At 50.6% G+C, this 285,015-nt stretch overlaps 3 protein-coding genes across 7 annotated transcripts; all 3 read left to right on the plus strand.

Annotated features, from left to right (window-relative positions):
* The first annotated feature begins 15,116 nt into the window (after positions 1-15,116).
* Positions 15,117-21,955, plus strand: CIRBP (cold inducible RNA binding protein). 4 transcript variants are annotated; one of them, XR_007771369.1, is made up of 8 exons: positions 15,117-15,232; positions 16,363-16,471; positions 16,553-16,659; positions 17,139-17,280; positions 17,368-17,452; positions 17,650-17,714; positions 20,080-20,165; positions 20,415-21,955. XR_007771369.1 is itself a non-coding variant. In XM_050933964.1 (7 exons), exons 2-7 carry the CDS (start codon positions 16,369-16,371, stop codon positions 18,160-18,162), a joined length of 522 nt encoding a protein of 173 aa, XP_050789921.1. In that variant the 5' UTR covers positions 15,118-15,232; positions 16,363-16,368; the 3' UTR covers positions 18,163-18,899. The 4 variants fall into 4 exon arrangements, 2 of the variants coding, with proteins under 2 accessions (XP_050789921.1, XP_050789922.1); XR_007771368.1 differs by having other exon boundaries at positions 15,118-15,232; positions 17,647-17,714; XM_050933964.1 differs by lacking the exons at positions 20,080-20,165; positions 20,415-21,955 and adding an exon at positions 18,146-18,899 and having other exon boundaries at positions 15,118-15,232; positions 17,647-17,714.
* Positions 21,956-27,660: 5,705 nt separating this feature from the next.
* FAM174C (family with sequence similarity 174 member C) lies at positions 27,661-33,959 on the plus strand. 2 transcript variants are annotated; one of them, XM_050933959.1, is made up of 3 exons: positions 27,661-28,006; positions 29,113-29,229; positions 30,081-31,288. In XM_050933959.1, exons 1-3 carry the CDS (start codon positions 27,747-27,749, stop codon positions 30,313-30,315), a joined length of 612 nt encoding a protein of 203 aa, XP_050789916.1. In that variant the 5' UTR covers positions 27,661-27,746; the 3' UTR covers positions 30,316-31,288. The 2 variants fall into 2 exon arrangements, with proteins under 2 accessions (XP_050789916.1, XP_050789917.1); XM_050933960.1 differs by lacking the exon at positions 30,081-31,288 and adding an exon at positions 31,297-33,959 and having other exon boundaries at positions 27,666-28,006.
* Positions 33,960-82,520: 48,561 nt separating this feature from the next.
* Positions 82,521-222,915, plus strand: EFNA2 (ephrin A2). Its single transcript, XM_050933961.1, has 4 exons — positions 82,521-83,693; positions 194,286-194,578; positions 212,399-212,464; positions 220,557-222,915. Exons 1-4 carry the CDS (start codon positions 83,572-83,574, stop codon positions 220,673-220,675), a joined length of 600 nt encoding a protein of 199 aa, XP_050789918.1. The 5' UTR covers positions 82,521-83,571; the 3' UTR covers positions 220,676-222,915.
* The last annotated feature ends 62,100 nt before the right edge of the window (positions 222,916-285,015 follow it).

A 285,015-nucleotide genomic window follows, 5' to 3' on the forward strand; every position in this document is an offset into this window, starting at 1 on the left:
CCCAAACATGCGTTGCAGGGGGTTCTGTATTACGACTGCAGGCCAGGCCTGCCATTTGCCATGTGGGTTTTACTAGTGACATTGAATGGGCTGATTCCATTATTGGGTTTGTATGTGAAAGGACCGTCACCCCAGAGGCAGGGAGCACAGAGATCTGAGGTGCTATCAATTGAACTGTTACCCGAAATTGGGCCAGCTAGTGAGCCTAGGGAGAACAATGACCCACCAGTTTGGCAGAAAGCAGCACGTTTATTATACTGACAGTTAAACTCAAAAGAACAGGGTGGAGGTGTGTGTGTCATACACACACTCGCATACTCACGCTCCCTGGACAGGCACGGCACTGGAGATGTCAGGATCCTTCAGGGTAAGTGTCCCACAGCACAGTGATGGACGGAGCAATGAAGGTAAGTCTTCCCGATGGACTGCAATGCGGCGAGCCACTGGCCAGGCGGTCCTGGCGAAGGGTCTTCACGGGAGGTACCATCTTGGGAGTGCACAGCCGAGCACATGGCCCCTTCCCCTTTTAAGGATCTGCTCCTCATGGCCTGTGACTAGAGATGACTTGGCCACGTCTGTAGGGTGACAGACAGCAAGTGCGAAAAATTGGGACGGGGTGGGGGGTAATAGGAGCCTATATAAGAAAAAGACCCAAAAATGAAGACTGTCCCTATAAAATCAGGACATCTGGTTACCCTACAGGTCTTGTTGGTCACATTCCACCTTAGACAGTGTCCACCCCTCCCACCTCTCCTTTTGAGCTTAGGTGTCAGTATAATAAACGTGATGCTTTCTGCTAAACTCTGGTGGGTCATTAGTCCTCCCTAAGCTTACTAGCTGGACCAATTTTGGGTAACATTAGGGTTAGGGGCCTGGCAGGCACAATCTGCAGTGAAAGGGGCGTCCGTAATAGTGTCACAATGCAGAGGCTTTCATACAAGGTTAGGAGGCAAACGTGGGCAAAGGAAGCCATTGAATTCAGGTGTTGGCTCACTGAAGGGGCTTGATTTTCCCCTGAATTGCACCTTGCATGATCATTCACACCAGGGCGAAGCCAGTGCAGGACACCACGAGTTGGATCTAGGAGTGGATCTAGTGTGAATGTCTGCACAAGGCACTGGGGAGTGGGGAATGAGGTCCAAGGTCTTTCAATTGGAAAGATAAAGGGATTCCAGTCCTGCCATTCGGCTTTCTAAACACTCACGCACGCGCACAGCACCACTACCCCCGGGCCCTGGACAACCAGCAGCCAGAAGCGCTGTCCGAACTTGTAGGGCAAGATTCTGATCTCAGCTCCATTGCTGCATGTCCAGAGTTACTGCTTGTCAGCCAGCATGGCTAGCCTGGATTTACAATGGAGAAACTGACATAAGAATCTAGCCTCTCATACACTCATAGACTCATAGGTCAGAAGGGACCAATATGATCATCTAGTCTGACCCCCTGCACAAGGCAGGCCACAGAACCCCACCCATCCAATTTTATAACAACCCCTAACCCAGGACTGAGTTATTGAAATCCTCAAAATTGGTTTGAAGACCTCAAGCTGCAGAGAATCCACCAGCAAGCGACCCGTGCCCCACGCTGCAGGGGAAGGCGAAAAACCTCCAGGGCCCCTGCCAATCCGCCCTGGAGGAAAATTCCTTCCCGACCCCAAATATGGCGATCAGCTAAACCCTGAGCATATGGGCAAGACTCACCAGCCAGCACCCAAGAAGGAATTCTCTGCAGTAACTCAGTTCCCATCCCATCCAACATCTCCCCGCAGACCATTGAGCAGACATATCTGGTGGTAATCCAAGATCAATTGCCCAAATTAACGATCCTATCATAACATCCCCTCCATATACTTATCAAGCTTTGTCTTAAAGCCAGAGAAGTCTTTTGCCCCTATTACTTCCCTCGGAAGGCTGTTCCAGAACTTCACTCCCCTAATGGTTAGAAACCTTTGTCTAATTTCAAGTCTAAACTTCCTAATATCCAGTTTATACCCATTCGTCCTCGTGCCTACATTAGTACTAAACTTAAATAATTCCTCTCCCTCCCTAACGTTAACCCCCCTGATATATTTATATAGAGCAAGCATATCCCCCCGCAGCCTTCTTTTGGCCAGGCTAAACAAGCCAAGCTCTTTGAGTCTCCTTTCATAAGGCAGTTTTTCCATTCCTCGGATCATCCTAGTAGCCCGTCTCTGAACCTGTTCCAGTTTGAATTCATCCTTCTTGAACATGGGACACCAGAACTGCACACAGTATTCCAGATGGGGTCTCACCAACGCCTTATATAACGGTACTAACAACTCCTTATCCTTGCTGGAAATACCTCGCCTGATGCATCCCAAAATCGCATTTGCTTTTTTAACAGCCGTATCACATTGGCGACTCATAGTCATCCTGCTATCAACCAATACCCCAAGGTCCTTCTCCTCCTCTGTCGCTTCCAACTGATGCGTCCCCAACGTATATCTAAAATTCTTATTATTAATTCCTAAGTGCATGACCTTGCACTTTTCACTATTGTATTTCATCCTATTTCTATTACTCCAGTTTACAAGGTGGTTCAGATCTTCCTGAATAGTATCCCTGTCCTTCTCCGTGTTAGCAATACCCCCCAGCTTTGTGTCATCCGCAAACTTCATTAGCACATTCCCGCTCTTTGTGCCAAGGTCAGTAATAAAAAGGTTAAATAAGATCGGTCCCAAAACCGATCCTTGAGGGACTCCACTAGTGACCTCCTTCCAGCCTGACAGTTCACCTTTCAATACGACTTGCCAGAGTCTCCCCTTTAACCAGTTCCTTATCCACCTTACGACTTTCATATTCATCCCCATCTTTTCCAATTTAACTAACAGTTCCCCATGCGGAACCATGTCAAACGCCTTACTCTCATTTCCCATGGGCGCATCTCCACTGCCAGCAGCCGTGACAGGCTCAGACAGTTTTACCACCCGCTTTGCTCAGGATCAGCACCTGGGCACAGGGTGGGGCATTTCAGGCAAACACGAGCCGCCTGTTCTTCCCCCCCCCCCCCCCCCCCGCTTTAGGAGAACAAAGGCACTTGCATCAGAAAGTTTCCTGCAGGGACACAGGGCAATCAATGGTGTTAGTGCAGAAGCACATCGGTGCAGCCAAGAATCTGATCCTTTGTTGCTATTTTTTAATTCCCTCTCTGTAATGAAGAGAACACCCAGAGATAAACAAAAGAATGTAAGTTACAACGAGGCCTCGCTTCCTGGAGAAGGGAGGAGGTGTAGGAATGGGGATGATGCAGGCTGAGATAACATTTATGGGACTAGCAAGGGGCGCTAGAATATTCTGGGCATTCTCTGCACTTTGAGGTTCTCTGCAGTTGTGGCTGCTATCTGCAGAACCTCAGGGCTCAGGTAATTGCTCTGCTCCTTGTATAGTCATTTGCATTTGTGTAATTAGTCATAATTTATAAACCTTAATAATGATACCTAGCCATTATCACCTGTGGATCTCAAAGCACTTTATAAAGGAGGCAATGTTACATATTTACACATGGGGAGGCCAAAGCACAGAAAAGGGAAGTGACTTTTGTCCAAGGTCCCCCAACAGCCCAGTGACGGATCTAGGAACTGAACTGCATTGTCCTGAATCCCATTCGGGTGCTTTAGATACCAGAGTGCACTGCAGTGGGCCTGATTCTCCACTGCGCTGCGAAACCAGTGCAAAGCTTCATTCATTTTGCACAGGTGTAAGTGACTGCACAAGATGCAAGCCATTGGAGAATTGGGATCCTACATTTACCAAGATGCCAGATTCAACTCACAGCAGCATCTGCTCAGCCTTTCATTCTTCCACCGCAGATAAACTGTGTTCCTCGCAGTTTACTGTGTGAGAATTTCAGACAGCACCCTCTTAACCTGAGATCCTCTTTCCACTGCATGGACACTAACAACCCTGTGGTGGTCTTTGTAACAATTGAAGTTTGCTTCTGGTGTCCTTGGTCAAAATTTCCTTGCCTTAACATTTGTTATGCTGTACACTGGTTGATTGCTGACCTCCACACCAGAGGTGGCTGCATTTCAGATGATGTGCTTGTGATGGATTGGATCACAGAAACCCCCTTGGGAGCTGCCACCTGATGTGCCAGGACTACTTCTGCCCTTGCTTTCCCTGCCAGCTTTAGACTCCAGCACCCTGTCTTGCTGACCCAGACACTCCTGTCTGCTCCAACAAAGACCCAGGATCTGACTTACTTGCCCCAAAACTGCAGGTTTACCTGAAAGCAGCTCACCGAAGTGTGCTTGTCTTAACACCCAGATGCCCAACTCCCAATGGGGTCTAAACCCAAATAAATAAATTTTACCCTGTATAAAGTGTATGCAGGGTAAACTCATAAATTGTTCGCCCTCTAAAACACTGATAGAGAGATATGCACAGTTGTTTGCTCCCCCAGGCATTAATACATACTCTGGGTTCATTAATAAGTAAGAAGTGATTTTATTAAATACAGAAAGTAGGATTTAAGTGGTTCCAAGTAGTAACAGACAGAACAAAGTAAGTCATAAGCAAAATAAAATAAAATGTGCAAATCTATGTCTAATCAAGCTGAATACAGATAATCTCACCCTCAGAGATGCTTCAGTAAGTTTTTTCTCAGACTGGACACCTTCCAGGACTGGGCACAATTCTTTCCCTTGGTATAGCTCTTGTTCCAGCTAGGTGGTAGCTAGGGGGTTCTTCATGATGGCTCCTCTCCTCCCTTTGTTCTGTTCCACCCCTTTATATGTCTTTTGCATAAGGCGGGAACCCTTTTGTCCCTCTTTGGGTTCCCACCTCCTCCTTCTCAATGGAAAGACACCAGGTTAAAGGTGGATTCCAGTTCAGGTGACATGATCACATGTCACTGCAAGACTCCAAGCCTTCATTCCTCCCAGCCTGACTCACAGGAAGGCCTGCCTGCAAACAGAGCCAGCCAGTCAATTGCCCTGGTTAATGGGAGTCATCAAGATTCCAAACCACCATTAATAGCCCACACTTTGCATAATTACAATAGGCCCTCAGAGTTATATTTCATATTTCTAGTTTCAGATACAAGTGTTACATTTATACAAATCTGCTGATCACACTCAGTAGATTATAAGCTTTGTAACGATACCTTACAAGAGATCTTTTGCATTATATTCACTCATTAGCATATTTTTATAAAATCATATAGGCTGTAATGTCACAGTGCTGTGCATAGTTGCAAAAGCCTTTTCAGATGAAAGGTGATATATAAATAAATGTGATAAATGGTTAGATGGTGGCGCAAGGTTGGGAAGAGTGGTGGCTGATGCTTGTGATGATGCAACTTGGCACTTCTAAAAGAGATATTGACACACGCCCAGATGCAGGCTACAGACAATAACCTGCGTCGCCTCCCTGGGAGGCCCTAATGCCAGAACTTCAGTGTGCCGCAAGGCATCTGTGCTCTAACTACACAAAGAGGCTGGGAGAAAGAAAGCGTGGGATGTTTACCAAGATAAAATAAGATGACGTCTGACTCTGCAGGAAGCCTGGAACCTGCCAGATGTTTCCAGGGTTCCCAAGGGGATTTGACGCCTGCACTTAGCGCATTAGGAAAGAACAACAGTTATTGCACCTCACCCTTCAGAAAGTCCTCGGACACAACCAGGGAAGATTATTGACTTGTGCTCTTTTCAAGCCCCCAAGATCGGTGCTGGTTTGAGGCAGGATTTGTGTTGCTATGCATAGAATTACTGAAGCGAGTAACGGTAGTGGACCTATACCAGCCCTTCCTGACCAGTGCTGCATGTAGTGCTGAAATGAAAATCAAGTTGAGCTCAAACTCAATCTCTGCTCAACACAGGGGTTCAGAATCCAAAGTCAGATCACTCCAGTACTTTGGGGCGTTTGGAAGCCTTGGCCCTGTTTCTTGGACTAAATGCAGGAGTCACGGGGTGACACTCTATGATCCGCATAATGCAGGAGGTCAGACAATGGCTTCTCAGTATGAGGGTGATGACCCAAGGTTTGAGGGATGGAGTGCAACCAAAATTCCTAGCTACATAGGAGGGGGGTCCTGAAACTGATTTTGGTGGTAACATGGGACCCTAACAGGAGCAATAGAACGATGTATTAAACAGGCAAGGATGGATGAAGAGCAGAACAGAAATAAAACCCGAGCTGGCCAAAGCCAATGGGTCTTTGTGTTGATTGGAAAATGTACTTATTTGCTAAGGCTGAGATGTTGGATGCCTAACGTTCTCAGGCTTCTGTAAAAAACAGAGCCTGAATTGCTCCAGATACCAGTGAATATTCTCTATACTCTTTGTTTTCCTGTCGTTATAGAGAAAGTTGCAATTATGGCGTTTCTGATGAAAAGACAGATGGCCCAGATCTACTGCAGCTTCTTCTGAGTGGTGCCGTGGGTCTGTGTCCTTCATTGAACTGTAGCTTTGTGCTGTAACGTATAAAGCACCGCTCCTGGGTAAATCACAGAGGAAATGCAGCCGTAGCAACCTCTCCTGCTACAGCAACAATGTGACTGCGTCAGGGATTTTCACCTAGTAGGGCTGGGTGAACAGCTCCCCTATGAGAAATGGGGAAAGATAAGACTGTTTCTGTCAGTGTGCTTAGTGCCTGGCAGAATGCAGAACTGACTGAATATTTAACCGATGGTGCTTTAGATTCTGAATCCAAAGTTGGAGCTGTGAACGCTCACTGTTATGAAGGGGGAAGCCTTCATGCAGCAGGGTATAAGCCAGCCTTTACCAGATGGAGATCAGGAAGAAATGTCCCTGATGGGAAGGGGAATATTTCATCAGGGAGGAGCAGGGGTTGGAACTTGTCACTGTCGGAGATGGAATATTGAACTAGATGGATCATTGGTCTGATCCAGTCCAGCATTTCCTATGTCCCTAGGGCCCAAGCAATAAAGAAAAACAACCAGGCTAATCTGTCCATGTATTTAATAGACACACCAGATCAGGGCATATTTTGTTCACATTCCCTGGCCTTCCGCCCCAAGAATGACCCTGCACCTAGTATCTGCAGTAGGACAGGTTCCGAGCACTTTACTAGTGTGTAGGGGAGGTCAATATGGGGGAAATCCACGCTAAGTAGCGGACTATGTTTTCCCTCTCTCTCCAACTGTGGAAGCATCCTGCTGTCACAACGCTGGCCTGAATTAAAACAATGAACTCAGCAGTCACTAGCGGCTGCAGTGCAGTCTACTGGGACGAGCAATGGAAAGGATGCCATGACTCCTGAGCAAGGTATGACTCGACCACTGTGTGAGTCTGGGCAAGTGGCTAAACTTGGTCAGGTCCTCCATCAAACTGGACATATCAGGGCTGTCGCAAGTCTTAAACGCCTTGGTATCTTGAGATGAAAGTGGTAAATGGCTTCACTAAGAGATCCCCCACTGCCTCCAGGGAGAACTTCAGTGCTACAGGAAGCAGGGGCTGCTCCAGGCACCAGCACGCCAAGCGCGTGCCCGGGGTGGCAAGCCATGGGGGGCGCTCTGCCAACCGAAGGCAGCCTGCCTGCCGTGCTTGGGGCTGCAAAATACCTAGAGCCGCCCCTGACAGGAAGTGGTGTTTTTGCTTCAATAGGTAATGCTCTTCCTTCTGAGCTCATACAGAACCAATTCCAAGTAGCCAGTGGCTACTGTTGTATTAATCTTTAGTAACTGTGACCCTACTAACTAAGGCTAGGAAATACAGATAAGTCTTTTACTAGCATGGCTTTGCGCCAACACCCTTTATACATGTTCCATCATGACATTAATGGTTGATGAGCTTCTGGAGGATGTGTCTTTCTGATGAAATCTTAATTATTTTAGTATTATAATTGGACTGATTATTTAACATTAATAAAAGCAGCAAAGAGTCCTGTGGCATCTTATAGACTAACAGACGTTTTGGAGCATGAGCTTTCGTGGGTGAATACCCACTTCGTCAGATGCATGTAGTGGCTACATGCATCTGACGAAGTGGGTATTCACCCACGAAAGCTCATGCTCCAAAACGTCTGCTAGTCTATAAGGTGCCACAGGACTCTTTGCTGCTTTTACAGATCCAGACTAACACGGCTACTCCTCTGATACTTAACATTAATAGTGTACCAAAGACAGCCTGGATCAGGAATTCATTGTGCTAAGCACTGTAAGAACACAGATGAAAATACAGTCCCTGCTTCAAAGAGTTCATAGTCTAAGAAGACCACTTGCAGTCATTATATGGCACTTTTCATCATTTTAGGGTTGTTGTGACTTCAGTAATTTCTCATAGGGAAAACAAACTACTATTTACAATTTGTTCAACAGGGTAAGGTAAATATGCTTCATGTCTATCGTAACCCGTGTGCTGGTGCTACTCACAGGCTGCCCACCCAGCAGACGGGCACACTGCAATGGTGGGTAGTTATTTTTGCGTAGCGTACCTTCAATTCAGTTTGTACAGTGTGTTGGGAACCTGGAATGAGAAGTGCTGTAAATCTCAGCCATTGTTATAGAACCATATATATTACATATTATCAGCACACGTTATGTTTCATTGCCTAATTAATTCTATGACAACATGGGAAGTTTACTGGGCCACCGGCCAGTCAATTACTAGGGCCGCCCAGAGGATTCAGGGGGCCTGGGGTCCTCCTGCCACTGAATTGCCGCCGAAGATCCACCCCGGGATCCGCCGCTGAAGTGCCAGAAGGACCCCCCGCCGCAGGTCTTCGGGGCACTTCGGCGGCAGGTCCCAGAGTGAAAGGACCTCCTGCCGCCAAATTGCCAACAACTACCCGGAGTGGAAGAAGCTCCAGGGACCCGGACCCTGCGAGTTTTCCAGGGCCCCCGGAGCGAGTGAAGGACCCCGCCCCAGGGCCCCTGAAAAACTCTTGTGGGGGCCCCTGTGGGGCCCGAGGCAAATTGCCCCTTTTGCCCCCTCTTCTGGGTGACCCTGTCAATTACTGAGATACACTCCTCATCCTGATATCAGCAGTCATGTGATAAAAATTGATCAGCTTGTTGGGATGCATCCCTGATACACATTAAGAGAATTTCCTGATACGAATAACAGCTCAAGGTGCCAATTGTGTGGAACAAACAAACTTGTTACAGTGCCAAGCAGGTGAAAGCGTTGCCTACAGAATATTACTCCAGGGAGCCTCTGGTGCATCTTCCTTGTTTATGAGCCAACGTGACATATGCTGTTACTAATGCCCTGGAGATAAACTGGGTGGGAATAAGTGGCTGTGGAGCAAATTAAGCCTCTTGGGAGTGCAAGATGTGGGACAAGGAAACGGTGAGGGGCTATGAGAACTAGCCTGATTCTGATCTCACTGACTGGTATAAAACCCCACTCGTTTCCACAGAATTAATCTTAACTTACGCTGATATAAATCAGATCAGAATCAGGCCCTCTGCCTTTGGCCCCAGTCCCAAGTCAGTGGCAGTCTTTCCATTGACTTTAAAAGAAGCTAAATCAGACCTTAGGATCCAGATCCTCAGCTTTGGACAGAGCAACACTGATTTACAGCAACTGAGGATCTGTCCCTTGGAGCTTGGGTAGCAGGATTTTAAAGCAAAAAAATTGACTGAAATTACAAATGAAAAATCAACTTTGTTGCCTGAGGAACATTTAACTTGTGTCAGTTTTGTGTCGGGAACAAAAAATGCTTTTCAAAATAAAAGTGTTTGTTCCCATTTAATATTCCCCATATCAGAGGCCCTAGGAACAAGGATAAAGATACAGCATTGCTCTTTTCCCTCCCTGACCCCGCTGCCAGAGCACCAGTGTCCTACATGCAGTACAATGTTTTATATCTCCACTTATAAAATGGCTCCACACTTCAAGGTCACTTTATCCGCTCTCATCACAAACCAGGAATGCAGATGTTAATATGTCTCTGATTCAATCAAAGCAGCCATGCTAGGAATTCAAGCTCAGGGCCAGCTTGATTGTTTTTTCTCTTCCCCTCCAAGGGCAAAAATGGATTTGCAATCCCAAACCCACACAAGTCAACCCTGCCCAACCCTGGCAACTTTTTAAATTATCATTGATTTTGATGAATGCAAAATCTTATGCAATATTAGGTAGAATTAAAAGCAATCCATGATTGTTCCATATTTTAAGCCAAGATTTGACATCACTGTATGAAAAAGGAAGTACATGACATTTAAAATCAACAACAAATGAATGAGTTCTTTGTCTGCAATACTGTACCCCTTGTTATTATTTAGTTTTTATTATGTTATAATTATATCTCATCATTTTTTAAATTGTTGCTTTAATTGTATTTATTTATTTGTTGGTATTATTATCTGTTTTATTGCAAAGCATCTAGGATACATTTAAGCACTAAGACAGTTTATACAAAATATATTATTATTTTTATTAATTTGCATGAATTACTTGGAGATTAATACATTTTGCAAATTAATGAGTAAACAAACAAAACAATAATAAAGCAAGGTTGATGAATCACTAAACATTTTTGATTAGCTGTACTTATTTTATTGAATACTTCATAGCACAATATACTATGTGGTGTATATTTTGCAGAAGCAATGATGTCTTAGTACTGTCATATGAGACCTATAGACAGTGGTTCACTGTGAAAGCTTTGTTGAAAAGTAGTGAAACCACCATATTTTTGTGTGTAGGTTAGGGAAGCGACAGTTAAGAGATTCTCCATACATCTGAAGAAGTGATTATTTTTACCCATGAAAGCTTATGCCCAAATAAATGTTAGTCTTTAAGGTGCCACCGGACTCCTTGTTGTTCTTGTGGATACAGACTAGCACAGCTACCCCCTGATACTTGAGATTCTCCTGTATTTTATTATTACCGTACCAACATGGAAAATCTGTTTAGGATATGGGACATCAAAGCAGTTGTCCGATGAGTTCCCTTTTCCTCAGTCCACAGATCCCAAAATGGGTAGGAATAACACAATACTTTTACATAACAATGGCAGGCAGATGACTCCTTTGGATTTGATTGTGGTTCCTATTGCTGCTTTTGTTTCCACATCCATTAGGAAATCACCCAAATTACAGCAGCCCTGATCTAAATGTAAAGTAGAAAGCCTCTCAGGAATTTTTCTTCTTTCTTTGTGACTGGGAATGCTATTAACATTACAAACAGAAGGTGGTTAGGGGATGGGGGGAGAACTTCAGTTTGTATGTCTTGAGCTGAACCGCAAAGTAAAATGATTTTGAGTCTTTCTTTTGCAATAACAATCTCCATCTCATTTAAAGCTCATCTGAATACCTTCTCTTTTTTCCTTGTGCTTGTATGTCTCTGCCTCTGCTCTGTTTTTGAGTGGCCCAGGATCACTTTATGAATCAGCATAACCCTTGTGTATAGAGGGATGACTTGCTTTATAAATCATCTACCTAGGCACTGCCATGATGAGACTGGGGAGATGGAATTACTTTATGGTGTTTAGACAGGGACATAAGGACATGCCCTGAAAATAGGGTCACTCCCAGTATTCAGACATGGATGGTCACCAGAATGTGTGCATGTTTGTGAGGGAGGGACACCAACAAGACACAGGACTGCTTTATAAATCAGCTCCCTGTGCCATGCTTCAGTGTGGGAGATGCATGATGTTTAAAGTGAACCCAAAGCAATTATGTCTCCCTTCTGCAGGCATCAGCATAAAAACACCCACTTTCTGTGGTGATTTAAAATGACAGCCAGGGCAGGGCACTTAGGAGCTCATCTTCTTACCCTACCTACCCTGTTAGTGATTCTTCTCAGCCACCCTCCCAGTCCTAGCTGTAGTCTAGTCAGTTATTATTATTTATAGGGTACTGCCTAGAGGCCCCAATCAGGATCCGGCCCCACTGTGTTGCACCCTGCGTACCCAGCCCCTGCAGGGTTCCTTACCATCTAAACAGACAAGTGAGATATGAACAGTGTAGGCGTGTTTGGCAGGCTGCAGTTTGGGGGTACAGGGGTATCTGGGGACAGAAGGAATTATGGGGGGCATATGGGAAGTAGATGGGGGCTGTGCTTGGGGGCACATGGGTTGTGTGCAGGGGCTGTTTTGGGTGCACACGGGGGTTATGCGGGGGCTGTGCTTGGGGGCACATGGGCTGTGTGCAGGGGCTGTTTTAGGTGCACACGGGGTTATGTGGGGGCTGTGCTTGGGGGCACATGGGCTGTGTGCAGGGGCTGGGGTTATGCGGGGGCTGTGCTTGGGGGCGGATGGGTTGTGTGCAGGGGCTGTTTTGGGTGCACACGGGGGTTATGCGGGGGCTGTGCTTGGGGGCACATGGGCTGTGTGCAGGGGCTGTTTTGGGTGCACACGGGGGTTATGCGGGGGTGTGCTTTGGGGCGGATGGGTTGTGTGCAGGGGCTGTTTTGGGTGCACACGGGGGTTATGCGGGGGCTGTGCTTTGGGGCACATGGCTGTGTGCAGGGGCTGGGGTTATGCGGGGGCTGTGCTTGGGGGCGGATGGGGTATCTGAGGGCACATGGGATGTTTTGGGGGGCTGTGGGGGTTATGGGGGGCTGTGCTTGGGGGCGGATGGGCTGTGTGCAGGGGCTGTTTTGGGTGCACACGGGGGCTGTGCTTGGGGGCGGATGGGGTATCTGAGGGCACATGGGATGTTTTGGGGGGCTGTGGGGGTTATGGGGGGCTGTGCTTGGGGCGGATGGGCTGTGTGCAGGGGCTGGGGCTATGCGGGGGCTGTGCTTGGGGGCGGATGGGGTATCTGGGGGCACATGGGATGTTTTGGGGGGCTGTGGGGGTTATGGGGGGCTGTGCTTGGGGGCGGATGGGCTGTGTGCAGGGGCTGTTTTGGGTGCACACGGGGGCTGTGCTTGGGGGCGGATGGGGTATCTGGGGGCACATGGGATGTTTTGGGGGGCTGTGAGGGTTATGGGGGGCTGTGCTTTGGGGCGGATGGGTTGCGTGCAGGGGCTGTTTTGGGTGCACACAGGGGCTGTGCTCTGGGGCGGATGGGGTAACTGGGAGCACATGGGATGTTTTGGGGGGCTGTGGGGGTTATGGGGGGCTGTGCTGGGGGTCGGATGGGGTATCTGGGGGCACATGGGATGTTTTGGGGGGCTGTGGGGGTTATGGGGGGCTGTGCTTGGGGGCGGATGGGGTATCTGGGGGCACATGGGATGTTTTGGGGGGCTGTGGGGGTTATGGGGGGCTGTGCTTGGGGGCGGATGGGGTATCTGGGGCACATGGGATGTTTTGGGGGGCTGTGGGGGTTATGCGGGGGCTGTGCTTGGGGGCGGATGGGGTATCTGGGGGCACATGGGATGTTTTGGGGGGCTGTGGGGGCTATGGGGGGCTGTGCTTGGGGGCGGATGGGCTGTGTGCAGGGGCTGTTTTGGGTGCACACGGGGGCTGTGCTGGGGGGCGGATGGGGTATCTGGGGGCACATGGGATGTTTTGGGGGGCTGTGGGGGTTATGGGGGGCTGTGCTTGGGGGCGGATGGGTTGCGTGCAGGGGCTGTTTTGGGTGCACACGGGGGCTGTGCTTGGGGGCGGATGGGGTATCTGGGGGCACATGGGATGTTTTGGGGGGCTGTGGGGGTTATGGGGGGCTGTGCTTGGGGGCGGATGGGCTGTGTGCAGGGGCTGTTTTGGGTGCACACGGGGGCTGTGCTTGGGGGCGGATGGGGTATCTGGGGGCACATGGGATGTTTTGGGGGGCTGTGAGGGTTATGGGGGGCTGTGCTTTGGGGCGGATGGGTTGCGTGCAGGGGCTGTTTTGGGTGCACACAGGGGCTGTGCTCTGGGGCGGATGGGGTAACTGGGAGCACATGGGATGTTTTGGGGGGCTGTGGGGGTTATGGGGGGCTGTGCTGGGGGTCGGATGGGGTATCTGGGGGCACATGGGATGTTTTGGGGGGCTGTGGGGGTTATGGGGGGCTGTGCTTGGGGGCGGATGGGGTATCTGGGGCACATGGGATGTTTTGGGGGGCTGTGGGGGTTATGCGGGGGCTGTGCTTGGGGGCGGATGGGGTATCTGGGGGCACATGGGATGTTTTGGGGGGCTGTGGGGGCTATGGGGGGCTGTGCTTGGGGGCGGATGGGCTGTGTGCAGGGGCTGTTTTGGGTGCACACGGGGGCTGTGCTGGGGGGCGGATGGGGTATCTGGGGGCACATGGGATGTTTTGGGGGGCTGTGGGGGTTATGGGGGGCTGTGCTTGGGGGCGGATGGGCTGTGTGCAGGGGCTGTTTTGGGTGCACACGGGGGCTATGCTTGGGGGCGGATGGGGTATCTGGGGCACATGGGATGTTTTGGGGGGCTGTGGGGGTTATGGGGGGCTGTGCTGGGGGTCGGATGGGGTATCTGGGGGCACATGGGATGTTTTGGGGGGCTGTGGGGGTTATGGGGGGCTGTGCTGGGGGTCGGATGGGGTATCTGGGGGCACATGGGATGTTTTGGGGGGCTGTGGGGGTTATGGGGGGCTGTGCTGGGGGGACACCTGCAGTGTCTGGGGCACACAGGGTTCTCCTGGGCTGTGCTATGGTGGGCACGGCACGGGCTATGCAGGGCGCTGACGGACAAGGCCCTGCTGTGGCGTTCACTAGGGGAGACAGGGCTGGTCGGGGGGGGGGGGGCACCCAGGCTGGCGCGGCCACGCTGCGGGTGACCGAACGTCTCAGGTACCGCGGGCGCCCTTGGGCGGCGAGCCCGGCAAAACAAGGCTCTGCCCCGCGCGGCATGGTGGGTGATGGCAACGCACGAAGCGGCCCCCCCCAATCCAAAATGGCGCCGCCGCCTCAGGCGGCCGCTTTGTTCCAACAGCGGCAGCGAGCGCCGCAATGCTGCGAAGGGCGCGAAACTGGGGCACCACCGCCCCGCCCCCTGCCCGGCCCAGGGTGAGTCTGGGCGCAGGGGAACGAGGGAGGGCTGCAGCGGGGGAGGCCGTAGCCAATCAACACCTTCCACTCTCTCATCCCACAGGGACGCGTCTGCAAACTTTCTCCCTCTACCATCCAATCAGCACTTTCCGCCGCACTCCACCCCCACGTGGGGAATACGAAGCGCGCATCACTTCTCTCTCAGCGTCTTATGAATATTAACCAGGCTGTGACCAATCAGGAGGAGAGGCGGTGCTAGAACAGGCGCGGAGATATCTCATTCCGGCCAGTGGATATTTGCATATTCATGAATAGGGCGGGGTCAGACAAGGGACTATATAAACAGCTGCGCCTGCAGCTCGCAGCGTACATCGTGCTGGGACTTTGAAGCGTCGTGTTGTCTTTGTACTCACAGAGGACCGGTAAGGAACCCGGGCAGAGGCGGGGAAGGGCCTGGGGAGGCAGTATCGCCTGAGGCGGAGGCGCCCGCTGCAAGGCGGTGCCCCACAGGAGCGGCTGCTTTCCATAGAGGGAGAAGCGGGTAGGGTCGGTCTGTCCGCCTCCAGTTTCATATTCATTGTTATCAACTGCAGGAGTGCCCAGCAGGGCGAAACGCACCGCTTGCCCTGTTGTTAGGGGGAAGGGCGCGCAATTAACGACGACGCCCCTTCGGAAACAAAATGGCGCCCGGTCTCGGCCGGCGCAAAATGGCGTCTCCCTATTAGCGCGCATGCGCCGAATGGGCGGGGCAAGGTGGGAGGTGCTAAGGGTTGGAGTCTTGCCGCAGGTCGTATGCGCCTGACTCAGACCGTGGATCGTGTGCGCATGCGCCTTCCCGGGTGCCTGGAATGCCGTGAAGCTGGACCGCTCTTCCCCATCGCGCATGCGTGCGAGGGAACGAAGTAGGCGTCGTGCGGCAGGGCCTCTTGGTTCCTGCTGCGGCGCGTGCTCCTGAGGTGCGGGGAGCCGGTAGACACACACACTCCAGCCACAGCCACTTCAAAGGCAGCTTCGTTTCCTACGTGGCCCGGCGCGCCGGGCGATGTTACCCCACGCTACGGCAGTCGGTTGGTGTCTGGCCTGATGTTAGATATCCGCCTGAACGGGGTGGGAAGGGCTCTTCCTGATATGGACCCACCGGGGCTTGTTCTCTGTGGATGGGGACTAAGGAAATGGACCCCCCACACACGGGTTCTGGTCTTGGGGGGACTATTGCTTGGCTGCAGGGATAAGTCATGCTGCTGGATAAATTACTGCCACTGTGGTCTTCTCATTTCTGTAATCTGGCTAATTTTTTGAAATAAACACTTCTAATTGATTTATGTTTACATGGAGGCTGACTATCAAATAGATACAAAGCTGTGGTTCTCGTCTGTGAATTGCACATGGCAGCTTAGTACTACCAGCTGTAGTATTGATACAAGTATTATGGTCCTGGTGACACCAATCTAGTGAATTAATCCCTTGGTTCTGTGTGATTCCTATATACTGAAGCAACAAAAATAACTTTTCATGTGGGATTTAACAGTTGATGTCATGTTTTTGTTTACAGAACAAAATGGCATCAGATGAGGGAAAGCTCTTTGTTGGTGGACTGAGTTTTGATACCAATGAACAGTCACTGGAGCAAGTCTTTTCCAAATACGGACAGATATCTGAAGGTAAGAACAAAATAAGGGGGTGTGATGAGTTTTATCTTTTTATGATAGTGGATATGTGCCAATGGTGTCTTTGTTTTTCAGTGGTCGTGGTGAAAGACCGAGAGACCCAGCGATCCAGAGGCTTTGGATTTGTCACTTTTGAGAACATAGATGATGCTAAAGATGCAATGATGGCCATGAATGGAAAGGTAAGATTTTGTGTTCCATTTTTTCAGAGACAGTGTACAGAGCTGCAGAATCATGATATCCAGAGGAGGAGTAGTCTGTTTTTTATTAAGTAGAATTAACCATTGAGGGTTTAGAATGGCAAAATCATAAATGATTCAGGAATTAAAATATTTTGACAACGCAATGGAATATTAAAATTTCTAGAAGCAGCTAAAGTAATGGGCAAGTCTAAAAATATAAAGGAAACCTAGATAGGCAGACATGCTCTCTTATTTCAAGCAATATTTTTATTTTTGAGTGCTCTGTAAATATTATTTAATGGTGGTGACTTGATTCTGATTTTGGATATGAGGGCAAACCATTATGGACACAAATGACTAAAACTTTTTCCAATTTGTACCGTAAGTTTGGACAGCTTATTTGGCAGCTGCTGTCCTGTTAAGTTTTAAAAGCATGTAAATAGTGGTACAGTTCATTTTATTTTCTGTTTTGTTTTTAGTCTGTTGATGGGCGTCAAATTAGAGTTGACCAGGCAGGTAAATCATCCGAAAACAGATCCCGTGGATATAGAGGGGGTTCATCAGGTGGCAGAGGCTTTTTCCGTGGAGGCAGAGGTCGAGGGGGCCGTGGCTTCTCTAGAGGTGAGTTAGCGTAACTGATTTTCAATAACTGACTTGAAACAGAAGTTTTTCAATGTGTTAATTGGGTCTTTATTGTGTCCATTCAAGGAGGTGGAGACAGAGGCTATGGAGGAAGCAGATTTGATTCCAGAAGTGGTGGATATAATGGATCTAGAGACTACTATAGCAGCAGGTAAACAAAATGAAAGTAGACTGTAAGAGGTTCAAAGTGCTGACTGTTGAGGTTTTTGTCACAACAGCCCTGAAATAACTCACTTAACTTGACTGGGATGTAAATTGGCTCAGTCCCAATAGTACAGCAAAAGTGTAATGTGTGTATACATGACAGCATGTTTCATAAAACAAACATTTGTTACTTTTTACTAGCAGGAATCAAGGTGGCTATGGTGACAGGTCTTCAGGAGGGTCCTACAGAGACAACTATGACAGTTACGGTAAGTTTTAGTTCAAAAGGGAACGAAGAATATACTGCCTTGGGAGCTCTCTAAATCGATTGACCTGTTGATGTCTGAAAATACTGTAAGGCTCAGTTGGACCATACCACACTCTTTGTTCTTGCCCATAAGAACCAGTCTGTTTGCAACCAGGCCTTGGAGATGTTTGCCACTTAAATTCCTAATTTTAATGCATGTGTAGGACTTGCCTGGATCTAAGGCAAAGCAAGTGTAGTAAATACTCACATACCTGAAGTTCGAGAATTAAGCAAAACTCCAGATGCCCTCTAACAAACTTTAATCAAGGGTGGGGGACGTTCTCTTAAGCTCTAGTGAACTAGCACTAGCCTCTGAAATAATACAGGGAGTAAAATGCTGGAACTTGTCTATGCTTCGGTGCCTTTACAATTGTGCCTGCTTCTTGTCCTCAGCTACACACAACGAGTAAAAATCCTTCCTGACTCAAGATCGTCCTTCCAATGGCTGTATTTATAAAGATTTTTGGAGCTTCGCTGAAATCGTTATTGTGTAGTACATCTACTTGTATTTTCACTTTTGTAGTATTATCAGTTCTGATCTTGTCAAACACAGCCTGACAGCTTCTGATATAAGATGGTCTGATTAGACTTTTCTTTAAGAAAGCTCTGTTTCCAAGTGTTTTTAATCTTTTTTGAAAGCACTACGGATTTTATTTTATCCTCTGTGATAAGCCAAGGTGTTTTTTTTAAAAGTTGTGATGTTGGGGCCCTAATTCAGTTTTTTGAGATAGAAAAGGACCTTTAATTCAATGTTCACTGGAAGCTGAACAAGCTGTGGACTTTATATTTTTTTTTTTTTTGAAAGTGCATTACCTTCGTCTCTTGTAACATTCCTTTAGTGTAGCAAGGTAGGCATGCAGCCTGGGTGTAAATTGGAAGGCAAACCACCTTGATATACTTAAAGAGAAACTTGCTTGTATGTTCAACCTGCATAACGGTATTTTTACTGTATGATGTAAATTACCCAGAAATAGACTCTCGCAAACTTACCATAAAAGAGGTTCTTGAAAATGTTTATTTATATTGTCCTTTTTTTACTGGAAGAAATATGCATATTCCATTGATATTGTATTTGAAGTGGTAAAGGATTCTTGTATACAGTTTTCTTTGGCTTTACGAAGCCTATTAAAAGACCGTCTGAAATGAACTCTGCTCCTGACATTTACATTTCATTGCACAACACAGTCCTTGAAGATCTGGTGAACAAACCAAGTAATAAGGAGGAGGACTCTAGAGAAGAGAGCCTAGTGATAGGAGTATTAAAGCAAGCTAGACTTACTGACCATTGGAGAGAATGTAATCTTAAGCGGTCTTGACATGTGAATACTGTCAAGATGTTTTCACATATGAATAGTCAAATTGTCTAGTGACAGACTACCAAAAGTATTGTAATGACTATCTTGTTATACTTAAATCAGCAAAAGTGGAGGGGAAAAACAGCTGGCCAGTTTAGTCAGAGGACAGTTCAGGATTTTCATAAAATAAGCAGATATTAAAATTTGTAGTCTGAATCAGTCTTTTGAGAACAAGTAGTTACTGGTTTGACACAGTGTTCCAAGGTAGACAAATTGACTTAATTAGCTAGCTTTGTCATTGCCTTACAAGTTCTAAGAATTCTCTGCTAGCGTATGGAAACTGCAGTGTCCTTGGAGAAAAGAAGTGTTGTGCCTCCAACAGAAACCTCTGAGACGAAAGCTGCTTTCTGGGCTAGTTCATATGTGGAAATAGTCCTGTAATTCGAGGTAACTCCTTTTGCTCATGTCCGCATCCTTCCTCTTGTTGAGAGCTCATTTGAAAGTCTAATGTACCTGTGAAATATTCCTCTGACAGTTTTGGTCAACTAATGGAAAAATTTTAAATCCACGCCATCTTTGGTTTGTGGCACAACTTCAGTTCCACAGGTCAGAGTTGGGCATACAGTCATGTCTTGCCTAGTAGGTATGGAAGCAAGATGGGAAACAGAATTCCCTGACTTGATTGTGTTCATCTATTGAGACTCTTCCTAGACTCATTAAGTCACTTAATTGTAGCTTTCTTTACCATCTTACTTGTTGTCATTAACTTTCTCCCATAGCCCACACTGTTCCTAAGCAGCCATGTCAAAGTGGTTAACTGTCTCTGCTTAAGGATCAAATGATATATATTGGCTGGCATATCAAGGCATCAGCCAGCCCTGGAATTTCCCAGACTGTGCTTCTGTGATGTGATAGGGTTCAGCGAATGGCTTGTGAAACCCTTGTATATGATGTGACTTGTGTTTGGGGAGGTGGGTGGCAGTGTAAACACCGTGGTTGGATATGGCTAGTAACACACATTTGCTTTATCAGGTTGAAGAGAAGATGGACATTTGAGCCTGAAACAGCATTCCTGAACATTTCATGAAAGCAGTACCAACAATCAACTTCCTAAGCAGGTACCATCTACAGTGCATTCCCTTGTAAGAAATTACTAGACTAGGGGAGAGCTCTTTTTGGAGAAGTTTGATTTTAGGTTTGGTATATGTACATGTACCAGAATTAACGTTTTGCCTTGTGCTAATATCCTGAGAGAAATAAATGTGTTGATAACTTGACAAACTCTTGGTTAGTAGTTGCAGTTTTAGATAATTTAATGTGCATATGGATCTGCTATTTGTAGAACTCATTGTCTTGTTTTATTTCAGCAGTGAGCTGCATTGAAGAGGATTGATACAGCTGTTGACTGAGCAATGGAGTTCAAGAGCTTTGAGCAGTGTATAATATCTGATATAGATCAAGTGAACAATCTGACTTGTAACAATTATAACTGATAGAATAAATTGGATTGGAAAAAGCAATGATTTTTAATAAATTCTATAAATAAATGCAAGAAAGATGTAGTCGAGGCACAATTTGATAGATTTTGGGTTATGTGCATAACCCAATATAATTTAAAGCGTTGGCACTGTGGAAATCTGCCCCTACTTGTGAAGGTCCAGTTGATCAGTAAAGGGTTAAAGATCATTGAGTGAGTCCCTGTGTAGGATTCTAAGAGGTTTGTTTGTGACGGGAGGGAGGGGGGGGAATGAAGGCTGTTCTTCAAAAATAATTTAGAATCTTGCCATTTTAATGGCTGTTGAGCAGGTAATGATTTGGTGGTTTTACCCCTTCATGACCAAGTCCAAGTTCAAAAAAATACAACCTGAAGTCACTGAAACACCATTGGAAGCTTGTATTTGGATGTTCTAGTGACATGTATTCTACCTGTTTTGCATTCACAAATATTACTACCTTCTGATGACCAAGTTTGATGGGGCACTATGATCATTTAAGCAACTACATAAATACTAGTGGTCAATATTAGTGTCTGTTTCAAACCTATTAGACTAATAAACCTTGAAATTTTAGAAATAAAATTTACATATTGAAATTTTTGCCTTCTAGATTAAGGTTCATGTACATTAGTCTACAGGTATAATTGTTTTGCACCCTCTGCTGATGAATGTTAAAATAATTCTAGGGGAAAGTGTCAAAATTACACTAAATAGTTTTCTAAAAGCTTTTCTAGAAAACCTCCATATTGGGTGGCAAATCAGAGCTCACTATTCTGCAACTAATTTTTGCCATTTACCAATTCCCAGCACCAAAAAAAATTCTACCTAAGTACTGTTATTACTTACTCCTTTTCCAGTTGAGAAATCTGTTTCTTTGCAGCTTACCGTAAATGGCTGTTTGAGACTTCTCATACTGTTAGGAGAAAAAACATTCACATTTGGGTTTGATTAAATAATTCTAATTTGAGTTTATGCCCTGAGATCTCTGCTAATCCTATTGTGTAAATCATTTAGCAGTTGGGCTACTGAAGGTGACTCAGCACTCGCAAAACCTTTTCTCCCAAGCCTCTGTCCACAATATGAAATTGTCTATTGGGGCAATTGCCTAGTACTGAACTAGTTATAGAGTCCTGACTTAATAAGGAAACTAGTATGTTGAAGGAATGCTGGCCCATTAACTTGCATTTAAGTACCGCAGTCAGACAAGCTTTTCAGAAATACTTTAATGTTGGGGAAGACTTTCATTACAATAGTGCTCAGAAGCCTCAGTTACTTTGAAGCCCCCTAGTTTTGGTGCTGTACAAATGCCTAATTCTGTACAAAAGTTTAGAATAGGGGCTAATCTACAGTTTTTGTACTATTCATGTAGAAACATAACAGTACAACCTAATGCAGTTGTAGTTACTGTTATACCATGTATAGATAAAAACTTATTTTACTCAGTTCAATTCCCTTATCTAAATAAAGTTGTACAAAAACCATACCAGGTTAAGGGATGACCAAATGCTCCAGCTAGGAGAGAAGAAGGGTGAAGAAAAATGGTTTACAACTGTTTAAAATGTATAAATGAAAAGATGCCAGTGGCCACCTTAGTAGTTGCCTTCTATCAGCTTACCATAGGTGGCGTAGAAGTGGGTTTTAATGACTTCCTAAAGGAGCATTCCAGGAGGACATTCCTTGCATAAGATGTGGCTCACCAAAAAGCCTGAAGGTTTGTGGGAGAAAGACAGAGATAGGGTTTGGCTTAACTATCCATTTCTCTCAAAGCTTGTACAAGTGCATCAGTTTCATACTTAGCATGTAGAAGTGCTTTAGAAACATTTGTCTAAAAGTATTTCAAAATGGGATCAAAAGGAATAATGCTACAGCCAGTAATAAACACCACCTTGAACAAAATATTGAAGACTTTTTGACTCCAGCCCCTAAAGTCAGCCAACCCAGTACCTACCTGTCTTTCCTCAAATGTGTTGACTCAACTTCTCACCTTACCAGCTTTGTGCTATTCTATTAAGGTGTTTCCTAGACATTTCTCAAATTCCATGTAATGGCTACCTTATGCGCTCATTGGTTTTGTTTCCTTGTACTTGTTTACCTAGAAGGGTCGAAATTAAAGCCCTGTGGGGGTAAAAACAGCCTTGCTTTCATTTGATCTGCATGCTAAAGTCACTTACTTCTGCTGCATGAACATAACTTATTCTCTCCCTTGTAGCTTTGTCTTGCTGGTGCTGCTCTGAGAACTTGGGTTCAAGTATCATTTCCCTAACTGAAACTTCAGTGAATCCTCCAGTTTGTAGCTTGCTCTGTACATTGTTCCTCATCCTTGAAGAACTTACGCTGGTGCTTATTCTGACTCTGAGGCCTTGGCTACACTGGCGCTTTACAGCGCTGCAACTTTCTCACTCAGGGGTGTGAAAAAACACCCCCTCCGAGCGCTGCAAGATACAGTGCTGTAAAGCACCAATGTAAACAGCGCTGCAAGCTAAAGCCTATCAGGATGTGGAGTACGTGCGCTCTCCCAGCGCTGGCGCTGCAACCACACTCGCACTTCAAAGCGCTGCTGCGGCAGTGCTTTGAAGTTTCAAGTGTAGCCATACCCTAATTTACCAGTGCCTTGTACCTTGTGCAGTTATTTACAGCAGTGCAAAGTGGATGTGAAAAGCTACCAGCTCAGACTACGTAGTGCGTTCACCCACCTTGCCCAGGTGTGAGTGACGACAACACAGTGCAGAGCACTGGAGTTGAACATCCCAATATCTGAAATCTTCAGTCCCATACTCATATTGCACACTGATCAGAGACTGTCACTACACTTCCTAATCTGCAGCTAGGTGCCAACCATTTAATGAAAGTTGCTTGAAGTAGATTTGATTGCCTTAGTTTCATAGGATGTCTCATCTAGTCATATTGTTTTTTTCAAATGTAAGTGGATCCAAACTCTCTTGCTCAGCTTCTAGAACTAAACCAACTTGAACTTGACAAAAGACAAGTTGACCTTTACAATGTGATGTCCCAGAGGCTGGCTTCAGAAACTTTTTTGCTAAGAAAATTATCCTGTAATTTAGCTACATTGTCTGTTTCCCTTACTTTTGGCTTAGCAAGCTGGGCGTAGATGCCATGCTGCTGCTTTTATTCTCCTCTTCATTTTCTTCCACTGTATTAATACAGCCCTGCTAATTAACTTAATGGAGTCAGGTGCCTTGTTTAATTCCTTCCTTTAGTTAAATTCTTAGTTTATTTTTTCATGCTCTAAGATGCTTCTACCCCTCAATCAAAATCTCCTTTCCATCAAATACTGGCTTACCTCATTTTATTGTCTCATTTCACTGGAACAAGATGTCATCTGGTTTCAAGAACTTTGATATCCAATACCTGGCTGTGAATGTTTCCAATACATTCCCATGTAATCCAGACCTCTCCTAAGTCTCTGCCCTTGTGGCTGTCATTGCTATGTTACACCAGTGCCGTGTCGTGCTTAAAAGTTGTGAACTACAAGTAAAGCTGAGAGCAAACAGCTGGGAATAAAAAAAAAAATGCAGTTTTACCCATGTTGATGTGAAGCACCCTTATGCTGTGCACTTTCCATATTCTTGAAATATCCCTGAGTTAAAATTTAATTCTGCTATATGGACTTAAGATGCCTTTTTAGTAGCCAGGGGACTGATTTTTTTAGATGTACTGAGCACCTATTAAATTGGCGTCAGTTGGTTCTGGGGTTGCTCCACACTTAAAATTAGGCCCTATGCTCCTTGTTTAATTCCTGAAAAACCATGTAGCTCTCTACATTTACAGCTGCAAAGTAGATTTCTGAGACTTGACAAAGGGGGCAGAATGCTGTGTGCAGGTGATACTTCAAGGAAGAGGGTTCCTGAACCTCCCTGTGTACACCAGATTTGCCAACAAAGGTGCTAACAAGGAACCCCCTTCCCTGTCTCAGGTTAATAAGCAAAATGCATTTGATCATATCCCAGCCTTTCTTTACATACTGCCTCATCTACCTCTATTATGAGATTTATAGGTACTGCCAGTTATGAAATCCCATTCAAGATCAGCCTTTCCAAGAAAGCGTACAAGAGTTTGTGCAACATGATGGGCTAGTGAATAGGTCACTAGACTAGGAGCCAGGAGCTATGGTTTCTATTCTTGACTGTACCACTGATCTGCTGTCTGACCTTGGGAAAGTCCCTTTTCTATGTCTGCATCTTGGACAGCTATGAAAACTTGCAGGAACAATGAAAGGATTTGTGTATACACAGTGTGGCAAATCCTGATGTCTACTTATCTTGTACCCCCATCAAACTCATCAACCCCAACGAGTTGAAAAAAAAAACACCTTCAATCAGTATGTTGCCTGATGTATTTAATAATTTCTCTGTTGGGGACTGGGTGCTCTGCATGCCCACTGAGCGCAGTGCAGCATATGAACCCTAAATGGCTTGGAAGCCTTAATGGCAAATACACTCTCAAAAGTTAAAATGAATCAAATGCACACACACAAAGTCTGATACAAAAAACCTGAAAAGTTCCTGATATGATGAGGCCTTTGTGCCACAAATTAGTTGTGCAAATAATTGTAGGTGCAAAAATGGAGACCTGACTAAGTTTGATCTAAGGCATTATTGATTTCACAAGTTACAGTGAATAGATTAACCCAATGATTCCCAGAATCGGTTTGGGATGAAATAGAATTGGCTGAACCGATGTAATGAGGAGTCCCCTATGCAAAGGACTCCCAGGAAGTGATTTTGAGATGTGGAACTATAGTGACACCTAATGACCAGTGTGAAAAGGAAACAAAAGTGGCAGAAACTTCCCCAGCCTGCAAAATCTCTTAAATATTGCTGGGGGAAAACACTGCTAAAGTGAAATATTTTTTCATTCAATGGACTTTACTGAGATTTCCAATAAAACAATTAGGGCCAGATTTTCCAGAAGAGCTCAGCACTAAACAGCTCCCCATCATGACAAACCCAGATGTCCAAAAGACACCTGCATCTTAACCTGATGAGCTCTTTTCAAAATTTAGCACTGACAGCATGTGCTGACCTATTTTGAAAACCAACTGGCAGATCCTCAGCTTGTGTAAACTGACCTAGTCACACAATGGAACTATGACAGCGTAAACTGACATAGCCGCACAATGGACCTAGAACAGTTCATGCCATCTTGGGATCTCCTGGTGCTTCATGTAGATTGAAGTGGTGGCTTTTGTGATGTGGTTGCTTGTTCAGCAGAAACTGAGCTGAGCCTGCCGACTACTTTAAATTGTCATTGGTAACAACTTTTAATTAGTCCGATCCTGGTCAAATTCAGACCAGTAGCCTAGAGAAGTTCCAATGTCATGTAGTCTAGGAGGTCTCCAATTCTGGTTGTTTCTGCCAGGATAACCTCCAGCGCACTGCGGGGGACTCCGCCACCTGCACACGAAAGTAAGGGTTGTGTAGCAGAGGCTCCACAAGGAGCTCTGCCCCCTCTGTGGCTACAATGGACCTGGTCGTCAAGAACTGCTTCCAGGTCTGGACGAAGTCCTGGTAGAAGATCGGCAGCTTGGAGAGGTCTCGCGGAAGACCCCTCAGGTGACGAAAAAAGCTGTCAGACATATTGGAGCCCTTGGAGGTGGTGGAGGAAAGTGTATGCCAACGTGCTCCATGCCAGACTACCTGCAGCATAAAGGACTGTCTGCAGGGCCTGGAGGCAGAAGACATGGACTTGGCTGTGGACGCAGACCAAGCCCTGTTCTCTCTTGCCCGGGGAAAGTCTCAGGACCCCTAGTTCAGTCTTGGCCAGAACTCCAGAGCTACACTCTGGATCCAGGCAGGCAGCCCTGGGGCTGGGCTCAGGCTGTTGAGCTGGTGCCAGAGCATGGACAGGACTAATTGGTTCAGCACCAGCGCTCTCCCCCACAGGGAGAGACACTGGAGGAGCCCAGTTGATCTCCGCAGCCGCTCACCCACACTGGCCTCCAAATCCTGCCAGTTCTCCAGTGGAGAAGGATGTGTGGCAGAAAGGTAAATGCTGAGATAGAGCAGTGCACCCGCGCTCCACTGAATGGCTTGAAACACAGGTGGGAGGGAGCTCATCTGCCACCCATCCCCAACCATCAGGCCAGAGGTCTTGATGTAGTTGATCTGGGGCCAGGAGGCCATTGAGTAGATTGCCTGGCAGGCCTCCACCTGCACCAGATCGCCCAGGTCCTGGACCATGAGAAGTACGTCATCAGCATGCACCGACAGGACCAGCTGCAACTCCAGCTCACGGAGCACCAACCCTGTCAACCTCCCATGGAGGAGACAGAAGAAGGGCTCGATTGCCAGAGTATACAGCTGGCCCGATGGTGGACACCCCTGATGCACCCATCACCCAAAGCTGAGAGGCTCGGTCAGGTCCCTGTTGAGCCTGGCCAAACAGTCTGCGGAGGCGTAGCACCTGAGGAAAACCCGCAAATTGGGGCCCCACGCCGAACGCCTGCAGAGTGCCCAGGAGATACCCGTGGTCCAGCCTGTCAAACGCCCTGCAGCCCCTAGACATATGGGTGGTCAGGGAGGCTCTGTGTGCTGCCCTTGCTCCAAGTGCCAGCTCCACAGCTCCCATTGGCCAGGAACCACGACCAGTGGAGGCCGTGGGGTCTGGCGGCAACTTCTGGGAGCCTGCCTTAGCCCCGGCCCCCCGAGCCGCTAGGGTCCCTTTTCGACAGGGCGTTTCAGTCAAAAACCGGACGCCTGGCAACCCTACTGCTCCCCCATGGCCCCACACCCTTCTCCACCCTGCACCCTGGAGTCCCTTTGCACCTCCCTTCTGCTTCTTGATACTCCCTGCTCCCCCATGGCCCCACACCCTTCTCCCCTCTGCACCCCAGAGTCCCTTTGCACCTCCCTTCTGCTTCCTGATACTCCCTGCTCCCCCATGGCCCCACACCCTTCTCCCCTCTGCACCCCAGAGTCCCTTTGCACCTCCCTTCTGCTTCCTGATACTTCCTGCTCCCCTCTCGCTCCACACCCTTCTCCTCACTGCACCCCAGAGTCCCTTTGGGGTCCCCACTGCTCCGACACCCCTACCCGGAACCCTGCGCTCCCGGAACCCCGTGTGCGGGCTCCGTAGTCCCCGCCCGGACCCCAGCCAGCGCTGCGCCGGCCGGGCCATTTCCGGTGGGTTGGCCTCTCTCTGAGCCTGAGGCGCGCGTGTCCCGGTAGTTGCCGTGCGCCCGCCATGGTCCCCCGGGAGCTCGGTTGCCTCCTGCTCTTCCTGCTCGGCGCCTGCGCGGTGTCCAGCTCCCCCGGGCCGGGGGGGACCTCGCCGCCCCCGGGCACCGCCGCCAACGGGACGGGGCCGGCCGGGAACCACAGCGACAGCGGGATCCGGGGCCTGGACCTGCTGGGCGGGCGGTTCCCCGCGGTCCAACGGGGCTTCTACGTGCTCACCGGCCTCTGCGCGCTGGCCGCGCTCTACTTCCTGGTGCGGGCGCTGCGGTGAGTGGGGCGCGCACCCGGGGGGCGGGGCTGGCCGGGGGAGTTGGGGCGCGCACCCGCGGGGCGGGGCTGGCCAGGGGACTGGGGCGCGCACCCGCGGGGCGGGGCAGGCGGGGGAGTTGGGGCGCGCACCCGCGGGGCGGGGCTGGCCGGGGAGTTGGAGCGCGCACCCGGGGGGCGGGGGACAGACATGGAGCTCCCCAGATTAGGGGCCCATCCCCATGGATGGAAGCTGGTCACGAGACCCTCCCTTCTTTCCCCCTATATTCCAAGGGATCGTCTATGAGGGCCCCTAGAGCTCGTCCCCTGGAGCACTTCCTTCACCCCATGGAGTGTCTTTGGGGGGATGTGAACAGGGGTGGGATCGTTACCCCCATCTCCCCAGGAGGTGGGCTTGGGAACAACTGTGGCTCCTCTCCCTACCCCGTGTTCCTGGGAAACAAACATGGGAACGTCCTAGACTCACTTTTCCCTAGAATAAACACACACACCCATAGGAAGGTTTGTGGGAGAGCCATAAGGTCTCCCACGCATAGAGAATCCGCAAAGGATGTCATGTTATCCCATTGGACGCTTTAGTCAGGGTGAGGAAATGCTGGAGCCTTTTGCAGTCTCTGGAAAGATTACGCCATGCCCTTAAACATGCCTACGTTCTTCTGTTTCTCTTGGGAACTCTGAAATCTTTCTCGTGTTGCTTAAGAAATCCTGTAATTCATGAGAAAGCGGCTTCTCGAAAACCCCACTGTCTTCTGATGAGTGTGGGCTCAGTGAAGCAGGGCCGCTTGGGGGGGGGGTCAAGTGGGGCAATTTGCCCTGGGCCCCGCAGGGGTCCCCATGAGAGTTTTTCGGGGCCCCTGGAGTTAGGTCCTTCACTTGCTCCGGGGGCCCTGGAGAACTCTCCCAGGCTCAAGCCCCTGGAGCATCTTCCACGGCAATTCGGTGGCGGGGGGGGTCCTTCCGCTCCGGGACCCGCTGCCGAAGACCCCAGGCCCCCTGAATCCTCTGGGCGGCCCTGCAGAAAAGGTAGTAACTCTGTATTTCTGCTATAAAACCTGAGAGGAGACTGAGGGTTGATGAGCTGTGAATGAGTTCAAAACTTATTTCAGGTTGAAGAAACCTCAGCGGAAGAAATATGGTCTCCTTTCAAACTATGATGAAAATATGGAGTTGGGTTCTCTCGACAGTGATGAAGACACAGTGTTTGAAACAAGAAATCTGAGACGGTATGTGGATGTTTACAAGTAGCTAAATGTCTCTTGCAAAAGATGCTTGGTGCTTGGGCACAGATCCTGCAGTTGGATCCACACAGGTGAAGCTGTGCAGGTGCAAGTGTCCAACTGTGTGGATCCGATTGCAGTGTCAGGCCTTTGGGTTCCATTAATGCTAACAGTCTCAAGAGAACAACCTTGCATAGATGGTGTTGCTTGGGATACTAAAGAGCCTTTATACATGTGAATTTATTGGAGACATGGATTAGAAATTAGCTCTTACAAAACCTGAAATCAACAGAAATATTTGTTTAATTTGGAGAGGAGAAGGGGATGCGTTTTTGTAACAAGGTTTCTCCTCTTGTTTGCCTCAGCTTTGTAGCATGGTGCTAGTGCATGAAAACCAGCAAGTGAAACTGAATAGAAGCATACTAACACCTTCCCTAAATGAAAATGTCTAGGATATTTTCTTCCTGGGATGGAGTGAAACACAAATAGTAAACAGATTTTATATCCTTTGTTTTAAGACTCTACTAAAGGCTTTTTATAAGACTCTTTTTCAAATTATTTTTGACATGGTAATTCCCTTTACTCTGCATCTCATAATTATTCTAATTCTGCCTCCTTCCTCTCTGCAATACTGAATTGTCGCTTCTCTCTAATCATTTTTATTATGGTTATTTCTGCAATGGACACAGTGCAGTACCATAGATGGTCTGTGTCAGATAGTTATGTCACTCTCCTAGAGAGGTTGCAATTCAGAACAAACACAATGACCCAAAGTCACTTAGAACTGGAATTTATCATAGAATGGTCCTTTATAAAGAAGGAAAAGGGAGAGAGTTTGGTGTGTGCATATTTCTCAGATTCAGTTCCAAGCATATGGAACACAGTGAAAGACACAGAGTAAAGGAGATGAAGAGACTGATTGCCAGGAAGTTTAGGCGGTATGTAAAAAGTGTCTGGAGTGCAGGTATTGTTTCTTGTACAAGAATATGTAAGAGGGCAAAGAGTGCTGCATGTTCTCTCTCTCTCTGGTTTAATGTTATAGCTCCTGAAAGTGGGAGATTGAGAACAGCATTGTGGGCAGACTGCATGTGAGCTTCTCCCTGCCAGCTCTGGCATTGCATGTCCTAAAATCATCTTTTGTATCCTCCTGGCGGCTCTGCATTGTCTTCTAATCTCCTTCCATATCAAAGAATCTGCTCCTCGTTTTGGCTCCTACCTTCCCTGTTCTGAGAACCAAGCAATCTTTTTGCTGCATCTGAATTAAACATTTCAGACTCCTTTGCATTTAATCAGCTAATGTCTGTAAAGCACTTTGAAGTTAAGTGTTATTCTGGTACTTGGAATTTTGCCGGGTAAAATATGGCTGACTGAACAGCTAATAAAGCAAACTTGGCTTTTAACACTGAACTCAGCTCTGCACAGCTCTACATTTGGAGGCACATGAGTGGCTCTGTCTTCATTCAGATATCGCTTTCTCTTTGCTATGTTTTCTTCTGATCCCGTACAGGGCAGTAATAATACCTAGCTTGTTATCAGTAGCTCTAAGCACTTTACAAGGAAAGCCAGCATCAACCCCATTTTACAGGTGGGGAAATAAGGACGCAGAGGTGAAGTGACTTTCCCAGCAGAGCAGTGGCAGAGCCGGGAATAAGCCAGGTCTCCTGAGTTCCCAGTCTAGTGCTCCCTGCACTAGACTACGCTCCCTCCTTACAGAGTGGAAGCAGTTAGTAGTCCGGTAGCCCAAACGCACACTTCCTTCGGGGAGTCAGAAATGTGTACAGTATATTTGCTTCCCATAGAGATTCTAAAAGCTTTCTCAATTTTATGTGGAGGAACCAATGGTGTCCTAAGTCAAAGCTGTCTTTATCCCATTAGGACACATGTTAATTTTAGTGGGTTTGATTCCTTCAAAGTATTTTCAAAGAGGAGGAGAATCGCATGCACATGCACGTGGTCCTCCTTCATCTTCCCTTCACTCCATCTCCCTCTCCCTCCAGCCTATTTCAAGGCATGCTAAAGATCTGTCAAACCATAAACGCTCATTCTGGTGCTTGGATGTCTTCTATTTTCCAGGTGATGTGGGACCAATGGCTCCAACTGCACAGACTGACCGAGAAGGTGCAAGTCCACCAGCAGAATCGCCTCACCAGTTCTTGGGTTTATTTTTTCTAACTGCTTAAGACTGACTGCTAGTTAACAGCACACAATTTTACAGGTGTATAGGGGAGGGATCTAAACCTGTTTCCCTTATGTAGGAGATGGAGGAGTGATGAAATGACAAGTCCTACTGCACTAGGTGGTATCGCTCACGCAGGAAGCTTTGTAACTCTCTTGATAATGAAAATGAGACTACCTAAGGTGGGCTTTTGGTTTCTAACATTCCTGGTGATGGACTGAAGTATTGCAGCCATGTCAGTCGCCCTACGAAATCTAGTCAGTATCCTGTATACGTGTATGTCACACCCTCTAGCAACTATTGCGGTGAAACTGAAGTGGTATCAGGCAGTTGGATTCTCTTGTAGCCCACACAATGCTCTTGCAATGATGGTATAGTATTATTTTTTACTAATTGACTCCACATCAAGTCTCTGAGGTCTGGAGCTATCCTTTGTGTTAGGTAATGGATCTGTACTGTATTATATTACTTCAGCCAGCTGGAGAACGGCTGTGGGGCGGGGAGGGAGCGGGTTAAGTGCATCAGTGTTCTTGCAGTTGCCATTAGTGCTAATGCCGCAACCTAAAGATGGAAGTGACGCAGTGACAATACAAGTCATTACCTGACTTAGAGAATGAAGAAATGTGTTTACATCTAAGAGATGTCACTGGGCCAGGAGGAGAGTCTGAAGTAGTAACAACTTGTTTGGCTAGATTGTGGGATCAACACATGTTCAGATTCTACTCTTTTATATAGTTGCAAACCAAAGTATCTGCAAAAGACCCCTTCGCCACAGAGGTGTTTAATATTAATCTACCAAGCTATTCGATTCAGTACAGATGGCACTGCTGTCCAAGGTCGCCAGGCATAAAAAATTGGAAGTACTTGTCCCCAGTGCAATGCATCCAAGAACAACTGTTGGCTGGAAAAAGCGGAATAACCTTGAAGAGGAGTTGAAGCCGGATCCCTATCGACTGCAGATCTTAAGCTGAGGCAGTGCTGGTTCAAAAATAACTCTTCTTATTTGGGGAGAGCAGTTTCAGTCTATGCATTAGTGCTCTGGGCTGTGCCATGGAATAAGCCCAGTGAGCTGCAGAAATGTCCTGTTGTAGCCTGGTTGTGTTGATGGTCAGTGATCTGTGGTGAAGGGGCCATGTGTGAATGTACTAGAAGTGTGCAGCAAATATCTGCTTCCCTGCACCCTCATCAGGTACAGACCCCACTTGTATTCTGGTGGAACCTGTGCTAGCAACAATCCTGATTAAAGCACACTTCTTGCAAGAATGTGGCTTCAGCCACAGTGCAGATGCAGGGTGCAGTTTATTTGCTAATTAAGGGCCATACAGCCCTGCAATCCTGAAGATTCCACCTCTCCTTCAGGCAGAGGGTGCCATTGCTACAAGAATCCCAGCACACTCACCTTGTAAGCTAGAAAATCCCCTACTGGAGAGGTGCAGCTTTAAGGCTACAGGACTGTATTGTTCTCGATGCAGATTGGACACTATGAGAAGCATCTTTGGGAGGGAAATAAGGGATAGCAGCTCCTTTCTTTCGGAAATGAATTCTGTCTTGTTAATGAGGGAGAAACTGACCCATTACAAAAAGAGCAGGAAGGAGAATGATAAAAATTGACAATGCTTAAATGCGTTTGCTACCAGCCAGGCAGTAGAAGTGATCTCTGCGAGTTGAGCCATGCTTTGAAGTCCTGAACCAAGCCAGTGTAGAGAGCATCATGTCCCTTGGGGCCATCTACGCAACTGGCAGTATTTCTTGATACCAAGGTGTCCTGATTAGAAGTGTTGATTTCCTCTACCACCCCAGATACCTTAGCTCTTAGCCATAGGCTCCCCAGCCTGCTGAAAGAGGTGCATACTTGTTTAAGATTGAAAAACAAAATATTTTTGAAAGGACGACTTCCGTATGATCAAACACCACCTTGATAGTCACGGATTTCATCTAATTTGTGTCTGTTCATGTCCATTTTAGCACCTTTGTATGTTTAACTGATGGCGAGATGACTGTGTGCTTTCTGTTACCTGAGTACAGGTGTAATGGCTGAGTTTGGCCACTCCTGGCCTTGGGTGGTGCAGACAGTTAGCTTGTTTTGATTCATTAGAATGGTGTTGCCTTCCACCCTTCTAGGGTGGTACTCCATAAACACACTTGGTAATGTTTGCGTTAACCCTTCAGCTCCCATCACACCTCTTTTCCTGTAAAGCATCATTCACAGGTCACTTAAGTCAGATGCTGCATTGCGGTCCAGTTAGTTAACTGTTTGTTTGGTTCAGCTCTTCGACTGTAATGTTCATCGGCTTTGCATTAGCTGAGGCAACTTATTTTTTCATCGCTCAAGTTCTGCTTCTCTGTTGGACGGAGTGAGTTTTCAATCTTTGATTTTCTTGGGTCTGTTGGAATGAACAGTTCTAAGACAGTACTGATTTTAATGTGTTAACGGTTTAATAATTCTGGTGAAAGAAAATGGGACCTATTTTATTTTTGTGTGTATATGTGTGTACATATATATTTTTTCAATTTATTCAGGTACATACTAGAGGCTTATTATTAAAATGTTCTAAGTGGAGTTTGATGTCCCCTTAGTAATTATTAAAAATCTACATGGGGATAGCACTGTAGCATGTAAGCTGTGAGGTACCAATTCTGCTGGTATTAAGTAGGTAGAGTAAATTAAGTAGATGAAGTAGGTGCCTAAATTTACCCCATTGTAGAGGGCTGGCATGATGCCTGTGCCCCACTTTAAACTCTCAAAATAAGCTGTGCAAGGGTTAATTTTGCCCCCTGGAGAATAGAAGCAATATTTCTGTGGGTGTAAAGGGCACGCTTGCTAGCTAGGAAAATCCTTCTAGCATTTTTTGATTTGAGTCTGTTCTGACTGGAGACAGATTTGACCTCTGGCCGATTCCGTATTAAAAGCTGACTTGTGTAAGCTATTTTTCCCCTTAAGCATGGGGAATGCACCTTACATTCTGTGTCTTGGAGTTAGTACATCAGTCTGGCTTTGCACATCACAAGCCAAGATTTTGTCCTCACATTCCTGCTCTTCGGCTTTTGGTTGCTCTAAATTATTGTTCATGTACCTTGTGGGATAAAAAAAAAGTAAGACTCCTTTCAGTGCAGATCTATTGCTCCATGTGGCATTGTACCTCCCCCAGCCTACTCGGAAGAAGCATGGGAGAGTCAGCACTGTGGTGAGAGCCTCTTCTGAGAGTGGTGGAACCGTCTTGGCAATGGACAGTTGGAGCGAGGCCAGTGCAGCCCTGGTAGGGCTATTGCTAATAATGGTGACTTTTAAATCCTGGCTTTTATTTCCCCCAAAGAGAGGAGCTCACGCTGGGAGGCGCCTTCAACGGTTGTTTGAATGATTTTTTTTTTAAAGCATGTTTTTGGTTTCGTGCGGACACCCTGGTAGATTACTCTTCAGTATGCCCCAGGCAAAGCTTTTGGGGCCCTCCTAGAGTGCCACTGGTGGTAACACCTCCTTTTCTGAAAAATTGATCTGATGTGTGTCCTACTTCCCATTCTGGGTGTGAATGTGAGAGGCCACTCGCTCTGGCTGCTGCCTCTTGCCATTGGCCTGCCCATTCTGCTCCCTCCAGACCCTTGAGCTTCAGATCCTGACTTGGTTGTTGACAAAGGGCCCAATTCTCAGGACACCGAGCACTACGGATGTCAATGTGAGTTGAGGATGATCAGGACCGAGATTGTGTGATCCTCCATAATGTTCACGCAGACATTGACCACCGTGTGCTCCAGCTAACCACTGTGGAGTCTGCTTGAAACTTTTAGGGTTGTTTAAGCCAAAGGCTGTTTAACAAAGTTTACATAATTCTCTCTGATCTGTTTGAGGATTTGTATTGAGTTATCCAGTACTGGCATCGAACTACTCACCGCTGAACTAATGGACAAATCGTCTGGGGCTTCTGCTGCGGTTAATAAGATTGATTCAAAGTGATACAGGGCTGGAGCGAACTCCTGTTAATGCTGTACTCCTGTTTTATTTCATTTGCACATGATTTGAATGTGATCTGTAGCATCGAAGTGCTGAGTGATGGACCTGTGGTCTGCACAGATTGCTAAGCAGTCAATAAAAAAGCACTCTAGTGCACAGTGTTTTCCCTCCCGCTTGGATTGTGTTTATTTTTAAACAGCAGCCAATCCTGTATTGATCGTTCAGTTTCCTTTTGGTCACTACTTTTCTCCACCCCTCGTATTGTCAAACAAATAAAATAAAACATTCCATCTCAACAGATTCCTCCCTTGTAGCGATGGTGACTGTGACCTTGGTTATTCTGAAACACTGCCCAGTACACCGGGCCCAGTGCTGTGCTGATCCACCAGGGGCTCTGTTCTCAAAGGTACTCTAAGGTTAAAAGATGTCTTGCAAGCAAGAAGGGCCAGGGATGTTGGTGTAAGAGTGAGTGGCCATGTGTTAAAGCAGGGGAGAGCGCTGCTGTTTGTCTAGCTACTAGTTGTCATCTCCATAGCATGACATAGCACCTCCCAATCACGCATGGATTTTGTCCATGCATCACTCCAAGAAGTATGGAAGCATATCCCCATTAAATGTAGGGGACTGGGGCACAGGGTAGATTAAGTGACATGCCCAAAGTCACACCAGCACTCTGGCCGAAGTACGTTTTCCGAGTCCCTATCCACTAGATCAGGGTTTCTCAATCTGGGGGTCAGGACCCAAAATTGGGTTGCCAGAATGTTTCAAAGGGTCGTGTGGCAGCTCCTGTCCCATATAACGGTCTGGGCTCATCTCCCTGCTCCAGGCACTGGTTTGGCTCAGCCGTCATAATGAGGGGAGTCCGGATAGGCCAAATTTGAGTGAGTGGCACTGCAACCTCATGAGCCAGGTCACAACTCCACTCTCAGATTTGATCCAGGGAGGTGGGGCCAAACCTAAGTGTCACTGCTACACCTGAGGTTTCAATGCTTGGAGCTAAGAGCCAAGCCTAGCCAGCCCAGTAACACAGGAGCTACCACTGGAGTAAGGGCTGGGCAGGATCTGACCAAAGCCACCCAGTGTCTCCACCCCCAGGCTATTTACTGGATCATGACAGACCATCAACATTTGCAAATGGGTCCTGAGCCCAAAAAGATTCTGAGCCGCTGCATTAGATTATCCTTCCTATCCCCAGCAGCCTTTTAGTTACCAAAAATGGTGTGAAAGCTATAGATGTATTTTGCTTGCTAGGATTTTACCAACCATCCTTTTACTACAACTTCTTGCTCTGTGCTCTGCCTTTATCAGTGTCCCTCATACAGGCCCTGCTCTGTCTTGCCCTTTGGTCCTCTCCACTAATGGGATTTCCTTGCACATCTCAACGTAACCTTTTCCTTGTTATAAAAATCCTCACTCCCACATTGCACCTTGTTTTCCTTTTCCTCAAATTAGCATTTATCTCTTCTCTCCCGCTCCCCCCTTCATGCATATCTAATCCCCTCTCCGGGTAAGAAAGGTCTCATGGCTCTCCATGTGCTAACTTTATTTCTTAGAACACTTTTGTGTTCCATCAGCTCAGCAGCGAGTCGCCGGTTTTCTCCTCAGTGAGACCCTGGCAGTTGATACCCTGGTGGCTCTTTTTCCCATAGCACAACTGGGGAGTTTGCTTATCACGCCCCTGATGGAGCCCAGATATAGGAATTAGTCCGAATCCAGGCCTAGAAAAAAGGTGAAATTACTGTGGAATTTTTAAAATAAACCACTAGGTGGCAGTCTCACACTGTGTGCCTATTAATGTGAGGGGGCCAAGGGGTGGGAGGGAATATCTTTTATTGGACAAACTTCTGGGGGTGAGAGACCAGCTTTGGGGGTTACACAGCTGTTAATGGGGGTTCTGTGAGAATTTGCTACATGCTGGTGCCACTGGGTATCAGTAACTTCAGGCACTCTCCAAATGCACAAAGGCCACTCCCTGGTCCAAATAGTGTTCAGCTAATTATGGCAAGACAGTGACTCCTTGAGTCTATGGTGGCAAGAGGAGTAGGCTTTTGGGCCTCATCTTGTGAGTTGAATTTTGTAATGGCTGGGTATAGGCCGGGGTTGCTGCAGCCAGTGTGGCCTTGCTCAGGTTGAGCTTTCAGGTGTAATGTTAGCTAACATGTTTTAAAAGTCTAGTTTAGACAAGCCACGTGGCTTTTAATAACTGCTAAACTGTTCAGGTTAAGCCCTGGTCTCCCTGCTCATATATGCTCTTGGGACTTTCTACAGCAAGGGTAAAACTGTTCTGTGCAGGAGACTGAGCTGGGGGGCTGCTCGGAGACTGTGGAAGGAACTCATGCAGGAACTAAGGGTCATCCCACACCTCCCCACTTCCTCTTCAAGTGCTGGGATGCTTCTCTCATGGGCCTCCTGAGTCATAAACCCAGAGCAACATGGGCATAAAGAACATCACCCTAGCAAAACTACACTGCGCCTGCAGTTTCCCATCGGGGGGGAGAGTGAACCACAAGTTTCAAGGTTTTTTGTTGGTACCCTAAGGGAAGGTGCTCCGATACTGCAGTGATGCGGCTGGGATAAGAACGTGTCTGGGATAGAACAATGCTAACTGCACCTTTAAATTCTAGTGTAGAGAAGGCCTACGTAAGAGATGAGAGGGTAGTAGAGGGAAGGCTAAACTAGAATGGAGTGGATGATTCTGAAATCTCTGTACACCCTTCCTACGTATCCATGGGAGTGCTAAAATCATGAGACAGCTTGTTGGGGTGGGAAGAGCCAATTGATATGTTCTCTGGATGGGGGGAGAGACAGCCTGAGCTTGTTCGATAGAAGATTTGGTTCACACATACCAGCCCACAGCGATCTGCCCTGATTTTATATTAACTTACGTTAAAGTGATCTGGATACAACTTTCTCTGCCTGAAATAGGAACTGCAAGCTACTTTCTGAATGGCTGTAAACTCTCCTGGCTGTACGGTCGTCTGTCCACTGCTGAATTGCTATTGAAACTGAGCAGCAGCGCTTCATAGAGAAGCACTAGATCCCCCTCACTCCAATATCAAGGAGGGGAAACTATTTTTCATCTTTCTTCTGTGGTGGCAGAATTACAGAAGTCTGCTATAGCAAGGCTCTCGCCATGTTTTTCATGATGCTTATGTGTCACATGTAGGGAAGAGATTGAACAATCGTTTGTGTGTGTGTGTGAATGTGGTCTGCTAGCAAAAACAAACCGTACTGTAATACTTAACTGTTACGAAGGGGGTTTTGTTCATAAATCTTGAAGCACTCCATGAAGGAGGATATGTACCATAGACTCATAGACTGGAAGGGACCTCGAGAGGTCATGTAGGCCAGTTCCCGTCACTCAAGGCAGGACTAAGTATTACCTAGACCATCCCTGACAGTTCTTTGTCCAACCCGCTCTTAAAAATCCCCAATGACGGAGATTCCACAACCTCCCTAGGCAATTTATTCCAGTGCTTAACCACCCTGACAGGAAATTTTTCCTCATGTCCAACCTAAACTGACGGCTGCAATTTAAGCCCATTGCTTCTTGTTCTATCCTCAGAGGTTAAGAAGAACAATTTTTCTCTCTTCTGCTTGTAACAACCTTTTATGTACTTGAAAACTATTATGTCCTCTCAGTCTTCTCTTCTCCAGACTAAACAAACCCAATTTTTTCAATCTTCCTTCAGAGGTCATATTTTCTAGACCTTTAATCATTTTTGTTGCTTTTCTCTGGACTTTCTCCAATTTGTACACATCTTTCCTGAAATGTGGTGCCCAGAACTGGACACAGTACTCCAGTTGAGGCGTAATCAGTGCAGAGTAGAGCGGAAGAATTACTTCTTTTGTCTCACTTACAACACTCCTGCTAATACATCCCAGAATGATGTTTGCTTTTTTTTTTTTTTTTTTCAACATCGTTACTCTGTTGACTCATATTTAGCTTGTGGTCCACTATGACCCCCCAGATCCCTTTCTGCAGTGCTACTTCCTAGGCAGTCATTTCCCATATTCTCTGGAAGAGAGAGGTGAAGTGACCTGTCTTAGGGTCACACAGCAGATCAGTGGCAAAGCAAGCAACACTCAAGTCGTCTACTCCATTGTCCTTATTCGCTGCCCCCACAGCCTGGCAGTGAGCATTGTTGTTTAGGATTCTGGAGTCTTGTTTTAGTCTGGTGAAGGGAAGTGGTGTGGTCCAGTGGTTAGGACTTGTATTCTGGAGACCTGGGTTCTGTTCCTGACTGAGTGCATGACCTTGGGTGAGTCACTTTCCCTTTATGCCTGTTTCTGGTTCAGTAAAACTAGAATAAAAATAGTCACCTCTCAGGAGTGCCTAGGGTAAATGTATTAATACTTGTAAAGCGCTCTGAGATCCTCGAATTGGAAAGTTATAGGCCATGGCTACACTGGCGCTTTACAGCGCTGCAACTTTTGCGCTCAGGGGTGTGAAAAAAACACCTCCCTGAGCACTGCAAGATACAGCGCTGTAAAGCCTCAGTGTAACCAGTGCCGCAGCTCTGGGAGCTCAGCTCCCAGCGCTGCAAGCTACACCCGTAAGGGATGTGGTTTACGTGCAGTGCTGGGAGAGCTCTCTCCCAGCGCTGGCGCTCCGACCACACTCACACTTCAAAGCGCTGCTGCGGCAGCGCTTTGAAATGTCAAGTGTAGCCATACCCATAGTGTTACTGAATAAAAGACAGCGATTAGACATTGAACAGGAAACTATCTGCATTTTCATGCTAAAATATTGTACTTGCTGCCATACACCTGTAAGGCTAAACAAAATGCATAACTTTGGGGTCGTCTAGTGCTCCCTGCAGGCTGCGTTTCCACATGCACCTTCTAAATTTTGTGCCTGCAATTTTGTGCTTGTAACCATTTACAGTCAGGCTTGACAATGCCCTGGCTGGGATGATTTAATTGGGGCTTGGTCCTGCTTTGAGCAGGGAGTTGGGCTAGATACCTCCTGAGGTCCCTTCCAACCCTGAGATTCTATGATTTTCATGCACGTATAAACCCCTACGTGGCAAGGTACACAGGATATTTGCAGGAGCCATTTGGGGTAGTTGTATTTATTCAGTTCACAGCTCCAAACATTGCTCCTGCAATGAACTGGGAGTACCAAATCTGCTCGGAAATGTTGGCTCGGTATGTATTTGTAATACAGACAGCACATTCCTCTTCAGCATAAAGATAGCTGGAAGTATTTTCAAAATCTGCTCTAGGTTGTCTGATGTCTCTTCTGTTCCACTCAACAAAGCACCTCTCTCCAGCTACCAAGACTCCTCTCTGTAAAAATTTAGCTTTACTTAGTTGGCTTTTAGTCTAAATTCTCCTTCTGATTTTTATTTTTCTTCTTTACAAGGTGGAAAGGTGAGTAGAAGTGGCATTCCATCCACAAAGGACTCGCCCTTAGAAATGTTAATTGTTGTTTTAAAAAATTTGTAAAGAAGGTGGTTTTGTAGTGTGTGCGCTCTTCTCCCCCTCCCCCACCCTACTTAAGGTGCACTAGGGAATAAAGTATAAAGCAAAGGCATGATCATAACTCCACTGGCAACTGAACAATATTTTGTTGAGTACAATAGCTAATTGAAGAAGGAATTCAGACAATTTTTGCAATCTAGGGAGGAGTAAACATTAAAGGGTATGCTGTACTTTTGATGCATGCTAATGAGTTTGTATGCGCACAGAACGGAGAAGATGCCCTAAAATTAAACTCGAGATGATTGGCTCAGATGTTACATTTTAGTCTTTTATTTCTTACATCGCCAGATCAAAGTCACAAGCCAAAGCCCACGTCCGAGAATACCTGCTGAGAGAAGAAACATCTGGTAGGCCTCACAGGTAGTGAAATCCAGTATACAACTGGAATGGGGGCCTGGTTCAAACCCCACTGCAATCAACAGGAGTCTTTCCACTGGTCAGTGGCCTGTGGATCAGACCACTGAATGGCATAATGAAGGTCCAGTCCTGCGTGTGGGCAGGCTGCTGCGCCTGCGTGGTGGTCCCTGTTGGCTGTGCTGGGGCTGCATACGGGTGTGGGGGCCTGCCCACATGGAAGCAGTTACAGGATCGGGGCCACACACCAAACTTGCACTGAATTGGCCAGAACTGTGTTTTAGATGGATTTAGTTAAACCTTGTGCTAGGTCCTGTGTGCCACGCTTTATAGGCCAGTCCTAAACCAGTGGTTCTTCTGTTGTTGGCATTTAAACGCTCCCCTGCCCTGTTTGCAACCCAAATATTCCAGTTTCCTGCTAGGTCATGAGCACCAGAAAGTGAAACTCTCTAGATCTGTAGATTTAAGGCTGATCATGTAGTCTGAGCCTCCTGCGGCGCACAGGCCAGTGTTTCCTGCCTGAAGCCCAATCATTTAAAATACAACATCTGTTAGAAAGAGCTTCAGTCTTGATTTAGAGTCTCAAGTGATGGAGAATTTACCACATCCCTTGGCCATATGGTCCAGAGGTAAATTACCCTCACTGTTAAAAAATTTGCATTTGTAACTCACGTAGCTTTGTCCGGGTGCACAATATAAGGACGGTACATGGCAAAATGTTTTTTAAACCCCTAGGGTGCTTTTAGTTACAGTACGCTAATGTGGCGTTAGTTAGCACCTGTACGGAGCTGGGGTTTTTACTTCTTGTGGAAGGAGCTCAGATGCCATGGTGATGAATGATTAAAAATCTCGATAAATTGCAGTGATCATTTTAAACTTGACAGTGGCCCCCTTTGTAAAAGCAGTGACCCCTCCAATAATATCTAATTGTGTAGGCTGTGGTGTTCTTCCCCAGCAAATACAATGTTTCCATTGTAATTATTTATGATATGTATTGTGCTGATGCTTTAATACATTCCTCTCATGTCAGTGGAGTTTTTGTTAAAACTTTTGTGTGTTTCATGCTTAAATCTTTTGCCCGTATTCAAAGCAGTGTCTGGGTTCACTTGTTGAGATCTCTTCCTGTTGTCATTGTGGCTGCATTAAGGTTTTCATGAAATGGTTTTGGAGGTGACTGAGTATTCCACATGGTCGGGATGGTGATCTGCCATCTGCATGGCTTCTCCAGAACTGGCACTTTTTGCTCTGAATTGCAGATTTGTCTTATTTTTAGCCTTATTCTTAATAAACACTTATGTTTTTTGTCACCCAAAAGCCCCCAGTCAGGCTCAGACCCTCAGCTGCTGTACATCAGTGACTTCTCTGGAGCTACCCAAATATACACCAGCTGAAGATCTGGCCCTGAGCCTCTGCCTCAGCTGTCCCTGGAGGACATCTTTGCTCTTCCCTATCTGTATTCACACCTCCTATTGGGATCATCTTTATTCCAGGACGTTGTGACTCCAGAGGAAGAGACCATCCAGATGAAGCAGAGTCGTTCTCCCATCCCGCCTGCCAGCCTTGAGGCGAGGTGCAACCATTGGTGCCATCAGTTCCACCAGAGATAAGAGATCCCGCTTTCTCTTCAAATGAGTCGGAGTCTCTGTGGCATCAGGTGGAAGTGGCATGAGACAGGAGTCCCAGAAGATTGGGGTTCTGGCCTCCAAACAGATATGATTGGCCAAGAGATAGGTGGTAACCTATGCTATGGGGTTTTCCTCCACCAGTTGATCCATCCTACTGGCTATATTGAGGACTGTGGGAGCCTTACTCTAGATTCCCAGGTTTAGCGTAGGAGTCCTATTTGCTTTCGCCTGGACACCCACAACTGGTCCTGTCAAAATGTTTGGAAGGGGAAGGTGAGCTGGGTCTGATGGTTCCAGGAGCAGTCTGATCGTTTTCATCCAGCCTCTCCATCTCTGCTGGATGACTTTAAACAATGCCCAAGGTGACTGCAAAGCTCCCTCAAAGTCTCGAGGACAATGCTTCGCTAGATGGGCATTTATATCCCTGCTCTGAAGAGAAAACCTCATAGCCAGGTAGAGGGCTAGACCGCCGCTTCAGCTGTTTTACCACCAATGCCCTTAGGAGCCACCACTCAAGAGACCAAGGGTTTTAGACCCAGGAACCCAGCCTCTGCAGCATCCACCATGTCATGCTCTAACCCCACAGGAAGAGCATCTTTTGATGAAACTGTTGAGACCCGCATCCTTTTACTGATGCTGCTTCATTCCCCTCCTCTCACATCCAGAGGCCAGCTTACCCAATTTGTGAAAAACTGGACGGCCCTAACTACAGACACATGGGTATTACAGGTTATGGCAGCTATCTGATCGAGTTTCTGGTACGTCCGATCCACAAGCCCTTGTCCTGGTTCCTGTTCAGGGATCAGTCTCATGAGATTTTATGACGAGGTAAATGTGAGGGGAGCCATAGAAAGATTTCACCTCAATATCAAGGGAAGGGATTCTTTCCCTCTTAATTCCTGAACCCTGAGAACAATAGGGGATGGAGGCCAGTTCTCTATCTGAAGCAGCTGAGCAGGTTCTTTCAAAAACCAAAATTCCACATGGTCTCCTAGATAATTCCTTCATTAGAGGAGAGCACGTGTTTCTCAGCTTTTGATATGAAAGAGACACATTTTCATATAGAAACCATCCAGCCCATAGGAGATTCCTCAGGTTCCTCTTTGATCAAGAACATTACCAATTTGGAGTCCTCTCCTTTGGTCTAGCTACAGCTCCCAGGATGTTTACAAAGGGTTTTTCAGTAGTGGTAGCTTGGATGAGAAGAGAGGGGTTTGCAGTCTTCCCCTTCCTCAGCTGGCTTCTGACGGGCAGTTCCTACAAGGAAGTCCAGTGGGTGTGGGCAGCCTTTCTGCGTTCCCTAGTTGTCCGTGTCAATCACAAAAAATCTACAATAGCCCCCATGAGGTTCATACATTTTTATAGGGTCACGCTGGACTCGACTACAGTTAGAATGTATCTACCCCTCGAGAGGTTTCAGGCCGAGTGCTCTCCTACATCAGGTCACTATCAGTGCCAGGACATCCATCAGAACTTGCCTTTCCCTCCTCGGCCACAGGGTGTCATGCACACATGTGATGTCTGGCTTCTGTCCACGTACATAACCGGCAGGGTCAAGGGGACAGTTCTGTCTGAAGTTTTAGACTCTCATCTGGCAGACAGAACTGGAGAATGGTTTGGATGGGGATCCCTTTCCTCACACCGATTCCTGAGGCAACTTAACTGGGAACATTTCTGCATAAAGGTTACAAGAGATTACAAGAAGCAGCGGACTCCCCATGGGAGGAAATGCTAACATGGTGGTGCCCACAACAGGCAGGAACCATCTGTTGCTGTAGCACACTAGGATGGCGGTGAGGTGGCCTCTGGGCACCATTGTTCTATAAATGTCAAGAATGATACCTAGAAGTTACAGCAGGAGCCAGGGATCTAATCAGTTTAAATGCCAGGTACTAGTTGCTCCCCTGGACTTTTTCTTACAGAGCACCTGGGTCACTGCATTAACACACTTCATACCAGAGGGCAGATAAACCAATTTTTCTCTTCCACACCCAACACTCCCTATTTATAGGGTGGGGGGTGATTGGGTTCCTGCCCTTTGTGATCTGTACAGATGGCTGGAAAGGTTAGTTTTTCTCAGAGGGTTTTTATACTCCCATCCATTATAAATCTCAGGATTGTCAAGTCTCATGTTCCCTTTTATTGGTGGATGGCTTCTTAGCTGACTTAAATGCTTTGGGAGCTCTCTCAGCTGTTCTTAGAAGAGGCAGGGATGGTGAATCCTTAACTAAGAGCCTCCCTCCCCGCCTCCCAAGTGTTTTGAGGTAGATAAGTTTTGGTGAAGACCCTCTGATTATGAATAAAATCCTTTCCTCTCTCGGTTAGGGTTATGTTACAGCAGCACCTAAAGGCTCGAACTGGATCCCAGTTGGGCTGGGTGCTGTATGGACATGGAAGACAGACCTGGCTTCAGGGAGCTCACAGAGGCAGTATTATCCTTTTGTTACACTAGACGGGGAACTGAGCCACAGAGAGATGAAGTGATTTGCCTAAGCCCCCACAGGGAGGGAATAGCAGAGCTGGGAATTAGTTGGTTTTGGTTCTGTTTTGAGCAGGGGATTGGACTCGATGACGACCTGAGGTCTCTTCCAACCTGTTCTTCTATGATTCTATTAAGTGAAGCCAGATCTTTTGAGTCCCAGCGCAGTGCCTTTGCCATACGACCATTCTTCCTCTTTCCAGTTCTCCTGTCACCCGCGGAGTCTCCCAGAGAAGCCAAGACCTGACTTTCTAATGTAAAATCCTCTTTTTGAGGGGAAGTCTGGGGACAAATTCAGGCCAACTTCGTATCACAGAGCAGGGGACAAAGAAAGCAGCAGCGTATTCCTCACTCTCCCATCTTTGCAGATCACCGTTAACACAATTGGAGATGATTTTTCACCCCTTCCCCCAATGCAAACACACTGTTTTTAAAAGCACTCTGCTCTCCTCACTTTCCCACAGCCATTCTCCCAGCTTCAGAAGGTTTACTAATTACCCTAATGAGGTCAGGAGAGACCAAATGCTTCTGTCACTTAAAAGAGGGGGTAGGGGGAATATCTTGACTTCTGCCTATACTGATCTGAAACCTATAAGAAGACTGTGTCTCTCTGTATCTCATAACTCATTGCCTTCAACTCCCCCCTCGTCTCCAAATCTCCAGCAAAAAAAGAAACTATGGACCGAAGGTCTCAAATGTATCAAACAGCTTTTAAAAAGAAATTCCTTTTGCCTGTCAAAAGAACAAACAGATACACCAAAAACTGTCAGAATTAGTGTTGGAGTAATTGCAGAAGCTCTCCAAGGTTAATGCTCCATTAGTGAGCAGCTCTCACACAGCTAAAAGCCAGGAAGAGACAGGTTGTCAAAGGCTTGTTGGAGATTAAAGAGCTGCGTTCCCAGCCTAAACTCTCTTGTGTATGTTGTGTAGGGAGGATGGGAAGATGAAGATAATAGCAACGTTGATTTGTGCTGTGTGAAGCCACCCAAAGTATTTGACAGCAGTGTCAAGGGGGAGAGGCAGACTCAGAGCTGGATTAAAACTCTCTCAGCCCATGGCTGTCCCCCGTCCCCCAGCCCTGACCCCAAAGCTCCCTGGGGCCACAGGATCATTGCAGGATCTTAGCTTAAATTAAAAAAAAAAAAATTCTCCAGCCTTCATGAATGCAAAGCAGAGCTTAAAAACTTGACCCGAAGACACCTTGATGCCTGCCTGAGTTTGCAGACAGCCTAGAGGGATGGCTCTGATCAGTGTGAACTGCCCCATTTATTTGAACTTTGCTGTATGCGGCTGCCCCAAAGAGCGACAGGCCCGGGCAGTGAGAGGAGGCAGAGGGGTATGCCTATGGCCCTGGATTGCATTAATTAATCCTGAAAACAGACAACATGGGTGTTACCTGAGCCTAGCGGGCTGGCTCAGTGAGCAGGGCCTCAGTTTTAAATGTCAGTTCTCCTCTTGGGCCAACTTAATGCTGTTGGTTTTAAATCCAGTTGACCTTGTGGTATTGGGGGAGAATTCTGCCCTGTCTCCCAGAGCGCAGCACCGCTGCCCCTAAAAGCACTGTGCCAGGGATGGAGCATCTGAAGCGTGGCGGGCACAGTGCCACCTACTGAGGCGCCATCACCTTTTCCTGCTGCGGCCAGCAGGTTTTCAGCGGAGGTCTCCCATCGACATGTTGATCTCACTTAGCCTGTGAGATCTGAGCTCAGCTTAAGATGTCCCTGCTCCAGATTTGTTGCTAACATGGCAGACCAGCTCGATCTGTTGCCAGAAAGGTACCCATATGAAAATGCAGCTTTCTTGGGAGCTCTTTAGCCATGGGATGTGTGGATTTTGGATCATCCAAAGAATTGTGTCTATGAAAACTACATAGATAGACCTCAAAACACCATGCTACCAAACAGCCCCATTGCCGCTCGCCTTCATTTAAACGAACACGTGCTCAAAACAAAACCAGTGGACATTCTCAGAGCTGCTGGCGAACTGAGCAGGGGTGCGTCTGGTTTGACTGGGCTCGGGGGCTGCTCCAGCGCTGGGGTAGTGGATTTGAGTTTTAAATTATGTATTTGTATTATGGGAGTGCCTATTGGAGCCCCATTCTGCTGGGTGCTGTATGCACCCACAGTGAGAGAGTCTCTGCTCTGAAGAGCTTACAAGGTAGACAAAACATGTGAGGGAAAACAGGCACAAAGGGTACGTCTACACTGCAAAAGAAACCTAGTGGCAGTGAGTCTCAGAGCCTGGGTCAACTCACTTGGGTTCCTGGGGCTTGCGCTGCGGGTACTAAAAATAGCAGTGTTGATGTTCCCACTCATGTTGGAGACCCTCTTCCCTTGCTGGGTTTCAGAGCCTGAGCGGGAATGTCTGTGTTGCTATTTTGTGCTATGTAGCATGAACCCCGTCAGCTGACCCAGGTTCTGAGACTTGCGGCTGCAGGGTTTCTCTTGCTGTGTAGACGTACCCAAAGAGAGGAAGTGACTTGCCAGAGTCACATGGCAGGTCAGTGAAAGTTTAAGGGGTGACTCGATAATGGTGATAATGGTCTAGAAGTGTCTACGTGAGATAATTTCTGACAGTAAAGGGCACTTTGGTCTAATGGACAAAGACATAACATGACCATGTGGCTGGAAATTGAAGCTAGACAAGTTCAGACTAGAAATAAGGTTCAAATTTTAAACAGGATCAATAACCTTTGGAACAACTTACCAAGGGATCGGGTAGATTCTCCATCATACAGATAAATCAAGACTGGGTAGCTTTTTTATAAGAGATGCAGGAATCACTTGGTGGAATTACTAATATTTATTATTTGCATTAGTGTAACTTCAGGGACCAAGCTGCCACTGTGTTCGGTGCTGTACAAGCTCAGAACAAAAGACAGTCCCTGTCCCAAAGAGCTGACAATCCCTGTGGGGGTGAATCATTCTAGATGATCATAATGGGCCTTTCTGGCTTTGAACTCGATGGGTGAAATCCTGCTCTACTGAAGTCAAATAGGGCTGGAATTTCACCCTATCAATCTATGAAATAGTGAATGGAAACCAGGTCTCCCTGACTCCTCATCAGGGGGTTCCATCCACTGCACCATGTGGCTTCTTTAAAATGTCAGACATGAGGAGGGAGAAACAAACAATGTCATAATTAGACAATTAAACCTTCCTCATCCTTTTGCTGTCTAGATAGAACTTGTAATTATTAGACTTAGGGTGCAGCACAGCCAGGCTGTGCAAGAATATTTGGAACAGCAAAGCAAGACTTCTGCTCAGACCGTATTGCTTTAGTGAGTTGATTTGCATTCATAATCTTCGTTTGTGATTATTATTTTTTCCCCTTGTGCTTAGCGAGTGATATTAGCATAAAGTCCCTTTTTTCTTGTTTTCTGTTCACGCTCAAGGTCAGAGACTTAGCGAGACACCGAGGAAAACAATCTGTTCCTCACCCCCTTTTAATTCTTTGCAGAAATGTGTCCTGGGGATTTTAACATAACAATTGCTGGAAAGGGGAAAAAAGGACTTGAACAGAGGGCCCTTTCTGTGTTGGAAACAGGAGCAGCCCCAAAAAGAGATGCAAATCCACCAGAGGAAGGGAGGCGGGCTAGATCCCAGAACAGCGCCAGTCCTGTCTTATTTCTCTGACATGTGTGGGCTAATCGGCAATCGGAAAGGCAGGGCTCGTAGCGCTGATTTGGAGCAGACCTGAGGCTGGTGGGAGGCACATGAGCAGCTTCTCTGCGGACTGCTTTGCTGAAGCACCTGGTTTAGAGCCCTGCCTTGCTGTTCCACTGCTAGGCTTCCCCCACTTCCACAGCGCTTTGCCCACACCCCTCAATCCCAACGCGCAGCCCTGCGCTTGCTATACCCAGTCCTGGGCTCTCTTCACCTCCCCGCCAAGCTTTGCAAATACCCCTCAATCCCAACCTGCAACCCCACTGTAGTTCCCATCCTGGGCTTTCCCTACACACACAGCTTTGCCAATGCCCTCGATCCCAAGTCGCAGTCCTGGGCTCTCCCCACACACAGTTCTGCTGATGCCCCTCAATCCTGATTGGGACCTCCCCATACAACTCTCCTATCCTGGAACCTTAGTCTTGACTTGCTGGTAAGACTCCACCGGATGCTTCCTGCCAGCTCCTCGTAGCTTTTTAAGGTTGATGTCTTCCTTTTAGTTCTGCTAGTGTCCACGGGGCAGCCATTTCACTGGGGCAGGGTCCTTTGGTCTCTCCCTTTTCTTGCTCAAAGGCCTTACATCAGAGTGATCCCGTTGGCCGGGAGAGGCTGAACTGGGTACTCTGGGCCTTCCATCACCACACTGAGCATCGGAGCGACGGAATCAGCACCCACTCCTCCTGCAGCCGAGCGCGCTTATCCTGCCGCTGCCAGTCCTTGCCGTTGATCCCAGGTTTAAAAATGGAGATGTGAGGTTTAGTGGTTAGAGCCAGGGCTGCTGGGTTCAGTTCCTGATTCTTGGAGGGTAATGGGGTGGGTCTGCTAACTCGAGTCATGGACATCATGCGCTGCTGTAGCCCTTCAAGTGCAGAAAAGCTTATGCCCAAATAAATTTGTTAGTCTCTAAGGTGCCACAAGGACTCCCTGTTGTTTTTGCTGTTACAGACTAACACGGCTACCACTCTGAAACCTTAAGCCTACAGGAGAGAGTTCTCCTCTCAATTACTCCAGGCCCTGTGAGCGATGGTAGCTACGTTGGTGGGAGAAGCTCTTCCGGTGGCATAGCACTGTCCACACTGGTGCTTAGGTCAGTGTAATGTATGTCGCTAAGCAGGGGTGGCTACTCACACCCCTGCACAACAAAGGTTATACCAGTGTAAGTGGTAGCGTGACATAGCCATGAACTCCTTATGTTCTTTTCATGCTTCTGCCGTCAATTTGCTGTGTAATGCTGGGCAATTTTCATAATCTCTCTGCGCTTCAGTATCCCCGTCTATCAAACGGGGACAACAGGGATGTGCTGGGGCTTCATCATTAATGTTTGGAAAGCAATCCAAAGGCAGTAGCGTGAAAGGCAGTTTTTACCCTTTCACTGGAAAAGGGGAGGCAGCAGATGACTGAGCAGTGTTGACTATTCCTAGTGGTTCTTGAACAGAGTCAAAAGGATAGCGTTTTCCAAGCACAGAAAATTGCCGACTCTCAATCCTGACCCTGTGCGATCCCCTAGCCCCACTTGCACAGGAGCCGGCAGGGGTCTCCTGTGTGTTGCCTCTGGGTCTGTCTACACTGCAACTGTGCCTCCCAGCCATGGTAGATGGCCACGTGCTAGCTGCCCAGATTCAAGCCCATCCAATCCCCTGGGTCCAAGCTTGGGAGACGAGCTCAAGCCGCCAGCCAGGCTCCATTGTCCACGTTACTGTTTTTAGTGCACTAGATCAAGCTGGGAGACTGTCTCCTAGCTGCATTGTAGAGGTACCCTTAGTGGCCTTTGCTGCAGGAGACAGGTCCTAATTGGAGCCACACCTTCTGGCTGGTATGTACATATATAGCGAGGCATATTTCTTCCAGATTTTAAGTCAGAACTATATAATCAATGAAAAGGGCAAGGAGGGAAGATTTACCTTTAATAGCTTGAGATAGCTGAGGGTCAACTTTTTTAGGGGGAGGGAAAGGGTAGGAAATTGATTCCTTTTTGTATGGTCAGGCTGTGATGGTTTTAAAAAAGAATCTATATTTTATATAAATCTCCAGTCTTGGGTATAGACTTCAAGGCAGAGCGATTTTCTGTTAAATCAGATGTGTGGGTTGGGTTTTGGCAGGTGGCAGTTGCTTTTGCTAATGGCCCAAATGGTCTGAACAGTCTAACCATAGGGGTATTGAGAAATTGACTGCAGAAGCTGTTAATTAAACTTCCAATGGCCAGTCTGGAAGTGGAGATGGGAGGGTTGCATGCATCTGAAAGCTCAAGTGTTGTTCCTTAGTGCTAAGAGGTTTTCATGTGTATTTTCTTTTGTAGGATTAGATGATGGGGTGCTTTTTTCAAAGGATGCTCCAGGGGGGTTAGATGTTCTGATATGCAGTCTGAGTGTTTTCATGGCCCCTTTAATGCTCCACTAAACAGTCTGAGATGCTGTCTCATAATGCCCTAGTCATGCCCCATATGCAGCAGAGCTGGGCAGAGCAAGCAAGAGAAATGGGAATCAATGAAAAATGAGCTCAAGAGAGGTAGAGATAGAAGGGAAGGATGGTGGGGAAAGACTGAACCGAGTCCCATTTCCTGTTGAAACAAACTAGCCAACCACTTTGTCTTGTGGGCAGAGCAGTGGAGTGCGGGTCAGCACTCCTGGGTTCTGTGCCTGACTCGGGGAGAGGATTGTTCTAGTCCACTGCTTCCCAGCTTTTTCCGTGACCCTAAGTTTCAGGATCTTCTTCCCATGCAGTCATATAAGCCCAAGGTTGAGAACTCACCTCCTGGTGGTTAGAAGGAGGGAACGACTTCTGTTCCGACTCTGGGAAGGAGCATGGGCAAGTTGTTAGAGTTGGGGAATTGGGAATCGGACTTGTGGGTTCTGTCCTGACTCTGGCAGGGCTATGCTAATGGTATCAGGTGCTGCTATAGCGTAGATGCTTTCAGCAGCGACGGAAGGGGTTTTTCCATTGCTGTAGTTAATCTGTCTCTCCTAACAGCAGTAGCTGGAGGGAAGAATTCTCTAGCCGCATCTACCCCAGGGGTTACGGTGGCTTACCTACGTCGCTCAGGGCTGTGAATTTACCCCTGAGCGATGTAGACCTGGGCCTTGTGACCTTGGGCAAGTCACGTCCCTGTTCTGTGCCTTGGTTTCCATCCCTGCGCGGTGAGCTGATCGGATGCTTGGCCTATAGGAGAGCACAGTATCTTTCCTGCTTGCTCAGGGACTCAGGAGCTGTCTGCTAGGTAGGGCTATTTTGGGTGCATATTTTTTAGAACAGAGACATTTAAAAGGTGGAGAAAAGGGGTGGGAGGAAAAAGATTAAAAGTTTTAACCTAACAAGGCAAAGTTTGTGTCTCTCCCCAATGGCAACTGAGGGGAGTTGTTGGCTCTTGTGTTGTTAATTCAAGTCATTAAATTTCTTGCACTCTGTGTATTGCTCCACAGCACCCCTTGCCCTGTCTGTTTGATCTGTAAGTACCAAAAGTACAGCCTAAGGCGGAGACATCAGCAACCTCGCGGTCGCCATAGGAACCAGCATCTCCTGCCCCCATGTGCCCAGGTCTCTTGTGGCCCAGCTCCTGAGGCTGTGCTGTAATGAGCCTGTGAAGTTTAGCTTATAAAGGCCTGACTACAAGGCCCCGGAGGCCTGCGTGCTCCGCAGCAGGCTGTTGCTAACCTGAAAGGTAGACTTCCTTTCAGAGCAGAGAAGCACAAAGGCAAAGGTTATTCGTGTCAGAGAACTTGCAGATTGAGAGGCTAAACTGCTGTAGTATTCTCTTGACTATGGGGCGGGGAGGGAGAGCTGGGCTCAGCAACCTGGAGCCAGAGCCTGTTTCCTCAGGCCTCTGCCAGGGGAAGGGACCAGCCAGATGATGAGTTATGAGCTATAATAGGCAGGGTGGTTAGGGCCCTGGACTGGGATTCAGGAGGTCAGTGCCTGGCTCTGCCAGAGAGGCGTGACCTTTGGCAAGTCCCTGCTTCTCTTGAGTCGTCAGTGCCATGTCTGTAAAATGGGCGTAATGATCCATCCTCCCCCTCTTTGTGCATCTCGTCTGCCTAGAGTGTGAACTCTTAGCCCTTGCCCTGTCTACTACGTATATTTAACTGTGGCTAAACTAAGGGAGTTAGGCTCCCGACTTCCATTGAAGTCAGTGGCTGTTTGGCACCCAACTCCCTTGGATGCCTTTGAAAACCAGAGCCCATTTGGTTTACACTGGCTCGCTGAGGCTCAAACCAAGCTGTGCTCAGTTCTGCAGACCTGCAATAAGAGACGTTCCTGCCCCAAAGAGCTGACAGACTAAATAGACAAGACAGACAAAGGGGGTGGGGAGAGGGACTTGCCCAAGGTCACCCAGCAGATCAGTGGCAGAGCTGAGACTAAAAGCCGTGTCTCCTGGCTCTCCCTCTAGTTCCCATAAAGGGCTTAGTCAGGAAATCAGGTCCTGATCTCAGCTGGGGCTTATGGGCGCTACCATAATACAAGTCATTAATAATAATCTATATATCATGGTATGTATATATGGCCTTTGGCAGTGTAGTTTCCAAGCTCTAGAGATGATGGAATAATATTGTCAGTAGATGAGGGGTGAATTTTTTCCATCCATGAACTAAATGAGGCATCGTGGTCTAGTGAATAGAGCACTGGGCTGGACTCAGGAGAGGGGTTCCAGACCTGGCTGTGTGACCATGGCAAGTTTCTCTGCCTCTGTTTCTCCTCTGTTGATTTACACTGTATGCTGTTACAGGCTGCGTCTGTGTCTCGCCATGTGTCTGTACAGGCCCTGGCTCAGTGGGGCTCGGCTCTCGGTTGGGGCCTCTGGTATAATAGTAATACAGATGATTCCTGCTAGTGACAGTGAATAATCTCCCTTTCCATGACTTGAATCCTGTGATCGCAGACCAGGCCCTGAGCAGGGCCCTCGTGGGCTTGCAAGCCAAAGGCAGCTGTCACTCCCCTCCCTTTGAGGCAGCTCCAGGGGTGCAGTCTTCTTGGCCCAGAGCTCGCTGCCTCTCTCTCCCCGTGATTGACACCCCTGAGCAATCCTGACTCCCGTCTATAAACACATACACTTTCTAATTGCTGACAGTTATTTACTGTAAAGAAAGGAACGCATGCACCGCCAACCTTGACATTTCATGTCAAAACCCTGCAGGAAACAATATATATATATATTCCCCCTCTGTTCCAAACAGTCGGCTATATTTCCCCCTTCTCTTTGTCTTGTTACCTTTGACAGGTGAGCTGTACCTTGGGGTGCCCCCCCTTGATAAAATCCAGTCCTGGGGAGGTGCTAAGAAGGGGAGGAATCTTCCTTCTTGTCCCTCACCTGCTAAGTTCATGGCTGACTGCTCTCTGACAGATGGGTGCAAACTTACATACAGTGAATTCTAACTCACACCTGCTTGTTTATTTGCTGTCTGTTGGTCCCTCTGTGTTCAAACATAATTGGTTCTGCTCGGAGCAGTAAACAATGATGTGCAATGCATCACTAAGCCCTAAATGGCACCTACATGCAATTAAAATTGGGCTCATACCTAGGTCTGATTTCTTCCCTGCCCCCCCGCCCCCATTCCTTCTCTCTTCATCTGCTCCTTTTCATGCTTTCATTCCATCTTGGCAATGCATCCCACAAACACACGTCCCCTACCCGTCCTTATTCCTTTTAGCCCTCTAAACCAGGTGCTATCACTGAATCCTCTTCTGATTGGTGAGTGTGCAAGGAGGTGCGTTGCAGAGCCCGGGGTGAGGGACATGCACGCGCGCAAGTGTGTGCGTGGGAGAGATGGAGGGGGGAGAGGTTTGGAGGCTTATTCAGCTTGGCCTTGACACAAGTGCAAAGTGAGTTCTCGAGCAATGAGTGAGAGAAGATATTCCAGCCGAGGTCCATGAAGTATAATGAAGGCCCAAGGGATTGTACCAGCTCCTTGGTTAAAAATGATGCTGTTATATTTAGACAAGGTAACTAGAGGCCCCTCTGGACACAGAGCAATACAATTTTTTGTTTAATGATTCCATAATCTGATATAATGTTGGGCCTGTAAGACATAATGAAGACCTGGGGGAGTTTACATCTTTGCTGCTTTAAAGGGCCCGCACTGGGGACTAAGCCAGGTGGAGGTTTGAACTTTGATGCAGTCAAACATGTTTTTCTCTGGATTTGTTTGACATGATTGAGAGAGAACCTGGCAGCTGTGGGAAGCGGGGAAGACGGCTGTAAACACAGGAGCACTCAAAACCAACCCAGGCAGCTGGTTTGCTGGCATGTGGCTACACCTGGGGTGTGTGCCTGGAATGCTTGGGGACCCAATTTGGAGTGTCCTGACCCATGGGTGCTTAGCAACTCACAGGCTCGCCATTGTTTATGGCATGGCAATGGCTCCAGCCATGACAGGGAGAAGGGAGTGGGGAGTGGCAATGGCTCTGCGTGGCACAGACAGGCAGAGACAGTCCCTGCTCCAAAGACTTTACAATCTAGTCAGATAGGGCTGATTATCCCCATTTTACAGATGGTGAATTGAGACACAGAGGGATTAAGGAGTTGGGCTTCACCAGGAAAGAAGATGTGTTCTTAAGTCAAGTTAGCCAACACCTGGTAAAATCCCAGTAAAGAGGAGGCAGTTTGTAGTTTTCACATGTGCTAGAGAGTCTAGGTAAGGACTATGGAGGACCCTTGGGGTTTGTCTCAAACTGCTCACTCCTGTGAAAATGACCAGCTGCCTTGTCTTTGTTAGGATTTTGCCTCAATTTAGCTAACATGAAGTAAGGACACCCCTTTTTTCCTCAGTGAAGACCAGACCTAAGTGACTTGATCCAGGTCGCATGCACAGTCCATGGCAAAGCCAAGAATTGGGGACCCAGGACTCCCAAGTCCCCTTCCGGTGCCTTTAAACACAAGACTACCCTTCCTTAATCAGGCCCCATGGTGGGAGGCAGCAGGAGGAGTCAATGAAAGGCAAGGAACTGGTCCTGCTGCTTGTGTTATCAGCCCATCTGTAGGGTTCCAGCCATCTCAGAATTGGGCAGGGACATTCCCTCACCGTCTCTGATCAATACAAGAGATGATGATAGGCTGGGCCTGAACCAGGTTTGGATCCAGACTCCCAAATTCAGGAGGGCTTGGAGGCAGATTTTGGGGTTGGGTTCATCTCTAGACAGGTAAGGAATCGGAAGGGAGTGGCCAGGGGCACTGCAGTGGTAGGTTATGCTGCACTTGTTACGCAGTATCCCTGAATGGGTTGGTGTTGGGGATTGAGCAGGAGCAGGAGCTGCTACTGCCTGAGCTAAAGAACCCAGGGTCCATAGCTCAAAGGTAGTGGCAGACTCATGCCCCTACACACATGGACTAGCTCCTAAAGAGGGACAGAAAGAGGCTGTTTACGAAGGGTGACATAGAATATCAGGGTTGGAAGGGACCTCAGAAGATCATCTAGTCCAAACCCCTGCTCAAAGCAGGGCCAATCCCCAGACCAATGCCCTGGATCCCTAAATGGCCCTCTCAAGGATGAACTCACAACGCTGGGTTTAGCAGGCCAATGCTCAAACCAGAGCTGTCCCTCCCCACGTCACAGCAGGGATACGAAGCAGGTTCTTGGGCCGCAAGGAGACCAGGACAGGGACAAAATGGCTTGGGGAAATAGTAGTAGTGCCTTCACCCTCTAGGTGGCCCGTCTGGTTCCAGCCCAGGGCAGTGATCATTGGATAAGGGATTGTTGGTTCCAGCTCAGTTCCTCAAGGGCCAGTGTCCATGTCGCGCACAAAGATCCCCTTAGTTTGTTGGTCATCTCAGCTGAGGGCTGCCTGGGCTCCTCCCTCATCCACAAGGGTGGTCCCTTTAGCTCAGAGTTGAAGCACGATGGCAGGATGGAGCAGGCCAGGGAGCCCCATACCAGTGGCTAAATGGAGGGCTTCAGTCTGCAGCACTGTCTGCTGGCCACTGATCACCAGCATTACGTTTAAGGAAAAGCTTCTCGTTAAAAAAATATAAACAGGAAAGAGAGTAGGATCCAGGAGGGAGAGCTGGGGGAGAAGAGTTTGGGAGTCAGGGTTCCTGGGTTGTCTCCTAGCTCTGGGAGGGGAACAGGAATTAGTGGTTAGAGCAGGGGGGACCAAGGAGGCAGGACTCCTGGGTTCTATTCCTGGCTCTGGGAGAGGGTGTTCTCTTGTGGTTAAAGCAGGGGCTCCTGGAAGTCAGGATGCCTGGTTCTATTTCCAGATCTACGAGCTCAGGAGAGTGATATGACCAAGCTGTGTCTGAGTTTCCCCATATTGTAAAGCAAGGATGATCTCTCCCAGGGGTGTTGCACGGATGGTTTCAAAGTGCTTCGAGAGCCACAGAAAGAAGGAGCAGAATCCTGTGCAGGCAGAGCAATCCTGCACTGGGAGATAAACAGTCTCTGCCATCTCCCAGATCATCTCCTCCCCTCCTTGTCAGCCTGGGGAGCGGGGATTTGCAGGGACACAAACAACGTGCAAATGGCAAGATCCCTTTGCTAGGATATACTATGATAGAGTGAGGAGCATCTTGGAAGAAGGAGAGGCTACAGCTAAAACGTACTCCCATGGATTCTAATGGACCACCAGGTTTGCTCTAGTTAAGGTTAAAACCTATTTTCTGTTTAAAGCACAACTCTCTGATGTGCTCTGAAGTCCACATGGTTACTCGGATTGCCTTGAAATTCACTTGCAGCTTCTGTTTTCCATTGACACTTGTTCTTGGGGGGCTGTATTCATTAAGCTGTTGTGCAGGGGAGCACAAGCCAGAGAAACGACAGTGATGGGCCCTGCATAAGCTAGTCAGCGATGTGATTGTAACATAGTCCTTCTTTCACTGATTGGTCCAGGTCAGGATTTAGAGATACCTAGCGTGGGGGACTGGGCAGCATAGGCTGTGTAAATCTGGGAACCAGAGAGGACCACAGGATGTGTCCATGTCCAGCAGTTTATATAAAGAATCCCCGTTATATTTGTTACCGTCTGTTCTTTACTGCTGTGAATGCACCAGGGCTAGTTTTGCAGCAGATTCTCAGCACCTGTGGCCTAATCCAATGGCTAGTGGAATCCAGGGAAAGACTCCCATTGACTTCAATGAGCTTTGGATCAGGGCCTTGGAGATGACTGTTAATCTGGAATAATCCCCCCACACACACTTTCACCAACCCCACTAATTTCAGCAAGAACCTGCTGCATGCTGGGGCTGAACAAACCGGGCCCTTCTGAACTCTGCGGCTATTAATTGTCTTCCCCTAATGACAGGATGGCAAATCCCATTGTTCTAATTCCACCTTTTCTGCTGTAGATAGTGAAGAAGAATAAAAGTGTGAGAATCCCAGACTTGCTCAGTAAATTTGGGTCTCAGAGGATGGGATAGTTGGGTTAGAGCTCAGGGATTGTTACTTCTGTTCTTTGTTTGTTCTAAGTGACTATTAAGAGTATCATGTAAAGAGCTGCTTGCATGAAGCCAGTGGCAAGGCACATTTGATTGGTCCTACAAACCCCTTATCTTGAATGCCCTGTACTGGCACCGTATGTGTTAATGTACACGTCTACACACCTCTCTCATTTAGAGAGCACGTTCATCACAGTGGGCAGAACTTGATATGGGACCCTCTAAATCCCAAGGGAGGTGCTTCTGCCCCCTGCCCACCATTGGGCACTGTATTTTATCCTGACAAGCTTCATTCTGTGCTGCTTCCTTTCAGGGACTCCTTCAGCGTCATGTGCTGCTGTAAAAGCGTCAGGCTTGCCTGCCGTTGGCCTGAGTTATGCTGGCTAAGCAGCGAGGAGAGTCATTGGTTCCCTCCACATGGCAGGGAGGAAAGGCCCCATAATTCTTGCTGTCGTTAAAATTAATTGGGTTTCTTCTGCCATGGATATTCATAGTAAAAGGCTCATAAAATCTCCACTTGGCTTAGGATTTATTGCTTCCCCCTTTAGAGAACCTTTTTAAAGAGGTGAGTCTAAAAAGGCTGAGATGGCGGAGGTCTCACCCATCCCGTTCTGCAGGCCCCTGCTCCCGAGAGCTGCCCAGAGCCTGCTGGAGAAGAGAAGCTGTGAGCAGGGTGTTAAATGGAGTGCAGGAAATGTGTGTCAGACCATAAGCCCAATGCATCTGCTACTTGGCCTTTGATAGCAGCTCCTGCCTTGTAATGAGCTTGAGTGATGGTGCCATGAAAACGGACTGCATGTGTTTTAGCATCTTTGAGTTGATCCTAAACCGGAGCAGCAGATCTGAACCCCCAGCCTTGAACTTCGGGCAAGTTTGGAGCTAGAGCACGATCAACACTTTGCAGCTTTGGACTCATCCTGTAATAGGTCAAAGTGTAACACTGACCCTGCCCCCAGCACCCCTGAACCTTGGGGAACTTGCAGATCAAAGCCTCCGTACAAGCCTGGTAGGGTATGCCTGCACTGCAATAAAAGACCCATAGCACAGCGGCGGCTGGCCCGGGGCAGCTGACTCAGGCTTGTGCTGCAGGGCTGAAAACTGCAGTGCAGACTGTCAGGCTTGGGCTGGAGCCCTGGCTCCGAAATCCAGCCAGCGGGGTGGGGCTCAGAGCCTGGCTGAACGTCTACGCTGCAATCTTCAGCCCCAAGCCTGAACCTGAGTCAATTGACCCAGGCTCTGAGGGACTCGATGCTGCTTTTTACTGCAGTTTAGATGTCCCCATAGGGACCAAACCCTGCAGGATGGGACCAGGAGCCCTGGATTCTTACCTAGCTTCTGAAACCCCTGTGGCGATTCCCAAAAGAGGCTGGAGGTTCCTACCCAGGAGCTGGGACAAGCCTTTCTTACACATTTAAACCCAGTGTCTCTCACTTCCCCCCCCCCCCCCCATCTAGGACACACAGGTGCAGCCTTACCCCTTTGTCCTGGGCTTCCATATTGTCCCCAATAATGAATAATGTAACCCCTCTGCGAGCAGTCACAGTTTTGGGGGGCCTTGCAGGTCTGTTTTCTATTGGAGAAGAAACCAGTGATGTGGAGTCAGGTATTTTTCTAGTGTAACTTGTTCGCTTTACACGAACCCTGGAACAGAGCTGGTCGTAAACACCACGCAAGCAAGCCCCTTGTTCTGAACTCTCCGCCCAAATATCAATACCCAGTTCCCAGGAGGCAACTCTCCTGGACGCTCGTTCGAGATTAAGGCTGGAAGCAAATGCTCTTGCTGCTTGCACCAGCTCCCTCCCCCCCCCCACCCCAAAAGAGAAACTCCACCACAAAAGTAACAGCCCCATGCTCTCGCTGTTAGACCATGTTTGAGTCTAAATCTTGGCCCTCCTTCATAGGGCCTCCGGTCCTGGGCCCTTTTTCACCCAGCCGAGTGAGAGGCACCTGTCAGGCTTTAATGACTCACGAGAGTCATTTAGCACTGACTAAAGAGCGTGGCTCAGTGCCTCTGTCTTCCTGTTGAAATATAGTCTGAGCTGACCCCTCTCCCCTTTTGTAACAGCTCAGAAGGATGTCTAAAAGCTGCCTTCCATGGCTCCCAGCTTCGACAGACGCTGCTGGTTCTTCTCTCTCCACATGCACCATTCAGCACGTGGTCTTAGAAACTGCAGGACACGTTTGCTGTAGGTTTTGAAGCAGCTGCCCCATCTAGGGTGACCAGACAGCAAGTTTGAAAAATTGGGATGAGGGTGGGGGTAATAGGCGCCTATATAAGAGAAAGCCCAAAATATTGAGACTGTCCCTATAAAATTGGGACATCTGCTCACCCTAGCCCCATCTAACCTGGGTGGATGCAGGAATCCCTAGTCTGGAGTGCGGGCACATCCCCTGCTCATACAGGCATTGCTAGCACAGAGTTCCCAAGTCTCTTGAGTCCCCCAGTGCTGGCTTTATGGCTACGCTTTCCTCCTGCTTTAATATTTTGGGATGAAATTAAGTGTCCATACCCTGCTCTGCACCTTGCTCCCGAGCTGTAGCCTGCTCAAGCCTCTTTCCGTTCTGTGCTTCTCCTCCCGGCTCTGCTGATGCCACTCAGTCCTGACCCTTAGCCCCTCCCATAGGTGCTGGAACAATTTTTATACTGGGGGTGCAGCAGCAGCAGCTCTGATAAGCACTCCTGGTCCCAGCATCAGTGGCCCCTCCTGCTATTCCAGCCCTGGCATCTCTGCAGAGGCCACATGGTCCGTCTAACTGGGCTTTGGCAATGTGGACTAACGCTCACTAGATAAGATTACAAGAACAGTTTCACTTGTAACTTAAGCCCCATTTGAATCCCTGTCTCTGGCAGTAAGAAGGTTGCATGCAACCCCCGACCCCGTCCTCCCCACCTTACAGTCTCCTGTCTGCAGCCCTTACGACAGGTGACACTTGAATTCCCTTCCATCCTTGCCCATAAGAACAGGGAGGCTGATCTTTTAATAATCCCTTTTACAGAACTTTTTATAAAATCTTTGAATTAAAGGGGAAAAAAAACCTAAACCCTCTTCAATATTTTATGGAAATCCCTTATTGCATGGAGCAGACTGTCTGTGTGTGCAATAAAATGCCTTTTACTGTCCACCTTATTCATAATGCATTATTTTATGTCCTGGGAAAATAGACTTCAGACTGCTATAAACTTCCACTGGCAGGAAACCTTTGGATTAGGAGCTGGCATGGTCTGGATGGAGCCTTCTAGCACAATCCATATCTGTAGGAATGAGGCACCTTGTGTGTAGTGGTGTCACGTGGCTGCAGCTGCTGGTTTTTTGGGTTATGGTAGCACCGAGAGGCCCAGCTGAAACTGCAGCCACCTTACGCTCGGTGCTGCAGACACCCAGTGGGGATGGTGTCGAGTTGTCTACACTCGGGTGGCTCCTCTGGAGTTAGCCTCGCTCAGTGCTAGCAGCCACGCTGCTCAACAGCTCGTGAGTTGCTGCAAGCTTTGATGGAGTTACTGCCCCCTTTTGGGGGCGGCGGCCCGGCTTGAGGGGCATGTGGTTTGTAGCCCTGCGCAGACTGGGCTGTCCTAGGATTTCTTTCGCAGTGGATCGTGGGAGGACGTGTTTGTCTTTTCTGGGCACATGGGAGAAAGTGGTATTGTCTCAGGAACTGCCTCGAAGAAACTGCTTGTGGCTTGGCACACTGCAAATGTCTGTCTGTGACCTCCCTTCTAACTGGTGGGTAGGCACTGCACCTACTCTGAACAAAGTCTGGTGCTCAGGGCTAGCTTTGGTAACAACCCAGGGGAGTTTCAGTTTTGGAAAAGCAGGCTGATGCAGGGCCCAAGACGTAGTGGAGGGCATTGCAATCGAACCGGAGACGAGGTTTATTATCCCCATTTCACAGAGGGGAACTGAGGCCCAGAGATATCAAGGGACAGGTTTTCCCAAAGAGCTCCGCTCCCTTTTAGGCACCAACTCCAGCAAACCTAGCCCTAGGCCTCAGCTCCCATAACCTCCTTTGAGCCAGCCTAAGAGGTTTGCCCAAGATCACCCAGGAACTAAACCCAGCCTCCTGAGTCCTAGCCCACTGCTTTATCCACAAGCCCCTCCGTCCAGCTGGAGCTCCCTCAGCTGTGGGAGAGAGGGGGGTGTAACCCTGGTAACAACAGGACTTTCCTTCCTCTGCAGCCAGCCCTGGAATTTCTCAATGGCTCCTTCAGAAACTCAAGACAAACAAATCTGGGTATATAGAAACAGGAAAGACTCCAGAGTGTGCATCCTATGGGCAGCCAATCTGGACCCAGCAGCCTAGAGTTCTCCCCCAGGTGACTTTCCTGTTAGGACGGGGCTGGATTCCTGAGCAGATCTGATCCCAGCTCTGATAAGGAAGGGTCTGGGGTTTGTCACTTTGTTGGGAAATCGGTGCTTTTAGAAATGAGGCTTTAGCTTCTGAAAGTAGCTGACCCCTCTAGGGGGTTTGCTGGCTGCCTGGACAATGCTACAGGGGCAGGAGATTTAAGAGCATTGAAGAAATGGAAGTGACTTTTATAAATAAATAAAGCCACACAGGGCTCTCTGAGCATGGCTGATGGACAGCCACAGCGCACACAGGAAGGTATTTTCTAGTGGTTAGAGAGCAGGACTCCTGGGTTCTCCTTCCAGCTCTGGGAAACGTGATCTAATGGTTAGAGCAGGGGACAGGGAGTCAGCTTTGGGGCGGGAGAATATGCTAATGCATGGTGTAGTACTGAACACCAGGACTCCCAGCTCTGCTGCTGTGTGACTTTGGAGGAGTCACCTCCCTGTGCCTCAGTTTCCCCATCTGTAACAGGGGGATTAGGTATTGAATTGCACATAGAGGGTGTCAATCTCTTTCCTAGCTAGGCAATATGGGAGGGATAACTTACCTATCTCCCCGGAAAGGGGCTGAGGCTTAATTAATGTTTGCCAATTGCTCTGGGAACTGCTGCTAAGAGGGGCTGGGATATTAGCAGTGCCTGCCTATGTTTGTGAATGGCAAAGCTTTTTCTGAGGGAACATCTGCTCAGCTGGAGATAAAACACCGGTTCATTTTGCTGTGAGCTGCGCACTGTGCTGAGCCCTGTGGAAAAGGAGCTTCTGGACAAGTAAGGGGTGAGCTTGATCAGCTCCCAAGGGACCACCCTCCAGGTGTCCTGGCTAAGAAAGCTTTGGGAGGGGGCTACAGAGTGTTGGGGGCAGGGGAAGGGGAAACTGGAAGCCTAGAACTTCTGACCCCTTCCACTGCTGAAAATCACTTAGAAAGGTAGGTAAGTCTGGGGATCCTCTGCCAGAGCCTCCTCTCAGCTGTCCCCATTTCCGTCCATGAGCCTCTGCCCTCCCTGCCATAGGGATGGGAACCCTGCATGGTATTGCCAATGCCCAATGTTCAAAAACCATGAGTTGGGCTCACCACAAATCATGAGACTGGCTTTAAAATAATGAGATGATGTAAAGATAACAGATTTGGCGTTCTTTTTAGTTGCCTTCTGCTTTGTGAGCCTTTAGCATCACATTTTGAAGCTTTCTCCACAGCCACGAGGGCTAGAAACGTACTTTTTTCTTTAAGAATGAAGGCTGAAATCATCACTTGACTCCAGGAGCTGGGGCTTTAAGGAAAACAAGAATGATCGTGAGACTCATGACAGACAGCAATGCCACCTACATTACCCCTTAGTAAACTGAATCCCTGCTGCGTCTCCCAGCTCTCCCGTTTAGCAGAGAGGGGCTGAATTTGCCAGCTTGGAAGGAAGCTCCACCACCTTCTCCTCCCAGAAGAACCCACTTCCCACCCGCCCACCAGCTGCGTGTAGACATTCTGCGCCATCCACTCTCTCCGCTGGTGCTCTTGCTGGGAAGCCCCTAGCCTGGGCTAGGAACTGAACACAACAGGGATGGGATTGTGGTGAGCCCCTTCACTGGGGCCTGCATTGATGCTGCTTGGTTTCCTCCACAGCGATCGCCCCCCTTGGGGAGCACGTGGGGTCAAACGTATCCCCATCTGACGTAAATCAGCTTTGAAGTCAAGGCCTATGGCCTCTCTCAGCAGATGAGGGAAGGTTTTATATGCAGCTGGATTCCTAGGACTGGCATTTTAATGAGCATTGGGCAGCACAGTTGCTTCCAGGTGCTGCGTTCTGAGAAGAGAGAGAGCCTGGTCCTCATCCACTACACTAGGACAGCAGTGGCGTGTTTCACATGCTTCCCTCCTCAGGCATGGAGGCAGGCCTGATGCCCCCGGTTGCTGGGTCAGAGCTGGATTTTGGGGGCATCCCACTCTGGCTTGCCTTTCTCCAGGAGGGAGAGGACAGCTTTGCAGTTCCTGTGCAGACTAGGACTCCGGAGACCTGGGTTCGAATGGCAGCTGGTGTAGGTGGCAGGGGTTTGCACTGGGGCAGATACCTAGTCCTGTGGCTCAGGCTCTGTGCAGACCACTTGGAGCCGCTTCAGCAATAAAAAGAAAACCACAGCCCCAGTGGGTGGGTGTGAATGCTCTCAAGGGGGTGGGATAGAGAGAAGGAGGCTGCCCACCCAGCCTGCCTTGGGAAGGTCTGTTTCTTATGGCTTCTCCTGACAAACTGCAGCCAGGTGCTTTTTACTGCTGGCTGCACGGAGCTGTTGACCTTTAAGCAGAACTCCCCTCTGAAAGCTCAGATGTCAGTGGCTCAGGATGGCCTGTGGTTATTCGCTCTTAGTGCTGAGTCCTTCCTATGCAAATGTGTCTCCTGGGGAGTTTTACTGAGCACCTCAACCCCGGGCCAGCAGCTCTGGGTCTCAGGGAGGTGACCTACGGGTAGAAAAGGGATTCGCTCTCTCCAGACTGCAGGAGACGGACAGATCCTGTGGCTCTCTCTGGCTTTCTAGCTCCCAGCCTGTGCTGCCTAGCGTCACTATATGGAGTCTCCCGAGGCTGGCACCCAGGTGTCATAGACAGGACGGGACTGCTCACGGGATGGGCAAAAAAGGCTTGAGAGCATTAGCGACCCCTGCTGGCTGTCTGCGTTTTCCAGACCGCCATCTGGTCTGACCTTCTGCGTAACCCAGGCCAGAGGATTTCACCCAGTTATCCCTGTATTGAGCCCACTGACTTGTTTGACTAAAGCATCTTCCAGAAAGGCGGCCAGGGTTGATTTCAAGACTTCGAGAGATGGAGACTCCACTGCCGCTCTCGGCAGCGGGTTCCACTTGTGGTCAGCTCCTTGTTAGAAGTACAGGTTCTGTGCCAGCTGATCCCTCTTGAACCGGGAGCGCAGACACTGCTCAGACTGCCCGGTGTGGCGAGAAGCTGTTACAGTTCAGGAGCTCTGGCCCCCCAGCCCGGCGCGGCTCAGGGGAGCTGACAGGCCTGCGTTGACGGGGGATGCTAATAAACTGGCAGTAATGTACTTGTGGTTGTTCATTACTCTGGGTTTCCTGACATTTGGGTCAGTTAATGGATTTGTCTCTTTCCCTTTCTGTGTTCCTTCCCCTCCAGTGTCTGCCTGGCCTAGTTGTAAATTAGCCCTTAATTTCCCACATGTGTCTTCACTTAACTAGCAAACTCCACCCCGCCCTGGAGACATTTTTGGGTGAGTTTGGTATTCATGAAAGTGAGGGACTCAATGCATTGGATTAAAGCCAGGCCTAGTGTGGGCAGCTGCTGGGAAAGCTCTTCCCACACTGCCCCAAATCACACACAGCCCTGCCCATTGCAACAGCCCCTGCTGTGTTGGTCCTGTCCTGCCCTGCCTCCTCCAGCTCTGAGGATGCCCCTCAGTCCTGACTGGGACCCCCTAGTCCCCCCTGCTATTCCAATCTCAGGTTTCCTGTGCATACCTCGCTCTGCCAATGCCCTTCAGCCCTGACCTGCTGTCTCCCTTGCCTGCTACTCTGGTGCTAGGCCTGTTCCTAATACTCTTTCCAAAGCTTCTGTGTCCTGACTGCAGCCTCCCTGCTATTCCAGTTCTGATTCTCCCCTCCTCCTCCCGACTCTGCAAAAGCCCCTCAAACCTAACCTGCCTCACCCCTGCCGTTCCCATGCTAGGCTCCCACACACAGAGCTTTTCCAATGCCCCTCAGTCCTGACCCACAGCACCCCCTGCCATTCCAGTCCTTCCCCTCCCAACGCAGCTTTGCGGAGGCACATCACTCCTGACCTTCTGCAGCCCTGGCTCTCGCACTCCTGAATTTCTCCTGAGCAAGCTGCCAATCACATCCCAAATCTGCAGTCATTTTATGGTGCAGATCAACTCCTCTAAGGGCCGAGGCTCCCCCCTCCCCCACTCTGACATACTCGTGTCCTGCTAAGGATTTCAATCCAGGTTTGCAAAAACTCCCAGCAAGTCATAAGAGCCTCCTTTTAACTGTTGTGTCTCACAGGCAGTACCCAAATGTGTTGTTAAAGAGACATTCATTTCTGTGCCACATTTTCGGGACTATTCAGTTTTGTGCTCTTTTCAAAGGATTATCACTTTATTGGTTAAACAGCGAATTTCCTTCTTTCTTTTTCTTTTTCCCCACTAGCAAGTATTTTTCCTGCTCTCTGGACTAGGTCTGCTGAAGCTAGAGCAGAGAGGTGTGAATTAAATTTCTTTACAACCAGTTCTGGCCCCTAGAGTAGCAGGAGGTTGGAGATTTGAGAACTGCCATAATTAAGGTGAGATGGGGGTGTTTTTCTTGATTAGCATCGTTACAAAGAAAGAAAGAAAAAAAATCATACAACATGTTTTTCTTCCAATTACCAAGATCTAGCAGAGGGGGGAAAAAAATCAAGATATGAAAAGCTGTGGCTGAGCTTTGGGCTTGACGAGGGGACACAGAGAAAGTAAAACAGAACCTCATAATAAAGTAAACATTCGTCCCTGTCAGGGGAGACTGCTAACAAGGAGAAAAGATTACCAGGGCTGTTTCTTGTGTTCTCGATGCTTCTCCTCTTACAAGCCCTTTTCCAGTAAATTTGATCCATGACTTTCCTGAACGCTTTGGCGGAGCTGGGCAACCTATCTGCCCAGATGCGATTTAGCAGAGCCTTCTCCAAACCAGTGTTGTCTAGTGGTTAGAGAAAAGAACTGGGAGTCAGGGCTCCTGGCTTCTACTCACAGCCGTGGGAGGACAGTGTGCGGTTTAATAGTTAGAACAGGGAATCAGGACAGCTGGGTCCTGTTCCCAGCCCTCGGAGGAAGTAGAGCAGGAGATTTGGCAGCATGACCCCTGAGTCCTATTCCTGAGTCTGCCACTGACTCGCTGCACAACCTTGGACAAGCTGGTTAGCCTAAATTTTCAAAACTGGCCATTAATTTTGCAAGCCTTAATTTTGGTGTCTTAGCTGGACACCCAAAACTAATGGCCACTATTGAAAATATTGAGGTAAACCTCTCATTGCCTCTGTGTCTGCAGCCACAGGAAAAAAACAGATTAATCCCAGAATGTTGTGAGACTTAAAGATGTATTAAGTATCATTATTAATGTCTCTGTGTAGGGGCCTGATCAATGGGAGTCTTTCCATTGACTTCCTGGGGTTTGGATCAGGCTGTAACTGCAGCTGGTGCCATAGGAAGTGAAAATATGTTGAACAATTGAGAGTCCCTGCCCCAGAGAAGTTACAGGATAAACCACAGCTGCTGTAAGAAGGTGCAAATCTGTGCATGTTCCGTGGTGTTGCACCCTCGCACGCCAGGTCTGAATTTGGCTCCTGTCTAAGGCACCAGCTGGCCCAAGGCAGAGTCCTGTGTAGCTGGACAATGTGGGAGGTGGTGGTCCTGATAGCTGGAATTTTGGGGTTGGGAGGAGGCACATCTTGAGAAGGAAATGAAGGTCTCAGGATGGCTAACAAATGGCCAGGTTGTCCAGGCATAGCTGACATTATTGTGGAGCTGGAGATGCTGGGGCGGAAGGTAGCAGTGAGACCTGGGTCTTTTCCCCACTCCTGCGTCTTTCCAGAGAGGGTTTCCCAGTTGCTAACGCTGCTGCTTATTCCTTTGGGATCTCGGGTTACCTTCTGAGCATCACTGCTGGATTTTCTGTATTGAAACAGAACAAAGTCCTGCCCTTGCCCCCACCCCCCATTATAACCATTAGCCAAACTCCTGCTGAAGTCAGTGGGATGAGTTGGGCTCCAAGTCCTTTTCCTCCAGCTCTCTGTAGCCCCCCAGGAGGAGGGGGAAATGGGGCAGGTAAGGGCCAATCTGCTGCACCAAGGCTAGTAGATGACTCAGCTTTCCAAGCAGCTGGTCTCCTGCCCTCAGCAAACCCTGAAGGGACCTTGGGTTTCTGCCAGGACAAGGTTAGGCAGAGACTGACGGGCTGCGAGGCCAGGACGATTATTTAGTCTGACCTCCATGGGCCAGGGAATGTCTCCCGGCAATTCCTGCCTTGAGCCCCAGTCACTAGGGCGTGACCCAGACTGACTGTCGCTAGCCCCATCGTACAGAGCCAGAGGCCCAAACAGACCTGCCCCACCTCCAAACTGAACGGTTCTTTTAGGGAGAGCCCCGCAAAGTGAGCAATCAGCTCCTCTTGCAGCCAGCCCTGTAGACGACTCTCCTGTATCCCAGCGAACGACTGCCCCAGAGCGAGCGTTTCCTCTCCTAATAGCTTCCTGCTGACCTTGTGGCCCCAGCCCGCCTGCCAAAGGAACATCCCTGCTCAGATGCCCCTAAACCTGCCCAGACCTGTAAAGCAGCAGGACCCTCCTTGTTCAACCCCAGCCCCACTGACGCCCCCAAACCCACCCCTCCTTCTACCAACACCCCCACGCTGAAATCTGCCAGCAGCACTACCCCCTCATCCCACCTCCTAGCCCATGCTGCCCAAATGTCCCAGCAGGACGGGCCTGCAATATACAGGGGCGACAAAGTGACTAGGCTGAACTATTCGGGACCCCACTTCCTCAAAACCAGCCTTTGTTAACAGTCCTCCTGGTTCAGCTGCCTTCACACGCCCCAGCTACCCCAGGGCCTCCCCCTCGGGTACTTCCTGCCAGCGTCCACTTCCCTCACCCATTGGCTGGCGGGAAATTGCTACCACGCATACTTGTTTCCTCTCCCCCCTTTGCACTGGGTATTAGGTTCCTTCCTAAGCTGTGAGCAGTTTGCTGTGGACTCAACTGCTCTTTACCCATCTGCTTGCAGAGCACTTAGCCCTTCTCCTCTGCATCCCATCAGTATTTCTAGAATGGGAGCACCTCCCAGCCAGCTCCAGGCCAGACCCATGTGCCTAGGCCTAGGCCCCTGCTCCCCATCCAAACCACATGGTTGCTGACCACCTCTGCGGGCTTCTCCCAGACCACGGGTTCAAGGGTGATTGTGGGGGTTTCAAATACAGGTCTCAGACCTTTAGGGCTAACCAATATAGAGCAGGGACAGGCGGTATTGTCGCGTGGGCTCATCTCAGCTGGATATGGATCCAGGACTGATGAGGTTCACCAAGGACAAATACAGAGTCCTGCACTTAGGACAGAAGAATCCCATGTACTGCTACAGGCTGGGGACTGACTGGCTAAGCGGCAGTTCTGTAGAAAAGGACCTGGGGATTACAGTGGACGAGAAGCTGGATATGAGTCAACAGTGTGTCCTTGTTGCCAAGAAGGCTAATGGCATATTGGGCTGCATTAGTAGGAGCACTGACAGCAGACTGAGGGAAGTGATTATTCCCCTCTATTCTGCACTGGTGAGGCCTCATCTGGAGTATTGAGTCCAGTTTTGGGTCCCCCACTACAGAAGGGATGTAGACAAATTGGAGAGAGTCCAGCGGAGGGCAACAAAAATGATTAGGGGGCTGGAGCACATGACTTACGAGGAAAGGCTGAGGGAACTGGGGTTATTTAGTCTGCAGAAGAGACGAGTGAGGGGGGATTTGATAGCAGCCTTCAACTACCTGAAGGGGGGCTCCAAAAAGGATGGATCTAGACTTTTGTCAGTGGTGGCAGATGACAGGACACAGAGCAATGGTCTCAAGTTGCAGTGGGGGAGGTCTAGGTTGGATATTAGGAAACACTTTTTCACTAGGAGGGTGGTGAAGCACTGGAATGGGTTCCCTAGAGAGGTGGTGGAATCTCCACAACCCTGATATTCTATGATTCTGTGACTCCTGGGTTCTATTCACAACTCTGCAACTGATTTACTGTGCATCTTCAGGTAGGTTTTTGGCCCTCCATATGCCTGTTTCCTCATCTGTAAAATAGAGGTAATGGTACCTACCCCCTTTCCCCCCCACATACACGGGGTGCTATGACCGTAATGTTGATTCAGTGCTCTGGGTATGTAAAAGCACCATAAGAAGTGCTAAGCAGTATTAGTATTGTATTATATTTTATGTCTGGAAATTGCTGATAGGTCAGAAATAACAAGCAGCTCTGATGCGATTTCACACGCAGCCAGGTTATTCTCCTGGCGCCCTGGCATTCTTCATCAGTCTCCGCTCATGTGACTCTCCCACTGAAGTGCGAAGTCAGTGGGTGTTCGCTTGGGTGAAAACTGAGCAGACTCCCCCACTTTGGCCCTGGAGAACAGGAAATCGGTGCTGGCCTGGATCGAATAGTGACAATTCGCTGGGCTGCGACCTGGAGCGGTTGGAAAGTGAAATAGTTATTATCAACAGCAGCATTATTGAAAGCACCAGCTGGCTGTTTTGGTGCCTTCGTTTTTGGGTAGCCTGGCCTGTTTCCCCCAGGTGTGATTTTCAAAGCTGCTCAGCACTCACAACTCGAGTGGAACTCAGGAGAGGCTGGGAGGGTGGGGGTGGGGGGCAAGCCCCTCCACAACAAGACCCTGGGGGTTTCCAGTCGGGTGCCCAGAATCAGTGACCCTTTTGAAAACATTGTTCTGAACCTCTTCAGGTTTCGTTGCTTTATTCAAATAATTAGATGCTGCCCGGACTCCTGGGTTCTTTTCTTGATTCTGCCGCTGACTCACTGAGTGATCTTGGCCAAGCCACTGATGGTCTTCAAAAGCGCTCAGCCCCCAGTGGCTCTCATTGGCCTAGATTTTCACTAGTGACGAGTGGTTTTGGTGCCTGACTTTAGGTACCATAAAGCCACACGATTCTCAGATGGAGGGGGCTCAGCACTTTCCTGAAACCAGGCCCCCACAGGGGGTCTCAAGTTGGTCCTCCAAAGTCATTAGCTGTTTGAACGTTTGGACAAGTGGGGGTGGTGGCTCCTGAGCACTTTTGAAAATCTGGCTGCTTCATCTAAGTGCCTTAATGGAAACTGAGCTGTTCTGGCCAGCTGGCTGTTAATCACTCTATGCCTCAGTTTTCCCATCTGCAAAATGGGATAATAATAGTTCACTGGCTTTGGAGAGCATGTGAAAGACCTATGGATGTAAAGCACCCATAGAAAAGCTAGGGGATGGTTTCTGTCTCCAGTGTCATCTCCATATGTTGCTTTGGTGGTTTACAGGGGCCAGGGGCAGGCAGGGCTGTGCTGCCTTCTTTACAAGCCTTGCCACAGGGCACATGCCAGGGGTGGGGCTAAAGATGAGAGGGGGAGTCTTCATAGCACATGCTGTACTGGAGTTTCTGTGCTGCTCCAGACTGCGAAGTGACCCGTAGCCAACTTTGGGGAATTTCCTGTACCTAAGAGCTCCAGGGGGAAGGGGGGGCTGCTTTAATTTACCCCAGGGATATGGTGGCCCTAGAGCAGCCCAAAATGTTGCAGGCACAAAGGGTATAGAGCTCATCCCCACTTCTCCTCCTGCACCTAAGTATCATTTGATTACCAGCACCGCATGGATCGCCCCTCACCATTGTCACAGAGCAGCCAGCGTTTCCATATGAGCTACATACACAGGGACAAAGCATCTTGTATCAGTGTTTCCTTCATACTTTCTCCCCCTTGTCCGTCCCACCCAATTCCTCCCAGCACTCAAGTACGTGCAGAGCTAAATTTGCCCAGCAACGACATCTTCACCCTTTAGGAACATGAACAGCACAGGGCCAGATCCTCCACTGGTGTAAATCAGCATCCCTCCCTTGAGGCTGATTTACACCAGCTGAGGATCCTGGCTCACTCCGTTTTTAAAAAAGAAAGAATAAACTGAAAACATAAAGGAAAATACAATGGAGAAATCTGATGTCACTTTGCAACGGGTTATCTGTTAGAGCCGTAGGACTTGGAATGGGAAGGCTCCTCTTAGATTCTCTTTCCCATTAAGACCATAAGAACGGCCAGACTGGGTCAGACCAAAGGTCCATCCAGCCCAGTATCCTGCCTATTGACAGTGACCAATGCCAGGTGCCCCAGAGGGAGTGAACCTAACAGGCAATGATCAAGTGATCTCTCTCCTGCCATCCATCACCATCCTCTGACATACAGAGGCTAGGGACCCCATTCCTTACCCATCCTGGCTAATAGCCATTTATGGACTTAGCCACCATGAATTTATCCACTTCTCTTTTAAACATTGTTATAGTCCTAGCCTTCACAACCTCCTCAGACAGGTTTTCATGTTGTTCATATTATAGTAGCATCTCGAGGGTCCAGTGAAGATTGTTGACCCCATGGTGCTAGGCACTGTACTACAAACACATCGCACGAGACAGTCCCTGCACCCGGAGCTTGCAATCTAAATGCAGTTAGCTGCCCAAAGTCATTTAGCAGCTCAGGAGCAAAGCCGGGAGTAGGTGGCCCAATGCTTCCCATGATAAGATCCTGTTTTCAGTCACTTAGAACTTTGCCAAACTTCAACCATTTGGGCTGACATTGTCCATGCTGGGTGTCTGTCTGAGGCTGGATTACTCTGGAAAATTTCAGTCAAAACAATTAAGCCATTTCCAAGAATCTGTCTAGGGAAAAATACATTGTTTTGCCCCCCCCCCATGCTAGCAAATTCAGGCCACCTTTCCTTTGAAAAGCTTTAACCTCCCCATACTTTAGAGCAGAAACTTGAAACTTGGCAAGCAGTGGCCTCTGTGTCAGGGATGTGCCTTTTACCATCCCTGTGAAAATCGGCCCAAATTTGGCCAAGTTATACAGCTTTGCAAATCTGCAGTTTGCACATGCTCAGCAGAGCCTTCCTAGATTTTTAACTGCTAAGTTTCCCAGAGTTTTAGTGCACTGAGCGTGTTCCAGCTTAGGGCTGAGCAGGACTTTCCCTGCAATTGCATCTCTGGGCACCTGAACTGTGTGCAGGGAGACTGTCTATCCTGTGTTCTTGATAACTCCCCCGCTGGCCCCTGCAGCAGGGAGGAGGAAGCTGTTTAATTCAGACATAGAGGAGACAAAGGCCGGACCTGCAGGGGCGGGAGCTGGGGAAGAGAGAACTTGAGACTGAGGGTATGTCTACATCTACAATTTTGCAGCGCTGGTTGTTACAGCTGTATTAGTACAGCTGTATAGGGCCAGCGCTGCAGAGTGGTCACACTTACAGCAACCAGCGCTGCAAGTGGTGTTAGATGTGGCCACACTGCAGCGCTGTTGGGCGGCTTCAAGGGGGGATTAGGGGAACGCGAGAGCAAACCGCGGGGAAGCAGGTCTCCTTCCTCGCGGTTTGCTCCAGTGTTCCCCGAACACCCCCCCCAAGCAGGTCTCCTTCCCCGCGGTGTGCTGTCGCATTCCCCGAACCCCCCTGCAAGCAGGTCTCCTTCCCAGCAGTTTGCTCCGGTGTTCCCCGAACCCCCCCACAAGCAGGTCTCCTTCCCCGCGGTTTGCTCCGGTGTTTTTTGAACCCCCCTGCAAGCAGGTCTCCTTCCCAGCGGTTTGCTCCGGTGTTTTTTGAATCCCCCTGCAAGCAGATCTCCTTCCCCGCGGTGTGCTGTCACGTTCCCCGAACCCCCCTGCAAACCGCGGGGAAGGAGATCTGCTTGCACGGGGGTTAGGGGAACGCGAGAGCAAACCGCGGGGAAGGAGACCTGCTTCCCCGCGGTTTGCTCTCGTGTTCCCCGAACCCCCCTGCAAACCGCGGGGAAGGAGACCTGCTTGATTACCAGAGAGGCTTCCTCAGGTGTGCTGGGATACCTGTTTATTCCACGGAGGTCAAGAAAAACGCTGGTGAGTGTTTACACCTGATGACCAGCGCTGGATCCTCTACACCCGAGTTTCAACGGGTGTACGGCCAGCGCTGCAAACAGGGAGTTGCAGCGCTGGTGATGCCCTGCAGATGTGTACACCTCCTAAGTTGCAGCGCTGTAACCCCCTCACCAGCGCTGCAACTTTGTGGTGTAGACAAGGCCTGGGAATCTGGACGGGGAGTGAGCGGAGTGTAACTGGCTAGGCAAGGAGACTGGGACTGGGACCCAATGGGATGGGGGAAGGAGGTGAGGCCGAGGGGTGGCAGATCTGATGAGGGGGAAGAACTGGGACTGGGTGAGACAAGAGTCTGGGATAAGGAGTGGGCGGGGGGGGGGTGTTGGGAAATGAAACACACTGAGCCTGGACAAGACTCCTGGGGAAGGAAATTGCGACTGGAAGCCGGCGGGGTTTGAGAACATGGGCAGGTGGTGGGGGGAGAAAAACAACTAGCATGAGGAGCTGGGAGTGCGGGAGCTGGGACTGAGACGGGGGGTCTGCAGGGGTCAGAGGTTAGGACTGGCTGGACACGAAGATTGGGACTGGGATGAGATGCCGGAGGAGTGGAAAATGGGACTGGGACGAGGAGTCCAGGCTGCGGAAGAAGGGACAGGACTGGGACAAGGACAGGTTAGCAGAGACACGGCAGAACGGATCAACATGGGAGGGAATGAGTAGAAGACTCTGTGCCCCCTCGAGCACGCTCCCCTCCAGGGCCTGGAATGAAACCCAAGATTGCTGGCAGCAGAGGAAGGGTGAGCCTCAGGAAATATCCATGTACCTCTTCAGCAAAGTGTCCCACCCCGTCTCCTTGTCGGGTACTTCCTGAGTGCCAGTAGCAGAGCTCTGTGTAGTGGCTCTGAAGTTTCCAAGCCTGCTGACGAACCATGTGGGTGTCACTGTGGCCATGTCTGTACTCTAAAGTTTTGCTGGCCTAGCTGTGGCAGCCAGGGGTGTGAGTCCTGACTGCCACAACTGTGGTGATAGAGCTGGCGTAGGCGCTTTTGCTGGCTTACCTGGCCCTGGAACTGAGCCCCTGCCCGTGTAACACCGACAGACACCCTCCACCATCGTTGGTGAGCCAGATTGAACGTGGGACCTCTGGAGCTAAATGCACGAGCCGCTATGCCACATGGCCCTTAGCTCAGGCTGCAGCAGACTTGTTAATCCTGAAGTGGTTTTGGTGTCACTAGATGGGACAGAGCACTACGCCCAGGAGGTGTGTGGGTTACACCAGCTTTAGGGGGAAGGAGGCAGGGCCTCGGGGCAAACACAGGCAGCAGGGCCGGCTCCAGCTTTTTTGCCACCCCAAGCAGCGAAGTGGGGAAAAAAAAAAAGATAAAGCCGCGATTGGCGGCATTTTGGTTGCAGCTCTACCATGCCCAGGGCCGGTGCAAGGAAGTTTCGTACCCTAGGCGAAACTTCCACCTTATGCCCCCCCGCCCCAGCCCTGCAGCAGCTCCCACTCCCCCTGCCCTGAGATGTCCCCGCATGGCAGCCCCCCCCGTGGCAACTCCCCCCCCCAAGGGAGCCGTGCAGCACCTCCCCACCCCAGCTCACCTCTGCTCCATGTCCTCCCCGAGCACGCCGCCCCTGCTCTAATTCTCCTCCCCTCCCAGGCTTGAGGCGCCAAACAGCTGATTGGCGCTGCAAGCCTGGGAGGCGGGAGAAGTGGAGCAGCGACCGCTCACTCAGGGAGGAACTGCTGTGAAAAAAAAAATTGGGGGCACCACTTTTTGGCACCCCCAAATCTTGGCACCCTAGGCAACCGCCTAGTTCGCCTTACTGGTAGCACCGGCCCTGACTGCGTCGCTTCATTCTTCTGCTGCAATTTGGCGGCAGGTCCTTCCCTCCAAGAGGGTCTAAGGGATCTGCCGCCAAATACCCTGATGTGCTGCTCCTTTCCATTGGCTGTGCCAGGCGCCTGCTTCCTTGGCTGGTGCCTGGAGCCGGCCCTGGTGGGCAGGGTAATGGCCTGGGCTAAGGGAAGCTCAGCCTGCCCTGGTCTTTGATACCCGCTGCCCACGCTGGCTTAGCTGATTTCACACAGCGGTGGCGGGAAAGGGTTGGAATAAGCTGTGCCAACAGAACTGTAGTTTTTGAACAATGAGGAGAAAACGAAATATTGACCAGCTGTTCATTAAATCCCATGCACTGAATGGGGCAGGGGCCCTGTGGGAAAAATAATATATGTGATCATTTAATTGAAGACTGTATCCTAATGCATATCCACAAGCGGGCTGAGTTAATGTTGTACCCACAGCCTTAATTCTGGCATTTCTTAACTTTTGAGGGCTTGACTTTGCAACCTTAATAACATTTCTCTAACGTAGCTTTGTGTATGCAATAGAGAGATCACCCGTGGAGCAGAGGAGAGATACAATGCCCACCTCTGGGTCTCCATGGCTTTCTAAACTCAATGGAGATTTGCCAAATGCAAAACACATTCCACATCAAACCCTGGATCAGAATCCCCAACATCATGGATCTTAAATCCCTGACTGTGTGTGTGTGTGTGTGTGTGTGTGTGTGTGTGATGGATCTTAAATCCCTGACATTGTGTGTGTGTGTGTGTGTGTGTGTGATGGATCTTAAATCCCTGACGTGTGTGTGTGTGTGTGTGTGTGATGGATCTTAAATCCCTGACGTGTGTGTGTGTGTGTGATGGATCTTAAATCCCTGACATTGTGTGTGTGTGTGTGTGTGTGTGTGTGTGTGTGTGTGTGTGTGTGTGTGTGTGTGTGTGTGTGTGTGTGTGTGTGTGTGTGTGTGTGTGTGTGTGTGTGTGTGTGTGTCACCTGAACTTTTGCAAACAGACTCCTGCCTTAATAATGGACTGAGTCCAGATTCCAGATCCCATTGCCAGTGACTTCAGGGTGTTTGAACTCCGGATCCACACCTGAATCCTGCTGCCTGAGCCAGTGTCCGTAGATACATTTTTGGATGTGGAGATGTGGGGAGATGATGCCGTGGAAATGAATGGTTATTGTTAATGTTCCTGGATGCCTCACAGACACACACAAAGAAGCTGGGAAATCGAAAGCTGCCGGAGTTTCACTTCTGATGCCTAGGAAAAGGTCTCTGCCTGACCCCTCTCTGAGCTCAGCTCTACCTCGTAAGTGTGATAGGACATAAGAGGAGGCCTAAATCTGTGACTGCAGACGTCAAACGGCAGGGAAACGTGTCCTTTAGCTGATGCGCTGAGAGAGACATTTAGCCTACTTTGCCGTGTCCCTCTTATCTTCCTCTGCTGGAGCTGCCTCAGTTCAGCCTTCAGTGGTGCCCAGCTGGGAGGGGCACTAGCATGTGTGGCTCGCAGTCCTGTGGATCCAGCAGGGATGAGAAGTGGGGTAGTCATGGGGGGTGGGTCAGAAACGCAGGGTTTCCTTGGGAGCTAGCACCAGGAAGATGGGAAGGACCAGAGCAGCTCAGTGGAAGGGTATCTGCAGGAAACCACTGGCCCCAATCCAACCAATAGCTTTTGATCCCCCTGTCCATGTCTTGATGTGAGTCCTATCAGCATCATGGACCCAGAGCAGTGCTGGAATCGGAGTGGTAGTGAGAAGGGAATGCCATCTGCCTCCTGATGCCAAGCTGCCTGCTGGGAGATGGGCCTGTGTCCAGCATTTGGCAATCTCCTCTGAGCCCATTCTGAGCGGGCTTAGGAACGCGGGGTGACCAAGGGAAGGCTATTGCTCAGTCCCTGCTGGGACCTGTCCTTCCGGTCTGAGTGCGATCCCATCAGCTGCCACACAGGGCGTCCTCCTCTTTGGGTTGTAGCTGTGGCAGGTCCTGTGCTTGCTGCAAGCCTGTTGCTTTGCATAACCTACGTGAAGTCAGCCTGGATCCAGTTGTCAGATGGGAGACCACCCCCACATCAGTTTTGGTTGGTGCTTCAGCAGATGGTGCTCTTCTCTCTGAGTAGTGAGCCAGCGGGGCATGGAGGCTATTTTTCGGATGAGCTGTACAGGCCAGATCCTCCCCACTTGTCGCTGTCACCAACCCTGTAGCTAATAATGCTTTGCTCTACTTTAACACCTTCCACTGAAGGAACTCAAAGTGCTTTGCAAACAGGGAATGAACCAATTCTCGCTCAGATCCATGCAGTTAAAGCCCTTGTCCCGCCCCATCCCGCTGTCCAGATCAGAAAACTGAGACACATCAAAAGTCTATAGCAGAGTCAGATCTCTGGTCCCTGGCCTATTGTGTGTTTGCCCCAAGAGAGGCGTTAACATGGCAGCTGGACTGAATATCAGAGCTGGAGTTTACATTCAGCCTCTCAGAATTCTCCTTCTCGTTCAGGTTGTGCTCGATACCCTCCACCCTCGGTCTGTACGCTTTTGGGCAGGCTTGCAGGTGCTCAGTTGCTGTGTTGCTGCACCTCTGTCCTTGGCGAAGTATTCCTCCCCTAGCTTGGGATCCTTCAGGATCAGGAGCCCCACACAAAAATGTGAGCTGTGTCATCGTTATTCTTTTTAGAAGATGGTGTCGCAAGGACAGGGGTAACCTGGATGAGAACTGGCCATGAATTTAAAAGAAAACTCGTGTCGTTCTGAGAGCTCCCCTAGAGGGAAAACATTTCTCTCTGTGTTTCTGCTCTCTCCATTGTGTTTGAAGTTAAAAGTTTTTTTTTATCTTAATTGGCATTTGTAAGCCTCCTGCCAGCAGCCACCATCCAGCTGCGAAGTAACATGGCCAGGCAGCCCGGTGTCAGGGAGTGGAAATCAGTCCTGAGCAGCTTTCCTGCTGAATTGACCGTGGGTGGGATTGTGCTTTTTCTCTGCCTATGGTCCCGCTAATCCCATCCATGTTAGGGGATCTTCTCTCTGCCCCATCAGTCAGCTCGAGGAGATCTTCCAAGAACACGAGGCTCCCCTTGTCCTCAGGTGTCCCAAATTCTGACTTCCATGGGCCACCCCCTTGTGCTGCAGCTAGATGCTTGGGCAGGCCCAGGCATTGTTTTCTATTGCATTTAAAAAAGGGATCAAATACAGCCCTGGCCTAAGCAGGTGTAAATCCTTTTGAAACCAAAGGGAGTTGAGAGGAAGGATGATCTTATGGAATGGGACTCAGGGGAGCACAGTGCCCTTCCCAGCTCTGCCATGGACTCCCTTGGGCAAGTCACTTCATCTTTCTGGGCCTCAGTTCCGCATCTGTAAAATGGGGATGCTAACCTTTTGTCTCTCTGGTTTAGTTAGACTCTTTGGACAGGGACCATCTCTCACCATGTGTCTGTTCACAGCCTAGCACAGTAGGGCTCAGATTCTGACTGAGACATTGAGGTGCTACCATAAACACATACAGGAAGATGATTACCAGCCATGAAATTACACCCTGGAAGTGGTGTAACAAAGTTGTCCCCCATATGATCAGATGCTTCCTTCTCTGGTCCACGTCAGAATCTGTAATATACTATACCAAGCAGCCACCCTGAAGTGCTTGAGCTTTCTGAGCTCTGTCTTACCATCACAAACTTGAGAGGCTTTCTGGCCTATCAGAGAACGCTTAAGTGGCAAAGATCATTTGCAAGTTCTCAGCCTGGGTACCTTTTCTGCCTGCTGTCCAAGAATATAATGTTTATCCTAGGTTGTTTCTTCCTCGGGACAGATGCTGTTGTTTGGCTCCAGCTTTTGACAGGTCAAGGTCATGAGAAGCTTCTCCTCCAGTATGAAATCCCCTCTCCCCTCGTCATGGAAAGCCTGTTATCGTTATGGGTCACGTGAACACCAGTCCAGAAGCTCTAGGCCAGAGTCAACCTATTCCCAGTAATTCTGCTTCATAAGCCCGTCTCAGACCATGCTAAGCTATTTATGAGTGGCCAGAGTAACTCTTTAAAGAGTCCTCTCCTGGGTCCCAGCATTCCAATTCTGGGTGCTTGAAGGTCTTGGAAAAATCTCCATTCTGGCTTGGCTTGGGGACTGCTCCAGTTTTTACCAAGCCTCAAGCTCACTTCTCTTGCTCTGCTGCTTGGACACAGTGTGTTTTAGTGTATTTTTCCCTCCTTTGCACTTCAGGCCGCAGTTTTACACAGCCCAACTGGCCGCAGCCTGACACTACACCCAGGGTCGGTCCCCTCTTTCCAAATCCTTTCTCTTGCTGGCCATTGCCGCTGTGATCCTACATGGCAGGACCATGTGCGAGCCCCGTCGGTGTGGGGAAAAGGCTTTTAGTGGCTGGGCTTGATGAATGAAAACAAGTAAAACTGATGGACAAGTGGACAGCTTTATGATAGCTTTGTGCTGACAGGAAGAAAGATTGGTTGACGGTGGCTTGATAGAGAAATATCTTGATGAGAGTCAGGTAAGGAGATGTATGACTTTGATGACAGAGAAGTCAGTTGCATAGGAGGAGGAAGAATTCTGCCTTTATTGTTGGGGAGTGTAACACCCACAGTTCACTGGCGTTTTCAATTGAGATTTGCCAAATAATGATGCAAATCCATATTTTATTCATATTGCACCTATCCAGGTGCTTTATACTAGAGCTTGTTTTGTGTTAAAAAAACCCTCCTCCAAAACTAAAAGTAGCTGAGATTAAGGGCCAGATTTCAAGAGGTAAATAGGTCCCTAAACATGCCGCAAGCCACCTCGTCAGATGTATGAAAGCCTCTGACTCCCACTGATTTCAGTGGGCACCTCGTTGCTTTTGAAAAGCCCACTAGGCACCTCTCTGCAGCTTTAGGTGCCTAAATACCTTTGTAAACCTGGCGCTTCAGCAATACTAGATCCGAGTGAGAGCTTGGCTTTGTCAGTTGAGAGGCTCGCCTGGACGAGATGCAGCTGCAGGCTCAACCCTCCCCCCCTCAGCATCAGCTTATCCTTTTGAGGTGATGATAATTTGCGCTTAGGGGTCTGCAACTATAAGGCCCTCAGCTCTCACCTGAAGTCATTGGGAGGTGAGGGTGCTCAGCACTTTGCAGTCTCAGGCTGTCATCTGAGGCTGGTAAGTGGCTCACCGTACACTTTACTGTGTGGGGGGCTTTTAGAAAAGACCTTAACTAACCAAGCTCCCATCTGCCTGCTTGGGATGTAAGGATCCCCAGGTGTTTTTCACAGGGGTTTGCTCCTGCATTCCTGGCTAAAGAGTTCTCCTCCCCCCTGCGCTGGTGTTAGAAAATTATCCTGCAGCAGTGATCTAAACCACCACCGTTTACATCAGTGATTCTGCAGGGCTCGCCTTGCTCTATCCCTGCTGGAAGGTGGGTCGCTGCGTGCCAGCAGGCCGCCCCCTGCCTCGTCCAGTCTGTGCGGGGTTTGGGGATGAAAGGCGCTGTGTATAATGGGACATGGCTTTCAATGCAAAGGGCTGTATAAGTATTATGTATGATTATAAATATGCAATATTGTCTGTCTACAAGATCTGCAAAGGAAATCAACCTATATGTGCAAACTCTCATTATTAGATTACTATTTGATTTGATCACCTATGATCTAGAGAGAAAGAGGCCTGTATCAATGCAGGGTATTTGATCTGCTCTCTCTCACCCCATGTGGTCTGCCTGGCTCCCTACCCCTATCTGGGCATATTGCCTGTATTTTTGTAAGGTGATCCTTGCCCGGGTCACTAAACAGACCCCCAGGAACAAACGGATAAACCCCCCCCCCCCCGGCCCTGGAGCCAGGGAGTGAAAAGCGCAGCCCTGAAGCCTGGTTCATCCAGCCCAGCTGCTCTGGCTCGGGGAGAGCCACTTCCAAGCCGCCCCTCGCTCTCCAGAGCCGAGATTGACTGGGCGAGAGACACCCACATGCGGGGGGGGGGGCCAAGCCCGGGCGAGCCTGGTGCCGGCCAACCAACCTTGAGCCGGGCTCCGCCTCTGTGAATGGGGGGCCGGGCCGCGGGGAGGGTGACCGCAAGCGGCAACAATGTAGAAAAAAACCCGGTTCATTCACTCGGAGCCTGCAACTCCCGCGGCAGAGCCGCTGAGCAGCCGCCGCCGAGGGGGCAGGGAAGGGGGGCAGCTTCCCTGCACATCTCCGCAACTTTGGGCTGAGGGATGGGGGGGCATCACTGAGGAGCGTGATGCACTTGCATTAACATACCGGGGTGGGGGGGAGGAGAGGCCGCCTGCCCCCCCCCGGCCTCCGCCTTTTGTATTTCGTTTCGGTGCAATGTTGGGTCCTTCGGCTTCTGCCCCTTTGAGTCTGAAGTGAAGGCAGGGAGGGGAGGGTCCTGGCTGCGGGAGGGACGCTGGGAACCGGCACGGCGCTGAGTAACCTGTTGGAGCCCGGAGCTGAGCCTCTTCCCCGGATCTCATCCCAGCCTGGTTTTCCAGGTGTGGGGAAGGCACCCGAAAAAAGCCACAACTCTCACCGGGGAACGGAGGGAAGAAGGAGCCTTTAAAAGGAGAAGAACTTGGTGAAAAGTTTGGTTTGGGGGTGTGGGAAGAAATTATTCACTCTTGGAAAAGTTTGTGGCTCTCTTGCTGGGCTGTGGAATTGCCGAGGAAGATGGGGTGGCTCTAAGGCGGAAGGACCCCCCCGCATCGCTGTAGCTGAGTGCGAAGTTGCCTGTTTTCTGTTGCTTTTCCCCCTCGGAAGAGGTGGGATGTGTCCGGGTGGGGGTGCTCTCGGGGAGAAGAGGAACCACAAACTTTGCCTGTTGACTTTGCTCCCCTTTGGCGAGGGCTGGACCAGGACTGCTCAGAAATGGTAAGGGGGGGTCGTTTGCAACCTGTCTCTTGATTCCGCCGACTGCCGCTGTTCCTGGCTCTCCTTTTCCTTCACATTGGCACCGATTGGATTGAAGATTTTTTTATTTTTAAAGCCATGGGATCCCTTCACTTCTCCTGCAGGAAAACCGGCTGCAGAGTTTGAGAACCGGGGACTTTGCTGGTGCACAGAGAATGCACGAGAACAAGGCGAAGGGAGAAAGTTATCGGTGAATTCTGCCCCTCACCTTCACAGGACTTTCATCCACCGCTGGATTATTTAAAACAAAAATCCCCACAGCCCCACCTACACCCACAGAATCAGATCATCCTGAAGCCTGGCAATACTTTTGTTTTCAAAAGATCCGATTGCAACAGACTTTGCAACAAGGGGCGACTGCACACAGGAACTGCACACGCTGCCTAGCAATGCTTGCAAAAGGGGATCCGCTGCTCTGAATGAATCAGGAGTGTTTAGTTGCATCAAGAGAAAGGGCAGCCAGAGGCTCTGGGAATAAATGAACCGGTTGCATTCTTGGTAAAGCGAAGCCTTGCAGATAAATCGGAAGGTGGGGTGGGGAGGAGAGAGAGAAAAGAAGAAAGAAAGGACGATAAAATACGATGGTGCATTCGGAGGTGGCCGCGCTGCTGGTAGCCCTGGTCGGGGTTTGTGTCTGGACTGATGATACTGGGAAAGTTATCTCGGATCGTTATGCTGTTTATTGGAACAAGAGCAACCCCAGGTAAGGTGGAGAGAAGCCAAATGCATGCGTGCACCCTCCACACCCGCCCCCCTGTCTGTGCAACCCCAGGGCAGCATCAGAGAAAGCCAGCATCCCTGCAGTCCTAGTAAAGAGGGAGCTGGGCTGGGGGAGATGGGGGAGAGAATCTGGCTCACATCATCGTTTTGCTGTTGTACATGTGTTTGTTTGGTGGGTGGTTGTGTTGGCTGGGACATGAAGGGCTTTTATTCTCCAGGGATGCACAGAGCAGTTCCTGCTGGGAGATAGATCTCTCTCTATGTATGCATGTAGGTGTGTAGATATACACACACATACACACACACATATATTTCCTTCTCCCTCTCTTCTCTAAAAAGCCCAGCGGCAGTGATCAGGACAGAATGCAAACTTAATGATCCATTCAAGCTGAGTCAGGCTGAGACGAATAAGGTGAAAGGTGAAATCAGATGGTGCCTGGGTTTTTCTGTTTGTTCATGGAGTGGGAGCAGAAAGGGCAGGCTTATCACAGACGCTGGGGAGATTATTTTATATGAAAGTTGCCACCAACTTTCCAGCTCAGCCGAGGCCTGATTTCCCTAAGGAGTGAGAGAGATGCCTACCTGGAGAGTTGCAAACAGTCTGCATTAATTTATTTGTCTCGTGTGTGTGTGTGTGTGTGGGTGGGTGTTATTGCTGACTTGTTGCAAAGCAAAGCATTCCTAAATAATGAATCCTGTCAATTTGCTCATTCAGACTCCTCTGTTGTAAAACTGGGAGTGGCAGAAGGACGCATGCATACATGTGTATATAGACGTAGATTTGGTCTAGCTATTATTTTATTTGGCTTCACTTGCATAGTGATTTGATATCCTCAGGAAATCAGTATGTTTTATTAATAAAAGTATTTGTTGCAAAAAAAGCAATTCTGGGCAATATCCATTTGCAGTGAATAATGGATTTTTTTATATAATAGACCGCAGCTACCAATAAGTCTCATATTTAACAGGAAAAAAAAACCCGAACCATTATATTTTATTTTATTTTATTTTATTTTATTTACAGATGCTAGTTTTAAGGGGCTTTGTGAGAGTTTCACTTTTAAACTTGTAAGTCCTTGTTGAAACAAAACTGATGCAAACCCAATAGATATAGATATTAATTTTACAGCTCTGTTTTTTGGCAGACATGGTGCTGGCATCAAATATCCTTTTGCCAATTCTGGGAAGTTGTGAGTCTGCTTAGCCAAGGTGAACAAATTATAGCAGTTTTCAGAACCACTGCAGACTGTAAAATCAATTACACGTCACTTAGGAACTCTGTTCTTGTTGAATTAAACACCCTCCCTCCGATGACAGTTGTTCATCTTTCTCTGATTACTGCCTGCTGGTTCAGGTGTATATTGGACGCACATGCTGGAATCTTTTTTTCAGTTGCCGTTTTAAAGTTTACAAATGGCTGAAGAAGAAGCCTTGCTCCTGGTATAAAGATGAGGTCTCTGTGAGCAAGTAATTTTGATATTACTTGAAATGCAGGAGGGCTGCAGATTCGTGTGTATTTTTCAACAGTGAGGATTTCCATTTCTCGGGAAGTCAGAACCAAAAAAGGCCGCATTACCTTTAGAGATTCATATTAAGCCCAATAAGATAGCCTTGGCCTGCCTTAAGGACCATACCTAGGGGCTCTGCAAGCCATTTGTATGTGTTCTTAAATTTGCCCAATTTCTGTTGTGAGATATTTAAACTCTTCCATAGTCCTTGATAATGAACTTTGGGTAAATTAAGTTTTCCTTCCATGCAAGATCCTGAGCTGGTATTATTTTGGGCTCTTGAAAACAGAATAGATCTTCCAGTTTGACTTTAAAAGAAAACTTAACTGTGGGAAATGTATACCGTGGAGCCATGAACATACACTGTGAGAACCCGAAATATGTAACAAAAAGCATCGTGTACTGCCAGTTATTGCCACATGATTATTTAGAATAAACTCCCATGGCTGCTTCAGTGGTGAGACTAGAAAATGGGTTATCTGTGTTCAGAGGCTCATAATGGCTTTTCCGAAATATTATTCAGTCTACCAGTGTCTAGTAAATAGACCAGAACACAGTGATTGCATGTGGTGTGGAAAACTCAGAAATGAGAAACAAGATTTCCCAAATACTGCAAAGGAGGGGGAAAATTTAAAGGTTTTTTTTCTTTTTTCATTGCGGTTAAAAAAAATGGTATTTGTTTACTTTAATTTGTCTTTGAATTTAATTCTGTTCTTTCAAAGGTTAATTTAAACAAAGCAAAACGAAGTTTGAGTTTTGCTGTAATTCTTTTAAGTCTGAATTTTTTTGGGAAAACAACATAATTTGAGTTTTAAATCAAGATGAAATCATTGTGCCCCCCCCCCCCATGACTCAGGTGACTAAGACCATAAGGAATCCCTCCCTCCTCCCCCAAAACCTGCTTAAATAGACAAATATGTGGTCAGTTCTGTAGAAAACCTGCTTTTTACAATTAAAAAAAAAAGTTACACTAATCTTACCAAAATCTTCTCTATATGGCACTAAATATAATTATCCCTGAGTTTGTAGGAACGATAATTGTGCTAATTTTATTCACTAGAGGGTTTATATTTGCCCTTTCCTTTAGATCTTGTTTTTCTTTATTTAAGTAAAAAGCGTATTTTTCAGCTGTCTTCAGAACCTTCAGAGTGTTAAATCCGGGCAGGTATGGAAACATGAACCTTAGCTGATCCTCATGTAAGACCTGTGCCCCCTCCTAATAGTGAAATAGACAAATAGGTAGCGAAATAGACGAAAAGTTGCTGCTGACAGGGGGAGACCTTCTGCACTTCCAGTGCTGGAGATATTTCCCCCCATCTTGCTGTGGGAAAGCTCCAAGGGGAACCTTTAATAGAGAACTTTTTATTTTCCAGTTCGCTTCCTGACAGTATGAATGGACTCTTCATTCTAGTTGATCTCCAGTGAAATTTTTACATTTTATTAGAGCTCCCAACTGTATTTCAATGAGGATCTCTGTCCAAATGAGCATAGCATGATGTATGGAGGCTGGTGAGACAACTTGTGCATGGGTCTGTGATGCAAGTCGGTCTGTCTCACTAGTATGTCCCTTATATAACGTATCTATAGTCACCTATAGACTGTTAGATGCACACAGGATTAGGAGAATGTTAAGAATCTTTCTACCAGCTGTATTTATCCAGCCATCACATATTCTCATAGAAGGATAAACAGGATCCTAAAATGTACAGTTTCTTCCAGCGTCATGTCTGCATTGCTCATACAGTAACCCTAAAGTTCGGGAATCCCATCCTTTTGTGCGTGCATCCCTGTAATGGCTTCTTTATGGGCCGATTTTGTTACATATGGATTTTATTATCTCTCTCGCATTTTTGTGGGGGGTTGGAAAGGAGAGATTCCGCCCCCCACACTAAGTTTTTGGTTACAGCTTCAGTTCCTTCCCAGCTTCCACGGCCTTTACTCTTTTCTTTTGTTCTGTTAAATGCCAAACATGTGCGAGGGCCCTTCCAAGACAGACTGGATGTGGCTTTAACATATGCTATGTGACCGATCAAGGTCGTTAGAATGGGGGGACAGTATCGCCAGGTATTTCGGGTCAGTTTCTGTTACTAGGTGCTCAAGGATTGTTAAAATAGTACTAAAAGCTGAAATTAGTTGATGATACTTCACTCCCGCTTGATATAAAGATCTCAGTAATAACGCTCACCTTCTGTTATAAGGCTCAAGACCTTTACCTCCCAGTTTCATGAAACGCCACTATAATTGCCCTTTTTGCCACAGCGCCTCTGTCCACGCCCCAGGGTGAGGGTATAGAGGAGGGAGTGGGGGTATTTACCACTTAAAATAACGTTTCACAAGGAAAGTATGTCTGCAAAGAAAAAAATAGGGCCAGGGGGTGCTAAAAATAGAAAAAAAAGAAAACAGAGAAAAGGAAAAAAGAACAACGAGAAAGGGTCAGTGGATTTTAGCGAGATGCATTAGTAGCATTTGGATCCAGTTAAAGGTGCCATATTTTCCTGATGCGGCACACCACAATGCAGGACATAACCGCATGTGTATGTCTCCATTCTGTGTGACTGGGTGCAGGAAATTTAGGGCAGTTTATTAGATGTAAACACAGAAATTTCTGTTGAGTTTTCTGTTCATTTTTTTTTTTTAAAAAACCAAGGAGTGGCGTTTTTATTTATTTATCTCTAGAGATAGCAGAGGTTTGCGTCAATTTAATTTTTGTCTTTTGTTTTCTGTTTTGATTTATGCTCTTTTCCATCTTGTTTAATAAAAGATAAATGAGAAATAGTGAAAAGGAACAAAACCATAATCCTTAAAACCCGCTCGCCCGGCTTTGCAGTACGAGTTTTTCCTTTCGATTTGTACCATAATTTATACTCCATAGAAGCCAATGTTAAATCTCACCGTCCACATGATTTGTCCGGGTTGCACAGTAATTCCGCACTTGATAATTGTGACCAAATTAAAAATGAATTGTAAATTGAGACACTGTGGTCTACTCATTCTGTACAAGTTTTTAATATAGGTAGTCTCAGTAGATTGAGAGAGACGTATTGATAAGGGTATTGTAACCATGCATCTGGAAAACGATAGATATGTTTTATTAAATATGTCTCATATTGGGCGGTATCGAAATACCTGTGGGAGAGATTAGATATATAATGTATCTATATCTATATCTAGCTTTCTTTCTATATATACACCCACTTATATACAACAGATATGTACTTATATACACACATTTATTTGTGTGTGTGCGCACGTGTATGTGTATGTAATATATACACACTAATACTTTTGTATACGCTTAAATGATGGAGGTACCAGTTGTTCTCATGAAGCTGTAAACACCCCAGTCAAGCTGCATAAAATGGGCATATGTGTTTCCCATTCACAGATGTATATCTAAAAATCTCTGTCATACTATGTTACATGCATGTTGACTGGATTATCTAAAAGGAGCCACTTTCATATTGGTTCACACGAGTCATTGTATGATTGCATGCAAACCCCAATGTACAGACCACGAATGTTTAATTTCTAGTGGTGGAAAAGACCCCGATTTAGCGCTCCAAGCCATTGCTTGGCCAGTGCAGGATTGTTTGCCGCAGTGTATTTTCTAGAGTGCTGTACCGTAGAGGTTTAAAGGTCCCGAGCGGTGGGGTTCTCTTATGCAGCACCCGCATAGACATTACATATATTTTAAATCCATTTGACAGCGTAGTGCAGGGCACCCTTATCTGTAGGGCTTGTGAGCCAGTTGGTAGAGTTTGGGTTCAATTAAAAATGTAGAGTAGGCAAAGCCGATGGAGCGTGGAGAGTTAAGAGTTTTGTGTGTGGAACACGTATGTATCTCATGCCATCACTTAGAACCAATACTGAAACTTTTCCAAAACCTTGCCTCCAACTAGCTGGATCACGTTACGTCCATCGATTGGAACTCACATCTACAAACTCTGGTAGCTGCATTCGGAGGGAGGGATGTTTAGTGGGAAGGAATGACTTCACTCCAAGAGGGCTCTCTGATGCCCTACGGCCATAAACCCCACCAAACCCGCACTGTCCTGTGCATGATTGAAAATCTCTACAAAGGCAGAGCAAGGACCGTGGATTTAGTATTTGTCTCCATTCTCCACTCTACCTGCAACTATGTAATAGGCAGGTTATAGTAATTCTAGAATGACAGCTTTCCTGCAGCAAATGCAGTTCCTGTGTACGCAGCCATATATTTATATATATATGGAAAGAAAGAAATGTGCAGTGTATTAGGTATTCTCTCTCTCTGTTTCCAGTACAGATACAAACACCATAAATGCTCTAGTGTTTACCCATGTCCTGTATTTAACTGCCAAATCGTTTCTTTGCCTCGGAAGATTCATGTTTTGACTTTTATTGTGTTAGCACCTCTGGGGTTTCTTCTCTGCTCCCCTGCACTCCCCCAGTTTTGTGGAAGTCAGACATCGGCAAACTGGACAAATAGTCCCCATCAGTGACACCCCCCGATGGGAAGAGCTTTCCAGGAACTGTCCAGGCACCGATCTCAGCCCTAACTGGAGTGGGGTTGAGGTGCTCGCAGATGAGTTGGTGAGATGTCAGAGTTGGTCTTGCTGTTTGGATGCGAGTGGGGGGGTTCCCTTCCAGACAGGGCAGGTTTGAAGGCTGATCCGCATTCCCTTGTCCCTCAGTAGGGACACATTCCCCCAACCCACGTATCGTGCACACACTGTTGTCTGTTTTATTTCCCTATAAATGGTGGAGTCTCCTACCTGGAAAGCGATAACTAAAGACATCTGGAAGAGGCACCTCTTTGTACTCCAAGGCGCAGGCTGCTGGCCTGGGTCGTGCTTTACCCAGGAGTTCAGTGCACAGCAGCTATGGAGGAGACCAAAAGAACTGCCACCCAAGAAACTTAGCTTCTTTTGGCTATTCTGGGATCGGGATGGTTTTGCTCGTACACAGCTTAAGTGTCAACGGTTAAACTCTGATGGGCCAAATTAATCACCAGGATCTGCTGACTTAATGGAGTTGCAGCAAAGATGAATCTGGCCCAGTGAAAACACTTTTATTTAAAATATGGGAGCAAGGGGCACACGTCTTTAGTTTTCTGGGGATAGTTTGATGCCAGGTATTGCTGATGGGGGATTGAACAGGGTGGTTAGAGCCCTCTGGGAAAGTGCATGCATATGTGTATCCTTGCTTGAGCATTCAGTGCCAGGCTTCCAGCTGGCCTTATCTTCAAGACCTGTGCTTGCCAGCATTTCCCGGGGACTTTGGAGTTGGCGAGGGTCCTTTTGGATCATTTCTTCCATTTCTCCGGCTCACGCCCCACACAGATTTTTCCAAGCGCTGCCCTGGGATTTTTGCACCAAGCTCTCCAAGAAAAGTGTCGAACTCTACGCTCAGACCTCTTTAAAGATCAGCACCGGCCCCCAGTTAATTTCAGAGTCCTTGACAGAGTGCAGATAATTGCCCCCTCGCTCCCTTAATGCCGTGCGCTGCAGCAGGCTGTCTTATTGTTTGGGGGTGTGCGGAAAGGCTTTTTCGGGAATGCTGATGCGAGGTGCAGGAGGCTACTGTCTCAGCTGTCCTGCTCCCCTCTATTCTCTTCTAGTAGCTCTTTTTATTTTTAATTTCTTTTATTTTCCTTTTATACAAAGATTGTTTGCAACCCTGCCCCCACCCCCTTCCTCTCTCTTTTCCAGGCCGTTAAGCTCTGCTAGCTATTCTTCACTCACTAAGGTATGTAGCAAGCACGGTTAATAAACAGCAGATACAAACAGGTCCAATGTCTCTGACAAGATTTTCTCTCTCTACCTGTCTCTCTCTCTTTCTAGGGATTGCAATTACATTCCCCACTGGTTGTACATTTGGTATCCAGATGCTGGCTATGCACAGAATCCTAATAGAAGGCTGGAGCTCAGAGGTCTGAGGTGGAGCGAAACTGTTCGCAGGTTCACTACTCACCTATGCACTCCATGTGTTAAACCCTCTAAGCTGTCCACCTGGTCTTAGCGCAACAGCAGAGCAATAGGGAAAGGAGCCGGAGTGGGAACGGGGCGGGGGGAGGAGAAAGCCACTTTGGATTGAGACTTGAGGGCTTTATATCTCAGACACACGTATATGCTGCATCTATATACAATATACACACACACATATAATCTATCTATAGGCATGCACACATAAATCTTAGCTATATGCATTGATATATAATATATACACATTTATCTATAGGTGCACACGCATCTCTGTATAATATATACACCCGTATGTATATATAACGCACACACCCTCTTGTATCTAAAGGCACACATACATCTATATGTATCTGTAATGTGTATAACACACATTTATAACTGTCTGTCTATAGGCACACATCATATCTGTGTTTTGCTACATAGGTGATACTTTCCCACACATGTCTATCTGGTTATAGAAATAGTATGTTGTACAAAGCAGCCCTTGGTCTCCGAAGGTGAAAATTTTGGCTCTTTTGCAGTAGGAGTAAAGCAGGTTTTTGGGGACTGCCTCCTGCCTGTAGAACTAAATGTATCTTTTGGCAGGCGATCACATCTGAGCATTGTCACTCTCAGCACTGAAGAGTGTTTTAACATTTTTGAGCTCATCACGTCTCACCCCAGAGGCAGCCGCATTCCACGGCCTGTGTTCCACAGTCTCGTGCCTGTGGCTTATTAAAAAACCACCAATCAAACCCACCTCCCAACCCACCCCTGCAACCTTTTGTGCCTTCTTGGGTGACGGGATGAGAGACGCTCCTAGAAATGTCAAATACCGATATAATGGCAGAGTCGCGTAGCTGATCCTGTACATTGAAGCCTCTTGCTGCTTGGGTGCTCTCTGGCACCATGCAGATGCAGCTAGGGAGGTAAGGTCCAAATATATCAACAAGGGGAGAGAGAAAGCAGAATTCTCCTGCAGCCTGTGACACCAGCATATTTAATAGATGAATTTGTGGAGCATCTCTAAAATCAGTGACCTTCTCTGAGCAGGTGTTGGGATTCATTATGGGGTAGGGTGGAGAACTCTGAACTCTTCAGCTGCATGTTTGCCGGTGGAGCGCAGTTTGGAAAGGCCAGTCCAGAAAGGTCTGCTCCCAAAGGCTGCGCCTCCTCTTAAAATCTCCCATCGTGGCACTCCCACTGGGGCAGCACGAGTAACTGCAGGAGTGTTAGTGCAGACTGGGCAGGGGTGACCCAGCCGTTGTAATGCTCTAGGCTGTGGGTACGGCGAGTGGGAAATCTTAAGGAAAAAGCCAGGCACGGGCAAGACCCATGAAAGAAAGAAGGAAGAGTGGAAAGAAAGAAAGAAGAATTGTGTTATGGTAATGGATACACTGCCCCTGGCCTGCTTCCCGTGCTCTGAATCATCCCAGCGCCATCCAGACAGTTAATCAGCATTTATTAATAGGTGTTAAAAGTGACTTTCGTTTATTTATTTATTTCTCCCCTTTGGTTGTTGATGCTGTCGCTGCCAGGCTGCTAAACAGCTTTCCATTGTTCGAGGGCTAATTAGCTCTTAATGAACCTCCTTGCTCAAAAGCCAGAGCCGAATGGAGGGGTCTGCGATGGTGAGTTGTTTTTTTTTTTTCAGGCGCATGAGTTTAGGGCAAACTGTGTGTCTTGAAAAAAAGCATGGCAGGCCGTGAGTGACGGCAGCGAAGGGATCAATAGAGGGATGCCAGGGGAGGGTTGGGGGGGGCTCGATCGGACTCCCTGTTGAAAGTCAAAGAGGGGCGTGCATCACCCTCCAGGATCGCGCCCTTCATCATTAAAAGGTAGGGGTTTAATTTTGCACTGATCCAGGACTGAAAAGCTTCACACTCCAGACTAGTGACGGTTAAAATAGCCGTGGGGCTTACGCTGTATGTTCTGTGCTTCCAGTGCTTCAGAGCCTGTTCTCAGAGGGTAGCAAGGGCAACAACTTGGCGATAAGTCACGTCCTGGGCCTTGACCTAGATAATTTTTTTTTTGTTTTAACTTCTCAGCTCCAAAGTGGGTTTCAGAAAACGTGTGCAGGAATCATGGGGGGGGATTGGCCTGGGTTACGCGGGAGATCAGACTAGATGTTGCTCACAATCCCGTCTGGCCTTAAGAATCTAGGACAGACTGGATCCACAATGACGAAAAGAACATTTTCAGTGGTCGTCATTTGTATATATCACTGTCGAGGGTGATCATTTTAAAATGATCCATTTTCATTCATATGTGCAGCTGCCCAGGACGATCTGAGCAGATTGTACAACGCCTGACACAGCTGGGGCCTGGTCCAGGACCAGGGCTCCTTGGCACTACAGTGAGATAAATAATAGCCATAATAAGAACTTGCTTACAACAGCCTCACGCATCAGGGCAAATCCTCCTGCCATCCGTCGGTTGAAGTCAACTCGACCCAACCCTGCGTTGGCTGACATCGCCGAGCCGAGCCATCGTCGCACGAGAAGATCAAGTAGGACTGTGACTGGGGCAAAGCTCCGTTGATAGGGAAGTAGAATCAGTCACTGAGAGTCCTGAGGAGCAGGGTTATGGGACAATTGTTTGTATAGGGCGACATGGTTGTGTGTGAAATAAAGGCTCTGCTGTTAGCCAGTTCCGCAGCACATGGCGAGAATGCACGTTCTCTGTGTGTGTAATATTTAGCTTGGGTATTTGAACCAGTCTCTGAACTGTTTCACTCTTGTTAACAAAGGAAAGAGGGCAAGAACAGAATAAGGTTTTTAATGTTTGCCGTGTTCCTTTCACCCCATAACTAGCCACACGGAGCTGAATCGAGCCACCGGAGCTCCCTACTGGTTTGAATGGGTATGGCCCGCTGTCTTTTAAAAAAAGCAGCCAAGGGGGGCCTGATCCCACAACCAGGGAACGCAGGTGTTGTCCCATTAACTTTGATGGGAGGTGGATGGGGCCTTTGTTTTCAATGATGCGACTTGCACCAGCAAAGGAGGCAGGATCGGGGTCAGGGCGGTATATTTCTGCCAGCGAACGTACCGAGTTCCCCAAGTCTGAAGCATGCTGCCCTCCGCTGTGCTCAGGTGTCTCCCCTGTGCTGCTTCAGGAAGAGGGCTGGCGCTCACGGGAAAGAGATGGGTAGCACGCAGGGGTGCTGCTTACTTCGCATACAATAAAGTGTCTGGCCAGAGTGGCGGAAGGAATGGAGTGAGTCCCCTTCTCTCTGCTCACTGGGTGTGGAAGGGCAAACCTCGGGTACGTTCACACCGCGCCCCCGTTCAGACCGGCTCCTCTCTCCCCAGCTGGCTCTGGTGGCGGGGTGTTGGGAGCGGGCACCCTGTAGCTGCTCATGCAGCTCCTCTCTCTAGGAGTCAACTGGCGAGGCGGACAGGGTTGAAGCTTGGCAGACCTGATGAGAAGAAGGGTCCTGTCCAAAGCGAGTTCGGAATCCACCCCCCTTCCCCACCCACCTCCTGGTCTGATTGAAGCCACGCTTTGTGTCCCGCTGCGCCCTGGTCTGGGGCTGGGGGCGGGTAGGAGGCGCCGAAACTTCAGACGTAGGGTGGAAGGAGTCTGAGCAATGACAATGGAAAAAGAAAGGATGGAAATTGACTTGCTAGAATAATAACTAAGATGGGGAACAACTTTTTATTCCCTCACATGGCGTGGGTAGCTCCCGGTGCTGCCGTCAGGATGTGCGGAGGGTGCGCCTTGACTCTCCTGGACCTGACCCTACTCTCAGCCCAGTGTAAAGCAGGAGTGACCCTGTTTACAGCAATGGAATTACACCAGTGGCAGCGAGACCAGATTTAGGCCCTAATCTGGGGTTGATGGGAATCTCAGGGGCTTCTTTCTAGGCCCGTTTTTCCGACTTATATGGCATGGTCTGTGGAAGGGCCACATCATCAGCTGGTTTAAATTGGCAAAGCTCTGCTGAAGTCAGTGGAACCAGGCCCATTTACACCAGGGCAGGATCTGACTTTAGGCTGGATGGAGCACTGGAGTGATGGGACAGCCCTGACCCCCCCCAGGCCCTTGGGTAGGAGATGGACTGGGGGAGCATTTCCCACCGCTCACGCTTGCCTGGTGATGGGCAGCCTCGTGAAGCTGGGTGGAGGGCCAGGGGAGGTAACGGAGAGTCCTGCTGTGTGTGGATCTGACAGAATTCTGCAGCAGGGAAGGGTGTGCAGGGGTGGAGTGGGGGAGCCTGGTGTGCATTTGATCTTTCCCCAGTTCGCATGATAATGACTGCACCCCTGGGAGATGGGGTGGGGTGGGGGCAGGGGAAGGCAGAGTTGCTGAGTTGGACAGGCCTTTTGGACCCTATAACAGGGCCCTTGGGCAGCAGGGAGGATCCCCAGTTCCCTGGGTTTACCTGGTGTTATCCAAAAGTCCCCCGAAGGTTTGGCACACCCAGCTCCAGCGCTGTTGGCCATGAGCGGATATCGATGCCGGGAAGCAAGGCCTTCGGCATTGCCGGCTGTATTGATCCTGGAGAGCGATTTGACATCTCACGACCTCCAGTGACCCACATCGGGGCCAGCAAGATCTGAGTTTTCCTTTCCCAGCTCGGCTCATATTTCCCTTCAGGTTGTTAATTGGGGCGGGGGGTGCAGCGGGAGAATAGAAATTAAGACTTTTTATTCCCACCCCACCAAGATTGGCGTTCCAGCACCATGTATATCCCCGACATGCCAGACGAGGCAGGGTGCGGTGCCACTTATGGGCAGTTTTGGGGGCAAGATGCTGATCCCCGTCCTCCCCTGCCCTGTGCTACTCTTTCAGGAACTGTGTTAGCAAAGTCGCCCTACAAACTTGGGTCACTGAAAATTCCCCACTCCTCCGAGCAGGAGCCGTTCCCCAGTGTCAGGCAGCCTTGGTCTCTTTCAGCGCGTTTGCTCCACCCGATGCGCCGATTTTTTTCTGCTCCTCTAAATTCTTTTTTCCCCTGGCCTTGCTCTGCGCTCGGGTGCGATACAGCAGTGACTTGGAGGAGTTCGGTAGTGAAGGGCAACGTTCCAGCCGCTCCAAAAAGCCCTTCAGAATGGCCCAGGCTTCCCTTACACTCAATATTCCGCCTGGCTTACGCTATGAAATTGACAACATGCTGTACCCACCGGAGCCCACATATAAATACGCAGGTTATCTCCGCCAATGCTGCAGTAGCGTTCCTGTAAGCTGTAGCATTTAGGACCATTCTTCACGACTCCAGGACTTTTTATTTGAGGAAGAGAGGGTTCTTTTCAGTCCTTGGTTAACAGCCTCCCAAACTTCCTCTCCCCCAAGGATGAAACCTTTTTATTTCTGATTTTTTTACAAAACAAAAATCCCTGTCTTTGAATTTTATAATTTTATTTTCTAGGGGGTCCGAAGTCAGCTGCTTCTGTTATTGCAGGATCTCTACCAAAGGCCTATAAATGGCAAGGCTGATTTATAACAATCAGAGATGGAAAAGACCTATTAGATTGTTTGGTTGGTTCTCCTTTCCGATGCAACAGAATTGTCTCCTAAGTGTGTTTTATTAGAGCACTGTCTGTCTCATTTCAGAGAGAATATTTGCTGTTTCCCCACAAATTTGAAACCAAATGTTGTAGGATTTTTGCACAAGGGGAAAAAATATTTGTATCATCTTATTTGCTCTTTAACATTCTGTGTGGTAAAAACCTCCCCATGTGCTAGGAAATAGACCAAGTGTTTGGACAATTAATCCAAATATTTCTGATCAATCGGTCCGGAAAATTTGGCTGCCAAGTGAGATTTCTTACTGTGCTTTCTAGTGGGTTTTTATTTAGGCTGGATTGGGATATTTTTTTAAAGCCCTATTTATGTTTGCAGTGAAATAAAATACACCAAGCCTGACCCCGTAGAGAACTTGGAAAATCCCAATTCTTCCTCTCTTCAATCCCGTGTCTGCTGAGAAAAGCCGTCAGCCCTCATGCCCCACACCAAATCCAACCGCAGTGGAATTATTTCCGTGGTTGAGACTTCTGAAGCCAAAGGAACATGTGTATGTGTGTTGCAGGAGGTGGGGGCGGGGGGGGGGTAGAATGGCGTCTCCTGATCTGTGGGAGGTGCGGACGTGGAAGATTCTTGCGGGGAATATGCAGGGCTTTTCAGGATCTACATTCCATCTCGCAGATCTGCTGTAAAATTCCTAGCGGGATGGGTTGGATGTGGAACAGGCAGCCACATAAAGGTCTTTGAACCATAGACCGAGGTGACTAGTGCATCGTAATACACTTATCAAACCATAGTACGAAGCACGGAGAAAACACAGAGCGGCCGATGAGATGCGGGAGTCACGATAGATTCCCCGGCGCGGGAGTTGCGGCACGTTGAGTTGGGAGAGTAGGTATTTCATGACACAGGGGAACATAGATTTCCTCCATACGGACAACCCCCCCAGCTCTGCTGAGAGCTCTCCAGAACCCTGCCCGAGCATAGAAGGCAGGAGTCCTGCATACTTTTAGCTCCTTTCCCCTAGATGTGTTTATCTTTGTAAAAGAAACTCTCCTGTGCGTGATTTTTAAATGAAGTGGCCAAATAGGTTCCATTGATTCATTCTGCCCTGCAATGCCCACACCCCAACCTGGGGTGGAGAGGTCGGTAAAGAACCCAATCGTGTTGCGTATAGAGTGTGGCCATTCCCCCGTCCGTCTGCTCACCCTGCGTAGATCGGTGAGTTTTGGGGCTTAGGAAGCATCCAGTGCAGGTCAGTTTAATGGGGGGTTTAGCTTTGTGACCTTGAGATTGTGGGGGGAGAAGGACGGGACTGAATCAGGGGGTCCCATCAAGCCTGCAGTAGCCTTAGGTACCAGTGAGGTGTCTCTCCCCGTGAGCCTCACAGTGGGGGTCGGCGTGGAGATGCCTAAGCTATTCAACTAAGCCAGCTGCCAAAAAACCAAGAGATATCAGGAGCAGGGAAAGCTGTTTCCCAGCCAGCTCGATAATCCCAATTATTATCTGGTTTCTAGATCAGGATTCTTATTAAACCTGGCACTGTTGGATTTGCTGTTCCGGCCGCCTGCCTCAGCAAAGGGCTCGGAATGGATTTATCTCCCATGGATTCAGGAAGGAAATTGAGTGGAAAAAAACCCCTGGGCAGCGCCCCACAGGAATGCTTGGTATTTTGGAGTAAGCAGAGAAAAAGCTGGTGGGGGAGTTACGAGGGGTGTTTGAATTTGAGGCTGATGGCTTCCCTCTTTTGAAGTGGCAATTGACGCTGATCTGGTGATGGTATGGGAGGAAAAAGCTTTAAAATGTGCACATCTATGTGTGTGTGTGTACATGTGTGCATGCGCATCTGTGTGTGTGTGCGTGTGCACATCTGTGTGCGTGTGTGTGCATAAAACCACATGACTACGGCCTGACTCTCAGCTGCCCTGCATCTTCTTGCAGTTATTTACACTAGTGCAAAAGGAGTGAAACAGGATCAGGCCCTGTGTGTGCACACATATCTCTGGTAATATATGTGTATGTGTGTATTTGTATTACTGTATGTGTCTGTCTACGTATAGAAATGTTTGTGTGCCCACATACCTATTGCAATAGGTACTTATAGCTATATAATCAGGGACAGTTTTATTTCAAATAATTTTAGAAGTTTGTAAATTGAAAGAAGTTTTAAAAAACTTACTAAAAGTGGCCTTAGGAAGAGCGCTGTGTAGCTCGAAAGCTTGTCTCTTCCACAAGCAGAAGGTAGTGCAACAAAAAGTTATTACCACCGCTCACATTCTCTCTAAAAAGTTTTTTTCTCTCACTGATGAAATTATCAAATAAAGCTATAGTTTGTCTGTCTGTCTTGCTTTCTCTCTCTCTCCCCATTGAGAACACCCCTAAATGGTTTTATGTAAACAGAGTTTTCAAGCGCTATTTCCCCCGCCTTACATTATGATTTGTTTTTCAAACACATGCATCAGACCTGTCCCCTCTGTTCATTAGCATAAGAGATTCATTTCATGACTGGTCGCAGGACTTCAGTTTTGCAGGGTGATGTGTTTTTATAAACCTGCGCCATTTATTTTGCCTCACAAGGGCCCTGGGTCCCATCCTCTGACTCACCTCTAATTCTCCATCTGCGAGCTTTCTCTACGTGGTTCATTTGCGGTGCTGCCTTACAGACCCAAGGGGCTGAGTCCAAGCGACTGGACCACAGAGGGGACGGGTAACACTGCTGAGGGAAATGGTACAAATTGGAAAAGTTTTCCCTCTGAAGTTACTACTTGAAAGTAAATCTGAATCTCCCTTCCCTGCTCCACTGAAAAACCAAGGACCTGATCCTCGGCTGGTGTGATTTGGCGTAGCTCCATAGACTTCAGTGCAGCTACACCGATCTATTCCCTCTGGGGATTCGGCCCGTTGGCTTCAGTGGGGTGACGCTGATTTACATCTGCTGGGGATCTAACCCTAAAACACCTTCTTGATCCGGCAGCTGTGATTCCGAAATGCAGTCGAGAACGTTGTGCATTCGCCCGTAATAATGAGGCTGGCGATTCACGGCCAGATCGGAAACTGACTAGAGCAAAGCACCCCAAAATCCTGAATCGATCCGGGCGCGGGGTGAGTTTAATTGCGTGATTAGCAGCATAGCAGCAAATGCAGGCTAAGCTTCTTAGCCTGACTCGTTTACAGCGCTGGCTGGATTGCAGTCGGCACCGCGAGCTGGGGAGAGCCGGGCTGCTGGTGCTGCTCAGCACAGAGTTTTGCTAGATCCTAGGCTGGAGTATTGAATCCAGTGGGTGCAGGACCTAGGCCTGTGTTGGGTTAAATGTCGAGTCTGTTTCTCCCGTGTATATATTTGTTAGTCTCTGAGCATGCAAAGTCTAAACCACACACTTGGTTTTGGCCGTCCGGTCCCAGGTGAGCGCTCAGGTCAGAACTGTGCCTCTGCTCCTCACCCAGCTTGAGAAAATTGGGGGTGGGGGGTGGAATCCCTAGCACCTGATGTGGCGGGGTGGGTTTGGAGAGGGGATATTGCATCCCCTTCCCTATCTGAGAATCTGAGCGTGGGCAGTGCAGCAGCCTGCAGTTCAGTGGGAGCTGGGGGCACGTGGCACCTCTCCGGATTGTGCCCCAAAGTGGAGGAGGATTTCAAACTGGCTGCCGAAAGTCAGGGTCCGTAAATCCCCATGTTAAGCACCTGACTCAAAGTGGCCTGGTTTGGGTTTTTTTCCCAGAGGTGCTGGGCTCCTGCTGACCCCATCAAAGCCAGCGTGAGCAATAGGGGCTCAGCACCTCTGGGACAAGACCAGTGCTTTTCCTTCAGTGCCCAAGGAGCCGAGCTTTAGGGATGGCAGAGTTCTGCCTAGGGTTTCTGCGGTTGATGGAAATGGCCTTTGCCCCCGAGACCCTGGCTCTGGATGCCCCGGAAAGTGGACTCTGTCTCATGAAAGAAACGTCTGTGTTCCCTGCCCTGCGCTGCTCCATCGCCACGGGCTCTCTCCTTCCGGCTTTCTCAGCAGCTGCGTTTCCATTTCCCTTCCTTTTTTAATCCTGTTTTATTCTTTCTCCTCTTTTTTCTCCTTTTCTTTCCCCTTGGTTGATTTTTATCTTCCAGTGTTTCCTCTCCTTCCCACCCTCATCCCAGGCTCCCCCCATCACCCCACTCCCTATCCCACAGTCTTTCCCTCCATATGTACCCCTTGATCCTCTCTGCCTTCTGTTCCTAGCCCCATCCTTGGGTCTCTGTCCTTCATCCATCCTTCCTTTTCTCTCCCCCACAACTCCTTTGGTCCTCTTGGGATGGGGGCTAGATCCCAGCCCCCCTCCAGATATGGGTGAGGAGAGTGTTTCGGAGGGTGAGCAGGTGCCGGGATTAACTTGCCGGTGTCACCTGTCAAACGGAAGTGAGTTGACAGCCAGAGCTGGGTTCTGGCCCCTGCACTCAGATCCTAGATACTGATGCGAAATATCCCTCTGCTCTGCATTGTCTGGGGCCTTGGACAGGGGATGAATTCTTTGGAGTGGGTATTTTTTTGGCTATTTTATTAAAATAAATGACTGTTATTCCCAATCTGTTGTCTCAATGGCAACCTCACACGTTGGGGAATGGAGGCCATCTTGAAAATCCCCAAACTTCCCCCTTCCATTCCAGGTTTCCTCAAACTTAGAGGGTGCCCCAACTTACAGCTAAATGGAGTGTTTCCCCCGCCCTGCACCAAAAAAATAATTTTCTTTCCTGGCACTCTCCTCTGCAGTATCTGAGTGCATTGATCAATATATTTCTCTCCCCGGGAGAGGTTCCTGGGTTTGTCCATCTAGTCCCTCCCGCTCTCTAGATCCTTGATACAGAGGGAATTGTGAAAACATTACACCTCTCCTGTGCCTGGACCCTACCTTGTACTCCCTCTCTTCCTGTGTTGTTCCCGGCGCGGTGAAGCACGGGGGATCTGGAATGAAGCTGTTGCCCAGTTGTGCTGTGTATCAGATGTTGGCATTTGGAAGCAGATGATTTAAGCGCTTCCGTTCAGACACCTGTTCTCCCAGTTTGTTGCTTGTCCTCTCCTGGGACATCGTCTGTAAATACCTGAGCCCCCTTGAGCTGAGCAGCCCTGTTCTGGCACAGAGTAACGCAAAAGCCCCGTGGGCACTGGACCCCTGGAACTCCCCTTAAATACTGTGCCAGCTAAAACGGTTTCTCAGGCCAGCCCCAGTTTGGTGCAGGACAATGGAATCCAAACCCAGCTCTGGACCTGGAATTTGCTTTCGGCTGTTGGGCCTGAAAGCATCTGAACCAGAACTCCAGGTCCAAACAGCCCTCTGCCTGGGATCACAAACGAAATCCGGCTCTGTTATTCCTGGTTCTGACACTCTGGTTTGGCTGGTGCTGGACGTAGGCGTGTGACATTTGGACCTTTAAAAACCCTGGGGCCTGGTTCTCTACCTGCCTTGTAGGAGCAGTCAGGTACCTTGCCTGCCCGACCCAACTGTGCATCTCTTGGTTCTGTTCTTACTGCGCTAGAGACAGTTTGGCAGGAACCCTGGTTAAACCCAGTTGAAACTTGTCTCCTGTCTTGGTGTCCTGGCTCCGGGATGAGCTGCGAACTCTCGAGCGGAGACTAACCCTGCATGTTTAGTGGGTATTGCAGGGTGGCGGTTGGGGTGGGGTAAACGGGTGGACGTAGAGGGCAGGTCTGTTTCCATAGCATGGGAATGTAGTATGGGGAGACATGTTCATAGGGGAAGTCGGGCTATACAGGGTTGGATTTTGCGTGTACTCTCGCGCTTCTTTTTTATAAACCAGTTACTGACAATGCAGCACGTTTTGGAATTCTCATTCACTTTTTACATTTCTTTTATAATGACCTTTTATACCCACGCCAGCTGGACTCTGTTCCCCCTTTTCTGCTGTCCCTGTTGGGTGGTAGGTTCTCACGGGCTGCGGTTCTGAGCTTCTGCCTGGTCTGATTTTCTTTACGCCCCATGAGCACAGTGCCCAGCCCCGTCTAGAACCTTCATTTCTGTTTTCACTCCAGGCCTTCGCTGATTTGCACAGATTTCCTGTGAACCACGAACTTCGGGGAAAGCCGCCCACTGGGACAGATCTTCCGCTGGCAGAGGTCACAACAGACCTGCATCAGTTGACACCAGCAGAGGATCTCGGCCCTGTGTCTGTGCCATAGAGAATTTTTTAAAGTTGATTAAAAATCATCATCATCTCTTTTAACCAAACCAGAAAGTGAGACTTCCAGACAAGGAGAAAAGATGCTCGCCTGGTTAACAGGGCTGCGAGATTAGGTCTCCAGGGTCCTATTCCCAGCTCAAGGCATGAGCTCAGGCAAGTCACTTCTACTCCATGTCCCCACTGTGAGAGTGAGGATTCCTCACAGGAGGCTAAATCAATTAATTAACGTTTGCAAAGCGCGTGGTGAGCTGGAGCGGGGTGTTGCTATCCAAGTGCAGAGCGCTGCGTCAGCTGCAGAGAGTTGGTCCTTCCTGAGCAGTATGGGTGTCTTCTTCCATATCACGTCCTCCCACAGTTTAGACGCTAGCCAGACCTAGATTCTGTCGTCAGCACTTGGGATTCAAGCTGGAGCCAGGGGGGCTGCAGTGGTTCTCTCTACAAAGCCTGGCTGGGAGCTGGAAGCTCCAGCTGCAAGCACTGGGCTCGTAGTCCCACCGGCGGCTCCAGGAATTCCACCCATCCCAGCCGGAGGGAGAAGGCTGGCTGGTGAAAATTGCTGACAGGTTTTTAAAAATATGCTCTGTAAACAGCATGCTCCCCTCCCCGGCAATGTGATCCCTGCAGCCTCAGGTTTCCATGTGCATTGTAAAACTGCGGAGCCAGTTACAACACAGGGCTTCGTCCGGCGTGGTTAGAACGTTGGTCAGCGTAGCTGGGACCAAATTGTGTTTTACCCACTTTCCCATGCTGCTGCCTGGGACAGATCCTGCGGTTAGAGCCTCTGTAAGCTGCACGGCCGAGTGCGTTTTAACAACGGCAGGGCTCAGCTTCATTAGAACTCCCCAACCGGCCGACATTCTTGTTTTTATGGTGTAAATGGGACCTTCTTGGATCCTGGAGGGAAGAATCTGGGCTGTCTGGTTAGTGGATGAAGGTATCTGATTGCAGAGGGCCACCGGGGAATGCCCATATGCCAAGGAGAAAAGAGGGCACAGTTACTAAAGTCCAGCCTTGAGGGTGCAGGGGAGAGGCGTCCATCTGTTTTTTTTTTTAAACCTTTTAATATTTGTTTCACCTTATAAATCATCTCACCCGGCCAGCTTGCAGAGACGGGATTTATGGGCCCAGGTGTAGCTGCAAGGAGATGAACTCGGTTGCTGGCGACCAAACTGTTTTAATGTTTTTATAATGATGGCATTGCAGGAACGATTTCGTTTAAGTGAGAGGTCTCTCCTGGCCATAAATCCTCCCCCAGACAGGCTGGGAGGCACTGCCAGCTGCCCGGGGAACGTATGAAAGGAATGGGAATCGGGCTCACAGAGAGGGACGGGCCCTGGCAGGATGGAGTGAAATCCACCAGGCCGTATGGTTTTGCACTTAGCCTTTGTTTACGTGCTGGAACCAGTTACGAAACTGACACCCGGACACAGCATGAGGCCATCGGGTCTTGTCCAAAGCCAGCTTCCCACCTTCCTCTGGATTCTGGGCCACCTCCCCAGTTGGTGTCAATCAGGATAGCTGCAATGGGGCCTGCACCAATCGACAGCACGGGGGCATCTGGCCATAGATTTGAAGTGGGCCAAAAACGGAGCCAATTTTCTGACTCCTATATCCTCTGTTTTAGGGGTTTGGATCAAATAGGACCTGGATTAGAACCGGCACTGGTCGGTTATTTTTGGCTTGGCACCCTGACTGCTGTAGATGTGCAAAATCTCAAACTTCCCTCTGACTTAGTCCCACTCGTAAGTGTCTCCCAATGTATCCCCATATCCGTGACACTGGGAGCCGGATTCTCACCCGGTGTGAGTCAGTGTAGCTATGTGGAAGGACACGGCGCTGCACTGGTTTGTACCAGCCGAGCGTACTGCCCCGCGAGCTGTGACACGGATCCAAGGGGAAACAGACGGAAACGTCTCTTTGAATTGTATTTTTCGCTCTTCCCTCAGCCTTGTCCGCTAGCTGGAAAATGGCAAATTTAGGGGGAACCTGTCTTTGCTGATTGGGGTTATGAAGAAAGGGATGACAGACGCTCTGATCCCATGCTCGTTATGATGCATCAGTGCCTAGGCAGACAGGATTTCCTAATGGCTTCAACTTCCCCAACAAAGAATTTAGCTGGTGTAGATCGGCATTTCTCTGTTGTCCGTACTGGGAGTGACACCAGTTCACACCAGCTGAGGATGTGGCCTATTAGTGGGGTAGAAGTGTCACTGTGATTGGCTCAGTCAGATGGTACCAGGAATTCAAATGGGATGATGATTATATTTATTAACCCGGGAGTGAGGCTGTTGGGAGCTCTGTATACCACTAAAGAACCAGCCATGTATAGGAGATGGAACGAGGGATGCGGGGAGAGGCTGCCGCACCCCCTGGCTTGAAGTGGTTTCCATCATACACAGGGTTTACAGTTTGGTTCAATGGCTCTCAGCCCCCCCACCCCCACTATACAAATTGTTCCAGCCCCCCTGCAGCCGCGATGTTGAATTGAACTGGGCCAGCTTCGCAGGTGATGTAAATTAGCAGAACTGGAAATATCCTGGGGAGGGTGGATGGATGGCCAGAGGCACGTTTGCGGGCATGGTTGAAAAACGGGGAGCGAATGACTAGGATCTTGCTTGGAGGGCTGGGGCCCAAGGAGGGTGAGTCTCACACCAAATAAACCAAACCAGAAAGGGGCAAAATTCTTGTGAGCCAGAGAAAGGCTCAGTGGGATTTTCCTTGCGCGAAAAGTGGCTGCTACACCAGCACAAACGAACCAAGTAATTGGCGAAATTGTAACATTTCGTGCTCATTAGACAGTCGAAAGCAGCTGATGGTAAAGCAAGCCCTGTCCAAAGTGGGCAGAGGCTGGGGAGAAAAGCAGGAGGAAGGGCTCCCCCTTCCTGCACCCTGGGAATGGACTGGGTGGGAGCTGGTGGACTGGAAAATTGCAAACCTGTGGCAGCGAATACAAAGCCACTGCAACTCCATCTGCCGGGTTGGGGGGTGAAAGTCCTGGGGTGATTTTAAGTGCATGGCAATATGCAAATTGCTCTTACCCCTGCACCAAAGGGAAGGGCCCAAAGCACCATGCAAAGCTGTGCAGAGAGGATTCCTGCAGCCACCTCTGGGGTGGAGAGTGGCAGTTAGGCAGACAGCTGTGATGCACAGGAGAGAGTGGTATTGGGGAGCCCCTTGTTAAAATCCTACCACCAACTCCTAGGCGTGTGGGAGCAGGTAGTGATTCCCTTCTTGCTTTCCAGTACACAGAGAGGGTTGGTTATTTGCCCTTCCTTCTTGGGATACTGTTGAAATCAGGCTGCTGGAGGTGACCAATCCCTTGTTAAAAAAAATGTTTTTTTCTGAAGTGGGTGGAATGGGCCAGATTGCACCAAGTGTCAGGTACTTTGAAATAAATTACTGAGGGGAGGATCACCTCCCCGTGGGCTCTGTAAACCTTCCCTTCCTCCGCAAGCCAGGCACACTGAGAACCACATGTCAAGAATCAGAATTCTTCTTGGCAGCAAAAGTCTCCATGTTTCCAGCAAGTCACTGGGACAGAAGTTTCTTTGCTCAGTGATCGTGCTTCCTCTCCTGGGCTGCGGTTCGAGGAAAGTGCTTTCTGACTGGGAAACAGATGACTAGAGACCTCCCTCCATTCGCACCCAGGGCTTCATCACAGTCTAAGGGGGTTAATTTTTGTAGGCGCCCCTTGTAATATCGATAGCACATCCCCTGCTGCCCAGCCATTCAGAAGGAGGGAGTTTTGGCTCACAGGTGCTGTGGAAGGCGCCCTGGGGGTCTATAAGGCCTCAGCTTGCCAGGTTTTAAGATTGGAGCTGAATTTGCTGGAGGAGGTTGCTGAGAGAACATCTCTGAAGTGGGGTCCAGTCTGGGAGCTTAAAAAAATCCTGCTGTGCCGAACCATGAGAGCGTCTCAGTCAGCCGATTGATTTGCTGAATGTGAAGTGCCGTTGGCCCAGCTGTGCTACCGCGTGTGTGCTCTGTGTGTGAGTGTGTTGGGGTGTGTGGGGGGAGGTGTTTTTTTGTTGTGTTTTTAAGCATCCCAACAGTGCAGCAGCTGCGGAGTTAAAGTGTGAGGAATCAGATCTGAGGGCTGAACGGGAGGTGCAGGGCGTCGAGCAGACGATTTCAGAGTCAGTGGCTGAGGGGCCCCAGCGGTCACTGAGCGCTCTCTCCTAACTACCATAAAGCCGCTGGATTAAACCTTGAAACCGCGATTCTCAGCCACCGGCTTTGAACTCCACCAACCCAGGCGTGTGTTGCTGCTAGTCTCCGAGAGGGGTGTCAAGGGGACACGTGAGATCTCAGTAACCCCTCTTGGTCCCATCTGATTCCTGCCTTACAAAAAGAAACAGGGCCTGATTTCCAGAGGGTGCCGAGGCCTGTAGTCTGCCTCCTTGGCACTCCGGATGCTGTGTAGCCTGGGTGGTGTGGCCCGAAAGGCAGAGGAGGGAGCTACAGGTCTGGGGAGCGAAGCTGAGAGAGATTGCCCCTGTCCTGTTCACGCCAAGCCAGGGAATTGCTCCAGAAATCTCAGTTCAGGGTTGGGGAAAGGGCATTATTTTTCCAAGCCCACTGGGTGGAGGTGTCCTTAGCAGCTCAGGAAGCTTGGAGGGATCCTGGTGGGTGCGGGAACATCACTCGCCTCCTGGAAATGGCAAGGGGATAGGATGGGGAGATGGCGGAGCCAAGAAAGGAGAGGGGCCTGGGGGGCTGGCTGCATGGCTCTTAGGACAGAGGGAACAAAGGGGAAACTGACTGGAGATGAGACCTCAGTAGCTAAAGGGGAGGAGAGGGGATTTAGCTTGGTGTGTCTGTCTGGTGTGGGGAGGGCGGGGTCTCCCCATTGGTTGGGGCCCAGTGAAGGCTGTGGTGACAGGGGCAGGGGGAGGGGGACAGGGCAGAGCTAAGGAGGGGCTCTCAAACCGATTTGCAGGGCAGGGGCAGTGCAGCGAGGGGGGGCAGAGGGGTGGCCAGCGTGGAGAGCCTGGAGTTCTCCCTGGCTGGGATGCAGAGGGGTCAGAAGGAAGGGACCAGCGGCTCCTGAGCTGAACTGCGAGGCCTCTCGGTCTCTGTTCATGCACAGACCCTGATCCAGCAAAGCAAGGAAGCGCCTGAGAACCTCGGGCCTGAGTCCTCAGCGGTGCCCTTGGCATTAACACCGAGAGAGGGGCCTCCTCTGCGCGGCTGGGAACCGCGGGGCCTGTAACTTGCTGGCGGTGGGAGCCGCAGTGTGGGGAGGGCGCTTGGGCGTGTTGAGGAAGCAGCGGTGAAACCTTCTGAGGCCTGGCCCAGCGTGGCCGCCACCAGCGGTGAGTTACGGGCCGTGCTGCCATCCGCATGGAGACGAGTGAGAGCGTCTGAGCTTTATGACTGGTGTTCCAGTGGCTTTATCAGCTATTATCTGGATCAATGCAGCGGGATTGAGGCCATCCGGCCAGGCCCCAATCGCCGTTAAACGATGCAGGGTCATTTCACTTTCTCTAAAACCCCTCGGCTTTTTCTATTTTAATTTGCTGACGTTCTCCCGCTTCTAACACCAAAACCACGCGGTGCTGGGCAGGGGTTTCAGGCAGGTGTGGAGAAGTGGGTCTCTGTGCTCCCGTAAGGGGGGTGCGTGTAGATGGATATAGGTCGGTAAAGGGGCAGGAGATCCTGGATTGCCCTCTGGACTGCAGGGCATTGGCCCTGTTTCCTATCTCCATTACTCACTTGTTTACCTAGGGTGGATAATGAACCCTTCCTGGTCTGTCCCTGACCCACCTCGGGAGGCAAACATGACGCAGGATAACAGCATAAAACAAGGAGCGCCGAGCCCAGATCTGATAATGGCCACTTCCTTGTGCGTGAACCAAACGCTTCCCGTTGCAGCAAGACAGGAGAGCTGCGAGTGGAGTGCCCTTGGTATATTTCTGATGGGCTTGATTGCCTTCCACCTGGTAGTTCACCAGTGTGCTGAGTTTTCTGGGTCCTCTGCAAGGGTGGGATCAGTCCTCTGAGGCACTAGAAGAGGGGATTGGGAGCGTGGCCTCCTGCATTCTATCCCTAGCTCTGGGAGCGGAGCCTGGCATGCTGGTAGGCAGGACTCCAGGGTTCGATCCCCAGCTCTGCGAGGTCAGGAGGGTCTAGAGGGTAGAGCCAGGGGCATGCTGATAGGCAGGACTCCTGGGTTCTATTCCTAACTCCTTCAAGTTCAGTATGTGCCTTTGGGCAAGTTGCTTTCATTGCCGCGACTCAGTTTCCCATCTGTAAAATGGGGATCATAACACTGACCTACCCCACCGGGGGGATTGCGGTGGCTAATTTAAGAAGTGACTGCAAAAAGCATCCCGAGGTGCTCCAGTCATTAATGCCCTATCTGTCTGGCACCAGCCATCGCTTGTGCCTATGCCTGGATTTTACAAGCACCTCCCCATGGAATTTTATTACAGTCCCCAGTCCTGTTTCTTCCAGCCACCTGCTTTAACTCTTTCTTCTGGCGGGGGCATTAACAAGGAAAGCCAAGGAGTGGGAGTCAGGCCCCCTGGGTTCTATTCTGAGCTCCGGGAGGGCACGTGGTCTCAGGAGTGGAAGAGGAGAGGGCTGCAGGACTCCTGGGTTCTCTTCCCTGCTTTGCCTCCGTCTTGCGGTATGACCTTGGGTGAGTCATGTCAACTTGTTTTCTGCATGTCGTTTTCTGCAGCTATAAAACGAGGACAGTGCTACCTTCCCCACCTCGCAGAGGGGTTGGGAGGCTTAATTAGTTAATGTTCGTAAAGTGCTTTGAGGATTAATTAATATTGTGATTCTAATTTATCCGATGGTAAAATGCAGTTTAAATATCTCAGTGACGATACGTCTTCTGTGACCCTATAAAGTGAATCCACAGAGGGGCTCGTCTCTCTGCAGGAGCCGAGTGCAGCTCGGTTTTGTTTCTCTCTGCATCATCTCCCTGGTGCCAAGCTGCGAGGCTGCTGGTGCTGGTGAAAGGGGCAGAGTCTTGCCTCTGGAGAACAACTGGGCTGAGTGCAGCAGGACAGCCCAGTCATAAACACCGCCTGAAGCTGCCCTCCCCCGGTAAGCACAGGGCCGCGCTCCCTCACGGAGCGGAGTCCTGGCTCCCTGAGATCTTCCTCTGCGCTGATCCTCCTTCCCTGCAAGGCTTTCCCCTGCCATGTAAAAATTACAACTCACAAATAAGGGACCCCGCAGGTTCCACCTCTCAGTGACTGTGCTGGGGCTCGGCGAGTGGAGCGGCTGTGGTTCCCTGCTGCACCCATCTTATTCTGTTTGTCGTTGCAGTCACAGTCATGTCTCCTGCAGCCAGGGCTTCTGCGGTGCCACCCAAAGCCCAGAGAGATCAGAGCCCGTCCTGAGAAATCTCCGACCTGCTGTGGGGTTTATGGCAGGTGCAGCCGAACAGCGAACGCTTTCTCTCTGTCCAGGGCTCCCGCGTGTTTGTTTCTGGTGGAAATGCTGGGATGTGGATGAGCCCAGGCCCTGAAGCTCCCTGTATGGTGCCAGTGTGACTGCAGGTACCTCATTGGGGCATGTGGGTCGCACCCTGGTGTGGTCTGGCCTGTAGCTCTGTGCTGGGCTACTAGGAAAGGAAAAACCAGGTCATCAGCTTTGTACAGGCATGAATCGGTCGTCCTTCCCAGTGAAAACACGCTGTTGCAGACACACCTGCCTGGGAAGCTGCTGGCAGGGACAAGGAAGTATTTTCTGGTATCTTAATTCCCACATGCTATTAGCCAGATCGCTGACTGGCAAATTTTGTTTCCTCTGAGATGATTTCACAGCAGCTTCTACAGCTCTGCAGAGTTCTCTCATCTGCCTGCACTCCTGCTCAGGGCTCTACCGGGTCAGGGAGCATGGGCCAACACTTGGCAAGCGACCGCTGGGTTTCTCTGTGGATCCCAGAGAGAAGGCTGGCTCCAGCAGTCCTCGGGCCAAGCTGCAAAGCCCCGATCCGGATTCAGAGGATGAAGGAACTTCCAGTATCCAAGCCCGCATCTTCCACCCAAGGCCGCTGAGACAGCATCAGCAGTGCACAAAGCCCTATTAATAACAGCTGCGAACGGGTCGGCTGGTTCTCCTGACCTCCCGTCTCTCAGCTCAGTTAATAATCCCTTCCTCAGCCCCCTCCATCCGAGGAGCTCAGAGCCCTTCTTCTGAGGTTAATGAACTAAGACTGGCTGCACTCTCTTCGCCCTCATTTTCAGATGGGGTGCAGAGCATGGAAACAGCAGAGCTAGGGGATAGAACCCAGGTGTCCTGGGACCAGCCACAAGGCCAGCCTGGCTGTCTGACACAGAGGGTACAAAGAGATGCAGCACAGCCGGGGCTCACTGGAGTCAGCTGCCTCGAGCTTGGGCTGCAGGGCTAAAAATCACTGCGTAGACACTTAGGCTCGGGCTGGAGTCCAAGCTCTGGCTCCCCCCTCCCAGGATCCCAGAGCTCAGGTGCCAGCCCGAGCCTGACCTACAACGATTTTTCAGCCCCGGAGCCCGAGTCAGCTGATCCAGGCCAACTGCAGGTTTTTTATCGTCATGTAGACGTTCCCAGAGGCACTTGAGTTGGGACTGAGGTTTTCCTGGTCTCTGTCTGCACAGGGGCCCCTAGGTTTATCCAGCTGTTTATGTACAGGACACAAGAGGTGCTGTTTTTCGGCACATGACGTGGTGATTGTCTGGACCCCTTGCAGCCAGGGGCATCAGTTGTATCTGCAATGTGGTATTCCAGCAGTTGTGACGCAGAGTCACCCTTTGAGAGCACGTATGTCCCTCTGCCAGTCCCAGCTGCCCTGTAACAACGCAGACCCAGGTAGAGTCCAGCTCTGCCTCTCGTGAATGTGACCTCTCAGTGCCCATAGCAGCCAGGAAAAATCTCCGGAGAGCTCGCTCACCTGGTGCGTGGCTGCCCTGACGCTGCCCTGCACCTCGTGTGAGCTTTTATGCCTAGTGCAGAGTGGATGTAAGGCTCGGAATTGCAGCCCTTGCAACGGTGTAACAGCAGCGATGAATTGGGTCCTCTGGGGCAGATCTTCAAGGGCTCTGCGCCCACAGCCGGAGCGGATTTTCAGACGTGCTCGATGCCCTGCTTCTCCCACACTGGTACTTGTGGCCAGAGTTTTGGAAGTGCTCAGAACCCACTCAGCACCCAACCTGCCAAGCTCTGTTGAAAATCCAGCCTTGTATTTTTGCCCAGCAGCGTGATGCAGATCTCGACAGGCAGAGTCGTACATTTCTAAGGCCAGGAAGGATTGTTTGTTAGGAATGGAGAACTCCAGCTTCCCTCCCACTATGATCCAAATCTCTTTCTCACCCAGAATTCGTATAGAAACGGGAATATTTTATAGAGGCTTTGGATCTTCCACCCGGCCTTGGTAAAACCAGAGTTTCATTGTGCATGACGCAGGAGGCAGGTTATTATTCTTTTGTACGTGATTGTTGCTCATGTGTTAGTATTGCTCGATTTATTATTATTTTTTTTTTATGCCTCACCTGTCACCTGCCGTGAGTCCTTTCCACACATCTATGGGGGTCACTTAGCTCACCCACTCTGCAGTGGAAAGCAGCAGCTACTTAGCACCTCCGAGCAGTGCTGCCCTACGGGAAGGAAATGTTGCATTTACTAAAGCAACGTGGGAGACTAATTTAATTCCTTGTGATTGATTTGCCCAAACTGGAATTTGGCCAGGACAACAGGCTGAATGCCCCCCAAAATGCCAGGATGTCTTGGATGACTGAGAGTTCCGGGCCGTAAACATCTCGTATGAGCCTCCAAGCAGCATTCCCTTCGGCTTTTCGGTGAGGGGCTCCCATAGGCAAGTTACTGAGAGGACCTGATCTTCCAAAAGCCAACGTGCCCGCAGCCCTTGGCAGTGCCCGCCAAGCTCACGGTCCGTGGGGGGAGGGGCTGGATCCAGTCTGTTATTAGCATCAGCACAAAGTGAGTCTTTTCACCGGTGCAGGGATCAGGGCTGTTCCAGAAGGATCAGACCAGGAAGGCGACTCGCGAGAAGCAGCGCGAGCACCGATGGAATGAATTTCTGGAGCAGAGTGGAACTTGATACCAAATAAATAAGTGACTGGAGGGGCGTTCTCCTCTCCTTCTGGGGCCCCATGTTCTCTCCGGGTTACAGAGCACTCTGCGGGCAGTAGGGACCTGGAGAAGGGTTGTGGCATGCCAGGAACGCTCACTTTTCCTGGCTGTGGGAGGGCCCCAATTTGTGATTGTTTAAACCAGCCAGATCCCTCCCTCCATCCTCCGCCCTACTCCCTCCCCCCCCAAAGTGCTGAGCGAGAAAATCCTTCATCAGGAGAGGGAGAGGCTTTAAATGCCAGAGCGAGCGAACGAGCCTCTATCCATCAGAGTGGATCTTGGCAGGCCCCATGGCTCATCGTGCTGCTCCAGCCAAGTCCTGTGGCAAACGCAAACACATGCAAGAGGCAGGAGTTAAAGAGCATCCGAGTGGGGGGAGGAGGGGACACTGGGTGGCTCTGGGGCTTGGTAATGGGAGACGGGAGCGCTTCATCTCAAGGACCCTGCTTCAGATCCAGCCCAGGGCCACGGCCACGCCAAGGAGACACTGGCGCTTGTGTGAAGTGAGTTTGTTGGGCCTCAGTTTAATAACCACGGCCCTGATTCTGCCCGTAGGTGTTACTGGGACTTTCAGGGGTTTAAGGTAGGGCAGAATTTGGTGCTAAAAATGCCCCCGCCACCACGTGCAGGTCATAGCATCGTAGGCCACTAACCCGGAACTGCTGTTGTTTTTCTGCTGTTCCCTTTGACAGCAGCATGGCCAACCCCAGGTGTTCAAAAGAAAAATCAATGTTGGGTTCTCTCGTCTGGCTTTTGGGCTTCCAGGGATTGTGTTTTCAAACTTTGCTCCATAATCATGAACACGGGAAACATACAAGTTTTCTTATGAAAGCTGAGCTTTTCGCTTGATCACAGGACTCCAGGAGCTGAGGGTCTAAGACAGACTCCAAATATCGCCCGAGCTGGTGACACTAGGACATGTCAGTTTCACTTTGTGTGTTTGCGGCAGATTCCAGGTGCTGGTTTTCAAGTTGATTTCTAAAGGTTACAGCCCCTGTGCCCTATTACAAGGTCAGAGCACTGCACAGGAGGGATGGGGATCTAAATTCAGTTCCCGCAATTTCATTGATTTTTTTTTTTTAAATAGATGACTATGCTGAACCATCCTGGACCTAATTCTCTCCTGCCTTAGGTCTGAGTCACCATTTACACCTTGCAGTATGGATGTAAATGCTCGAACCCGCATGGATGAGCGGAGAAAGTATCCAGTTTGGTGGCATTTCACACTCCCTTTGCACTGGTGAAAGCGACTACACAAGCCATGGGCAACAACGGTTCAGGCCCACAGGGTGCAGGCAGGGGAGAATCAGGCCCATTGTGTGCTGTTCAGTGCCTCTTCCTGTGCATCTTTGTCTTGGAGAGATGGCAGCCTAGCTCCCCAGGTGGCAATGAAGGCATTTGAGATTCTATCTGCGCTGTGAAGAATCAGCATGGAACCGAGGGTCTGAAACCACTGGCTCGTATTTGATCATCAAGACTGCAGCACCGGGCTTTGCTGTTTGCTGTCAGCTTTGGCAATGATTTGTAGATCCTGCCTCCAGCCAGCGTGCTCTAGAGCAGCAGCTGTCTGCACTGGGAGGGACTGGCCTGCCAGTGGCACGGGTTTCGGAGGGCTGGAATGGAAGCTGGTGAAACTTGTGTTCCAAGCAAACGCCTGGTTCCAAACACTGTGGAGGATGGATGGAACCTGTATCACTCGGCTAGATTCAGCCGGCACAGTCCTTTGGTGGCGGGAGCTAAGACAGAAGCCATCCATGGAAAATCCTGAGTATAAATAAAACTGGCAACGAGAGGCCCTGGGATCCTGGGGGGGCTTGATGGTACACCCCTGACATGGGGAAAGAGCCGGAGGAGCAGTTTAAAGTCACTCCCGGGGATGTTTGCAGAGATCACAAGGATCCCCAGCTCCAGTGGTGGGTTTGTGTCAGTCCGTGCTCAGGCCAGCCCGAGGCTAGATGGCCAGGTTGCAGAAGAGTTCAGCTCCTGCTTGGGCCCCTGAATGACGCCGCCAGGTTTCCCCAAGTGCTGAGCACTCAGCAACTCTCATTCAGAACAATGGTGAATCTCCCTGTTCCCCCCTAACTGAGAAACTGGGGAGCCGTCGGGTGCTGAGTGCTTTTCAGTCTGGGCTGGTTAGCAACTTGGCAGGCTTCAGGGTAAGCTGGAAGGGCAGCCCCAGGTGAAGTTGAGGGTCCTTTCCCTGGCGCTGGGCTGTGGGGTCTGACCCTTTATTTATGCTGTTTGCCCTGGGAACTCAGTCACGGGAGCAGGGGGAGATTCTCGGTTCCATGCTGCCACTCCCCATTGTATATTCAGCATGTGCGAGTCCCACGGACTTGAGAGAAATAAGAGATGAGATGCTGAGAGAACAGGTCCCTGGAGCAGATTGACTCAAAGAGGAAGTTGTGACTTTGCCGTTGCAAACCCCTTGGCTCTGCTCCCTTTAGTTAGGATGTGATCTGAGATTGGAACCACGACAGGGCAGTGGGTAAGTTCTCTTAGCTGCTCGTGGCCCATGGGGCGGATTCTTACTTACCTTGCCCCTTGTGCGGCTGGTGGCATCAGGGCAAAGCCGGGGCACATTGTTATTTCTGATTCAGCAGCGATTTGAACTGGCTCGGCCCTGGCGCGAATGACCACAGGGAGCGCGGGGCCCCAGGGAATGGAGCGGCCCGTCGAGTTCTGGCTTGGCTGCCACCCACGCTTACTCAGACTAACTGCGCCCAACCCACTGAGTATTCCAGGCTGATGTTGGCCCTGGGGCTGCTGGAAACACGGGGTCTCAGACCTGGAATGGAGCCATCCACTCAGCCAGCCCAAGTACCCACAAGCCCACAGCTCCAGTGATGATTGGACTCCAGGCAGGTTTCCTGGAGGTGCCTGGACTGGCTGCACTGGGGAACTTCTTCTTGGAGAGTTCCAGGGAGTGTGCAGGTTTTCCCATGGGCTGGAGGCAGCTGCCTTGGTGTGAGTGCAGCATGGGAGTGCAGGGCTGGAGAGCTGTCATTGGGGTCTCTTATCTCCTCTCGGTGGGGCAGATGTTCTCTGGAGGAGCTGGGCCCACTTTGCAGACTGGAAGACCTGCAGACAGCTCCACCAGGAACGCTGCGAGCCGTTCAGTGGGGGCAACCCTCCCCATGCCTCAGCTGGGTCCTTTCTCCAGGAGGTGGGGCCGTCAGGACTCAGTTATATCTCTGGGCTGCAGTGAAAGGACCAGAACCCCAGGAATGGTGGCACCCCCTGTCTGGACTGTGCTGGGGCCAGAGTCACTGTTTCTGGATCTCAGACTCAGCAGTCAGTGCCACGAAATGAGGAACAACAGTACTTTACCCTTCTGCTGGAGGATCTTAGTGTGCATGAATTAACCCTTGCAGGATCCTGTGGGGTGGGAGTAATCTCTGATTTTACAGAGGGGGAAGTGACCTGGCCAAGGGCATAGAATCATAGAGCTGGAAGGGACCTCGAGAGCTCATCTATTAGACCATCCCTGACAGGTGTTTGTCCAACCTGCTCTTAAAAATCCCCAATGATGGAGATTCCACAATCTCCCTGGGCAATTTATTCTACTGCTCAAACACCCTGACAGTTAGGAATTTTTTCCTAATGTCCAACATCAACTGCCCTTGCTGCAATTTAAGCCCATTGCTTCTTGTCCTGTCCTCAGAGGTTAAGAACAATTTTTCTTCCTCCTCCTTGTAACAACCTTTTACATACTTGAAAACTGTTATCATGTCCCCTCTCAGTCTTCTCTTCTCCGGACTGAACAAACCCAGTTTTTTCAAGCTGTCCTCACAGGTCATGTTTTCTAGACTTTTATTCGTTTCTTTTGCTCTTCTCTGGACTTTCTCCAATTTGTCCACATCCTTCCTGAAATGTGGCCCCCAGAACTGGACACAATACTCCAGTGGAGGCCTAATCAGAGCGGAGTAGAGCAGAATTACTTCTCGTGTCTTGTTTACAACACTCCTGCTAATACATCCCAGAACGATGTTCGCTTATTTTGCAGAAGTTTTACATTGTTGACTCATATTTAGCTTGTGGTCCGCTATGACCCCCAGATCCCTTTCCGCAGTGATTTGGAGATCCTGCCTCCAGCCAGCGTGCCCTAGAGAAGCAGCTGTCTGCACTGGGAGGGACTGGCCTGCTGGTGGCACGGGTTTTGGAGGGCTGGAATGGAAGGTGGTGAAACTAGGCCTTCCAAGCAAACACCTGGTTCCAAACACTGGTGGGGACAGATGGGACCTGTATCACTCGGCCAGATTCAGCCGCACTGAGCCGGGGTGAGTGTTTAAGAGTGAGAGGCTGCTTCTAGGTAGAGGAGCTGAGAGAGGAAAGCCGTGGCGTCTTGGGGTTAGGTGGCTGGCAGATCGCTCTGTCCTCAGCCCCGCCACTGCTCCCAGCGTTTGCAGCGCAGGTTTCTGGAAGTGAAGTGTGTGCAGATCTGAACAGCAAATGAAGTGGAACAGCTGGTCAGTGCAAGCCATGCGGCTGGGCTGCCTGCTAGGCGGGTTAATCGAAATTTACATTGCAAAGTGGCCAGGGGATTGTTGGAGGGAGAAATCAGGGAGGCAGAAAAGGTGAGCGAGGAAGGTGACAGAGAAAGGCAAATAAATAACTCGCCTCCCCCCACCTCCGCCCTGCCGGCCAGAAGAAGCCATGGCCCTGGTGTGATGCCAGGACCTGGGAGTGGGGCCGTGGCCAGCTCCTTGGAGACAGGGTCCTACGTAGGATTTACTGGAGGGAAGGCTCCGGCTGACTGTCTCTAGCCTGAGAGAGGGGGGGATGGAAGGGAGGGCTAAAGGAGTGGGAGGCCAAGCACATGAGGTAGAGAGAAGCAGGATGAGGTGAGACAGAAGGACAGGAGTGAAGGGGACAGATCCCCACCTTGGGTAACTGGACATAGCCCCATTGACTCCGGTGACAGTCTGTGACTCCCGTGGAGCTGCGCCGATTTACAATGTGGCCCGAGAACTAGTCATTACTGCACTTAGACCTGCATAGCCCGTGCCCCCAGCCCAGTACAGTATTGTGTCTGCATCGTTCCTAACGGGGTCCTGGACAATTCCTTCTGAAGTCACCACCATGGTCCTTGCGTCTCCCAGGGGCCAGGCTGGGGAGACGGGGGAGTTTGCATTGTTAGCCCCGGGTTAGGAGTTAGCGGCATGAGTGCTTGGGCGTCAGCTGCAGCTGAATCCACTGGCCTTGCCTCTTTCCAGGGTCTGACAGAGCCTGCCGCGTCCCCCGCCTGCCTGAGGAGGTTCGGAGCCGTTAGGGATGGGGAAGATCTAGCTGATCATAGAGTCCCAGCAGAGCGGGACAGGCTGCACCCCAACCCACGAGGGAGGAGCTGTGTTAGCTGCGGGAAGGACCCTGCCCTGGGGCACAGCAAAGAGCCGGGGTAGGCTGGGCTGTGGTGCTCAGGTTGGGGCTGGAGAGCTGCAGGCTGTTATTGGTCCAGCTGCTTGCCACCTCCCCTGCTCTTCCGTGTGTGTGTGTGTGTGTGTGTGTGTGTGTGTGTGTGTGTGTGTGTGTGTGTGGTGTCATGTGACCTCCCGTGAGGCAGCGATGTCATTGCTCCCGGGGTAGCTCTCCCCAAGGTGCACCAATCCGCCTCTGGGGCCAGTGGGCTGCAGCAGAACCGCTGCCGTCTGTGGAGCTGTTCGTCCTTAGGCCTGCTGGGAACTTGACCTTTAGTATTCGGAGACGGGAAAGCCCCCTGCTCCCCGCCCGCCTCAGCTGGCACAGTGACCTCTTTGGGGGAGGGAGGACGCCAGCCCTGGAACCTGGTGCACATTCCCAGGCAGGAAGGACTGTCCTGCCACCGCCCCACTCCTGGCTTTTGGCCTTTCCCTGCAGCTGGTCCCTGTGGACTTTAACCTGCCCTACGGCTCTGCTAGGGGTCGGGGGAGGGAGGCTCTCATGCCGGTCCGGGGAGCTCAGAGACCTGTCAAGCCTCCTTTAATGGGGCAGCATCCTGAGACGGAGTTGCCTGCTCCTCGGGCTAGTTTGATCTGCCTGTCTTACTCCACCCGTTGTCCCACCGCTTGGCTTTCCCAGGAGCCGGACGTTGGAGCCCTGAGGGGCTGAGAGGGGCAAGAGGATAATCTCCCTTCGAAGTGGGGTATTTCCAGGGTTTGGTGTTTCTTTGTGGAGGGCAGGAGGGGTGGGGGGGTAGGAAGATGCGGCTGTGTGGCTATGAGACGCCACGTCCCATCTGCAAAGGTGACGGCTGCCTCATTTGCTGGACTCAGATCTGGGGGCAGGGAGGGCCCTAAAATTGCAGACAGGGGTGGTGGGGTCTGAGGCTGTGGAGAATCTGGGAGCCGGAACTTAGATCTCAGGCCAATCTGCAGCACCCAGGGTTACAGTCATTAGGGAAAGCCCCTTGGTTCCAGCAATCCCTTTCCTGACCTCACAGCGCTGCCAGCATGAGCCCTGCCCAGCCCTGCTCCCTGCCCCAGGCCTGTGTCATGGCACTTGGGGTTCTGCCAGGTTCCCGGCAGCTGGTTCTCCGGAGGGGAGCTCCACGGGCAGCAGGGCAGGGCTGCCATCACAGACCGACGTGCAGCCGCCAAGCGGATCCCTCGGCTCGTCTGGCTTCATTTAGCCGGCAAAAGCAGGCAGTTTAGTTGGGAGGTTCTTGAGCCTCCGTGCCCAGCAGTGGAAACCTACATCACCCCCTGCTCCTGCCTTGCCAGGGCCTGTGTGCCCCACCGCTGGGAGGGGAGGGGGTTCTCCAGCCACGCGGCTCTTGGGCTTTGTCACCGCAGCGCTGCTGGGGCAAAAGAAGAATCTGAAGGAACAGTGAGAGGTGAAGTGGCTAGAGCTGGCGGGAGAGGGGCTGGGGGTCAGGACTCCTGAGTTCTGTCCCCAGTTCTGCTACTTTCTCCTGCTGGAGAACGGCTCCGTGCCTTGGTTTTCTGGCTCTTTCCAAAGGGGCCTGCTGATGCTCCCCTCCCCTGTGAGCCAGCCGTGGGAACCAGCGAGGGCTGGTGAAGAAGGTTGGGTCCTTGGATGCTAAAGGGGAACCCGCCAGCTCATCTCATGGGTGCACCCTGCCAGGAGAGCAATCAGCCGCCCTGAGACTTCCTTTCCTGGAAGGCCCTGAGGCTGGGCGTCCTGGCTGTTGTTCGGGCTGTTAGTTTCTCACTGTTCCATGTTGGCGGGTGAAGAATAACCCCGCGCTGCTGTATCAGCCCATCAGGCCTGCAGAACGCCAGGTGCCCCGAGGCCGGAGCTCCTTGGCAGAGGGCTCTGCGTCAGGAACACGCATGCCTTTGCGGGGGAGGCTGTGAAGGGGGCGCGTCGGGGCTGAGCACATCTGTAGCTGGCGCGGGGCACCCCGGAAGGCGTCGGTGGCCGGCAGGAAGGGTGGTTCTGGCACAGGCCCTAAGGCCTCTGATCGCCCAGCTGCATTTGTGGCCGTCTCCGAGGGGCAGCTCCAGCCCCTCCTTCGCCCCAGCTGCAGCGGAGATGGAAGATGGGTCGGAGTCAGACAAAGCTGCGACGTGCCTCTCTGCCACTGGCCACCGGGGGGTGGTAAATCGCTGCAGATGTGCTGTGCCCCCCCTTCCCAAGGGGGTCAGGGGTGTTCCTCCCACCCCCATCACCCCCAGCGACAGGTTCTCCAACTGCCCTGTGACTGGCTGTGGCCCCTATCGTCTCCCCCTCCCATTCCCCGTTGTCTGGCTCCGTATGGCTCTGAGGGGACCGATCAGGTGGCATCTGGTTCCGATCAAGGCTGATCGAAAGGGCTCTGGGAAGGGGGTTGAGTGGTGGCCGTTTAACGGTTCCCCCGTGGGGGGGGAGGGGGAAGCAGTTTCCTAGTTAATGGAGAAAACATGTGGATCCAATTGCTGGCTCCCTGTGTGGGGAAACCTCAGGTGCTGGGCTGGGGGAGGGGGGCGAGGAACCATGTCCCCTTCCTCTATGGGCCAGAAAGGCATTTTATAATGGAATCGCCATATCCCCCATGTCCCTCCTGTGCTGTCTGATGGAGGCATCTGGGTTGGGGGTCTCCCCTTAATGGCACACAATAGGGACCCATCAGCCAGCAGGTGGGACTCCATTGGTCCTGTGGACCATGGGGTCACACCAAAAGTGGTACCCTCGCCTGGTCAGCCAGCCCAGAGCCCTGCTCTCTAACCATGCTGAGCCCCCCCCGACCCGTCTCAAAGCCCTGCTCCCCACCCAAGTGCCCGGCTGCCCTTCTGGCCGGAAGGGGCATTGCTCCTGTTTCTTCTCAGCTTCGGTGAAACTGACCTTGAGGCTCGCTGGAAAAACCCTGCAGCTGATGGCGTTTGGAGGCGCCTGGCTGAGTGGCATTAGGGAGGGGGGACGTGGCATTCCTGCTCAGGAATGGGTGTGTTTTCTCAGCTCCCCCTTCCGTGAAAGGAAAGTGATGGGACTCGAGGGCTGCGGCGCCTGGGCGGGGGGAGCGGAGGGATGATTGGGGCTGACTGGTGTCTTATCGGCTGGGCGCCGAAGTGATGCCGCTGGGAATGGGCCATCCACTTGCCACATGTTGCCAGGCAAGGGGACGTTGCCGTAGCAGGGCTGGCAAGAGAGTCAGCCAGGCTCCAGAATGGCGGCTAGAGCCCCCTCCCGAGCAGTGGCGTTCTGCGGCTAGACGGCTCGAGTCCCCATTTCCCCTCGCCTGCAGCACCTACGTGCGCACATGCACGAATACACACTTGCACAGAGGGCCGACAGGAGGCAGGGGGGAGTAGCTGGTACAAATTACCGGGGCTTGGCAGTCAGGAAGGGGGCCCGGGACTCAGCTTCCCCAGCTTCGTCAGCCCTGTTTAGCCGGTTTGCCCTCGCTGGGGGGCCTGAAAATTTTTTTTCACCGAGGCCTGCTCTCGGCGGCCCTGCTGCACACACACACGTGCATATACTCACAAGCAGACACTTACAGATACACGCTTGAGAACACACGTGCACACGCACAAGCAAATGCCCCAGCCCTCCAACTGCTGTGGCGGGATTCAGGGGCCTCCAGGTGGCTGCTAGTTTGGTCCTTGGTTGCAGCGTTAGCACACCTAGCTCTGTGGACACCTGTCAGCGCTGGGGTGGGGGGAGCTCCCTACCCCAGAACGTGTAATTAGCCCTGGGGGACAGTGAGAACTGGGGCAGTCCTATGGGAAGGGCAGGGTGGAGTGGGTCTTTTAAACTTCTAGCTAGATCTTCCAAGTGGCGTAACTAAACCCCTTGCTGCTGACCCCCTCTGCTCCCTCCATGGTGGGCTGCTCTTTTAAGGGGACTTCCAGTGAAACGATTAACAGACTGTCAGGGTCGACCAAAGCGGAACGGAATTGGGGATTAGGACTCTTGGGTTCAATTCCTGTCCTTGCCACTGGCCCACGCTCGCTGTATGACCTCAAGTGACTGCATTCCCGACCCCCGTGTGCCTCAGTTTCCCCATCCACTAAACGGGTACCCTCCTCAGCAAAATGCTTTGGGATCAACGCATGACTAGAGCAGGAGGGGCATGTCTGCCCTGTGTAGCTGAGTGTTAGTGTGTTGTCCCTTACAGGCCTCTCTGGGTCAGAGTGAGACAGGGATAGACTCTGTCTAGAGAGAACATTAACCCTAGAGCCATTGAGGACAGGGAGGGGACAGGTGTGACTCAGGTTCCCCCTGGTGTGGAAGCCAAAGACCCGCCCACACGAGATGCTTGTGAGAGCCTGATCCCTCCTGCACCTTCTCTTGGGGGTCACCCATGCCCCCCCCCGCTCTCTATCGTTGGGGTCGTGCCGTGGGAGCAGGTGTCACTGTTCTTGCCATCCCCCAGTGCGGGGTGAACCCACTGAGTCCACATGCATCCTGCTGGCCGGCTGGTACCAGCAGCCAGTCTCCAGCGCTGGCAGACCTAGCGCTGCAGTTCCTCTCTCTCTCTTGAACACCCACCGCCCCTCAGAAAAATGTACAGGGAAGGGGAGAATTTGTGACTTTCTGCCTGGAACCAATTAAAAGGTCTCGCCGCAGAGACGAAAGCGCCCGTGCACCTTTGTGTGCCGCTAGCGGGTGGAAGAAAGCCGAGGCAGCCTTTGAAGGGGAGAGGGAGGTCTCTCCGCTGGGACCCCTCCGGGCTTTCAAAGCCGGTGTTATTGCTTCATTTTTAAATAGCCAAATTAAAGAGGCTCCCGCTTCCTTTCCTTCTCGTTAGCAAATCGCGCATTATGTGCGCGGCCCCAGCAAGCTGCGGGGAATTTGGCCCTGGCGAGCTGTGGTGGCAGCATTTGGCATGGAGGCAGCTGCTGGGCAGGGCTGGCGTTAAGAGAACAGCGTGGCCCAGTGGTGAGCGCTGGGGAGAGGGGGGCTGGGTGGTTGAGTGAGCCACGGGGCTGGGACTCCTTGTTCAATTCCTGGCTCTGCCACTGCCTCCCTGGGTGACCTTCAGCTAGTCACTTAGCGCCAGGGTTTCAATTGCTCAGCTGTCCTTTAGGCACCAAAATGAAGGCGAGCTTCTCTGAAGGGCTGGATTTTAATCTGTCCGCACCTGACTTCCCCAGCTGTAAAATGGGCTTATCTCTTCCTCCCCCGCCCTACTTAGTCCAGCTGGTCTATTTCGTGTCAAAGGCAGGGCCTGGCTCTCACTAAGTGGCTGTGCAGCACCCAGCACAGCGTGGTCCTGATCTCGGAGCTAGTAGGCTGTAAATAACCGATAATAATAAAATTTGGAGTCTCTTCCTAGCTCTGCTGCTGACTCGCTGAGTGACCTTGGGCCAGTCACCAGTTGGCTTTGTGCCAGTTTCCCCATCTGTGCCGGGGGTAGGGTGGGGAGGGGATAATGGTACTGATCTAGCTTTGCAGAGCACTTTGAGAACCCAGAAGGGGCAGTATATAAAGGCAGAGGACCTTTATAAATACCCAAACCCTGAAGGAAGCAGGCTTGGGTTTGCTCTGGTGGCCTCCGCAGTTTCTTTAGGGGCAAGGGGGGTCATGAGGAGTGGGACGGGGGGGGCGGTCGTTGACGTGGCCAGTGAAGGCTCTGCACAAGGAGGAGGTGTGTCCTGCAGGTCCTTGCACACTAAGAGCTGGAAGGGGCTCGGCCAGCTGAGGAGCTCGTCCAGTGGGGCCCCAGGGGCTTAGGTGGAGGGGCCCCGGCCTGTCTGTGGTGGTTGAGGTAGGAGTTGCCTTGCGGGTGTGTGGGGGGTAGTGTATCAGGTGTGGCGGGGGGAGCAGAGCCCGAGCACAGGAATGCAGATCTGGATTCCAGACCCTTCCCCAAATACGCAGGGATCAGCCTCTGGGTTTGCTTTCGTCCATTGCGGAGCCAAGGGGCTGTCCCCAAAATCCGGAGCCAGGTTCCAGTCCAGATTTCGGCACCCAGCCCCCTCCAAAGACCAGACGCCCGTCCTGTCTTGAGGTGGAACCAGCACGGTCAGCGTCCGGCCATTGCCACTCTGCCCAGCCACGGCTTGTCCATTGACATGAGGCTTATAGGACTGATGGACGGCTCAGACAGACACACCCCTCCCTAATCTGGGACTGTGGGGGGAGGAGGGGCTGGGGTAACGGCACACATGCACCCTGCAGGGCATGGTGACTTTGACAGACGTTTCCTCCTCCCCTGGGCTGCCTGAGTGCACCAGCTCCTTGAACTCAACCAGCCAAATGGATGAGTGGGTTTCTTCAAAGGGACCCCCTTAAAGATCTCCTTCTCCTCCCCGCCTGCCTCTCTTGTCCCCCCACGCCACCTCCTTAAGACTTCAGTGAAAAGACGACCAGAACAAAGCACAGGAAGGATTTAAGGTGGTTTCCGCACAGACCTGAATATCAGATTGTTCAAGGGAAGAAAAAAAGTCTCACAAGCTGGAACTCTTTCATCCTTTGGCAGGAGTCTGGCCAATGGGGCAAAGAGGGGAGAGATTGGACCCCCCCAACCCTTCCTGACACCCCCTACCCCCCAACTCCATTCTTTTCTTTTGTTTTCTAATATATAGTCTCAGATTTATTTTTCCACAGTATAATTCTGAAAGACAGCGAAGTATGAATTATTCATTGGCCCCTAACTGCCTTTGCATACAATCCCGGGCTGGGGAGAGTGCCCGTGTCGAATGCATTTGTGTGCTGAGTAGGGCCCCGTTGAATTTCAATCATTTTTGTAAGTTTGGTGGTGGGTATTTGCTGTAAGGAGGGACATGGGCATGGGGCGGTTAAAGCAGTAGGGTGGGGAGAAGTTGAGAAGTTTGGAGACGGTGGAATTTAATGCACAACTTTCCTCCGTCCATCTGTCCCCTCCCGCGGGTCCCTCTTTTTGCCATAGACAGTTTTATTCCCACCCTAAAGATTCCCTTCTGTAGGGTCTTGTTTTTTTAAAAAATGGGAAATTGCAAGGCCTAGCTGGCCTTACATGGAAACCTCATTGATAAAATACGAGCCCTGGGATTCCCAGGGATAAACTGGGGGGTGACCCTGGGAATATTGATTTGGAGATGGGCACTGTCAAAGAGGGGACGTGTGGATCTTCTGCTATCTGGCTGGTTATTCTCCCCAGAAATTCCCCATGGCAGCAAGAGGCCCCTCCGCCTGTTCACCTGGGGGCCTGGCCACTGAATTGGCACTGAGCCCTGCCTGGCTTTCAAGCAGCCATTGCCCTTACCCTGGTCTGGAGCTGAGCTAGCTGCTTAGTGGCGAAAGGCACCCCGTGTGCAACACTCCTCTGCTGAGTCCCTTGGAAGTTGAGCCTTTTGGGTTGTGCTGAAGGGACCTCTAGGTGAAACAGAACTAGGGACAGAGAGATGGGAGTGGGGCGAGACAGCCCAGCAGGCAGAGAGGGATGGGGCTAACCTGGTCTCTCCCCAGCAATAGACCCCTTCTCGCTTTGGCCCAGGAAAGCCTAGACTCCGTCATGCCCCAGCACTGGAATCCCGAGGCCAGAAACCCGGTTGGCTTGTCTAGCTGTTAGAACAGAAGCTTCGCCCCTCCCACCCCCACTCCCAACGCTAGTGGGTTGATTTATTTGCTGCTGGTGCCAGAGTCCCAGCTGGCGAGGGGAGCAGAGCCGTGAGGAAGTTGGCGGGGTTAAGGTCACAGCCTCAGCTATTTCTGCTTCTAAGGAAGCAGCCTGTAGCATTCAGCTCGCAGCAGTTTGGTCAAGGGCAGCTGCTGGGGAGTGAACGCTTCTGTCTGGCGAAAACTCCTCTTGGGTGGAAAAAAAAAATCCTTTTTACTACATTTCTTCTGTTCTTAGATGATCCTTTAGCCTGACTTGAAATGTGAAACATCACTGAAAAGAGGGGAGGTATTCCCCAAAGAGAGAGTGCTAGGCTTCAGGAGAGGGCTGGCAGCCTGGCTTTCTTTCTTTCTTTCTTTCTCATTGTCGCTACCTTCCTTTGCTGTACTTTACTGATGCCCTCTGGGCACTCATGGCCTGTCCCCAATGTCTTGGTTGGCATCAGCCCATTCCAAGCAGCACCAGCTTCCTATCCTCTTCCCCCAGCAGTCAGTGCTGCTTTCCTTCAAGCCTGTTGCCCCCCCCCCCCCCCCCGAATGGGGTCAGCCCAGGCGTGCTCCATGGTGGACCCTGTTGCCAGGGGGGATGCAAACATGGTAAGGAAGGATGAAGTTGCACCTCGAAGCTGAAGAGCTCTGGCTGCCAAGGGATGGGGGAGTGCAAAGACAGAGCAAGCGAGAGCGCACCTTTTGGAAAGTCTTTAATCTGATTAGCCTTTGAGTGAATGGAGAAAGCGAAAAGACTTAAACCCCAGTGAAAGGAGCAGGGAGGGGGGCTCGGCTGCTGTTGTGTCCTGTGAAGGGGAGACCCCGATAGATCATGCCAAATTAGGTCAGATTTGGCTGGGGGATCATGAGGGGAAGAAATGAAACAGGCAGGTCTGCGTTTGCACTTTCCGCGCTGCTCCCTGGCCCTGCTGACCTGCCCCCAGCCGTGGCCCGGGCCAGGGAGCAGCACGGAAAGTGCAAATGCAGACCTTGGCGTCTCTCTTCTGGTGGGGCAGAGACTGTGAGCAGGGTCTGCCTCGCCTCCGGCCTTGGCAAGCCGTGCCCCCTGTGAACGGGCTTTTGCAGCTCGTTCAGGCCCTAACTGGCCAACGTTGCAAGGAGCAAAACTCCCCTTCTCCTCTGTCTGTGCCCCCAATTTATTAGAGTTGTTAATTAATTGGAACAAGAGGAGTGGTTTCTCTTACTCTCGCCCTCCTCCCAGCCCTAATGCCCAGCCCAGGGGTTGCCAAAAGAAACATAGGAGTAACTGGGCCGATAGCGCTGTCAGGCCCCCTCCGGCTCCCACAGAAGCCGTGGAAGAAATGCTCCTTGGCTTTCGGTGGGAGCGGGACCAGGGCTTGCTGACACCAAGTGAAGTGGTTCCAGACTTGGGCAGAAGATGCCGGAAAAGGAAATGATTTTTTGAGCCCCTGGAAGAGTTGGGGAGGGGTGAAGCTGAGTTTCAGGGAGAGTTAAGAGCCAAAGTAGTGGCTGGCATTTTATTTCCTCTGAGCCCTTAGGAACTTGCTGAGTGAGGAGAGCAGTTGCTGCTTCCGGAGAGGAACATCAGTGGGTAGAAACCAAAGCAGCAGATCGCTCCATGAGGAATGATCCTGTGGTCAGGATGCATGAAACAGACCCCTCACCTCTCGGCAGGCGGCTGGTTTGAACAGGGGATGTTCTAGCCACAGATCAGCCTGGGGAATTGGTAGAACAAACCGCGTATCTGCTCACCGCTTATTGATTTCTCATGTTGTAATACGAAGCCTCCTAACCCTGCCGCTCAAGTGCTCTTTGTGCCACGTGGATCTGTCACATCATATTTTTCTTATTCATATAACAGGAACACCTAGAGGCCCCAAGCTGAGCTCAGCTCCCCGTTGTGTTAGGTGCTGCACAGACGGAGAGGGAGGGGAAACTGAGGCACAATGCAGGGAAATGACTTGCCCCAAGTCACCCAGCAGAGCTAGGACTAGCACCTTATCCACTAGCCCATTATGGTATGTGGCTCGTTTTACAATAGACTGATCTGTAATAAGGGCACCGCGGAAGTTGGCAAGGGAAGGGCATTGCCCATGCTTGTACTCCTTCCTGGAGCCGTGCTGGTGGCTAGCAGGGGGGTATGTTTTATACTACAGACAAGGTATTTCAGATCCACCAGCTGATGTCACCCTGGGAAGAGGGTTGAGGAGCCAGGCAAGGCTTGGCTTTAGTTTCATGGTCAATTTCATCTCTTCCAAGGCCAGAAAGCACCATTCGCTGATCTAGTCTGACCTCCTGCCTAACACGGGCCGGGGGATTTCCCCCCATTACGCCTGTGTTGAGCCCAATCGCCTGTGTTTGACTAAAGCAAACACTCAGCCAAAGCTGGAGGGAATCCTGCATTGTCCCATTTTAACCAAGTTTGGGTGCTGTTGAATTTGCTGTCCTAAGGCTGCATCAAACCTGGCAGCCTGCCTGCCCACCCGCCTTCCCCCTTGCCCCCAGGCAGCAAAGTGTCAGTGCTCAAGGACAGCAGAGCCCAGGGCTGCGAGGGGGTCCCCTGGCGGTTGCAGCCCTGGGTTCAAATTTCTGCCGCAGTTGCCACCCTCCCTTTAATTATTTCCTATTGTATTGATCCCACCAGGGCCGGCTTTAGGCCTATTCCACCAATTTCCCCGAATCTGGCTCTGCGCCTAAGAGGGCCCCGCACCCAGTGAGAATCCCTTCCCTGGCTAGAGGCACCTTTTTAATTTTTACTCACCCGGCAGCGCTCCGGGTCTTCGGTGGCACTTCGGCGGCGGGTCCTTCATTCGCTCTGGGTCTTCGGCGGCACTTTGGTGGCGGGTCCTTCAGTGCCGCCGAAGTCTCGGAGTGAGAGAAGGCCCCACTGCCGGAGTGGCACTGAAGACTTGGAGCACTGCCCGGTGGGTACAAGCCCACGTGTTTTTTTCCTTTTTTTTTTTTTAAATCATCCCTACCAGGGCCCCGTCAAAACTGTTTGAATTAGGCCCCGCACTTCCTAAAGCTGGCCCTTGATCCCGCCCCTGATCAATGAACCTTTCTATTCAGGGAGGGGTACAGGGCTGGGGTGGGGAAAAGAGTGAGAAATGACTTTTTGAAAAGCCTTGAACCGGTTCCAGAATCGATCACTAGGCGGGAGAAGACGCTCATTGGAGATCAATTAGGCCAGTCATTAGCCGTGTCCAAAGGTGAGACCATAAGTCTTGCTTATGTTTTAAAAGAGAGAGAGAGAAAAGAGTTTAAGGGATGGATGGTGTAGGAGGGACTCCAGCTGGCAAGGGGAGGCAGCTGGGCGGGCTAGGGAGATGGGAGAATGGGTGACTGGCTCTGCCTTGTTAGCCACACCGCGTCAGGGGGACGTCTAAGGAAGACCGTGGCCGTTGTGGCTGGTGAGGTCAGTGTGGCAGGTTCTCAGCTGGCCTAGATCAGCACAGCTCTGGTTGGCTCATTGGAGCGAAGCTGAGCGGTGACACTGGTTACCTTTCCCAGACCCGAGGAAGAGCTCTGTGGAGCGCAAATGTCCCTCTCACCAACAGAGGTGGGGCCAAGAAAAGATATTCCCTCCCCCACCGTGTCGCTCTAATGTCCTGGAATCAACGTGGCGACAACAGTGCTGCCGCCATCGTTCAGAGTTGTTAAATTACGGTGCCGGTCCCTCGAGGAGGAAGGCCAGCCCAATGGCTTGTGATTCAGGGGAGCTGGGCTCAGTTCTTAACTCCATCCCAGATAGCTTGGGTTAGTTTCTCTCTGCCTCAGTTCCCCACCTGTACAATGGGGATAACAGCCCGGCCTCTACATGCATTAGTGTGTGCGGTGCACGGATGCTGCATGAACCAATGCTGCCTAGACACTAGTATCCATGGCACTTTGTGCTGGGTGTGAACCCTGGCCTCGCGGTCAGATTCCACTTGACACCATCCCATTCTCCCGAGCTAATTTCTCCTTGCAGTTACAGAGAAGCGTGGGTGAGGCTCTTAAACTCTGGCTGCTTTCCACCCCAGAGGAGGCTGCCCTGCCGCGTGGGCAAAGTGTACGATCAATAGTGGTTAGAAAGCACTTTGGGAGCCGTGCGGATGGAGGGATCTGCATCACCGAGAGGTAACTCTCATGAGTACAGCAGCTGCAGAGGCGCAGGGAGGGGATGGCAAGCAGAGGATTTTTTCTCCCATTTTCTGGTAGCGGGAGTTGACAAGTAAGGCCCTGGTGTGGCTCACAGTCAGACATGTGCCCAGTAGAGATCAGCAGGTCTGCAACCTGTTTGTGGTTCAGGTGCTACATGAACACTGCCTGGCCACGGGCTTGTGGAATCAAATCACCACAAAGTGCCATTGGCCTCCTTTAATAGACGGGGACAGTGAGCGTTGGGCCCATCTCCCAGTCCAGGAATGGAACCTGTCTGTATTGTAGCCCAAGGCAGTTCATTGTCCAGTGGGCCACACTCCACATGGGGTCGGTATGGGGAATGCTGTGATTTGGTACGTGGATTGGACACTCCTGTACTGCAAAAACAATTAAAAGTTTAGAGGGGAAACAGGACCATTGTCATCTTCAAGGGTTTTATTTTTTCAGTCTGAAAACAGAGGTGGGTTGGAAGCTCCTAACATTTCTGCAAGGACACATGCACCTCCCTTATTAAAAAATTCTCCTCTGTTAAAAGATACCAGAGAACTACATCTGTAGTCAATGATTCTGCAAGGTTACAGAAGTAAATACCCTGTCAGATTTTTAATGCACATTGAAATAGGTAGCAAGGAGGAAAAACAACCTATGGAATTAGTACTGTCATTTTGATCATGCTTGTATTGCAAGAAAGATGGTTGGTGAGGGCTCCAGTGACCCACATCCCTGGCCCTGCTCGACCCCCTGTGTGACCTTGGCCAAGTCACTGCATCTCTCTGTACCTCAGGTCCCCATCTGCAACATGACCTTTCCTTTACTATTATCTGTATTGCAGTAGCACCTGGAAGCCTCAGTACAGCACCCCACCGTGCAAGGTGCTGCACAAACCCAGGACAGAACAGGCCCTGCCTCAAGGAGCTTTGTTGGTCTATTCTATTTTGATTGTATCGCTTTCTGGGAGAGGTTTGGGGGTTTTGTACTATATGTGTGTGCAGCGCCTGGCACAATGGTTCCTGATCACCGTCTAAGCCACTGTGCACTACTGTAATATGAATAATAATATCTGTTCTCTGTTAATATCGCTACTGAATAATAATCTCTGTTACCTGTGGGTTTTCTATAGTGCAGATCACAATAGTACTTAAGCACTTTACTTACACAGTGGCAAAATCTCACGTTGTTAAGTATATAGTAAAAATACCGCCATGTTCTGTAGTTAAAAAAAACCCAGAATATTAAGTATATAATAAAAAGAATAAAACAGGGTAGAGTATGTAGTGAAAATGGTACTGTCGTGGCTCAGATCCTGCCGTGACACGAGTGTGAGCTGTGGTGTTTGGATTGCTGTAGTATTTTTTGAAGGGCTCATCTCAGCAGTGATTACTTATCCAGGTGCTCAGCCTGTGTACATTGGCCCGGACTATCACAGCACGATGCTGATGTAGATCAGCTGAGGGCTTGGTCTGCAGTGTCCTTTCACTGGGGAGGCTCCCGACTGGAACCTGTTGGGATTTTTCGATTACATTTTTGTTGTTGAGAAGCGGCCTCTTTGAAAAAATGGAAAAATGTTTGTGTGTTTTCCCAAACTTTCAGCATTTTTACAGTGAAAACAGAAACTGCGTCAGGTTTTGGTTTTTCCTTTTTAGCCCTTTCTCCCCTCCCCTCTTGAGTGGCAAAAAGGGGAAGAAAGGGTCAAAAAGAAGAACCCCCAACGTTTTGAATCAGTTGGTTTTACTGTGAATCTCTGGCCGCAGTTAGTATTAGGGCTTATCTCATGCCTGTGGACCAGCCGCTAGGGGGCAGCGTGATCTCTCGCACCCGCAGCACGTTGCGCATCAGGTGGCGGTAGAATTGGAGCAGGGAGAAATAAGCTGCGCAAGCCCCCTCAGCGCCCCTGAACCCAGGAGTCCTGACTCTGGGTCTGCTTCTCAAACCCCTAGAACAGCCCTTCTCAACCTTTTCAGGCTCAGGACCCATGATGGTGGGAGGGAGGGTGGGGAAGGGACGGCTGGGCCAAATTGATGTGGGGGGAGTTGCAACCTGGAGCGTGGGATTGCGATGCCGTTCCACCAAATTTGGCCCAGCTGACCCCACATCATCATGATGGAGCGGTGGCTGGGCCAAAGCTGAAAGCCCTGTGGGACCAAAGCCGCAGTGACCCTCTGCAGGGTGAATGTAGGGTGGGCTCTGCAATTCCCCTCCGTCCCAGAGCCTTGCCCTCCCCAGGGCCTGGACCCCAACCTCCCACATCACCCTTTGACACTTTCTGGGGAGCCAGTTCCGGCTTGCAACCCACAGGCTGAGAAACCCTATACTGGAACACAGCCCCTTCCCCAAGCTGGGACAGAGCCCAGGAGTCCTGACCCACAATCCTCCTCCTCCAGCTGCAGCGGTTAGCCAGTGCGTGCCTGGATGGACTGATTTAAGTCCAAGCGATTTAAATCACCAAGTGGAAAGTCTTGGTTGAAATCATGGATTTGAATCAACTTTTCCATTTGTACTTCAGTTATTTTCTAAAGAAAGGTGCATTCTCCTGGGTTGAGATAATCATTCAAACATGTTGATTTATAACTAAATAGAGCTTTTTGGTACATCTATTTGCTCTCTACACTATAACTATATACGTCTGTTTAAGCAATTATTTAGCTTAACATTTTCAGATTCTTTGAATTATACATTTTTAGAAGATGGTAAGTGATATACTGTTTTCTTACTAGCTAGTTAACTTTTTCCTCATGATCTGTGTCAAGCTGCATTAGTATGGTAACTGGAATTTAATTCAACCCACAAAACCGCATATAAATTTATTTTTATTAAACAAAATAACCTCAAATGTTTGTACTGAGTTTAGGCCTTAACATGTTTGGTATCAATTTCAGATTTCCTTTTAAGAAGACTGATTTTTAAAAAGAAAAACTCACGATTAAATTAAAATTTAAATAAAATTAAAAAATCGGATTGGTTTTTTGGAACAAATCACTGATTTTTATCCACCCTGCTTGTGCCTGGAGACCCCTGCCTGTCATGCTCACCAGGACAGTCCCTGACTTTCCTTGGACTCCCCCGCTGATCCGTTGTCTCTTGTGTTATGCTTAGACTGGAAGCTCTTGTGGGCAGACAGTGTCTTTTTGTTGTGTGTCTGTACAGCACCTAGCGCAGTGCGGGCCTGGGATGTGACCGAATGCTACGATAAGAAGAGTAGAGCACTCTACCCCTCTTCAGTGCAGATCAGTAAAGCACAGAAGGGATTAAACAGGAGAAATGGAAGGCAACGTGGCCTGGAGGAATGGCCTCTGATACAGACAATCCTGCAGTCTGCTCCCAAACCCTACCACTGACTTGTCAACTTCAGGCAAGTCACTTCTCCCTTCTGACCCTCAGTTTCCCCCCATAAGGCAGGCTTGGTAAGTTCCCCTTGTGCGGATTAATGAGTTAGAATGGCATTTTAAACTTGCTGGGGGATATGAAGTGGAACACACGGCAGCAGAGGCAGAAATAAACATATTCGAGAACTGGAGAGACAATAAACATTCCTGCATGAAGGGGCGTGGAACCAGCAGGGTACTGGGTTCAAAATCCACCTTGCATGCTGCTGCCCTACAATTCTTTCTAGTTCTTTAGTCAAAACCCAGCTGGAGAACCAAGCAAAACAAAACAGGCCCCTGGGTTAGGAAAGAAAGAACCCGGAGCAGGAACCTTCAGTGACATCAGCCTGCTGCCCGGGAGCTTCAGCTTCCAAGAAACAGAAAATGAGATTTAAAAAAAAAAAAAATATGTTCCCCGATTACATCTGGTGAAGTGACAAATCTGCCAGGCAGGTGATTATTCTGTGTACAGACGTGCTGTACACAGATGCTGGAAGGATTAAAGGGGAAGGGAGGAGGGGGGGAAAAACCCACCCTGTTAAACCAACACCTGATAGAAGAAGAAACCAGGCAGAGGAATAAATTGCCTGCACTGGCAAGGTCACGCACTCCGAGATGCCTCTGCTGTTCTGCGAAGTGGGGGTTCTGAGCTTGCTAACCACCTTTGCTCCTGGTTGCAAGCTGGCAGGCAAAAAAACACCGCATTCCTTACGCTCGACACTGGCCCCTTTCCCACTCGCCCCCGGCCCCTCCCCGCACCTGGCATTCCCACTCTGAGTTCCCTTCCTTCCCCCAAACCACCCTCAGTACCCGGCATGCCCTGGGCTCACTGGTTACTTTCCAAGCACGTACTGGGCATCCCCCTGGGACGACGCAGAAAATTAACAGCAGTTCAGATCTGAGGAACTTTATGACACGTGTATGATAGGACTGAACCAGGGCATAATTGAATGACGGATGAGCTTCCAAGAGCCACATTTCCAGGGAGTAATGAAAAATAGAACTGATATTGACTAAAGGAGCTTTAACTGGCTGCTCTGCGCTGGGCTGGGATGAGCAGGCTGCCGGCAGGGGGAATGCATCAATACAGCAAGTAATAGCTCAGTTATTATAACTCTGAAAATGTCATTCAGGCCTAACCAGAGAACACTAGCTATTAACCAGCCTTAAACAGAAAGGACAAGGGCGGGGGGGGGAGCTGGGAGCTCTCCGTAATTATTTTACTTTTGTTTGCAGCTCATCAACCCATTTTCTTCCCCGTGTCCCAACAGGGTCCTAATGGTCCCTTGGCCTTCCTCAAACACCACTGCCTGCTCCTGCTGGGGGTGTGCCCCCCCATGTGTAAGCAGAGTTCACACCCACTCCATCCGTGCGCAGCTCCCGCTGTGTGTTGGATCCGTGTCAGAGCATCTCGCACTGTTTTTATGTTCCTCCGCGGATGTGTGCTGGGCGCCATTCGCCTCTCTCTTTGTGCCACTGGTTTTGCGGGGATTGACTGCTGATTTACACCGGGGCATGGGACAGGAGGAACCAAGCCATCTTGTCACTCCTTGCTCCCCCTCTGCTCATCTAGCACCGACCTTCTCCTTGTGCCTCCCTGCTATGGGCACAAGAGCCTTCTCCTTTGCAGCCCCTTGACCCCTGGAACAGCCTTGCTGTACCCCTCTTCCTTGATCCCTCTGTTTAGCTTTTACAACTTCTTGTGTATCTCATCTATCTCCCTTTGCTGCTGTTGTCTAGCGCTGGGGAGCACTGGGGAGGCACACTGAGTGACGGAGGGTAGGCAAAATAAAACCCCCCGTTGTGTGGTCCCGTGTCAGTACAGGGGACTAGTCTATAACATGTGTGACTCATAGGATGTTCCCAAATCTCTGTGCTTGTCGGAGCATGCTGTTTGCTGCACTGCATCAGAGCTCGATGCCTTTCGTCCAGCATTGTGCATCCAGCCGACGCCCGATGCTCTAGCAAGAGGCAAGGCGTGTTCCCTCACTCCACCTGCACTTAACGCACCTGGCCAATGGATTAAGGCTGGGGGTGTTCCTTCCTGACGGCTACAGGTGATGGGTTTGAGCCCGGAAGCATGGCATTTGATACCCCTTTCCCTAGCCAAGTCAGTGCCATTACATTCAGATCCAGGTCCAGACTCCTCCAGAGATTCAGGGTGTTTGGATCCAGGGTTTTGTTTCTCTCGTTGTTACTGACCCCCCAGTTATCCAGGCCTCTTGTTTAGATTATGGGAAACCCTCCTTCCCAGGAGGGCCAGGGTCTCCTTTGTGGGCAGAAGCGTGAGTCCGTCTCCCTGTCAAGGTAGTTTGCTCCCTGCACCCACCCACCCTGTGCTGAAGGTGCTGGCATCACCAGCCAGACGCCATCTGTAATGGACCGGCTCTGGCATTTCTTTCAGGCGAGCAGGGCACGTGCCAGGCCCCAGTGGGATATTAATGTTGCTTTCGCCTCCTACAGCTGCGAGTTTAGGGCTAAAAACATCACTTTAGACACAACAGGCAGGTTCTGCTTCCCTCTCGAGCCTCTGCAGAGAGACAGACAAACGGTGGAGATTTGATCTGGGATTGCACAGTTTACCCATATCAGGGTATAGTGCACCGCAGACCCCTGAGGTGTAATGAAAGCCTATGGGGAGAGTATCGAGTGAACCTAAATGGATTTTCTCCATTAACACAGACCTATCATCCAGTTATCAGCTCCTCAGCACAGCGCGCCAGACCTGCGGGCTGGCTGGCTGGCAGTTAAAGCACTCTGCCGTGGTACAGCAAACAACTGCACCTCTTCTCCCACACATCCACACTCAGCCCCCCTCTCTCCCACTCAAGTTCTCACCCTGCTTCATACGTACAAATGCACCGGATCCCACATGCATACACACCCGTGCACCCTCCCACATGCTCATGTCACACCTGTACCCACGCACAGTCTCAGACATATGCACACACATTCTCACCTGTGCACGTGCACACGCGCCCACCGACGCACATACACGCACATGCCGATGTTCTGGTCCATGCTGCCCTGTCTGCACATTCAGTTCAGCAAACTTTGAGCTGTCTTTTTTGGGGTAACAGAAACAGTGGCTGATGCCAGGCTGACCCCAGAGGGCCATGTGTTGGCTCACGACCAGCCGACTGACAGAGGTGGTGGGGCGGAAGGTGGCATCTGTTTTTCCTCCTTTGCGGGCAGTAAGAAGCGAAAACAACATGGTTTGGAGTCAGTAACAAAGGGCTCAGCTTCTGCTGCTCAGGATGCCCAGTGGGTCTCTGGGCAGACTGTGTCTGACATACAGATGGAGGGGAAATATTCTAGGATCCAATGTCGTTCGGGGTTGCAAACTCCAGTGACATATGGCCAACCTCCCCCCTTGCTTATTGACAACCCCACCCTCACACCTGGAGGCATCGGTTTCACCAACCCTTAGATAACTCCCCAAGTGTAGCTGGGGGAGGGCATGTGTGGGCAGGAAGTCTGGGCACGGAGGGGCAGGACTGGGAGGAGAGGGAGGGAGGCAAAGGAAACTGGCATCATTCCTTCACGCAGCTGCTACCTGCTTTGCAAGTCAGAGTTCATCATTAGCCAGGAAATAATTAATTGTCGGGCAGACAAAAGGCATCGCTCAGCCCCCCCCACCGCCCCCGGGACCCCGTCAGAGGGAGCTGTCAGGGGCTGGACTGACAAATTACGTCTCCTTTGGCTGTGCAATCCATCAGCAGCAGGGCTCGAAAGCAAGTCTCCCATTGTCCTTTGGATTTGGGGGTCATCCGGGCTCAGATCACTTCCCCTTCGAGATGCAAGGGAGGCCGGTGGGGTGCGGCGGAGGGACAGCTGAAGGGTGTGCTGCTGAAGTAGCACGTGGCATGGAGATGGGGGAATGCAGGGGGGAGCCCAGCTCTGGGCTGCCAGGCTCTGTGATGGGAGGGAGCAGGGAGGAGGGATCGGGCGGGTTTGTGGGGAGATGATGGAGTTGTCTAGGCCAGGGGTCGGCAACCTTTCAGAAGTGCTGTGCTGAGTCTTCATTTATTCACTCTACTTTAAGGTTTCGTGTGCCAGTCATACATTTTACCGTTGTTAGAAGGTCTCTTTCTATAAGTCTATAATATATAACTATTCTATTGGTGCATGTGAAGTAAATAAGGTTTTTAAAATGTTTAAGAAGCTTCATTTAAAATGAAATTAAAATGCAAAGTCCCCCGGACCAGTGGCCAGGACCCGGGCAGTGAGAGTGCCATTGGAAATCAGCTCACGTGCTGCCTTTGGCACACATGCCAATGGTTGCCTACCCCTGGTCTAGGGCATGGGAAGGGCCCCTGTGAGCGCCCTGGGCAGCGGAGGCCAGTGGGGAGGGGGTTTCTGCCCTGTTTGATGCTCCAGGGGCCTGGCAGATGTAACAAAAGCCCCTGGGATGTCCCCACCTCACTCACACCCAGCTTGTCTCCCCAGGGCGGGTCGAGCACCGAGAAGCGACAGGGCAGACGTGGGAGGGGGTGGAAGCCTTCTGTCTTCCGCGAATAGTTCATGGGGACGGAGATCCCGGCAACACCTCGCCAGCCTGGAAAGCATGCGGGAGGGGGCAGTGGGGTCTCGCCCAGGCCTCTCTTATCTCTCCAATGCCAGCCCCACGGGACCCCAGGGCATGAGGGGAGAGGCCTTAGTGCCAGTAACTGGCTGGGACTATGGACAGGGAGAGAGACTGGAGCAAGGAGAGACAAGCCAGCAAGCGGCTGTGTCCCTGAGAGCAGCAGCTCCAGAGGAGACATAATGGGGGTAGGGGAGCACAGATGCCCTCCCCCTCCTCTGCTTTGAGTAGAGGGACGCTCCCCCTCCTCAGCTGCGGTAGGAGGGGCTGCCCCATAGCTCCCGCTCCCAGCTGCAATGGTGTGCACCCCCCTCCTGTCTCAGTCCGTGTAACTCTGAGTTGCCAAGCACGAGGCCTGGAACACAGGCTGTTCTGCCCGAGGAGGGGGTGTTGAGCTTGGGAGGGGCGATCCTACTCTTCCCACAGTGCCCTGCAGAGAGGCTTGCAACCTCTGTGACCCCGGCATGGGGAGAGGGCTCAGCAGCATGGGCCTTGCTCCATAAAACACAGCTGGACCGGACAGGAAAAGAAGGGGAGGAGCTGATTGCAAGAGGGGTGCAGGGAGCCCCGTGCAGGTCAGGAAGGGATGCCCCTGCCTGTGCCCAGGGAGAAAATTGCACAATTGGAGCCCATTCCTGATAGGCTCTGAGTGCTACTAGCTTCCACTGACTGACAGACAGACAAGCTATCTGTCATACACGTGCATCTATCTAGCTATCATATACTGCCGTCTGTCTGTCTGTCTGTCTATCATACCTACCCCACTATCTGTCCCTCCACTTATCTAGCCACTGAACGGCCCGTTTAGCTATCTCCATCAGCTCCCATTGACATAACCACGCCTTACCAGGCAGAGCCTTTAGGCAGCTGATTTCCATGGCTGAGGCATTATCACTGTGATCGCAAAGCTCTGGGCCCGGGATGACTTCCTCTGTTTCCTGCCGATCAAGTTACGGCAGGGCGCGTTTGACGGCCAGCACATTTAGAAACCGCTCCTGTCGCTCCTTTGAAATTCCCTTCGAATTAAAGTGTTGCAAGGTTAAAATGTCACCCGTGAAACATGCAGCCCCCTCCGCCTCCCACAGTGACCAACCGTGACAAAAGACCTCCTGACAATAAAGAAACCAGCAAATGAAATAATCAAAAATGAAAAGCAGCATCAGCCAGTGGATAGCAATCGCCGTGCGTCCTTAACAGCTTCGTCTGTAATGGGAGCATCTTATCTGTGTCATATCCACTAACATGGACGAAAACAAATCACTCACTCTCAGGGAGAGACCCAATTCAATCAGTAGCTCATAGGCCAAATAAGTATGAAGAAGGCCATTGGATCAGCCTCAATAAACTCCACACGCCCTCAGCCATGTTCGTTTATGTGCTTAAAACAAAGTGAGATGGAATACGGTTACTTATTTGTATTATGGTAGTGTGCATAGTGTGCAAGGTGTGCATGTGTCCTGGGGCAAGCAAGTTGCCCCTTCCCCCCACCACTCAGCCCCCAGTCCAGCCCTGTCCCTAACCCTTGCAGTCAGCTGCCACAATAAACACCTTTTGCTGCCTCAGTCCCTGTCCTCTCCTGAGCCAGCTGCTTTTGCAATGCCTCCTACACTGTCCCTCGTCCCTTGCCAGGCTCTGAGCCATCCCCCTCGCTGGCAACGCACCCGCCCCTCTTCACCGTTCCCAGGGGATGGTCTGCAAGACACACTACTCTCGAGCTGCACTTCAGCCTGTCTAGTCTCCCTGCGCAGGAATATCAGGACCCAGGAGTTCCTGCTTCCCCGGCTCTCACCACTGCCTCATGCTATTCTGGGAGCTGCATCTCTCTCGCCCTGTGCCTTGTCCTGTCCCTCTGGGCATCTCGGACTCTCTAGGAATGGCAGGGGGACGAGGAGACACAGCTGACGACGCTAACACAATTATCATTAAACTTCCCAGCCGCCGACTTCCTGACAATGAATTTCTGATCTGATTCAATTTGCAAGGCTCTCGACTTCACAATCAAATGGCTGATGCCATCCTCTGAGCAAGTCAGCCTGGATTCCCCCAGCATTATCGACAGAGCCTGGCCCTGTCCCCAGACTATGGGCATGGTGGAGTGAGGTGTCAGCGAGGTAGAGGGGCAAGACAGGGTGGCATTTGTAATCCCTAGAGCCTTTCGATCCTGAGGAGGAAAATAACAACGTTTTCCTCTGCGAGCTGGACTGACACGGGCCAGCAATAAAATATTTTACTGTATTTACAATTAAAGAGACAAGCAGCTTCTTGTGTGTAATTGTACTGGTGTTATTCCAAGTCACTGGTAACATGAGTGAGATCAGTTTGGCTGGCTGGGTAGGGAGAGCTGCCCAGTGGTACCCTCCTGGTACCCGCCTTACGGGTCAGTGGCAGAAAGCAATACCCGTTGTCTGCTATCAGCTGGTGCTTCATAATCCAGCAGAGCGACTCATAGGTCAGTAAAGAATGGAGGTGGTGGGGGAGACAGCACAGAAGTGACTGGCCACGAACTGGATACAATGATTTAGATTGTTCGCGGGTTCGAAGCTCCCAGGGGATCTGGGGATGGCGCATGTATGAATGGTTAAAAATATGGAAAAAATGGGAAGAAAGAGCCCCAGGAGGATCTAAAATGGGAGGCGAGGTGCAGGGGATACCGGTCACAGTGTCTGGGGACTTGGCCGAGAGCCCAGGGCTGGACTAGTGGGGTGGGGTTGGAGTGCAGGTCACAGTTAAGGGACATCTATGTGCGGGAGAGCCCAGGATGGAACAGTAGAAGTGAGGGACAGTGGTGGATCTGGGGACGGGGGAGCCCAAGGTTGGAATACACAGAGTGGCGTCAGCAGAGCTGGCAGCAGCCGAGCAGGGGGGTTGCTGGTCAGGATTGAGGTGCATCGCAGGGGATCGAGGGGCAGGGCAGTGTGGCGTAATGGAAACCCCTTTTCCCAGGCTGTGCCTGATCACGCGGCTGGTATGACCCGGTGGTCACCGTGGGCAGCTGTCCAGGGAGTTGCCTTAGTTGTGGACCCAGCTGCTCATTGCTATCCACTCCAACTATAAAAAAAAAAGAGGGGGGCTTTATTCCCCAGTAAAGCCAGTTTGTGCCAGCCCTGTCCATTCTCAGTGCCCATTGAGACGGGCACTGTGCCCGGTCCCGGCCTCACCCCTGACTCCTAAAAGCTGATTGCACGTATCACTCAATTGTCAGCTAGTCAAGCAATATTTATAGATGGGATTAGGTGGGGGGGGGGGACAAAGCCTCTCCGCCGCCTTGCTTTATTACTGAGTTTAACCTACAGTCTTCCTTACATGCCACAATGCCCGAAACTAGTGCAGAGGCTGCTTTTATGTGCAAATGAGCCTTTTTTTTGGGTAATCTTTGACAGAGGATGTGCTGTGTTTACATAACAGAGAGCCCTGGTACTCTGGAGAGGGCCACTGACAGCACTGGCAGGAGATGTTAAGAAAGATCTAACATTTCTGATCTCTGTGTAGCCAGAGGCTGTAAGAGACAGCCAGGGAGGAGTAGGGGAGGGTGGGGAAGCTTGGTGCCTTCATGGATTGAGGTGGAGGTACCAGGATTTCTGGGCTGGGGTCGGTGGTCCCTGTCTGTGGCACTCTGGGCATGGAAAGGGCCACAGGAAGGATGAGGAATGGCAGATCTGTAAGACCTCTCTCCAGAGCAGGGGTAAAATCAGCCCCTCATGGGGGGTATTACTGTGTTGTGTTCCTGGGGTCTCAAAGCAGGGTGCCAACATAAATGAATTGAGCCGCACAACCTCCACTCTCACCCCAGGGCAGTGTCATTATCTCTGTTTTATAGATGGGGGTCATTGAAGCACAGACAGGAGACAGACAGAGCATGCACCCGATGAAGTGGGTTTTAGCCCACGAAAGCTTATGCTCAAATAAATTTGTTAGTCTCTAAGGTGCCGCACGGACTCCTCGTTCTTTTTGCTGGTACAGACTAACATGGCTGCTCCTCTGAGACAGGCGAAAGTTTCAGAGCAAATCAGTGGTAGCATCAGGATTACAACCCAGGAGTCCTGGCTCATGAGCTTTGCCCACTAGCACAGATGTTAGCAGCTGCAGAGCCTGTGTCCACTGGGACGTTCCTCCCTTGGCACAGGAACTGAGTTGCTTGTGGTGTCTGAGTTGGATGGTGCCTGGAGGTGCAGGAGCAGCTGGTGATCAAAGGCTGAAGCTGGATTTAGCGAAGCATCAGGCAGTTCAGGCTCTTTTTAGCTCCATTTGAAATACGGAGCCTGGACTTTTCCGAGATGAGTAAACACCTGAGCTCTCCTGGCTTCCATGGCAGCTCTTTGCAGCAGGGCCTGATCTCCACTGGGATTTGCTTTAGCTGCCTCTTCCTCATCCACATGCAGGGGCACTGGAACAAAGTGTGTAGTGGGGGTGCTGTGAGCCATTGAACCAAACTGTAAACCCTGCATATGATGGAAACCGCTTCAAGCCAGCACCCCCCGCACCTCCAGTTCCATCATCTATGTCCCCATGCCGCTCTGGGCAGGACACTGAGACAGCTGGGTGCCCGATATGTTATCCTGGACTGTGAGTGACAGGAAGAGGTGTGTGTCATCTGCATGCTATTGACATTTGAGCCTGGGGTTTCTCACCATTGCTGCTAGTGGTTGTACAGACCAGTAGCTGTTGCATGGAAGGGAACAAGGGAGGGAATGGATTCTTATGATATTCTGCAAGTGACGAGTCCGTGGGCAGAAATCCAGTTTCTCATCATTACCCTTTGGACGTGGCCTTCCAGGAAGGCCCCAAGAGGAAAGGTGGTTGTCAGGCACTGGACTGAGATAAACCTAGTCTGATCCGGTATGGCAATTCCTACGTTCCCCAGTTCCTCATGGAGCCACACTGCAAGCCAGGAGGAGCGGGGCTCCAATTTGTACCTTGTGGGTCTGTGTACCAGCCTGTTGCTTGGCAGGGCTGGATTCGTGGGAGAAGGCAAGAAGATGGACTGTCGGTGACAAGAGCTTGCTATCACCTTGTCCAGGGACCAGGTCCTAAGGCCTGCCAGGTTACAATGCGTTAATTCAGAATAGTTCGTTAATAGCAGTATTGATTAGTCTCAGTGCTTGGCTAACAAGCATCCATGTTAATGAAGGGTGAGTGGTGTGAATTACAGCAGCTGGTACAATTCCAGGGAGCTTTGATTATGGGGACTAATGATAGCTCAACTCAGACAGGGGCTGCAGCTTCAATTGCCATATTTGTGTGGCCTCTTATAGATTTTCCACCTTCTTGGGAAGAAAAGAGTAAACAGGGTGTGTGGGGAGGTGGGTGGGAGGGGGGCAGAGAGAAATGGTTAAAAAGCCAGTGATTGGCTAAAGGAACTTGGACACATCTGGGATTTTGAGAGAAATGTTTGGCATTTGGAAGGCTGATTATTTTTGCCCAAAAAATTAGTTTGGGTTTAGTTTCTGATTTTTTCATAGTGAAGCAGGCAACCTTATGAGACAGAGGAAAACCAGTATCTGTCTGTCATGAGCAATATACCCATCTATCTGTGCATGTGTCCATCTATTTTATACTGGGCCGATACAGCAGTATCCACCAACAGTCCGATCAGGGCTTGTGTTCAAGGATCTGTGCTGCAACATCAGATTTGTCCCCAAAGTATGTTTTGTTTAAAAAAAACTTGAGTTTTTATGGAACTGTAGACCAGTGGAAATATTTCCATCCATTTAAATCCAGTGGGAAGGGATTTCTTTCTGTCTTAAAACTAAAACCAAAACCAGCTATTCCCCTGGAAAAGCGTGCAGGCCAAATACTGCAGCATAATGCTAATGCAAGAGGCCCAAGACATGAAACTGAGCTTGACGCTGATTTAAAAAAACAAAACAACAGAAGCCAATGAGGCTGTTTTCATGGTATTCAGAAGTGTGAATGATGAGCATTAAGGTAAAAACGCCATTAGCTTTCACAAGTCCTTTCATGGTTCATAATCAGAGCGCAGGCCGGGGAGGCAGTGTTGTTTGGTGGCCTGGGCACTGAGCTGGGAGCCAGGAGATAGGGGTTCTTGTCCTTCTGTGAAAGTGTTGTATGTCTTTGGGCAAGTCTGTCTACCTTCCCCCCACCCCTTGGTTAATTTGGGCCCTGAGCATGCAAACTCTTGTGCATCTGCTTAACTTTACCACTGTGAATAGTTCCCTTGATTTCAAGGGGGCAGGGGGCTACTCCCAAGAGTAAAATAGAGGATGTAACTCTTTGGGACAAGGACTGGCTCTCATCATGGGTTGGTTTACATGTATTTTTTGTTCTGGTACAACTGTTGATTAGGAGTGTTTAACCAAAATACTTAAACTGATTTGGCAGCATTTTATCTCTGTGGGTGCCTCATACCAGTGTAGCGTATTGCCCTTCCCTCATGGGACTGGCTGGACCGGTATAAGCACATTTATATCAGTATAGCAGCATCCACACTAGGGCAGGACCGCCCGGGGCGGGGGAAGTGGGGCAATTTGCCCCAGGCCCCCACGAGAGTTTTTCGGGCCCACTGGAGCGGAGTCCTTCACTTGCTCTGGGGGCCCCAGAAAAATCTCGCGGGGCCCGGGCCCCCGGAGCTTCTTTCGCTCCCAGTCTTTGCTGGCGGGGGGTCCTTCCGCTCTGGGGCGGAAGGACCCTTTGCTGCCGAATTACCGCCAAAGCGGGACCTGCCGCCGAAGAGCAGCCGGGTCTTCGGTGGTAATTTGACAGCGGGCGGTCCTTCTGTTCCAGGACCTGCTGCTGAAGTGCCCCAAAGACCCGCTGCGGGGGCCCCCTGCCGCCCAATTACTGCGGAAGACCCGACTGCACTTCAGCAGCAAGTCCCACTTCGGCGGTAATTTGGCGGCAGGGGGTCCCCACCACGGGTCTTTGAGGCACTTCGAAGATGGGTCCCGGAGCGGAAGGACCCCCCGCCGCCAAATTACCGCCAAAGCGGGGGCCCCCCACCGCTGAAGACCCCAGGCCCCCGGAATCCTCTGGGTGGCCCTGCACTAGGGGAGTTGCATCATTTGAACGACACAAATGGAGTAAGAGCAGTCCAGCTTTTGTGAGTAGACAAGGGCTGCGTGTCTGTAGCAGAACTGGTCAAAGCTGTTTTCCTATGACAATTGGGGTTCCCACTCCCCCAACTGAAAATTTTAATGAAAAGCTTTTGAGTTTTTAACATTTTACAGTTTTTCTTCAAAACAGAAAATTTTCAGTTTTTTTGACATTTGAGATTTTTCTTTTTTTGTTGTTTCCCGCTTCCCCACTTCTATCCTCTATTTCTCCTCCCCACTGAATGCCACTGAATGAGGTATGCCTGGCTTTGTGTGGCCTCCCCTTCTCATTATTTTCTGAAAGTCTGTGACTCTGCCATGCTGTAACATTGAAAAATCAAAATTTAAAAATCTGAAAATTTGAAATTTTTCACACACACACAAAATCACAGAAACCACATTTGTTCTATTTTGAACCAGTGCAAAATGGGAGCGAGGGGGTGGCCCTTCAATGTTTTGATTTTTTTTTCACAAAATTGTTTTGTCATTTTTTCACCAGCTCTGGTCTGTCTGGCTCCTGGGACAGAGGGCCCATGACTTTGATCGTGGCTGGGGGTCTCTCTGACAGCGTGATCTAAAGGAATAAAGAATTTTCTAAGAGGTTTCTGATTTCTCAGTATAGGACCTGATCCTGCAAACACTTAAGCATCTGCTTAACTTTACTACTGAGGCCAGGTGGGTGAGGCAGTACTTGGTATTGGACCAACTGCTGTTGGTGAAAGAGGCCAGCTTTGGAGCTTACGGGCCTTCAGAGCTCGGTGTAAGCTCAAAGGCGTGTCTCTTTCACCAAGAAGATACCACCTCACCCACTTTGTCTCTGATATCCTGGGACCCACATGGCTACGGCAACACTGCAAATACGTTCTCTACTCTGAGCTCTCCCGCTGAATTGAACGGAACTGCTCATGGAAGTTAAGCCTGAGCACAAAAGCATTTGCCCGATCGGGGCCTCAACCCCCAGAGAAGAGTTTCTGGAAGATTCTGAAGCACGAAAATGAGCAGAAAGCCCAGCTCCCCCTGCAGCGCTCAGGATCTCTGTTAGGGCCTGTATTACAGACCCATTCACCAGATAGGCACACGCTTTGCAGTGTGGGTAAGACACCCCCCAGCAGTGCACGCTTTCTGCCCCCGCATTTCAAAGGGGCAAAGCTGCAGCTCCGGGGGCGCTTACTGTGAACCCCAAGGGACTTTGGAAAACACGTCGCCCCAGTTAGCTTCGTGCTCATTGGGCTGTTAAAGTGAAAGGCTCTGACGCTGCAGCGCTTCAAAGTAGGGGGAGGGATGGGACTGCGGGGCTGGGACAGAGTATGTTGGGAAGCTTGAAAGCGCCCAGGAAAGAAGCAAGGGCCGGGGCAGGGAGGCCATGCCCCCCCTTGCCCCACACTGGCACGGCTGACAGAACTACGGAGGTGGGGCTAACACAGACTCTTGTTTGCTGCTCGAATTCAGCACCAATAGTTTGCAGACTCCTCCTTCCACTTCACTTCCCTCTGCACCTCCTGCCCAAGGCTTGCTCAGCACTTTACAACCATTAAAGCCTCCAAACCCTCGCCTGAGGTGAATTATTATCACTTTCCCCATTGTACAGAGAGGGGAAGACGTGTCCAAGATCGTGGCTATGAGCCACTGGAGACACCTCCCTCTCCCAAGCTGGGAATAGAACCCAGGAGTCCCGACTCCTACTCCCACATTGAAACCCTAGACTTCCCGCTTCCCTCCTTGTGGTGCGAATAGAACCCAAGAGTGTCTCCCCAGCCCATGCAGGAAGCACTGGGCCACGCTCCCCTTCCAGGACTGAGAATAAAATCTAGGACTTCCAGTCCCCCACTCTAGTTCCTGGAGCAGTGGTTCTCAACCAGGGGTCTGTGAGCCCCGAGCTCCAAGCCCCTCTGCTGCCTGCCCGGCGGCTGAAGCCCAGAGCCCCAAGGCTCCCCCTCCACTGGACCCTGGAGTTTTTATAGCATGTTGCGCGGGGGGGGGGGGTCATTCAGAAAGAAAAAGGTTGAGAGCCCATGTCCAGCTTGGGTCAGGAACAGAACCCAGGAGTCCTGGCTTGTAGCCCAGGCTCTAAGCACTGGCTTCTGCTCCCTCCTGGAGCCTGGAAACCAGTCCTGAGGGAAGAGACTCCATTGGTGGTGGGTTACGCCTTGGGGTGCCCATGGATTTATTTCAGGATGGACTATGGCCGAGGAGTCTCACTCCATCAGTACACAACACGCAGCCCGGAATCCTCAGGCTGGCTGTGTCTGAACTGAAGGAGGAATAATATATATATATAAAAGCCCATTGGAAGAGTTGTTCCATCCAAGTCACTTTGTAGCTTGTCTCAGACATCCAGAGCTGGTCTGCATGATTCAGCTCCAAATTAATATGAACGGTTGAGGGCACATCTTATCAGATAAGTGCGTCGTCTGGAGAGCATTTGAGATGTGAGAACGGCTGAGTGCTTCTCTGGGCAAATGAGACCATAGGACCCGCCCGGAATTGTTTAGATTCTGCCTTATTGTCAATCACTGCAGATTGCCTTGGGGTTGTTTTTGTGTGAAGAGCCCTGTGGGTTGGGAAGGGCTGTTTTCTTCTGTTGCAAGAGAACTGGTGACCTGTGACACCTTCAAGAAATGCAAGAGCTTAGGGTTGGTTTACATTTCAAAGTTACATCGACATAGCTAAAGTGGTGGGGTGTGAAAAACATACACCCCAACTCACCTAGCTAAGGGTATGTCTACACTACCCGCCGTAGTGATCGATCTATTGGGGATCGATTTATCGCATCTAGTGTAGACGCTATAAAATCGATTCCCGATCGCTTTGCTGTCGACTTCGGAACTCTACGGCGCGCGACAAGCGGAAGCGGAGTCGACGGGGGAGCAGCAGCAGTCGACTTGCCGCCGTCCTCATGGCCAGGTAAATCAACCTAAGATACGCCAACTTCAGCTGTGCTATTCACATAGCTGAAGTTGTGTATCTTAGGTCTACTCCCGCGCAGTGTAGACCTAGCTTAAGCCAACAAAACCTGCAGTGTAGACACAGCTATTTCCACTTAAGAGGGCGTCTGTGAGGCTTGGTCTACACTACAGAGTTAGGTTGATGCAAGGTACCTTACGTCAGTCTAACGATGGAAGTGTCTACACTTAACATCTCACTCCCGCTTACGTAATAACGCCACCTCCAGAAGTGGTGTAGAGTCCAGGTCTGTAGTTAGGTGTCAGTGTAGACCCAGCATTGCTTCTGTTGACTGTTCCTGGCTTTCAGGAGCCTTCCCACAATGCCCCACACTGACAGTACAGTCGATACAAGTGCTCCTAGTGAGGACGCGCACTGCTGACACAAGGAGCAGCGTGTAAACACGCACAAGCGATGGCATTACCGCAGCGGCTGTACGCTGACATAAGTTAATTTGACTTCATTTTGTAGTGTAGATGTGGCTTGAGTGTAGCTAACGTCATCCAGGGAGGTGGTGCTCCTACACCAACAGAAAATGGTGTTGGCTGGGTCTAGGCTAGGGGAAGACGTAGGTGCAGGCTGTGAAGACATAGTCTTAAGCTGGGTTGGTGGAACAAGGTGCTGAGTACTTGTTTCAGGTGTCCCAAGCCACCTGGGGCTGGATAACATGGCACTGATAGAATCCTCCAGGAGTGACGTGGCCCCTTACCAAGTGGTATGTCTACACTGCAGAAAAGTTGTGTTCTTACCTCAGGTTCAAATAGCAGGGAAGACGTGGCAGCTCAGGTCACTGCAGGCTTGAACTCAAGTGGCAAAGCTGAGTTAAAAGCCAAGTTGCTGTGACTTCTCTGCTATTTTAAGCCGAGTTAAACATGCACTTCCCCCCCGCCGCAGCGTAGATATTTCCTCTGACAGAGTCGGGGAGAGAGGGTGCATGACTGAGACACAGTGAGACCTCTGTCTTCCAGTCACAGATTCTGAATCGGTACCTGACCTGTAAGTGAATCTGATTGGTTCTCTGGAGTCCAACAAGCTGCTCCTGGGATGCTCAGACTTTTCCAGTGGGCCCCACAGATCATGTACAGTTTAAGTTTTCATTTCAACAAAATGTAACTTTCTAGCTCTTTTGGCTGGGAAGGAGACCTGAGCATGAGAGATACAGGGCTGTCCTCTGGGAGATGTGAACAGCTTTGCTTTTCTGTTTCTATTGTAGCATATAAGCATCTCCCAAAAGATGAGGCTGAAAATGAAATGTCAGTTGGGGTGTTAGCTCTGGAGTGTAATGAGGACGATTTAAATGCCAGCCTTAATTGTTCCACCACTGAGCACTGGAGCCAAAACATCCAGTTCCTCTGGGACCACGGATACAAAGCTTGTGTGAAGTACCTTCACTTTTTGTTTTCTTTGCCCTGCTTTTCCTTGCAAGTCATTTCCTCTTTTTGTAAAAGTCTGTGTGTCAAAATCGAATGGCCTCTCAGGGGCACGGCTGAGCCAGCCTAGAATTGGCCTGGTGCTAGTAAAAACAGAATGCATGGGAGGTATGAGGGGGCCAGCAGGACTCATGTATTAGTGTGAAGGGACAGAAATTGGGCTAAGTTGCTTGATTAACGAATGCTCATAAGGAACTTCCAGTGCAAGGCAGGACTTTACCAGCCACATTCAGGATCGGGACATTTTTCTATCCTGTGATGAGATCTCACTTTTTTATTGCTTGTTTGGGGGTGAGGGAGGGGGATCGGGAAAAGCACAACTCACTGCCAGATCCTTCAATGTCCTCTCATCTGGTTCATTGCCCCCCTCACAGATCCCTTGGTGGCAGTTTTCATACAGATTTCTCTGCAAATTTTGCACGGCGGGCTGAAAGTGATTACCTTCAGCTTGGGAAAGTAATCACCAGCAGCCGAGTGTCAGTTCTGCATGATAATTTGCATACCATTACCCACAATCCCCTGCCCCTTCCAATTCTACTTTGAAAGTGTGTGTGTGTGTGTTTTTCTTTTTTTTTTTTTGCTCAGGCTCGCCATAACCTCATTGTGTCAGTGCTAGATAGCTGATGGCATTTATATCACCCACTGGAAACTTTAAAAAGCAATTTAAAAAAAAGTAAATTTAGGAAGTTGGGGGAAAAGAAACCATTCCTTGCTACAAGCCATATGTTTGTAAGTGGTGCATAGAGTGACCCACTGCCTGAAGGTGCTCCCCTGGGATATGTACGTTATACAGCCAGCCTGCCAAAGGCAACCAGCTCTGTATTGCAAGCTTCTTTTGCTGTGGATGTCCTAGGAATCTGTGCAGGGGAGGGAAGGTGGAAGCGCTAACACTTGACTTTCAAGGCCAAGATTTCCAGCCTACTCCAGAGGATGGTTGACTTGTGGTTAAGGCATGGGACTATGCCTCATTGTGTGAGTTGTGTCCACTGGCGACCTTGAACAAATCCCTTTGGCCACCAAGCAGCCCAGTGATCTTGGGTGACCTGATTCTGAGAAGTACAGAGCACCTGCTCTCTGGGCAGCAGGACCCTCTAAGGTGTCTCCAGTTGGGCACCTACAATTGCCAGTTGCTTTTGAAGATCTCAGCCCATAATTGCAACACAGAAAAAAAAAAAGGGGGGGAGGAATTTCCTGCTCTCTCCTTTCTCCCCTCTCTTGAGATGTCACATTGAGATGCGGTTTCTTGCTATCTTTCTAAGCTGGTGTTGCCTGAGGCATGAATGCTAGAGAAACTCTCAAGTATGCTGGGAGAGAAGTAGCAAGGCAACCAGGGGGTATGGCTTAGTGGTCTAAATGTCTCATTTACCATCCTAATGCTGCCTGGAAATGGAGGTTCAAATCCTACGTCAGCCTTTTTTTTTCTTAAACAACTTCTGCCTGTGAATAACAAGGGGCACAGGCAGTTTGAGGGTCAGTTTCTCAGCACTTCTGCGTGAACCGCAGGGCTCTGTTTGTCAGAGTAGGGGACTGAAGGATCAATATTCCCCTCTTTCCCACACCGGCACGTCCCTCTCAGATGGGGGCACTGGATCTCAGTGGGGTGACCTCGAGGGTGGCAGGCGGCAGCTTTCTGTTATTTCTAGCTACATAAACTAAGCTAACAAGGAGAATGGAAATCTCATATACCAGGGCATAAACTCCTTGCTACAGGGGTCAGGAAGGAATCTTTTCCCCTATATGCATAATTATCCAAGTGCTTATGGGATTTTGGAGGGGTTGTTTTTATTCTCCTCCAAAGCATCCGTTCCCGACTACTACCGAAGGCAGGATAGATGGACTGATGTTTCGATGTGGTCTGGTAGATCCTTTGTCACCAGAGAGGGTGCGAGGGCAGGGCCTGTGAAAACTGCTGACTGCAGAGAGTCCAGACTCTTGTCTGTTTCACTTAATCACCCCGTGCTGCCTGTGCTTCTGCTTCCAGGATGCTTTGCACAACCCCCCAGTTTGGTCAGGTCTCAGGGCTGCCTGGGGTGCTGGGAGCCTGGGGCAGATGTGGCATAGGGCTAGGACAGCTGGGATACCGGCAGCAAGCAGGTGATACAAATAACGGGCAGAAAGTCGAGATGGCCCTGGGCCCTGAATAACCTAGGCCTGGCTCTGTCCGAACCACTTTGCAAACTCCATCTTTAATTAGATTAACGAGGCAATGGGGACATGCTGCTCACATCAGCAGCCTGGTGGCATCTTCTTAATACGCACGAACCCAGAGGAACCAAGCCAGAGGCTTTCGCCTTGGATACTGGAGCAAGCAGATCTCTCTTTCCAGCTTGGTCCCCTCTGCAACTGCAGGGAAGGAGGCAGCTAATTCCTGGATGCTGAGTCCTTGTCATCATCATCATGCCTCGGAGGGCCTGTGTAGGGTGAGCAGCCCCACCTTGCTATGCAGCTGTGCTCTGCAGGAGACCCCTCTGCACTGGGACACGCATGTTGTGGGAGAGTCTGGGAAACCCGGGCAGGCTGGTGCATTGCAACGGTGCAGATGCCCAGGTAACACTCTCGCCCCCTGCACATACAGGACACAGGCTACGGGATACAGCGGCCTTGGACATGCTGCAGGAGGAGCCTCACAACAGCGTAAGATTCAGCCTCGCCTCCTGGTCCCCAGGAGAACTCCCTAGCTCCCTGGCTGTGCATATGGAGGAGCCAGCCCTGGAGGAGGACAAGCCACAGCTGTGCAGAGCTGGAAGCAGGATGAGGCAGGAAACAGCGAGTGTATATTGCCTAGATCTTAAAGCAGGTGGCTGGGGGGCAGGACTCCTGGGTTCTGTTTGCAGCTCTGCTACCGACTCTGTTGACCTTGAGCAAGTCACTCCTTTGCCTCAGTTTCCCCATCTGTAGAGCAGACACAGTGATGCTCAGTCCCACACTGGGGTGTTGCAAGACGCAGTTACTAGTTTTTAAAAGGACGCTGGGACCCCGTGGAATAAGGAGCCATCTGAGCATCGTTACTCGAGAGCAGCCTGAATCCTGCAGCCAAGAGTTCATTTTTCCTTTGGATGCCGGATGGAAAAACACACTAATGCTGAATCCATTCACGATTTACTGATATTGAAGTGTGTCGTCCCTGCAGGCTGCACAGGATGGGATCGAGGAATGAATCACAAGGGAGGAAGCAGATTCTGAAGCCAAGCTGGGGCACGTCAGGCCGACCCTAGTGAGTAATGAGATGAGCATGGCCCTGGGAACAAGAGTCCAGGACCTGGAGCATGTTGTAGCAGGCAAGGTTGGGGCAGGCCCATCCACACAGCTCAGAGCAGAGAGAAAGAATGGGAGGGATGTGGAGGAGGAGGAGAGAAAGGGATCAGGACTCGAGGTGGACAGTGGGTGTGGATACTGTGGTTACCGTCTACCCAACTGTTTCGGACCTCATCACACTGAGGGTTCAAGGGCCATAGCGAAAGTGGTGGTCCTTGGGTCTGGGGCTGTGTGGCCTAAATCAATACAACAGCCCTCAGTTACAGGGCAGTGTGGCCTAGTGACCAATACCCAAGGGCCGCCACCACACGAGTGGTGGCCCAAGTAGGGGGTCTCGGACCCACCCAACTCCACTGGACCCCTAACCCAGGGCTTTGTCAGTGGCAGAGTGGTCCTCCACTGGGTCAGCAGGGAATCCCACTGAAACATGCTGACCTCACATGAGTGAAGATACCACTCATTCACCCTCTGTGGGTCCCTTCCGTGTTTCCTGAAGCTGCAGTCCATGGGGTATCAGGGTCACAAGGTTCCTCAGTGTGGGCAATTCCCTGGGGCTCCATTGGCCACAGATCTTCAGGCCGGTTCTTGAGATCTCCAGCTCCCGCAGGCAAGTGCTGTGATGGCTCCTCAGCTAGAGACTCCACCAAAGGTCCTCCCTCTCCAGCAGTCAGCCCAGACTGAGCTGGGCTGCTCCCTTTTATACTAGCATAGCACTTGGAGCATGCCCAGTACGGTCTGAGGGGCGGGACTTCCTCCACCCATAGTGTGGTGTTAACCCCTTCCAGCCCAGCACGGGATATGTACACCCTGTCACAAAAGACCATTGTGTTTCACTCAGAGATCTCTGCGGCCAGCCCAGTAACTGGTGACTGAACAGGAGCATATCTCTGAGAAAGGCGTCCAGCCTGGATCTGAGAACTCTGAGCCATGGGGAATCCACGGAGGGAGATGGCTGAAAAAATTCCCTCTAAGTGCTTTGGAAACTGACTTTTTGAGAAAAACAGACATTTTCTTGAAAAATACCTGTTTTTGTCAAATATTGTTGGGTTTTCCTAGAAAAAACAATTTTTTTTTCAGTTTATAGTTTTTTGACAAATACTTGAAAAATGTCATTTAGACAAAACCTAAATGATTTTTGCTGAATTTTTTCTTGGGGGAGCGGAGAAAAATCATTTCCAACCCTGCTCTATCTTGGTTGGCTGTCCCAGTGGCTAATTAACCTCACTTGAAAAATTGGCCCTTAATTCCACTTCGAATTTTGTTGAATTCAGCTCCCTGACACTGGACCTTTTTATGCCTTTGTCTGCTAAGCTAAAGAGCCTATTACTATCAGACATCTCCTCCTTACGTAGGCTGAGATCAAGTTGCCTTTTAACCTTCTCTTTGATAAGCTAAATACACCATGTTTCTTAAGTCTCTCATTATGTTTTCCAGCCTCAGATCATTCTTGTAGCTCTTGTACGTGCAGTATTAAACGGTAGATAGATAAATAGATAGATAGAGAGATAGATAGAGGGAGTGTATGGGGATAGATAGATAGATAGATAGATAGATAGATAGATAGATAGATAGATGGATGTGTATGGGCGGGAGATAGAGAGAGAGGCAGAATTCCAGGAGTATCTAACTACCGTGTAGCTACTGAGTCAATATCAAAGACCTCAGAATTCGATCTGTCATAAACCAAATGCCAGTTCTGCAATGGTTTCTAGTTAAGCTGTTGCTGCTCCATCATTTCTCAGCCTTTGTGAATCCACCACTGCTTAGGCCAGTGGTTCTCAGCCGTCTGCTTAGTGTGACCTCATGTTACAAGAGGAAAAAAAATTCAGGGCCCCTCCCACCCCCTGAGGTTCCAAGCCGAGTGCCCAGGACATGTGCCCACAGGAGTGGAGAGGTGTCCTCCCTGGGTTTGGTAAGTGTGCATGCGCTTTTCCCCGCTCGGACCTTAGAGGTGGCTGTGATGGCAAGAGGCTGACATGTATTTAGAAGCGTTGGGGGGAGAACAGGTGTTATGCTGACGAGTCATTGTGCCTGTGGATTTACCCTGCACTGTCAGGGAACAAGACGCCCTGTGGGATTGTTAAAGCTTTACCTGAATGACTTGCCCAGAGTGGAAGTCAATGCAGCGTCCTTGCATTAGTGCCATGGGGTGTTTCCTACTCCCTCTGGGGTCCATTCCAACGCCGTTCCGGTTCTTCTCAAGAACTCAAACTGGACTCTAGTGGTGGCCACAGAAATCCAGGTCAGGCTCTTTGCTTCGGGGATCCATTTGCTTCCCAGAATCCATTGCAGTAGCAGCACCTTCCTCCTCTCAGAGGCGTTACCTCGTGTCCATCCAAGGTGGGCACAGAAATTCTGGTTGTTATTTTGCTCTTGAATGGGACCCAGAATCCCTTGCAGCGGGGCACTGCAATCACCTTGGGTTCTGCCCTGCTCTGAACCCAGGACCTGATTCTCAGTGGCTCTGTTCCTGTGTTAGGGGAAGTGATGGAGAGGAGGAATCAGGGGAATTTTAGGGTGGCTTTAAGCTACCTTTGCACTCCTGTATTCTGGGGCTGGGCAGGTACCTGCCTGGTGTAAGTGGAGGAGCCTCCAGGCTGCTCTAAGGTATTCTCTGCACCCCATTGCCTCCTAGGGGTGCTGGCCAGCAGAGCCATAGCCAGAGAGCAGTGCACCATGGACACCCCCTCACCTGCCTGGTGCCCCTCTACTCTGTAGAGTGGGTGTGTAGCTCCACGCAGGCCAGGGGAGCCCCCTGCACAGGGTGGATTTTCAGGGGGCCACTTCCACCCATTTTAAGGCTCCTTCAGGCCTTATGGGCTACCAACGGAGGCCTCACCATCATCACTGAGAATCAGCCCTCCCCAGTCTCTCCTGAGCCTCCAGGAGCTGCAGAAGGCAGTGGCCTGTCCCCGGCTGGCTCCATAGAAGCCCTTTCACCCAGGCCGAGGTTACTTATTTATTTACCGAGCGATTCCCTGGAACCGGTGCTATCTGGCTTCAGTCACACCTGCGCGGAGCTCCTGGCCACGGGCTGCAGCAGGCCTGTCAAACAGCATTAAGCCTAAACTAACCTCCCATCTATAGAAGCCGTCACAATCATTGCAGATAACTGTAATCGAGTTGCTGAATATGTAGCTGGGATCAGAGTTTTGTAGTTGAGATAAATATTGATATTAAAGCTGTCAGGGCTGGGGAAGTAATGCTTGACACGGGCTCTGCAGGCCTCTAATCGCCTGACCCTGCCTGTCAGCTTCCTCCAGGCCAGCTGGCTGAATGGCACCAGCTTCCTCCCAACTGCAGGGAGTAGGACATTTGGGGCCCATCTTTCTTCCCAGAGCAGCCTCCCGTTTCTCCCATCCTTGCGTGACCCCACAGCTGCTGAGATCATCTGAAGCAAGGGTCTGCCTCCTATCTAAGGTTTAAATGGGAAGATGTCTGCTTCCCGGTGGTGGCCTGAAATTGATGTCTCTGGTGTGTTTCTCCAGGCACAAAGCAGAATGACCCTTTGTTATAAGACTGGAGACCTGATTCAAAGCCCAACAGACAGAACAGAAGTATAGTCTCCATGAGAGTGAGAGCACAGTGTGTGTCTCTCCTCTCTTACAATCTGCACTAAGCCATGCACAAAATGGTTACATGGCTTCCTCAGATGGAACAATCCATAAAGATTTAAAGGGATAGTACCGTGGACAACAATAAACCCTAAACACGTCACACAGTGAAATACAGCAAAATTGCCAGACCTGTCTCTTTCCAGGGGTGTGGAGAAGTTCTGTGTTGTCAACTCTTGCGGTTTTACCACATCTCACGAGATTTAGTGTTTTTCTTAAAGCCTCAGCTGCTGGACTCAAGAGACAGCATGAGTATCTCGGTCTTCATTTACAAAATAAGTACGTTTCTAGCTTACATGTAGAGGAAAGCTTGAACGTGGGGCCTCGCTGCATTCTAAAGGCTCGGACACTAGAAGGCTAGTAAAAAGAGATCTATTATTTTAAAAAATTCTCATGAGTTTTGAGCAAAGCTTGTGATCTGGGGGGCCTGACTTGCCAATTTTTGAAAGTTTGGAATTGTAGGACTGAGGAGGGTAGGAATTTCATTGTTAGGGCATCAGTTGTGGTTTTAATCCAGGTACCTAACCCATTAGATTTTTGAATGAGCTTATGTTTGCTGTGGCTCATACATGGGTGTTTATACAGGCGTGAGATTTTAGAAATAAAAATTAAATAATAAAAGGACTTCTTTCTATTAATATTAATCAGCAGATTTGCTGACCTGCTTTAAAATTGTTTTTAAAATTTCAAATTAAAATTCCCCCATCGCATAAGAAACATCATGAGACAAACTTAGTAGGCTTTTCTTAAACTCCCTCTGACTCCCCTCCCACTTGGGTTAAAACCCAAACAACGTACGTACGTACGTACGCGTGTGTGTGTGTGTGTGTGTGTGAGAGAGAGAGAGAGAGAGAGAGAGAGGGGTGTGTGTGTGTGTGAGAGAGAGAGAGAGAGAGACCCTCTATTACTTCCGGCCTTTCCCAAGGAGGGGACTTTACACGTGGCTTTCTGTCCTCTCTGTCTCTTTGTCCCACTGTCTCTCTCATTCTTTATTTTTTTAATTAGCTGATTTGCTATCTCATGTCGAACTGCATTTCCAGGCACTGCACTCAGGAAACCTCATTAACACAGATCAAAAGCAGCTTTTAATGATTTATAAAGGTGCAGCGGTTTGGAGAAATTAAATAATTTACGTGGAGTGTGTACGGCAGGTCCCTCAAGACCACATTACAGACTGGCTGTGAGATCCAGCTGCACGTTGATTTCCCTTCCTCCCTCCGCCTGCCCCAACGTCCCCTTTTCCCCGCCCCTCGTGCTGCACCTCTCACCCTATGACTGCCTCGGCAAGACAGTGTCGTGCTGATTGACAGCTCACCTGGAAAATCCTTGGGTGATCATCACACTGGTGAGTGGCATTCTGGGAAATTCCTGCATTCACCCCATTCTGATCCTGGAGACAAGAGGCCAAATCCATCCCTTGGCTTTGATGGCACGTGTGTTATGGTAGTGCCTCAAGACTGGAGCTCATTGCGTGAGGCGCTGTGCATCCGCATAGAGGAAGGCTCACAGCCTAAACAGACAAGGCAGAAAGGAAGGATTATTGTTCCCATTTTACAGATGAGGAAGCGAGGTATCAGAGAGATGAAGTGACTTGCCCAAGGTTACTCAGGGAGGCTGTGGCAGAGCTAGGAATTGCGCTTCGCTCTCCTAAATTCCCAGCCGGTGTCTTAATCACAAGGCCAGCCTTCCTCTTCAGTGTGAAATGGCTTCCAGTGGAGACGTGCAGCACAGCCCCTTTTCCGAGTACTAGCTCATGAACTCGCGGGGGCCAGGCCTGCCTCTTCCAAAATGCCTGCACAGGACCCAGCATAAAAAGGCCCCGACCTGGGGTTGGGACTTGGAGGTGTTACCATAGCACACATGATAAACTACAGTCGGTTTTATTCTGACCTCAGTGACGCTACTGTCAATCCGGAGTAACTCCTGGGACTCCCGTGGGATTACTCCAGATTGGCACCCATCTAACCGGAATCAAAGTCTCCTCCCCCCCGGCCCCAGTCTCAGAGGATGGAGGAGAGTAATAATCTCACTTGCAGGGTGCAGGCTGAATCTAGACTGGGTTCCTAGAGCCTCTGCTAAGCAGTCCCATGAGCCCTGTGATTTCTGTCTGCTGTGTCCTGGGTGCCCATTGTAATGGTGATACCCCTTCCACATCCCCCGAAGACGAGGCTGCGGCTGGAGAATCCATCCTGGCTTTTAGCCTGAGTGCAGGGCCGGCTGGGGCAGGGCTGGGGAGGTTAGCCAGTGCCCCCTCCCTGTCCTGCAGTGGGACCTACACCTGATGTTTCCAAGGAAACTCTCCTGGGCCCTGGTTAAGGAGGCAGTTGTGCAACACTGTGGTGTGTGTGTGTGTGTGTGGCCTACACCTGATGTGTCCAAGGAAATTCTCCTGGGCCCTGGTTAACGGGGCAGTTGTGCAACACTGTGCACTCTGTGTGTGTGTGTGAGAATCAGTCCCTTGAGCAGTGAGCGTACACTATACAGCAAGCAGCACGATCATCCCTATTGCACACGGTCAGCTGCACACATGGTTATATTGCTCATGTAACCACCCAGCCGTGTCTACAAACCTGACCCCCGGATCTGACTCTCCGAGCGCCTGGGGCTGTGAGGTCCCTCCATCTTTACCAGTCGTTAATTTCACTCAGCAGCTCCTTGGATCTTAGACGCTCTGTGCCACCTTCCCCCCTGTTTCACTTCCCCTTCAGACTACAGACATTCCTGGCCCCTTTTAATACAGTTGTGGGGCCTGATTCTCTGCTCTCCAGTTTACTACCCCTGGTGATTCTGTTATGAGCCTCGTTCTCTGGTGCCCGGCAACGTGGGTGCAGATCAGAAGAGCAGCATTTTACACCTGCTTGGCGGCTGGACAAGCCACCTCACGAGCGACAGGAGAATGGAGAGGCAGCCCCACCGACTTCAGTGCCGTTCATTACTCCTGATTGATTCCTGGTGTAAGTGGAGGATCAGTCTCTTAAAGAGACAGAGACCCCTGAAGTCCTGATGTGGCTCCAAACCCTGGGCATGTTGAACACTGGAGATTTTTGGAGTGGAGAGGAACCATTTCCAGATGTACAGAGAATATATTTATAGCATCTCCCACCCCTTTTTTTTACTTCTATTGCTTTTGTCTTTAATGCTCAGTCTGAGCCAGTTTCTGCCCTTTGATACAGGCCTCCCATTAACATCCGAGGGCAGGGAAAGCCCCTGCAGAGCCAGTATTGTTTGGTCAGGACTCCGAGTGCCCAATAGGAAAGACGCAGGGTTCTCATTTACCCAGCTTTGTGGGGTCCTTGCTGTGACGGAGAAAGAGGGGAAATCGTCCTGGTCCCCTCTCCTCCCCCGTCCGGCCTCCCCACCTTCCTGTGTTGTTGCTGTAGGAGGCGTAGGAATAACTGTGGTAATTCACTGAAGCGCATTGCTGCCAGCAGCTACAAAATAGCATTTCAGCAGGAGGTTCAAAGGCATTTACAGGAGCTACAGTGGAACTAGAGAAACCTTCCCAGGTAGGAGGAATAATAACAACGCTTTCTCTTTGTACCGTGCATTTCGTCCAGGTGCCTCAAACGTGGAAAAAATAAACCTCGGTCCCCGTGAGGCAGGTTGCTGTTATCACCCCATTTTACAGATGGGGAAATGAGGGCAAAGTCAGGAATGAGAACCCTGATTGCTAGACTCCTGCACTAACCACACTCTCTCCTGGAGCAAGGAGTAGAACCCAGAGTCCTGATGCCCAGGCTGCTGCTTCAGCCACTGCATCTCACTCAGAGCAGAACCCAGGAGTCCTGACTGCCAGCTCTGCCTCTACCCACTAGACCATACTCTCTCCTAGAGCCAGAAGAAATGCTGATTTCCAGCCTCCGTTCTGAACACTAGCCCATACACCCCTCCCTTTCCCGGTGAAGCAAAATTAACTATTAAGCAAAGAAGATTAATCTATATCCAGGGTATTTTCATAAATACAGAACTAAAATGAAAAAAAATCGACTCAGTGTAACCTTAATGGGTTCCGGCCGCCTCCTGTTGTCTTTGCAGCAGCATTAGCATTGCCCACAGACACAGGATTTAGCTTCACACAGGACAGGGCTCCAATCCGAGGCATTTTAATACAGACCGTCCAAGGAGAAAAAGAAACAGATGGGATAACTAGCTTAAATGTTCCCGGCATGAAGTCCATTGCGAGCTATGGACATGCCAGGAACCAACAGAGCTACAGGATTAATGGAGAAAACAAGCCTTAATATTTCAGAAAGAAAACACATGCACATACCTCCTCCTGCGGGAGTCATTCCCATGCAGTCCCACATAAGAAATGAGGAGCTGGATTTTGCATACTTACTCGAGGGGGGAGCAGGGGATGTGACATAAGCCGGGATGTTATCTCGTATTTTCATTTTCATGAGGGTATGTTTAAAAGATGGCCAGAGTGAGTGTGTGTGTGTGGGGGGGAGGGGGGTGTTTTATTTTGCTTTAAAATAGGCTTATTACCCACGATCAAGCTGTGACAATTTGAATGAAGGAGATTTCTGGAAAGGCAAGTGTAGGTAAGATTTTTAAGTGTCTCAGTGAAAAATGTAACAGAATCCATGAGTAGAGGCGGCTGCTTGGAAGGAAAAAACTGTCTTATTTAACCCTTGGGACACTAGCTAATCCTGTGGTGTTTAACTAGGAACCAGAAGACTGCCACCCAGTGTTCAGGTATCATGTTTTATCTTCAGTGTCCCAAAGTGCTTTTTGTTATTCCTTGTTTTACAAAAGGGGAAACTGAGGCACAGAGAAGGGAAGTGACTTCTTTCTTTAACCATGATCCCGTACACCCTTCAGCAGAAGGGAAGCAGAACCAGGTGTCCTAACTCTGTTTTCCAGACCTATGACAAAGAGATTGTGTTTGGATCTGGAGCAGGCAAGGGTGCAGGGCTCTGATTTATGGCCAAAGCAGGGTTCACATTTGAGCATGGATTCAGTGGGGCTAGTGAGAAGAGAGATGGGGCCCCATCCCCAGGACAGGGAGGGCCAGTGGCAGGGAAGAGGGAGGGTTAGGGTTAGAGACTGTGTAGGAAAGCCATTGATCCTCCATGGGATGCCTTCTGCCTAGTCGCTGATTGTGAGGGAATCCCAGGTGCTGGCGGACTGACCCTTCCTGTTGCTGTTGGGAGAAAGGTTCTTTACTGGGGTTCACGCCAACTCTCTGGACCCTTTGTTTGGTTTTGAAGCTGCTTCCTGGTGCTCATCGCCAGCTGGAGATTTTTCGACCAAACGTTTTTCCGTTGGGGAAGGGAATGCACCTTTGTTGAACAAGAATGGCTCCTTCCAGATTAACAGTGACCACAGCAAATGGCACCGTGCGTGGGTGTGTACATATGGAATAAGCCACTGAACACAATCAGGACCTAGTGGCAGAAGGGAGGAGGAAGCAGGGCTTGGAGGGAAGCAGTATCAGCAAAGAGATTTAAACCTTATCTGCGCTGGGGATTTGCCCGAATTCCAGGCATTGATGCCGACCCTCAGTGTAGACAGAGTAAACCACTGTTTGCACTTCTGCATAAAGCTTAAGGTGCAAATCGTGGCTTGCCCTAAGGTGGGTTGCAGTGATGCAGCTACCTTGGTGGCAAACCCACCCTGTGGACAGAGTGTTAGACAGGGAGATGAGCCTAACCGTGTTTTGCAAAACGTCCTCAGTCAGGCTTTTAGTTTGCAAAGTTAAACTCCAGGCCAGGGATTGGATCCCAGTGTAGCCAACTTCTCTGTTGGCTACCAGCAGGCTCGGGCTTGGGCTTGTCTCTGCTTTGAGAAGTAATTGATAAATGGATCAGCTGTCCGCAGACCCATCATTATCACTGGAGGTCTGATTTCTTCTGCGCCTGCTGGACTTATCCCTTGCTTGATGAGAATGACGATCTGTTTTTAGAAAGTGAGTGGTGTATTCCCCTTTCTCTTTGCACACAAACATTTCTGATTCAGTGCAGACTCAATGCTGTGCTGGGCGAAGACGCGGCTTCCCTCTGCAGATCATTGCAGGAGCAGTATGAGCGCGTGATGACAAGTGCATTTCATTTTCGATTTCCCGAGCTGGTCGGAGAGTGTGTGCTGGACGCTCTCTTGCTCAGGTCATTTTAGGTTCAAAATGTGGGTTTTGTTAAAAATCAATAAATACACTTTTGCTCCAACGAGTAGGAGCCAAAATGCTTAAACCTTCCCCTGGCCCCAGGGGAATCCCAAACGTTGGCTGGGAAATGGGAACTGGAAAGGGAAACCCAGCAGATTGGAGTCACTAATAACTGGTTGCTTTTATATAGCTGCTTTTCATCCATAGCACCTAACAAAACGGGGTGAGCATCATCATGCACATGCTAATTCCATATGTTCAAAAATCATGACTCGGGCCTCCAAAGATCACAAGACTAGAAAAAATACATTGGATTCTTTTTCTTGGCCTTGTGGCTTTTGAGCCTGTCGGGGTCACTTTTTCAAACTTTCAGCTGCAACCAATATGGTGGCTCTTAAGCCAATGTCCTATATACCAGACCATGTTGGAGTAGTTTGCTACACTGTAAACCAAAGGTGCAAAATGAATGGGATTTTTTTTTAAGGCCTTTCCTGTTTCGATCACAGTAGCACGTGTGGCCTCGTTCTGGTCCCCCCAAAGCCAACGGCAAAACTCGCTTTGGTGGTGCAGGATCAGGCCCTCGAGGTGATACTTTTTAGTGTAGCCCTTTTAAAAAATCACAGCTGTTGCTTTCCCGGAGACTTGGTTCCATTCGCCGAGTCAGAGAAGTCATTATTATGACCGAGTCAGACGCGATCAGACTGTTGCCAGAATTACTGCAAGCAACCACTGAGAATGGAGGGTTCTTTCAAACAAATTGGGAGTAGATGGAATATTTATTTTCTCAGGGTATTTAAAAAAAAATAAAAGCTTGTGAAAAAATTATTGAGAGCCAGTTTGAGCAAAATATCCCACGAGGGGCTTGTATAATAGGAAACGTTCTTAGAAGACTTCTCTCTCTCTCTCTCTCTCTCTCTCTTTTTTTTTTGGTGAATATCTGAGAGTTAAAAACGTTGGAAGTTAAAAGCTCACAAAGCAATCCCTGAAGAGGAGTTAATTTCCTGCCCTGACTTTAACACAGGACTGGCATATAAAGAGGCAACTGTCAAAGGTTGTGTGTAGTGGGGTGGGTTGGGGTGGACCGGGGAAGGGCGAGCAAAGTCAGTTCATTAGTTCTGATATTTTATTCCAGGCAGTTTTCAGTCCAATAGATTTCCGTTCTTGTCTGCAAAATGGGGGAGGCACGTGACAGCTGGGCCCGGCGCAGGGAAAGTTATCTCAGCGGGACAGGCTGAAGTTGCCCCGGACAGCCGCAGCGAGTGCCCTTAGCGTCCCAGCTGATGGCCGCAGACCTGCGGGGGAGAGGTTTGCATGCTGAGGGTGTGGCATACCTAATAATGCAACCCTTGGTTCTGGGGCATCTTCTGTGCAAACGGTGGGGCTGGATTTATCCCTGTTGTCGTTCCAGGGGGGCCTCAGCAGGTTGCACTGGGGTGGGGGTGGAGGTCCCCATGGCCTGGAGAGTTAACGAGCAGTGGGAAGGGGCCAAAGAAGTAATTAGAAACAAGATGAAGAGTCAATCCAGGTGGGAATACCTGTTATTTCATGGCTGCTATCTCTTTCTGATGCAGTCTTCTGGTTGCATAGTCCCTTTGTACTGTAGCAAACTAGCATATATGGGCAACAACCAGAACTGCACAGCTGTGTGTCATAAGCCCTACACTGTGCAGTTTGCATTGATTTTCCCTTAGCTCAGGTAGTGGGGGCCTGTGCTTTTGGAACAGGAAGATCTGAGCTCTGGCTGTGCTGTTGCTGTGAAGTCTTGTAATTGGGTAGAGCTGGGAACGAGTAATCAGGACGCGCCAGTTGCAACCCTGGTCCAGCTGCAGACTTGCTTTTTGACTATGGATTGGCTGTGCCTCAGTTTCCTCATTTGTAAAGTGGGGGTAGTAACACTGACCCCACTCCAGGAAGGAGGGTCATGAAACTGAATTCATTAATGTCTGTAAAGTGCTGTGAGGTCCCCTGGTAAAAAGCCCTGTCAAACTCAGAGGATTAGATCTACCTCAAAGCAGCGTTCTGTGTCCTTCAGAAATCCGAGTGGGTCTGTAGTCAGCCTTTACTCTGTATACTTTCCTCCTCAGACATGGCCGCAACACTGGAGAACAGAATTAAAATCAGCTGAAAGCCCAGATGAAGCCCAAAGGGAACTATCCGTAGCTGATTCCCTTGCTGGGGAGAATGATGTGCCCACACCTGACTCAGCTGCCATCTCCATCCCAGCTTGATTCTTTTAAATGGAGACTCTGGCAAGTTGGATGCCCCCCAGTTTATTGATTTATATGGTCGTTTCTTTCGTCCCCATCAGACTCCCAGCTGGCGTAAATCAGCGTCGCTCCACTGACTTCACTTTACACCAGCTTTGTGCCAGCTGAGGATATGGGTCCATAAAAGGGTCCCAGGAATTTGGATGGTTTCCTGCTGATAATAAGTAACCCAACACTTGGCTGCATGTTTGTTGTACCATGTCCTGTGGGTGGCCACACTCTGCCCACTCCCAGGACACAAGCCCCCAGGCAAGATAACCCAGGCCAGGTGAATGTGGCTATTTCAGCCCTGGCGTAACTGAGCCAGAACCTAGGGGGCTGCGTAAAGGGTATTAAGGGGGGGCTAATGCTGACCCCAGGATAGGCTGAGCTGTCTGCTCCCATCATGGTGATCCCCTCCCCTCCCCCCGGTCCCAGGCCACAGGGATCCGAGGCCACCTGGAGGAACATGATTAGAAAGTTTAGTGCATGTCAACATCCCGGCTGCTGCACCGAGGCCGAGCTGGGGATTATTTAATAAAGCAGCTGGAAAGCTGCCACAGAAACGAGGGGCAGAGAAGAGAGGGTTCATTAATAGAGACATGAGGCGCATGGGCCAACGTCCTTCGTGCCTTCCCTACCCCACTCGAGAGGGGCCTTGGCAGCCAGCTCCTGAGCAAGGCGAGGGAGGAAAATTGGGCCCCGTGGGAAAGGCTGCGATGCCACTGCCAACAACCTCCAGTGCCGAGAAATCCTCCCGCTGGGGCTGGCTGTGACGAGGCTGCTTTGATTCGGCTCTCGTCTGGATCGAAAGCCACTGCTCACTGCACACACTTCACTTTGTCGCGTGCTGCAGCCTTTGCTCTCAACAGGTGCAGCCCGACAAGCTCTCCCTGTGCAGCTAAAGAGCTGGAGTAATGGGAGTAATAATCTAGGACAGACAAGCCTTTCTTACCGACTGGGCCTCGGGAAATCTGCTAGGGGATCCCCCGCGTGAATTTGGGCGAGTTGCCTCAAGCCAGAGGTTTCTGGTTGCTGAGCTCTCTTGAAAATCTCTCTGGAAGGGTCACAGTGGCAGCTGAGCCATCTCCCCGGGAAATAGGCAGTTTCATTGTCCTCCATTGTTCAGATTGGGAAACTGAGGCACGGAGCAGGAAGTGACTTGCCTAGGGTGACACACTGAATGAGTACCAGAGCTGGGAATAGAACCCAGGCATCCTGATGGCTAGTCTCCAGCTCTAACCACTAGACATCACTCTCCAAGCCAGTGATAGAACCCAGGAGTCCTGAATCCCAGGCCCCAGCTCTCGCCCCTACAATGATCACACTCCCTCCCAGATCTAGGACTAGAACTCAGGTGTCGTGAACCCCAACACCTTGTTCTTGCCACCAGACCACCTTCTCTTCCAGGAAAAGAACCCCGGAATCACTGGAAGAGAGGAATTGCCAGACTGAATCAGACCCCTGGTCCTTCAAGTCCAGGATCCCACAGTGACCCCACCAGATGTCTCAGAGGAAGGTCCACAATCTAGCAGGAGGCAGCTGTGGGATAAGCTGCTCCTGCAAAGGTCTTGTCCTAACTCCAAATGGTTAGAATTTGGCCTAAGTCCTGAAGCTCGAGGGGCAATTTTAATCCTTCCTGAAACTTTCTGAGCATCAGCTATTATAGTTCTGGAAATTCTTGTTATCCATAGAAACACCCATCCTGTCTTCAAATTGTACTTATGTTCTTGACATCAGCAACATCCTGTGGCAATGAGTTCCACAGTCTAGTTATCCATTGAGTGACTATTTCCTTTCCTGATTCCCAATCCTTTGCTCTCACCGCTAGACCACGTTGCACCATAAATTTGGGGGCTATGGGGGGTGACACAGACATGCCTCAACGAGATGGGTGGAGAACCCTTCCTTCCTCGATGAAACCTGTGCAGGGGCGCTGGAGGGATGGCTTCATTCCTTCAGCTTAATGAACATACATGGGGGCAGGCCGTGGGGGAGGGACACATGACACAGTGACTTACCTGCCCTCAGTCCTCGAAATGCTGCCCAGCTTGGATCTGACCCGGTGCTGTCTGAGACGCAAGCTGCGGACATGGTTAGAATTCATCGGGGTACCTCCAGGGATCTCCGGAGAGTTTTAATGCCCCAGGATTGCATTGCATTGCATTGTCTAGGGATGTCAGGAGGGGTGGATTTCCTCCAGATTATAGCCCCTGGGTCCCCTGGCCGGTATGGGGGGACGGGATTAAAAGCATCAGGAGCTTGTCCTGGTCTCCACCCTGCAGGGGAGGGAGAGAGGCCTGGTTGTCAGCCAGCAATAACAGTAAAGAATGCCCCTAATGAAGCACCCAATTAGCCAGGATCCCAGCCTTAATAGTAGCTGACAGAGCTGAAAGCTGCGAGTAGTCAATTGTCAAGCAGAACATCCTGTTGGAGTGAAATGTGGAGGCTGCTCCATTCATCTCTGTCAGGAAAAACAAAGCCGTACATGTTAACCCCTTTGGTGATGGCCGAGTCCCTGCCGGAGGGGACGCTCTGGGGCCTGGCCATCAGGGGTGGTGGAATGGGGCTCCAGGAATCTGCCGCAGGCCAGGGGAGCTAAGGCCCGTCCTTTCCAGGGAGATGGGCTGAGTCCCACACAGCCTGTGGGTGTCTCAGTTCAGATAATAAAGTTAAGGCCCCGTCTGCTCTGGGTGGACATTAAAGATCCCAGGCCATTTTCCATAGGAGCACGGGTCTGTCCTGAGTGGCTCGACCCAGACTAGCCCTGCCTTTGCTCGTGCTGCCTGCTGCAGTAGCAGGGCAGTGGAGGGGGCGCCTGTATCATGAGGCCTAGTCAAAAATCAAGCACAGTGACCCCTGACTCAATCAGGAGCTATCTAGTGTCCATCAAATGCCTTGCCCGAGGTCACACAGCACATCAATAGCAGAGCTGGTTCTAGGAACCCGGCAGCTTTGACTGCTGCTTCACTGCTCTAACCACTAGACAGCACTTCCTCTCAGGGCCAGGCGTAGAACCAAGGGGTCCTTATGGGATTTGATCCCCAGACCATCCTTCCTGCCTTGCTTCCAGTCGCACTACGGTGACGACACTAGCAACGTTTGGACCCATGGCTCCCTACTGCAGATGAGTCTCAGCTACTTCTCCTGCCCTGTCGTCTGACCCTGCTCTTCACGAGTCAGTCCACTGGGGCTACCACCATGGCAGGGTGACGGCTCCTGATTTTCTTAGCGGATACGGGGCCCTGTTGGGCCCCAACTCTCAATTCCTTCCTCAGTTCCCAGACGAAACGGTGTCTGGAGTGAGACCCAGCCCAAGAATGTCAGGGGTCCTGTCTCCCCATCCACTCCTGAGGACAGAACATCACTTTGTGGACAGCCCCCAGACTTCTCTGCTCTGAGGACATGCGACAAATGTGCCACAGTGTGGTCCAAGGCGATTCCGGCGTGGGAAGCTGCCTAGCTGAGCTCTACCGCTGTGATCGAGAGTCACACTGTTCTACATCGGGCTGGATCACAGCCACTGTCTGTCTTCCATCCCCGTCTATGGGGAGTGCTTCAGATAGAGGTGCCTTTAGAGGTAATTATTATACCCAGATCTTACACTGGTAGATTGCAAAGCACTTGACAAAGGTCATTAGACTCATTTCCCCGCTTTTGCAGAGGGGGAAACTGAGGCACAGAGCAGATGTGAGTTGCCCAAGGCCACCCAGCAGGCCAGGGGAACGGCTGGGAATACAGCCCTGGTTTAGTGCACTATCCATTAGGCCACATCGTTTTTCAGTACATTTGGCCCTGTGTGTTGTGTCACTTGCCTGGGGCTAGTGTGCTGAGTAAACTGTCCAATCCAACGCCCTGCTGTTGTTCGTGGTGATGCCCCACGCTGCAGTGAGTGGACAGCCTGCCCCGTTTTCCCCCTCGCTGGTACTGCAGGGCCCGCAATGTGCTGTCCTGCTCCAGCAGCACGAGGCCAGGAACAAGGAGCCTTTTCTCTTTTGATTTCTCCATGTGTCTCGCGGGGAGTAACTAGTAGGCAGCTGCCTCCTGGAGTTGGAAGGACCATGGGCTGGGGGAGCAGGAGATGTTAGCTCAGTGGAGCCTCATTCATCCACCCAGGTACAGGGGACTCCCCTAGCAGCAGCTCTGCCTTGTGCCCCCTCCTGCAAAGCCCTTTACCGTCAGGAGGCAGGTCTGCCCCAGGCACACCCCCTGCTCCCCCCACCCAGCCCCCTCAGGGCTCTTCTGAAGGTGGCAGAGGGGTGTATTCCCTAGTTGGGGAGGGGCAGCTTACATTTGTTTTGTGGACCCCTTTGCACCAGCCTTTCTAGTGCCGCTGGACATGGCGGCGGAGAAAGCACCATGCCAGTCGTGTCTCTGAATGCTCTGAGTGCTACAGTGCTGAGAGGGGCATGGAACCCTGCAGGGAAGTTCTCATCCCGTCTTCATCCTTTTGCAAAGTGGTGGCAAAACACCCCAGGCGTTGATTCTGCAAACTCCTTTTGCGGAGGCAGACCCTCCGAGCCCACCCTGGATTTGAACCAGCGACCTAGAGATGAAAAGCCCCCTCTTCCATGACTGGTCCCCCAGGCCACTCACCTCCCCTATAAGTGTCTGACTTTATTTGTGTAAGATAGGGATAATCATATTCATTGTAAAACAGCGCAGGAGCGGCTCCATTGTCAAAAGTGGCCTGTGCAGATCCCCACACAGGGACTGTGGGGGAAGCTTTGGTTTCCATGGCCAAGTGAAAATCCCAAGAAGCCATGGACTGGACCTGATTCCTTGGAAACACAGGGGCTGGGCAGTGTTTCCCCATAGCTTTCATTCACTTGTAGCCGATAGCAGTGTTCTTAATGCTCCAAAGCCATGTATTCTAGCAATATCCTCATGCAACCATGTCATGAGAAAATTCCTTCTCGAAGTCATGAGGTTTGTGTTATTAGAACCCTAGCCATACAAATAATACCTTAATTAACTGGTGTGTGTGTGCGCGCGTGTATCTCATTGCCTTCTGCTGGAGGGAATCAGAACTACTTTATAGTGTGTAATATGCCCTATACTGCTGCTAACTAGGGAAGATTCTCCTTCAGCTTACGTGAAAGGGACTTGTGTTTTTGTAGTAGGAGAGTTTGAGTTCTTTCCCTCCTGTCACTGTGTGGTGGCCCCAGGATACATCAGGGTGACAGCTGTGAAGTCTTAATTGGCCTCGATTTGTTACAATAACAATATGTCCTTCCTCAGGCTGAGGATCTCAAAGCACTTTACAAACATTAATGGGATAAGCCTCACGACCCCCCACTGTGAGGCTGAAAAATATTCTTATCCTCATTTTACCGACGAGGAAACACGCACAAAGAAGATCTGGTGACTCACCCGAGGTGGCTCAGTGAGTCAGTAGCAGAGCTGAGAAAAGAACCCAGCCATTCTGGTGCCAGAGCTGGCGAACAGCAGACTGCACTGCCTCTAAATGCAGCCCTAGATGGGAGAGCTGGGGGTATTTGCTCTTCCTCTATGAGAATTACACGCTTCTCCTGTTCAGTTAACAGGTCAGTGGTAGCAAGCAGCTCGGTAATTCACCGTTGTGAGAAATCTTGTCATTCAGGGGTGCGGCGGCACAAGTGTAGCTGGACATGCTCAAAAAAAAGTGGTTATTGAAGTGAAAGCGCAGGATGCAGTCGCGCATCCAGCCGGGCTGTGATTAAAGACGGAGGGAGCATTTGTAAGAAGGGTGGATACTGTTCCATTCTCGAGTCACTGGGCCAGATCTTCAACTGGTGTAAATTGATGTAGCTCTTCAGTGGAGCTGGGCCGATTTACGCTGTCCGGGGACTTGGCGCCAATGGAGCCGTGATGCTTTACACCAGCTAAGGATCTAACCCTCTAAGTTGCTTTTCTGCTGCTGAAATATTCCCCCCCCCATTGAAGCGTGCAGTTGGTTTCTATGTAGCAGGAAGAAACACACTGAAAGTCTGGAGTAGGTTATTACTGTCTGGGATCCCATTAGCCTTATCGCTTGTGCTTCGCCCTGGTCCTTTATATCATTATCTGCCTCCCCACAAACCTGAGCAGCTCTAAGCTTTCAACCAGCAGCTCCCTGGCCATTAGTCCAGAGCCTCCAAAATTCAGGTACGTGCCATTCGTGGAATCAAGTGACTATATAATAATTTGCTGTTCTCTAGCGCATTCCGCCAAGGAGTGCAAAGTGCCTGGTAAATATTGATGATTTAAATCACGCAGTTATCATTTAAATCACCAGGATAGGTCATGTCATCTCCATTTTGTAGAGGAGGCGACCAATTGGAGAAGGAACATATATGAGGAAGGGCACTGGACTGGGACTCAGGAGATCTGCTGCTCATTCCCTGTGAAAGGGGGTAATAATCATTCCTTTATCGGCCGTGTCTGTTTCGAGTGTAAGCTCTTTTGGGGCGGGGACTGGCGCCCATTATGCATCTGTACAGCGGGGCCTCTAGGTACTACTTCGCTACACAGTCATACGAGGACGAGATCTCTCCGAGGTCAGGACTAGAACCCAGGTGTCCTGCCAGCGTCCCACAACGAGCTCCCCTCCCATCAGCTGGAGTGGCTGTTTATTCCTTTGCTAACTGAGATCCCCACCTGGGCTGGTGGGCGTGTGCTGCGCGAAGTGCACTGCTCCTGCAAAATGATTAGAGTCCCCATGAGTCGTTGCAGGCTGACCCGTGGAGAGATTATAACCCTGTTTTCAGCACGTCCTCTGGAGCACACGTTATTCTGTTTTCATGAGCGTTTAGCTTGCGCCATCGAGGGGCCGGTAATTACACCTTAACTGCTGGCGGGAGCAAGAGATAATTACCTCGCCGCTTTCTGGAGTTCCGCAGACCTGCACAGCAATTGCAACTCCGTGGGGCCGCGGCGCTGAGGGACAGCATGTGGGGAATGTGCCCCTGCGCTCTCCCTGGGGGCCAAGTGCATTTCTGGGGTGCGGTGCATCCCCCACTTCCTGGAATGAGACTTGAGAACTTGCCCCACCCTCACCCCGTCAATAGACGCCTGCAAGGTCCTCGCCCAGCAGAGAGCGCCAAGAGAGTAACTTAGAGGGAGTGTTCTCTAGTGGTTACAGGAGTGGGGTGGAGGAGAGAGGTGTCAGGACTCCTGGATTCTATTCTTGTTCCGCATGTGGCCTAAGAGAGAAAGTAGGGGGTGCTGGGAGCCTATTTCCAGCTCTGGGGAGGGAGTGTGGTCGAGGGGGTTAGAGCAGCAGTGGGGCTAGGTGTCAGGACTCCTGGGTTCCGTGCCAGCTCTGAGAAGAGGATGGGGGCTCTAGTGGTCAAAGCACAGGTCTGGGAGTCAGGACTCCTGGAGCCTCTGTCCAGTGGTTAGAGCAGTTTATGTGGGGTGGGGGGTGGGGGAGGACTCCTGGATTCTGGCCAGATCACCATACAGGGGGACAAACAGACCCTTCCCCATAGGGGTCAGTCCTGCATGGAGTGCAGACCAGTCTCCTCTGCAGGTTTTATTTTTTCACCCACATTGAATGGACTTCACCAGCGGATCTGGCTCCCCCAGCCCTGAGTGCAAGCAGAAGAAGCCGTCCCTCCAGGCCCAGCTTCTGCACGGCTCCAGCTGAGCAGCGAGGCAAAGCACAGCTCCCTTTGTGTAACCTGGGCAGACCCCGTTCTCCGGCCGGGCCCCTGTCTGCGAGAGCTGGGAGCCCGGGCCGGGAGCCCGAGCCGACCAGGCACAGAACAAAGAGAGGCCCTGTGTGGTGGACTTTGTTAGCCTGTGTATTTGGGGTGCCAGATAGGATTGATTTCTGCCTGCAGCGGGAGCGCCCCGACACGACTGTTAGCCCGATTGGTCCCCCCGTCCCCACGGTTACATTCATTGTTATTAAAAATTAAAGCCGTTTGTCTCCTTGGGGAGCTGGGGAAAAGTCTTTTGGCAGAAACACAATGCTGAGGGGGCAGAACGACACCTGGACGGGCTCTGCACGTGCACTTCCCCCCCCCCCGCCCCCCAAGATAAATCACACGGCCCCAGAAAAGAACGGCCGAGCATCTCACAGGAGGCAGGAGGGCAGGCGGAGTTGTGTGTGGAAGAGAGATGTGTTGTGTGTCCCCATGAGACACAGAATGTATGCGGGTAGGGGATTGGGGGGGAGGCTGTGTGAGTCGAGGTGTTGCGGGGATGTGTCGGTGATACAGTGATTTCTAAAGGAAGGCCCAGGCTGGTCCACGTCCCCATGCAGATACCTGAGTGCCCTGATCTCGTGTCTCTCAGTGCCTCTACTAGGCAAAATTAGAAAACAATGATTAAACAAAAACGCCGTGTGCAGGCTGGTGTGGTGCCAGCCGAGGCCCCTCCCAGCCCACTCGCTAGCCCCCCACCCTGTCTGGGAAAGCCAGGACAATGGCTCGGCTTTGCAGCGTCATCAAACCGGGCCACTGGCCAACAGGGAGAGCAGGAGGTTCCAGAGACAAAGACTCCTGCCAGAAGCCCCCCTTCCTGCAAGCCAGTGGCTCTCAAACTTTTCTACTGGTGACCCCTTTCACACAGCAAGCCTCTGAGTGCAACCGCCCCCCTTATAAATTAAAAACACTTTTTAATATACTTAACACCATTATAAATTCTGGAAGCAAAGCGGGGTTTGGGGTGGGGGCTAGGGTGACCAGACAGCAAGTGTGAAAAATCGGGACGGGGGTGGGGGGGGTAATAGGGACTGTCCCTATAAAATTGGGACATCTGGTCACCCTAGTGGAGGCTGACAGCTCACAACGCCCCATGTAATAACCTCGCAACCCTCTGAGGGGTCCCGACCCCCAGTTCGAGAACCCCTGCTGTAAGCCATGGGACCACAGGTTAGTGGCAAGTGTGGAAAGTGCACTTGTGAGAATGTGTGCGTGTGCACGAGGGTGTGTGTTCATCCTTCGCTGCATGGCTCATGCATGTCTGTAAGTGTGGGGGGGGTGGACTTGGGGGTGCGGAAGTGTGTGTGCATGGTGCCTGCAGAACCAGGCATGTGTGGGTGTGTTTCTGGGCGTGTGTGGATGTGTACACGTGGGCTCAGGCTTGCCTCCGTGGTCCTTGAATGACTGTGCATGTGTGCTTGGGGCCAGTCAGTGAAACTTGCCAGACTCCAGGCTTGGTCAATAACCCACACGGCAGACCAAATTCCCCCCCACCGTTTGCAAATGGCAGGAGAACGGGGGCTGGGGCCGGAGCAACCTTGGGCTGATATTAGGGCGACCAGACAGCAAGTGTGAAAAATCGGGATGGGGGTTGGGGGTAATAGGAGCCTATATAAGAAAAAGACCCCAAATTCGGGACCATCTCTATAAAATCAGGACATCTGGTCACCCTCGCTGATATTTTGGTTTCACGGGAGCAGAATCTGGTGTTTGCTTCAGCTGCCTTTCCCCTCACTCAGGGGAGCTTGACCAACACGTGACCAACAACTCCTCTGGGAAGGCCCATCCCAACCGCCGGATGGTCAGCAGCCCTCTTTGCTCCCCCAGCTTGTCTCGGAATGATGGGCCGAGCTGAGGAGCTGGCGTTTGGGAATCAACCGAGGGAAACAAATGAAGAGTGAAGAAGAAATTATTAGGCGGAGAGAGGGGAGGAAAAGTTTGCATCCATCAGCTCAGGGAGGAGCTGAGATGTCCCTGTCACTGTCTGGGAGGGAGAGGTTTGCTGCTTCATGGGGTGTTTTTCTGGTTTTGTTTTTTTCTTGTAAAGGAGCTAAGTGGCGTGAGATTTATGAAGCCCAGACAGGGGAACGCTCTCGCTCGCTCTCTCCCTCGCTCCTTCCAAAGTGCTGCCTAATCACAGGTTGTAGCTCTGCTCTGGACAAGGCTGCATCTCAGCTGCTTGATAAAATGCAGCCCCCAGACAGCGCCCCGGCTAACCCAGCCCCGATGGCAGATAATAGAGGGGCCATTTGACAAAAGGCTGCCACAATCCCAGCGGCACAATCAGTCACTTTCGCTGCCCGGGATGGCCGTGTGGGACGTGCATGTGTGGATGTGGAGGAGTGCATGTAAAAGCGTGTGTGTTCACCTCGGTGCATGCACATGTGGACACGTGTGGGTGCATGGGTGCACACATAGCCTGCATGTTTTTGTGGGCATGTGTGCATGTATACATGTGTATAAATGGGCTTATAAACCTGTGCGCGTGCATGTTTACACGATTGCGTGTGTGTTCATGTGTGCACATATATGACTTTGTGTGTGCATGAGTGCATATAGCTGGAAATCTGTGTTCATGCATGTTCGCATGGCTACCTATGAATGTGTATGCTCGCATGTGCTTGACAGACACACCCGAGTCCGCAGTTTGGAGACTGGAGAAGGAGGAGCCTTTATCTTGCCAGACAGGGATTGGGGAAGTAAAAACACCAGAAGGGGAATCAAACTGAGAAGTGAATTCCATCCCCACTCGGGGTGCCGGCTCTGGGGGAGGGAAGATGTGGCAGGAATCATTTGTTCCCCAGGAATTGAGGTGACCCCCCCTTTCCTCCCCACCCCTACATTCCTCCTGGCAGAGGAGGGGTCAGGGAGTGTTGCGCCCTGTCCTCAATGGGGCAGACTGTAGTCATCCCCCGCTAGAGCAGATCACAGCACTGAGCCGACGGCTGGTGTGTTCGGCAAGCGAGCTGTCATGCAGAGAGCAGTGATAGGCCCTTGGGGAATGGATGAAGGCAGTTTATACCCTTGCTCCAGCATCTCCCTTCGCGTTGTCCCAGCTCCTCCTCAGACACTGAAATGCAACAGTCTACACAGGGCTTGGTCTGCCCTCAGTGAGGCGAATGGAGGGGCATGTGCACCTCGTGAGGGGGCGAGAACTCCTTAGTATGCGTCCCCCCTAACGCTCATCCACCAGCAGGAACATGGGCCAGTAGTCATAGCAGGGCACCAGGACAGCTGGGTTCTATTTGCAACTCCAAGAGAGGAGGGTGGGCTAGTGGTTAGAGCAGTGTCCCTGGGGTTTCTGTTCCTGCCCTCGGGTGGTGAGTGTGGGCTAGTAGTTAGAAAACTCACTGGTAGCTCAGGACTCGTGGGTTCTTTTTGCAGTGGTGCCTCAGACCCCCCTGCCCCCCATCTGTAAATTGGGGGTAACAATATAGAATTGTACGACTGGACAGGACCTCGAGAGGTCATCTAGTCCAGTTCCCTGCGCTCATGGTAGGACTGAATATTATCTAGACCATCCCTGACAGGTGTTTGTCATAGAGTCACAGACTTTAAGGTCAGAAGAGACCATTATGATAGTCTAGCCTGACCTCCTGCACAATGCAGGCCACAGAATCTCACCTACCCACTCCCACAGCAAACCCCTAACCTATGTCTGAGCCACTGAAGTCCTCAAATCATGGTTTAAAGACTTCAAGGTGCAGAGAATCCTCCAGCAAGTGACCCGTGCCCCACACTGCAGAGGAAGGCGAAAAACCTCCAGGGCCTCTGCCAATCTGCCCTGGAGGAAAATTCCTTCCCGACCCCAGATATGGCGATCAGCTAAACCCTGAGCATGTGGGCAAGACTCACCAGCCAGAGACCCAGAAAAGAATTCTCTGTGGTAACTCAGATCCCAACCCATCCAACATTCCATCACAGACCACTGGGCATATTTACTGCTAATAATCAAAGATCAGTTAATTGCCAAAATTAGGCTATCCTGTCATCCCATCCCCTCCATAAACTTATCAAGCTCAGTCTTGAAGCCAGATGTGTCTTTTGCGCCCGCTGCTCCCCTTGGAAGGCTGTTCCAGAACTTCACTCCTCTGATGGTTAGATTGTCCAACCTGTTCTTAAAAGTCTCCAATGATGGAGATTCCACAGCCTCCCTGGGCAATTTAGTCCAGTTCGTAACCACCCAGTTAGGAAGATTTTCCTAATGTCCAACCTAAACCCATTTAAGTCCATTGTTTCTTGTCCTGTCCTTGAGGTTAAAGAGAACAATTTGTCTCCCTCCTCCTTGTAACAACTTTTCATGTACCTGAAAACTGTTATCATGCCCCCTCTCAGTCTTGTCTTCTCCAGACTAAACAAACCCAATTTTTTCAATCTCATAGGTCATGTTTTCTAGACCTTTAATCGTTTCTGTTGCTCTTCTCTGGACTTTCTCCAATTTGTCCACATCCTTCCTGAAATGTGTCCCCCAGAACTGGACATGATACTCCAGTGGCGGCCTAATCAGTGCGGAGTAGAGCGGAAGGATTGCTTCTCATGTCTGGCTTACAATGCATATTCCGACACCTTTCCCACCGCAGCACTGAGATGCAGCCACCTCTGGGCTGGAGGCATGGCACAGCGAGCGCTTGGCCAAGACATCGAGACAAACCTCTGGTGCCCAGTGTGCCCAACCCGGGCCTAGCCCCCATTGTATAGCTTAGTCAGTGAGTGCACAGGGCCTTGGGAGCCGTGGCTGAAAGGGGCAATGGAAGGGCAGAGAATTACCCTCACGTTATGCTGCAGAGAGGAAGGACAGGTTTGCGGATGCTGGCCTGGGGATCAGGAGTTTGGCGTTCCAGTTGTATCTCTGCCACAAGTTTTCTGGGGAGCCTGGGGCAAGTCCCTTCCGCTCTGGTTTTCAATAGCTCAGTTCCACCAAGATACAGAGCCAGGCTTTCAGAAGAGCTCCGAAAGCTGGCTCAGGAGCTGTAAGTGTCCCACTGAGCAGGGGTGCTGAGTGGTTGAAAATCTGGCCTGTAAACCACCCCTGCAGCCTCAGTTTCCCTATCTGTAAAATGGGAATAACAACCTTTTCTTTGTCTACGTCGCCTGTAGGCCCTTTGGAACAGGACCTCTCTCTCCCTCTCTGTGCACAGAACCCTGACCTGGGTCGGGAACTACAGTGATGCTGTTACTGGCAGTGTTTTTAAGCTTGCTGGATCAGGACATTTGGAAAGCAGAAGAATAGAGCGGGAATTCCCCCTCCCCTCTCCCTGCCAGTCCCAGCCCCACCCTGTTCTCATTCCTCCTGGATGAGTTTTAAAGCAGGGTTTTTCTTAGCAGACGAATTAGTGATGTGCCTCATTGAGACAGTTCAAATCCCACTCATTTTAATTATCGCAGCCTGGCAGCCCTGCTGTGGGTATCACACGGGGCGACGGGGAGCTTGCCAGGTGGGGGTTTTATATTAAACGCTTTTGACATTTTACGAACTGAATGACTTAAATGATAACAAATTAACAGACGGCTCTGTGCGTGCGGGTGAGGCTGTGTCTGTCTGTCTCTGTGTGTGTCTGCATGCGGGTGTGAGTTTCTGAGTCTGCGTGTGTCTCCTATGTCTGTTGCTCTGGGTGTTTGTGGCTGAGTATGTGAGTTTATGTCTGTCTCTGTGTGTGTGTGTGTCTCTGTATGGTTGTGTTTTTCTCTATGTGTGTCTCTCTCTGTCTCTGTGTGTATATACGCACATGTGTGTGTGTTTCCGTGTGTGTCTCTGGGTGTGTGTCTCTCTCTGTATCAGTGTATGTGTGTGTGTCTGTCACTCTGTTTGTGCATTTGTGTGTCTATGTTCCTCTGTATCTCTGTATGTCAGTCTGTGTGTGTCTCTGCCTCTGTGTTTGTGCATTTTGTGTGTGTGTGTTTGAGTGTCTATGTTTGTCTGTGTCTGTGTCTCTCTGCCTCTCTTGTGTTTGTGCATTCATGTCTGTGTCTCTGTATGCACTTTCATTTGTGTGTGTGTGTGTGTGTGTGTGTGTCCGTCCGTCCGTCCGGTTGTGTGTGACTTTCTGTGGCCTGGAAGGTGCTGAGCTGTAGGCTGGCAGCACGGATCCCGTTCTTTCTCCCTGTCGCTGCAGCATTAGGGTCCCGGTGTCATTGCTGACTTCGCTCCTCTAACAAGCTCTGACGGTGCCTTCCAAACGGCTGCCTTTGTGATCAAAAGTGCAGTGAGGTTATTTCATACACACAGACAGTCTGGGTAATAAATCCGAGAGTTTCAGGAGTGGAGCTGAAGGAAAAGAAAGCTTTTCAATCCTCTGGGGGACCCAGAGATCAGACAGGCTGGAAAGGTCCAGGGCATGATCCCCCTTGTTGCAAACTGATCTGATAGTCACCTTTCTGCCATGCAAACGGCACAGAGGTCTATCGGGAAGTCTGCAGAGTCCACGCTGCACGGGCCCCGGCTGAGCATATGACGAATGCAGTTGTATCAGCTCTTCCTCAATTCATTGCACCCTGGCAAGAACACTGGTCGCCGGTGGGACCTTAGGGCGTGCTGCGCTGAATGGAGTTTGTCCAGAGTGGTTAATGCCAGAGTAACGCGGAGTATTAGTGTATCTCCCCGGGTATTCCAGCCAGAGTAACGCAGAGTATTAGTGTATCTCCCTGGGTATACGTTATGCAAGAGTAACGTGGAGTATTAGTGTATCTCCCTGGGTATTCCAGCCAGACATACGTTATGCCAGAGTAACACGGCGTATTAGCATATCTTCCAGTGTGCTCCAGCCAGAGTGACATGGAGTATTAGTGTATCTCCCCATGTATTCCAGATAAAGGTACTTAATGCTGGAGTAACATAGAGTATTAGTGTCACCTCTGGTATACTCCAGATAAAGGTACTTAGTGCCAGAGGAACCTGAAGTATTAGTGAATTATCCAGTATGCTCCATGCCAGAGTAGCGTGGCCTATTAGCATGCCGTCAGGTATACTCCAGCCAAATGTACTTAATGCTAAAGTAAGTGGGAGTATTGTATCGTCTGGTGTATTCCAGCAAAAAGTACTTAATACTGGAATAATATGGAGTGTTAGTGTATCTTCTGGTGTATTCCAGAGTAACTGGGAGTATTGACGTGCCTTCCAGTGTACCCCAGCTAACGGTACTAAATGCCACAGTATTGCAGGGTATTAATGTGTCAATGTCTGAGAACCAGGAAGTGTCACTGGATCTCCCAGGACTCCTTGGCCTGATACAGCTCATGCTGGAGCAGTGTGAAGTGTAACTGGAGATGAAGGTGGAGTGACAGGAAGTATTAGTGTCTCCTCAGGTATGCGCTGATTCATTTGGATTTGGTGGCGGGGGCAGATGACTGAGGGTCACTCCAGCTCTCTGTTCTGGCCTCAGAAGGAGCCGGGTTCCAAGCTGCCTGGGATCCGCAGGACACTAGTCCCATGAGATACTGGTTTTCCATGTGCTGCTTCTCTCGGTGGCCAGCGGGAGGTGCTGGAGACAGCATCCCATGTGGTGCTTAGCTCAACTCTCCGGGTCCTTTCAGTGCACCAGCTGGGCCTCTCACTGAGCCGCTGCGGCTAGTGGCCGGTCTGACTGTCTGAATCTTCTCCATCCGCAGGAGCTTCCAAGCCTGTTGGTGCTTCCCGAGGCTCCTCTGGGGGAGCCATGACATCTGTATTCGGCGCCATGCTTGGTAGCCTGGGTTAGACCCGAGGCCTGGGCACTGCATTCTTTACTTTTGCCCTCTGCTCCCACGTGAGCAGGGAAGCAGCAGAGCTCGAGGATCAGGCACAGGCCGCATGCACACACGCAGACACACTCATGCATACACATACATACCCGCACACACAGAGGCAAAGAGAGAAACTGCTTAAAAACCCAATTGGGCCTCTGGAATGTGCTTATTGCAGCGTTCAGCAAAGCCATCGGGAGGGAATATTTGATCAGGAAGAAATGTAATATTTATAGGAGGGGTCAAATCAGCAGGGGGAAACAGATACATAAATAAAAATGCGCTGGCAAAGAAAAGCCAGGACAGACACGCTGAGACAAAGCCGTGTGGGGGCCTTGGAGATCATGCACACAACCCTGGGGAGGTCCTGCAGTGGCAGAGGTCCCCACAGGAACATCACCTCTCCAGCCTCAAAAACTTCCGCAGCTATTGGGGCGCCCTGCTCAGATGGAGCCCATCTTTGGTCTCCGTGGCACTTTCTGGCTTTCAAGGATGCTCAGCACCTGGCAGCTCCCGCTGAGAACAATGGAGCATATCCCTCGCTTACAGGCTGGGAGGGGTGGATTGGACCTGCAAGTGGCCGTGATAAGCTTTGAGCACGTGCAAGGAACGGGAGCCACGGGGCAGCCCTGTGGGTCTGATGCATGGCCCGTTTCCCTTGGGGCGTGCTGTCCATCTGTCCTGCCATTCCAATGGTTGATGGTCCAGCTGGGCATGCTAGCAACTGAAGAACAGGGGTGGCTAGGGCTGCTTGAGAGATGGCATCATGTGTGCACCAAGCCACACCTAGCATCGTGGTGCCTCTGATGTGGCCTGACCTCCCAGCACTGGGGGGGACTTGGTTCAGGCAAGTCCCTGGCCTGAATGATTACCTGTGCTTAAGGACCTCTCTGTGTCTCTCTAGGGGCTTACGTTGCAGCTGTTCTCATGGGCACTCCCCATTGGAGCTGGGCAGCTGGCTCGTCGCTTGCGTCCACATGGATTCCTACCGGGCGACCCAGGCTGTGCTTTGGGTAATGCAACCTCAACCATCCCAGGGAACAGCGGAGTTGGTTTGCAGCAGGGAGGGGTGATCCAGGGAGCTGAGGATGAGGTTGCCAAGGTGTAATTTGCTGGGAAGCTTAATCAATCCTCTCTACTGTACTTTATCATGATGTCCCAAGGGGCCAATTAATGTGTCTCAACATCCCAAACCAATACGAATCATTTCAAAGCCACCTGGACGCCATCTGCCACTCAGAGCCCTGCACCACGGGTCAATACCGCCTGTCAATCCCCAGCAAACGGGGCATCTCGGCTGATGGGCCAGGGGGCAGGGTACGGAGAGAGTCACATTTGCTGGGGTTGGACTTAATAAATAATAAAAATGTATCTGGCTGGGTCCTTACATGGTGAAAATTGTTGCAGAGCCACTGAAGTCAATTGAGTTATACTGTTTCCCATCAGCGGGGGATCTGACCCATTGACTCCCATGGAGCTGGGTTGACTCATGCTACCCAGTGATCTGAGCCCTTGACTCTGACAGGGCTGGCCTGATTTACACCATCTGGGGATCTGGCCCCATTCTACCCTTCACCGAAGGATCCGGACTCCTTTTTAAGTAAAGTTTAAGTATCATTATCCCCCGTGTATGTTTCAGTGGCGGTGAAATGACTCGCCAAAGGATCGGGGCAGTGCAGGGAATAGAAACCCACATCTCCTGAGACGCAGTCCCTGCCTCTAACCAGAAGACCGCGCTGCCTTGGAATCCTGGTAGCCTTTCCCTAAAGCGGCTTGGGCATTTAGGCTGTGTTCTTATAGAGAGCAACTCTGGAGGAACACCGCAGTGATCCAGGGTGTGGGGAAGGAGGGTGAGAGCTGCACACACTGGGCTCCGGGAAGACGAACCCCAGCGTAAAGAGGAGGCTTTCGGATCGACGCTGAAGCCTGTAGAAAGGCTGGGCTTTGGGCTCTGAAGAGTTAGGGGGAAGTTCCCAGCCCTGGCACAGATTTCCTGTGTGACCTCGGGCAAGTTGCGTAGCCTCTCTGTGCCTCCACTTTCCATCTGTGAAATGGGGCTAACCCATCCTTTATCTGGATTGCGAGCTCATTAGGGCAGGGACTATCTCTTAGTCGGGCATGGTGGGTGCCTAGCACCCTGGGGGCCTGATCTCAGTTGCGGCCTCTAGACGCTGCTGTAAAATAAACCCTCCTGAAGCCCAACTGACATCTGGAAGCCAGACCCCAGAGCACTGGAGAGAGGCTCTCTGCTGTGCTGAGCCAGAAGTATGGCATTCCTTGGCCCCGTTCGCAGTCCCTGAGAAGAAAGGAGTGAGCTGCAGTAGAACAGGCTGGGCAGCTGCCTCTGTCAGTCCCCACTCCTGGCTGCTCCCACCCTGGATCCCATCGAGGTTCAAAGTTAGGGCAGGGACTTTGCTTAAATGCTCCCACTGCTGCGGGACCGCGTCGGGAGCAGAGGACTGGCAATTACCTATGAAATCGGCATGTTAGATATTGGGACCTTACGGAGAATGTGCTGGAATGGAATGGAAATGGCCACATTTGGGTGTCCTTCCCTGACTGGAAAATCAGCGACCTTGATTTCCAGGGATTCTACCCCCAGGTGGAGGACTGGGTCCCATAACCCAGAGCCGCTGCTATGCTCAGGATCCGTAGCAATGAGAGGCCAGGCAGGGAACCCAGGTTAGGAGCAGGGTTCATACCTCGGGGAGCATTTGGACCACAGGTGAACTTAAAGTCAGGGAGAGAAAAACAGTATATGGCACTCCCACTGCTGGCTGATTCGCACACTGCAAGGGCTTAGCTTCTCAAAGCCTCTCCAGAGGAAAAAGCCTTGAGAGAGACATCCAAAGGGCCAAATGCAACACATGGGCGTAGGGAGCCTGTACAGGTGTAAGTCACAAGTGCAGATGGCTTATATGCAACCTAGCATGTACATGACGTGGCAAACCGTGGGCTTTTATTTGTGCGAAGGGATGTCAGAAGTCAATAGCTGGGGGAATGGGTTGTGTGATGTCCGGAATGATAGACAAGGCCTCGTTTTTATGCCTAACGTATAGGGCTTAGGTCATCCTTTCGCTCTTCCTCGCTGTTGTATCGGAGCACTGGCAGGATTTATATCCGGATGAGATTGGGAGGTATTATTCCTGTTTTGCAGAATGGGGAAACTGAGTCACAGAGCGGGACGACCTGCCCAACCCAAGGCAATGACAGAACCAGGAAGAGATGCCAGGAGTCCTGAGTTCTTGTGCCTTTTGGAAGTCAAAGAGCTTGCTACAGACAGACAGTGTCTCCCCTTGTAGGCAGGGGCTAGGGGAACAGTGGCTGACCAGATCCCTTCTGCGGGCCGTATGTTTCCATCCTGGATGCCTGCTGTGAGTGAATGGAAACAGGGTGCCAAGATCAGGACGGGGTGGCTCAGGATAGGTGGGATGGTGTCACCTCTGAATCACTGCCCCAATTCCTGCCCATGTTGGAGTGACTAGGAACCGTTCTCATCTGGTGACAGGTTGGGAGAATGGGGGGTGGTCTCAGTCCAGCTTCTAGTGGGCACTGAAAGCATCATCTGACTTGGCATGAACTGCCCCTCCACACACCATGTGCCCTGTATTAGCAGAATGGGCCGAGAAGGCCTTTGATGCTATTCCATGCAGCACGGTCCTTCCAACTCAGCCGTGGCTGGAAGAGATCTGCAGGTGGGGGGGCACCAGCCCGCTTGCAGCCTCAGGGGCAGCATGGCTTCCTGACTGTGGTGCTCCCCTTCCCCTGGACTCCCCAGGCAAGACGCAGGCCCTGTGTGCCTGCCTCTGGGTTTCTGCAGCTCCCTTTCCCTAAGGGGGGTGGGGGGGCTGCACCCTGGAATGCGAATGTGCAAAGGAAAAAAAAACCCAGCCCAACAGCCAAGGGCTCCGTGCCTCTGACCTGCTCATGTGGAGAACCAGACAATGGGCTGTCTGTTGTCAGTGTGGTTTCAGGCTCAGATCCCAGCTGCAAGATACAGGCTATACAAGGCAAGGAAGAATGTTATCGGGCTGCTATCTGCTGGCTACACTGAAATGTAATCCTCGTTTGGGGTGTTGTAAGAGACGTGAACAGAGGCTGAGCGAGGGAAAGGACAGAGCTTACCGAGCGCTGGGAAATTTCAGAGATTCACCTTTTCTCTCTCCTGCGGCGCGCAGGGCAGACATTAGATGCATGCAGCCGACTATCAGTTAATAAAGACAAGTGCAAAATACAACACTTAGGAAAAGGAAGACTCAAACGCACAGCCACAAACTGGGGACGAATTGGGTAGGTGGCGATACTGTGGAAAAGGGGCTCCTTGTGGATCACAGATTTAATCTGAGGCAACAGTGGGCTGCAGCTGGGAAAAAGGCTAATATCACGCTGGAGTGTGTTAATGGGGTGTCGTGCGTCAGACACGGGAGGTGATTGTCTCCCCCTGGCGCTGCTGAGGCTCAGCCAGAGTCCCATGCCCAAGTCTGGGTGCTGGGCTTCAGGGAAGATGTGGACAAATTGGAGAAGTTCAGAGGAGAGCAACAAAAGTGATCAGAACCTGGGCTCTGAGGAAAGGGTTTAAAAAACTGGGCATGTTCAGTCTTGAGAAAAGACTGAGGAGGGACCTGATAACCGTCTGCCCACACACTGAGGGCTGTTATCAAGGGGATGCTGAGGTCTCCATGTCCGCTGTCAGTAGGACTAGAGGCAATGGGCTTCATCTACGACAAGGAAGATTCAGGTTCGATGTTAGGAATAAGGAGGCTCTGGAACAGACTTCAAAGGGAGGTAGTGGGATTCCGGTCACCGGAGATTTATAAGACTAGGTTGGACAACCCTGGTCAGGGATGGTCTAGGGTTACTTGGTCCTGCCTCGGTGCAGGGGGCTGGATACACTGACCTCCGGAGGCCCCTTCCAGCCCAACATTTCTGTGATTCTGCGCTCAGATGCCTGCGGGCAGATGCCTCTGTCCGTTCCCTCGCTCTGACTCTATTCATGTCTCTTGCACCTGAGTGAGGATGGAGCAACTACTGGTTTGCTCCCTCTTTGGCCACCTCACTCCAAATGCAATTGGGTCCCTTTAAGATCCCAAGCAGCCCAAAATACATAGCATGCTACTAGTCAGGGCAGAAGGCCTCCTGCTGGGGGGAGCGTTTGGCAAGGGGATCTGGAGAGGAAGAGGATGGGGGGAGTCCAGGGAGGGACTAGCCTTCGGCTACCTAAGCAAAGGAGCAGAGAGTCTCCTTCTCATTGTGTTAGTCCAGGAAAAACAACCTCTCTCGCTCATCCCTCAAATCCCCCCTGCCCCTCCAAACCGCTCATTGCCCCACTGAATATCATTCTGCTGCCTGCTGCAGGATGGGGCCCTTCCTTCTCCGTCTCATTCGGATATTGGAGAGGAAGGAGGGCACTGGCATGGGACTTAGGGGATCTGGGTTTGGATGCCCAATGTGACCCCGAGCAAGTCATTCCACCTCTCCGGGCCTCAGTCTCCCCATCTGTAGCATGGGGACAATGATCCTTCCTTTCCCTCTCAGCTCTTTGAGACCACTACAATCTTTGTTTGCACCTAGCACAGTCCATGACTGGGTCATTTAGGCACTACTGTAATACAGCTAATAAATCCTCCTCCTCGTAATCTTATAAGGTGCGGTAGGGGAAGGCAGTGTAGCCTAATGGGTAGGGCCTTGGGAGTCAGAGGGCCTGGGCCAAATTCCCAGCTCTGCCGGGTGACATTAGGCCAGTCCCTTCCCCAGTCCGTGCCACCACTTTGCCCTCTGGAGAACGTGCAGCGTGACCCCCCATTTGTAACATGCATTGAGTCGTGTGTGTGGAGCATGCTAGAGCCCTGAGTGTTATATTGGTGAACGACACCAGTCCAGGGGTTGGTTCTTGGTACATTGTCGAAACACCAGAGAGCCGCGGGGAAGAGAGAAAGAGTCCCTCCCCTCCGCCCCCATGCACTCACCTCTCCAGCAACCTAAGGTGTTGTGTGACAGAGCAGGTGCACCATCTGCCTCCAGGGAGCTGGGGTTTGGAAACCCAGCACTGGGTGGCACGTCCCCCAGCGATGAGCAGCTGGTTTCGAAGGTTGGGGCCTGTCTCTCTTTCGTTTTTAAAGCTTTGAAATGGTCCAAGAAACCAATGTCGAGGGGGTGGGGGGCGGGGGGAAATATCCTTGGCTAAGCCTGGCTCCCAGTCCTGCAGCCTTCGTCACTCCTTCGAACCCTCCGGGAGCCCACACAGAGATCTGGCCAAACCGATCAGATTGCAGGGGACCCCACTCCTGCTGCCGGCTCCGCTCTGCCGGCTTGGTGCCTCATTGAAATCAAAGGCACAGGGGACCCCCACTCCTCAGAGCCAGCCGCAGGATGGCCTTCGTCGAGCCATGGCCCCTCCCCGTGCCTCAGTTTCCCCCTCTGTAAAAATGAAGTGCGTGATGCTGAGTTGCTATGCGAAGCCCCTTTGAGATCTACGGATGAAAAGCTCTAGATAAGAGCCAGGGATTACTGTTATTATCACTTGGCGATTTCATCACCTCCACCTCAGAGCCGAAAGCGAAACCTTTCCCTCCTCCCCCCCATACCCATCAAATCCTCTCATCCGCCCCCCCCATTTATCACAGCTGATCGGTTCTAATTTAGCAGCTTTTCATCCAGCAAAGGCCCTCTGAGTTAGTTGGGTTTTTTTTTTTTTCCAAAAGACCCACAATAATAATTATTCCCCTGATAATCGTGCTTTCTTTCTCTCTCTCTCTTTCTTTCCTTGGGCTTTAATAACAATCATAACAATAAATAAATAAATAAATAAATACCTTACCAAAAAACAAAGGGAGGAGAGGAGAGGTGGTTTTTTCCCCTTTGTTGTGTGTGCGCATTTGAAAATTGGTGCCCGGTGAATCACGGCACTCGGTATTAATTTTACATTTTAAAATGTTACCTTGCCAGGGGCAGGGCTGGCATGACTGGATCGGAAAAGGAGAGGAGAGAGAGAGAAAACCCTTCTCCTTAATTAGCGTATTTCACTGTGTGATCAGAGTGCTTATGAAGCGAGTAATGAGGGGCATAGTAGCTTAAAGATTGCAAGAGAGGTGCTTCAGTAATATTCAGGGAACAGCCTTCCTCTTTCCTGCTCTCCATTTGTTCTCTCCTTCCTCCTTTCTTTTCATTCCCTCTTCCCTTTGTGATGACTGCGTGTCTTTTGTGTCATCCTCTTGAATCCCCTACTTTGTTTCCTGGCGGTTTGAGGGGCTGCATCAGTGTTTTCCTTTCTTATTTCACACACACACACACACACACACACACACACACACACACACACACACACACACATATCCCTGTCATTGTCTGTACATTTCATTCTTTCTTACCCTGCCAAGGCTGTGGGAATCGCAGTGTCACCGACTATCTTGCCAGTCTATCAGTAGTTGCGCAGTGTATGGTGCTTTCCTTAAAGCCCCACCTCCTGGAGTCATGAGATTTTCACAAGAACCTCAGCTTTCACTTACATTTTCTAGCTGTCTGAGTTGCAGAGCTTTAAAACGCCTTGGAGTGTGTGCATGCCAGAGAGAGCAAGAGTTATGGCATGTGTGTGCACTCGTGTGTGTCCGAGTGCGTGCATTTTCTCTGTGTGTGCGCGCATTGTGCACAGGTGTGTGCATGTGCCTGTGTGTGTGCATGCCTGAGCATGTGCATAGTCTCTGTGTGTGTGCATTGTGCATGAGCATTGGCAAGGGTCTGTGTATATACCTGTGTGTGCGCATTGTCTGTGTGTGCGCATCAGAGGAAGAGAATGGGGGGTATATGCCTCTGAGTGAGTGACTCTGTGTGTGTGTGTGTGTGTCAGAGTTTGTGTGTGTGTGTGCGCGTGTTGTGTCTCTCTGCTGCCCCATAGAACTGACCCCTGCCACTGCCTGGATTTTCATGACACACATAAATCAGCCAGACACACGTTTGTGCAGCCAGGAGAGCTCCACTCACCTCCTGCTGCAGGCTGACTGCTGGGCCAACATCTCCCCCCACACTCTGCCCTGGGAGAGAGAGGGGAACCCCTCCCTTTAAACTCTCCCACTGACTGGCCTCCATTGGCATGCAGCCCCTCTCCCTCCCCCTGCCTGGTTGTATTACACACACAGCAGTGTGTGCTTGGCTCGCAAGCAGGCCAGGGGCTTGGAGAAGGACGCCCATCCTACAGCGCTGAATTACCATTTAGAGACCCCGTGGGGCTCTGTTTGTCCACCAGGCCAGCTCCATCTAAATGGAGATGTGGCTGTATCTCCGCCACATGAGAGGGGACGTGATTTGTCGATTTGGGAGGTGGGGGGGATATGAATTTTCCTCTGAAATGGAGGCTCTTTAACCAGATGCTGCACAGCGGGCACCTTCCTGCGCCTCCCACCATGCGCACCCAGGGCACAGCACGGGGGTTGGAACCCACCCTCAGGGAGATGTGGGGAGCGGAGGTGCAAAATTCAGAACCTGGTCCGGCTCCTGCAGCTCAGATACTGCAGGGAGAGGTAGGAGGAGAGATTTCATACTCCAGGGTATGGGGGGCAGAGGCCTGGGGCTTTGGTTCAGGCCCATTATAAAGCTGGGAGGCCACTTGCAAAAGTCAGATCTGGGTCCGGATCCAAATTTCGAACCTCCCCAGACGTGGGAGTGCTTGGATCTGGGGCAGAGCTTCTGGCCTGTGTGTAAACAGCTCTGGGGGCTCAGTCTCACCACTTGATGCCTCCCCACCCCGTCTTCCCTGACAGTTCCACCCCCACCTCCCAATCAGTAACAGTGTGTGTGGTTGATGGCCCCCATGGGATGAGTTTGATGGGTCTTAGCCCAGCTCCCTGCAGCACAGGGGCCGGGTCGCCATATCCACTGTTGCATTCAGCGCTCACAGCACTCAGGAGTGTGAATCTTCCACCCCTCTGATTGGTGTAGCTAAGTGTAGACCAGGGCTCAGGCCTCATCTTCACTGCAGACTTAACATGGGTTCAAACATGCCTTTAACCCATTCCACATTCACACACTGATGTCTCTATCCTTCCCCCACAACAAAAGCATCCCTCACGCCCTGAGCTACTGGGCAGACCCCAAGTTAGCTCATCCTGCGTGTTGCTAACCTGAGATAACTGCAGTGAGAATGTGCAGCCATGGACACTCACAGGAATCAGTACCCGATGGTCCGCCAGTCCCTTTCATGGCCCTCCAAGAGGTCCGTTCCCATGAACTTTCTTGCCATCTCCCTTGCTCGGACCCCTGACGGAAGCAGTCTGCCTTCATGTGCCTCTGCTCAGCATCCTCGCTCCCACCCTGCTCACGGTTTCTTTAGGGCTAGCTGGGGGCGGGGTCCTTGAAACTCATGGAGGGATCCCCGAAAGTTTTCTGTTCTTCCACAGGACCACGGTCTGGATAATAGGGAGACACCCAGCTGGTTAGCTCCTAAAGAACTATGGGCCAGATCCCCGGCTGACATAAACTGGTCAGTGGAGTGACGCTGACTGAAACCGGCAGAGAATATGGATTTTATAATCTGGGTTGGTTTCCCACAGCTCTGGTCTCTCTTTGCAGCCGAGCGCTGTGGCTCAGTAGCGGTGGGCACACGGTTCTCAGATGGCCCTGGCCCAGCTGTTGGCCTTGTTCCACCAGTTCTGGTACCAATTCACCAGCCGCCTCCTGGCTCTGGGGCTGCACCAGGCATGCACTGCAGCGGGGCACAGCCTGGACTCTCACACACACACCCCCTGCCGCTCATGCCGCCCTCCCCCTCCACTCACAACAAAAGTTTGGGGGGTTGTGTGTCTTTTAAGGCTCCCCCATCCGGCGTTCATGAATAATTCCTCTTTTGGCTGCTGGAGTGTCAGTGACCTGCCTGCTGCCTTCGCAGAGGGGTGTCTACCCGCTTTTTTGTCTGCAGTGTTTTAAAGAGAGACTGACAGCTGACAAGGCTTCCCGTAGGGCCCAGCCCCCTCCCGTCCCTCGCACAACAGGGGGCCCATGTACTCCTGTCAGTCTCGCCTGACGGGGAATCCTAGGGCGGGAGGAGAGCAGGCCTGAGGGGCTACAGTGGGGTCTGTTCTTGGCCTGCTCTTTGCTTCGGGGGGCCCTAGGGGTTCTGTGAGAGGGGAGCAAACCCAGCATCATGCTGAGCTCTTAGTGCCCCAGGCATGAGCCCCTTCATACCCCTCACCCTGGTATCTGGTACCATCCTGACAAGGGAAATCTTCACTGGTGCCAGGACAGCGATGTAGGAGGACAGGCACGAACTCCTAACGGAGACACGCTGTGCTAGTCCCTTCTCAGGCTCATTAGTAGCATCCGTGCAGCGTGTTTACGCTGGAGGGGCTTGCACTGGCGCCCGTCACCGCATACAGTCAGGTACATCAGTGCAAAGAGCCACGGCGGGCACTGATTTTGGCCTGCTTCAGATGACTGTAGCTTGCCCTTGGTGGCTGTCAAAGCTCTTTGAGCACTGTTGTCCCCAGTGGAGAGACTGAGTCACAGAGTGGTGGAGCCGGGGATAGAACGCAAGCACCCTGACCCCTCCCCGGCCCTGTGCTCCGTGCCCTAAAACACAACTGCCTTTCTGCACGAGGATTCTTACTGTTGACTTCAATGGGCTTCGGATCAGGCCCCTAAGCTGGTATTTTCCACAGTCATCGGCACGATATAATATGTCGTCAGAAAGCCTGGCCCAAAAGGCACAGAGATACGACGTGTCTGGAAATCTCATCACATAACCAAAATATAAGCAGAAGGAGGAACGGTTTTATGTTAAGTGTCTCCTGGCATCTCGTGAATGCCCGTGGGTGTACGTACACACGCACCACGGCCCCAATTTTTATTCCAGATGTTCTGTGCTCTCTCAGCAACTTGGAAGTGAATCAGTCTCACAAACCTGCCCTAGCCTTGCTGATTCCGACAAGAGAATTTCTATTTGAGGGCAAGTGCCTCTATAGGAACTTAAAATTAATTAGCAGAGAAAACCCATTCGGTGTGGGGAGAAGGCAGGATTGTGCCTGAGGGGCTCGTGCATTTGACTGAGGAGTCCTCGTCAAACGCGAGGGCCAATCAAATCTACACAGTAAGTTATTTTAAATGTCCCCAGAAGGCGAGTGTGGGTTTGGAAGGTGGCGAACGGAGCTGCCTAGTCTTAGGGGACTGTGGTGTATCGAGGTCTAAAATGGGAATTGCCGAGGTATTGTAGAGTCATTTTCCAGCTCTGCTAATCCCTTAATCTCTCAGATAATCAGTACCAAAAACCATACATTACAATAGGATTGGAGCGCACATCTGCAGTAATACCAAAAGGGTTTGATGGTATCGCAATGCATAATGATTTTTTGTTACTTATTACCAAGTGTCACCAGTTTATTCCTCTTAAAACAGTGAGGTCCTGAATTTAATCTTGTAGCGCGAACGCAGATTCGGAGGGTTTGACTGGTGGTGAGGGCAGAGGACCTGTGTGTCAGGATTCCTGGTTTCTGTGCCTGATTTTGGAAGGGAGAGTGGTCTAGTGGTTAAAGTAAAGGGGAGTATGAGTCAGAAATCCTGGGGTGGTTGGGTGGCAGTTGTGGCCTGTGAAACACAGGGGCTCAGACTTAAACTCTGTTCCCAAGTATGTCACTAATCTGCTGTCTGGGCTTTTAGACAAGTTGCTGAATGTCTCTGTGCCTTAGTTTTCCTTCTGTAAAATAGGATGAGTCAAACCCCCCTTCCTGGGGCTTTTCGTGGGTTCCAGTAACTCAGGCCTGCACAACATACGGCCCAGGGGCCACAAGCGGCCCGAGAGGGCTCACCGTGCAGCCCACGGGCGGTGAGTAGGCAAGCGGTGGGTGAGGGGGGGATTTGAGGAGGCGAGCGGGCAGTGGCGGGGGGTGGGGGGAGTGGGCGAGCCGCAGGAGCGGGGCTGAGGAGTCAGTGGCTGACCTGTTCTACTGATGTGGTCTGGCTCCCAGCCCTTCTCCAAGGGTTGCAGCTGTCTGGAGATTGCTCATTCACACCTCATTCATTCAACAGGACAACTGATTACAAAGTGGGGGGAAGATCTTATTCTACTTCTAGCAAAAAGACATTTCTCTTTTACCTTAATTATACTAGCGTAGGGGCCTGCTATAACATATTACCAAGGTTTAATACCGCTGTTTCGGTGGGGTGGCGCTGGGGAAGGAGGGTTTGTTTCCATGGGGCGGGCAGTGCTGAGGGCGAGGTTGTTTCAGGGGAATGGTTCAGTGGCGCTGGGGGGGTTGTGTTTTGGGGGGGCTGGGCAGCACTGTGGGGGGTTTGACGGCGCTGGGGGCAGGATTCGGCAGGGCCGAGGGGTTTCAGCCCTCAGCTGTTTTCTTTGGAGTAACATGGCCCTCCCTGCTTTACGAGTTGTGCAGGCCTGCATTAACTGGTGTTTGTAAAGTGCTTTGAACTCTAGGTTGAGAAGCACTGGATAAGGGCAAAACTTTTACTGTCTGTTTCCCTTTGTAACGATGCTGGTTCTGGTGGGGCCCAACTGAGAGTAGCAATTCAGGACAAATTGCTTAAAGCAGGGCAATCACAGCCCAAGGCTGGAGTTCCTTTACTAATGAGGCAACCCAAAGCAGCCAAATAGAAAAGACTTCAGTTTTGCCCCACTGGCTAACCGCAGGCGATTCCCTTAGACACTTTAGTTTCCCAGTATCACCACCAGTACCACTCGTTATGGGGACAAATGGTTATGAAAACCAATGCCCCAGTAAAAGAAAAAAGGTTCTCTTGATCCCGAAGGACCAAACCCCAGACCTAGGTCAATAGACAAATCAGATCTTAGCCACAAATCACGCTGTTGCCAGTCCTTTAGCATTTAAAATCTAAAGGTTTATTCATAAAAGGAAAAAGCTATAGATGCGAGCTAGAATTGGTTAAATAGAATGACTCAATTATACACAGTAATGGCAAAGTCCTTGGTTCAGACTTGTAGTAGTGATGGAATAAACTGCAGGCACAAATCAAGTCTTTGGAGTGCATCCATTCAGCCCTTTGTTCAAAGCTTCAGTTTGTAGCAAAGTTCCTCCAGAGATATGAAGCAGGATTGAAGGAAGATGGAGGAGTTTTCAGGGCCTTTTTATATTCACACCTCTTTGTTCTTCCTGTGGAAAATCCCAGCAGCAAGATGGAGTCTGGAGTCACATGTCCGTGCTTGACTCAGTTTGCAGGCCAACACCATCGTTTGTTTCCAGGAAAGCTTAGATGCCCAGAATCGGCCTCTCCCAAAATCCATTGTCAGTTGAGTGTTTCTTGACTGGGCACTTAAGTTGCAAATTCCTTTCTCAAGAAGCTGACCAAATGCTTTACTAAAGCTACTTAGAATCAAAACACATTGATATACAAGTACAGAGCCAATATTCATAACTTCAACTACAAAAATGGCACAGAGCATAATCATACCCAGCAAATCGTAACCTTCCCACAGATCCCTCACAGGACAACCTTTGTACAGTATTTGCTGCAAATATATGAGTGGTTGCAACAGTGATCTATACGGTTACAGATTACGTCACTAACGCCACACCATTATTCTCTGTATAGGGGGTGGTTCGTTTGACACAGTGAAGGGCAGAATCAGAAAAGAACAGATGGGTTCTCTGTGCTTGTTACAGGTACCAAAAAGAAAAAGGGAAAAATGTAGGGCCCAGTTCTCCCAGGCTTGGCCCCATGTGCCTTTGTTTATATTGAGTTAGTGTGATATGAAGCAGCATGGTTGTGTTCTATATTCACTTTGCACAGCTGCCAGTGCCTGTCAAAGGAGAAGAGTAGCAGAGAGTCAGGACTTAAGGTCTAGCTTTTTACAAGTGGCTAGTGATTTTGACGAGTGGCTAGTGATTTTTTTGGTGCCCAGTTTGAGATACCGAAAGGGGGCTGTAATTTTTAGAGGGTAGGACCTTGGCATTGTCTAGAAATCAGGGCCCTTTAAGGTGTCCCAAGTCAGGCTCCTGGAGTCACACTGGTCACTTCTGAATTTCTTATGCCCGAAGCATCCCATTGGCATAAGGTGTGTAGTCCGCGGTTCATGGGAGCCAGGATTCCTGGGTCTTCTTCCTGGCTCTGCTGCTGACTTGCTGTGCAGCATTGGGCATGTGTCTTAACCTAGAAATCTTTCAGAAGCGCGTACTGCTCAGAGGGGCAGAAGGGTTACACTGCTTTGGGTCTGAGAGTCACAGGTGCTAAGCACCCGCAGTGCCAAGCAGGTACATCCAAGGCTGTGCTGCTGAGGGCACCCAAGCTCTCATCTTGCAGAGAACCTGGTGTTCTGGCTGACACGTGTCAGGCTGGCCAGTCCGCCACGGTCCTTCCCTGCTTCTCACCCCTGCTTTCTCCTTTCGTTCCCCGCAGGTTCCATCAGGGGGACTACACGGTGGAAGTGAGCATCAACGACTACCTGGATATCTACTGCCCTCACTATGAGGACCCGTTCCCGGTGGACAGGATGGAGCGGTATATCCTGTACATGGTCAATTACGAAGGTCATGCTTCCTGTGACCACCGGCAGAAAGGCTTCAAGCGCTGGGAGTGCAACAGGCCTGACTCCCCCAACGGGCCCCTGAAGTTCTCAGAGAAGTTCCAGCTCTTCACTCCCTTCTCTCTAGGATTTGAGTTCAGACCTGGGCACGAGTATTACTACATCTGTGAGTATCCCACGCTGCAGGCTGGCTGTGCCCTGCCCCCTCGCGGAGAACGGCCCCTGGCCGCGGTGCATTCCTGTTCCTAACAGGGTGAGGGTGACTTGAAAATCCAGATGGAAAGCCTAGTGCAGAACGTGCAAATTTGCACGGTGAGCGGTTAACACAGCTCAGTGCGAGCGTCTCGCTTAGCAGCCACGTGAAGCACATTGAATTGAGCTGGAGGGTGGGTATGTGCAACGCTGCCCTTTACTGGATACAGTCAGAACCATTCTGCTGTGTGTCCCGTCTAGCAGCTCTGGCGGCGGGGGGGGGGGTGTAGTTTTGGAATAGGACAATTTGAACTCTGTCTCTGTGAAGTTTCAAGTGGCTTCTGCGTACCGGGAAGTCACAGCCATGACGCCGCAAGCTGGCTGTGGTTTGCGACGATGTTAAGCTTCCTTGCTGACTTGGGGTTTTATGAAATCACTTGTAAAGCCACAAAATCCACAAAATGAACCATGCAAAGATTCATGTAGGGCTATGACAATTTGCTCTAGGTAGAAATGTCCACTGAAAAACATATCTGTGCCAACAGAAAAAAAACATTGCTAAGGCAGAGGTCAGGCTACAGGCTCGAGTCTGTACGCAAGTGAATAATGCTGTTTAAGAACCAGAGAGTTCAAATAATCAGGAAGTAACCCCATCACATGAGGAACCCAGGTGCTCTTGTCAAACCAGGAGCTCATACTGCTTTAACTCCACCCCCGTGAGAGGCCAGCTGACCACCTGCCTTCCTTTGCATTGAAAGCTTGGCCCAGGCACGTGTCTCCAACTCTCAGCTTTGTCACCGCACTCACCTTTGCCTTGATTTTGCTGTCCAGGCACATGGAGTTTTTATATGGAGACGGGCTGGCTCTGGGTCTAATGACACTTAGAGAACTGGCTGCCACATGGAATCCCAGGCCCAGATCCCTTGAGAGCACCTCCTCTGAGGTACTCAGTTCTCTCAGCATCTCCCAGGATAGGGCCCTCTAGGCTCCATCGTGCCAGGTGCTGAACACTGGCGCTGTCCCAGCAAAGCACATATGGACACGATGAACTTCAAGCACATGGGAATCCTGTTGACTTGGGGGTGACAGACCCAGCCCTTCAAGTGAAGCCCGTGGTTGATCAGGGAACTGTTCGTTGTGGGTGGATAAGGAGGTGTGGATCTTCCCAAGACATAGCTATGGAGGCAGAGTGCAATGATGGGGGTAGCGTTGCGGGGAAGCTAGCAGCGTTGTGGTTAAATCCTGTCATTTGGGCCTCATCCCTCCTGCAAGGCTAAAATTCCCTTTAGAAAAAGAAACCACCACCAGAAAATACAGTCTGAACAGTAAGCAGGAGCCAGGTTCTGCTGGACGTACGCTGTCTGCTCTGTGCCGCTCCGGTGATGCAAAGCAGCTGTGAAGCCATCTTAAGTGGCCTCTTCTAAACCCTGCTTTATGGCTGCATTGCAATACCAGAGGTGTGCAAAGGAGCCAGAGTGTGCGGAACGAATCTGGCTCCAAGCATCTCAGATGAAATCTGGAATAACTCCTAGTGCTTTTCACTGTCAGAGCACTTGGATAGCCCTTTGCGGGGAGACAGGCAGAACTACGCACCCAAGGTCACAGCCAGTATCAGAGGTCAAGGATAAATGGCTCCCCAGTCCAATATTCATACCTCCACTGGACTAGAAGTCTGGGTCACATTAAAACCTAGGGGGCTGGTCCAATGGGAGCCTTCTCGTTAACTTCAAAGGGCTGGGCTCAGGTGAAGGGCCAGGGTGAGGTCTGAATGGCCCTGTCCTTAGCATTCTAGGAAGAATTCTGAATGATTCCCTGGTCCGCTGGCTGTACGGTAATCCCAGACCTAAAATCTTTCTGGGGCTCTTCCTTTCCCTTCAGGATGGGGCCTTCCTTATTTCCATGCGCTGGACTCTGCTGTGTCGGTGTGCTAAGAGCATGTCAGTTGCCCCTGGGACCAGCATAACCTCTGCCTGCTTGGATCTGCAGAGGTCCTGAAACAAGAACCCCCAGACATGTGAACTGCCCCAGTCTTCTTAACTCTGAGCACAGCTGCGGGTGAGCGTGCCTACGGTCCTCCGGTTGCCTTCATTCTGCCTCTCCCAGGACACAGCAGCTTTCCATGCAGTGAATAATACCCAGCTCTTGCATAGCACTTTTCATCAGTAGACCTGAACATGCTTTACAAAGGTGGGCAGTATCATTAGCCTCATATTACAGATGGGGAAACTGAGGCACAGAGGAAGAAAGCAATTTACCCAGCGTCACCCAGCAGGCCAGTAGGAGAGCCACGCCTAAAACCTAGGTCACCTGAGTTACAGTCCAGCACTCCAGCCACAAGGCTATACTGCTGGTCAGAACAAAGCTCACCCTTTTTTGTTGGGTGACGGAGGGTTTATTGTGGTTTAAAGCAGCAACTCCGTTTACTTTCTGTTGATCATGCCGGAATCTGAGACACTAAAGCCAGCATTAACTGAGCCTTCGTGTAAGACCCGGGCCAGCTGAGTGCTCAGAAAAATAGTAAACCAAACCCGAACACACGGAGAGGCTCCTGGGTGAGCTGGTGTTTCCTCCCCCAAGAAGCCAGGGATGAGAGTATTAGAGTTCATTCTGCTCCTGCCTCGTGGACCATTCGCCTTGTAAAATGCAGAGCTCAAGCTGCCTGGGGGGTCTCCCCTTCCGTGGGCTCCCAGCAAGCAAAAATAATCAAGTGACTGTAATTACCCGCCCGACCACCCAATGGGGAGGCTGGTTTACGTCTCTGTTTTAACAGAGCCCCATTCATCTTGATTAGAAGCAGGGCTTTTATCCTGCGTTTCTTTTAGGGTCCCAGAGAGGGACACCTAGCCAAACTGAAGGCACGGCCCTTGGGGCTAGGACGGAGGAGAAGGTTCCATCCAGGGCTCCTCGCTCGGAGGGGAAGGCGGAGGGCCTGGGCGAGGGGGGAAGGCCACTGAGTCCCTAGTTCGGTTGGCAGAACTGATCCCTGCTGGAACCCCATTGATTCCAGGCTGGGAAATTCCATCTGCACCTGTGGCGGCCTAAAATTGGGAGTTTGAGTGAAGAGCGTCCGTTGGGTCTAGTTCCGAACCGGCCCCCCCATCTCATATTCCCCAGTGCTGTCACGGCTGGTGGGTCTCCAAGGACCAGGAGATGGGGGTACGGCCTCACAGGGACGTATCTGGGCTTTGAGAAGGCAGGGGAGGCTGATCTTCCCCCTTGACCAGAGCCGCAGAGTTTTGACAGACACAGAGAGGCTGAGGCCTTGGTTTCCAGGAGAGGGTGAAGGGTCAAAGGGTTATGTGGCTCCCCCATGTCTGTCGTCAAGGCGGTGGTAGTAAGGGCTGTCTCTCTCCTTCCTCCTGTCCCTTCCCTTCAGGGGTGCCGAGAGCCATTAAGCCTGTATATAATGGAAACCACTTCAAGCCAGTTCCAGCACCTATGCTTCCCTTGGATTAGATGCACGTGGCTGATAGCAGATTTCAGCTCACCGGTGCCTCTGGCACCTGTTCCTTCAGGGCCGAGGCGTCTACTGTAATTTACCCCATCGTAAAAAAAGAACCAGCACTCAGTGCAAAATCTGCCCCCCCCCCCCCCCCAGCCACCTGGACTGCACCCTCAGCGTTTGTGCATCCTCACCTGTTCGCATGCACAGCTCGGGGAGCCGGTTCCACCACTCTGGATATCTCTGCCGCAGCTGGGAGGGAGCCTCCCGGGGTGGGGCGACAGACTTGTGCTGGTGGAGTTGGAACTAGCATGCTGAAACAGCAGGGTGGACACCACAGCTTGGACGGCAGCTCGGGCCTCGGGTCCACCCAGCCCCCCAGGTCTGAGCTCAGGGGGCCAGCCCGAGGCTCTGCCAGAGTCACGACGGCCACACGGCTATTTTTAGTGCATGAGTCTTTCTGCCCAGCTGCAGTGTAGATGTACCTTCAGAAGCTTCAGCAGGCACCCAGCGCAGTATCCTACCAGCTGTGCCGTAGCAGTTTGACCTACACTGAGCAGTTCATCCCCTTCCCAGTACAACTCACAATGGCAGCAGCTACTTACAGGGACTTTCATGGTCTGTGAAAACATTTTCAGTGAAAAAGCTTATATCACTCAATTGTTAATTAGAAAAAAATCATTTATTTTATTTAATAATTTGGAGGTTCTTCCCCTTTTTCTCCCTCCTTCCCCCTTTTTTCCCCTGGGGCTCAGAAAATGAAAACTGAAAATTTGTCATTTTCACACAAAAAATATCAAAAACCTTAACTGAACCATTTCCAATGAAATTAGGGTGTTTGGAGTGGGAGCTACCTACCATTTCCAAACCAGCCCTATAGAGAGCACAGCTGATTTAGGGACCACTCTCGCCCTACACACCACAAAAATGGCTGAGACCAGCTGAGGCTGCATTGGCTTGTGACACTGGAAGCACGTGCCTGGGGACTGGAGTGAGGCCATTTTGAATAGATCATCCTAGATGTGAAACTTTTTAGCTAAGTATATAAATCTTCATGCTTCAGGGCATGAGCCAGCCTAACTAAAAGGGTCAGGAGGGAACTTTCTATGGGGACAGGTTATCCCCTCACTGCCTCCTGCAGGATTTCTTACACCTTCCTTTGAAGCATCTTGTGCTACCCATTGTCAGAGAAAAGACACTGGGCTAGGTGGACTTCAGGTCTGATCCTGTCTGGCAGTTCCTACGTTCTCGTGAATCTCACTCCTTTTGGAGGTCTGGCCACCTCTGGAGTTACAGCCTAGCCCAGTTTCCAGCAGTTAGCACCCTGACAGGCCCTTTACAAACAGCCCACAGAGTTACTCCTGGTTTACCCCGCTCCAAGGCCCTGATCCTGCAAGTGTTTGACCACATGCAGAATTTTACTCACGCAACTTAACTGAAGTGCACAGGGCAACTCCTGTTCTTAAAGCCAAGCACACGTGTACAGGATCGGGGCCCAAGCAAGAGGAGAATCGGGCCCATTTTAAATTTTCAGCCTCCTGAGTGGATGTACACAAGACAAAAATCAAATAGGGAAAAAGTTGCATTATGAGGCCTGAGCGCAAGCGGATTGGAGCCGGTGAAACAATTCCAGCAGCTTTGGATCGGACCCCAGGAGTTTTGCAATTAAAGGTTAAAATTAAAAAATCATGACCCAAAAGCACTTGATGGTGTCATTTGAAGCCAGACGCTCTTCTCCTCTTGTGTGGGAACTACCAGCCCCGTTATCTTTTCTTATTATTTTTCCCCTTTTTCTAAAGCATCTGTTTGGAAACCACTTAATTTGTTCCTTTTATCTAGATTAAATTACCATTCTCCCCTCCCCCATAAAATGTCACTCGTGAAGTCACTGCGTCTACAACTCTCTTTTCTTATTCTGTTTTTTTTATTATTATTTTATTTTTTAATGTCGTTAGGGAGAGATTACACAGGAGTAAATGGTGAAACTGATCATCGCTAAACCAGTTAGAATTCATGTCATGCGGAACATTAGAAATTATGCCTCTTTGAGGAACCGTATTTAGCAGACATGAAAGAAAAGAAATTACCTCCTTCTAGAGCTCACAAATTGGAATTCCATTAACCTCGCAGGCAGAGAGATGAAGCTTTGTGTGTTCCCAGTTCTGGGTCAAGGTTAAGAGCCGGCGCTGGGGACACGAGCAAATGGTGAGACCCATTTGCCGATTCGTATTGGATCAGAATTTACAGCTGCGTTCTGAAGATCTGGAACTGGGTTACTTGGTCTCTCCCCAGCTCAGGAGGTTGGTTCATGATCGGGGTGCGGCACAATCAAGACAATGTGCTGTATCATTCCTTGAAAAAAAAAATCATTATGCCTGGGAATCAAAGCGGAGTCTAGAGCAGAGATCAGATGCTTCAGGATTTCAGCCCCCTGTTGGTTTCGGTTTAGGATACCTGTTAATTCGTTTAAAACAAAGATCTGTGGGTAAGGAGAGAAGAGCCCGAGAGACTGACACATCTTTCCCAGTCGGAGACGAGTACTTGGATGAAGTAATCAGGTTGTTAAGCCAAAGGAAGGTGATTTGGGACCCCAGGCAGAGAAAATGATACGTGGGCTGAAATAGGAAAGTCAAGTTAATGGGGAACTTTTCAAGATTGGGGGAGACCAGACATGTGACCTGGCTCCAACACTAAACATTATGGTTAATTATTTGGCCCCAATCTAGATCAGAACCCCATTATGTTGGATGCTTCACAGACTCATAGGGAGAGGGAGTCCCTGCTGCAGAGAAATCTGAATAGACAATGGGTGGGCGGGGAAACTGAGGCACAGAGAGGGGAAGGACCTCACCCAAGGTCACAGAGCAGGTCAGAAGCAGAGCTGGGAAGAGAACCCAGGTGTCCTGAGTCCTAGCCTTTATCCACCATATCAGATCCCCTGGAAGCTGCAAAGAATTTATTTGCTGAAAACAGATAAATGACATGAGACATGCTGGACCCGTAACAAGAAAGCAGCAAGTGGGGGCCTGGCAGGTACGTTACAGATGAGCACTGTCTGCGCTGGCAGGTACAGTACAAATGAGCACTACGAACTGGAGCTTTCGGTAACATTTCAGTCTCCCGCTGGCAAACAAGCCTCTGGAGCAGACAGGCCCGGCACAGGGGGTGGACGGATGGACGCACGCGCACACACACACACACACACACACACACACACACACGCGCGCAGTAGAATGCTGCTTGGTTTCTTACGAAGCTAGGCTGCGTCCCTTTAGGCTGTGGAGGTAAGAAATAGCCGGTGACTCGGAGGCTTTGTCTGGGCTGGGGATTTCAGCTATCCACGGCCAGTTCTCAGTGTAGCTGCATGATTGCAAATCTCTAGCGTGGCTAGACAAAGCTGCTACAAGCCACATCTCGCCCTGGTGCTGTCTGGCCCCAGCCTGTCTGCACACGAGGTTTGCACTGACACTGCTATGCCAGAGGCTGGCTACCGATGACTGTGACAAGGGCAAATTCCCAGCATAGATAAGGGCTAAAAGTTCAGTCTGCAGGGCCTTTTACTCCTTCCCTCGTTCCACGATTTCAGTTTGGATGCAGGGGTGGAGGCCAGGCTGCATATCAAGAGATGGTCACGAGTCCCAGAATTCAACGGTGGGACTCTAAGCGAACAGCGATTATCCGTGCAGCTGGGGCAGGCTGTGGACACTCCATCTGGGACCTGCCTCCCTCCAGGCATCCTGCCACCTACCAGCACGTGGCTCCCGCCTGAACTTTCCTGCTCCAGGTTTTGAGGCTGCACAGCATCTTGTGACACCCCCAGGTGGCAGCTGGGCAGAGGGCAGCAGTGGAGGAATGAACTAACTGGATCTATTCCCAACTCTGCCACTGACCTGCTGGGTGACTTGGGCACATCGCTTGGCCTCTCGGTACCTCTGTTTCCCTTCTGCCCTGATCACACCTGGGGCCTGTAGGTCCTCCTGTACTACAGTAATAATGGATGTGAACTGGGTGAGAGCACCAGAACTTGGCCCAGCAAGAGAGGAGATCCAGAGGGAAGAACAGAACCAGGGGGCAGAGAAGATGGCTGGACAGGACTGTCAGGGTACGTCTGCACTGCAGTTGAGAGGTGTGATTGTGGCATGTGTAGACACACCCGAGTTAGCTCTGATCTAGCTAGCCTACAGCTTGAGTACCTACCCAGTATTCCGGGTGGGTTTATACTCAGGTGGCTAATTCATATTGTCGCCCACGTGGCCATGGCTTGACCATTGGTTTTAGGAAGCTGGCTAGCTCAAAGCTAGCTTGGCTTTGCCTATGTGTGCAGCAGTCACACCTCTGATTGCAGTGTGAATGTACCCTCAACAGCACTGAGTATATTCTGAGTGTGTGCACGGGTGTGTCTGAGTGGGCAGATCCCCAGGTTGTGTGGACAGAGTGGTGGAACTGCTTGTTTTTCTCCTCCACCTGGCGTGTCTTGTCTTTCAGACTATAAGCTCTTTGGGGCAAGATCATTGGGTCACCAAGTCTTGCAATAATTTGGGGCTTTTCTTAAAGCTCCAACTCCTGGAGTCACGTGAGAATCTCAGCTTTCTTTTTAAAACAAAAGTATGTGTCTAGCTGTTGTGACTCCAGACAAATGCTTGAAAACGTGACGCCTTGAAGGCAATAAAATCCAGAGCACAAATAGAAAGGAGCCCAACCTTTAAAAAACAACTTACAATTTTTAAACCAATCTTGTGATTTTGGGGAACCCAACTCAGGATTGTTGAACAGTTGAGTGAAAGATAGTGGGACAGCCATTGACTATAAGTGTCTACAGCACCTTGCGTAACAGGGCCCAACCGAGCTGACTTCTAGGCGGTACTGTAAGAGATGTTAAATGATAACCATTAACAATTATAAACAATACTCCCTCTTCTCCATCAGGTTACTCATAAACCTGCTATTTATTAATTCATAGTTATCAAGGCCCCAGCAAGCATGCCCAATGCACACAAGACAACCGTTAAACCAGTCCTTGCAGCCCAGAGCTTACCACCCCAGCTAGCCAGCCTTAGCACAGGCTGGGAGCATGGTCATGTCTGCAATAAGATACCGTTTTTAAAGAGTGCTTGGAAAATGATATTGTGGCTCGAATGGAGAGAGTGCCTGGCAGGACGTAACAAGGGAAGGGAATTAAGATGGGGCTGCGTGTCTGCTGCTGAACAATGAAATCACCAAGGGGTAGTAATGATTTTGAGCAGTTTCTCTGGAGCGAGGGAGGTGGGCAGAGGGCCCAGTTCTGAGCTCACCGACCGCAAGTTTAGATCAGTCAATCGAGTCGCTTCTGAATGATACTGGGCTGATCGAGATCGGCCCCAGGCCCAGAGACAGGATGGCGGGGGGCGGATCCAGAGCCTCAGCCCTTCGCAGCCAAGGCCCAGTGCCTGGTGGGATGCCCTGGCAGACAGGGTCAGGGGGTGCGTGCGTGGGGATTGCTCTGAGTACATGGAGCAGGAGGAGGAGATCTGGAGGACAGCCAGGGGCCTGTGCTATTAAGAGCTTTCATAGCCACTGGGGAGAAATGAAAATCAACCCAGCACTTTGTGGGCCGCCAACACAGAGCTAAGAGGGCAGGAACATTGCCCCAGCTGCCCCCGCCGGAGATGGGCTGCTGCAGCACGAGGAAGTTGTGGATGGGCAGCTGCGGCCGGTGGCACGTCCCGAGCCGTGCAACACTTGGGATGTTCAGCCAGGGTTGTCGGGTCCCCTCCCTAACAGCTGGCGGCTGCCAAGCCCGGGGTTAGTTCACCCTTGCAAACAGAGAGGGGCAATTGGAGCTGTTTTCCTCATCCAAGTTGGGGCCGGGGAGTCCTTTTGTAGAGGAGAGGGGTGTGGTTGTGTGGCGAAGAGAGGGCTGTGTCTGTCCCCACCTAGAAGGACGTGGGGGATCCATCAAGGCGGGGATGTATCCCCCTGTCCCCATTTGGAGAGGAGAGGATTGTGTGTGCGCAGGGGTGGGACATAAGAGGCCCATTAACATTAGCAATTGGGAGAATCACACCTCCCCTGCTTTAACTTTTAAATTAAACTTTATTGAGAATAATTTTCTCCTTCCCTTTTTAATTAAAAAATAAATAAGTTCTTTTAAAAATGCACATAAAAAAATTCCATTTTCCATTTGGAGAGGGGAGTTTTGCCAAGATAATTATTGCAATTATGCCTTTTCTCTCTCCCAATGAGTATTATTTTTATTACGTGCTTTTATCTTTGTGTTCCCTGTTAAGGGGGAAAGGCGCACAGACCGCCACTCGGAACAGACAACAGCATGAAGCCCCCCAAGGACTCGCTGCAGTGGTCGAGTTCTCTCACCTCCTAAAGGGAAGCCCCTCCCTGCTACAGGCGCCTGAAGGGCTGGGAGGGGATGACGATGCTCTTCTATTGTTAATAAGTGTCATTGTAAATTATCAATGTCACCGCGCAGGCCGCTGAGCAGTATTGAAAGGCACCGGCAACAGCTGGCTCTGGTCACGTCACACAAAAGGATTCATGTCGGCCCAGCCAGACCCACGCACTCTGCTCTAAGCAGGATACTTTGCAAAAATGCAGACTGATGAAGCTTTTCCATCACCACCACATTCACACATCAGCAGCTTCCCCTCCAGTGCAGGGGACACTAAAATTGGGGTGATAAATGAGGGAGGACAGGTCACTGCTGCGGAGTGATGTGCAGGGCTTGATAAGCTGGGCCCAAGCAAACAGAGCGTGTGTTTTAGTACATGTAAATATACACCTCTAGGAACAAAAAGACATAGGCCATACTTAGAGGACAGGGAACTCTCTCCTGGGAGGCAGTGACTCAAAAAGATTTTGGTATTGTGGTGAATAATCAGCTGAACATAAACTCCCAGTGCAATGCTGGCCAAAAGAGCTAATGTGATCCTTGGACACACAAACAGAAATCTGGAGGAGGAGAGAGGTTATTTTACCTCTGTATTTAGCACTAGTGCAGCTGCTGCCAGAATACCGGGGCTCATGCCAGTGTCCCCGATTCCAGGAGACTGTTCATAAATCAGAGGAGGTTCAGAGAAGAGCCAGGAGAATGATTAGAGGATTAGAAAACCTGCCTTATAGCAAGAGACTCCAGGAGCTCAGTCTATTTATCATAACAAAGAGAAGGTTAAGGGGTGATTTGGTCACACTCTGTTAGTACAAACATGGGGAACAAATATTTGATAATACAGGACTCTTCAATCTAGCGGCCACAGGTTGAAGATCCAGTGGCTAGAAGTTAAAGCTAACCAAATTCAGCCTGGAAATAAAGCTTTAACTAGCAAAGAACATTCATCTAGACTCCCTTATAGCCACAGCAAGAACGTTTCATGTATCTTCCACTACAGCCCTTAATAGCAGCCTAATCACTGCAGCCCACAACCCCACCCAACAACAGAAACCTGGCTGTTCCTACAGCCAGCTTTTTATAGCTTGTCTCAGGAAGTGGGTGTGGTCTGAGACATAACTCCACCCCCCTCGCTTCCTCCCTATATAATGGCATTTGCAGAGGGCCTCTGGCTCTGTAGGGATGGCTATTTAGAATTTGTAGGAAGATTATATCCCAGGCACAGTCCTGGCCTCTCTCTGGTAGTTGGGTGGGTTTCGGGGGCCTAAGAATCTGCTCCTGTTTTTCCTCAAGCAGATGGTGTTTCCTCAGGGCTCCTGGCCCTAAGGAGCTGGCTGCTGTTTCCTGGGTATTAGATTGCACTGCAAACCTCAGGCCGAGCTGCCCTCCAGGCTCTATGGGAGCCAGCGCATCTCCTTCCTTTCCCAGAGCAAACAAAGAGCTTGGCACTCAAGTACCTCTCCTTGCTAGCACCGCAGAGCTGCTCTGGTAGCTGCGTTTTCAGGGTCTCAGCTCTCCCCTTTGAGCCTTGGTTCAGGGAGTGATGAGCAAACCCCCCCTGCCCCCGAACACACCTAGGTTCTGATTTCTCTTAACCTCTTGTTACCAGAGGGGGCTTTTCATTCCCTCCCTGCCCCGAGATCTTTGGGGGGCATTTGACTAACCTGTTCCTGCTAACTTGCCTTTTGGGGGGCTGCCCTCCCTTGAAAGGCTCCTGTCAGGACTTGGGGAGGGGAGAGGAGGGGGGCTGTCTGGTCCCCACCCAACTCTATTTCTATTGTTGCTGCCTTGGTCCTTTGATCCACTCCTATACCCTGAGTAACAACATCCTGCACAAACCTCGGGGGCGGGGAGGGGGGAGCGGTTTCCACCCCCATGTGCCAGGAGGAAGTGGGAGAAGCATGTCCCAGGCTGCACCTCGGGCCGGCTGGAAGGGCGGTAGGCAGAGCTAATGCCTACAAAATAGTCGACTCTCCGGAGCAAGACTTCCCAGGCCCTTAAGGGGAGCCCCTTTTGGGGCCCCTCTGGCTTTCCCAGTCTCTGGCTCCTACCCCTGCTGGGATGGGAGGGAGCCGGGGAGATGGAGGGGAGCTCCTGCCGCTGTGAACTGGGCTGCTTGGCTCTTCCCAGGCTCTGCGTGTGTTGTCCCCAAGCCCAGGTGGCTGTGCATTAACAGGCCCAAGCACCCACACAGACCCAGTCCTCTCACCTTTTTCTGTGGACTCTGATTATTATGTTCCTGGCAGCTGCTTGTTCCTCTCTCCTCGGCGTGAAACGCGCAGCACCGGCTCCCGGCTTTCAGGCCAACACAATGGAGAAACATGGGTCATTTCCTGCCTGTCTCGGTGCCAGCTCCCTCCCCTGGCACAGAGCAGGGAGTGGGGAAGGGCTCGAGGGGTTGCTGCGTCCTGGTGGGACACTGGAAACACACACACACATGTCGTTAACGGAGCTCTCGGGGAGGCCGCAGTGGCTTGGCAGCGCCGCTCGTGGGGGAAGCCCATGGGTATAGCATGGAGAGGGAGAAATGGCATTCGTTAGGGGCTGAACATGCATCAGAGTCAGCTGCCTCCTCCCCTCTCCAGGCTGGGATCGCAGCAGCGAAGGGTAGGCCTGGGAGCAGTGCTGACGTCCTAGCGCTCTCTATGTGTACAGGCCTAGCCGAGGAGCCCTCACAGCGGGGGTGGCAGAGGGGGAACTTTGGGAATGACAAGGCCGCAGATTGGAAGCTGGCGACAGGGATAGGGTTAGAATCCGAAGGGTCCCTGGATCCCAGGTCTGCTGCTTTCAGCCCTGTGTGGCATGTCAGTCTGGTCTCTGGCCATTCGCTCAGACCCTAGAGTTTCTCTGCTCCCTTTTCCCAAGGTCCAGAGAAAAGGAATCCAGGTTTAGTTGGATGGGAGTCAGTTTCTAAAGGGGAGGAAAGGGTTGCCTGCTCCCGGGAGTTTGGGGAGAGACCCTTCAGCTCGAGGCCACTCGTTTCGATCCTGCCCAGGTTGGCAGTAACTACAGGTTGTTCCCGTTGGATGGGGCCATTCAGTGCCCTATGTAAAGTCAGTTATATGGTCTCACTTCCTAACACAGGTGCCCTTTCCACAAAATCCACCCACCCCTTTAGGGCTGACCCTTTCATGCCTCTTCATTCCTGATCTCAAGGAGAGGGAGGCACCAGCGCTGCCATGAAACCCAGGAGTGGCAGTAAATTGGGAGGAGTTTGGTCATGGAGCAACGTCTGTATCCAGTTCTGATCCCACACTTCCAGAAGGAGGGTGGTAAATTGGAGAAGGCTCAGAGAAGAGCCAGGAGAGTGATTAGTGGGTTAGAAAACCTGCCTTCTAGTGAGAGATTCAATCTATTTAGCTTAACTAAGAGAAGGTTAAGGGGTGACTTGATCACGGTTTATAAGTACAGATGCCCCCCGACTTACGCAATCATTCTGTTCCAGAAAGCCTTGCGTAACTCGAATTTTGCATAAGTCGGAAACGTATACCCGTACGTTACACAAACATTTCTGCAACTCGAAAATCCTATTTCTGGCTTATGGAACTTCTTCAGTAAGTGCGAATTTGCGTAAGTTGGGTCTTGCGTAACCCAGAGAGCGTCTGTACCTACACAGGGGAGCAATTATGTGATAACAGAGGGGACTCATCAGTCTAGCAGACAAAGGTGTGAGATCCATTGGCTAGAAGTTGAAGTCAGATGGATTCAGACTGGAAATACATTGCAAATTTCTAATAGAGTAATTAAGCACTGGAGCAACTTACCAGGCGCTGTGGTAGATTCTCCATCATTGGCCACTTTAAAATCAAGATTAGATCTTTTTTTCCCTAAAAGTTCTGCTCTAGTTCAAAGAGGAGTTAATTCAGGGAAATCCCAGGGCCCGTGTTATACAGGAGGTCGGACTACGTGATCACAGTGGTCCCTTCTGGCCTTGGAATCGCTGAATCCATGAAATGCTGATGAGGACAGAAACAAACGAAGCGCAAAGGGACGCAGATTTGGAATATGGCCAGGCAGTAGCCACATGAGGTGTAGCTTGGGAAAATGCAAGAAAACGTATCAGAGAAAAATGAATTCCTGATGCATAGAGCTGAAGGCAGAGGGGAACTGGGGAAGCAGTGAGACTGAGAGAGGAGAACCGAGCGCAGGTTAGCCAGGAGGCCGCAGTGGGATCTGGCTACAAAAGAATCCAAGGCTGGTTTTGTGGTTAAGACACTGGAATGGGATGCAAGACAGCTTCCCAGCTGGGCCACAGACTCCCAGCCTGAGCTTGAGCAAGTCCCTTGTGTCTCTGTTCCCCAGCAGTCGAATGGTGATAATAGCACTTCTCTCCCTCTCAGGGACTAATGACCAATGTTTAAGAAGCGTTTAGATGCTGTGGTGAATGTAGATAAGAAACATACATAAAAACATAATCTTCAGTTAGTCCCATGGCATTAATGCGATCCTGCTTGGGACAGTGTTTGTTTTCTGCACACAACGCACAATCAGCTTGTGGAACTCCTTGCCAGAGGATGCTGTGAAGGCCAAGATACTCACAGGGTTCAAAAAGGAACTAGATACATTCACGGAGGATAGGTCCATCAATGACTATTAGCCAGGATGGACAGAGATGGTGTCCCTAGCCTCTGTTTGCCAGAAGATGTGAATTGGTGACAGGGGATGTATCACTTGATGATTCCCTGTTCTGTTCACTCTCTCTGAAGCACCTGGCATTGGCCACTGACAGAAGACAGGATACTGGGCTAGATAGATTTTTGGTCTGACCCAGCATGGCCATTCTTATGTTACTGGGCTCCAGAAAGATATTGACAAAGTGCCTGGAGAAGAGCAGTGAAAATGATCGAAAGGGTAGATTACAAGGCTCATATCTCTGGCTGTGTGTTATGCAAACAATTCCCTTCCTGCTTGTGGCTGGGCCTGGGAATCTCAGGGATGTGGGCCAGGTGCAGGGAGGCCAGTCCTGGTGCTGGTGGGAGGAATGTCTGCACTCTAGGGCCCTGCCCCCCTGGTGAACATACTCTCACTCAATGGTTCAAACTGCTTTAACATTTATTTGAGATGACCCCGAGAGGCGGGGAACAGCAGGCTTTTCTCATCAGCACAGCTTGGGGTCAGGGCTGTCAGAGAGGATCAGTCTCAGAGCGAGTTAAAAACCCACCTTACCTTGTTCGATTCTCACCCTTCCCCCCACCCAACACACTCCCTCTCCTCGTCATTCCGGCTTAGCCCCCTCCCCAACCTAATCTCTTCTCTCCCCACCCCCATGCTTTTCACTTGGCACCCTTTTAACTGCAAACTGTTCCCCTTCAACAGCCGCTCAGGCAAACTTCAACGAGGCTTTGAGGTGCCCCCTGTACCCACTGCGCCTGTAGTTCTTTCGCAGCAGGGGTTTCACACACAACCCCGCCAAGCCCCCTTCCCTTCCTTCGGATTGAAGGAGTCTGTAACAAGCGTGAAATCTGGCTTGGCAGACATTTTTTTGCAGTTAGAACATGTATCCAGGGACAGTCCGGCAGAAAGGCACAGCCCGGGGTCGGGCAACTTTTGACACCAGTTAAGTGTTGATCAAAGAGGCGGTTTAAGTGGCAGGGATCACTTCAATAATGCAATTGATGCCTTCAAACTTTTAAGCTCCTTAAAGGGAGCTGGGAGCAGCTGGAGGTCAAGCAGAGATGGCTGGATGTGCATTCTCTCTCCCAGACTAGCGTGTCCCCTCTTTTATAGCCACGGATTCCAGTCCGTATGGAAGCTCAGTAGGAAGCCCCATTATCTCAGCGACTTGAGAGCCAAGTAAGTTAGAACCAGGAAAGCACACGGGAGAGACCGGACCTTGCTTCTGAGAAGTGTTACATTCTACTGCCAGTAACCTCTCTCGAGCTGCAGATGCAACAGCTGCTGTGATGACACCAAGATCAAGTCAAAAATTAAACCCAGCAAAGATTTCACTGCTGCATGCACAGAAAGCATGGCAGAGACACAGGGACTAACATACCAGTGCTCAGTCTGTCTGACCTGTCTCCAGTAGTACCAGAAGCTTCAGAGCAAAATGCAAGAAATCTGAGTGAGTTGTTGATCCATCCTCTCAGCTTGAGGATTTGTCCCCCGTTTTACATTTTCAGGCTATGCAATAAAATTGTGGATGTTATTTATTATCCGTAAAAATGTCAAATCCCCTTTGGAATCCCACTAAGCCTCCATAATATCATGTGGCAATGAGTTCCACTGGCTGATTAGGCATTGGGTAGACCAAATCAAGTATTTTGCTTCATCTGTTCTTAATTCATTGCCTTTTGAGGGCGAGTTCTACCTAGGAGACCCCGGTTGTCCTTCTCCGCTCAGTAAAAAGCCACAGAAAAGGCATTTCTTACACATCCACCCTTTGCAGTAGCTTTGCAAGGGGCAGCTTTAAAGGAAAGTGGCACCTGGTTTTGTATAGTGCAGAGAACCTCAGATCATGAGCAGCGTCCCTGGATAGTCTGTAAACTGCCACATATGTGAAAAACATCCTGGCCCTAGAGATCCCAGTGGTGATCACGGCCTCGTCGAGCTAGGTGCTGCACAGACACAGAATGAGAGACAACCCCTGCCCAGGATTGCTTGCAGTCCAAACCAACAAGAGGTTGGGGAAAGGAAAGACTTTTACCCCCACTTGACAAATGAGAAATTTAGGGAGATCGAGTGATTTGCCCAAAATCACACAGGAGAATTGGTGGCAGGTCCAGGCCTCCAGAATCCCAGTCCCCAAGACCCCATATCGGATGGGTGCTCAAAGGCCCCTGTGTGGAATGAGTTTGATGGGCCTCAGCCCATTTCCTAGGGCCACCTCGCAAAAACCGCCACCCAAAAGAGCACGGGCACCTGCAGCAGAGAGGCCAGGGCTGGGAAAGGGGGGATTGCTGGCATTCAGGGTCCTCAGCCCCAGTTTATTCGAGGTCTGGGCTGAGTCATGTTAATGAGGCTGAGTGAGAGAAGTGAGCCGTGCTCTAAGCCATGCTTGGACGACCATATTTCCCGAAGGGAAACTGGGACACCATGTGGAGCTAGCCTGAGGCCCCACCCCACCTCACCCCCGTGTGGGGCTGGCCTGAGCTGCTTGCCCGAGCCTTCTCCTCCTCCTCCACCCCACGCGCAAGGCTGGGGCTGCTGCTGGTGCGGAAGCTCTGTCCTGGGGACTCCTGCCACATGAAACGCTAGCAGCATCGGAGACAGGGCTAACATTTCTGTCCTGCTTGAATATGGGCATAGCGACCTGGTTGCTAAATATTGAACAGAAAAGGGTCCGCTGAGAGTCACGGGAAGAGTATAGATTCCCCACCTCCCAGCTGTGATACAAAGCAACAGCGGCAGCTCAGCAGTTGCCATAGAAGGAAAACCTGTGTGCTTAGCTGGAACTGCTATTTATAGGTGAATTCAGGCGGGCTTAGAAATAGATCAATGATCCTTCAGGCTACTACCCTCTGCAAATATCTCCCCCACGCCCAGCTCTGGGGAGATGCCTATAAGAAATCAGCCAATTTACACTGGCTTGAGGGGCAGCCCTCCTTCGTTGAAAAATTACAATGACCGATATGTCTATGAAAATTGCACCTGCCTGATCCTCTCCCTCCTCCACCCACACCCCTCATATGTGGCTCGTCTGCTTAGGATGTAAAGATCTTTGGAGCAGAGGCCATGTCTTTATATGTGTTGGTCACACTCCCAGTTCAACATGGCCCTGACCCTGAGTTGTGCCTCTGGGCACGATGGTTGGGAGTTGCAAAAGTGCCTAAGGGAGTTAGGTGCCCTTCCGGCCTATACTGTAGTCCTCAATACACTGGCTTGTGTTCAGCCTGCTGCGAGCCGGGGGAGCTGCAGTGAGAGATGCTGCTGGTTTAGCAGGTAGCACTGTGCTGGTCTTTGCTAAGGCAAATGTCACGCTCCTCTTCTAACACCTCTGTGTTTTCTCTCTCTGTCCTTTGTGTTTCTTCCAGCTGCTTCTCCCCCTAACATGGTGGACAGGCCCTGCTTAAAGCTGAAGGTTTACGTTCGACCAACGAGTAAGTAGCTCAAGTGTGTTGCCTGCTCCCAAGTGGGCGATGGGAGCTGGGAAGCTGTGTGTTCAGGAGGGGAGAACGCATCGTGCAGAGCTTAGAACCCAGAGCTTAGAACCCAGGGGTTCTCGACATAGAACCGGGCCCGGAGTCTGCCGAGCATCCTGTTCCATGTGGCTAGGGCGAAATGCAAGCTCTGAGCAGCTGCGAGTTTATTTGTGGTATTTCCTCAACCAGGCTAGGAGCAGGGTGGGAATCTGCCAGTCAGTGATCTTTTGAGTTTGCCCAACGTGGAACGCTGAGGGGGTGGGGATATTGCTAATTAAATTTCCCTTCAAGTACAATGGCTTAAACGAAGGGGAAAAAGATTTGGCAAAACCCCATCATAGAGACGGAATTGAGCCAAGTGCTCGGATCTAAACAGCCCTAAACCTTGCGCAAGTTCTGACCCAGCCCCAACCATGATGGCTCTGTCCCACGTTACCCCAATCACCACTGGCTCCTCCAATCCCAGCTTCGTTTGCCCATGCTCTTTGGGGGCAAAGTCCCTTTGAGGGCTGCATGATCCACACCAGGACTTATGGAGACCCCCTGTGTGATAACATTGGGCGGCCCAGGTGGGAGCTAGAGGGGACCGCATGGTAGGTCTCTATGCAGCAGCCTCGATAAAAGAATCTCTGTCATGTTCAATGCACCGGAGCCCTGTCTCTTCCCTGCAGCATGGTACAGGGTGGCTACTGCTAGCTGGAGGATTTTGCTCCCTGGGAGATGCTGATCTGGCCCCTTGTACCAGCACAGAAACACACTCAGGAAATACTTCAGAGGATCCTGAGAAGAGTCTGATTAACGTCCCTGCCATTCTGATGCACGGGGAAAGCTCCTGATCCTGCCCAGTGGCATAGCCAGGTTCTAACATCAGCAGGAGCGAACACATATGCATATCAAATTACTGATTACATACTTTTAAATTCGTTATACAGGATTCCTGCCTTCCTGGGCCAGATCCACCTCTGATGTAAATCGGTGCTGATTTCAGTGGCATTACATGGGTTGATGCCAGCTGAGGAGCTTGGCAACCCCTAGGCACAACGGGTGCTTTGCTCCGCATTCATTTGCTCTTCCTGGTTTCATTTGCAATGTAAAAAAAATCCCACAGCTCTTCAGGGCAGCCTTAAAAATATTTGAAGGTGGTGGTGAGAATAAAGCCATCCCCATATATCAAACTTGTGCCCACAGGTCACTCGCATGCAGTGGGTTAAAACCCTGGCTATTGTCACAGCTTTGAAGGCGCACTGACGTCAACCTTTTGCCAGGATTTTTGTGTAGGACGAACGCTCCGCGGGAGCTCCCCTACCAACTGAATGGCACCTGAATTCCTAGCACACCAGCCCTGCCAAAGCCTGCAGGAGGCTGCGTGGTACCTCAATTCTTGCCAGGCACATAACCTGCAAGATGGACGTTTGCTGCTGAGTTTCAAATGAGGGGAAAAAAACAATAATCTCGGCACAGTGGCGACTTTTCAGAATCAAATAACTCAGGCGTTTCGAAAAACAAATTAATAATTTTCTTCTCCTGTTAACGTGTAATTAGTGCGTGGCAGCAGCTCTCGCTGGGAAAGTGAGGGACCGGCTGCACTGGTGAAAAGGACGTCGTTTCTTTGTCGTTCGAGCGGCTTTAAAATAAAACCCCAAATAATGAAGCCACCTAAAAACACGTTCTCGGTTTTGGGCGGCTTTTATAGAATGAAAAAAATCTCGATCAATATTGTTAGTGTTTTATGACACTGCTGCCAGGCAGCTCCAGCTGAGATCCGAGACCGCACCATGCTAGGCGTTATAGCGGGACTTAGTAGGAGATTCCCATTGACTTCAGTGGGCTTTGGATCAGGCGCTAAGTCAACCCTTTGGTTATTGTTAAGCGAGAACAAATGAGGATCTGAACTGCCAGCTTGTCCCACGCGGTCTTGATCCCAGCAGGTGGATACTGAGCCCCTGTATTTTCAAAAGCGGCCATGAAGTCTTTGAATGCTTCTGTTTTCTGGGAGTCCGACTCGAGACAGGGCGTGGACTTCATTTTTGCAGAGGGGCTGAGCTTCTGAATGTCCCCCCTCCTGCTGATTTCAGGTGGCGTTTTGGGGGCTCAGCATGCCATACGTACTGGGCAGCCCAAAACTTCATGACTGCTCCCAACTAAGTGTGAGTTTGCAGGGCAAGGGGAGTATTCAGTGCTGCACAGGACCAGCACCCCGCTGCACGATGACCTGCAGACTCATGAAGAAAGACCCTGTTACAAGGTGTCTGTGCAGCACCTAGCACATTGGGGCCCTGATCGTGCATGGAACCTGGAGGCGCTACTGCAACCCGAACATTAATGGCACAAGTGTGTAAAACACTGTAAAAGAGTGGCAGCAAAGAAAGAAGAACAGATGAAAAGAAAAGACACAAGAGAGGGAGGGAAATAGGACAGGCAGGAGCAGGAGAAAATTGCACCAACGGCCAGGGGAAAGCTCTGCTTTTCCTGGCTTCAGGTCCATAAGATCCTTAATCTAGTAACAAACAGAAGAGAGCGGAGCCCAGGGAACACGTTAACAGCTTTAGTCATAATTTAACTTATTCCCTTGAATGAATCTTGCTTTGCTGCCTGATTAGAGTTTTGGATGCTGGATTATTGGATTGTTATTAAGCAATTGCCCTTTGACCTCCCAAACGTTGGTCCAACTCCAGCTCTGGCCAGAATTACGGGGCGTGAGTCTCCCAGGCTTCTTACAAGTTGGCAACAGCGGTCGGATCTAATCCATCTTGCACAATACCACCCGCATATTTGGCATACTCGGCTGTCAGGGAGAGGCTTAGGAGAGAATCGGGATGAAATGCCTTCTAATCCCATTTACAGAGCAATAACCTTACCCCTACCCCCAGGGTCAGCGCAGGGAGCTCCCAGCCCCCTCTGCTACACTGCACAGCTGCCGGGAACAAAAGCAGATAAGAGCATGTCCCGGGATTCAAACCCCAAGAATTTGCCTCCCGATTACCTGTTATTCCAGCTGCTGTTTATACAACAATAAAACATGTGGGAAAGGCAGATGCCTCATACTGCGTATGAAATACAGACAGACGCAGGGAGAGAGATAATGAAAATGTAGGGCTGGAAGGGGCCTCAAGAGGTCATCTAGTCCAACCGCTTGTGTGGAGGCAGGATGAAATAACCCTAGACCATCCTTGACAAATGTCTGTTCTTAAATCCTCCAATGACCGGGATGCCATAACCTCTTTAGGTAACCCGGTCCGGTGCTTCACTTTCCTTACAGTTCGCAAGTTTTCCTAATATCCGATTGTGTCTTGAGCAGTTACCTCATACGTTTTGGGAGGTGGACGGTGGTCCACTTGTGGCTTTTTCTCAAGTCACCAGACTGACAGTCCAAAACCCAAGACCCAGTTGACATCTCTGGGTCCTAGATGGACCATTGATCTCATCCAGTCTGGCTGTTCTTATGCCCACGGGCTTCTGTGGGCCTTGGATCAGCTTTTGAACAACTCCTTCGGCATCGAGCTCCGTGGGGATATCGGGGACTTCATTCCGAAAGGCTCACTGTGCAGGCAGGCAGCTGTTCCCATGGGTCTGTCAGCCTGGTTTTAACGAAGCAGAACAAAAACCTCCTGCACCACATGCCTTGAGAACATCAGCCCATAAAAGCAGCAGCAGCAGCGCCTGGACAGGGCTGAGCTTTCATACCTGCCCAGCAGGCATTTTCATTTCACATCATTCTCCCCGCCTTGCTGAGTCCCCCACTTTCACTGTCCTTTTTGCTGCTGGCTGCAAACAGCCTCTAAACTCAGCAGCTGGAGTTCCTCGCTGTGGTTTAACCAAGACAGCTTAGCTCTCCCATCTGGGCCAATGCGCACAGAACTCCCTTTGCAAGGGCCCATGTTTGTCTTGGAACTGGGGGTTCCTATGCAACCCAGCATTGCCGCCGGGACCGCACAAGAGTAGGACTGGGTCTCTGCTTCGCTGAACCGTGAGCCCAAGTCAAAGCCTTTATGAGGAGAGGTTAATAAGACTGGGACTTTTCAGCTTGGAAAAGAGACGACTAAGGGGGGACGTGGTAGAGGTCTGTAAAATCATGAAAGGTGTGGAGAAAGTGAATAAGGAAGTGTGATTTGTTCCTTCACATAACACAAGAACCAGGGGTCACCCAGTGAAATTAACAGGCAGCAGGTTGAACAAACAAAAGGAAGTGCTTCACACAACACACAGTCAACCTGTGGAACTCATTGCCAGGGGATATTGTGAAACCAAAGGTATAACAAGGTTAAAAAAAGAATTAGATAAGTTCATGGAGGATAGGTCCATCAATGGCTGTTGGGCACGTGGACAGGAATTTAACAGCATGTTTTGAGTGTCCCTAAACCTCTGATTGCCAGAAGCTGGGACCGGACAACAAAGGATGGATCACTTGATAATTTCCTTGTTCTGTTAATTCTCTCTGAAGCACCTGGTACCAGCTACTGTCAGAAGACAGGACACTGACCTAGATGGACCATTGATCTGACCCAGTCTGGCCGTTCTTATGCCCACAGGCTTCTGTGGGCTTTGGATCAGGTCTCACCTCAGAGGCTTTGCAGAACCTGGTTGCGTGGGGAATTAAGCAGCCAGGATGACTACAAACACATGGACTAAGATGCAGAAGGAACCGTTAGCATTCAGTGATGGTGCCCAAGTGAGAGAAAAGTTACTCACCTGCTGAAGCCTCCCCAAGATCAGGGCCATAGCTATTTTCTGGACCTGCATTTGCCAGGTCCACGTTTGCAGCTTCCTTGATTTTCTGTGTCTGTGGGCCAGGTTTTGCCAGCTTTCCTCAAGCTCAATAGATCCTTCCTGGCTGAGCGAGGATGTCAGATCTGGCCGCATTGTTTCCCCTCTTGGGTCTCATTGCTGGTGCCGGGAAGGGCTGCCCAGAGGATTCAGGTGGCCTGGGGCAAAGCAATTTCAGGGCCCCCTTCCATTAAAAAAAAGTTGCAATACTATAGAATATTTAAATAAAGATGATACAAAGAGTTCAAAGCGTCAGTTGTTGGTCATTGGGGGCAACATACAGAGTATAGGGGGAAGCTGGTGTTTGGGAATTGGTTAGCACATAACATATACAGTCCGTAAGGTCCCCAATGTGGGGTGTACGGTGGGTGGGATCAGGAAGCAGTAAGGAAGCAGTGAGGGTACATTGCTCATACAGTGAGTTACACGCAGTCATGGGTATAAGTAAGTAGGCTGGGTAATGGGGACAGGATGACCCTCACCTGGTGGAATCTAGTTCGGTGGGTTTAGGGCTTAGGGGATATGGTTCAGTAGGGGGGTTTATAGGCCTCCACCCCCCCATGGGTGCACAGAGCCACGCTGACTCACTCTTGGTATTGGCGGTGGCCGGTGATGTGCTCTGTGTAAATGTCCCTAGACCACCGGATAGTGTCCGAGACCATCAAACGTCTCATGAGCCGTGCATAGCGACGGCCCACCCCACAGGCCCTAAGTACTTGTTCATTACAGGGGTCCCAGGCACCCAGTGCCCCGACAATCAGGGCATCGGTGTAGACCTCGTAGCCCTTTGCCCGCAGGGTGTCCGCCAGGGGGGCATATTTTTCGAGTTTACGGGCTCGGGCTTCACGGAAGGCTGGGGTCCTATTCTCAAACGGGATCGTCACGTCGACGAGGATGATCTTTTTCCGCTCCTCGTCCGTGACGACGATATCTGGGCGCAGCAGGCTGTCGGTGTCGGGGATGGTGTGGTTGACTGCGATCTCACCCAGGTGTGGGGCAATGGCCTTCACCAGCCGGTCCTGGACGGCGTTGTGGCGCAGCTGCCAGGCTCTGGTGTGGGGTTTGCAGCTGCACAGGACGTGGGGCAGGGTCTCCAGAGCATACCCACACTTCCTGCAGCGCTTGTCTCGGTTCCCATGGCGGACGGCTCCATTGAGCGGGACGCAGTTCAGGCGGGCGCGGTGTATGAACCGCCAGTCGGCGAAACGGGTGAAACTGCCCGCAGGGAGAAAGTGGTTGCTGGAGTCCCACTTGCTGGTCACCTCAAAGGCCTTGCCCTGATCGGGTTTTTTCCTGAGGGTGTCCACATAAAGCGTGTGGACAGCGGCCTTCAGTGACTTCTCCAGCACGCCTCTGGCTCCAGGGCTGACGATGGTGTTGCCCTCTGTCTCGATCCGTGGCACCAGGACTCCCTACTATATTCTCATGGGGGCCCCTGCGGGGCCTGGGGCAAATTGGCTCACTTGCCCCCCTCCCCCCCCGGGCGGCCCTGGGCCAGGCTCTTACTATGGAATTGCCTTTCCATTTCTTTGATCCCACACTGCCTGCCCTCATGATTTTACCACCAGGCTCACAGTGTCTGAGGTTTTTCTTATTCAGCGATTCCTAGGCCAGAAGGGATCATTGTGATACTAAAATCCGGCCTCCTGCGTCTAACCCAGGCCATGAGACTTCCCTGAATTAATTCCTGTTTGGTAAATTGCTAGTGCGGTAAATTACTCCAGGTGTCACCAAAACAAACAACAAGAAAACAAACCAAAAGACCCAAAGCTAGAAGTGCAGCCCCCGTGGTGGCAGAAGAAAATGTAAAGACGGGACCTGTAAAGTTTCGGACACCAGAGGGCAAGTTAAAAAGGAGCCCAATGTGCTTGATTCTTTTTTAAATCTTAAGATTTTGAAGCCAGTCTCGTGACTTCTGAAGGCCTCGCTCTAGAGTTTTGAATGCGTGAGGTTGACGGTGTTCTTGCTCTAATCACTTTCCCCCATACTGGTTGTATGTTCCCGTTCCCTTTGTTGGTATTTCTATGGATATAATAAATCAAATGAAACAAAGAACAATCATAACTTACCAAAGGAAACCAAGAGAAAGTGGCAGGTGAATGAGGGAGGCTCCATTGAAATTAAATGCAGGGGGGGAAAGTATCCAGGTTTAAGCAGCTCTAAAATGCAGCTGCTGTATTTTCTCTCCTTTTTCATAGTGAGTTTAGTTTCCCGGTGTGGATCTGATCTGGAACACTGTGTGTCTGGAGCTCTTGAAGACAACAAAATCAGTTGGGAAGAAGTTTTCTTTTGATGTGCCCAAGAAGAAAGGATTAGAAACGACAGCGTTTTATGCACACAACTAGCTACTGACCTTCCTAGATGAAGAGCATGTCTTTGATTATGCAAATTGATTAATGACACCAAAAATTTCTGAAGGAACCTTCAGGCTTCAGGGCTTAAGCCAGTCGCTAACTATCAGAGATCAAGGTGGGACCTGATGTAGGGAGCAGATTATCCCACATCATTAACCCATGTCTGGGTTCTTACATCTTCCTCTTAGTGTCTGGTATCGGCTACTGTGGGAGACAGGATACCGGGCTAGCTGGCTCTTGGATTTCATCCTCTCTCGCAGTTCCTGTGTTCCTATTAGAATGATTTATTCTTTCACGGCGTCCATAAATATGTTCTAGACCCCTCCCAGAGCAGCTAGAAATGCTTGTAATCCCAGCTCCAAAGAGCTTTACAATCTCAGTCACCAATCCTGCAATCTCAGTGTTGAGTTTATCACCACTCTTCTAATATTTGGTGGATTTCTTTAAAGCCCCAGTTCCTGGAGTCATGTGATTAGGCAAGGATCTCAACTCTCATTTAAACACCCTAATAAAGTACGGTTCTCACATTGCTGGCTACGGAAAAAAGCTTGTAAATGTGACTCACGCACACCCCCCAAGGAGGCAAATAAAATCCAGAAAGCAAACGAAAAAAGAATCTAATAGTTGTTACTTTAAAATTTCATGATTTCTTTCGGGGGGTGGGAGGTGAATGCTCGTGATTTCAGAACCCAGGGGGTTGACAACCTTGCAGTTGGCTCAGACCTCATCAGACACTACAGAGATGATCCAATGCAGGAGGACCACAGCATAGACCTCCAGTGAGCCTGATCCTGGGAGAGACCCAAACAATTCTATGAGGTGCTAAGCACCCCCTGTTGACCATTCTCAGCACATTGCAGGATCAGGCCCTACAGCTTCCCAGGTGGGCATTTTGTGGTCTGACACATGTCTCTTTTCCTCCCCCTTCACAGATGACTCCCTGTACGAATCTCCGGAGCCTATTTTCACCAGCAATAATTCCTGCTGCAGCCTCAGGGTCCCGCACCTCATCCTCGTGGTGCCGGTGTTTTGGACTGTTCTCACTTCCTAGCCCCGAGAGGAGAAAACGAAGGAAGAGGGGAGCTGTTTGGCAAGGGAAAGGAGGAGAGAGACGGACACACGCAGGAGAAGAGACGTGTTCTGTCTGCCTCCGGGGAGAAGGAACCCTCTCGAGCCAGCCTTTTGCTTTGTTTTTCAAAAAGTTTTCTCTTTCACAATAACCTTTGAACTGCAACTCCTGAGCCGGGAGTTGGGGTTGGGCAGGGGACACGAGGAAGGATTTTTTCCCTATCCCGGCCTTACTCCCAGCTTAGAGCATTTCTGTTCCTGGCGTGGATTCGCTTGGAAGAAGCCTGCAAAATTTCTACCGATGTACAAAATATAACACCCCTGCCCCGCGCCTCGGCAGTCTGGTTTGGAGGTGGGGGCGGAGAATGACAAAATAACAGTGGAAAAGAGCAGCGTGGGATTGGCGCTGCTTTCCTGCTTCCGGGACGGCGCCCTTTTCATGGTGCTGGGCTCAGCTCGCTTTGACCCTCCTTGTAGGATTTTGTTTTTGAAATTTCTAGACCAAATATTAGAATCCTTTTATTATTATATTTTTGTGTGCTTTTCTTGCACTCCTTGAGACTTAGCCACAAAACGAGACCCCCTCTCCCCCGTCCGTGGTTCAGAAATCTCCGTGAGCAGCATTCCCCTTCCAAGCCGTCAAGGGAATGCAGGATCAGGGGTTAGCTTGGGCTTTCCTTCCTGGGTTTTCCACGACGCTCAGGCCGATTCAGTCCCAGGCTCCAAGCAGGGGAGTTGGTGGCTAGCGAACAAACAAGGTGCCCGGACTCTGGGACGTGCCGGATCCGGGCCGAGAATGACAGTGCTCACAGCTGTTTCCCAAACTAGCCCAGATGTTTGCCATTGCTGGTACCACTGGACTCAGCACCACCTGGGCAGAGCGGTGCTAACACCTTAATGCTCCTTTCAGGGCCTGTGTTTTGGAGGCAGGGGGCCAGATGGAAACAGGCCATCAGAGGCTTTTTGGAGGAGCACTGACCTGGCTTGGTTGTCAGAACCGTGTGGGACGACTGTACTATTTTCATGGATATGTGGGTGGTTTCTTTGGGCGGGGGGAGGGTTGGTTTTCTTGGGGAAGGGATGGGCAGGTATACAAATAAGCCAGCCAAATGTAATTGACCCTGCAATTGACGTCCTTGGAGAAGCCAGGAGCAACGCCTGAGGAAGGGTTCCTGGGCCCAGCGAAGGCACTGGGAGAATGTGTGGGGAGAGGCCTTTGCCACTGAGGTCACCACGAGCAGGATCAAAAATCTAGTTTGGGAAAGTTGAGCAGGAAGGCTGGAGGGGAAGGGGGTTCAATGTCAGGAATGTCACTGCTCTGCTGGCACGTGACAGCCGAGCAATTAGTGTAGGGGCCGGGGCTGGACTTTAGAAGGGGCTCTGGCTGGTTACCACCTCCCCATGGAGCAAAGGGGACTTAAGTGGGCAGGGGATGCAGAGGGAGCCTAGGTCCTTCGGAGGGCAGCTGGGTTGAACTCCCTCCTGGGCAGAGCCCTTCCATGGACCACGCGAGCCACTAAACTAGGCTGCGCGCAGGTGAAATTCACCCTCTTGGGTTCCCAAAGCTAAAAATTCCGCCAGTTGAAATCAGCATCGCTCCACGGACTTACATCCGTTTACGCCAGCTGAGGATCCGGCCCCAAATCTTTGCCTAGCACCTTTCTCCTCTCTCATAGCCAACCCCGTCCTTTTTTAATTAGCTCCCAGCGCTGACAGCAACCTTCCCCTCCTTACTTCCCCCAAGTCCCTTCGAGAAAGCAGTGCCCCTGCCTACGTAACCCTGCTGATCCCAGCACAGATCCGCGTCGCCAGCCCTGCCATTCCAATTCCCTCTCCTGTGGCCACTGCTTCCAGACACGTGGAGCAGAGCAGCCCCGTCTGTCTTGTCGTTACCACCGCCCCGTGCAGCTCAGTGATCTCCGGCTGTATTACAGATGCAAGCGAGCTCCTAATCAGGCTGCGACAGCAGGAAAGAGATTGAAACTGACCTGAGGGGGTGGATATCTATGAAGTTTTCCCTGGGCATCCTTCCTTCCCTTTATGAGTCTCCTTCGATCCTGCACATCCCGATGGCTTGTTCGCCCATTGCGCTGTTCCTGGCTTGGAGTCACTGTTGGCTTGGCTTTCTTTGCGTCCTTCTCCACTTTAAAATAAAGCCGCCGATTGGCCCCACACTTCGGAATTCAGATGATTAAACGGGGCCCGTTTTGCGAAATTCAGATCCCCATCTGTCACGGAGTCACCGGGCGATGCTCTGGAACTGCTCCCCACCAAACCAGTTAGGACTTTGGGGAGCCTCCTCTCCCTTGGAGCAGACTTGTTCAGGGCAAGAAGCTCACACAGCTTCACCTCCTGGGTCTTTCCTTGGAGCATTTAGCATCCTCTGCCCCTCCGTGCGCTTCCCACAGCGAGTCCACCCCAGCGGGGTCCTGGGGAAGCCACCGGGTTCTGCACCCCCACTTTGCAGTCAGACGTGACTCTCAGCCAGCCAGTAAAAGAGAGGTTTATTCGATGACAGGAACAGGGTCTAAAACAGAGCTTGTAGATACAGCGAACCGGACCCCTCAGCTGGGTCCATTCTGGGGGGCAGTGAGCCAGACCCCCAGGTCTGCCCTCCACCCTTGACCCCAGCCAGCTCCAGACTAACAACCCCTCCCAGCCCCTCCTCTCTGCTCAGCCCCTTTCCCGGGCCAGGAGGTCACCTGATCCCTTTGTCTCCAACACCTTCAGCTGGCACCTTTGCAGAGGAGGGGCCCAGGCTATCAGTTGCCAGGAGACAGAGTGCCAGGCATTTAGGTGCACTGGCCCTTTGCTCTGCCAGATACTTAAGAACTGCCATGGGGACACTGAGGCACCAACACAGTATTCAGAGCAAACATTAAGAACATTCCCTGTTCGTCACATCTCTCCCCCCTTCGAGACCGAACTGAGCGAGGTCACTCCAGCCAGTGACCTGGGGAAGTTCGAACCCACCAAGGTTCCCATGGATGCCCCAGCATCTCTCCCATTCCTTGGTGTGAGTTACACCAGGACAGTCCAGTTTCACGCCCTCCCTTAGGTCAGGTGTGCTTGATGGCACTTGCAGGCCGCAGGTGGGAAGGTTTATGCAGCCCACACCCTTTGCCACCCCAATACCCCTGGGGTTCAAGCTGGGATTGGGTCTTTCCCCAGCCCTCCGGTCTGTGATTCGGGCTCCTTTGGTTAAGAGCCCCCATCTTGGCCTTTGCCAGCTCTGGGCTTGGGCAACCGCTTCCCACTTTGTGGCCCAGACACAACACCTCTGCCGTCCCCCCTTGCACTTTTCAGCTTTTAATGTCAGTCCCACCTTTTTGAGGCAGCCCAGCCCCCTCTTCACCTGGGACACCTGTTCCTCCCAGGTCTGGCTAAAGGTGCACATGTTATCAGTGTCTGCCAGGGCCAAGTTCTCCATCGCCCTCTGCTTGTCTAGAATCTCCCCAGGCCTAGGCATGGGGTCGGCACCAGACACTGTGATGGCTTTAAGCTTTTGATAGCCCCCATAAAACCAGATCATCCTGTCTCCCTTGGGGTTCAGCCCCATGGGTGAGGCCCATGGGCTGTAAAACGGCTGGATCCCATCTAAAGCCAGCAGGTCCTTGACCTCTCTCTCCAGGTTCTGGGCTGCTTTCCCAGTGACTCTGAATGGGGAACACCTGAGGTGGGAGATTGGCTCCCACCTCAGGGAAGAGATCCCCCTGGGGGTCTTCCCCCTTTTCCATCCAATCCTCCCTCTTCAGGTCCAGGGGTCCCCTCACTCTCCTCCCATCCAGCAGCTCGAACGGGAAGAACCCTGTGGATTCCTGGGGTACCACCAGCTGCCTCCCAATTCCCCCCAGTTCTACTTCCCCTTGGGGAGCCCATTCCCGGTACAGGAATCCCTTCTCCTGCAGGACTCTGTCCCTGCAGCCTTCCCCAAGGGGGTTTGCAGCGCTGTGGCCAGCAAGTTCCCTCAGCTTCTCCAAGGAGGGATCCCTCTGCAGCTCAGTCTGGGATTCAGCGGCTGGGGCAGGGAGTGGGACCTGCTCCCTCTCGCTGGCTGGGCCTGGGGTCACAGCCCCCCTGAGCCCTGTCCCTGGTAGCTCCCTCCCTGCTGTGTAATCACTTCCCAGCAGCACGTCTGGACCAGGCAAACCTATTTGGCAGCTGACTTGCCCTGCCTGGGTGTCCCCCCACTCAGCTGGGGTCTCAGCTCCCCCCGTGCTCAGTGCTGCCCTTGCTGTCCCAGTGGGGGCAGGCAGCGAGCTCTCTGCTCTGGTCACAGCATCAGAGCCAGCGTGAGCCCCCTCTCCAGTGTGCAGGGGGGTGGGGAGCATCTCTCCCTCCCACTCAGCCCCAGGGGGCTGGTTACAGGTAGGCAGGTATCCTGAGCCCAGCAGCCCCTCCCCCCTGCCAGCAAGGTTATTTGCATTTTCACTGACCATTTCCATCCTAGCCAATTGGTTCCCTGGATTTGAATTCAAACCCTCGGCCATTACAGGAGCGGAGCCTGGATCCTGTCCCAAGGGGAGACAGTCACCCCCCAACAGGGCCTCCCAGCCGATATCCTGGAGAACCCCAACCACCAGCCAGCCCGACGCCTCCTGGGTCTGCACAGGGATCTGGGCCATAGGCAGGGCGAGGGGCCTCACCCCAGGGAACTTCACCCAGGTCCCACAGTCCCTCAGCATCTGGGGCTGCACCACCACAGTTCTCTCTGTCCCAGGGTCTCGCCCCTGCAGGCGTGTTTCCCCACTGACCCCTGGGCAGCCCCCTATGTCTCTCTGCTCCACCATCACCAGTCCACGCTGCTGCTGGTTCTCCTGCAGCTGTTCCTAGGGCTCTTGCTTTTTCTCACGGTCCTCTCGCTCTCTCGGGCTCTGCTCCCATCCCATCCGTCTCCAATCTCCTGATGGGGAACCCAATCGTGAAGACCCTCGTCTGATTGGGGACCAGACTCCCGGGGATGCCTGGCTGATGCTTCAGCTGCTCTCAGATCCTCTTGTAGCCCCATTTGGGCCAGGAATCTGCTCCTCAGAGCGGTGCTTCTCCTTTAACTGCACGATTAACTGTGCCTTGGTGAATTTCCCCATGCGTAACCCTCTCTTTGTGCACAGGATCACAATGTCCTTCTCAAGGAGATGGTGATAGGCCATCACTTCACCGTTCCCAAGTGGCTCTGGACTCACAGGCCTGTGTGCTCTTGGCTCCCCCATGGTTTCCAGGAAGAACCCCGGGTGTGCCAGCCCTTCTCGTGATCACCACCTCTTTGCCAGGGTCGAGCTGCAGACTCCTCTGCCCCTGGGACTGCTCCTGCAATCCCCAGGGGAACCCTGCTACTGCAAAATTCTTCTCTCTCCCAGGGTCGAGTGGCAAGCTCCTCCGCCCCTGAGACTGCTCGCTGCAATCCTCAGGGGGACCCTGTTACTCCAACAGTCCTTCTCGCTGGTCACACACTCCCAGAGGTTAACTGCCCCCTGAAACCGTCCCTCTCTGAGCCTTCAGCACGCCTGGTCCTCATTATCCCTCTTTTGTTTTACTGCTTCCCAGTCACTTACTGCAAGCAGCGCCATTCACGGGGTGCAGTACGTCCCGCCGCTGCCACCAGTTGTCACGGAGTCCCCGGGCGATGCTCTGGAACTGCTCCCCACCAAGCCAGGCAGGACTTTGGGGAGCCTCCTCTCCCTTGGAGCAGACTTGTTCAGGGCAAGAAGCTCACACAGCTTCACCTTCTGGGTCTCTCCTTGGAGCATTTAGCATCCTCTGCCCCTCCGTGTGCTTCCCACAGCGAGTCCACCCCAGCGGGGTCCTGGGGAAGCCACCGGGTCCTGCACCCCCACTTTGCAGTCAGACGTGACTCTCAGCCAGCCAGTAAAAGAGAGGTTTATTCGATGACAGGAACAGGGTCTAAAACAGAGCTTGTAGATACAGCGAACCGGACCCCTCGGCTGGGTCCATTCTGGGGGGCAGTGAGCCAGACCCCCAGGTCTGCCCTCCACCCTTGACCCCAACCAGCTCCAGACTAACAACCCCTCCCAGCCCCTCCTCTCTGCTCAGCCCCTTTCCCGGGCCAGGAGGTCACCTGATCCCTTTGTCTCCAACACCTTCAGCTGGCACCTTTGCAGAGGAGGGGCCCAGGCCATCAGTTGCTAGGAGACAGAGTGCCAGGCATTTAGGTGCACTGGCCCTTTGCTCTGCCAGATACTTAAGAACTGCCATGGGGACACTGAGGCACCAACACAGTATTCAGAGCAAACATTAAGAACATTCCCTGTTCGTCACACCATCCAAGCCTGGATCTCAACCCCTCCTGTCCTTACATCAGGGGACAGTCTGCATCTAGTGTTTTGGCACAAACCCATCTCCAAATAAAACCCCACTTCCTGATTTCTGCCCCTTCTCCTCTGCTCCAACCCCCATTGGAGGATTTTGGTGATAAAAAGAAGTTAACTTTCCAGGGAAAAAGAACTAAGAACAAGGGACAAGCAAAGGGATGTGGAAAAGGTGGTGGCGGTGGTGGGGGAAAAGCGAGTGGCTGATTCTTCCTTGCACGTACCTATGCCCATTAGAGAGGAGTCCAGCAAGGTGCTGGCAGAATGCTAGTCTCTCTCCAAGGGACGCAGTGGATGTCTTTGGGGTGGGGGAAAAAGTCTGGCTGGGGTGGAGGGGCCGGGGGTGAGATTTGCATCACCTTGTAAAGCAGGAGCCCTGTCTGCGGGCGCCTCCATTGCTGCCCAGCTCCCCCTGCTGTGAGGGCAGAACTTGAGTCGTCTCCTCGCTCCTGGAAATAAAGCGTAGCTTTAAAATCACAATCCTAATAATAGTACAAAAAACCAGTCTTTCTGCAGATGCCTTTTTCAAACGCGCACAGAAACCATCAGTTTCTACAGCATCTGTCCGTGAGCCCCAGGGAGCGAACCGGCCCTGGTCCTTCTGTAAATATAGCCAGCAGGCGTTATACTGTGACAGGGGTTGGGGTTTTTTTTTAATGTATCGTTGAGAATGAATTTTATGGAAGGTTTTATGTTAATTTTATTTTGTTTTTATTTTTTAGACTAGGAAGCTAAAAACTCGCAATCAACAATTCCCGCTCTGCTTCCCCTCCCTCCCCAGCCCCCCATGGGATCTAGACCGGGGAACGTTTTCTTAAAGGCAGAGGAAAGCACCACTTTTATACAAGCGTCACTCTCCTCCCTGTCCAGAGGGGGGGGTGCAGACTTTGCTTCCTTGGCTCAACTCGAGTCGCCTTGCTCCAGGAGTGGGCCAATGGAGTAAAGAGGGAAGGGAGGCTGGCCTGGCACCCTTTGGACCGGATTAAGCAAGGGACGGAAACACGAGTGATCCTGGAGGTCAATGGAACGACTCTTGTGCCCGTGTTTAAATAATTGGCTGACTCAGCGGGGATTTTCAAAGGAGCCTGAAGGATTTTAAGTGCCCATGGACAGTCAGTGCCTCCTTTGAAAATTCCAGCATCAGTCCCCCAGCTGGTAATAATACTTCCTTTGTCTGTCTTCTCTGGTGGGGCTCGATCCTGGACAGACAGGCTTACCCAGAGCCCGCTTCCAGGACAAGGGGCTTAGACCGTAAACTCGTGGGGGCAGGGACTGTGAATGTACAATGTCTACCCCAAAAAAGCCCCCATCTTGGTTGGCTCCTGTAATATAAATCATCTCGGTATCGCAGGCAGTGGAGCAGTGGTGAAATCGGGCCTTTGGTCTGTGGTATATATGTTTTATATATATATATATATATATAGTACAGTGACAGAGAGAAGAAAGAGAAAGCAAATAAGGAAGCAGCATTTAAAAAAGTGGGGGTTGGGGGGTTTTTTGTTTGTTTTGGGGGGTTTTGGTTTGGTCTGGGGGGTTTTTGGTGTTCCATTCGGGGATGAACCCATCTTCCGGGAACTGTTTTTCGCTTGTGGGTCTCAGCTCAGCCTAGCTTGGTTCTTAGACGTGCAGCTTTCGTTCTAGACGTCGTGCTGATGGGAAACCCGATCACAACTTCATTTGGAGTCTGTATTTTTTTATAATAAAATGAAAATAAATGTCACGTGAGTCCGTTGCTTTCGAGACCTCTCCTGCCTTTTCCACCCCCGCACCCCTTTGGCATGTCCCGTTTTCTGCTTCACTTGGATTATTGTCTTTTTTGGTTTTGGTTGAGTGTTTTCTTCCCCTCCCTGCAAATACCAACGCTGACAGACAAAATCTTCCAGGGCCAAGAGTAAGGGAGTGGGAGTCAGGAGTCCTGGGTTCTTTTCCCCACTCCAGGAGGACATGTGCTCTAGTGGCCAAAGCTGGGACCAGAGAGGCAGGGCTGCTGGGTTTTATTCCCTGCTTTGGAAGGGGAGTGTAATCTAGTTTTTTGAGCAAGGAATTTGAACTCAGGGCTCCTGGCTACTGTCCAAGCCCCCACCCACCCGCTGACTTGCTGTCTGACTTTGAGCAAGTTACTTAAAAGCGATGTGCCTCAGTTTCCCCACCCCTCACAAGGTGCTCAGTTTTTATTGGGCTATATACATTCCTTAGATATTTAGGGATAATATTTCCCTACCCAGTAAAGGGGTGGAACTATTGATTGTTAAGGGCTTTGAGATCCCCAGGTGGGAGAAGCTTTGAGCAGTGCAAAGTACTGTTGTTTTGTAGTCGATCCTCAGTGAGTTAATTAGTGTTAGAAGGCCAAAGCCACGAGACGAGCCGAGAAACAAAATCCCCAAAGGATCAAAGAAATCGGGAGCCTACGAGAGCCGGGAATATTGCTGAGTGAGGCAGACGCTTGTGACAGTCACGCCGACAGCAGCCAGCACCTGGAAAGGAAATGACTGCAACTCACTTGCCGATGGTGCAATGCTGTGAGAAGAGGTGTGGCCTGGGAATTAAGACAGTGGGTCCGAGTGCAAATCCCAACCCTGTCCCGGACAAATTGCTTTATGTCTCTGTGCCTCAGTTTCCCCATATGCAAAAGCAGAATGCTAATCTTCCGTCTTGTCCACTGAGATTGTAAGCTCTTTAGGGCAGGTTCTGGCTCTCCCCAGGGGCAGCAGCTGGCATAAGGGGGCCCTGCTCTCAGGGGAGCTTCTACAGTGCACACGACAAGACAATCCCAGGCCCCCATTTCAGTGCTGTGTTCCCTGCCTCCTGGAGATGCTTTCTTCAGGGCTCGGCTGCTGCCTCCGAGCTCCAATGCTCATCCCTGCAGCCTGGGAGCCCTGATTCTCTTTGGCCCACCCTGCCGTCCTCGCTCAGGTGAATATCCCTGCCAGGGCATGATTCCCTTCGTGTTTACACTGGTGCCCATCAGCCGTCACTCCACAGAGGTCGACAGGCCGGATGGCTCAGCCTGCGTTGTCATTTACATCTTTGCAATGGGGGTGCGTTGGAGTTACGACAACAGCACCGAGCGCTGGAGTCCCTGGGGTGCCAGGCGCTGTATAGAAACACTAAGAAACAGTCCCGGCCCCCCAAAGACTTTTACTACTTGGATTTGTGTTTCAAAGATAGGGCGACCAGACAGCAAGGGTGAAAAATCAGGACGGGGGTGGGGGCTAATAGGAGCCTATATAAGAAAAAGACCCAAAAATCGGGACTGTCCCTATAAAATCGGGACATCTGGTCACCCTACGGAAAGAGCGTATTTCAATTTACCTGAAACCTTTTCCCATTCGACTCAAGCTAAACCAAAGCAGGCAACTCTGCAACTGAACTGGGAACATCCACACAGGGCTTGAGCGAAACCGGCTTAAATTCCCACCCTTCATTAAAGTGGTGCAAATCTTAACATCGGCCAGGCCTAAATAGACAAGACAGACAGATGGTGGGAGCGGGTAAATTGAGGCTCAGAGCTGGGACGTGACTCCTCCAAAGTCACACAGCCCTACACGGTAATGTAAACGACGACACAAGAACCTGGGCCAAGGTGCAGGGCGTCTGATTTACACTGGTTGAGGATCTGGCCCCTCTCTATGTGTTTGTTGGAGCGAGAAGGAATAAATGAATCAAGTGGGGAAATCAGAACTCGGATCCTTCTTTCAATCTCATTTTTAAAGTTTTTCTTGAAGGAATTTGAATAGACACGAGAAGAATTTGTCAGCTCTGCTCCCGATTCCATCACATCAAAAAAAAAAGTGCCCTGGTGGAGGGGAGAGGCTGTTTCGAAAGCAAAGCAGGCTGCACCGTCAAGAACCCACTTTGCATTGGGACGCCAGTTGCCAGCCAATTCCCTCCTGCGGAAAAAAAAAATCGTGGTTTTTTTTTAAGTGCTAAATAATTTTTTTGTGCAGCCCATGTTAATTTCCAGTGTTTAATGCATATTTCAGCATAATTAGCAGAATAGGAACAATCCGCTGGTAATTAATTCAGCCTAATACAGCTGATCTGGGGCTCTGAAGTTGGCCACAAGAGGGTGAAAGACTAATTTTGCTTTTTAATGAGGGCCATCTGTGCACCAAGAGTGGTGAGAAATAATGATAATGCATGGGGGAGCAAGAGAGTGGGACGCCAGGGTAGGACCTGCCAGCCTGGCTAACCTGCCAGCCAGAGCCCTGTTCAGAGGGTTGATTCTGTGCTTTTTTCCCCCTCCCGCCTTTGCTGCCACGTTTGCAGCCATTGTTGCTTTTGTTTGCTGTTTAATTCCACCCTGACCCCTCTTTGGGTATTTTTTCAAGATATTTGCAAGCCTGGATTAGCTGCCAGTTTAGGTCTGAGGCCAAGATTTGGAAGCTGCCCTATATCTGAACTGGAATGGAGCCTGTCTGGAATGGAGCCCGCCCCACACACCCCCTATCTCCAACCAGCCCCGCACCCCTTGCCCTGCCTGCAGCCAGCCCCATGTCCAGTTGTGCCCTGCAGTTCCCAGGGCAGTAACCTGCACACCTGCTTCAATGAGAGGGGTAGGGAGCAGCTGGGACCCACACATGTGAAACGGCAGTTATTAATAACCAATCAACAGCATATATGATGCAATGTACATAATATATAATTTTATTATTTATATAGTTATGGAAAGTAAATAATACATGAAAGAAATGAAAGGCTTTTTTTCCACTTTTTTTTTTAAGTCATCCCTGCCAGGGCCCCGCCGAAAATGTTCGAATTGGGCCCCGCACTTCCTAAAGCCGGCCCTGATGGGGAGAGGGGGGGCTGGTAGCCCCCGCCCCCACCCCTTTATCCCTCGGGGATCCAGCAAGCTTAGGGAGTAACGCAACAAGGTTAGTCACAGGCTTGGTTGATCGCTTCCGCGTCAGGCTTGCTGCAAACAGTGGCAGCATCATTCGCACAGTGGTGGGGGTGCAGACAGCTAGCTGCAGACTAAACAGAGGGGGGAACTTTTGGGAGCCAAATCCCCCTCAAGCACATAATAATAAAATAGATATATCTCCATTGTTTATTATCTCCAAAACTGGAAGGGACCCTGAAGGGTCATTGAGTCCAGCCCCCTGCCTTCACTAGCAGAACCAAGTACTGATTTTGCCCCAGATGGCCCCCTCAAGGATTAAACTCACAACCCTGGGTTTAGCAGGCCAGTGATCAGATCACTGAGCACGTGACATGTTCCCCAGTGGCAGCGGAAGCTCGCACTCCTTGCCCTGCTGAGGACAAAGGCCGTCATTTGGTGACTTGGCGCACAGGGGTTCCCGCTGGTTGGGAAACAGGCTCATTTAGGAGATGGCATTCACCCAGCCACGAACATGAGGGGAGGTTGGCGGGCCCTCTGCCTGCACAGGTGGGGGCTGCTGTTGGGCGTCCCCCAAACCCCACCCTCTTCTGAAGAGCAGAGTGATGAGGCCAAGCTGCAAAATTCAGCTAGGTCTCAGGGGTTTGTGTGCCCCAAGAGTCAGGAAAGGCTGGGCCGTGTGTGTGTGTGTGTCTTTCAGCCCAGCGTGAAGCCAGGAGGCATTTGTAAATGTTGGAGCTGGATCCCTTCACAATGCAGAGGTGTTATGTTCCAGAGTTTTGCTGCAGGTCCAAAGATAGCCAGTCTCCACCCTATCTAATGACCCTGATTCTCTGTGACTGCCTCCTGTGCTTGGGACAAGGACCAAGGGCTGGCAATTAAGGTGGCTTTAAGCTACATATGTGCTCCCTGGATTTGGTGGGTGTTCAGAGACCTGTTCCCTCAGTGTAATATAGAGCCGCCCCAGGGCTGCTCTAATGTATGCTGCTTCCTGTGACTCCCTATGGAGCCTGAGAAGCATTGACTTGTCGAAGACCAGTGCACTCCAGCCTCATGCCAAGATAGGGGAGCTGGGCTTCCCCAGGGGAGGTTTTCAGAATCAGGTTTCACCCGCTTTAAGGCCATAGCATAGCAGAGAATATACACGTGCCTCACAGCTAACAGACATTGGTGACCTAGGCAGATGGGTCAGTGCCCCAGGCCAGAGACTCAAAACAGAGCACATCTGCACCAGCTGGGGCCCCATCAGACTCTCTCTACTGCTGTTGTTCGCATCTCTGCAGTCTCTCCCACACGCTGCCACCTGGGCCCAAAGATTTAGCATCTGGGACCCACTTTTCTGGGCACCTTTCTGAAAGTTGCCTGCTCCCAGAGTCAGGGGAATATGGGAGAAGCTCAGCCTCCAGTTTGGAAGAAAAGCTTGAAGGCTTTACCCGAGTGCAATCGAACGGCTCAGAAGCCGGAAGGGAATAAAAAAGAACTCAGCGACTTACATATATAAAAATCTGAACTCTTATGATTTTTAAGCCCTTTTCTTCAGGCCTGACTCATGCTTTTTTCCACATGGGGCTGGAAACACTAGAATAAAACCAGCAAATTAGCAAGGAGAGCATGGAGACACATTGTTAGTATTAATTAATTGTAATAACAAGAATAAGCCCCGTGGGGCAGAGACCATCTCTTTGTTCGGGATTTGCCCAGCGCTTGGCACATTGGGGTCTGGCCCGTGACTAGGGTTTCTGAATGAGCTGATAATACAAGTAGTGCTAATACCCAGCTGGCATCATCCCTAGATCTCAAAGCACTTTACACAAGAGGCCAATGTTACTATCTACATTTTACAGATGGGGAAACTGAGGCACAGGGAGGGGACGTGACTTGCCCAAGGCCACCCAGCAGCAGCACCAGAATACTGATCTCCTAAATACCAGTCCAGGGCTCTAGCCACTAGGCCATGCTCGCTAGAGTCATAGACTTTTCAGGCCGGAAAGGTCCCTTTATTATCATCCAGTGTGATGTCCTGCATGGCCCAGGCCATGGCCTCTCACCCCGGACACTCTGTATCACGCTCGTAACAACCACATCCAGTCCTGATGTCAAGGCTTCAAGTGATGGCGGCTCCACCCCGTCCCTAAGCCAGTTCCGACGGTCAATTGCCCTCCCTGGTAACTATTTGCACCTTGTTCATTTGGGATGACTTTGTGATCCACAGTTGGAAGGCCCAGGGGAAGGCACTAGTACAACCAATTTATTGTATTCCGCTCATCCATTACATCCATCTGGCGGCAGCGCCCATCAGCTCCAGTTCGGATTGTGCTCCGTTGAGCTGGGCACCGCACAGCCGTGCAGGAAGACAGGGCCCCTCCCCCAAGGAGTTTGCAGTCTAAGACAGGATGCAACCCATGGCTGTAAGGGCGGGAAACCCAGAGGACAGAAGATAAGGGGCGTGGTGACAGGAAGACACGGGTCCAGCTTTGGGCACCTTTCAGCCCTGATTCTGCAGTTGTATCCATGCTGGGGGGCCTGTGTCATCGACCCTGTTTTATAGATGGGGGAAATCGTTTCACTGCGGTAAACTAACTTCTTCAAGGTCCTCCAGAGAGTTAGTGGTGGATCTGCCAAGAGAACCCAGGTGTCCTGACTCCTAGGCTGCTTCTGGAAGTAACCACTAGGGACGCGGCCTCCAGAAACATGGGCCTGGAATCTGAGCAATGCAGGGCAGGAAGGGACCTTGAGAGGGCATCACGGCCAGCCCCCTGCGCTGAGGCAGGACCGAACAGTGAAGGGATTTGCACAAGTGCAGCCAGCAGGAGACTCCAGGAGTCCTGACTCCCAGTCCCCTACACCAACCACTAGATACACTCTCTCCTAGAGCTAGGAGGAGAACCCAGGAGTCTCGATGCCCCATCTGCCTGCACTAAACACTGGACCATCCTCCCTCCCAAAGCTGGGGCTAGAACCCAGGAGTCCTGGTGTCCAAGTCTGCCTGGTCTAACCACTGCCTCCCCTCCCCACAATGGCCAGCATAGCCCAGCCAGAAATACAGCCTCTGGGCTCCACTCCCCCTGGTAGTCATCACTGACCTCCGAGGCCACTGGCACCATGGCATCTTGCTCCGTGTGGCAGTGCTGACTAAGCCCAGTCTGAGGGCTGCCACCTGGGGCGAGGGTTTAAGGGTGCTGAGGGGGTGACGGGGTGGGGTCGCCCCATCAATGGCAGGTGAGCCACAGGCTGCCTTTAAAGTGGGGAGGGGACGTGAATTCTCAACTCTGGTGTCGCTGAGGAAACCCCAAGCTACTAAATGTTTAATTAAAAGCGACTCGTTCGTCAGTGGGGGAAATTCCTTTGAACCATTTGACTCTCACTGCCCTGGATTAGAGGGAGTGGCTGTGGGAATAGCAGTCCCCTGCCCCTGCCTCCCCTCCCCGAGCGCCTCTTTGATGCACTGAAGGATTCAATTGCCGAGACCATCTGCAGCCCCATGTGCGCCCAACACATCTCTCGGAACAGCTGCGGCAGAGAGGGGACTGGGCAAAGGGAAAACGGCCTTGGCCAGGAGTAAACACATCTGTGTGACCCTCAGCCTGCCGCGGCCACGCTGTCCCACCGGCCCCCTCCGGCATGAGGCAAGCCGCCGCTGGGAGTTCTGGGACGCTGCTGGGCACGGCACACACAGCCCCTGCCCCAAAGAGCTCACAGGAGAGGGAGGGGAAACAGGCAGATGGACTCGCCCCTGGTCATCGACACAACTGGGACTCCACCCGGTGAGTCCTAGACTCCTTCCTTGTTTAAGGGATTGGAGCAGGGGTGCAGCCCCCCCTCAGACTTCCCCTGCCCCTCTCCCCGCCGGCTCTGCCAGGCAGGCTCTCACTTTGTAGCAGGTCTGGAGCCCTGCAGCGAAGCAGAGGGGACGTGGGCTGCTGGAAGAGAGGGTGAGGCGGGGCATCCCTGGTGCACGGGGGCCATGGGGCCAAACCTGCAGTGAGGCAGCCAGTGCTGCTTGGCCTTGCTGCTGCCGTGGGGCCAGCTCCTGCACCAATACCTGAACTAGAGGTGCCAACTCCCTGCCCCCTGGGACTGAGCCCCAACGTGCACCCTAGGCATGGCTAGAAACAACACTAAGGCAGGAGGCCTCATCCCCCGCCTCGCAGGCTCCTGGGTATAAATACTGACCGTGCCCACAAAGAGCAACACTCCTGCTGAATCAAGGAGAGCCGCAGACGAGGGAAAGAACCCAGGAGTCCTGATGCCTCCGTTAACTAAAAGGCACCCCCCCCCCGCCCCTTGTAGGGGTTGTGGCTGAGGTAGGAAGGGAACCCCCATCCGATGGCTTGCGTTGCCTGGCAGCCCCCTACTTAGCCCCTTAAACAATAACCCCCGGGCACTCGTTGTTTAGCTTATGTAAAGGGTGAGGCCGTGGGAGGCCGGGACCTTCTCCCTGGCTCAGGATGTAATGCGCCCAGCACAAATTAAACAGCAATAAATAGAGGCTGGGCCCCGGCTGCTTTTGCTGAGCTTTGGCTGGGGTCTGTAATCTCTAGTTCCCCATGTGCAAAGGTGAGGGAACGTGTTACCCCCTGCATGGGGGGGTGAGGGGGCTGGGTAAGCTCGTTAATGGCTGTAGAACCCTTCGATGGGGACGGGGGGTCCGAGAAGTAGCTAGATAGGCCACGGAGGGAACTCTGCTACTTTGCTTTAGTCTGAGCCTCACCAGGCTTGGGGTGTATGAAAACGGACCCTTCTCTGCTTTGGAAGGAACCCCACCCACATCGGCCTGAGCTGCCTGTCTCGGAAGTCTTGGTTTTGGATGGTTCGAGGGCTGGAAATGCAGCCTCTTGGCAGAGGGTTTGAACTATTTTGCCTTTATGGAGAACGGTCGATGAGAAGCACAACCCCCCCCCCCCCCCAAAAAAAACCTGTGCATTCCTTGCAGCTAAACATTTCAGAAGCTTCTTATCTCGCGGCGAGCGCCACACAACTCAGGTGTGATTGATTTCCCGCCCTGGGAAGGCAGGCACCGCATTTCACACACTCCTGGAGGCTGGCTCCGGGCCTGGGGGGTTGGGTTTTTTTTGGTGTGTATGTGTGCGTGGGGAGTTATTGCCCCACAGCTGTATTATCTTTATTGCTTCCTCTTGAAATGGCATTTGTCACCAGGCTGGTCTCCAGTGGCCTTAATCAGAGAGCCCAATAAAAAATGAACCCCTCTGGCCCCTTTGCTCCAAATGCTTGCTAATTTCCAACCCCAAAGGAGCTGCACAACAGGGCAGGAGCGAGCGGTTGCCATACGCACTTGAGGACGCTAGAGGGCGCTTAGTGATGGTAGCTGCTGGGGCTAGAGGCTGCCTCTGTATCCAGTCCAGTCTCACCATGACAGGGGCAAGATTTTGGGTTTTCATGGCAGTGGAGCAGCTCCAAGCCCAGCACAGCTGGCTCTGTGCCAGGGTCCCACCCTGCTGCCAACTCACAATCCAGGGCTTACGTCTCAGCTCTGTCAGATCTTTGGCAATCGAGACATGTGGCAAGAGGAGAAGGGTTTGGCCGGCATTTAACAGGCTGCGGGAGCCAAGGCAGCCCTGCTGAGGGACCACCCCAGAGCAGAGAAGGGGGCGAGTTCAGGTGACCGTCTGAAAAGAGGAAGGAGTTGGCTGGAGATGGATGACCTTGTGGGACAGGCATCAGCTGGGGACTCGGGAAACCTGGCTTCAACTCCCAGCTCTGCCACAGATGCCTTGTGTCGCCTTGGGGATGTCACTGCCTCACTCCCTGCCTCAGTTCCCCCCATGTAAAATGAGTCTAATAAGCCTCACTTTGTCTTTCCCAGTGAGGTTGCTCAGAGGACATTATTGGAAGGGCACAACAGCAAATATTATCAGACCTACTGAACACAGGAACCTCCCTATGACTGAACTCCATCCACTGGCACCTTATCAACACTCTAGTTGCATATACGTGGGCTTCTGTCCTGTAACATTCACGTCTTTCACAATGTGCACTCACAGCAGCTAGCAAAATGAGGCGCTGAGCTTGATTAGGAGACAAGGCAATCAGTGACAGGGACGAACTGAGGGCTGGCTACAAAAGTGAAAGAAAAAAGCCAGGGGAGGGTGTGCTATGTACAGCACCTAGCGCTCAGGGGCGCTTGTCCATGCCTGACTTGGAAAGGTGAGATTTTTAGCTACAAATGTTGGTAAACCTCGATGTCACTGGACGTACACAGCCCGACGAACAAATCTTTCCAGCGATGATCAGGGAAATTTACAGATTCAAAGTGAAAAGAATGCTGCTTGAGCGCTGACTGGCGTTTGAGTCAAGGATGTGCACATTGTAGGCTTTGACATGCGTCTCCGAGCCCGGGGCTACCAACTCGAGCTCATGGGCACTAAAACTAGCCGTGTAGCTGTTTGGGCTCACAAGCCCAGGGCGGAGGGGTGGGGTTCAGAGCCCGAGCGCAAACAGCTACATGGCTGCTTTCAGCACTGTAGTGGAGCCTGGGTGTGTAGACCCAGCCTCTGAGAGGCGCTGCCACAGCTGGGTTTTTGCTGTGTAGATGTACCTTTAGGGCACACTTACACTGCACCCAACTCCTGGGCTGTGAGTCAGATTGGAACCCAACCCCCCCCTTCCGTCCACACACAACCCCGTCTGACTCAGGTCAGCAAGCACACGGGACCTGGGTCCTAGGACCCTGCTAGGAGGGTGGGCAAGAGCCAGAGTCCCGCTGTGATGTGGGTCCAAGCCCTGTCAGTGTGCAGTGTGGACGCAGCTCAAGCCACAGCCCCGAGTTAGAAGGGCTGCGGAGTGCGGTGGAGAGTCAATAGTCCGGCTGTGAGACCCAGGGGCTGGCAGTTGTTAGCCCAGTTTAACAGTGCAGTGTGGATGAAGTGCAGGCCTGGAAACAGCAAATCCACAAGGTCGGGCCCCGCAGACTGGGCTCAGTGTGCAGTGTGGACACACCCTTTGGCTATATCAATATTGCAGTAAAAGCCCAGGGCCATGGCTGCTCTGACTTGTGCTTGTGGGGCTATGTAAAACCACAGTGTGGACGCTTGGGCTCAGGCTGGAGCCCGGGCGCTGAGACCCCATGAGTGGAGAGAGTCTTAGAGCACAGGCTGAAGGTCTACACAGCAATTTTATAGCCCGAGCTGAACCCAGCTTGCCTGGGCTCTGAGACTCCGTGCTTTGAGTTTTTCAATCACAGTGTAGACGTCCCTTAGTAGGAGACAGTCCCTGCCTTGAAGAACTCATGGCAGAAACAGAAGAAGGGCAGGAGGAGAAACTGAGGCACAAATCAGCAGCATCCCCCAGCAGCTTACCCTCTCCCTCCCGATGGGGGTAGCCATTATCAGCGCTCAGTGGTTCTGTCTAGAACCCAGGAGTCCTGATTCCCCTAGAAATGAAGCGGTGACTCTGGGCTGTTCGGGTCTAAAGACCTTGCCAGCTCCTGTTGTTTATCCCTATCAGGATTCCCTCCCTCCCCTGTGTCAGCTTCACAGCCATTACCACGGCAACGCGCTGTACCTGTGATGTTGTGAAGGAAAGGGGGTGGGAGGGGGGTGTCACGGTTTAGAGGGGGGCAGAGGAGAGGCAAAGGCATCTGGCATTTGAAGGCCCTGAGGCCTGTCCTTGAAAAGGGACTCGCCAGCCCCAAGGTGTGGGATGCGGAGCGCTTGTCTCTTCGCGGCTCCTGAGCAGCAGAAGCGCTAAAGCTCCTGGCTTTAAAATCAGCTGTCGCCTCACGGGAGCCTTCCACAAACACGCTCTTTGCCAAGCCGTCTCCTGCAGCTTTGCTTCACTTCGATCTGTCTGCTCCCGGGCCTTGTTTATACCCGGATTAGCCCTGCCGCAGCCCTCATTGGCTGCCTACCCCGGGCTAGCTGCAGACTGGGACAAAACCGAGTGCAGATGAGGAAGGTTTCATTGGCACCAACTGAGCTTACAAGCTGGGTGAAATTTTTCAGCTGAAACCTTTTTGGAGGAGCCCAATGCAGATTTGGCGAGTGCGACCACGTCAGTTTCACCAGGCTAGCTGCTGAGAAACAAACCAAATTCCCCAAACGTCACGGCCGCTTAAGTTTTTTGGCACGAAGCAACCTTTTGGTTTAGAAACGTCTTTCAATGGTATTTAAAAGAAATGCAAAAAAAAAAAAAATTCAAAACAAAATCGTATTGGGTCAAATGAAACATTTTGTTTGGCTAGAATTGTTTTGTTTTCTTTGGTCTTTTTTTACTCTTTGATTTGTTGGAAATTTGGGAAAATTCCATTCCAGGGGTCGACCCGAAATGCTTTTTCCCCCCATTTTGTGGCACTTCCAGCGAAGCGAAAAATCTGTCTTTTGTCCAGTGGTAGTTGACCAAAGCCCAGTTTCGAGCTGGGGTCAGATCATCCGACAGCCACATGCCCCGGAGAACCAGCTCTAGGGTGACCAGATGTCCCGATTTTATAGGGACAATCCTGATATTTGGTGCTTTTTCTTATATAGGCTCCTATTACCTCTGCCCCGATTTTTCACACTTGCTGTCTGGTCACCCTAACCAGCACTCGTTGGCCGAGGCGGGAGAGCCTGTTATGCGTTAAATTATTGTGTTTTCATTTATAAGTCACCCATCACTGCAGCGTGTGGGTGGCGTTTGCACCATTTACTTCCCTCCCTCCTGGTGTTCACGACACTGGTGATCACTGGGGTGTTGTTATGGCCGCCCGTGTTCCTTATTCAGTTTTTACTCAGTCCTTATCTAGGCAAAACTCTCATTTGGGCCTAATTGTCCCCTTATTTAAAGGAGTAAAGACAAAATGTAGATCACTGCTTGGTGCAGAGGCCACCTTGGTGCCAGAGCACAATTGGTTCCAGTGAGAGTTGGGCCTGAATAAAGACAGGGTTGAAAATTGAGGCCCAGATCCACATTGGTGTTTAGGCTCCTAATGTCACTGATTCCAGACACTGATTGGCGTACTCGCAACTTACACTGCACGTTGTCCACCTTCACGTCAATGGTCTCAGGCCTGGAATAAAAGTGCTGTTCGGCATAAAGGAATCAGAATTGGCTATTTATTCTTAAGGCCCCGAAATTTGTCTCATTTACTCTGGTGGAGTAACTACACAGAGTCACTCCAGGTTTACACTAGTGTCAATGAGATCAGAATCAGTGCCTTTGAAAATCACATTAAGTGAAATAATTGGGGCCAATCTTGCTGCCGTTGTTTATTTGGGGAGAGGAGTCCCATAGAACTACTCACACGAGTAAAGACAGAGGCTCGGACTTTTTCCTTCTTCTGGTTTAGCTTTCTGTGTACCCCTCTGCCTGGATCCTCGCACCCTCCACCCCCATCGGTGACATCGGGATGGTTTTGCAGGGGAAATGAATGCCATCCCAGAAACTGAGGACTGTTACGTCCCCAGCTGGGAAAGAAACAGCAGAAGCAGATGGACTTTTAAGGAGCAGACCCCGTTTCCATGTCCCTCTCATTCCTATTGAAAGGTGTCTGGCACTGTTGGAAAACAAAGAATTCCGACCTGGTGAAATGAAACATGTCTTAAATTTCATTTTCTCTTTAATGCCAAACCATGTATAGGAGCAGTGACTAAAACTAGCAGGCCACAGCCTCAGCTGGTGTCAAATCAACATCATTCCCTGTTCTCTAGAGCCCCGATTCAGGGAAGTCCTTAAGCAGCTGCTTCTCCTTGCACATGTGAGCAATCCCTTCAGTGTAACACCAGAGCCCATGCTGCAATAGAGGGGCACACTTGAGTACTTTCCTGCAGCCTGTGCTCTGGGTCCCAGATGACTTCAACATGAGGGGTTAGATTTGATTCTCAGTGACACTGCTGTCCATCTAGATTTGACCAACTCCATCCATCTGAATGGAGTCACTCCAGATTTAAACCGGTGCACTCGACACCAGAATCTGCCCTCCGCCTTTGCAAATGCTCCTTCTTGCAAGACCCTAAGGAGGGTGAAACTCCTCCCTGGCAAAGAGAGGGCCAGTATGAAACTTATGCACCACTTATGTCCTCTTTCATCTCTGTGGGATGTAAGTGGTGGCTGGTCTTCTGCACAGAGGGGAATTTCCCCCAGATGCAATGGAAATGAAAGTGTAGGAGGCGAGATTATTTGCCATAAAACCCTTGGTTAATGCGGAGGCCAAATTTTCTCTTTGGTCACAGAACTATCTCTCTGTCTCAGAGTATTTTTCTGCTACCCATCACCTTGCTATCTGGGTGCCTTCTGTCATGTTCAGTGATCACAGAATTGTAGGATTGGAAGGGACCTTTAGAGGTCTTCTAGGCCAGTGCCCTGCACTCAAGGCAGGATGAAGTAATATCTAGAATCTGTCCCTCAGTGTTTTCAGGAGATCTGGTTTATTCTGTGTCTGTGCCTAACAATGCCCGTCTCCAACACTCCACCTTCTGCTCCTGTCAGGGCGCACCATGTATGTAATCTTTCCCCCAGTGCTCGACTTGAAGGGAAGTTTTACTGGACAAGAGCAAGGAGTTTTGACCCCCTGACTTACAAAGGATTTGCACGGGTAGAACCAAGGACAAAATTTGGCTTGTAAGCTATTAACCAGGCAGACAGAGATCTGTCCAGCAAAGTGCCAATAGCTTTGAAACACTCCCACAAACAAACACATACACATACACATACACATGGATCTGCTCCTCAGAGGAGAGGAATTTGGGAGTGACAACCATTTCAAAAGACGGGGGTGACCCATCCCATTACTAAAACACCCAGCTTAACAGGGGCCAACAGCTTCTGCTGAGGCACGGCTGAGCTGAAATGACTCAGAAGTTCTTTCAGTCCCAGCATTAGCTTTCATCCAATGTTTCTTAGCGGATGTTAGACCCCAGTCATGTGATCAAAAGGACCCCCTGAAAATTATTACCACTGGATCCAATCTGGATTTCATTCTAGCAGCGGTGTCAGGGCTGGCTGCTTGGAGGCCGGGGGGAGGGAGGGAGGGAAGAAGAGGAGTGGGAGGATGCAGAACAGGGGTGGTCCTAGGGGAAAGCCTGCTGATAGCTGCCCACTACCAGGATCAGTGGTGACTCCTGCTCTGGGGACTTCAGCCTTGCTTCTCTCTTTGCAATGACTTCCAGATGTAGGGGCAGCGTCTCTACAAGGACATGCCAAGAAAGAAAGAAAGAATTCCCTCCCCCCCCCGCCCAGAAGAAAAATGAATCCTTGGGACCTGGTTCCATTACAGAGACGTTCAGCTGGAGCAGATGAACAGCGCAATTACACTTTGAAGTGGTGATGAAAGGCTGCCAAGGTGAAGGCGAAACCCAAAAAAAACCCAACTCCCAAACCCAAACTCCTTTTATTGATTTCTTTTTAAACCTCATCTTTTGTGAGATGGACTTTTTAGGAGCCGTTTGCTCCTCTTTTTAAAGGGGAGGCCAGGATTTGTAAGTTTCGATCCTTCTGCCCTTAGTTCTCCCTAACACCCCCCCCCCCCACACGTTTATTTAGGGCACCACTCCGATGGAAGGCCAGGGTGGTAAAACTCCACCACTCGAAATGGCTGAATCTACGCAGCCTTGGTCCTCGGACCCTGTCTGCAAGCTGGAGCAGACCCTGTGCAGTGCACTGTTGCCAGGGTGAATGATGGGGTGGAATGGGCCCATCATGGAGATGCTCCCACCTCTGTTCTATCACGAGGAGGCTGGCAGCTGTTTTGCAAAATATGGCCCAGAAGCGCATTAGTCAAACACAAGCTGCTCGGCTCAAAACAGGGGTAAGCGGGTGAAATTCTCTGGCCTATGCTAGATTGGAGCTCAGAGAAGCCGATCTAATGTTCTCCTCTGGCCATAAAACCTACTCCAGTTCTTTCTATTTATTTTTACCCGCTGGCGGGAACCCCCCCCATTTTTAAAGCGTTCATGTGATCAAATAGTGGGCTGGGGGATTGTCAGTTAAACCCTCTCCCAAGGCCAGAGCCGGAGGCTGTTTAAAACTTGGGGATATGATGCTCTGGAGGGAAAGATCCTCCGTTGTTCTTACACCTTTGGACTAGAGGCAATTTCGTGGGGCTGTCCTGTCTCTCAGTTCTGGGATCCTCCAAACAGCAGTGCAAGAACGTATGCCTGAGGTTTTCAAAGGGACCTCTGGCTCTCAAAAGCCGGAAGAGAAGACAGGGGCCACAACTGCCTTTCAACCCACAGAGGTGAGTCTGAACATCCGAGACTCGGCGCTGTCTGTCTTGTGCTGGGATTAGCCGAGAACATAACGTGCTGAAAACCCCTAGCTTCTTGCACTGGGAGATTGTCTTAGCACCCACAGCAGCAGGCTGAGCAATCACCATGAAGTCCCCAGCCTGGGCTGGTTGGCATAAGAAACACATCTGGTGTCTGACAGTGCTTGAAACAGATTTGTAAGGGCCTGATTCTCCTCTCACACCGAGTGCAGCTCCATCAATGTAAATGGAGTCACTCCGGATTTACACGCATGCAGAGGCCTGGTCCAAAGCTGATTGAAGTCCGACTTCAGTGTCAACTAGTGACAGCTGCACTTCTTTCCCTCCCACCCTTTGCTAGCTTGTCCATTTCATTGCAAACTCTCCAGGGCACAGACTGTCCCTCCCTCTGGGTTTGTTCAGCACCTGGCACTGATCTTGGCTGGGGCCTCTCAGTGCTACTATAATAATAATAATTAGTACTAGGCCTGGTATTGGGCCCGCAGTGAGAGGAGGATCAGGCCCTATGAATGCCATGATGATTCTCCATCGCCCTGCATCTCGCGCAGTCATTGACACCAGTGTAAAGTACTCTTCTAACACGGCACCGTTTTGCACCCAGTTTTCCCTGCGGCAAACAGCCGCATGGGACACTTGGGTGGTAAGACACCAGGCTTGATGGGCCCTGGCTTGCAGGTGACCTTTGACAGGACAGCCCTGCACTTATTGCACTGGGGAGACCTGGCTTTAACTCCTTGCTCTGCCATGGACGCCTAGTGTGACCTTGGCTCCGTGCCTCAGTTTCCCATCTGTAAAAGAGGGGTAACAGCACTGCCCCGCCTCCCAGGGTAGGTGGGAGGATACATGCACTGCAGCCTGGGAGACACTCAGATACTCCGGCACAGGGGCCCAGGGAAGTTCCAAAGCTAGATGGTAAGAAACAGGTGGGCCTGGGGCTTGTGTCCCCGGTGGGTGGGGACAGGTGAGTGAGTGGCTCTGAAGTTTCTGCACGTAGCAGAAATGGTGGGATTGCAGGGCCGGGGGGGAACGTAATGGAGCGAAATCTGTCTGGATTTACAGCTCCTGAGCCTGGCTGACGTGAGTCAGAAGCAGTAATGGCAGGAGACGAGGAGGGAAAAGCAGGGATGTGAGGCTGATGTTTGTGGGCCGAGCAGCATGTGCATGGACCTGCTGCAGAGACTGTCCTAATTGGCAGCATTCATTCTTGATGGGTGTGCACAAAAAACTGGGGGGGAGAGCCCACGCGGCTGAAACCAGGGGCTGCTGCTTTGTGGAACCGATTTGATCGCTGTCCAAGCAAAGCCTATGGGCCAGATCCTCATCTGGGTGTAGCTGACAAGAGCTCCTTTGAAATCCTGGCCCCATTGAAGTCATTCCAACTGAAGTCATGCCCATTGAGCTGTGCCGATTTTTGCCAGCGGGGGAGCTGGCTCCGTGTCCTGTTAGAAGCTACCCTGCCCTGCTGTAGCGTGAGGGGCAGAATTAACCTTTGAAAGCGCCGCAGGGCTGCACTGGGGAAGGAATATAATGATCGGCCCTTCTAAGGCCCTTTTCATTCCCAGATCTCAAAGCATTTGTCAACGGGGAGTGTGCGTTGTTAGTGCTCCGTTGCCCAGGTGCAGCCTGGCAAAGGGACGTGACTCACCCAAGGTCGCATAGTGAGCCAAGACAAGAACCGAGGCATCCCGACTCCTCGAACACGGCTGCCCCTGCCCCACGGAGCCAGATTCCTGTTAGTGCCAGAGACCTGCTCTGGGGCAGGAGGAAAAGTGGAGAGGTTGTAATGTGATTTACCGCCTAGTCGGGAGCCTCCCTTCTAACCAGCGGCAGTGATCTGGGATGTGGAATTCAGGTGTCCGTTTCATCTCACAAGCTGTCAGAGGATCGTGCAATAACCGTTCGGATGTGGATGAGGACCCAAGGTGCCCAGAGCAGAGCCAGAACCACTTTCTTGCCCTCCAAAGCACATGTTCTGTAAGATTTTTAAGAGCAGGTTAGACAAACACTTGTCCTGCAGTGAGTGCAGGGGACTGGACTAGACGACCTCTCGAGGTCCCTTCCAGTCCTAGGATTCTATGTTGGAGAACTAATCTGGTAACTCAGGGCTTTCGGGACTGGTTCTGTATTCTAGCTTCTCCCTTCCTTACTGCGTGCTGGGACCCGGAGCGCCACCTCGACCATCTGCCATTCCACCATGCACTTGGTAACTCCCTAGGGTGACCAGATGCCTTGATTTTATAGGGACAGTCCTGATTTTTGGGCCTTTTTCTTATGTAGGCTCCTATTACCCTCACCCCCATCCCAATTTTTCACATTTGCCATTTAGTCACCCTACAACTCCCCCTGGCTATTGCTCTGCCTGGGAGATTCTGGTCTGAGACGATCCACGCTCCATGGTGCCCACAGCTGCGTGGCAGACACCAGCCTGGCTCTGCACAGACAAAGTCAGTCTGGTCACCTGATAAAACCCTGGGAAGGGTTTCCAGCTGCACCAGCCATAGCAACGCCGGAGGTTTACAACCCGCATTAGGCCCCATGGTGGAGATTTCAGGGCTGGTGGTTATATGGCTTCCAGCTCCTCTGGCTACAAGGAGCGATGATTTATGCCAGGAGTAAAGCTGGGCCAATTCATCAGGACCACACTGCTCAGCTTGCTGGCAGTACGGTACGTGACCGACGAGTCTGCTGCTGTTATTCCAGATGTTCGGGTGTCGGGCAGAACGAAACCAAAGGCTCCCAGGCTTATAGAAACAAAGCCGATTTAGACCCCAGGACCTCTGCTTTCTCCACGGACCATAAATCCTCCTCTAATAGGCAACGGGGACTCTCTGAACACAGCCCAGCTTGAGCGAACACTCTCGTTTCTGTGCCCTCGTCCCCCGCCCTCCCTGAGGACGTACCGGGCCTTCCACACTCTTCATCTTATTCTAATTGACGAGGTGTCCCATGTGAGTAATAAGACTGGCTGCTTTTCACTGCCCTATTAGCTGTTGATGGAAAGTGCTGGTGACGGCAGCACATATTTGAGGCAGGAATCCCAGCTACCCCCCTCTTGCCAGGCAAGCAGCCATCGGACAATTAGCAGGTAGGTGCATCAAGGGGAAGTGGGCTTAAAACGTGTCTTCGTTTCACAGGTAGGTGGACGTTGGTTGCTCTGCAAGGCAGGCCTCTTACTGGGACACACATACGCGCACCGTGTAGATCACACCCGTTCTGCTGTGCCAGACACCGTCTCTCTGGGCATGGGGGAGTAAGGGGAGGATTATACCCATGTAGGCCTGTGCACTCTGACCAGGAGCGGCAGGGAAGGGGCTGGCGGGAAATAGGATTCCAGAGCTTTCTGTTTCCAGACAGATCTATGGGGAGAAATGCAGCTGGTGAGGCCTTCCCTCCCTTTGCTCTGTGGGGCTGCCAGTGCCAGTGGGAATGGATCTAGCTCTGACCGGGGCCACGCTGGATTCATTGCACTGCCTGATGCAGCTTCTCCTTCTGCAGCCCTGCACTGCAGAGCTCCTCCAGCCTAGGGGGGCCGCGTTTAAATAAACCCAGCACAGTGGCCGCTGCTTGGGGCTGGGAGCATGCCTGGCGGAGAACTGCGTTTCCCCACCTTCTTTCACGCCCAGGCTTAGCTGGGCTCCATGTTCCCACAGGGTCCTTTGGCAAACCCATTTGAGCAGTCTCGCCCTCCGTTGCTGATGGGACAAAGCTGGTCCCTGTAGCTCCAAACTAAGGTGGTAGGGACAGGAGGAGAGGGGTCACAGGGAGAAGCAAAGGTGGTGCTAGAGCATATTTTCCTGTCCCCAGATCTCCCTTCGCCCCTCCCAAAGACCGGGGTGCTCTCAGCTCTGCCTTGGGCTCCTGCTGGATAACCAAGACACAATGCACGGCTCTGCTGGACTTAACTCTGCAAAGGAATCCTCCAAGTTGGCACCAGCCAGGCTATTTCACTCCCTGTTGCTGAACCAGTTCCCCTGCCCGGAGCAGAATCCCTGGCTCTCAACCTGCCCTCTGTCTCCGAGTGTCCTACCCGTGTCCACCTGGATGCCCTTGGAGAGTCTAAAGCCCTATGGGGCAGTCGTTGCGCCACCGAAGCCAGCAGAGCACATGCCCATCTGCCCCCGCAGCAGGTCTGCCTGTAGGGCTTTCGGGGGAGATGGGCATGTGCCTGGAGTCAGGTAGTGGAGGAAGCACTGAGCAGCGTGAGATCGCAGCGTGGATGTGTGTCCCAAGCACCCCGCTCATTTTTCATAAGGGATGGAGCAATGGATGCCACAGCTGCCACATTGTATCCCCGAAGTGGCATCGTTTTCATGCTCGGAGACGTAGTTCCTGTACTGCATGTGAGTATGTCTGTGCATCGATCCATATGCATATGAGTACTTCGCCATATACACACAACGCTACATGCACATGCTATAGAGCTTTTTAAGGTCAGGCTTGATGAAGCCCTGGCTGGGATGATTGGTCCTGCTTTGAGCAGGGGCTTGGACTAGATACCTCCTGAGGTCCCTTCCAACCCTGAGATTCTAGGATTCCATGATACAGAGCTGTAGATCTTCAGCTGGGATAAATCGGCCTGACTGAGCTCAAGGAAGCTATGCCAGCCTACACCAGCGGAGGGTCTGGTCCAGTATCTTTTACAGCATCCTTCCAGGCCTGCTCAAACCTTCAAAACGAAGCAAAACGGGCCCATGTTTTATAAACAGCATTTGCAGGAGGCGGCAGCGTGTCCCGTGGCTAGAGCACTGGACTAGGAGATGGGAGATCTGCTTACTGTTCCTGGCCCTTCAACTACATTGCTGTGTGCCCTGGAGCAAGCCACTCCCCTGCTGTGTGCCTCAGTTTCCCTGCTTGCCTTGTGTATTTAGCTGCGAGGGCTTCGGGGCGGGGACTGCCTCTCACCCTTTGTATATATGGAGCCCAGCACAACAGGGCTCTGGTCTCATTTGGGGCCATGATGGCAGCTGGACCTCTGATGTGTCAATCCTACAGCCCAATATTGACTCACTGGTTCCTCATACTTCCCCGACTGGCTGCACCCATCTGTCGATTCCTGTCTTATGCTTGGATAGTCGGGTCTTTGGTTGTGTGTTCACACAGCACCTCGCACCAGGGGGTTCTAGGCTGTAACCGGGGTGCCTGGGCGTTATGGTAACACAAATGATAAATCAGCATCATCATAATATCAAGTCGCCCTTAATCACAGTTTGCCAGGATAAATCATAAGCATCTTCCTGCATAGAGCACGTTCCAGGTGCAGCATCCCGCTCCGTGTGCCTTTCTGAGAAGAAACAGCTCCTGTTTGTTCTTGAATAGTACGTAGCTACTTGGTCAATTTCAACATCTTGGCATTAATTCCCCCCCCCCCTTTTAATCTCTTAAAGGAACTAAGCACATTATGCTCTGCTGGCCAGAGGAATATCCTGACTGGCATGAAAGGATGCTGGGTTTTGCATTACAGGCACATACAACATAGGGAACCTGATTCTGATCTTGCTTATCTCTTGCTAATTCCGTCGACTACAGTGGTATTAGCCACAATTCGCACCTGGGCGACTGAGACCAGGATCAGACCCAGCAGCTGCGCTCTGCTCACAAAGACTTTTTTTTCTCTCTCGCCTGTCGGACTTCATCAGCGGCAGAGTTTCAAATGACGTTTGCCAAAATAAAAGCAGTGGTCTCGATCCTCCGCCGGTGCAAAGCCATGTAAGATTTCAATGGCCTGTACCCATTTACGCCAGCTGCAGATTTGGCCTCCAATCCTGTAGGCTGGGAATGAAATTTCAGCCCCACCTCCGACCAAAGTTTTTGAAAGCTGAAGTTTAAAGGCAGGGCTGAAAGGACGCGCTTAAAGCCGTGTTTGATGATGGAAAGGCTCACAACTCTGCAGCTGCTTTCAGGAGAGGATCTCCAAGCACTTTACAAACCCCTATTTGTGAAAAGTTATATCTCCCCCCACCCCGCCCTACAGGTCAGTGATTCTTTTTATACAGAGAGATTAAGTGACTCACCCAAGACCACATTGTAAGTCAGTGGCAGAGCTGGGAATAGACCCCCCCAGGAGTCCTGGCTCCCAGTCCTTCACTCGAACACATCTGCTGCTACTTTTTGTTTAACACTCATGCATGTGGCAAGCTGCCCCACTGAAAGTGTCAGCATAAAGTATCACTTGGCATGAGTAAAGAACTCAGCATTCGGCCCTCAGAGATTGTGTACCTCTGTCTTTCCCAAGCAGAGAATCCAACACCCCCTAGCCACTGCTGCTAGGCCCCCTGTAACAGCACATTAGGGGCCTGAAAAGAAAGCAGAACTGACTCCTTTATGTAACTGTTTGGATAGAGGGGAGGGGGATAACACACCTACAAAAGTGTGGATTTTGTTCAGGGCTATAAATATCCTTTGTTTCCAGGCTGCTTGAATCCCCAAAGTTCCTGGCACTTTGAATTCCACTTGTTATGCTGGTGCGTGGGTGGGGAGTCAACGCGGCGAGACTGCACGTCCTGACCTGTTTGCTGTGCTGAGCCCGGGCTGATGTTCGCTTTGCACTGATGCAGTTTTGACGCAGTCCCCTGGGCGTACAGAGGCGGCATGGAACGTAGGCTGGGGCAGGAGAGGCGTTTACCCACGATTCCTCCTGGATGCCTCTGGGCTAATGCTCCCGTGTGTGTGTATGTGGGGGGGTCACTTACTCATGCTGATGCTCAGCCACGGGGCAATTTTTCTGGGAGAAATTCCCCCCTGCTCAGGGGGGCCTGCCCCGCACTTACATCCTTTTGCTTCCCAAGGGCGACCGTCATCACCAAGCAGAGGACCCAGCGCCAGGCGTAGGCCTCCCTTTAACTCATAGCTTGAGTTCCTATGCCTCCCGCTGGCCAGCCAATGGCGTAAGCCTTTACGCTAGTTCTCCAGGGGGCATTTGGTGCCTGTGGTGCATAACCTTCACAGGGGTTGCTCAAAATGTACAGTAAACGACTTGGCACCTTTGGCTGGCTGCGATTTGTGGGCTCCTGGCATTTGTGATTCGTAATGAATATAACCACTGGATTTCCGGGACATCCTGCCTGTCAGCCTCGCTGTCACGTCTGCTCGCAAGTGAAGCCCAAGAGGGCAGGGAAGTTAGAGGAACGGGGTGAGATTCCCAACAGGGTCGTGGCTCGGTTGGAGTTTGGACTGGGTCTTCTTTCAGCCAAGCCTTATTGATTATTTGTAGAACCCAGAGCCCCCCAGCCCAGGTTCGGGCTGCATGGGTGTAGGTGCTTCCCAGACACACATTAAGAGAGTCCTTGCCTGGAAGAGCTTTACAGTCTGAACCGACCGGACAGACCCAGCCTCGGGGAAAGGAGGCAGCATTGTTCCCATTTCACAGAAGGGGACCTGAGGCCTGGAGAGACTGACTCTTTCAGTCTGTGTATTGTCACAGCCTGAGCGAAGCAGTCACTCCTATGCCATTCACTGCTATACCCTGGTCCCTAGCCCTGCCCTGCTGAGTGTGCGCACACACACACTTGCATGTGTACACATGCATGTTTTCACACTACACACGCCCATGTGCGCGCACACACACACACATTTTCCCCTCCCCTTCCAGCAATGCATGGAACCCATTAAAGCTCACTCCTTTTGCCCCGACTCATTTCCCCGGATGCCCCCTTACTCCCTCTTAAACAGGCCCTGCGTGTAAGCCCTGGAGCTACGTCTCTCTGCTAGCCCAGTTCCACGCAGCCAAGAAGCTGTGCCTGGAGGAACAATTCCCGAACATCTGTGGTGAATTTCCTTCACTTAAACTCCCATTTATGCTCCCCCCTCCCCAGCCTTGGCCCTGTCAGTTCTGCAGAAGGCTGAGCAGGGCTGACGTTGTGTCTCTATAATTCAGTTTAATCTTTTTAGCCCTTGCTTTGCAGGCTATTTAGGTTGGAGTTTTTAGCATGCACCTCAGAGCTGCACCTTCTGAGAACTGCCTCGGTGTCCTCTGGAGCCCTGCAGAAGCAACTATTTATACACCCGATGTAACACATTGAGAGCTGGCCTTGCAATCAGAAAAGCCCCAAAAGCTAACAGAATGGTAGGAGCCATTTGGAAAGGGATAGACAATAAGACAGAAAATGGCAGAATGCCACGATATAAATCCATGGTACGCCCACAACTTGAATTTCTGGTCACCCCATCTCAGAAAAGAATTGGCAAAAGTATAGAGAGAAATGAGGAGAGATTTGGAACAGCTTCCATATGAGGAGGGATTGAAAAGACGGGGACTGTTCAACTTAGAAAAGAGATGACGAAGGGGGGATATGATAGAGAGCTATAAAATCATGACCAGTGTGGAGAGAATGAATAGGGGAGTGTTATTTACCCCTTCACATAACACAGGAACCAGGGATCACCCAATGAAATGACTAGGCAGCAGGTGTTAAACAAACAAAAGGGAGTATTTCTTCACACAATCCACCATCAACCTGTGGAACTCATTGCCAGGGGATGTTTATGGAGGACAGGTTCATCAATGGCTATTCGCCAAGATGGCCAGGGATGCAACCCCATGCTCTGGGTTTCCCTAAATTTCTGACTACCAAAGGCTGGGACTGGCCGATGGGGGAGAGATTGCTTGATAATTGCCCTGTTCTGTTCATTCTCTCTGAAGCATCCAGCATTGGCCACTGCCAGAAGACAGGATACTGAACTCGATGGACCACTAGTCTGACCCAGTAGGGCCATTCTTATGTTCTTGTAACCAAGAACATAGAGGGTTGGTTTTCTTTCCCCTTATCGGCTCCTCATCTGTTGTTTCACACCCCACCTTCCTACTCCAAGTGCAGTTTGCCCCAAACACAGCCTCAGTGCAAAGCTAGGCAGGGTCCGGTCCATGCTGTTCCGTGTGCACCTCTAGGGCTCCCTCTGATCAGTTTCCACCATGACAGGCTCTCGGGGATTATCCGGAAATCCTTGGAGGAGCTGCTGGATCCAACAGCATTGCGATGGGGTCCTCCTGGGGTGGTCTGCCTTTGCCCTCTGGGTAGCCCAGCACCTAGAGGGCACCCCCCCCCTTTGGAGCTTTGGGAAGGCAGCTAGGTACTATGGTGATAGGGATCATATAAGAACCACGTAAGAGCATAGATAGATAGAGAGGATGGGGATGGATGGATGGATGGATAGAGTGGGGGTATGGAGATAGATAGATAGATAGAGTGGGGGTATGCGGATGGATGGATGGATAGAGTGGGGGTATGGAGATAGATAGAGTGGGGGTATGGGGATGGATGGATGGATAGAGTGGGGTTATGAGGATGGATAGATAGAGGGGGTGTATGGATATGGATGGATAGAGAGGGGGGTTGGGGATGGATGGATGGATAGATAGATGATACTGACTATGCAGGTACCAGGCCGTGATCACTTCTCCTAAGAACTCTGCACACCCTATTTTTTCTTGTTACCTTTTCTGTCATCCCCCATCTCCCCCACCATCCCGCTCTGCTTACTTGTCTCGGCCACCTGCTGGGCCTTGTCCCATAGCCTGTAATCTCTTTGGGGCAGGGCCTGTCATTTTGTGTCACAACAGGGCCCTGACTTGCCTGGCCTCTAAGCACCACTGTAATATCCCCCTCCTAACAGACAGACAAACGGACAGACTGTCATCTCAGTGCGTAAGTGCTGGTAAAGCCACTGCCCCCTTCCCCTTATTTCCCATAAGCCTATTGTCTCCATCCTTTTGATTCTATACTTTATCCCACGACTTCTCTCTCTCTCTCTCTCTTTTTCCTCATCCTTATCTCTTGATAGGTACAAGTGATACAACCAGAAATGTTCATGTTACAAGCTGCTTGCTGTTAAACGCCCAAGAAAACACCAGCTCAGTAGGATGGTGTGTGAAAATAGGGCGAGGGGAAAGCAGGGAGTTGGCTGGAACATAGCAGCACACAAGTCCTAGGAAATAATGAATGCCTGGGCCACATCTCCTCTGATCTGAATGCTCAGCCTCGTGTGGTGCCAGCAAGCAGATGAAATATGCACCGGAGGGGAGAGGACATTCTCACACATCATGGGAGACCAGCCAGTGTATGATACTGCAGAGCCCCTAATGCGATGTCCCTTTGCGGCCATTGATTTCCATGGAATAACCCAGCCGTGTGTGTAATTGTGTGCAGATATTGTCACCTCTTTTACATGCTATTCTGCAGGGCCCTCGCTTGCAGGAAATGAAACTTTTCAGGCCATTAGACATTTATTTTGTTTCTTGAGCTGTTAATTTTTTTTTTCTTGAGAGAGAGATCCAGGGGAAAAAGACTTTAAAAAATATGGGGGGATCTCACTTTATACGAGATTTCCTATATAAGTGGTTTATAAAGGGTTAATACATAGATTCATAGATTCTAGGACTGGAAGGGACCTCGAGAGGTCACCGAGTCCAGTCCCCTGCCCCCATGGCAGGACCAAATAGCTCTTATAAGCATGTTCTGGACGTGAGTAGCATGTGTTACTGACGGTTATAAGCCCTTCAATAGAAGTTGCTATATACAGTAGTTGGTTATAAACCCTGGTTTGTAAGCAACCTATTGACTGTTCCAGGGGTTCTCAAACTTCATTGCACCGCGGCCCCCTTTTGACAGCAAAAATTACTACATGACCCCAGAAGAGGGGACCAAAACCGGAGCCCCACTACCCCAGGCCAGGAGGCCAAAGCCCCAAGCAGGGGGTCTGTAATCTGAGCCCTGCTGCCCACAGTTGAAGCCCTGGAGTTTCGGCCCCTTGCGGTGGGGCTCAGGCTTCTGCTTTGGCTCCAGGCCCCAGGAACTCTAAGCCAGCTCTGGCGACCCCATTAAAATGGGGTTGCGAACCATGTTGGGGTCCCGACCCACAGTTTGAGAACCACTGACCTATTCTATTCTGTGCTTATCTGAGCGCCTTTCAGTCACGTAGTAACCCTTTATTAAAGCATCTATTACTCACATATGAACCAATTATACCATCCCTCTACCATACTATCATCATGATCTTCATCAAGCCAAATCCCAACGGGACCGAGTTTCCTTGCAGAGTGAGCGTGAGCTGTCTCAATATCTAGCTGGGTCCTTGGGTCTGGCTGGATGTTCCGTCCATGTCCTCCATGGGAGATTCTATGGGACCACTGAAACATCTGGCAACCATGTGATCACTGGCCGTGTAGCGCCATTCCTTGGGAAACAGGTGTGGAAATTGGCTAGTCTTCCATCCGACTAATTACAATCCTATCCTACACCGATCTTGATACTATTGTGCTGTTACTAAACTCTTTACAAATGGGTCTGTAACATAAAATGTGATCAAATTAGGTGTACGTAATGTGTTGACCACATCACCCCACTCTGTGTATCCCTCTGATGGCTACCCTTCTCTGCCACTTCAAACACAAGCTACTTGTCTTTGCTTTTAAGGCCCTTCACAATCTACCCTTGCGCTGTGTTCTCCCTCTGATAGCCTGCAGCCCATGGCCTACACTCCAGTTAGGGCTCACTCATGCTCATAGGCCCATGTACTGCTCAAGTGCCACTTAATCCTGTAGGTGTTAAGTGGGACGTAAGTGGCGGATAGACCTTGGGCAGGTTCTCTGCAGAGCAGCCAATTTCTTCCCCCAGTGATTAAGTCATGTTTCCAGCAGGTGCCTGCCCAGCACAGGAGCTAGAAGCTGCGGCAGCCTGATGAGGTTTAGATCTGGATTTTGCTCAGACCCAACTCCTGGCGGGTCTGGATCTCAGAGGCAGCGTGGCTGAGGCTCGTCTGGAGCATTGTGGCCCTTTTTTTTCGGTCTCCTGCTCCCGTCGTGCCTGGCTGATACCAGGAGACTTGAAGAAAGGGCATCAGAGCTCGGTTCTCCACAGGGGACGGAGTCATGCATTGACTTTGGGGTGGGCAGGGCTGGCCCAAAGCTTAGTGTAGATGGAGCCTGCTGGGAGAAATTGCCAGAGTGGATCAGATCCCAGGTCCAGCTGGGATCCCAAGAGCCCCAGAGCTTGCGATCCAGCCTGAACCCAAACGTCGACACTGTAATTTGATAGCCCTGGGGCCACTGACACCGGCCAGCTGTTTAATTGCAAGGCAGACATACCCTGTGAGTCTTTCTCTCTCTCTTTCTCTGTCCCCACATCTGCCTGTCCTGCTAGAGTGACCCGCTCCCTTCAGCCCACGACCTTAATGCAGTTCAGCCTACAGCCCAAAGACCCATTTGTATCCAACTCCATGACTCCAAGCTGGTACTCGATTCCAGTCCTTTTCCAGCCCAGAGAGCTTTAATAGGGAGCGATTTCTCGCCGAGTCAGAGAACGAGCTTCCGTTCTCCCTCTGTGCACGCCTCTCGCTTTAGGTAACCAGCATTATATTTGGACCAATTGCTCCAGCATGAGCCTCATGAATGTTGCACAGCATGGACGCGGTGTGTTATGTAAAATACATGCCCCTGCACAAACCTCTTAATAGAAATGTCTCCTACCCAACAGGGCAGGGGAAAGTAGTGCTCTGGCATTTCAATGGCGGAGGGTGATTGAACCAAGTTAGGGCTCTCCGTTGGAAACACCCCACTGAGGACAGCAACATGTTTTCATTTCTCTGCCGGGTAACAAATGAAAAGAATTGCAATGAATGCTAATGACTGAGACTGCCATGGTCCTTTTCCGGGGTATTCAGTCACAAGGCAGGGGATGGGGATGGCACAACGGAGCTGGCACAGACCTGGCTGTATAGGTTTTATTCAGACAGGACCCACCTGGTCTGGAGGCCAAGGGGAGTCAGCAAAACTTACTGCATCCCAATACAGGGAGCTAGATCCCATCCCCTCATCACACAGAGTAACCTAGGTTCACGTGTACCTGAGATGGACAAGGCCCTTCTGCTGGTTTAATCTCTGCTCTCCTGGCCAATGACAGGCTGCCCTGATGCAGTCTGTTCTCCGGCACTTTCACCAGGTCAGCTTGAGCTCCCTTTCACCGTCTCCTGTATTTATTTACATGCACACTGGTCTCAGAGGCGACATTCCCCAATCAGAACCCAGATCCAGAGCTGTGACTCATGGCCTGAGCAAACACATGGTCTTTCTACCAGGGTCCAAAGGCCAATGAGCTCATGGCTTTGCCAGCCCCAGGTCAAGAGTCAACCACTGAGAATATCCAGCTGTGGCAGCAGCACCTGGATGTTCAAATCAATGGTAATATCTCATCAGCTGACCTCCGGTCACACAGTGCGGAAAGGGCAGAATTCCATCGCTTTACTCATGGCATCAGAACCAGTCTCTGTAACCATTCAATAAATTATTCTCTTGTCCCGTGAATGAGTAACGGGACTGGGGTCAGGGCTCCTGGGTTCCATGCCCAGCTGTGTCACCATCTAGCTCTGTATCCTGGGCACATCACAGCCTGGCTTTGTGCCTCAGTTTCCCCATCTGTGACAAGGGCACATCCTCTCAAGGCTGTTGGAAATCTATGGGTTAAAAAGTTGGTATGATGTGATATTATGTTCTGCTTAGTTCACTTGATATTTGGGGCACCTGAAGGTGAAATGGGTCAGGTTTGGCCCCAAATTTAGGTTTTGTGAAAATAAAAAAACAAAAACAAGGCCAAAAAAAATTAAGTTTTTCCATGATTTTATTGTTTAATTCCATAGTTTTTGCCTGGATTGAAATGGATCTGCCTTTCCAGCCAATACCCCAGAGTGAGATTTCTCATAAGAACCTGAGAAACAGAGACTGAAAAGTGCCTTGCAGCATTTGCAGCTAGCTTGGTGCTAGTGCAAAAGAGCCAGAAAGTGAAACTGATGACAAGTGAATGTGACTTGTCTCTTTTAATCATTCCAGATGAGTGACGTACAAACAGCAGTAAACAAATCAGGGAAGAGGAGAGTGGGACTTTAAAAATTCTTCCAGATTTTTTTGGCTAAGATTAGGGACCTAGCCAAAAGCCATTTGGGGATTTTTTTTGGTTTTGTTTTTGCTTATTTTTAAATATAGTGAGCGCAGCGCCACAGCTGGTGCAAATTCTACACTAGAGGTTTGCTCTGGTACAATAAAATCCAGTTAATCCCTACACTCAACAGTGTCCTTCGAATGTCCATCTGAGTCAAAGCCAGCATGCGCTCAAATTCTAAATTCCAAACACACGTTTAAGTCAATGGGATCAAAGTTAAGTATGTGCTTAAATGCTTGCCGAATTGGGGTGGGGGAAAGCGGGCGGGAGACGGGGGCGGGGGGAAGAAAGCGAAAACAGAGCTACAGTTAAAGAACAGTGTAGCTATAGGAATAAGGTAGTATCACTTTAAATAGCTTGTGAGGCCTCCAGTAGCTCTGACTGTGTTCATTGGGTGTAGAACCAGCTGGAGTGTCTTTGTGTGTAATTCGTAAACACACTGTCCCATTGTGTCTTGATTCTACAAGGAGCAAATGATACAACCAAAAGAGAGACAACAAATAAGCAAACAGATGGTTATGTCAACGGGGCCCAAAGTTAAGTATGTGCGTAAGTGCGTCCCGAATAAAAGCCCCCAAAGAAAAACAAAATACATCAAAAATTCCTCCTTTCACAAGACGCAAACCAGCCTCTGCCACCCTCCCGTGCAGCTTCCAGACACGTCGCGGGGGAAGCTACACCTCAGCTTGCGTTTCTTATTTCATTCTTTTCTGGAGGTTATATCCTCTCCTTCACAGCCCCGGCTAGCCACGGAGCTCAGGGATTTTAATGGATGAGCCCTGCTACTTAACCATGTCTTCCGCCCGGACACCTAAGGGCTATTTGTAAATGTAGCCGGTTTGCTAAGCAGGAGGGTAAACACGGATCAGCAGCCTCATCCACTCCAGTAAATATTTTATGTCGCGCATCAAGAAAAGACACTCCTATTTAAATGATTTATAAAGGAAGATCATGTAGAGGTTTCTATAAAATATGTAGGGCTCCTAATCCTGACAGCATCAAGCAAAGAGGACTAGACTCATATATTACCTTCTGGACAGGCTTGCAAGCTGCAGGGATACAACTGACAAATAAAAGTGTGTTTACAGCTTCTGGACTACTCCAGGGAGCAGTAAATCAAAATGAGGGTGGGGAATGGGAAGCAGGGCAGGGAGAGAATGCTGGAAATTAAGTGGCAACTGCTGTCCGTCACAGTCCTCAAGGCTGGGGGGCAGGGGCCCCATTCTGAGCTTCTCCACAGTGGGGGTGATGGTGTCGCAGCGCTTCCTGATTTACACCACTGCTGGGGAGCACTTTGTGTTCCAGGAGGGAAAGGCTAGCTTGTTGATAACTAGGCTAAGGGCCAAGTTCTTACTCCACTGGCGTCACTGATGTACCCAACAGTCATCGGTCTGTTTGTAGCACGGGGGAAGGGGGGGGCTGGGCCATGACTGGGGCTCCCAGCTGCTATGGTAATACACATAATAATACTAATCTTTACTGTAATGGCCATTGCACTTAGAGGCTGCAGTCAGCATGAAGGTCCCACTGGGCTGGGCGGTGCTCGAATGCAGCGTCAGGCACTGTCTGTCCCTTAGAGGCTCACACTAGGATTGCTGTCCTCACTTTACCCAGGGGGAAACAGGCCCTCTGAGATCAGCCTGTGAGGAGCTTGGGAGCTTGTAGCCGAGCCAAACACAGACCGCAGCGCTCCCAAGCCCCAGCTCTGTGCTCGGACCACTAGCCCGACGTTCTTCGTCTCCCATTGCCTGTGAGGCCTGGGGAGGTCTGGAGCCACAGGGGCGGGTTCGAGTTGTAACACGCTTGTATGCCTGGTGTCTGGTTTTGATTCACGTTAGATCATGTGGATTTTACACTGTGACTCCCCTCGCCAGATGACCACCACCGGGCCTGCTAGAGCCTCAGCAGGGGGCCACGTGATGGGGAAGGGTTGGGCTGGACGTGGGGCGCAGGCTCCTCGGCTAGGAGAACTCTGAGGACAACAATGATTTACATTAGCACAGGATCTGGCCCTGCGTCCTAAGAATCAACTGAAGGACACGAGGGACTGTTTTTATAGATCAGCCAATTCCCAGCAAGCAGGGAGCCACCTCCCCTCCACGTCTGGCATTAATTGCTCGCTTTGCCAGTTGGCTCAACAGAGAACCCCAGTGCTCAACTGGCCACAGGACGTGAACTCCCCTCTTGTGCTTTAACGGAGCCTGGTTCGGCCTGGATGAGTGCAGCAGAGGACGGGTGCTTGCCTACATCTGTTTCTTAGATAAATCAACAGACACGACCGGCTGTGCTGGTGACATGGGCCCCTCCACCTGCTTAGAGCTGTCCCAAGAAGTCCACACTCAGGCTACGTCTACACTACAGCATAAAATTGAAATAACTAAAACCGGTTTTATAAAACCGATATTATAAAATTGATTTTATGCGTCCACACTAGGGCACATTAATTCGGTGGTGTGCGTCCATGGTCCAAGGCTAGCGTTGATTTCTGGAGCGGTGCACTGTGGGTAGCTACTGTAAAATGATGAGGCCAATAACTTCGATTTCCATCCACACTAACCCTAAATCGATATAGTAATATCGATTTTAGCGTTACTCCTCTCGTTGGGGAGGAGTACAGAAATCGATTTTAAGAGCCCTTAAAATCTATTTAAAGTGTGTTGTAGTGTGGACGGGTACAGCATTAAATCGATTTAACGCTGTTTAAATCGATTTAACTGCGTAGTGTGGACCAGGCCTCAGTTTTCACACAGGCAAAACTCCTGGTGACTTTCATCACAGGCATGTCCCAGGCGCTGCTGAGTGCCCCCAGCTCCTGATGAGGTCAAGGGGCTTCTCAGGACTTGACTCTTGTGCTCGAGAAAGGACCAGTTCTGCTCTCACTAGTGTAAACCAGGAGCAACTCTTGGCACCAATGCAATTACATCACAGTGAAAATCAGTGCCAGCTGGCATTTACATCAGTGTGAAAGGGGAATCTGAACTAGGTTCGCAGGAAAGGTTTCTGGCTTATTTATCCTCTCATGACAGCTTTAAACCAGGCTACCTGTAGTGACTGCAATAGAATCATTCCACCTGTACAGCTGCATAAGTGAAATCAGACTCAGGCCGGCCTTTAAAATTCTGAGCGTGATCCTGCTCTCTTTAAGTGTAGGTTTTACACTGGTGTAACGCCAGTGACATCACTTGAGTTACTCCTGATTTACATCTGCGTAGCTAAGGTCAGAGGCAGGCCCTTCCCGGGCAGCAAAGCCATGGCCTGGGTTGCTTTTAGATAGGATGATCACCTGCAGAAATGGCTGAGGCATAGCCCCAAGAAAACGCAGCACCTGTCTCCTTTGGCCCCTTCGGCGTGGGTGCGTCCCCTCAGCTGGCTCACCTGTCTCCATCCTTGCTCCCAGCGCTCAGGGAGCCAGGCCCGCAAGGCCCAGACAATGGCTCAAATCGCCAGACATAGTTTAGGAATCGCTGAGAAAAGAGCAGCAGCTGGAATAACGCACACACACACAAACAGAGAGAGAGACAGACTTTGGCAAGCCGAGTAGCAATTTCACAGGCAGCTGAGGAAGCCTCGAGAGCTGCCAGCCAATGAGGCTGTTGATGTGGCATTATTAAGGGATTAGCAAGTTGTCTGGGCTCTCAATTGTAGATAAGTGCCGCAGTTTGTATTATCTTTTCAAGCTGCACCACGAAGGATGACAAAGAGACAACATGGGTGTCATGGCCTTCAGAATATTATTAAGCGTAATTTGACTTGCGGGGGGGAGGAGCGGGGAAGAGGTGGAGGAAGGAGAGAAAAGGAAGACGAGGCGGAAGAAGGAAACAAAACCAGCCCAGGAGGAGTGAGGGGGATTAAAACTATGGAGAGGAGCTTAGGAGCGAAATATGAACTCTATTCAGAGTCAGTCAATCGGGGAAACGAAAATATAAGAAGGGGGGTGGCTGGGCCATTTGGAGAATGCCAAAGGCAGGCTTAAGCCACCAGCAGCTGTTCTGAGCCACTCGAAGGGCTCTCGGCAGGTAGAAAATGCTCTGCTATGCAGATGATACCCAGTCCCCCCCGGTGGCAGCCACATGTTTGGTTTTTCTGGCTTTCATTCATCCCCCTTTATTTTTAGTAAGAGAGATGGGGGGGGTCATTTTTCCCAGGCTTTGGGGCTGGGTTGGTGCTGGGTGGGCACAGAAGAGGGGTCTTGTGTCGAAATGGCCAAGACTGCCCCGTGGAACCAGGAAAGGGCTAGAGCCCCATGGCAGGCGAGGGAATGGGACCCGATCCCATGTGCTCACCTAGCCAATGTGTCGCCGTTACACCTGCCTGACCCTGCCGGCACCCCGGTGTAAATCTGGAGTAACGCCACAGAAGGCAGCAGAAGTTACACTGGTGCAAAGAGAGGAGGCTCAGACCTGAGCGACATGACCATAAGCAAAGTGCAGCGGTGACAGCAGTGCCACTGTTTGTATTACGGGAGCTTCGAGAGGCCCAGTTGTGTTAGGCGCTGCACGTGCTAGAGAGCTTGTAGAATGAATACAAAGAGGGGAAACAACTTAACACTTGGTACCTAGGGTTCTTACACTAGAATAAGTTCTGGGGTGCCCCAAGTTATCTCCTGGGAGATGGATGTGTGTTTTTTAAGTAGGATTCTGACTCAAGTCGAGTTCTGGTGAGGCTCAGCTCAGTGGATGGATCCCAGCCTGGATTTATCAGTCACTCTCTGATGTGATGATGCATCCGATTCTCTCACCAAAAAATCTCCAAAGATAAGATAAATGAGGCAGTCCATCGGGCACAGCTTGTGGGGTGGATAAAGGCTGCACGGCCCTGGGAGCTTTTTTCTTCCTGGCATAAAAGAATTCTGAATCCACCCTCGGCCCCATACTGCCTCGGCCTCAGTCGTACGTATTAATCTATAATAATAAGCAGCCATTCTGCCCTGTGTCAGCTGCAGTAAGATGCACAACAGAGAAATTGAGTGAATCCATTTTCCCCTTTCATGACTGACTAACCATTTTCATCATTCAGGGACCCTGGGGCTTTGCTGAATTCGCAGCCGAACAGGACGGCCCCCTCTTGCAATCCACAGGAGGAACCCAGAGTGAGCTGCCCTGCGCCCTGAGTTGGGAAAGGAGGAAGGGCTCTCTCTCTCTTTTCATGGAGGTTGAGGAGCGTCTTGGCTCCTTCCTCCTAGAATGATCAAAGGGAGTTAGTTCTTTTTGATGAGCACTTGTTGGGAATGGTCTAGATAATACTCAGCCCTGCCGTGAGTGCAGGGGACTGGACTACAGGACCTCTTCCAGTCCTCCGTCTATGTGCTGGTGCGACTGGGAAGTGTTTTTTTTTTTTTTAAAGACCACATTCTGCTCTCATTCTGGGTGACTCTGCTCGGTTGACTGGGGAGTGACTCTGGATTTACTGGTGTGACTGAGAGCAGTACGAGGTCCATTAGTGCAATCCAGCAGGCTTTGGACCACCACTCACTTATTTCAGTCACTTACTCAATAACTCCACTGGCATTTGTGCTGCAGTACCCTGGGGTGAGCCTGAGGAGAATCAAGCCCATTAATCTCAGCGGAGTTACTCCTGATTTACACCCGGCTGAGTGAGAGGAGATTCAGGCTTCCCCCTCTGCTAGTAATTTTCACCCTAACTTGCTGGTCTGTGGAGGCTTGGAGGCAGAGGCAATCAGGCACTGCTCCTGCTGGAGAGACATGGCTGAGGATTTGCCAAAAGGTCCTACACTGGTGGCTCCAGTAGGCAAGGGCGTGGGGGGCAAGTCAATAGCACAAGACCTGGCTTTGGCAGGCAGAAAAAAAAAATCCCTTTTTTGTGTTCTTCCCTCTTTCTTCTTCATCTTCTATTTCCCTCCTTCCTGGAGCTTTGCTGTAGCCACGATGTTAATCGGCAGCAGTGGCTCTTGGCTTCCTGGCTTGTTAGTCACAGCCTGACAATGCGAGATCAGTAATGAAGCATGACAGGTTTCATCCAGCTCCACAGTGGTGGCTGCAGCTGCAGAGTTCCATGAACCGCATGGGGGAGAAATATGCTTCCAATTTCTGGCATCTCTTAACTTTGCTTTCTGGCCTCGAGTGGTTGAGAACATAAAGGAAGCAGCCACAGATGGAGACCATTGCAGAACCGAGACCCACACAGGGAGGGTAGATGGGTTCCTAAGAGGGGGAGTGGAGTGGGCCATCAGGCAGTCAACAGAACGGAAATGGTGTGAGATCGATGCAAGCAGCTACCCCATGCAAACAAATTGGCTGGGGCCAGGAGTGAGGCTGCGCTGAAGCCTGCAGCCACGCCAAGAGGCACGTCAACCCAGGTCATAAAAGTTCTTTTGGGAGGAGTCATGTCCCCCTTCATCCCCAGCCAGCAGCTCGTTCCCCATTGGCCTCGTGTCCTCATTTGCACTGTTGCAATATGACGGGTAAAGCGCTGCCAGTCTGAGCAGGTTGCATTTTGCGCCCAGTGCAGCAAATGACAGTGAATTACCTGCCTGCTGGGGAGGGGAGCTCAAGCCCCCAGGGCCCTATTCTCTGTTGTCGTGTGGCCCCTTTGCATCAGCTAGATTGGTGCAAAGGGGCTGTCAGCCAGTGTTTCTCAAACTGGGGTCGCCGCTCGTGTGAGGAAAGCGCCTGGTGGGCCAGGCCGGTTTGTTTACCTGCCCCGTCTGCAGGTCTGGTGGATCGCAGCTCCCACTCGCCGCGGTTCTCTGCTGCAGGCCAATGGGGGTTGCTGGAAGCCGCGGCCAGTAAGTCCCTAGGCCCAGCAGCCCCCATTGGCCTGGAGCAGCCAACCGTGGCCAGTGGGAGCTGCGATCCGCCGGACCTGCGGACAGGGCAGGTAAAAGAACCAGCCCGTCCCCCCAGGGGCTTTCCCTACAGAAGCAGCGACCCTAGTCTGAGAAACACTACTGTAGAGAAATCATAAGGCCGCCCCAGGGGAATACCCACCTCCTGGCATATGGAGCCCCTGAATTGTCTCTGCAGGAACTTACATGGGGCACCCTGGGGCAGAGGTGAAGTGAAGGTGTGGCCAGGACAGACCCAAGTCCTTGCAATTCTGGGTCTCTGAAGTGGCCCCACAGTGGTCACTAGAATTGGGGGTGCAACCTAGGTTAGCCACAAGGGCGGGTCTCTCCTATGTCATGTGCCACAGACCTAAACATGGGAGGTGCAAGCTGCATCCCTAAGCTGGCACCTGCGCCAGCACAGCCATGAGTCTGCTGCCCACCCGGTGCCCACGATTCCAAGTGTCGCCGCTGAGCAGTTCTCCCTCTCAGCAGACTCAGACAATCCATCGCAGGATCAGGCCTTCGACTGCAAGCAGGCTTGACTTGAAGCCAGGGATTCAGGGCCCTCGAGGATCTGGCCCAGTGAGCAGCCTGACACAATCATGGTGGATCATTTGCCAGGGGTTTGGGGTGTTTTACAAGCAGATCAAATCCAGCCCCTTCCCCCAAGGAAATACAGGCTAGTCTGGGCACCAGGCCAAAAAGGGGTAAAAGCCACGTTACCCCACCTGGTTGTGGACGCTCGGGTTTGATTTCTGAGTGACAATTCACGCTAGGCGGAGCTTAATCCAGCACTAATTCACATCAGCTGGCATTCAAGGAGCCCAAGAATTTAGGCATCTAACTCTCATGGGGACTGAATTGGCCGTTTCTGAGTTGCCATGGCCGGCAACTGCTAGGTAATGACACTGTTGTAACAAGTGATGAGCCCAACCCAACCCCCTATCTCCCCATCCCGAACCCCTACAGGACTTTCTCACACCTGAGTCGCACCAAATTCTGTAACCAGAGCCTGTCTCTCAGTACAACAGCTTGGTTTGTTGTGTGTTATAAACTTACTCCACTCCATGGAGCTCCGATGCCCTGTGTGCCTTCCTCTTTCTTCCGCCATGACCTTGGTAGCCTGCTTATTTCTCATGTCTTCCAACAGGCAGGCCTCCCCTTCCACCTCCACCCAGCTCCCGCTGCCTGCCTGGCAAAATGAGGCACTCGGGCTGTCTTCCATCCCCAGCCTGAGTCTGTCCCCTCAGGCGATCCACCCTTCCATCAGCTAAGAGCCTATGGTTCTGATTCCTTGTAAACACTTTATGTACCGGTGGAAGAACGTAACTGAAAACGTTTTGGCTCGGACACAGCAGCCTGCTTTCCATGGAGGCGGTGAGGGCTGATTTTGTAGCTAAAATCTGCCTTCTTTCCCCCCTCCCCACCCCCCCAAGATTCCTGAGGCAAGAATTTGCTGCCATTTGTACTTGCTTTGCGTGGATAATTATTTTGCAGTCCATCCTGTTAGGTGCTTGGAATGGTGCCTTGTGGGCTTGGCCTGTTCTGCACAATATTTAAACCAAAAATAGAACAAAGGTCCTCAGCCCTAGGAAACCACAGGCCGGTTCCATGGGGTTTTATTATATCGGTCAATCAGTCAATCAGGAAATAGGAATTTAGCTGCAGCTGGAAAATAGAGGCCCCGGTATTGATTGGGGAAAATGGCTTTGCAGGGGCCAGGTAATGGAAATATGCATCTGGAGACACAGTCAGATGGAACAGCTAATACCGAGATCACTGATATGAGAAGACGAGGATCTTATTTGCAGGAGGAGAAATCCTGTTATGATATTTTACATTTAGCCAAAATCCATTTCAGCTGCTGCCCCCCTTCCCCCTCTCCCTCCTGCCTCACACAAGCCTCAGTGCCCCAAAACCACATGATTGTTATAATTGGAGTTGAAAACTTTCCACAGCCTGATCCAAAAGCCGTTGGAATCAACAGATAAGATTCCCATTGAGTTCAGTGGGCTTTGTTAAGGCCCTTACACAGACAGAGAGCAAGGAAGACTTGGGCATGAGATATATATGGGGATTCAGCCCAATCTCGCAGTGGGCACTGGCAGATGGGTGTAGGGTGACCAGACAGCAAATGTGAAAAATCAGGACAGGAGTGGGAGATAATAGGAGCCCATATAAGAAAATGACCCAAAAATCAGGACTGTCACTATAAAATTGGGACATCTAGTCACCCTAGATGGGTGTGACCTGCACAGACTGCAAGCTCTCAGAACCTGGCCAATGTCACGGGGGTGGGCAATACTTCATGGCTCCAAATAGCTAACTCACCACCCCTGGTGTTAAAGGAGTGTGCTGTCAGCTTGTGATCTCTTATGTTCGCTGTGGGTCCAGCTTTAGACAAAAAAGACATTGTGGTATAATGGCTAACACAGTAGCTGGGGACTCCTGAGAGCTGGATTCTCTGCCTGCTGAGTACCTTGGACTAGTCATTTCCCCCCTCCATGCCTCAGTTTCCCCCTTTGTAAAATGGAAATTATGGTACTGACCCCTTTTGTAAAGTGCTTTGAGATCTGTGGATGCACACGCACCTGCCTTCCAAGCTGAATCTAGCACCCCCCCCCCTTTATAGTTAAATTATGGATCATTTTGCTGCTGCCCCAGAGGGACATCACAGCGACAAAGGGAGGGGTTGATCCCATCCTGAACAGAAAACTGGATTTAAAGGGCCATGCATTCATTTTTCTGCCTCGGCTGAACAGGCCGGGCATGGGCAGGTTGGGGGTGCTGGAGTGTCTACATATCCATCGGGATGCCCCACCTCCGCCTCTCTCCCGCCCCATTTTTTTTTATAATCCTATTTTGAGCCAGGGGATTACGATCGATACTTCACTCCTAATGCTGCGGTAATACAGTGTTACACTGGGAATGCCAGTTCCCCGCTGAAACACTTAAGGTAGTTTAAACCCATTTGTGCTAGGCAGTGCAGTGAATTTACAAAGAGCCTTCTAGCAGCTGACACAGCGCAGCGGTGGCTGGGAAGGTGGGGGTGACGGAATGGACCAGCCAGGACAGCCGCATCTCCACCTTCCATGCCTCCCCCCCACCCCTACAGGGATGTGCGTCACCCCGTCAGCCTGTGACCCCGATGGAGTCAAGTCAAGTCTTGCCTGAGCAGGGAGTTGTTGTGATAACTGGGTCTGCAGAGAGCGAAAGTTCCTCATTGTCCCCATGACCTGTCATATCCAATTGTTTGAGAACAGATGGAAGAAGGTGACAGAACGTCTGAGTTAACGGAAAGAAAAAGGAGTTTACTGGCCTCCCCTCAAGGACTGTGTTAGGATTATGACCGGTAAACCAGAGGGGGAGAGGGCCGGAAATCGACCAACCAAAATTGGGGTGTCGGGATTCCCCTGGGATGGTAAACTTTGTCCCAGCCAGCCAAGGCTGAATATTTTGCAACCCTGCTGTGAGCCTGTGACAAGAGAGGCAACCAAAAGCAATTATCTAAACAGCCCGATGGTAGAAGTTTGCCAGGTCTCGGGGTGGCTGATGAGATCATAAATCGTAGGACTGGAAGGGACCTCGAGAGGTCATCTAGTCCAGTCTCCTTCACTCGAGGCAGGACTAAGTATTATCTAGACCATTCCTGACTCATGTTTGTCCAACCTGCTTTTAAAATCTCCAGTGATGGAGATTCCACAACCTTCCTAGGCAAATTATTCCCATGCTTAACCACCCTGACAGTTAGGAAGTTTTTCTTAATGTTCAACCCAAACCGCCCTTGCTGCAGTTTAAGCCCATTGCTTCTTGTCCTGTCCTCAGAGGTTAACAAGAACAATTTTTCTCCCTCCTCCTTGTAAGGACCTTTTATGTACTTGAAAACTGTTATCATGTCCCCTCTCAGACTTCCCTTCTCCAGACTAAACAAACCCAATTTTTTCAATCTGCCTTCACAGGTCATGTTTTCTAGACCTTCAGTCATTTTTGCTGCTCTTCTCTGGACTTTCTCCAATTTGTCCACATCCTTCCTGAAATGTGGCACCCAGAACTGGACACAATACTTCAGGTGAGGCCTAATCAGAGCAGAGTAGAGCGGAAGAATTACTTCTTGTGTCCCGCTTACAACACTCCTGCTAATACATCCCAGAATGCTTTTTTTGCAACAGCGTTACACTGTTGACTCATATTTAGCTTGTGGTCCATTATGACGCCCAGGTCCCTTTCCGCAGTGCTGCTTCCTAGTTGATCATTTCCCATTTTGTATGCGTGCAACTGATTGTTCTTTCCTAAGTGGAGCACTTTGCATTTGTCCTTATTGTGCTGGGCCTGTGCTTTTCCAGCAGCGAGGTTGCAAGTGAGACAGAAACTGCATTTTCTCTCTTTGCTGCTCTTTTCTCTCCCCTTCTGTGTGTTTGGTTTGTTTCGTCTTCTAGGAAACTGGATCGGTTTTTAACAATTGCTCCAGCCCATCTCATCCAACTTCTTCTCTTTTTCCAGTGGCACAGTAATTGCCATCTTTAATACTGTGTAAGAGATTCTCAAACAAGGGGTTTTTTCCTTCTAAAAACTCTCCAGCTACAGGGAGAGGAAGCAAGGGATGCTGGTAAAATGAAAGCCTGACTTAATACTTTGCATTTCAGATGCTTTCATTGTTTCCCCCTCTTTTCTGGATCTTTAACAACAGGCTGAAAGGGGTGTGTTTGCCATGGTCCCAAACCTCAAACCTCATTTAACACTGGCCAGGGTTGGACAGTTGCTGAGTCGTGTTAACAGCTTTAACTCTTTGGGCCCCTTGATTCCATCTAAATTAAGGCGACAGGTTTTTGTTCTGCCCAATCCATCAGCAGCTGCTTTCCCTCTGCATCCTCACCCACACAGCCGCGGCTGCAAATATCAAATGGGCAATGCACTGGGGAAACATTGCTGCCCACCAGAGCTGTTCCTTCGTGTCTCTGCTGACTTTTCTTTGGTTTTAAACCTTTTTTCTTTGGTGAAAACCAGCCCCTAAGGCAGCTGCAAAAGCCTGCCAGGCTGGAGGGCGCGGTAAGGACCCTGGCATGATTCAGTGCAGGTTGGTAATAAGAATCCACGTGTTGCAGAAAGAGCCTGGGGCGTCGGGCTGAGACTTCAGATTCTTGCAGCCTGCGAATTATAGGCCTCTTCCCTTTTGAGCTAATAGGGAGCTGCTTTAGTGGGTAGAAGCGGATGGTCACGTCTGTTCTCTGTGGGTCCAGTCAGAAGAGGGCTCCATTTTTCTCCCCCTCTCTCACACAAACGCACACACACGGTTAACAAATACACTGCAACGTCGCACCCTTGCCACACGTGTCTGGCCAACCTTGTCAGGGTTCCCCCAGTGCCATCCGGCATGCTGGGCCAAGACAATGAGGAGCTTTGGGGCTGGGGCTGGGGTACTCTGTTCACTCCCCGAATGAGCGACATCGCCTGGCACCCACCCAACTGCGAGGGAAAGTCAGTCTCTGTTTGTGTCTCAGCATCTCTGCTCAATAGACCAGTTGGCACCAGCCAGGGCCTGGTTTTGGACTGGAGGACAGAGCATCTCTCACTTTGCAGTCAACTCTCCAGTGGGCACTTCTGCAGCGGGAAGGACACGGAGTCATCACAGCCATGGCCGGTCCCCCCTCCCGTCTAGCACTGTCCACTCTCTGAACTAGCCTGACCCCTCTCCAGCTGCTCCCTGTGGAGGTGAAGTTGTGCAAACTTTCTCCCACCTCCAATCTCTTTCCCCCATGTTGGGTCTTTGGATCCTGCGCCTTTTGGTCAGGGCAGAACCCAGCCGACTGTGACTCTCTCTATTTATGATCTACCCTCTGGGATCCCTCCCAGTCCGAGACCCTCATCATGGTAAGCTCCCCAAACAGCCTCTGGCAACCAAGCCGGGCCGCCAGCAGGGAGGTGGGGGAAGCCCACTGGTAATTTCACTCCAAATTGGCTGAGGGGCTTCCAAGGCAAACTCTCTGGGAACAGAAACACAAATATTTCCATCCAGCGCTATAATTATGAATTAGCGCAAAGCTCTGTCTTTATTAGGTGTTAATAGAGATGGGGGGAGGGGGAAGGAGAATGCAAGGCACAGCTGTATAAATGTTAATTCACCCAGAGACCTTCCTCTCTGTCCAGGACACAGAGAATGGAGGTTTCAAGGCAACTTTCAAGCAAACTCAGGGCAAAGCCATTTCAGCAACGTCATGACGTTTGTTTAAGGATGCAGCACGTTCCCTCCCCACTCCTTCCTCACCCTGTGGACGGGACAGGGGTATACCCTTAATGGCTCATGCTGTTTCTCTCTCCCCGGGCTCACCTGTTAGAACAGCCTGTTAGAACAGCAGCAGCTGCGTGAGCAGCCTGGCCTTCAGATGCAGAGCTGGGCCGGGATGCCATTTCTTCTCACAAGGAAGGAGGAGAGGGGTGCTAAGATGGGGGCTTCTGGAGAGTGGAGGGCCAAGCACTGATGCCCACTGGAGCCAAAGAGAGCTTTGCCATTGCACTGCATTCTGGTGCAGAGCCACAGTGACTCTAGGGACTTTGACGGGGTCCAAATGCATTCCCCTCTATTCAGCACTGGTGAGGCCTCATCTGGAGTACTGTGTCCAGTTTTGGGCCCCACACTACAAGAAGGATGTGGAAAAATTGGAAAGAGTCCAGTGGAGGGCAACAAAAATGATTAGGGGGCTGGAGCACATGACTTACAAGGAGAGGCTGAGGGAACTGGGATTGTTTAGTCTGCAGAGAAGTGTGAGGAGGGATTTGATAGCAGCCTTCAACTACCTGAAAGGGGGTTCCAAGGGGGATGGATCTAGACTGTTCTCTGTGGTACCAGATGACAGAACAAGGAGCAATGGTCTCAAATTGCAGCGGGGGAGGTCTAGGTTAACAGTTGGATATTAGGAAACACTGTTTCACTAGGAGGGCGGTGAAGCACTGGAATGGGTTACCTAGGGAGGTGGTGGAATCGCCTTCCTTAGGGGTTTTTAAGGTCCTGCTTGACGAAGTCCTGGCTGGGATGATTTAGTTGGGGATTGGTCCTGGTTTAGTCCTGCTTTGAACAGGGGGTGGGACAAGATGAACTTCCGAAGTCCCTTATGACCCTGATATTCTGTGATTCCCACAAGTGTCAGTGAGAGCAGGAGGCAGGCATCAGACCTGCTGGATTTCCTCCGCTGGAGCTGAGCAACCTGATTGTTGAGGTCAGCAGCAAAAATTCCAGGTCAGGAATTCACCTGAAAAGGCCATTGTGAAGCAGCAATGGAAAGACAGGGGAGCGCATCCCTCGGGCTTTCACATGGATACTACAGAGCTGCATCCATGGATGCAGAGGGGTTGGCCGGGCGGGGCTAACTTCAGGTTGAAAATACTAGGCTGCAGCTCCATCCCATAGGCCATATTTGACATATACATTTAAAAGCCTGGAAGGGTTCTCTTAACAAGTTGCCCTGCTGAGGGCCATGCTGAGGTCCACAGCCTGGAGTCCTGCCAGACCAAATTCTGGTCACCGCTTTGCATGCAGGATAGATCTCCTGGCACATAGGGGATTCGTTCCAGCTCCCAGCCGCCAGCTTCAGGGCTGCTCCAATATTCCAATCCTCATGCCCTCAGCATCTCTCTCACACTGAGGGAAGTGGTATAAGAACCATGGATGGATGGCTAGCTAGACAGACAGACATCACTCGGAGCTCCATGGATGTCACAGATCAGAATTTCCCAAAATACTCAGTGGGGTTAAATAACAAACATTGGGAGAATGAGGGAAGAGCAAAGAGCTGTAGAGAGGGGGGAAAGATCCATGAGATGTGGAGAGAAGGACTGGGGAGTTAATGAGGTGGAACGTGACAGGCAAGATATACTTCCAAGCATAACACTTGCTCTCTAAACACATCTATGCAGCATTGTTTGGATGTAGCTCTCTAGAAAGACATATGTGCGCACACACAAACACACGAATGATTGTGCACAAGTATGCACAAATAGAGGTGCACACACACACAGGATCTCTCTCTCTCATACACACACACACACACACACACACACACACAATCTCTCTCTCTCTCTCTCTCACACACACACACACGTCTATCATATGTAAAAGCAGGAAAAAAGCAAATCACAGCACAGGACTGCACCCAGACAGGTCCTACAAAGCCTCTTTCCGATAATAGCCGAGCCCAGGTCTTGGAATCCTCAATTTACTGTAGCTTTCGGATCTATAAAGCTGCAGGAAATGGCTTCCCTTCCACTTCCCCGCCTCTCTCCCCCGCCAGGCCATGCTGACATATTTATTGACCAACAACTCTCGAGGCCTTGCGTGCTGCCCGTGTGCCTCGTGGCGTCTATTTCATGCACACACTGGCTCCATATTTGCCTGGCTGGTTAATGAGCTGACACTCCCCGGCCCATACGTCTCCCACTTGAATCTACGCTCTCGTTTGAAGGTGTGGACGGGAGATAGACTTTTGCCGCTAACTGCATTGAACTCTAGGCTGCAGGCCAGTGGAGAGGGCCCTGCTCCCTCTAGGTAGAAAAACTGGCTTCTATCCCTGGCTTTGACCTTCTGCAGGGGCTTGGGCAAGTCACTCCTCCAGTCTGCACCTGTTTCTCCTCCCAACCTGTGTCTGTTCAAATTGTCAGCTCTTTTGGGGCAGGGACTGTCTCTCACCAGGCCTTTCTGCAGTGCCCGGCGCAGCTGTGGGGAGGAGGGTGTCTCAAAGCGCTGCTATAATCTGGATAATAACAGGGTTACACATGACTACGAACAAACATTGATATCACGTCTATCCTAGAATTTACAGTTGTGTTCAAACAGGGCTACCCAGTCCAACCTGGCCTGGCGCGCCCTGGCGGGCTGTTGCATTCACCTGGTGGGGAAAGGGATGTTTTTCAAAAGACTCCACTTCCCACAGGAGAATAAGTCCCGTGGGAGTTCAATGGGACTCCTGAATCAGCAGTTGCTTTGGAAAATGCCTCTCTTGTGTCTTTAATTGAGAACTGCAAGCTCGGCAGGCAAGTCAGGGGTTTTCAGGCCAGAAGGGAGCCCGAGCTCCTCTATAGCCAGAGAATTTCGCCTGTCTCCCCGGGATTGACCCCAGTAGCTTGTTTTGGCTAACACATCTTCTAGAAAGGCACCCAGGCTTGATCTGAAGATTTCAAGAGACGGAAAAGCCACCACTTCCTTTAGCAGAGTGTTCCAATGTTAAACAGCTCCGCCCTGTTCCAATGGGAATACGTGTGTCTTTCCCTTCTAGCCACCGACTCGTGTTATACCTCTCTCTGCTACATCAACGTGCCCTTTTCATGGTATATAAGTGTACAGCACCTCACACAATGGGACTCAATCCCTCGCTTAGAGCCTCTAGGCACCAGCACCATAAAAAGAAGAAGTTAGAAGAAAAAGCATTCATACTGACAGCATTCTGCAAACTCCCTTTGGATACAGCTGCCTCTGCTGCTGCTGACACATGCTAATTCCCGGCCTCTACCTTGTCTCGTCTTTTGTTTTTTAACTTTACAGCAGTTAGAAGGAGAAGAAAAATCCCCCCCACCAGGGCCTGAATTTCTAACACCCGTTTGTCTCAGGACAGAGGGAGAGGTGGAGGGGAAGAATGGAGGGAAGGAAGGAGGTGGACTTGTCCGATGAGCAAGTGGAGGGAAAAAAACAACCCAATTTTAGCCCACTGCTGAGCTAATCAGGATTTGATTGGGGAAAAGCAGCAGACCCTTAGCAACAGGCTCTAAGTGCTTAAAAGCTTTCAGGGTGGGTTATTAGGGAAATGAGTGGCATGGATCCTAATGAAGGGAAAGGAATGCTTTATAGCCTTCATCCCACTTTTTGCAATCAACCCATCAATCTATTGCTTCCTTTTTACTTCCTGGCTTCCTCCTTTCTGGATAACTTTTCTGGTGGGTGGAGGAGAAAATGTGATGTACTTATTTATTTATTGGCTGGGTGTAATGAACTGGTAGCAATTAACCTCATGGGTCTGGCTCGTTGATGTTCTCCCCTCCCTCCACTCCCCCCAAATATGTATTTTTCAATTTTCTTTTGTATTGATTTTCAATCTGCCACAGAGAAACAAGACTATCCGGGATGAAATATGCCAGCTTTTGCCACTGGTCAGCGGAAAACTAATCACTACAATTAGCAGCTGGCCTAGATGGGCAGTTAACAGGTCAGTTTTCTCTCCAAACCACAGCTTCCGGCATCCAGCAATTGAATTATACAGTCATTATCGCTGTACAATCTCACAGTCATTATTTGTCTGAGTCTCGGTAGAGCTGAAAGACTCCGACTGAAATCAGGGCTCCATTGTGCTAGGTGCTGCACAGACATGTGGCGAGAGATGGCCCCTGCCCCAAACAATTTAAAAGGACAAGAAAGGCAAAGGAAGGATCGCTACCCCCATCTGGGAAACTCACGCACAGAGTTTAAGAGGCAGCAGGTTCAAAACAAGCAAAAGGAAGTATTTCTTCACACAATGCACAGTCAACCTGTGGAACTCCTTGCCAGAGGATGTTGTGAAGGCCAAGACCATAACAGGGTTAAAAAAAGAACTAGATAAATTCATGGATGATAGATCCATTATTGGCTATTACCCAGCACGGGCAGGGATGATGTCCCTAGTCTCTGTTTGCCAGAATAGGCGACAGGGGATGGATCACTTGATGATTCCCTGTTCTGTTCACTCCCTGTGAAGCACCTGGCATTGGCCACTGTCAGAAGACAGGATACTGGGCTAGATGGGCCTTTGGTCTGACCTAGTATGGGGGTTCTTATGTTGATCTTATGGAGAGATGAGTGTCTTGTCCAAGGTCACCCAGGGCATCAGTGGCAGAGCCAGGGATGGATCTTAGGTCTCCAGATCCCCGAGCCAGACATGCAGGCAATGGGGAAGGATGGACCACCACAGCCCCACCAGATTGTGGGCTGCTGTGGGAGGCTGATAGGGTGCCTGACATAGCGGAGAACAGCTTCTGGGACTGGTCTCACCAACAGCAGCCTCCTCATGACAGTCTATGGACATGCCCCCTACCATCCTTGCCCATGAGGTGACAACATAAGGCTGGCCCTGCTGGCATCTGCCTCATGCTATTCAGGGACAGAAGGAAATATCATGTGGCCCATGGTGGCTTGGTTTATAGGGGGAGGGACAGGATCAGACCCTGGTTTTGATCCACACTAGGGGTCCTGTCTCCCAATGCCTTTTTCGCATCATAGACCAAGTCCCCATAGGCTCAGGGGCAAATGGCATCTGTCAGTTGTCACTCCTGGCCCCTGGTCTCTCTCTCAGTGCCTCTTTGTTCTTGATCCATCGGATCAGAAAAGCTGAAAGGTACATTAGTGGCCACACAATAAAAACATCTAACAAGGTGTTCCAGTTAATTAGTTTTGTCTTTCTTTCCCCCTCTGTGAATACAAAGGGAAACTGAGATCGGACTGGAGGGCAGTGATAGAAAAGGCAGCCTCCTGGGACCCCTCTGACTTCCAATTTTGCTTTATTAAACAGGGAGAGAGAAAAAATAGCTGGGAAAATTTTTCCTAAGGGAGGCTGAGATCCGGGCATTCCTGACAGCCAGAGTCCCTTGCAAGCAACAGAATAGGAGCTTTAAATTAAAGATGCGAGTGTGATAAACAAACGCATAGGGTATGAAAGTGACGAATGGAATTACAGCGCTTGAGAGGAGACAAACATCTAAGGGAAGAGACACCATTCATCGTTTCTGCATCTCCTGCAACATTATAGCTCCTCAGAACTGAAAGAAGGCAAATGAAACCCATCAATGAGCTCTCCGAGCTTGTATTTTAAGAGACAGACAGCTGGCGGGGAGGCAAGCAACCTTCCACAATTCCCAAACTCTATATACATGGTTTGTTTTTTTGTTTTTTTTCTCTAAATAATAGCTCTTGCTGGAAGGCAGGGGTCCACGAGACACACAGAGATGGATTTGAAATGTCCAGGGCTCGAGAGTTTGACCTGCTGTTGAGAAACTGTCATGTTGCCAGCCCCAAATGTTAAAAAAGAAAACAAAACACATGTCTGTGGCCACAAAATATCATGAGATTGGCTTTAAAAACACAAAAAATCTTTTTTTTTTAAATAATACACTTTGGTTCTTTTTCTTTGCAGTCTGGAGTCAGAGCCTTTAGGCTGCCCTCGAGTCCCGTTTCCAAGTTTTTCTCTAACACTAGGAGGGCTAGAAACATACTTGTTTAAAAAAATGAAGGCAGAGATTCTCACCTCCTCACCAGACTCTGGGAGCTGGAGCTTTAAGAAAAACACCTTGTGAGAAAATCACAGGAGTCTGTGAAACTGGAACAGCCAGAGTCTCCCGCAAGATTTGGATCCAGATTCAGACTTATTCATGTCTGGGCGGCTTGAGGCTTTTTTGCTTTTTGGGGGGTTTGGTTCACACTCATCTCAAATGCACAGTTAAAGGAGAGGAAACCTGTCGCCCGCTTCTCTTTGATGCTCAGCAGAGTTAGTAGGAATAGTAATATAGGTATTTGCATTTTGGCAGAGCCCCCCTGGAGATCAGGACCCCCTTGTTTATATACAGAGGGAATATGGACTATGCCACAATTCCCCTTCCCCAAAAGCAATCGCTCCTTCCTTCGGGTCACTTTTGGTTCCGATTTTTAGTCTTAAGGGAACTCACCCCCCCTTCCATTTTTGCCTTTGAACCCTGCTCCTCTCCCCTCTTACTCCCCTTCCTCTTCCCCCTCCCCCTCTCCCTCCCCATTTCATCAGGTTCCCTTCTCGTGGCTAATTCTGTCCCAGGTTATATGGTACTTTTCCCAAGCTCCACATGCTCTCTCCTTTGATAATTTATTCACCGCAATCAGATCTGAATTTTAACTAGGAGCAGCAGCGATTTGTAAGGGTCCCTTCCTGGCTCTGCTAGTGTCCTGCTGGGTGACCTTGGCCAAGTCACTGCACCACTCCGTGCCTCAGTTTCCCCATATGTAAAATGGGGATAATTACAGTGACTGCTTTCATAAAGCGCTTTGAGATCCGTGGATGAAAAGTGCCAGGTAGGCGCTAGGCGTTACTTTACAACCAAGAACAGTAGCTCTGAGACTAAGACAGAAGCCATTCCACCTTTCCCAGTCTAGCTCAGCTGGCCTCCCATCCCGTATCCACCTGAACACAACCGTGCACAATTGGCCACCTGTTTTGGCAGGGAAGGGACAAGCCCTTTTTTACTCCACGGCATCATGGACAGGCTACTGCCATAGGTAAACAGTGACCAGACTCAGGCACTCAACTGCATGAACTGCTACTGCAAGGCCAAATAGCTCGTCTTTGCCAGGGTTCAAATACCTGTCCAGGGTGCACTGGAGTTTTCCTTCCCAAGTGTAATTCTGCTCTGAAAAGTGACTGTAAAAAGGCTTCCCTCTGACTCAGTGGATTCTGCACCTTTGTGTATCAGAATCCGATCTGCCGACTTCAGTGACAAAAATAGCGGCTTCTATTTTGCTGGTTTTTTATTGTCATCCCTGCAGAATTAACATCCTTGAGAGGCAGCAAACTGGGCTCTGGTCCTACTTGTGCATAATCAACACAATTGCTTACAGCCCATTATACCTGTGCAAACCTACTGACAGCAGTGGGGTTGCACAGGTGTCACTGAGGTCATCTTTTGGGCTACAGAGCCTCTGTTACTGAGATGATGTGTAGGAAAGAAAGAACCAGTTTGACTGTCAGATCCCAGGCTACATGAGCAGGCCTGCTGTTAGGAAGAGCAGGCTGTATCCTCAGCGGCTGCAGACGGGCACAGCTGCATTGAACTCATTGGAGCTACACCAGTTTACACCTGCTAAGGATATGCTCAAGCACCTTTCTGTTTCTAACTGGAACACTGGATCTGGAGTCTTACGAGACACTTGGAGCCCCAATGCCACATTTACAATCCGTTTCCAGCTGTGCTTTTAGGCTCATCACCTGCCCAATTTCACATCTAACCAAGCTCCGTTGACTTGCTTTGCTAAAAAGCAAATCTAGGTCTGGCTTCTCTGACATGTTTGCATGCGTCTGTGGCCGAAAGTCTCCTGAAATGACTGGCCATTCAGCTCGACTCTGACTTTGACACTGAGGAAATTCCCCAGGGTTCACCATAGAACCAAGGTGATGGCACATATATTAAAACCTGCTAACCACAAGGGGTCCCATATTGATCTCAGTTATACCAGTGGAAAACCAACTCCAACTAATGGAGTTAATCCAGATTTTAACCATCATCCCAGAGAAAAGAATCCAGTTCTGGGATGGATCACTGGCTCCTATGCAGAGCTACGCACTTTAACTAGCTAAACTTCCTGCCAGCCAAGAGCGGGTGAGCCGCTTAAAATCCTGCTACCGTACATAGTTTCAGCTGAGCTCACTTGAGCTAGTTCTCTGTGGCATCCAGCTTCCTGCTCGGTTAAGCTGTAGTGAGACTCATGCAGGCAGATAGCAGGGAAAGGGGCAATGGCAGAGCCAGACATAACAGGCTGGACTTTCCGCTAGTGAAAATGAGTGTTGGTCTGTTGAAACTGACATATCTGTGCTGATTTACTCCAGCTGCGGATCTAACCCCTCCGAGTTGGGAATAGTTTTCAATTAAAATAAAAATATCCTATAATAACCCTCTGAGGGTTTTTTTTTTAAAATAAATCCATTATGAAGAGCTTATAAATGTATGTAAAACCGGCCAGGGACAATTTGGGGATTAGGAAGCTGAACTTTCCATGTGTGACAAGCAAAGAAAAGAAAATCCTGCCAGGGGGATAAAAAGCAGAATATTGCATCCAATGAGAGAGGGAGGGGAGATAACAGTCTCCGGCGTGGAACAGAAGGGGTCAGGAGAGGTTACAAGGAAGGAAATTACTCCTAATAAAAGACAACGGAGCAGCAGCCCCTATCTCCCCTTCTAGCACTGGCCAGAGTGCTCGGAGCACTGGGAAAAGCTGGTCTCCACCCAGGGCGGGACAAAGAGAACATGAGGGAGGCGTGAGCTACAGCTCAAAGAGTCACAAGCCCCTGCCCCCCAGTGGGGGGTGTAGAAAGCTCTGGGGTGTGAGGTACAGAGACAAACCTTTCCGTACCTCACACCCCAGAAACTCCTAGACCCCACATTGGGATAGTGAGGCCTCTGCAGGGAGCAAATACATAGACCCACCTGCCATGTGTCAGAGCGGGCCCTGGGGGGTGATTCAGACACAGACCCATCCCATGTGGGGCAAAAGGGGCTCTGAGGGTGAGAGGGGCAGAGACAGCCCCTTCCAGTGTGAGTCAGAGAGGGATCTGGGCTGTGGAGGGCATGAGGTACGGAGAAAGCCCCTCACAGTGTGTGTTGTTGAGTTCCAAAGAGGAAACACGGGGAGAGGAAACCTCGTCTGCCCCTGGAAAAAGGCCCAACTTGACAACAGTTTCCAAGCACAGCTCCTCCCTGCTCCATCCCTGCACAGTACTGGGCCATGGGTAGCTGGCCTATGTAGGCCAGAACCTAATGAGGGTTTGAGCCTTTGTCCACAAGTCAGTCTCAAGACCTAGTATCGGGGCCAGGGTGGAACTGGTGGTGGAACGTGGTTGGTCCAGTTTACATGGGTCTGGCCAGCCAGCCGTGGTCCAGTTCGACCTATTTTCAAACCCAACCCATTTCAGGAGGCAGACAAGGCACATGAGCCAGGTCGGCTCCATCTCTGGTGAATCAAAAAGCGGCCGTTTTGGGACACAGACGTCCACCGCCATCCTCCAGTGCTCCCTTTTCTCCCCTGTGGAAACCAGTCAGGCTTGGGCCCATTCAACAGGTAAATAATTAGTCGTAGACTCATAGAAATGCAGCACTGGAAGGGATCTTAAGAGGTCATCTAGTCCTGCCCTCTGCGCTGAGGCAGGGTCATGGCTGCTTCTGCAGCTCTGAGGAAGGTAGACGATGACTCCAAGCTGGGCAGAGGATTAAAACTGAGGAGAATCTTTGGTGGACATGGTACGAGATGCCTTCCCACTTTCTGCCCTGTCTCTTAGACTTTCTGACGCTTTCAGTGCCTGTCTGTGGTGAAGGAAGGAGATCAAGTATCAGAGCTGACTAATGTGCTACTCATTTGTCCTTAGATGGAAAAGAGAACAACATCTCTGTCATCCCTGTGGTCCACAGAAGCAGTGACTGAGAGGCAGATGGGGTGAGGTCCAGCAGTCAGGGACAGGGTGAAGGGCAGTGCTTAATTTGTAATGAAAGAAGTGCCCGGGCTCAAGCAATTAGGTGCTGGGACTCAGCCCTGGCAAGCCTTGGCACAGATTAAGCACTGGTGAAGGAGGTCAAGACATCAGCAGCGGGGAACACGAAAGGTGCATCTTGAATCACTGGGTGTGCCCTGAGGAGCTATTCACAGGCTGTTGCGTGACACAAACCTGCCAGAGATACGGCATGAGGCTTGCAGTGCAGCATGGGGTGGGATGGATGAGGTCTCCTTGGGATGACCAAGGAACATAACCTATTGTGGCATCGTTGCTCAAAGCCAACCCTGCAAAATCAAGCCCAGGGTGACCTCAGTAGCTAAAGAAATGTTTCTACATACACGTTTCTGATCTTTTGATTGGCCTAAGAGGACACGAGAATTCTCTTTGCTTGGGGTGGAGAGAATTCATCATCACCTAAAACTGGCCCAAATTGAAATCCTGCAGCCAACTACCCCTATTATTTGAAGGTGTCCAGAATCAGAACACCCGTCCAGATCTAGATTTTGCAGCTTGCCCCTTATCTATCATGGGCTGAACCAAAATCCTAAAGCCAAAACCCCTTGAGCTTTAGGGCTGTCAAGCCAAAGCTAGCTCCAGATCTGGATGTCGCCAGTCAAATGGACTGAACCAAAACTCCGGATCTGAATGTTGGGCGTTCCAAATCTGCGTGTTCTAAGGCTGGAGTTTGCAGCTGGTCCTTTAATAGACTCAAATAAAACCCTACCTCCGGATGCCCCTCAGCGTGCAAAACGTTGGGTCGAGCTCCGAATCCTCTTCGCCTTTCTTTGCTGAGGAACGGAGATGGGAGGGATGAAAACTGAAAGAGGGGGAGACAGTCCAGCCGAAGCTGATTCCATCCTCACTCATTCTGTTCTTTCTACCCGATAATAGAGAGCAACCGAAATGCATGACTGAGAAAAAGCACCTCATGGTCTCTTACGTGGGCTTCTAAACTTGCTTTCTAACTGAGAACATTCAGCTGCACCGTTTAGCATAAAAGTAATTTTAGTACAGGCCCCCTGTCTGCTACTCACTTATTTACAGGCAGATGATAACTTTCTTGAACATGGAATGAAACCCACTGGCTCGGCGTAGATAGCTGGGCAGGGTGAAGCACATTTAACCCCCTCCGTCAAGGATAATCGGCTTGTTTACCATTTCCCTGACCCCTAAAAAGACAATAAAATTGTGCTCGAAACCAATAGATTTTAGCCACATGCCTGCAGTGCGAGTGGATATATAAATAAAATATAGGTACAGAATTGTACAGCAGGGATGGATAATGACTCCGTAATGTTCGCCATGGGGTGGCGGTTGGTAGAGCTGTCTGTTTCCTGGAACTTTAGTCAGCTTAGATGCCCAATTCCCCTCCTTGAATCCTTTGCCAGCTGGAGGTGCCATCTGGGAGGATGTCCCTAGCACACCTTTGGGAGTTCTGATGGGGACACTTGAGGAGGGATATCCCAAAGAACTCAGCTCTCAGAGTCCAGCACCAGCATCAGTGGCCGGATGCTCAGAATGGCTCAGCGCCACGGCTGCATCTCGAGCACCAGCTGACTTATTTTGGTACCTACACAGCAGATGAGCTCTTGTGGGGAATCTTGCCCCACTAATGGGGGTGGAGCACTTGAAAAATCTGGTGTGACAAAGTTCTGTCCTTGACTCTGTGGGTCCTGCGTTTCCTGGTGGATTTTTGCTAGCCTCAGAGGCTCGTATGTCCCTCCACGTAGCCCTTCTCTCTCTAGACACAAGGGTCACAGCTTACTCAGCCATTTTAATCATAAGCCAACAATGGAGGTGAGGAGAAGCAATCCTCCCTCACACAGTCTCTGTTGTCTCCCAGTCTCAGTGATTAATCAGGGAAGGGAGTGGGGAGCCCAGACCTACCCTCTACTCCAGGCTCCAGCCCAGGGACCCTAAAATTAGCAGCTGTGGTAGCTGACTTTTTGGAAATAGGACGTGTGCAATTCCCTGGGCCACTTCCTCACAGCAGCCCCCACTCAATATCTCCTTCACTGTTACCTCAGGGCCTCCTTCCTTGCACCTGATATGGATTTGTCCTGCTTCGTTCCTCCAACAGCACAGCTCCCTCCTGACTAACTGGGAGGCTTTTAACTAGTTCCAGCCAGCCCTGGATTGGCTTCAGGTGTCTCAATCAATGTAGCTATCTCCACTGCCTTCTAGAAGGATCTTAATTGGCCCCAAGTGTCTTGATTAACCTGGAGCAACAGCCATTTGGTTACCATGGTACCAGGGATTTGTTTAGCCTGGGGCTAACGTCTCTGCTCCTCACTACTTTACTGCAGCCATCTGGTCTTGCTCCATCCCACTGGCCATTGAGATTTTATCTTGCAAAGTGCTGATGGCTCCCACCGTGGGCCAAAGATGCTCCTCAGCTCCAGGAAATGCTCCGGGTGCCATCCTATAAGGTTCCAGACCCGCATCGCCCATCGACTTCAACAGCAGGAGAGGGTGCTCGGCATCTTGCAGGAGGCAGCGAGACCCAGAGCCTCAGAGGTATTTGGGTGCCTAACTGCCACTGAAATGAATGAGACCTGGGTACCAAACCCCTTAGAGGATCTGGGCCTGAGGGTTTGTTGGGACAAAGGTCTCACCTTGGGAGATTCTGAGCACCTGGCATCAGTGAGAGCAGCGGGATCCTCAGTAGGGCCCCCAATGCTGCGTCAAAGTCATCAGCAACATGCCCATTCACTGCAGTACGAGTGGCAGCAGGAACCGGGGGACCCAGTGGTTTGGGCACGAGCCTGGGATGTGAGAAAACCTAGGTTCAACTCTTCACCACAGGCTTTCTGTGGAATCTGGGCAAGTCACTTAGGATGGAAGTTAAGAACCTAGCTGCTTGGGGGATTCCACCCGTAGCCTCTCCGTGCCTCAGTTCTCTCTGTAACATGGCAATATCCCCCTCTCTCACAAGGGCCCTGGGAGGACAAATACACTGAAGACGGTGAGGTGCTCTGGTAATGGGGACCAGATTAGTAGCTTAGCTAGGTCCTCAGCGATACCGTGTTGGGCAGATACAAGCAACGATTAAGAAACAGGTGGGGTCCAAAGGCTGCTAGAACTAGTCAGGACTTTGAGGAAATTCCAGGGGGAAAGAGGCAAAGCATTTGTTGTGACCAATGGGGGAACCAACTGGAGAGTTGGCTGGACTTTTTCAAGAGTCTAAATTTCAAATTTTGAAATTGAGGGGAAAAAAACTTGAAAAAAAATCTGCAAATTTCCTTCCCTTCCTCCCCCCCACCATCCAGCTCAAGAAATTACGGTGTTGGGTGAATCTGAAATCCGCAGATAGAGCATTGATGTTAGACCATTAGCCACGGTTTCCTCTTCCTATCCATAGAAAATTCAATTTTTTTATTGTGCTATTGATTGTCTTAGTACATTCACCTCCCTGGCGCTGGCTGCTCACTCTCGTTCTTAGAACACACTGGTAAGAAAAAAATCCTAGCACGTTTTGGTTTTTTGGCTTCCCGCTCCTACACTTACAAAGCATCGAACAGGGACTTTCTGGCATTGTCTCCTGTTAGACTCCACGAGCCATTACGTAGCTAAGTCTCTGGGCGCTAGCTGGAGAGCATTTGTGTGATAAACCTGAAAAACTATAAAGACCGTTGTTTTAAGAATCTTAAGAACCTAAAAAAATTTCCAGATGAGTCAAACCAATGACCCACCTAGTCCGGCATCTTGTCCCCTTCCATGGCTAATGATGAAGGCATCAGATGAGGAGTAGACTGTACTATGGGGATAATACTCCCCCCTTTACTTTACCTGTTTTAGATTATAAACTCTTTGGGGGCAAGGATTGTCTCCAAGGCCCAGATTCAGCTAAGCACTGAAGCATGTGGTTAGCTTTAAGGACAATCCTTTGCTGAGTAGAGATGGATTTAACCACGGGCTTCAAGATAAGCCAACACTTAACGTGTTTTTCTGAACCAAAACCTTGCTCTGTATGTACAGCACCTTGCCCAATGAGGGCCTTGATTTCAGATG

This window comes from Gopherus flavomarginatus, chromosome 24 (genome assembly GCF_025201925.1).
Source record: "Gopherus flavomarginatus isolate rGopFla2 chromosome 24, rGopFla2.mat.asm, whole genome shotgun sequence".
Lineage (NCBI taxonomy): Eukaryota > Metazoa > Chordata > Testudines > Testudinidae > Gopherus > Gopherus flavomarginatus.

Coding starts and splice junctions, on each gene's coding strand:
- CIRBP (XM_050933964.1), top strand. CDS start 16,369: ATGGCATCAGATGAGGGAAAGCTCTTTGTTGGTGGACTGAGTTTTGAT. Junction 16,660..17,138: donor TGATGGCCATGAATGGAAAG/GTAAGATTTTGT, acceptor TTTTGTTTTTAG/TCTGTTGATGGGCGTCAAAT. Junction 17,281..17,367: donor GGGCCGTGGCTTCTCTAGAG/GTGAGTTAGCGT, acceptor TGTCCATTCAAG/GAGGTGGAGACAGAGGCTAT.
- FAM174C (XM_050933959.1), top strand. CDS start 27,747: ATGGTCCCCCGGGAGCTCGGTTGCCTCCTGCTCTTCCTGCTCGGCGCC. Junction 28,007..29,112: donor TTCCTGGTGCGGGCGCTGCG/GTGAGTGGGGCG, acceptor AACTTATTTCAG/GTTGAAGAAACCTCAGCGGA. Junction 29,230..30,080: donor GAAACAAGAAATCTGAGACG/GTATGTGGATGT, acceptor CATATTTCTCAG/ATTCAGTTCCAAGCATATGG.
- EFNA2 (XM_050933961.1), top strand. CDS start 83,572: ATGGTGCATTCGGAGGTGGCCGCGCTGCTGGTAGCCCTGGTCGGGGTT. Junction 83,694..194,285: donor TGGAACAAGAGCAACCCCAG/GTAAGGTGGAGA, acceptor CGTTCCCCGCAG/GTTCCATCAGGGGGACTACA. Junction 194,579..212,398: donor GCACGAGTATTACTACATCT/GTGAGTATCCCA, acceptor TGTTTCTTCCAG/CTGCTTCTCCCCCTAACATG.